General features: G+C 46.9%; 19 protein-coding genes and 1 long non-coding RNA gene across 44 annotated transcripts; 5 read left to right on the top strand and 15 right to left on the bottom strand.

Moving 5' to 3' along the window:
• Positions 1 to 2413: 2413 nt before the first annotated feature.
• LOC147215493 (uncharacterized) lies at positions 2414 to 4843 on the bottom strand. The gene is made up of 2 exons (XR_015104209.1): positions 4638 to 4843; positions 2414 to 4450 (listed from the first exon to the last, which is right to left on the bottom strand). It is a non-coding gene; the product is annotated as an uncharacterized LOC147215493 (long non-coding RNA).
• Positions 4844 to 9836: 4993 nt separating this feature from the next.
• exoc7 (exocyst complex component 7) lies at positions 9837 to 24409 on the bottom strand. 9 transcript variants are annotated; one of them, XM_086140098.1, is made up of 22 exons: positions 24308 to 24409; positions 23595 to 23733; positions 23352 to 23417; positions 20557 to 20741; positions 20384 to 20489; positions 19283 to 19505; positions 18543 to 18710; positions 18347 to 18358; positions 16165 to 16257; positions 14363 to 14508; positions 14051 to 14203; positions 13880 to 13978; positions 13742 to 13804; positions 13594 to 13660; positions 12605 to 12643; positions 12295 to 12360; positions 12106 to 12226; positions 11912 to 12007; positions 11767 to 11830; positions 10449 to 10490; positions 10239 to 10372; positions 9837 to 10147 (listed from the first exon to the last, which is right to left on the bottom strand). In XM_086140098.1, exons 2-22 carry the CDS (start codon positions 23652 to 23654, stop codon positions 10045 to 10047), a joined length of 2106 nt encoding a protein of 701 aa, XP_085996224.1. In that variant the 5' UTR covers positions 23655 to 23733; positions 24308 to 24409; the 3' UTR covers positions 9837 to 10044. The 9 variants fall into 9 exon arrangements, with proteins under 9 accessions (XP_085996224.1, XP_085996226.1, XP_085996232.1 ...); XM_086140100.1 differs by lacking the exons at positions 16165 to 16257; positions 24308 to 24409 and adding an exon at positions 15354 to 15422 and having other exon boundaries at positions 23595 to 23802; XM_086140106.1 differs by lacking the exons at positions 18347 to 18358; positions 24308 to 24409 and adding an exon at positions 15354 to 15422 and having other exon boundaries at positions 23595 to 23802.
• A 325-nt stretch (positions 24410 to 24734) lies between these two features.
• Positions 24735 to 28088, bottom strand: tvp23b (trans-golgi network vesicle protein 23 homolog B (S. cerevisiae)). 2 transcript variants are annotated; one of them, XM_086140107.1, is made up of 7 exons: positions 27960 to 28088; positions 27169 to 27245; positions 26861 to 27008; positions 26680 to 26769; positions 25512 to 25628; positions 25238 to 25366; positions 24735 to 25163 (listed from the first exon to the last, which is right to left on the bottom strand). In XM_086140107.1, the coding sequence occupies exons 1-7, from the start codon at positions 27969 to 27971 to the stop codon at positions 25137 to 25139; spliced, it is 600 nt and encodes a 199-aa protein (XP_085996233.1). In that variant the 5' UTR covers positions 27972 to 28088; the 3' UTR covers positions 24735 to 25136. The 2 variants fall into 2 exon arrangements, with proteins under 2 accessions (XP_085996233.1, XP_085996234.1); XM_086140108.1 differs by having other exon boundaries at positions 26861 to 27005.
• A 260-nt stretch (positions 28089 to 28348) lies between these two features.
• Positions 28349 to 41467, bottom strand: trim16 (tripartite motif containing 16). The gene is made up of 6 exons (XM_086140097.1): positions 40806 to 41467; positions 37743 to 37838; positions 36091 to 36324; positions 34657 to 34828; positions 32383 to 32478; positions 28349 to 30681 (listed from the first exon to the last, which is right to left on the bottom strand). The coding sequence occupies exons 1-6, from the start codon at positions 41442 to 41444 to the stop codon at positions 30083 to 30085; spliced, it is 1836 nt and encodes a 611-aa protein (XP_085996223.1). The 5' UTR covers positions 41445 to 41467; the 3' UTR covers positions 28349 to 30082.
• Positions 41468 to 41724: 257 nt separating this feature from the next.
• fads6 (fatty acid desaturase 6) lies at positions 41725 to 51084 on the bottom strand. Its single transcript, XM_086139709.1, has 6 exons — positions 50729 to 51084; positions 48410 to 48576; positions 47409 to 47589; positions 44183 to 44370; positions 42980 to 43159; positions 41725 to 42915 (listed from the first exon to the last, which is right to left on the bottom strand). The coding sequence occupies exons 1-6, from the start codon at positions 50922 to 50924 to the stop codon at positions 42766 to 42768; spliced, it is 1062 nt and encodes a 353-aa protein (XP_085995835.1). The 5' UTR covers positions 50925 to 51084; the 3' UTR covers positions 41725 to 42765.
• Positions 51085 to 51676: 592 nt separating this feature from the next.
• On the bottom strand, positions 51677 to 57392 carry LOC147215488 (pre-mRNA splicing regulator USH1G-like). Its single transcript, XM_086139710.1, has 4 exons — positions 57067 to 57392; positions 53428 to 53875; positions 52352 to 53172; positions 51677 to 51982 (listed from the first exon to the last, which is right to left on the bottom strand). Exons 1-3 carry the CDS (start codon positions 57228 to 57230, stop codon positions 52354 to 52356), a joined length of 1431 nt encoding a protein of 476 aa, XP_085995836.1. The 5' UTR covers positions 57231 to 57392; the 3' UTR covers positions 51677 to 51982; positions 52352 to 52353.
• Positions 57393 to 61433: 4041 nt separating this feature from the next.
• LOC147215487 (proton channel OTOP3-like) lies at positions 61434 to 66701 on the top strand. 2 transcript variants are annotated; one of them, XM_086139914.1, is made up of 8 exons: positions 61434 to 61792; positions 63959 to 64095; positions 64747 to 64805; positions 64885 to 65033; positions 65111 to 65277; positions 65395 to 65793; positions 65903 to 66070; positions 66145 to 66701. In XM_086139914.1, the coding sequence occupies exons 1-8, from the start codon at positions 61483 to 61485 to the stop codon at positions 66313 to 66315; spliced, it is 1560 nt and encodes a 519-aa protein (XP_085996040.1). In that variant the 5' UTR covers positions 61434 to 61482; the 3' UTR covers positions 66316 to 66701. The 2 variants fall into 2 exon arrangements, with proteins under 2 accessions (XP_085996040.1, XP_085996039.1); XM_086139913.1 differs by having other exon boundaries at positions 65111 to 65793.
• Positions 66702 to 66873: 172 nt separating this feature from the next.
• On the bottom strand, positions 66874 to 77052 carry hid1b (HID1 domain containing b). Its single transcript, XM_086139662.1, has 19 exons — positions 76915 to 77052; positions 75585 to 75731; positions 73259 to 73429; positions 72793 to 72906; positions 70696 to 70802; positions 70497 to 70610; positions 69719 to 69953; positions 69581 to 69637; positions 69361 to 69501; positions 68967 to 69057; positions 68725 to 68876; positions 68535 to 68613; positions 68278 to 68442; positions 68004 to 68201; positions 67788 to 67915; positions 67622 to 67705; positions 67393 to 67484; positions 67107 to 67265; positions 66874 to 67021 (listed from the first exon to the last, which is right to left on the bottom strand). The coding sequence occupies exons 1-19, from the start codon at positions 76978 to 76980 to the stop codon at positions 66958 to 66960; spliced, it is 2364 nt and encodes a 787-aa protein (XP_085995788.1). The 5' UTR covers positions 76981 to 77052; the 3' UTR covers positions 66874 to 66957.
• A 1498-nt stretch (positions 77053 to 78550) lies between these two features.
• Positions 78551 to 82696, top strand: plaub (plasminogen activator, urokinase b). 2 transcript variants are annotated; one of them, XM_086139771.1, is made up of 11 exons: positions 78553 to 78998; positions 79067 to 79124; positions 79273 to 79377; positions 79456 to 79606; positions 80132 to 80229; positions 80522 to 80617; positions 80684 to 80879; positions 80952 to 81103; positions 81221 to 81361; positions 81432 to 81580; positions 81660 to 82696. In XM_086139771.1, exons 1-11 carry the CDS (start codon positions 78720 to 78722, stop codon positions 81852 to 81854), a joined length of 1620 nt encoding a protein of 539 aa, XP_085995897.1. In that variant the 5' UTR covers positions 78553 to 78719; the 3' UTR covers positions 81855 to 82696. The 2 variants fall into 2 exon arrangements, with proteins under 2 accessions (XP_085995896.1, XP_085995897.1); XM_086139770.1 differs by having other exon boundaries at positions 78551 to 78998; positions 79273 to 79606.
• A 2409-nt stretch (positions 82697 to 85105) lies between these two features.
• On the bottom strand, positions 85106 to 89575 carry LOC147215484 (endonuclease domain-containing 1 protein-like). Of its 3 annotated transcripts, XR_015104211.1 has the most exons (5): positions 89124 to 89575; positions 88649 to 88992; positions 86796 to 88013; positions 85521 to 85698; positions 85106 to 85168 (listed from the first exon to the last, which is right to left on the bottom strand). XR_015104211.1 is itself a non-coding variant. In XM_086139847.1 (3 exons), the coding sequence occupies exons 2-3, from the start codon at positions 88922 to 88924 to the stop codon at positions 87387 to 87389; spliced, it is 903 nt and encodes a 300-aa protein (XP_085995973.1). In that variant the 5' UTR covers positions 88925 to 88992; positions 89124 to 89575; the 3' UTR covers positions 85724 to 87386. The 3 variants fall into 3 exon arrangements, 1 of the variants encoding a protein (XP_085995973.1); XR_015104210.1 differs by having other exon boundaries at positions 85107 to 85698; XM_086139847.1 differs by lacking the exons at positions 85106 to 85168; positions 85521 to 85698 and having other exon boundaries at positions 85724 to 88013.
• Positions 89576 to 89793: 218 nt separating this feature from the next.
• LOC147215483 (UDP-glucuronosyltransferase 2C1-like) lies at positions 89794 to 93719 on the top strand. 3 transcript variants are annotated; one of them, XM_086139846.1, is made up of 3 exons: positions 89794 to 89922; positions 90205 to 90311; positions 91005 to 93719. In XM_086139846.1, the coding sequence occupies exon 3, from the start codon at positions 91014 to 91016 to the stop codon at positions 92607 to 92609; it is 1596 nt and encodes a 531-aa protein (XP_085995972.1). In that variant the 5' UTR covers positions 89794 to 89922; positions 90205 to 90311; positions 91005 to 91013; the 3' UTR covers positions 92610 to 93719. The 3 variants fall into 3 exon arrangements, with proteins under 3 accessions (XP_085995972.1, XP_085995969.1, XP_085995971.1); XM_086139843.1 differs by having other exon boundaries at positions 90205 to 90394; XM_086139845.1 differs by lacking the exon at positions 90205 to 90311 and having other exon boundaries at positions 89802 to 89922.
• A 4398-nt stretch (positions 93720 to 98117) lies between these two features.
• Positions 98118 to 106208, bottom strand: LOC147215482 (receptor activity-modifying protein 3). The gene is made up of 6 exons (XM_086140034.1): positions 105956 to 106208; positions 105777 to 105824; positions 105134 to 105205; positions 104913 to 105005; positions 102141 to 102288; positions 98118 to 99323 (listed from the first exon to the last, which is right to left on the bottom strand). Exons 1-6 carry the CDS (start codon positions 105990 to 105992, stop codon positions 99086 to 99088), a joined length of 636 nt encoding a protein of 211 aa, XP_085996160.1. The 5' UTR covers positions 105993 to 106208; the 3' UTR covers positions 98118 to 99085.
• Positions 106209 to 114215: 8007 nt separating this feature from the next.
• On the top strand, positions 114216 to 115277 carry ccr10 (chemokine (C-C motif) receptor 10). Its single transcript, XM_086139513.1, has one exon. The coding sequence runs from the start codon at positions 114216 to 114218 to the stop codon at positions 115275 to 115277; it is 1062 nt and encodes a 353-aa protein (XP_085995639.1).
• A 3376-nt stretch (positions 115278 to 118653) lies between these two features.
• Positions 118654 to 136159, top strand: fmnl1b (formin-like 1b). Its single transcript, XM_086139694.1, has 27 exons — positions 118654 to 118868; positions 119524 to 119959; positions 122590 to 122673; positions 123008 to 123091; positions 124286 to 124359; positions 125826 to 125909; positions 126816 to 126932; positions 127872 to 127959; positions 129155 to 129231; positions 130022 to 130115; positions 131959 to 132033; positions 132246 to 132356; positions 132440 to 132589; positions 132654 to 132755; positions 132836 to 133061; positions 133222 to 133413; positions 133500 to 133624; positions 133698 to 133900; positions 133975 to 134209; positions 134302 to 134370; positions 134442 to 134522; positions 134598 to 134727; positions 134798 to 134961; positions 135023 to 135124; positions 135212 to 135298; positions 135464 to 135578; positions 135885 to 136159. Exons 2-27 carry the CDS (start codon positions 119822 to 119824, stop codon positions 135983 to 135985), a joined length of 3108 nt encoding a protein of 1035 aa, XP_085995820.1. The 5' UTR covers positions 118654 to 118868; positions 119524 to 119821; the 3' UTR covers positions 135986 to 136159.
• Positions 136160 to 136267: 108 nt separating this feature from the next.
• Positions 136268 to 207453, bottom strand: srcin1b (SRC kinase signaling inhibitor 1b). 9 transcript variants are annotated; one of them, XM_086139686.1, is made up of 20 exons: positions 207269 to 207453; positions 164934 to 165241; positions 157182 to 157208; positions 150304 to 150505; positions 149171 to 149300; positions 148932 to 149103; positions 146247 to 147169; positions 146088 to 146177; positions 145751 to 145791; positions 145513 to 145536; positions 142339 to 142499; positions 142080 to 142255; positions 141841 to 141971; positions 141624 to 141771; positions 141056 to 141359; positions 140270 to 140594; positions 140034 to 140176; positions 139806 to 139955; positions 139228 to 139386; positions 136268 to 137538 (listed from the first exon to the last, which is right to left on the bottom strand). In XM_086139686.1, exons 1-20 carry the CDS (start codon positions 207288 to 207290, stop codon positions 137533 to 137535), a joined length of 3642 nt encoding a protein of 1213 aa, XP_085995812.1. In that variant the 5' UTR covers positions 207291 to 207453; the 3' UTR covers positions 136268 to 137532. The 9 variants fall into 9 exon arrangements, with proteins under 9 accessions (XP_085995812.1, XP_085995810.1, XP_085995814.1 ...); XM_086139684.1 differs by lacking the exon at positions 136268 to 137538 and having other exon boundaries at positions 138264 to 139386; XM_086139688.1 differs by lacking the exon at positions 136268 to 137538 and having other exon boundaries at positions 138264 to 139386; positions 141056 to 141332.
• Positions 207454 to 214570: 7117 nt separating this feature from the next.
• On the bottom strand, positions 214571 to 227666 carry grb7 (growth factor receptor bound protein 7). The gene is made up of 15 exons (XM_086139681.1): positions 227547 to 227666; positions 224320 to 224469; positions 222992 to 223121; positions 220983 to 221139; positions 220797 to 220918; positions 219692 to 219766; positions 219260 to 219397; positions 219050 to 219160; positions 218044 to 218142; positions 217736 to 217819; positions 217532 to 217648; positions 215837 to 215894; positions 215677 to 215764; positions 215510 to 215603; positions 214571 to 215419 (listed from the first exon to the last, which is right to left on the bottom strand). The coding sequence occupies exons 1-15, from the start codon at positions 227555 to 227557 to the stop codon at positions 215273 to 215275; spliced, it is 1581 nt and encodes a 526-aa protein (XP_085995807.1). The 5' UTR covers positions 227558 to 227666; the 3' UTR covers positions 214571 to 215272.
• A 441-nt stretch (positions 227667 to 228107) lies between these two features.
• On the bottom strand, positions 228108 to 235730 carry arf2b (ARF GTPase 2b). 2 transcript variants are annotated; one of them, XM_086139682.1, is made up of 5 exons: positions 235599 to 235730; positions 232925 to 233082; positions 232297 to 232407; positions 230409 to 230533; positions 228108 to 230043 (listed from the first exon to the last, which is right to left on the bottom strand). In XM_086139682.1, exons 2-5 carry the CDS (start codon positions 233070 to 233072, stop codon positions 229882 to 229884), a joined length of 546 nt encoding a protein of 181 aa, XP_085995808.1. In that variant the 5' UTR covers positions 233073 to 233082; positions 235599 to 235730; the 3' UTR covers positions 228108 to 229881. The 2 variants fall into 2 exon arrangements, with proteins under 2 accessions (XP_085995808.1, XP_085995809.1); XM_086139683.1 differs by lacking the exon at positions 235599 to 235730 and adding an exon at positions 235400 to 235459.
• Positions 235731 to 237271: 1541 nt separating this feature from the next.
• On the bottom strand, positions 237272 to 249370 carry map3k14b (mitogen-activated protein kinase kinase kinase 14b). The gene is made up of 18 exons (XM_086140036.1): positions 249264 to 249370; positions 248940 to 249186; positions 247292 to 247364; positions 246939 to 247078; positions 246193 to 246341; positions 245581 to 245656; positions 244698 to 245310; positions 244470 to 244604; positions 244271 to 244400; positions 244030 to 244158; positions 242959 to 243051; positions 241264 to 241427; positions 241040 to 241190; positions 239760 to 240266; positions 239457 to 239554; positions 239268 to 239388; positions 239090 to 239190; positions 237272 to 238151 (listed from the first exon to the last, which is right to left on the bottom strand). Exons 2-18 carry the CDS (start codon positions 249131 to 249133, stop codon positions 237987 to 237989), a joined length of 3039 nt encoding a protein of 1012 aa, XP_085996162.1. The 5' UTR covers positions 249134 to 249186; positions 249264 to 249370; the 3' UTR covers positions 237272 to 237986.
• A 350-nt stretch (positions 249371 to 249720) lies between these two features.
• Positions 249721 to 259091, bottom strand: grnb (granulin b). Its single transcript, XM_086139698.1, has 16 exons — positions 258956 to 259091; positions 258647 to 258716; positions 257021 to 257152; positions 256778 to 256918; positions 255453 to 255566; positions 255157 to 255298; positions 254872 to 254984; positions 253414 to 253552; positions 253233 to 253324; positions 252837 to 252987; positions 252549 to 252646; positions 252184 to 252420; positions 251846 to 252109; positions 251372 to 251605; positions 250563 to 250796; positions 249721 to 250343 (listed from the first exon to the last, which is right to left on the bottom strand). Exons 2-16 carry the CDS (start codon positions 258647 to 258649, stop codon positions 250197 to 250199), a joined length of 2241 nt encoding a protein of 746 aa, XP_085995824.1. The 5' UTR covers positions 258650 to 258716; positions 258956 to 259091; the 3' UTR covers positions 249721 to 250196.
• Positions 259092 to 262053: 2962 nt separating this feature from the next.
• fam171a2b (family with sequence similarity 171 member A2b) lies at positions 262054 to 272593 on the bottom strand. The gene is made up of 8 exons (XM_086139680.1): positions 272342 to 272593; positions 269549 to 269776; positions 269373 to 269465; positions 267022 to 267180; positions 266768 to 266947; positions 266285 to 266398; positions 266041 to 266167; positions 262054 to 264385 (listed from the first exon to the last, which is right to left on the bottom strand). The coding sequence occupies exons 1-8, from the start codon at positions 272424 to 272426 to the stop codon at positions 262891 to 262893; spliced, it is 2481 nt and encodes an 826-aa protein (XP_085995806.1). The 5' UTR covers positions 272427 to 272593; the 3' UTR covers positions 262054 to 262890.
• Positions 272594 to 281679: the final 9086 nt, after the last annotated feature.

Below are 281679 nucleotides of genomic sequence, written 5' to 3'. Positions count from 1 at the left end.
TACACAAGTATATACACACACTCAGATATGTGTGTATCTAAGTGTGTATATATGTATGTATGTTTATATATATATATATGTGTATGTTTGTATTTTTGCATTTGTATGTATATATCTTTGTACATACAAAGTACATATACATGTACATATGTATGTATTGTTGTATGTACGTATGTTTTTATGAATGCATACGTGCGTGCATACGTGTGTATGTCTCTTTGTATGCATTTTTATGTATATATGTATGTATGAATATAAGTATGTACATATGAGTGTGTGCATGTCTGTCTGTCTGTCTGTATGTGTGTATATATGTGTGTATGTATGTATGTGTGTGCGTGTTTGTATGTATATATGTTTGTCTATATATATGTGTTTGTATGTATGTTTGTATGCATGTTTACATGCATGTACGAATGTATCTATGTCTGTATGTATGTATTTTATGTGTGTATCTAAGTATGTAGGTATGTTTATATATATGTGTATGTTTGTATGTTTAAATGTTTATGTACATTATGTACATTTTTATGTATGTATGAGTGTTTGTATATACGTGTGTATGTCTGTATATATGTATGTATGTATGTAAGTATGTATATATATGAGTAATTGCATGTCTGTCAGTATGTCTGTATGTGTGTATGTATGTATGCATGTATGTATGTCTGTATGTTTATACATACGTTTGTATGTCTATGTATGCGTTTTCATGTATATATGTATGTATGTATGTATATATGTGTGTGTGTGTGTCTATTTGTATGTATGTATGTTTGTATACATGTTTACATGTATGTATGTATGTATGTGTGTAGGTGTATTATATATGTGTAGGTTTGTATGTTTGCATTTTTATGTATATATCTTTGTATATATGTTTGTATATATGTATGTATGTTTGTATTTTTGTATGCATGAATATATGAATGTATATATGTATGCATGTATGTGTGAGTGTGTGTGTGTTTGTATGTATATATGTTTGTATGTATGTGTGTTTGTATGCATGTTTACATGTATGTACAAATGTATGTATGTCTGTATGTATGTATTTTATGTGTGTATCTAAGTATGTATGTATGTATGTTTATATATATGTGTGTTTGTATGTTTGCATTTTTATGTATATATCTTTGTATGTATGTTTGTATGCATGAATATATTAATGTATACATGTATTTATGTATGTGTGAGTGTGTGTGTGTTTGTATGTATATGTTTGTATGAATGTATGTATGTTTACATGTATGTTTGTATGCATGTTTACATGTACGTATGTATGTATGTTTGTATGTATGTATATTCCCATATATGTATGCATGTATCTATGTATTTGTGTATATATGAATGCATGTATGTCTCTATGTTAATACATTTTTGTGTATGTCTGTTTTTATGCATTTTTATGTATATATGTATGTATATATGTGAGTATGTATGTATGAGTGTGTGCATTTTTGTCTGTCTGTCTGTATGTATGTATGTATGTATGCGTGTTTGTGTGTGTGTGTGTGTATGAATATATGTACGCATAAATGTACAGTATGTCAGTATGAGTGTGTGTATGTGTGTCTGTATGTATGTATCTACGTGTGCATGTATGTATGTATGTATGTATGTGTGTATATATGTATGTATTTATGCATGCGTGTATGTATGTATGTCTATATATATATGTGTGTGTATGTTTGTTATTATGTATTTGTATTTATGTTTGTATACATGTATGCATTAGTGTGTGGTCCCCAGTATGTATGTACCTATTAATGTATGTATGAATGTGTGTATGTATGTATATGTATGTATGCCTGTATTCATGTATGTATATTTATATGTATGTTTGCATTTCTATGTCTATATCTTTGCATATATGTATGTATGTACCTATGTATGCATGTTTGTATGTATGTGTGTGTATGTTTATTATGTATTTGTATTTTTGTTTGTATATGTATGTATGAATGTATGTTGCATTGTATGTATATATACCTGTATGAAGGCTTGTGTGTACGTCTATATGCTTATATATACATGTGTATGTTATTAGCATGCATTTTTATGCATGTTTGTATATATGTATTAATGTATGTATGCCTGTTTATATATTTGTGTATGTTTGCATTTTTATGTATGTTTGTATATATATATGTACATTACCATGTCTATTTGTATTTCTGAATATGTGTATGTATTTATATCTATGTATGTTTTAATAAAATAATGTTATTGTATTTGTTTATCGGTATGCATGTATTCAAATTCGTTTGTGTGTATGTCTGCAAACATCTGTACATGCATGTATGTATGTATGTATGTATGTATGCATGTATGTATGTATGCATTGGATTTCATCTGAAGGATACTAATGCTCAAAACAAACAAAAGGAATCACTGGAACTGAAATAAGTTACATTTATCCCTTTATTTTACTACATTCCTTGGAAGAACTCAGGTCAAATTGACACACAGCTACACTCCTCAAAAAAATAACACATCATAGAGCTGAATGAATTAACTATTATCAAATACTTCATGGTTGAACATGCTGACAACAAAATCACACAGAAAGTATCAATGGAAATGCATCGTATTAAGGTCCGGCTCTGGAGTCCCACTGGTAGTTAGATGTCAAATATAACATCCGAATAGTTTCTGGTTGGGCGGCTCGGTGGCGCAGCGGTTAGAGCTGTGGCCTCACAGCAAAGCAACTCGGGTTCAAGCCCCACAGCAACTACTGTGTGCAGTTGCCTCTGTGTGGAGTTGGCATGTTCTCCCCGTGTCCGCGTGGGTTCTTCCCTTCCTCCCACCGGCCAAAAGCATGCATTTAAGTTAATCGGCAACTGTAAATTGTCCCTAGGAATGAATGGTGTGAATGGCCCTGTGCAAACAGGGCGGCCCTATAGGCTGAGAGATGGGCGCCGGCCACCCCTCGCCACCCGCGGAGGCGGGGGGCTACAGTGTGAATGTCCCCGGTAGAAAAGGAAACATATTTATGTTTTTTATCATCATTGAAATTATATAGAGAGATAAATAACGCAAAAAGTAAAGCAGAAATGACGCTGAGAACTTTATTCAACTTTGAGGTTGGACAGTACAGGACCATAGATGTGGAGCTCCGGCTTTGTCATAAATGAAGTTACTCTCCAGTCGGTGCGACTCGAATCCACACCAAACTATCTGAGTCCCTCGAGGAGATCACAGCAGATGTTACGCCACTGCTGGGGTAAATGGGTTTAAAAATGTTAACTTCTATACTTCATGCAGAAAACTAAAAAAGATTAAATGAATCATATCATGACCTAATTACATGATTGCAATCTTTAAAATTCATGTGCTGAACGGGAACCTGGGAAAAAAAAAACATCCCACAACCTTGCAGACAGAACAACAGAATTGACTAACTTCAGACCGTTGCAGCAAGATATAGATTGACTGTCTGTTTTACAGGTCTGATCGAAGAGCAAGAGTGATTTAACAGGATTGAGTGCCAAATGTTGGGGAGATAAAGTTGGGTACATTACCATTTAAAACTTTCTGGGAACCCCTTTCCTCTCATCTTCTCCCTTCTAGTGATGGGAATTACGGCTCTTTTTAGAGAACCGGCTCTTTTGGCTTTTTTTGTTGCTTTAATCAATATATTACGAACAATAATGTAACATTATGCACAAAATGAAGCAATAATTTAAAAAAATTTTTTATTATACTACTATGTTATAATAGCCTTTATTTTTTCACTCTACAGTGAACTTTTAACTAATTTCAACTTTTTACTTTTTTATACTAAGCAACTTTAAAGTCAAGCCACACAGAATCCCTGAAAAACACGACACAACAAAATGCAAATTAAAAACATTTACTTTTCAGTGCAACAACATATGAACTATGAAATACAAGAATAAACTTTTAACTTTTTTATACATAACAAATTTAAAGTGAAACACGGGATCCCTGAAAAACACACGAAATATATATTAAAATATTTACAGATCTACAAAAAATAAAATATAAAATACAAAACAATTTTTGCTTTTAATACACTCAACAAATTTAAAGTCAAACAACAACACAGAATTCCTGAAAAAATGCAAAACTACAAAATAAAATAATTAAAAATATTAACACAAGTGCTATAAATAAACTATAAAATACAAGAACGTTTAACTATTTACCAATCAACTTTTAACCAACTCAGACTGAAACAACACAGAACATGCAAAAAATATAAATTAAAATGTATAAAACAAATAAAAAAGATCAGCAGTCTCTACTGAAGATTGGCATTTAGAAACACCAAGTGCCAACACAGTGACGACACCACGCATATTGACCAATCATGTGCGCCTTTAGGAGAAAAAAAAAGCGTCTCGAAGGAAGCCGGCTCCTGATTGGTGGGGAGCCGGATCTCCGTCCATCTCTTCCCTGGTCCCACTACACACCACAATGTCATCTGGGAATTTTTTGTCAAAATGCAGACTAATAGGCAAATATTTCAAGAAAGTTTGGGCTAAGGACTGCTGCACAACATTTACATTTAATTGTGGTCACACACTTTAGAACTGAACACAGAACGTTCACAGGTCTGTCCTGAACAGAGATAGCAAAGAAGCTCGATGCTAATGCTACTAGCCTCTTACCTGCTGCCCGACTGCGTCTCACCTATGAATGAGTCAAAATTACGGTTACAAATTTCACTTCCTCTCTCTGAGGATTTTGGATTGGGGACCAGTTACTCTTTCATTGAACTGTAGCAATTTCATTAGAAAAAAAGTTAAATGTTTTTGACTCGTGGTCGGCGTCCCACTCCACTGCGTCTACTGCTAGTGCTGTTAGCTCGGCTCCACTTCCGGTCCGCTCGTTGGCCACGCCCCCCAATTTATAACATCGGTCCAAAATTAGAAAAAAGAACTACGTCATTTCCTGTAACGAATTAATTGTTCAAATGTTTGTTGTAAGTGTAAATTCAAAAGTTAAATAGAAATTGTAGTAGATATTGTGTGTATGTATATACATACATACACTCATATGAACATACATATATGCATGTCTGTATTTATGTACGGATGTACATACATACAAACGTAAAAAATACATACTTTTGTATACATACATACATACTTGCATACATATATACATACAGTTGTACATACATAATGTGTATACATTTGTATCTATACATGTATATAAATATATACAAAAACATGCTTACAGGCGTACAAAAACACTTATATGTATATCCATACTTACACACATGTGAAGATACAAGCACTTGTACAGACATATACATTTGTGTCAAAAATGAAAAATGTATTTACATACATGTATGTATATACACATCTGCATCCAAACACAGATTCAAACATACAAAAATGCGAACATACACACATAGAAATATATACAAACATGTATAAACATATCCACACACATACATGTATATAAGTTAATACATACACACATATGTACTCATATATATGTGAATAATTTTAAAAATACATTATGTGTACATATATATGTACAAATATTCATATATAAATACATACATACATACATACAGTATATATACATACAGTTATACATACATACGTATATATACATATTAATATTTAAATACATTCAGTCACATACATTAATGTGAACATACATACATACATATTGACATAAAAATTCATACACACATACATGCATGTGAACATACATACATTCACACACACACATATATATACATAAATCAATACATACATACACATATATATACATAGATACACACATACATATGTACATACATTTATGTATACACATATATATACACACACATTCATACTTACATTCATTCACACATACATACATGTGAAAATACATACATATATACATACACAAATACATACAAATATATAGGCATAAAAACCCTGAAGGAACAGACTTTGTGGAAGTGTCATTCTCAAAACTTTTGGCCATGACTGTAAATACACACATACATACACACATACATACATCCATACATATGTACACATTCATGCATTCACACATACATACATGTGAGGACACAGATATAAATACATACATATGGACATAAAATTCATATATACTAATATACACACATACATATAAACATACATGAATGCATACACACATACATACAAACATACATGAATACACACATACATACACGCATACATACATATGTATATATATACACACATACGTATATATATATATACACACATACGTATATATATATATATATACACACATATATATACACCTTCATACATACATTCATTCATATTGTAACATTGTAACATATTAATATATGTATGTTCACATACATATGAACATACATATATTAATACATACATATATACATACATACATGAATTAATACATACAGACATACATACATGCATGTGGAAATAATGCATACACAATGTAGACAAACATATATATACATAAATAGAGTAATACATACATACAAATATATGTACAAACATGCATGCAACGATACACACATGCTTACATACATATACGCATACATACATACATACCTTCATACATTTTTTCATTCATTCACACATACTTACATACATGTTAACATAAATGCATACACACACACATACATACAAGCATACACACACACATACACACATGCATACAAGCATACATACATACATACATACATATACACATGTATACATACATATGTATATATATACACCATACATACAGTCATTCATTCACACAAAAATACATGCATGTGAACATTCATACATACATACATGTGAACATACATATATACATACATACATGTATACATATGTATATAAATACACCTTCATACATACATACATACATCTGAACATACAAGCATACACACATACATACATGCACGTATTGATACATCAATGCATACACATAGGCATACATACATACATATACACACATTCATAAATGCATACATACACACATACATATGTAAATATACACATTCATTCATACATACATGTGAACATATATACATACATACATATATAATTCATTTATTAATAAATACATACACATATACATTCATGAACGTGGACATACATGCAAACGCAAACATACACACACATATATATACATAAATAGATAAACACATACATACAAAAATATATTCATACGTACATACATATATGCAAAGATACGCAAATGCTTACATCCATACACGCATACATATATACATAAATATATACATACATACATCAAACACGTATACATATATTCATTCATTCACACATACATACATACATGTGAAGATACATGCATACATACATATATACATACACACATACATACATACACGTATACCTACATACGTATATATATATACACCTTCGTACATACATTCATGCATTCACATATACATACACATATACATTCATTCATACATACACACATAAATAGATGTGAACATACATACATACATATATATTTACATACATACATACATACATACACATATACATACATGCGTATATATACACATTAATACATACTTTCATACATACACACACGTGAGCATACATATATACATACATACAAACATAAAGACATAAAAATTCATATATACAAACATACACACAAACACATATATAAACATACATGTGTAGAAGAACACAAACATACATATATACAATCACGCATATATATACACCTTCATACATACGCATACATACATTCATTCATTCATTCACACATAAATAAATACATGTGAACATACATGCATACATACATAAACACATTCATTCATACATACATACACACATACATACATGTGAACATACATATATACATACATACATACATGTATACATATGTATATATATACATCTTCACACCTACATACATAGTGAACATACATGCATACATACATACATGCACATATTGATACATCAATGCATACACATAGGCATACATATACACACATTCATAAATACATACATACACACATCCATACATACATACATATGTAAATATACACATTCATTCATACATACAAACAGACATACATACATGTGAACGTATATACATACATACATATATATAATTCATTTATTAATTAATTCATAGACACATACATACATGAATTTGGACATACATGCAAACACAAACATACACACATATGTACATACTTACAAAAAATTCATACATACATATATGCAAAGATACACACATGCTTACATACATACATGCATACATATATACATAAATACATACATACCTTCGTACATATATTCATTCATTGACACGTACATGTGAACATACATGCATACATACACGTATTCCTACATATGTATATATATATATACCTTCTTACATACATTCATTCATTCACACATACATACATACATACATAGATGTGAACATACAAACATACATACATACATACTTAAATATGGACATCCATTCATATATACATACACCCATACATAGACGTGAGCATACATACATACATTCATACAGGTATACAAACATATGTATATACACATATATATGAATATATATACACATTCATATATATATATATATAATACATATATTAAAACATATAAACATACTTACATACAATCATACATACATACATACTGTATGTTCGCATCTATATATGTATGTGTGTATGTATATATATATTTATATATGTGTATATGTATGTATGTTTACATGTATGTATCTGTGTACGTATGTATGTATATATGTATGTTCACATGTATGTATGTGTGAATGAGTGTATGTATGAATGTGTGTATATATATATATGCATGTATTTATGTATGTTTGTATCTACGTATGTATGACTGTGTATATATACATATGTATGTGTAAGTGTATGTATGTATGTTTGTGTGTACCTATCTATGAATGTTTATGTATGGTCACATGTATATATGTGCGTATGTATGTATGTATGTACGTCTGAATGTGTATATATACGTATGTATATATACCTGTTCTGATGTGTATGTTTGAATGTTTGTGTGTATCTATGCATGTACATTTACATATGTGTGTGTTTGTATGTATCCATTGTCTGTCTGTTTGTATGTATGTATATATATTAACATGTATGAATGTGTGTATATATGCATGTATAAATGTATATGTGTGCATCTGTATGTATGAATGTACATATATATATATATGTATGCATGTATGTATGTATAAATTACAATGTATAAAAATAAAAGTTGGTTAAATCTGATTTTTATTAATGTTTTTTTTTTACTTGTGTCATTCTATTCCATAACTGTAATATTTTCAATCGCATTTTTTTCATGAGATTCATGATAACTTTAATGGTCTTTAAAAATATTTTATCAGATTTATTGAATTAATTCAATTTTATTTGACAATAAAAATCATGTTATATTGTTCAGTTTTTTTTATCTTTTTATAATTTACACCTTTTCAATCTGTACATTATTATACATCGTCTTCTATAAAATTGAATTTTTTCATATTTCAGTATTTTCAATGTTTTATCATTTCCTTAAATATTTTTATAAACATTTGTCATTTTAATTACTTTTAATTATATATATTTGGGTTTTTTATTTATCTTTCTCAAATATTAAATATATTTATCACGAGTACTTTTATTATTTGTACTTAATTTGTTTCATAATGTATATTTTGTCATTTTTAATTTTAAAAATGTGAATTTTATAGATAGGGAAGTATCAGGGAATTCAAGGGAAGAAGGGTGGAGTATTTGGGTTAAAAGTGTCTCATATTTGTCATTAAATGTAACTATTTTCTTTTTTTCTTCCACAGAAAGTCAAAAAAAAACTAAAAAAAAAACATTGAACATTTCAATTTTTATTATTTTTATCAGAGGGTTGTCGTCATGGAAACCACCTGTCCATTTCCTGCCGCCCGACCAAAACTTAAGTCCCTTTTCCATCCTGACGCTCGGGTTGGAGGAGGCCGTGGTCGTCATGACGACGTGACATAAATACACCTGTGCAAAACATGGAGGAGGAGGAAGGAAGGAAGGAAGGAAGGAAGGAGGAATCAGGCCGACGTGTCGAAGAGGCGCTCGATCATTTCCTCCACCTCCTCCGGACGGTACTTGTGATACTTCTCCGGGTTCTTGGTGAAGGAGATGTTGGCGCACCTGGGGGGCCGAGAGGAGGAGAACATCGGCAGGAAGTAAGAGGCCGCGAGCGGGAAGTACTTCTCCGAGAGGGTTCTAAGGAAGCAGTTACCGGTGCAGGAAGGCGCGGTAGGCGTCGGACACGGCCCTCCTCTGGGCCTGCCGGATGGAGCGGCACTGCTCCTGGTCTGGGACGGCCCAGCCCTTCTGGGTCTTGCACAGCTCCTCCAGACCCTCGTTGAAGCCCTGAGGACCACAAAGTCCTCCGTTAGTCCACGGTACTCCGTGACCCGCGGGAGCGGTAGCCCCGTCCGTCGCTCACCTTGAACTTGTCCTTGATCACCTGGCGCTCCTTGTCCTTCAGCTGAGGAGATGGCGGCGAGATAAGATCACTCTCGTTACCATGGCAACACTTGACATAAGCAGCAGCAGGTTCTAGACCAGGGGTGTCAAACACACGGCCCGCAAGGGGGTTCGACCGGGCCCACAGGATAATTTGAAAGTGAAAAAATGCATAAAAGACAAGGACTTTTTCTTAAAATTAAATGCAATTCAAGAATTCCCCACTAGGGGGCGCACTATTCCGATCAGAGTAGGCAGCAATCCGCATCACTGAGACGGACCAATCAGCAGACGGTATCGGTGCACCACCTGATGCTTGTTATGACGTTGTTTCCACCCTGTTCTCCACCTCCTGCTACGCCCTCATTAGACAAAATGTTATCAAAACAGAGAAAAGTAGATAAAGAGTGTAGAATTTTCAAATAAAAATGGATACGTCCACTTATTTACGGAGACGCACGGGAAACCTTTGTGCTCGGCGCGTTTGCCACAAGTTTCGGTATTTAAGGAATATAATATTCGGCGCTGCTACGAGACTCATCAGAGCGAAAAATATGACATCTTACAAAGAAACTGAGCAGAGAAAAGATCAACCAATCACTGGCAGGTCTGAGGAAACAGCGTCCACTTTCACCCAGAGATGAGAAATCAGTGAAGCAGCGATAAAAGCCAGCTAGTTAATTGCTGGTGAAAATGTGCAATTTAATGTTCGTCGCCAGCTTCACTACAAACTAGTATGTTGGAATTCTACTGTTCATGCAACTCCATACATTTTCAGTATGTGTTGTATGTGTTTGCATGTTTCATGTATGAAGTTTACACATTTACAGGTGAATATTATCATCCTTACACATTTAATAGCACTCTCTTTAGTGTGTAAGGTGAAGGCAGGGAATCAATTTAGTTTTTATATGCACATGTGTAAATGGTTTAAAAATCCCTTTCTTTATAAGTCTCATTTAATCTTAAAGTGCATTACTATATTTTTCAATACCAATTACTTGTTAAAGTTTTGTGCCTTTGTACGATCAGTGGGATCACATGATCACATGATTGCACTGCAAACATGTGAATGATAGAAGTAAATTGCACTTTTGTCAAAGGAAATATAAGGTTCCTCATGTCCTTGTACTTCTTTACACCAAAACAGAGGAAAGACATGATATTTTGGTTATTTATTGCTGAGTATGCTATTATTTTAACGGTCCGGCCCACTTGACATCTACCCGGGCTGCATGCGGCGCCATGAGAACTGAGTTTGACACCCCTGATCTCCAGCAAAGAGGATGGAACTCCACCTTGGTCCCGGGCTGGAAGACGGGCAGGTTCCGGTCCGTCAGGTGCTCCGTCACCTTCAGCCAGCTGCGGGGGTGGGGGGGGGGGGGGTTAGCGGACGGACAGGAAGTGGTTCAGGACTCAGGAAATGATGGAGGCCATGCCCACCTGCGCTGGTACGTCTGGATTTGCTGCTCCATCAGCTCCTTGTAGGAGTCCTCCGCCTTCTTCTGGGTGACGGTGACCAGCTGGATCAGCTCTGACCTGCAGGGTGGAGTCAGACAAGAGCAGATCACAGAGGAACAGTCGTAGCTTGGCAAATATAGAGGTGGAGTAAGACGTGGAGGACCGCGGACGCTCACTTCTCCAGGGACTTGAGGATGTAGTTGTAGTTGTTGAGGAGGAAGATGGCGCTCAGAGCCAAGTCCTCGTACACCTTGGACTTGTTGAGCAGGTTGAGCTGCAGGTTCCCCAACACCTTGCCTGCAGGAACCACATCAGGTGAGCCGCACGGGCGGAGAAGGCGAGATGAAGCGGCGGCAGCGACTCACAGATGTAGGTGCTGAGGAGCCTCTTGTTGAAGTCCGAGTTGTAGCTCCCGGCCGAGGAGCTGGTTTCTGCAAGGAGGGCGGCGGTTCTTACGGGAGAACTTCAAGAACACGCCGCTACGACTACACCGCCGCGCGGGACTCAAGGCGGGGACTACGACCTCGATGCTAAGCTAACTTTAACGACAGGAAGCGGAGACTCCGTCCCACCTCGACCCTTTAACCCCGCCTTCCCCTTCTCCTTCTCCAACATGGCCGCCCCACCCCAACCCCGTTCCGCTGTCCGGGGGTCACGAGGGCGTCGGGGTCTTACCTCGGGGGTCTAAGGGGATATTGTAAGTGTCGCCCAGCACTAAGGGGCCGAGGAGGAGCAGGAGGAGACAAGAGAAGAGAAGAAGGAAGAAGTGCAACAAGGTTAGAAAGGACTCGTTAGTGCAGAGACAGAGGAGATACTAGACCAGGGGGTGAAGGGGGAGGTGGTGGATGAGGGGGTAGAAGGTGAAGAGGGGATGAGGGGGAAGGTGGAGGATGGAGGGATGAGGGGGAAGGTGGAGGATGGAGGGATGAGAGGGAAGCCAAGGAGACGCTCCTTCAGATGCTGCTGGACAAAGTAGAAGTACTTGAGACCAGGAGATCTGAAGATCAGAGAGAAACTGCAGAGCAAAGCCAGAAGAGCAGGAGAGGAACCTCATCCATCCATCCATCCATCCATCATCTAACTATCAGTCCATTCATCCATCCATTTGTCTATCATCATCCACTCATCCGTCCATCAATCCATCCATCCATTCATTCATCCATTAATTTATCATCCACCCATCCATCCATCACCTACTCCATCCATCCATCCATCCATCCATCTATCTATCTATCTATCTATCTATCTATCTATCTATCTATCTATCTATCTATCTATCTATCTATCTATCTATCCATCCATCCATCTATATATCTATCCATCAACCCAGCCATTAATCTATCTATCAGTCCACTCATCCATCCATCCATCAATCATCTATCCATCCATTTGTCTAAAATAAATCCATCCATCCATTCATGTGCCATCATCCATCAATCAATCCATCCATCCACCCACCAGAACACACACACACACACCCACACACACACACCCACCCACACACACACACACACACAGGCAGCAGTGTAAGATAACAGAGCAGTGTCTCTCTGGCGCCCCCTGGTGTGTCTGAGTGGAACTGAACATTAACAGGGGAAGTGTGTAAAAACGTGCGCGTGCAGAGTGTGTGTGTGTGTGTGTGTGTGTGTGTGTGTGTGTGGTACCCTGCGAAGCCAACATGGCGCCGGCCGTCTCGTGGAAGTCCAGCAGCTGCTGCAGGAACAGGATGGCCTGCGATGGAGACGGAGGGGAGGGATGAGCGGCGGGGCGGTTTCCATGGCGACGGCGGGGCAGGGGGCGGAGCCTACTCACGTTGCTGGTGAGCTCGTGGACGGTCCCGTCCTTGGGCATGTTGTACTCTTTATCCGGGTCGTTCTGAGGAGCAGGCAGAAGGTGTCAGATGACGCGCAGGTAAGATCGGCGGCGACCATCTGCTGACGCATCTCCTGCCTTGATGCTGTCGGCGAACTCCTCCAGCGCTTTGGCCCCGATGGTCTCCATGGAGGTGATGAGGGTGGGCAGCTTGTTCTTGGTGCTCGCCGCCGTGCCCTGCTCGGGGAAACACACGGCGTCAGCGCGGCGGGCGTGCGGTCGCCGCGGGCGACGGGAGCCGGCAGGGACCTGCAGCGTGGAGTCGAAGTCGGACTTGTTGAGCTTGAGGTGCCTCAGGATGGGGAAGATGGTGAGCACGGCCGAGTAGTCGTGCCTCATGATGGCGCGGCGGGCCGTCAACACGATGTTCTCGCCCTCCAGCATCAGGTTGTCCAGAGCCTCCTGAGGACAGGGGAGCAGGAGGTCGGCAGGAGGTCCTGGACCAGCATCTCAACACTATCCCACCTATGGACTATTAGGCTTCTCATGTGGACCTTCTGAGCGGCTTTGGACCGAAGATGGAGAACATGGACGTCCGTCAGCGGTGACGGCATCTCTCACCTGGATGAGCGAGTCGAAGGTCTTCTTCTGGTGGTGCTCGGGGATGATCTCCGTCAGCAGGGCGTACTCGCTCTGCGCCAGCTTGACGAAGGCGCTGATGCAGTGGATGTACGAGTCCGTCTCGATGTCCAGGACGTCCTCCTTCCCTGGTGGGGGGCAGATGATGTCAAGAGGCTGCCGTCCAATCACGGATCTCCGTCCGACAGGAGGTTCTCTAGGTTCTCCAGGAACTGAGCCGTAGATGTATTATCGGCAATTATACTTTAGATCCTCTCTATTTATAATATATTTTAAAATTCCATTTTTAATTATATTGTTTGAGCCACTTTCACTATTCATTCCATTTATATTTATTTTTATATTTATATTATTTTCTCAAAACACTCAAATCCCAAAAGTGTCTATTAGAACAAAGTTACATGACATCACCTGATACATACATACATACATATATACATATATACATAGATATATATACTTATTTATTTATAAATAATAAATACATATCAACATTTTCCAGCATCAGTTATTATTATTTAAAATATTATTTTCTCAATTGAATGACTTTTTTCTTATACTCCATACTTTATATAATAAAAATCAAAATGATTATGATTATTCTTATCATGATTCATTTTCTTAGAATTAGAACAATGATAAAAACAAGTTAGGTTCATAATTATTATCGGTGGTATTAATACAATAATAATAATAACAAAACTTTAATAATAATACAATATTAACAAATAAAATGATGATTTAATAATAGTAATAAAAATATATAACATATAATAATAATGGTGATGATCATGCTAATAATAATAATAATAATTTTTGTTGACCGATTCTCACCATCATTATTTTAATAAATATTATGATAGCTAATTGATTATTATTTTAAAAAATATATATATTATTTATCAATAACCAATAATCGTCTGTTGCTCTGGGACCCCGCGGTCCGGTTGCCCCCGGCGACGCCCCCACTCACCTGCAGGGGTCCCGTGCTTCTCGCTCTGGGTGTCAGAGTGCAGTTTGACCCGCAGGTCGTGATCGAAACCTGGTGGTGGGGGAGGGGGGGGAGACGGGGGGCCGGTCAGACCGCTGGGGGTCAGAGGTCAGGACCGGGGGGGTGAAGGGGGTGCAAACCTGAACCTGGAAAGATCTAACCACCACCAGGCACCGAGCAAAGGGAGGGGGGGGGGGGGGGGGGGGGGGTGATGGGGATGCTGATCGAAAGGCCAGCCGTGATCAATAATCAATTCTGAATTATGATAATCATATCAGAAGTCAGTCTGGACATAAATCGCACATCAGCGTCCCATACCTGGGATTAATAATCTGAATTTACACAATGGCCATAATCCCATGTGTATATACATACATGTATATACATATACATACACACAGCATATATAGTTGCTTACATATTACACTGTAGTAGTGCAGTATGTATATATACACTGTGTGTATATAGTTGCGTATATATTACACCGTATTAGTGCAGTGTGTGTATATATATATGTATATTTACACACATATACCCAGTGTATATATAGTTACAGTGTGTGTATATATATTTATATATACATACATATACACAGTGTATTTATAGTTACAGTGTGTGTATATATGTATATATATATAGAGAGAGAAAAGCAGGTATATCCATAGGATTATGTCTAAACTGATCAAATGAGGCAAATGATGGTTGAATTTTCAACGACGTCAATTCAAGGCATTTTGTTTGTTTAGGAGGAGGGACGGGGGGGGAAGAGCGAAGATCAGACGGGGGTGTTTACCTTCCAGAGGCGTGAGGTTAGAGCCCCCCTTTTTCCCATCCAGCCCATGCTGTGAGTACTGTTTCAGAAGGTTCTGGGCCTTGCGGATGGTCCCTGGTCCCACAGAGACCAGGTCCCGCCGGGGGGGTCCCAGAGTCCAGAGGAGGAAGAGGAAGAGGAAGAGGAGGAGAGGTCCAGAAGGTGGAGGAGGGGAGAAGAAGAAGAAGAAGAAGAAGAGCTAGGAAGTGAGTGATGAGACACCGAAACACCGCATCCCTCCACCGAGGCAGCCATGATGGGGGGGGTCAGGGGGCGGGGCTACACAAATACACTGAAAACACACCACATGTCCAAACACCCCCCTACACACACACACACAACTTTCACATGAGAGCAGAGCAAACAGGTTAGATGAATGCAGTGAACAGTCGTCATGGTAACAGATGGGAGGAGGGACGGCGGGGCGCAGTGACGCGCCGTGAACACTAGGGGGCGCTGTTTGCCGCAGCCACGCCGTTCCTCCTCCCTGACACACATGCGGAAAAAACACTTTAGCTAGCAGCGGCTACGGCTACGCACACACATCTTTGTAGTTTAGCTCGTGGAGACACGTGGCGGCGGCGGTAGACACAAGACAACATGGCCGACATGGACGCTCTCGGCGCCGCTGAGTACAGACGGCGTGTTTAGAGGGTCGGGAATACTCTGATTGTGTGTCTTTACAGGTGCTACAGGAGAGGCGGGGCGTTGGGGGAAGGACGCAGAACTCCATTGAGAAAACAGGCGTTTTAAGACTTGCTAGCTTGTACTTGTGCGCGTGAATGTGGTGAAACAGGAAGTCGGCCGGAAACCCGACCGCCAGCGGCGAGCCGCCGCTTTGGGGTGTGTGACATCACTGTGACATCGCCCGCATGTCAGGGATGTGTGCTTGATGACCTTTGAGCTCGGCAGGCTAACCCTTACCATAGGCCAGGATTCAGTGTGCTAAGCTACCTAGCGACTTTCAGCAAGTACAACCCGAGCTGGCCAATCACAGACACCGAAATGACATCAACTGGCATTGGACTATATTAAATCTGATGGATCAATAAACCCATCAGATCCTCAACTGATCAGGTATGCTGATTGGCAACCGGCCATTACAATCAGCCTCAATATCAGATATTGATCGGGGGGGGGGGGGTTGGATTAGTATTTTGTGGATCAAACACACACACACACACAGACACACACACACACAATCAGCGGAAGTCTGAGCGGTTTTCAGTGGAGCTTTTTTTTTTTTTTTTTTTTTAAATTGTACCGTCATTTCTGGACTAAAAAAAGCCGCTTCTTTTTTCCCACGCTTTGAACACTTATGGTTTTCTTTTAAGCCTAATGAGCTTCACGCCATCAAAACATTTAGCGTCATCACATCTGTGAAATCTTATTATTCATCTTCTTCCTCAGCCGTGTTACAGGCACTGTATTTGTGGATGTTACCGGGATGCATTTAATAAAAAGTTTAAATAAATGTTTCTGTGTAAATATCTCATGTTCCCAGCCTATGTATGTGCACATATATTCATTTAGCTGTTTTTAGCTGGTGCAGCTTATATTATACATACACTCAATAGTCCAGTAAATATATATTTTTTTTAAAGAACATTTTTAAATATGTTCATATATTAAAAAAATGTATATACAGTATTTACAGCTTCTGCGTGAGTTCATCAGTATCTCCACTTTATTTCGTTTTCCATATTTATCCTCTCTTTTCACTTCATGTTTCAAAATGAATCAAATATTCTACCTCGTTATACAGAATTTTCTGCTCAATTTTGAAATATTTATGTGTATATTATACCAATAATCATCCAATATCACTGTTTCCAGCTCAGTGTACTTATTATTTTTACTCCCTTTTACTGTGTTTTCGCAGTACTTTTAGTGTATTTCTACTACAACTACTTAATACTTTGACAGTATTTACCACAACATTTTGTCTTATTTCCTGTCCATTCTACCTCATGTTATACTTCATTCTACTGTGTTTCTGCAGTATTTCCCAGAGTACTCCTGTGTACTCCTGTATACGGCGTTTACGAGTTGTTAAACCGCAGAATTAGAAAAGACGGAGAGAGAAGGTCACAGACAGAAAGCTGTCACACACACACACACACACACACACACACACACACACACACACACACACGGTGTTTACCTGGGATGTAGACTGTCATCACAACAGGGATTACAGAAGAAGAAGATGAAGAGTTAGCTGAGACAGTGATGTGGCTGGATGGTCATTGGTCAAACACGGTGAAGGGGCGGAGCTAAGAATCAACAAGAGTGTGTGTGTGTGTGTGTGTGTGTGTGTGTGTGTGTGTGTGTTAGTGTGTGTGTGTGTGTGCGCTGACCTGGTCTCTTGGGGGGCTTCTTGGTGGGCGTGTCCTTGCGCTTGGTCTGCACGGCGGGCGAGTAGAGCGCCCCCGAGGAGGCGCTGTTCTTGCGGAAGTGTTCCTTCAGGCCCTTGATGGAACGATCCAGCTGGTTGGAGCGGATCTGGAAGTAGACGTTCATGAAGTCTGCAGGAAGAAGAGGAGGAGGGAGAAGGGTCACTCATCTGGGTGCACGTCTGGCCTTCATCGACAAATACTTGTATTTACAGTGGATGGAAATGGCCTGAGACGGACGGGAATTCAACCAAAAGAAACAGGAAGTTCAGTGAAGAGGGACAGGAAGTTCGTTGAGTATCAACAGGTGAACATAAGCAGGAATATTGTTAATTTAGAGCGGGATGTTAATTAAAAATAAAAGGGAAATTCATACGGTTTGAACAGGAAGTTCATTGAAGAGGGACAGGAAGTTCACCCGTGAGTACAAACAGGAAGATAATTCATTATGAACATGATGCTCATTAAAAATGAACAGGAAGTTCAGTGAAGAGGGACAGGAAGTCCGTGGAACATAAGCAGGAATATTGTTAATTTAGAGCGGGATGTTAATTAAAAATAAAAGGGAAATTCATACAGTTTGAACAGGATATTCATTAATGAGGGACAGGAAGTTTGTTTAATATGAACAGGAAGTTCATTGACCATAAACAGGAAGTTGATGAGGACCCCCCCACGGGTCCAGGTCCGGGTCCAGGACTCACCCTGGTTGCGTCCGTACTCCACCAGCCAGCCGGAGATGCAGATGATGTCATGCAGTCCGGACTCGGGCAGGTGCTCCAGCACCACGTCCTCCTGGACCTCCAGCTCCTCGTCCAGGCTGATGGCGTCCAGGATGAGGACGGGCGGGACCGGCTTGCTGTTGCGCGCCAGCAGGTTGCGGAACTCGGCCTCCAGAAGCTCCTTGCCCTTCTCGAAGCGAGCTTTCTGCAGGGTCAGGAACCCGGTAGTGATGAAAACAGGTCAGATAATCACTGACAGAAGAAGCCGAATTAGTCCCTCAAAGTCGAGGCATTTGGTGTTTCTAAATGACGATCTTCAGTAGAGACTGCTGATCTTTTTCTTTTCGTTTTACATATTTTAATTTATATTTTTGGCGTGTTTTTCAGGGGTTCTGTGTTGTTTCACTCTAAATTGGTAACGAGTTGAATTTTAATAGTTAAAAGTTCTTGTGAGTTCTGAAGAGTTAATATTTTTAACTTATATTTTGTTGTTTTGCATTTTTTTAGGGATTCTGTGTTGTTGTTTGACTTTAAATTTGTTGAAAATTGTTAAGCTAAAATTGTTTCGAATTTTTCAATTTATTTTTTGTAGATCTGTAAAGATTTTAATTTATATTTCGTGTGTTTTTCAGGGATCCTGTGTTTCACTTTAAATTTGTTACCTATAAAAAAGCTAAAAGATTATTCTAGTATCTAATAGTTTATTTGTTGTTGCACCGAAAAGTAAATATTTTTAATTTGCATTTTGTCGAGTCGTGTGTTTTTCAGGGGTTCTGCGCTGCTTGACTTTAAAGTTGCTTCGTATAAAAAAGTTTAAAGTTTAAATTAGTTAAAAGTTCACTGTAAAGTGAAAAAAATAAATGCTACTATAATATATTAGTATAATAAATTTTTTTATTAATTATCAATTCATTTTGTGCATGATGTTACATCATTATTATTGGTATATATCGATTAAAGCAACAAAAAAACTTCATCTCGCAAGTCTGACGTCCGAAGACGCCGCCCCCCAGATGTCGGACGCTGACGCCCCGCCTCACTACACGGTCGTAAGCGTGTAATAAAGAGGTAATCACACGTTACCACGGTGTTGAGTTCAGGGCTGTCGGGGTTGTTGTCCTGGAAATATTCCACGGCCTTCTGGATCTTGGCGATGCAGACCAGGTACTCGTCCAGACGTCCCGTGGGCCTGAAACACAAGCGGGTTCAGATCCCGTTTGACCCCGTCGACGACGACGCCGCCGCCGCCGCCTCACCCCTCCCGGATGATCCGCTCCGTGTCCTTGGCCACGTGGTAGTAGCTGATGACGTGGTCCATGCACGACAGCGTCTTGTCCACGTTCTCCTGCAGCCGCTGCAGGTTCTCCGTCTGCTTGTGCACGGGGATGATGGAGTTCTCCAGCTGCATGAGGCGGCTCTCGAACGACGACAGGATGGACACCTGGCGGCACGGTCGGGTCAAAGGTCAGCTTTGTGGAATAACATTGCATTTGTACTCCACGCCAAAAAACACACACACACCAAACCATACAACCGCAATTTACCTTCACTATCCCTCTGGTCCAGGGGTCGACAACCTTTAACACCCAAAGAGCCATTCGGACTCGGTTTACTCGGAAAAGAAAACACTGGGAGACGCAATTACTTTTTGACGTCTAAAATAAAGGTACCACTGGATATATTGCTTTTTATTACCTTTACACTTTGCGAATTTCAGAAGCAACACAATACACACTTGTTTATACAAAGTATTACGGAGAAAATTGAATTTTATTTATGTAATGAACTCATTTTGAGCTTTGGGCTTTCAGAGCGTGTAGCGGAGCCTTGATCTAAATTTTAAGAATAAATCGTGAAAAAAAATCACTGTGTCAGTAAACAATAAAAAATAAATATTTGCAAAATATCTTCATAAATATTTATTTTACCGGGTTTATGGGACTTCTGCTCCTGAACTTCTGCGCACAGCATCTGCAAATCGGGTCTTTACCGGCCGGCGGGTATACCGGCTTCCGCCAGTGTGACGCTATTTTGAGCGGCGAAAAATAATAAATATAATTCTATTTAATATTTCAAGATCACAATAATCTTCCAACTTAGAACTAAAAGTAAAAAAAAAAAGGAATTAACACAAATGAAATACACTTCAATTAAATATTTATCATTTATTTTCCCAAGCCGCTCGGAGCCGCAGTGTAAAGATGGAAGAGCCGCGGGTTGCCGACCGCTGGGATAGAGGTTCAATTCTGGACAGAAAATCCAGTGACTCTTTTATTAGAAAGTGTTTTACAGAGAATTTATTCCCTAGACATCAAAACAAAAATGATATTTGAAATAAATTTGATAAGGAATCGACCGCCAAACTGAGAACTATGCATATGACTCTACCTTTACCCCCTAAAGCAAAAGAGATGCATTTTAAAATGATGAATAACATCTAGCCATCTAAAGAATGATTGGGGTTATGCTTTAATTGTAATAAGATAATATTTGTACATTTTGTGAAGACAATATTGAAACCACAGACCATATATTTTTCTCTTGTGAAAAAGTACACCATTTTTGGGCTAAAACTCAAAAATGGATAAAATGGAAAAAATTTCCATCATTACCAAGTTAACTGTCAAGAGATGAAACAACATTTGGTTTACTTTTAGGAAATGCAAGAGATGAACCCAGTGTCAGTATTATTTTAAGATTTGGCCAAGTTCTTCATACACAAAAACAGAATGCAAAAATGTCCCCCAAATTTTTACCTTCATTAAAAACGATTTTGAATTCTATAAAAAAAAAAAATTAAAAACTTATGGAAAAATCCAAAAAATGCATCATTTTATGAATGATATTCCCTTCGATCCATTGAGATAAATACATATAATATTCCCGTTGCCAATTTTTTTTTTCCTCAAATGACAGGCTTTTACTCTGGTTTATTCTTACAGTTTATTGACTGGACACAAAATAAGCGTCCTTATGTTTCCTCATGCTTGTTAAATGTCACCGATGCACGATTAAGTTCAATAAAGTGTGATGGAAAGAGGAGTGGGTTGGGATTCAAGGGGACATGCTTTGCATTTACTGGCTAAAGGACTGATTGAGAATGTATATTCACTTTATGTTGCATTCTATGCGGCATAGATATTCACCAATATATTCACACTACCTCCTCTGTCCATGACCCAACCATCTCTGACCTTCTCTCCAACTCCAAAACAAATCTAACATGTGCTGTTCCTCTGATGGACTCATTCCTGATCCTGTCCACCCTGGTCACCCCAAAAGAGAACCTCTACATCTTCATTTCTCCTGTCTTTTATTCATTGTCACTGTTTGTAGATCATCTCACCAGTGTCTCCTCCAGCTTTCCTTTCCTTCTGACTGATAGTCTTCTACCTCTTCGTACCCCTGACACTTTTCTCCACCCATTCCAACCTGCTTGAACCCGTCTCTTCACCTCTTTTCCGCACTCTCCCACGCTCTGGACTGTTGACCCCAAGTACCTGAAATCCTCCACCTTCTTGATCTCCACTCCCTGTAGCCTCACCGTTCCACCCGAGTCCTCTACTTCACACACATATACTGTTTTGCTGTGACAAACCTTAATTCCTCTCCTTTCCAGATCATACCTCCACCTCTCTAGATGTTCCTCAACCTATTCTCTGCTCTCAGCGCAGATCCCAATGTCATCTGCAAACATCATGGTCCATGGAGATTCCTGTCTAACGTCCTCTGTCACCCTGTCCATCACCACTGCAAACAAGAAGGGGCTAAGAGCTGATCCCTGATGGAGTCCCACCTCCACCTTGAACTTCTCTGTTACCCCTACAGCACACCACACCACTGTCTCACAGCGAGCATACATGTCCTGCACCAGTCTAGCATACAGCTCTGTCAGTCCAGATTTCCTCATACAATACGAGAGTTCCTTTCTTGGCACCTTGTCAGATGCTTTTGTCCATTACAAAAGATTAAAGTCATAATAATAATAATAATAATAATAATAATAATAACAGTGAAAAAGGTGTGTGTGTGTGTGTGTGTGACGTCATACCATCCCCTTGGTCAGCTGATCGCTCTTGTCCAGGTTGTCCCGGATGAAGGACAGCGTCTCCTGCTCCTGGAAGACAAAAGCAGCGCTTGTCACTCACTTAAATCACGCAAAATAAAATACAAAAAACACAACTTTATTCCAACAGAACGTGACAATTTCTACCCTCTCGCCCCCTGAAAACGAGCCCGATTTTTGGGGACCGGAAGTAGCCCGTCCCCGGCCGGTAGGCTTCGGTTACTCGACCTGCTTCAGTTTGTCCTCGATTTCCCGCTTCCGGGCGGACGCGTCCTCGGTGGGGATCATCCCGCCGGAGGTCCTGGTGGGTCTACCGGGGATCCGGAGGCGTTTGACGGGGTCTTCTCACTGCATTAGGCGGGGGACGCTGGGGGCGACGCGAAGCTAATGTTACCTTTCGCTAGCTTAACTTGCGATGTCAAGTTTGCCTGCGTTACTAAGGGTGCGGCTTCCGGTTGAGATTTCAAAGTAAAGCTAGTGTCGCGTTTAATGTTTCAAAAGCGTCAGTTATTCTTGAATTTATATATTTACACGTAGAAAATTCTACAATTAAAAGTCTTATTTAAGTGATGTTTTGATGGTTTTGATAGAGCTTGCTTTTATGTACGGCTACTTTTGTTGGAATATACAGTTAGTCGTTTAATCCAATCAAACTTAATAGTGTTCTGACTCCATGCTTCTTCTGTACATTTCCACGGCTAATTAGCCGCAAAATTCCAGAATTAACTGAATATAATTAAGTTGGGATAATGCGCCAGCCCGCATTCAACCATAATAAGGTTCCTGTATTGATCCCCGTTTGTGTTGAAATAAGTATCAAACAATCACTGCATACTTGTGTCATAGAATACTATGAGGATAATTATAAAGGTTTATTGGTTGCAGAAAATACACTTAAAATACACTTAACTGCATTAAGACATGACCGCCGACGTTCATACCGTCTTATTTTGAAGGCGCCATCTCAGCTTCCGGCAAGAAAGGCGGATCCTTCAGTCCCGCTTCAGTCACGTGATACTCGGCGTGTTCCGGTCCAAACCAAAACAAACAAAAAATACAATGAAAAACGACCCCTCGTTCATCAGAACGGACGTATTTTCTCCTCTCCGCTGGGAATAAAACTCGGATGAACCCTATAAGTACGTGTAAAGGAGTTCCTGCGTGGGTGCAGTGACTCCACGCGGCCGCGGGGAGGCGCCACGGGCAAAGAAACCCGTCACGGAAGGCGAACAGCTGAGCACGGAAAGGAGGATTCTGGCTTAAGGCTTCTGGATGAGGGGAAAGATCACCCTCAAAACTCTTTTATTTCATTCAAGAGAAAAGAAAGCAGAATGAGACGGGATGGAAGGAAACCAGGAGACTGGGTGGAAAACTTAACAACTGTATTTACAGCCTGCGGTCGCGGCCGGCGCCCGTCGGACCGCAGGTATATACACACTTACTTTACAACGCTGTTAGTACAGTTATAAACGCCGCTGCTGCTGCCCAGCTCTTCTCCGCTGCCGTCTGCTTTGGGGGAGGAGGAAGGGGTTGAAAGAACTCCTGGGGTGGACCAGACCCCCGTGGATGAATGTCAGAGAGGACGGGAGCCGGTGGGACCTCCGGGTTCTCCCGTCGCCACCGACCGGTGCGGTCAGACGTCGGGCCTCCGGTCCGTCGCCACGACGACCGGAGAAAGTCCGGTGACTTCGCCCCAAAAACACCATGAAAGAAACTTCTACCTGTGGACCGGTGGCTGTGGGGCTGAGGGAAAGGGGGCGGGGCTCCGCTCTACGATTCTTCTTCTTTGGACAGAGCCTGCAGGGCCGAGACACGGGTCAGAACCGAATCGGGAAACCGAGAAGCCGGACGCTCACGGCGGCGCTCCGAACCTGCTTGATGAACTGGCGGCCCAGGTAGTTGGTGGCCATGTTCCTCAGGTTGGTCTTCGCTCCCACCTTGCAGCGCACGTACCCGTACAGGTTCGCCCCCTGCAGGACCACACCCATGATGATCACCGGCTGCAAGGGACACACACATACACACACACACACACACACACACACAGGATCAGCAAGGAGTGTTAGAACATTTGTAAAAAGCAGGGGAAGAAGCGGGCCACCAGTGGTTGCCGTGGCGACGCAGTGATGGACAAGCGGGACTCACCAGCCACTTGATGCTGGAGATGAGGGTGTAGAAGGAGAAGATGAACCAGATGAGCGGGCAGACGATCAGACCCAGCCAGAAGATCCTGGACTCGGAGTCCGACACCTGGGACTTGCCCTGGAGAGGAAAAGCAGGAGATCCTTGAGGGCCGGTGAAAAACCCACCCTGAGAACAAGACACACTATATTTCTGGAGGTTCCACTTCATCGGAGGTCGGCAACCCGCATGCGGCTCCTTGTGGTTTAAATAATCAACTAAAATTTCATTAAAATATATTTTATTTCAGTTCATTAATTTTTAAATTTGAAGATGACGGCGATCTTATAACATCTAATAGAAAGTGTTTCAAATATTTTCGTCGTTCTTCATAAGGGACTGCATGCAAGAAGGTCAAGAATATTTTTCTTCAACTAAACGCCTTTCAAATAGTTTCAAAATATTTTGTTGGGTGAAGAAATGTAATTTAGTTTTCTCTGCAGTTGTTCATTGCAACACTTTTTGTTTATCCATTCAAAGCATTTCTTGTCACATAAACAGTGTAGAAACAAGTTTCCCTGCACAGTGAAATCCTACTTTGCAGTCCGCAGTGCATTTGGATACATCGCATAAGGGCAAAAAATATCACGTTATATGGCGTGTTAACTTGATTTTCCATTTCCAAAGGGTTCTGTGGCTCCCAGTGTTTTCTTTACTGGAAACAAACCCAAATGGCTCTTTGAGTGGGAAAGGCCTTCATTCTCATCCTCTCCTCGGAGAAGAACGAGTAGCTCTCCTGCTTTTGTGCATCTGTGTTACTACAACTTCACCCGTTCACATCATGTCCTCACACCATAGTCTTTTTTATCCTCGTTGGTTTCAGCGCGCGCCCATCCTGCCTATTTTTATGTTATTCTTGTCATTGCTATTGTCACTGTTTCTGTTGTTGTTTAGTTTGGTCGTCTATTTTCGTCTTATCCCTGATGATGTTGTTTTCTGCTGTATATTAACTCGTTGCTATTTTCTGATAGCAACGAATTTATATTCATATTCAGTCACACTATAAGTGTTACTCTGCTCCTCTCTTATTTTCCACCCAGCAGGGGCAGGAGCAGTCGGGTCCTTTCGGAGGAGCCGGTCAGACGTTGAAGGTGTTCTTTCGTGATCTGAATAGAAAGCGGAGTTTTCTCACCTTCCGGGACTCGAAGACCCAGTGGCTCCGGCCGTCCTCGTCCACCTGGTTCCACCACCGCAGCCCCACCATCAGCCTGCCCGTGATGTTCTGTGGGTCACATCCCCAATCCCACCCCCCCAGGCGCCTGTCAGACACCGTGCAGAGTCACACGGCGGGCGGAGCGGCGTGGAAACCCCACCTTGACGGTCCAGAAGTCACAGGAGAGCAGCAGGATGATGGTCACCATGCCGGAGATGAAGGTGCCGCTCAGGCGATCGCACAGCAGGTACACCAAGGTGGCGCTGACCCGGAAGAAGAGGTGGAAGAAGGACGCCAGCGGATGCCTGCTGGAAACACCACCCTTTCGGTTAGACACCCCTCCTTTTTACCTTTACTTTTTCATGTGAATTCAGAGGCTGTTTCCTGTCACCTCGCCAGGCCCCCGTCCATTTTATATTTCCATTCCCGTCTGATAATTATAGCAACAATAAAACAAATCCTACTCACTTGATCTTGCCCTTCTTCTGCTTTTTGCCGGCGTCCTCCTCGGCATCGAACAGCGACACGTCCTCGTCATTGTTCACCTGGGAGGTGTGTGAGGGACCAACAGAGTGCATGTCTGTGTCTTTTGTTTCAATTTCATTTGTTTATTCATTTTTCTACATGTTTTTGTACATACATAAACAATAGCATTCAAGGTCTGTTGACCTGCAAGGTCCATACCATTCTGTGTTTACCATCTGCTGTTTAACAAGATTTTTCAAAATAAAAGCATGCTGGTAACGTTTGTTTTTCCAAATCCGGGTTGGAGTCAGCTGATTGTTGAGATTATAATCACTTCGGATGATATAATCCGACCCGAGCGGACTTTTATTGGGAGATTAAAAAGACCGACGCAGTGACGACGACGCTCTTAAAGCTGATACGGTTGTCGTATTTAGACGGAAACAATTGTTCGTTTAAGGTCGAATTTAGCGGACGTTTAGCAGACGCTGACAATAACCACTATTTTAGCAAGTATCCGGTTTAAATTTAAGTACATATATATATCGGTTGATATATATATATTTCGGTACAGGGCTGATTACTTTGGTGCAGACGAGTAAAAAAAATAAGCTAGCCGAGTTAGCCCGAGCCCGTTTGAACTGCGCTAGCACAGCAGAGACGGATAATTCTGCCGTCGAAAATAAAAGATAAATAAAAATATACACCCATTACATCACGACTTATCCAACAACACTCTATTTTATAAGACCGTATTGCTCGTCTAGTTTTATTCATAAAAGGTTATCCCTTACGTCTGTTAGCATGTTGGAAGCTGTCGCCGTGACTTCCGGCTTTCATCTCGGTTGGAAGACACGTCAACGGCACCGACGGGGTCATGTGACCGGAGTGTTCTACGTCATCACGTCATCACGTCGCAGGGCCGAGAAACCCGGAAGTGGTTTGGAGGATTCACCTGAGACATGACGTGTGAATTCAAATTTTCAGAGTTCCATAAACAAATATTATTGTGCTGGAAAATTATATATGTACACAATTTCTCACCACACGGTACAATAATATGGAGCAATAGATATGTGCTGCATCGCAACAAATCTCTATTTTACAAGGAATGGTTTGAGAAAGGTATATAGTCAATAATGGACTTGATGGACGACAATGGCAGTCTTTAGACTATGAACAATTCTGTACCAAACACAGCTTTATTCCATATTAGAGTTCATAAAATTACGCACTACCTCGACAATTTGTATTCCTGACCAAAAATATAATGACGCACCAAACCGTACAACCACAGTTACCCCCACTATCACTTCAGGGAATCTCAATTCTGGACAGAAAGTGCAGCAACTCCTTTATTAGGAAATGTTTTACAGAATACTTACTCCCTGGACGTCAAAACAAAAATAATATTTTAAACAAATTTGATAAAGAATCAATATGGATCTGAGTCTACCCATACTCCCCAAGGCAAAAGAGACCCACTTCAAAATGATGAATGACATCTACCCATCTAAGGAATTATTGAGGGTACGCTTTAATTTTGAAGATAATATTTGTACATTTTGTGAAGATAACATGGAAACCACAGACCATATGTTTTTCTTGTGTGAAAAAGTACAGGGCTTTTGGGCTAAAAACTCAAAACAGTTTTCCATCGTCACCAGTTTCCTTCTCAAGAGATGACATAACATTTGGTTTACTTTTAAGCGACAAAAGAGATGAGCTCTGTGTGAATGTTATTTTAGGCCTGGCCAAGTTCTCCATACACAAAAACATAATGCAAAAGCGTCCCCCCAATTTTACGTTCTTTGTAAACTATTTTGAATATGAAAATATATCCTTACATATGGAAAAATCCAAATACAAAAAACGTGCAGTTTGATGTCTGGGATTCCTTGTGAACCACCAAGTTAAATACATATTGTGTTCCCCTTGCAATTTATTTATCTATTTATTTTCTTTTATTTTCTTTTTTTCTAGTATTAAACATTTCTCACAAACCTTTAATACTGTTAACTCGCACAATTTTTTTCCCGATATTTGGATATCAAACCAGTGACTGAACCTCAAATTTAACACCACAAAAACAACCCCATCAATTTCCTATCATTTTTTATGTCAATATCTCATGAGAGGTACGGCTTTAATTTAATAAAATAAACATAACTTCATCTGTCATTTTGAGGATTTATTCATTTTGAATACACCGCACGATTTCTCCGGGAAACCCGCCAGGACACCTGACCATACGTCCATTTATTTTATTTTACCCAAGTGGATTCTGTTTGCTCCTCTGCATTTGGTCCAGCAGAAATATTAGAATTCACAGTGTGACAGTAACAGTTCTCCCAAATAATAATAATAATAATAATAATGATGACAATGGAGAAAATAACAGTCCTGCCAAATACGTTTGTCTGATTTCACAGTTCAACGAAAATAAAACGGCTGATTCGTTAAAAGACAGCAAGGGAATTAACAGGTAACTTTGTTGAACTTATCCATGACAATGTAGTTTTACCACCTGCCTCTAACCGGGTTACCTGGTTCCTTTACAAATTTGTTCTTATCCAGTCTTTAAGAAAATCGCAAATCATTTGTTCATGGAAATAAATGCTAATTAACATTTGTTCCAGTACGAATGTATCTGTTCATGCACAACAATGCTAACGTTAGCATGTCTAACAACACCAGCGAGTGTTGGTTGTTTCCCTGAGCGTTGTAACTTTTGGTCCGTCGCTTCAGATAAACCTTGTATTTCATTTGAAATAATGTGAAAGTGAAATCAGACAAAGACGGCGAGCAGAGATTTGTTGGAGAATAAATTCGCCTCCGTCCTGAGCGAACATGACCTTCCGACAGATTATTTTGCTGAACACGCGAGTGTTTTTTTCTGGAAAAAGACGTGCCGCCCCTACGAGGCCAAGATCCCGTTGGTGGGCGAAGTCGGCGGCGACGGGCTCTTGAGCGGCGGCGGCGCCCCCGGCGTCACCAGGGCGACCACGTTCTCCTTCTTGGAGAGCCAGAAAGCCGGGTAGAGCGGCTCCAGGAAGTCGGCCTGGAACTGGTGGATCAGCGCCACGCCGTCGTCCACGCCGTAGAAGCCCAGGCGACCTCTAGGGTAGTCCACGTACACGCCCACCCGCGTGAACTTCTCGGCGCTTAGCGGCGTCTCCACCTCGCCGTGCCAGGCGGAGAAAGAGCGTCCGTTCCACTGGACGCACCAGGAAACGTTGTTCCCGGTGATGCAGCTGCTGCTCTCGCTGCCTTTGCGTTCGATGCTCTTGTAGGTGACGCCCACGTGCGTCCCGTCGCCGCTGATGTCCGCCTCGAAGTAATGGCGGCCCAGATAGAAACTCTCCGCCGCCAGAACCTGGCGCCAGCTCTCGAAGCGCTGCGGCACGTCGGGATAGGGGTGCTGCCACGGCGTGGTGTTGGTCACCTTCCGGTTTTCCTCCGTCAGGCGCAGGAACTTGTGGGCCGTGTCGGCGTCGAAGGTCACATGGGCGGCATCTGTAGGGCGACAACGGGTGGAGTAACACATTGCTCTTTGCGGAAGCTGCCGAGGGGCTTCTCTGCGCTACTTCGCAAGTTAAAGGGCTTTTCACCAGATCTGGTTGTGGTCAAAAAATCCACCGTGGAAAAAGAGGGACCATGAAACAAGGCGCGGAGCTGAACCCCGGCCAGGAAATTTCTAGTAACGACACCCGGGGGGAGGAAGGAAAGGGGTGACGTATTTTTAGTCGAGAAACCCTTCACATTGTTTTCGTGGATGGCTTCTTTATATGGTATCTATTTTTTGAAAACTCAGCACTCGGAGTTGACTGGGAATATCTCTACCTCTTAACATTTTATTTTCCATTATTCCATTATAATAATTCCCATTACTATCTGATATTATGCCAGTAAAGAATACTACAGGATTTGCAGAAACAGTACTGCTGATGCAGTACCTGCAGAAAGAGTACCCCAGATCCACTATTTGCAGAGAGTGTACTTCAGATGCAGTGTTTGCTTGCAGAACAATGACGGAGAAGAAAAGAGAAGGTCAAAGGGAAGCAGCATTGACCCTTTGTGGATTGAGAAGAAGCATACAAGGTGCAGAGGGAGGAGCTGTGGTTGTATGAGGTTGTCTGGAGTGGCAGAGAAGTATGATAGACTGGTGCAGGACATGTATGCTGGCTGTGAGACAATGGAGAGGTTCAAGATAGGTGTGACTGGTTCAAGGTGGAGGTGGGACTACATCAGGGATCAGCTCTGAGCCCCTTCTTGTTGGCAGTGGTGATGTAAAGGCTGACAGATGAGGTTAGACAGGAATCCCATTGGATTATAATGTTTGTAGATGACATTGTGATCTGTAGTAAGAGCAGGGAGCAGGTGGAGGAACATCTGGAGATGTGGAGGTACGAGGTTGGCTGCAGTAAGGCAGAATACATGTGTGTGAATGGGAGGTACCCGAGTGGACAAAAGTGACTGATGAAAGAGTATCATCCAGAATGAAAGGAAAGGTGTAGAAGACGAAGGTGAGATTAGCCATGTCGTCGGGTTTAGACACTGAGGGGAGAAGACGGGAGTCAGCAGAGAGGAAGCAGAAGCTGCTGAGGTTCTCTGAGAGTGAAGGCTTGGAGAGGATCAGGTAGGAGTCCATCAGAGGGACAGCGCATGTTAGATGTTTGACAGTTTGGACATGGACAGAGGAGGGATGGTGAAGATCTGGGTAGCAGTATGCTGAGGTTGGAGCTGCCAGGCAGGAGTTCCAGAGGAACACCAGAGGGGAGTTTTATGGACGGAGGGGAAGAGGACAGGAAGTTAGTCGGTGCGAGAGAGGAGGATGCAGAGGGGAAGGTCAGATGGAGAAAGAGGATTAGCCGTGGTGACCCCTGAGGGGAGCAGCCCAAAGATCATTACATTTTATGACTAGGCTAGAAATAACTTTGGATTTTAACCTCCTGAGGCCGGAGTTAAGCGTCTGGGATGGGAGCCACCTAAACCAGGACAAGGGCGGGTCTTTGTCTCTGAACAGGAAGTTGTTGTTTGTGTCCTCATATGGAGACAATGGGCTGGTTCTACTGTGAGCAGCCCTGCAGAGGCTATGTAACGCAGTCCTGATTTGAGGGTCTGGAGCTGCCGGCTTCTGGCTTGCAGAAGAAGGCGACTCAGAGAATTTCAAAATAAGAGCTTGTCTCTGATTTCTACGACTAAGGTGACACCTACACTTGAGGAAGTCGGCTCGGGTCTCCGGGTCCGGCAGCGACATGTCGTGCTTCGCCGCCACGATCTCCTGTACGGTTGTCTTGATGCCGATTTTATCTGGAATCGAAAGAAAACACAGTTTGAGATCAGTCGCCGTCAACAACAGGCCTGCCGCCGGGAAGCTACTTCACGTTCGTCAAGACATGGAGGAGATCACTGCAGGAAGGTCGCCAGGATCATGGTGAAGCTTGGGTAGTCTTGGGGGGGAGGTTAGTCTTAGCTGGAGCTGCGGAGATGATTCATGAAGAGCCAGCAGACTGCCAGGTCGTGGCTGGGCTTGCTCTGACAGCGGAAGATTTTGGGAAACGATAGATTCCTCAGGTCTACAGGAACTCGTAGGAAGGAACCGAGAGGCAGGCAGGGGCAGGTCTTCCAGAGGGCCGGGCAGGTACGTGGGCCAAAAGAAAGGGATCACGCTAGCCAGAAACGGAGTTTCAGATGGGGGAACCCTTCTGGGTACCGTCTTGTATTCCCACCCCACTCCAGGGGAGTTCATCCCAAAGAGGGCGGGAAGACACCTGCAGACTGGAGAACCCAGTGGTGGGGTAGGCAAAAGGTCCTCAAGACATCAGGTGAGTCCAATTGCCGCGGTAACGTTCCTCAATGAGAACCCTGCACCTGGACCACTGGGGATGTTTGACAGAGGCATCGCTACCGAAAGCCGGGCTCAGAGCTGATCCCTGATGTAGTCCCACCTCCACCTTGAACCAGTCACACCTATCTTGAACCTCTCCATTGTCTCACAGCCAGCATACATGTCCTGCACCAGTCTATCATACTTCTCTGCCACTCCAGACAACCTCATACAACCACAGCTCCTCCCTCTGCACCTTGTATGCTTCTTCTCAATCCACAAAGGGTCAATGCTGCTTCCCTTTGACCTTCTCTTTTCTTCTCCGTCACTGTTCTGCAAGCAAACACTGCATCTGAAGTACACTCTCTGCAAATAGTGGATCTGGAGTACTCTTTCTGCAAGTACTGCATCTATAGTTCCCTTCCTGCAAAGGCAGCTCGTCGAGTATCGTTTCAAATCCATCAGAAATGACTGCTGATCGAAGAACCGACCAAACCATGCTAGCTTACCGGCCGGACACGCCTCCAAAACAGACAAGGATATCCCACGTCTGGATCAGCTGGTCAAACAACTGCTAATGCTAATTTGACACGTCACGGCTTTGCGGTTGTTTAATCAGGCAGGAAAAGAAAGACAAAACAAACAAAGAAAACGAGGCGGAATGTGGAACGGGGGTTACGTCGTGGGAGGAAGACGCTCGTAAAGTCTCCTCCTGGTTTCAGGTCCTCAGGTGTTTCTCTTGACTCAAAGCAGCTTTTCCAGATTTCCAATCAGCGCTCATCAGACGTCCTGGAGGCTCCTGAGGCTCCGTTCATTCATGTCGATCGCAGGGTCACCGATGGACCTGGTGTCCCCAAAGAGCCTCCTGAGGAAGGCGGAGAACTTGGAGAGAACCCAGGTGAGGAGAGCATGGGGAGAAGACACAGAGGACCTTCTCCATGTGAGGCCAGTTCAGTTTCTCATCTTGTGAAGGTAGAAGTCAAGTCAGTGGACAAGAGCATCTGGAGGGTTCCTGGAGTAGCGCCACCCCACGGGCAGCTTGGAGATGCTTGGAGGCAAGAACGTCCGTCTCCGAGTTCACTCGAGGACTTTGGGTATTTCTTTAAACTCAAGATGACCAGAAAACAAAGAAGGCATTGGAGAAGGTGGACGGTACCTTCACTTCACGGACAAACTCAGAGGAACCGGTGTTTGCTAAACACTTTGGTTCTCGTTTACATTCTCCAGGCTCTCAGTTCCAGGTCACGTGACCTGCTCTGCATTCCCTTCGCCCAGTTGTGTCAACAACGGCTAGAGGTGTCGTTGTTATTGTCCTCAGGAAATCTGCTGAACTTTGTCCTCCGGTGTACTCCGGTGATGCTAAGCTAGCTTTCATTCTCACGGTTGTGCTACCCACTGCCCGGGTGGAAGGTACTTGTACCCTATCTGGGCTTACGTGGGCCTCCTTGCGTGTCCTCCTGCTTTGACAAAGACGACCACCAAGCGGCGCCTCAAAAACATGTCCCCAGGTGTTCTCCACCGGCGGTGGCGAACGCTCAGAAGCCGTGACTCACGACCGAAACTTGTTCTTTCAAACGCTGCTACCGCCCACGGCGGGCGACCCGCCCTGCATTCCAGCACTCCGACACGCCGCGGCATTCCTTCTCGCCGCCGCCACTCACCGCTATTACACGTATCCTTGATCTTGTCCAGGTAGGAGGACGCCAGCAGCGTGCACAGCTCCTGCGTGGAGTCGGCGATCACGCGTCCGAAGGCGTGGAGGTGATCCACCAGGCCGATGTAGACGCCGGGCAGGGAGATGTCGGACGCCTCCTTCTTCCACTCCGAGTACTCCTGGGGAGGACAAACGTGAAGGACGCGTTTTTTCTCCTCGGTTGTTGATGAAGAAGCCAAAAAAAAAAAAATTGTGGGTTGATATTCATTCATTCGCTCATTCGTTCATAATCTTATCCAGCTGTCAACGGTTCACCTGGAGCTTCACAGAGACACAACACCATTCACTCGCTCATTCACACTTCATATAGAGACGTAGAATATTCATGCAACCATTCATTCATCCTAGAGACGTACAACCATTCACCCTCTCATAGAGATGTTCACCCTCTCATCCAGATGCCAAACAGGCAGTCAACCATTTTCGCATCCAATGGACGTTCAATCATTCACTCATTCATTCACACCTCATATAGACATTCATTCATTCATTCACTCACTCATCCATTCATTCATTCATTCATCCTACAGAGATACAGCCATTCACCCTCCCATCCAGATGACATATAGACGTACAAATATTCATCCTCTCATAGAGACATTCACCCTCTCATTCACACGTCATATAGAGACGTAGAACATTCATTCACTTATTCATCCATTCATTCATCCTAAAGATATACAACCATTCATCATCTCATTCAGATGACATACAGGCATGCAACCGTTCACTCATTCATTCACACCTCATAAAGACAAACAGCTATTCACTCACTCATTCACTCATTCATCCTATAGATGTACAAACATTCACCCTCGCATAAGACATTCACGTATAAAGGCATAGAACATTCAGCCTCTCGTAGACCCATCATGCAACCGCTCACTCATTCATTCACACCTCATAGACATTCATTCATTCATTCATTCATCCCATGGACGTACAACCATTAACCATCTCATCCAGATGACATACAGGCATACAACCATTCACTCACTCATTCAATCAGTCATCCATTTACTCATCCAATAGACGTTCAACCATTCATTCATTCATTCACACCTCATATTGACATTCATTCATTCATTCATCTCATAGACATACAACCATTCACCCTCTCATTCAGATGGCATACAGGCATACAACCATCCACTCATATTCACACCTCATATAGACAAACAACCATTCGTTCATTCATTCATTCATTCATTCATTCATCCAATAGACATACACCCATTCACCCTCTCACAGGCCTTCAACCATTCACACCCCATTTTCACTCATCTGGAGCGATGATAATTCACCCTCTCATCTGCGAGTCACATACAAACATTCACCCTGTCATCCAGCCGTTCACTCATTCACCCTTTCGTCCTCCGACCTGCAGGAAGTCCACGTCGTTCTTGTTCCTGGAGATCTTCTCCAGACGCGCCTGAGCCTTCTTGATCTCGGAGCAGCGCTGCTCCAGGTGGACTCGGATGCCGTCGGCCTGGCGGAGGGCCTGCTTCTCCTCGGCGTCCAGGGCCTCGCCGAGCGTCCTCCTGGCGTTCTCCACCGCCGCGAGCAGATGCTGGAACTGGGTCTCCAGCACGCCGCGGACCTCCGTCGCCGAATGCTGAGGGGAGGAGATGGACGGTTGGAACCGGAGAAGACGTGCAGGAACTCTGCAAGCAGAGCCCATTTTCAACCAAACAAAAGACGTTTTGTTTTGTTTTGTTGTTGTTGATAAAACAAAATATTTTTGTGGTTTTTAACTAAATAAGTGTTGTTAGGTTTGTTTTTTTTTGTTTTTTGTTTTTCAATAAAATATGAGCACGTTTGTTATTTTAACATATGTTGATTTTTTAATTATTTTTTTTTGCAAAAAAATATCTGTCTTTGACAAAATAAATGTATTTTTTGTAGTTTTCAACCAAATAAGTCTTGTTGCTTTACAATAAAATATTTTTTGTTTTTTGATGAAATATAAGCATGTTTGTTATTTTAACTATTTTTTTATTTTATTTTTTGTTTTTTGCAAAAAAATATCTGTCTTTGACAAAATAAAAGTATTTTTGTGGTTTTCAAACGAATAAGTGTGGTTGTTTTACAATAATATATTTTTCATTTGTCGATAAAATAGAAACATTTTTGTTATTTTGTCATTTCTTTTTTTTTTGGGAAAATAAAAGTATTTTTGCAGCTTTCAACACAACTACGCAACACAAAATTAATTATTTTTTTTAAATAAAACGCTTTTTGTTTTTTCTAGCAAAATTAAAAGAATCAGCATGTCTCGTTTTTCTAATTCTTTAAAGTAATTTTATAAAACTAATAACTGTTTACACATCTTCATTTTGACGTATTTTAAAATTAACGTATTGATTCATGATTCAAAAATACCATATGAATGGATGAATGAATAAATGAATGGATGGAAATAAACTCAACACAGTTTGAATAAACAGACAATTAAACAATAATAATAATACTCTTTTTGAATGTTTTTTACTTCTTTGCTTGTAAAATATATTTTAGATTGAAATAAATGTAATGGCAACATGTTGTAATTAATCTGCATTCATGGTTTTTACATAATAAACTATTTATTTTCAATTATTATCATTTTACCTATTATTTATATTTATCATTCTTTTACGTGTGATTTGATAAATGTGACAAGTCCAAAGCTGATTTAAAAAAAAAAAAAAAGAACAACATTTTTTTCTATAACATTTTTAAAGCTGGTACTTTTTATTTAAATGAATTCTTGAAAAAAAAAGTTTAAAAAAAAATGAAGAATTGGGGAAAAAAAAGTTTAGAATTTCTCAATAAAATATTTGACGACAAAATATAATTATTGTTATTAATTTTCATGGAGAAAAAAAAAGTTAATTTGACAAGTTAAGTTTAATTTTTTTTTTAATTTTTTTCAATGAATTTCCTGGTTAAATATGATTTGGTGCTTTTATTTTGAAAATCCAGCAGAATCAGGAAGTGAGTTAAGGACCAGCTTCTTGTATCTCAGAAGGTCCAGAGTTCTGCTGCTTCTACCTGGATGGAGACGGTGTTGAGCTGCAGCTTGTTGATGGCGTTCTCCGCCGCCGTCAACGTCTTCAGCATCTCTCCACGTTTGTCCTTCAGCTCGCCCTGCAGAGGAGAACAAACTTGAAGAACGTCGGACCATCCAACAAAGATCACGTCTCCTCAGACCATGAGAACCTGGAAGGTGTCCCTGTGGACCTTTGAGAAGATGCAGCAGGTCTCCTCAGACCTCCATGCATCTCTCCAGACATTCCTGCGTCTCCTCAGATGTTGCAGCTCCTCCTCCCCCCCCGACGTGGACCTCCAGGTCAGGTGACCTCCAGGCAGGAATCCGTGGGCAGGTCCAGACGCCTCCTGAGCTCCGGCTCAGGTTCACGGCTGCATTCCAGGAGGAACCAGGAGGAGGAGCTCAGAAGATCTGGCCTGGGGCTTTTTTACTAAATAAAAGCCAGATTGTTTTTTGTTTTTTTTTAACAAAATAAAACTCCTGCCCTTTTTTTTTTGTTATTTTCAATCGAAAAAGGATTTTTTTAAATATTTTTTTCACTGAATTAAAGTATTTGTGCATCAACAAAATTATAGTATTTTTGCTTTTACCAAAATAAGATGCTTTTACTTTTTTAACAAAATAAGACTATTTTGTTTTTTGGACAAAATGAAAAGTAAAAGAAAAGTTTTCTTTTTTTTAAACATATTTTTGTATTTGTAAAACTCCATAAAAGTCTTTATTTTTCCAATAAAATTAAACAATTCTTTTGTTTGTAACAAATAAAAGTGATTTTGTTTGTTTTAAAGAAAGTTTCTTTTTTTTACAAAGAGAACTGCCGATTTAAATCAAAATATGTTGTTTTTTTTTGCATTCTTCCATGAAATTAAAGTACGTTTGTTTCTTTCACCCAATTCATTTTTTTTTACCAAATTATGAGGCTTTTACTTTTTAACAAAATTAAATTCCTTTTTTGACAAAAAGACCTGTTTTGCATTTACAACTAAATAAAAGTGTGTTTGTTTCTTCAACAAAATTAAACTTTTCTTTTTTTAACAAAATGTATTTGTTTCATAGTAAAATTAGAGTATTTCTGTTTTGAGGAAAATTAATGTATTTTGCTTTTTTAAATCAAATAAAAGTGTTTCTGTTTTTTTAACAATTATTTTGTCAAATTGTTTCACAAATAAAAATATTTTCATCTTTTTATGCCAAAATGTTGTCATTTTTTTTCACTAAAGTACATGTGTATTAACAAAATCAAGGAATTTTTGTATTTAACCAAAATGAGATGTTTCTTTTACTGTTTACTTCAAGTCTTTCGCTTTGTTTTTTGACAAACTAAAAGTGTTTTTCAACTAAATAAATATTTGTTATTTAAAACATCGCTTTAAATTTTTCAACTTCATAAAAGTGTGTTTATTTTTTCCTTCAAATTAAAATTTGCTTTCATTTTTTTAACAAAAAAAATTGTATTTTTGTATTTTTTTGTGTTCTTTCAACCTTTTTTGCTTTTTCAAAATTAGTTTGTTTTCCGACAAAGTTAAAATATTCTTATGTTTTTTAATTAAATAAGGTTTTACTATTTATTACTAAATAAAATGCCTTATTTTGACAGAATTAATTTACTTGTGATTTCAACAAAATAAGAAGCTCTGAATCGTGAATGTTTTCGAAATTCTTCAAAATAAATGTAGGAATGAAGGAATTCAGGTTGTTTATTTCGACATATTGTATTATTCACTTATTGATTCCTGAATTTCAAATTATTGATTATTTTACGCATTTTGAACTGAAATAATGCGGTTTTGTAAAACAGCAATGAAATATAAGGTTACATTTTGAAAGAATTGCGGTTTCGTTTTTAGGCCACCGGAAGTGCAGAAGCGCACGCGCGGCCCGACCTTTCAGACTGAAACTACCTAACTTCCGGTTGGAAAAAAAAAAACGAGGACATGACGTCATTTCCTGACGCTCCCCACTTCCGCTCCTCGTCCCTATCTCCGCGCGCACATTCCTTCCTATTTCCAAAAAAATAAAAATAAAAATAAAAATAAAAAAATAAAAACCAAAAACATTCCCGCCCATTTCCGCCTTCCGGTTCTCCCAGCGCGGGTGTCGTGTTATTTCCCACTCCCACGGGGGGGCCGTGAACGCAACACACGCGGGGCTCTGACGCAATGGTCGTGCACACGCGTGTGCGCGTGTTGACGAATTCTCAAGAAGATGTGATCAATCACCTTCAGCCGTCACGTGATTGAAACCGATCAATACATTTCGACTTTTGCTTTTGTAATTTTAACTTCATCAATTTATTTTCCTCAAAATTCCTGCTTTTTATTTGACAATTTCTCTATTTTCTCTTTTATTTGACATATTAGTTGTTTCTTCATAATCAAACGTCATAACTAATTATCTCATATATATTTTTTGAATAATATTGATAAGAATAAGAATAACTTTATTTATCCCGAAGTAAATTGTTGTGCCTGAGTTACAAGTAAAACACAACAATAATAAATAATAGTAGAAAATTGTAGAACCAGTAAAAAAAAACAATTATTGTATTATTATTGTATTTATTTGTATTTCTATTTTCTTGTCTGACGTCCCGTCATTATTTCTACATTTTGATTTCACTTCTAAAACAAAGTTTTCAACTCTTTTTATTCTAAATTAATGTTTGTTATTTTGAACAGGAAACAATTAGAACAAATCCACGATAATGATTCCAATTAGGTATAAAATAATATACACAAATTAATATCTAAAAATATATTAATTTAGTCTTGAATACTTTGTAACTGTACTTTATTTACCATATGACTTAATAAACAGAAAAATCTGAAATGTACTTGTTATTGGACCGAAATAAAGCGCATTTAATTCATTTATCATTTTTAGTTGAAAACATTCCCGTTTATCACTTTATGAGAAAAATCAAAACCGGATTCGTATATTTATTTATCAGAGTTGTTGTTGTTTTGTTTTTTTTTTTTAAAAAAATGCAAACGCCTTCGTTAAGAAACCCAGGTTCCCGAATAATCTGAATTAAATTAAAATAAATGTTTTCGGGGTGAACGTACCTCGATGGTCCGCCGGGCGTCGGGGACCCCGAGGGTCCGGTGGCCCCGGTGCTCCTCCTCCACGCAGTCCTGGCAAAGGCAGACGGCGTCGGCGCAGCAGAAGATCTCCAGGGGCCACTTGTGGTTCTCGCAGGTTCTCCTCTCGATGTCCCTCAGCGGCTCCACCAGCCGGTGGCTCTGGAACTTGGGGTTCTCCAGGTGGGGCCTCAGGTGGACCTCGCAGTAGGACACCAGGCAGGTGAGGCAGGACTTGAGGGCCCGACGGGGGCTCTCGATGCACGAGTCGCAAACCACCTCGTCGGGGCCCGGGGCCTCCTCCACCTCCACCTCCACCTTCTCCACCTTCTCCTCCTCCACCTTCTCCGCCTTCTCCTCCTCCACCTTCTCCACCTTCTCCTCCTCTACCTTCTCCTCCTCTACCTTCTCCTCCTGGCCGGGCTCCTCAGGGGCCGCCGGCTTCTCCTCCGCTGGTGTCTCCGCCATGTCTGAGCTCGGCCGGTCGTAGAAGAGGAACTGTCTCCTCGGCTCCTCGGCTTCTAGAAGAACCATGGAGGCCACGCCCGCCGGGTGGAGCTCCTTTCCAGGAGGTGTAGGGTTGCATTCCAGGACGTCCATTGTTCGGGAGGTTCGGCGAAGCATGCGGAGATGACCTCGCCCGGCGGAGCCGTGACGACACGGTAATAACGCGGTAATAACATGGTAATAACATGGTAATAACATGGTAATAACACACTGTCCTGGTCTCAGACGTTTCCTCCTCAGGAGTCACATGGTGATCAGATGACAACAAGAAGCCCACAAAAGGGTGAGATGCTGCCATCTAGTGGCCGCGGCGAAGGGCTGCGCCTTAAGGCTTTTTTATTCAGGTTGCAAAATTCTCAAAATTCATCCAAATGTCATATCAGAAAAAAAAAAACGGGTTCACAGGAACTTTTATTTTGTCGTTATTTAGTGTTTTATATCAACTTCCACGTGCCGCTTCCAGGAAGCCTGTTCGGTTCATTCAGCTGCATGCTAATGCTAAATGCTAACGCAGCAGGAAATGAAGAGAGGACAGAATTCTTGCTTCTTTTTTTTTTTTTTAATGAAAAACTCAAAAATAGTTTCTAACCCGGTCGTAGGCGGCGCTAACGCTCGCTGCTCGAGGAGCTGAGCAGCTTTCGCGGGAGATTAGCAAGACTTTAGCGCCGCTTCCAGAACCGTTAGCGACGATACCGAGGTGGTCCGGGTGTTCGTCCAGGAGACGGCGCTGCGACTCCGTTTGGTTTTAGCAAGCTAGGAATTTAATATAAGATAGCAGGCTAACGCAAAAGATAGCGCCTTAGCATTTTGAGCCTGTTAAAAGTTGATTTTAGCTATTTGCTAAGTTGAATCGCTGTGATTATAAATCATCCGCTGGTCGCTGTGTGCTAGCTGGCTAGTGTAGCGGAGTGATTGCTAATGCGCTGACATGTTTAGCCTATGAAAAGCAAGAATTACACCCTTCTATTTCAAACAAACGATAAACAATTAGCATCCATTGTTCCTTAAGGCTAAAGGCCACGTGCTTTGATCGCTATGGTTACAAAAGTGCTTGTGTTGGGGCGCGGACGCCAGATAGTGGTTAGCAAAAATGTCGTGACTCTTGGGGGAACGTTTAGCGAACGGTGGCGCAACCGGGCTAGCTACCCAACCACAGCCAAAGATTGAAGTAGCTAAAAGTATAAAGTATCTAAATTAAAACTGCTATAGTAAAGTATAAGTATACACTATTTATAAGGCATAGTATACATGTGCTCATTCAGACTGCAAGCCAAACTAATTTTAAAAATCTCATTATCTGGAATGCTAGTGGTCGGACCCAATCGGGGGTTACCATAGCGACAGGAACCTTCTTACGGCCGGAGGTCCCCCGTGCGTCTACAAATACCCTTCGCCACGTAACCCGAGGTCAAAAAAACCAATCGTCTGAACGGCGAGGTCACTGCACCCCCACCAGCTCGGTGATGGGCGGAGCAAACACCATCAGCTCCTGGTACTTCCTGTAGAAGAGGCGGAGCCTGGAGAAGTACCCGTCCTCCTGGTACGGCAGCTTCTTCTCGCTCAGGTAACGGGACACCACCGGCTTCACCTGGAGGGGGGATGGAGTTACCGTCCTGCCCGCGGAGAAGCTGTCGGAGGCGCCGGCGTCTTACCTTCAGACACATGTGGTCGGACAGGAAGGGGAAGAGGTGGTGCTCCACGTGGCAGTTGATGAGCGAGTGGCCGAAGATCCAGTCCAGGATCGGGTTCCGCGGCAGGTTCAGGACGCCGTGGGTCATCTGGTAAATCCGCTTGGGACGGCTGGTCGGCGAGAACATGGGCAGGCCGATGTGCTGGGGATGGGGAGGGGGAACGGTTACAGTGGACGCCTGAAGGAACCAAACGCAAGGAGGTCCAAGACCCGCTGAGAGGCGGGGCTTGTCGGTCAAATCGCCATCGTGGACAAGTCGGCGGTTCCAGCCCGGCTACTCCAGTCTACCCGTATGTCCTCCAGCAAGGAACCTGCAGAGAACCGCGACCTGAGAACATTGAGGGCCTTCTGTTGTCATTTCAAGAGAAGAAATACAAGTCCAGTTCCCAAGACAAGAAGATTCGGACAAGAATTCACCGCGACCTGGAGGGCTGAGAACCTCCACAGACATGTCAGGAAGCAGTGCAGGACCACCAAGAGATGATGGCGTCAGTCCAGGTCAGCTTGCAGACCCCCCTTGCACTCCCCCCCGCTAGACCTCCTGACTTGGACCAGCTCCGGTCTCTAATCCGGAGCCTCTGATCAGCACAATGCACAAAGACCTGCAGGAGCCGACCTCCTCGTGGGAAAGGACCCACATCAAGAGCTGATTGTTCCTTCATCTCTAGATCTGAAGCCAGTCCACCAGAACCTTCTCGCTGACCCCCCTCTTACTCCCTCGGAATGCCTCTCAGAAGACGCCTCCTAAACCCGGTAGATCCATGTTCTCTTGGTTCTCTTGGTTTGTGTGTTGGGCCATCTGGCAAGAAGAAGCCTTCACAGGGGAGAAGGTGAGAAGATACAAGTCTGGGTTTTGGTGTCTGCAAAGCACAACCAGAACATCGCGGTATCGTCAGCGTAGAGACGGATGTCGGTACGAGCAAAGCCTCAGGAGATCCACACGGGCTCCAGGGTTGAGCCCTGTGGGACAAAGTGTGCACGTTATACATGCGTGCACGAGTGCGCACGGCAGCAGGAGCTGAACCCCCCCCCCCTAAAATGATGTATCAGATGTTGTGTAACACCGCAGAAGGTCAGCAAATATACCGCCGGACGCCTCGGAGTCCAACACCTTTACATTCCGCGACTTCACGCACCTTCACGAGAACCCCGGGGTATTTCTCACCTGGAAGATGTTGACGTGGATGTAGGGCACGGAGAACATGGCGCGGCACACCAGCATGCAGAGCAGGGCGCCGGGAGTGGACCGGAAACCCGACACGTTGACCAGCAGCCAGAAGTGCGAGTAGAACCCCAGCCAGATCATCAGCAGGGTCCGGCCGGCCTGCAGCGGGGGGTCGCCCTTCAGGTGGGCTGCGAAGAACCCGAGGAGAACCGTCACCGCCGTGAGAACAAACTGACACCCGGGTGTCGGAGGCGGAGCTGGAATCGGATCCAGAGGGCGGCGGCCCCAGACCCAAAAATTGGATTCTGGAGCTCCAAACATGCTAACGCTAACAATGCCAGACGGGTATTTTGCCATCAGATGTTTCCCTTCTGAGGAACATCTGATGGGCCCCAGATGACCAAAGTAACAATATCACAACAATAGCACTGTCAACTTGCAAAATACATATTTTATTGCCTGTCTATATATTGTATAGTTATTTTATTGCCTATCTGTATATTTTATATATACTGCTCGAAAAATAAAGGGAACACTTGAACAACACAATGTAACTCCAAGTCAATCCCACTTGTGTGAAATCATAGTGTCCACTCAGGAAGCAACACACATTCATTTGGACTTGTTTTAAGGACATTACATCAAAGTTGGATCAGCCTGGAGTTTGTTTTTACACTTTAATTTGGAGTGTGATTCCTAATCCAGACCTCCATGGGTTGATACAATTGATTTCCATTGATCATTTTGGTGTGATTTTGTTGTCAGCACATTCAACTGTGTAAAGAGCAAAGTATTTCATAAGAATATTTCATTCATTTAGATCTAAGATGTGTTTTTTAAGTGTTCCCTTTATTTTTTTGAGCAGTGTATATTGTCTATTTATACAGTTTTATATTTGTATAGTCCAGGACTACACATGGGAATTAGCTATGAGCTATAATCTGGTACAAACATCTCTGCCTCTGTGCTTCATGTATTTGTACACTGTCCTAATAAACTTCAAAAAAAAAAAAAGACTGAGGGGTTGCGACGCTTCACAAAGTTTTTGGGGTTGTTGTTGCAGAATCCTTCATTCGTGATGTGACGGTGAACACGTGAGTTAAAGAGGAAAGCAACTCCACCCTTCTCTGGGTATTCATTCATTCATTGACACAAATGCAGACATGTACCGTAATTTCCGGACTATTTAGCGCACCGGCTAGCTGATCGCTATCTCGGGCTTCCTCCTGCGCACTAAAACCATCAAAGTCGTCTTCTTCGGTGTCGGAGTTGAGCGGACTCGGAATTTCTCGGTCATTTCATCGGTCCGATGTGACGAGGATAGATGTTTTAGAGGCGTGAAGCTCGTTAGCGTCCCTCCCAAAAAAGTCAATTTATTAGCCGCAGCGTTGTTTATGTGAAAAAAGTCGCGGCTTATTGTCCGGAAATTACGGTAACCTTTCACCCACTCATGCAAAGGCCACATATGGACATTCACCCTCTCATGCATACATCATATAGAATCATATAGTATAGTATGCTACAGTATGCTACAGTATGCTAGAGTATGCTAGAGTATGCTAGAGTATACTGCAGTATGCTACAGTATGCTACAGTATGCTATAGTATGCTACGGTATGCTAGAGTATGCTGCAGTATGCTACAGTATGCTATGGTATGCTATGGTATGCTATAGTATGCTACGGTATGCTACGGTATAATGCGGAATGCTACGATATGCTACGGTATGCTACAGTATGCTATAACCAAACACCCTCTTATTCACCCTCTCATTCTCAGGTTGTACAAGGTCATGTGACCGTTCACCTTCTCATATTTGGACATTCACCCTCTCATTAAAAGGACAAATCACGCTATAAACTATTCACCCTGTCATTCACACATCATATTGGGACACACAACCATTCACCCTCTCATTCACAGTTCCGGACCCTTCCGGCGTCCAGTGAACGGACTCTGGTGGCCAGCTAGCCGGCTAGCTCGCCACCGTCACCGCCGTGAGAACAAACTGACACCCGGGTGTCGGAGGCGGAGCTGGAACCGGATCCAGAGGGCGGCGGCCACAGAATCAGGGGCCGCGAAGCTTCACAAAGCTTTTGGGGTTGTTGTTGCAGAATCCTTCACTCGTGATGTGACGGTGAACACGTGAATTAAAGAGGAAAGCAACATCATTGACACAAATGCAGACATGTACCGTAATTTCTGGACTATTTAGCGCACCTCAATATAAGCCGCACCGGCTAGCCGATCGCTATCTTTAGCTTCCTCCTGCGCGCTAAAACCGTCAAAGTCGTCTTCTTCGGTGTCGGAGTCGAACGGACTCAGAATTTCTCGGTCATTTGTTGACGTGAAACATCTTATCGTCCGGAAATTATAGTAACCTTTCACCCACTCATGCAAAGGCCACATATGGACATTCACCCTCTCAGTCATACATAATATAGAATCATATAATATAGTATGCTACAGTATGCTACAGTATGCTACAGTATGCTATACTATGCTACAGTATGCTATAGTATGCTACAGTATGCTATGGTATGCTACAGTGTGCTACGGTATGCTACGGTATGCTACAGTATGCTACAGTATGCTACAGTATGCTGTATGCTATAGTATGCTATAGTATGCTACAGTATGCTACATATGCTACAGTATGCGACAGTATGCTACAGTGTGCTACGGTATGCTAGGGTATGCTACAGTATGCTATAGTATGCTACAGTATGCTATAGTATGCTATAGTATGCTACAGTATGCTACAGTATGCTACAGTATGCTATGGTATGCTATAGTATGCTACAGTATGCTACAGTGTGCTACAGTAGATTACAGTATGCTACGGTATGCTATGGTATTCTACAGTATGCTATAGTATGCTACAGTATGCTACGGTATGCTACGGTATGCTACACTATGCTACAGTATGCTATAGTATGCTACAGTATGCTACAGTATGCTAGTATGCTACAACCAAACACCCTCTTATTCACCCTCTCATTCTCAGGTTGCACAAGGTCATGTGACCGTTCACCTTCTCATATTTGGACATTCACCCTCTCATTAAAAGGACAAATCACGCTATAAACTATTCACCCTGTCATTTACACATCACATTGGGACACACGACCATTCACCCTCTCATTCACAGTTCCGGACTCTTCCTGCGTCCCGTGAACGGACTCTGGTGGCTAGCTAGCCGCCTAGCTCGCTAGCGGCGCCTCACCTAGCGCCACCAGCGGCGTGATGATGGGGACGGCGAGCGGAGCGAGGAACAGGTAAACGGTCCTGGAGAGGAAGGGAGCCTTCCAGACGCTGGAGTCTCCAAGGCCGATGACGTTGGTGTGTGCGTGGTGGAGCTTCACGTGGCCGCGGACGCCGGCTCGCGCCGAGAAGGAGCCGCACACCTGGGGGAGGAGGCGGAGCTTCAGTGTGATTGACAGCTCGCGGCAAACATCCACGTCGCCGGGCGTAGGTCGTCCCGCTCTGCATATTATGGGATGTTCAGCTCCCGTTTGCACCTTTGACCTACTTTGTTTTGATAAGATTAGACGGACCGTCTGATAGGCCGACGGCTTCCTATCGACCTTTAACGCTGCCGTGACTCCAGGGGGCGGAGCTAAACCCGGCTGACACCAAGAGAGGGGCGGGGCTTAACGTGGACAAGAGCTGTCAGTCATCCGACCGTTCACACCCTCATTTGGACAGAACATAGAGAACCCAGGCTGGAGAACATGGAGAACCCAGGCTGGAGAACATGGAGAACCCAGGCTGGAGAACATGGAGAACCCAGGCTTGCAGCCAGGAGACCTTTGCTTAGATCACTTTGCTCAGAACCACATTAACGTTCCTCAACAGAACCGAAAAAGGGAGCAATCACCTGCAGGAACACTTAAATGTGGTGCCAGAGGTCACCACTGAAGGTTCCTGGTTCTTCAACATGTGGTCTCTCCATGTTCCACTACATTAGTCTTCCTTGTATGTCCTCTCTAGGTGCTCCTTGTATGTTCTCTCTGGGTTCTTCTTGTATGCTTGCCTCAGGTTCTCCTTGTATGCTCTCTTTGGATTCTCCTTATATGCTCTCTCTGGGTTCTCCTTGTATGCTCCCTTCAGGTTTTCCTTGTATGACCTCTCCAGGAACTCCTGCAAACTCTCAACCAGTATGAATGAGAGGGCGAACGGTTGATGATTGAGGTCCAGCTGACCTGAAGCCCATCCCATGCTCACCTCGATGAAGAAGACGGCCCAGATGTTGGCCCAGGTCTGGGACTGGCTCAGCGAGCCGTGGCTGGCCAGGTGCGTCCCCTTGATGGTGATGATCCCGTGGGCCAGACCCATCAGCAGAAGACCCCCGGTGAACGGCAGGGGGTGAGCAGATCCCAGCAGGAGGAAGGCTGCCACATAGAGCACAGGGTCAGGAACAGCGCCCCCATGTGGTGACACCAAATTTTTCCGGGGAGGAGCTGAGCTTAGCCGCATTAGCTTAGCTTCGCCCGGTGATTATAAGCAAGCGACCAGCGATGCGCTCTACCCTCGACACAACGGAACCCAGTGAGCGCCGCACCAAAACATGCTACGCCGCTCTCCTATTTCAAGCTAGCTGAGAAGCGACTACAGAGGGGCCGCGGTGATTAGCGCCAGATTAGCGCTCGCAGCTTCTCAAGTGACAGCGGAGAAACAAAAAGCCTGAATGAGCTGGACGGCCGCTGACCCAGATAGGAGGAGGAAGGAACTCCTGCCCCCCCGAGCAAAGACTCAGAAGGAGCGCCGCTAATGTTAGCATACAGGATCTGATGTGTGATCAAGAGCCTTACGGTGTAACAGACAGGAAGTCATCAGGGCAACAGCAGGAAGTCAACGGTTTAACATTAGGATGAGGCGGATCGATTGGCAGGAAGCGGTGGAATTAGCGACAGGAAGTTTGGGTTCAACAACAGGAAGTCATCAGATCAACATCGAAAAGTTGTCAGTTTAACAAACAGGGGAGTCGTCAGATTAACAACAGGAAGTCATCAATCAACGACAGGAAGTTGTGGATTGACCGGTAGGAAGTTGTAGAATTAACAGCAGGAAGTCATCGGCGCAACAACAGGAAGTGCATCAGTTTAGCGGTGGGAAGTCACACGCCAGGAAGTTGCCAATCTAACAACAAGAAGTCATTGGTAAAATCAGCTGTTTTAACTACACGAAGTTGCAAATGTAACGTGAGGAAGTTGCTGATGGACCGGCAGGAGGTGGAGGAACCTGAGGAGAACCAGGCGGAAATCCGTTTTGACCTTTGAAAGAAACCAGAAGGTGAAGGTCCGATGGTCGCGCCACCTTGGTCACTGGAGAACGTCCGATAGCGGTTTGCTAGCGGCGGGAACGGAATGAGCAAAGTGGAGGTAGAACCTCCTCAGACCAGAGGTAGAACCTCCTTCTACAGGAGGTAGAACCTCCTCGGACCAGAGGTAGAACCTCCTTCTACAGGAGGTAGAACCTCCTTAGACCAGAGGTAGAACCTCCTTCTACAGGAGGTAGAACCTCCTCGGACCAGAGGTAGAACCTCCTTCTACAGGAGGTAGAACCTCCTCGGACCAGAGGTAGAACCTCCTTCTACAGGAGGTAGAACCTCCTTAGACCAGAGGTAGAACCTCCTTCTACAGGAGGTAGAACTTCCTCAGAGCAGAGGTAGAACCTCTCCGGACCAGAGGTAGAACCTCCTCAGACTAGACCAGAGGTAGAACCTCCTTCTACAGGAGGTAGAACCTCCTCAGACCAGAGGTAGAACCTCCTCAGAGCAGGCCAGAGGTAGAACCTCCTCAGACCAGAGGTAGAACCTCCTCAGACCAGAGGTAGAACCTCCTTGGACCAGAGGTAGAACCTCCTCAGAGCAGGCCAGAGGTAGAACCTCCTCAGAGCAGAGGTAGAACCTCCTCAGAGCAGGCCAGAGGTAGAACCTCCTCAGACCAGAGGTAGAACCTCCTTGGACCAGAGGTAGAACCTCCTTCTACAGGAGGTAGAACCTCCTCAGACTAGACCAGAGGTAGAACCTCCTTCTACAGGAGATAGAACCTCCTCAGACTAGACCAGAGGTAGAACCTCCTCAGACCAGAGGTAGAACCTCCTCAGACCAGAGGTAGGACCTCCTTCTACAGGAGGTAGAACCTCCTCAGAAGAGAGGTAGAACCTCCTTCTACAGGAGGTAGAACCTCCTCAGAGCAGAGGTAGAACCTCCTCAGACTAGACCAGAGGTAGAACCTCCTTCTACAGGAGGTAGAACCTCCTCAGAGCAGAGGTAGAACCTCCTCAGAGCAGAGGTAGAACCTCCTCAGAGCAGAGGTAGAACCTCCTCCAATTCTTCTCCGGGTAGAAGACGCGTTCAAGGTCCGTCGGAATTACCAGCATCGAGCTTCAAATCATCCAAACTCAGCCAAACACCCCATAATAACCCCCCCCCGTCCCGTCCCGTTGCCATGGTAGATTCCTCCTCTCCCCCGACGTTTCGCACCCCCTTCCGCGATTCCAGAACTTTCCACGGGTGTTCAACCCGCGGTCGGTTCTCACCGGGCGGCAGGCAGAGGAAGGCTGCGGCCAGGATGGAGCCGTCGAGCCCCCGCCGCTCCCACCAGCTGCTCCCCGCCACCACCTCCTGCACCAGGCGGCTCAGCTCCATCATCAGCGTCTCCTGCTTCCCCTTCGGCGCCGCGCTTGCTTCCCCCTCCTCCTCCTCCCGCAGCGGCGGTCCTTCCCCGCGCTTCATGGCGTCCCGTGTGTCGCGTCCCGCGGGGGAAGCGGCTCCGCGCAAAGTCCGCGGGGTCACGGTTGCGCAAAGTCCGCGGCGGTTCGCATCCTCCTCCCCCTCCCGGCGGCTTCCCCCGCCGAGGCGACTTCCGGATCCTCCTCCCCCTTCCTCCTCTGCTCCCCCCGTGACGCATGCGCAGTCGGAACCCCCCCCCCCCCTTCTTCTCCCGAAAGTTCGCGGGGGGAGTTGTGGTTGTTGGCGTTGAGGAAGGAAGGTGTCAGCGGGAGGAGAACCTGGGAGGAGATCTGGTTCCACGGAGTCGTGGGAAAGAACCGTAAGGTTCTCAAGCCCGGGTTCTACCGGCGGGGACCTCCAGTGGTTGTCAGAACCACGAGGAACCGGGATCTTCTGAATGTTTCATTCCCATGCAGACCCTGCAGGGTTTGTCCAGACCTCCAGGGGTCTGCAGGGGAGAACCTGAGAACCCGAAACCCGAGGTCGTACGGACGAGCGCCCTAAAACCACCCACCGGGTCCAATGGAAGGTCTGGAGAACCTGCAGGAGAACCTTCTCCTTTCATGAGGCTTTCAGTCAACGGACACATGAACAGCTGGTTAGCACAACGCAATAAACTATTCATAGCAGAAGCTACGCAGCTGCTCAGTTAGCTTGTAGCACTCAGTTAGCTTGTTGTTAGCAACAACGACAACAACAACAATTATTATTACTATTATGAGGTGAAATAAAAACTTGCACAAACACGTCTTTCATCTTCTTTTATTTGATAAAAAGATCCTTCTCTTCACCGAGATGAAAATAAAAACCCGGCCCGGAAACCCGAACCGAAGCGCGGCGACCCGACACCCCGGCGTCGCCTTCCTCGCGGTCACATGACCTCGCCGCGTTTTCACATGTCAGTGTAATGAAAATGGTAAACAAATAAATAAGTTATAAATAAAGGGTCCTCACAGGGGTCCTGATGGTCCACCAGGGGTTGAGGAACGCAGTCTGAAGCTCACCTGGACATGGGGTCATTTGAGGACATCTCTGGAGGTTCCAACATCTTCTACTTTGACCTGTGATAAAAAAAAAAGAAGTTTCACACAAACAACAGGCGGTCCGGTGTAGTTCCCACCGGTGGCCACTAGGCGGTGCTGTTTAGCCGCCTCACAAACCCTCCGCGCTAACAGGCTCAGCTTAGATGGGCCTCCTGGGGAAAAGGGGCGGGGCTTGTACCGATGACATCATCGGATCCCGCCCGGTCGACCAATAAGCGTCGATGTAAATCTATTTGATGGGTTCCCCGGTTTCAGGAGACGCCGCTGAGCAGAGCTCCAAGCTACTGTCACGACCAACACTTAGCGGTAGCCGCTAGCACCGTTACGTCCGCAAGCTTCCTCGGTTCACGTACCGATGAGGATGTTCTAAAAGGAGCCGGATCTGACCTTCACAGCTCGGTGTCCTCCATGGTCTCCGCTTCCTCCAAGGTGACCAGGCGCCTCCTGCAGGCCTCCAGCAGCTTCTTCCTGGGGCCTAAAGGGACGTGGATGCTAGCCAGGTCCTGATCCGAGCACAGCAGCAGCGCCTCCAGGTCGATCTTCTCCTTCTTGAAGATGCTCAGGAACGCGCCGAGGCTCTGCGACGCCAGAAACGTTTCCAGGTGACTGTTCTCCGGTTCCGGGTCCTCGTCCAGACCCAGGTCCGCGTCCTCCCAAGGCAGCTCCTGCAGGTTCCGCTCCTGCAAGCTCAAGGCGCTGCCGATACTGTCTTCGTCGAAGCTGGGCGAGCGTCGCGGGAGGCGTCCTCGTAGGCGGACGTTGGGCGCTCGGCCCACGGGTTCGCTCCCGGCCACGCTGTCCTCGTCTCGCGGCCCGATGTCGAGCATACCGCTGCTCAGATAGTTCCTCCTGAACACCATGGTCCCCAGACCCGGGCGGGTGAAGAGGGAGTCGCGTCCGGAGTCGGCGCTGATCTCGGAGTAGGCGGCCTCGTGGAGCCCCGGGTCGCTCATGGCACGGGAGACGGCGTCGGCGTCGTCGTGGTCGGCGGGGAACATCTCGCGGATGTTGAGGCGCGAGCGCTCCCTGGGGTTGGCGGGAGCGCCCTGCCTGAGGAACATCACGTCGTTGCCGAGCTGCAGGCCGGAGAGCGAGCGCACGCTCTTCCTCCCGTCCTCGTAGATCTTGAAGGATCCGTCCGTCTGCTTCTTCTTCTCCAGCTTCTTCTGGATCTTGGCCTTGCCCTTGGCCGTGGAGTGCAGGGTAGCCTGAAGGAGAGGAATGATTTTACTTGGTTTGAAACATGCAAATCTCCAAACAAGAAGGTTCCTGAGGCGTTCGGACAATTTTGGGTCTTCAGCGGAACCTGCTGACTGGGCTGGAGGAGAACATTAAGAGAACCCTCCTGACCACTGGTCGCGAGCATACAACTCTGCTGAACAGCTAGCGAAAACATCGAGCGCGACGCATCCTACAAGAACCCTTCGACAACAATCCCCTCTACGATCTTCGACGGTTCCCACCTGCGAGTATGGCATGTTGGAGGTCACAGTGTTGAACTTGCGGCTAAGCGTGCTACCGCTGGTGCAGCTGGAAAAGCTAATGGCGTCCATGTTGTCCAGAGCGGTAGACTCCTTCACAAACTTCTTCTCCATGCGTTGGCGGTGCCTCTTCTGGAGCTTGGCGCAGTCCTTGATGCGGCGCTCGGCGGCCCGGACGGCCCGGTCCTTCAGCTTGGACACCAGCTTCGGGTTGAGGGTGACCTGCTTGGCGGCGATGGAGTCCAGATAGCGCACGCAGTCCATGTGGCCTTTGGTGGCGGCCATGTCCAGCGGGGTGTGGTAGTCATTGTCCAGACACCACACGTTGGCACCGAACGCCACCAGGAAGGACAGGCAGTTGTGGTGGCCGTTGGCGGCCGCCAGGTGGAGCGGCGTGTTCCCCCAGATGTCGCACTTGTCCGGGTCGCCTCTGGAACGGGAAGACACATCGGATCTCCGTGTTACTGGAGTCGCCGAGAAGGACCGAAGGAGATCGAGATCTTGACCCTGTGGCCGGAAGGCGACCCCAGAAGCAAGTGTCAAGGTAGACCCGAGTCGTTTACCCATAATCCACTCCACTTCCAGCTTCCACCAGGTCAAGCCCTGGTCAATAATTGATGCACGTTCTGCATTATGTATGTTCTCCACCCCCTCCAGCCCCAAGACCTCCTGACATGGCGTCCACGCCCTTCCCAGAAAGAGCCCTGATTTCAGCTTCTCAGAGGCGCAGGATACCTGAACTTCCTGTGGAGGCCAGGAGCAGACCAGCTTTGGTTACTGCTCAGTAGTAACGGGCGACCGTTTTAAGGTTACAGTCCTCAGGATGTTCTCGGATGTTCTCAGAAGGCGGTTCCTACAGGCTCCCCTCAGGATGTGGATCGTACGGTTCTTCCGCTGGACTTTCAAGTCCAATCATGTCGCTACTGGATACAGTCAACCAAAGAAGGTGAGTTTGAGGTGTACAGGAAATGGGAACCCACGCAGATATCGATGGAGAACAAAAACCAGGAGGAGATACGTAGCATGAGGAGGACCTGGAGGAGACCCAGAACCTGAGGAGGACCTTCAAGAGACATGACGTCTAAGGAGGACCTTCAAGAGACATGATGTCTAAGGAGGACCTTCAGGAGACATGACGTCTCAGGAGGACCTTCAGGACACATTATGTCTAAGGAGGACCTTCAAGAGACATGATGTCTAAGGAGGACCTTCAGGAGACATGATGTCTAAGGAGGACCTTCAAGAGGCATGATGTCTAAGGAGGACCTTCAGGAGACATGACGTCTAAGGAGGACCTTCAGGAGACATGATGTCTAAGGAGGACCTTCAGGAGACATGATGTCTAAGGAGGACCTACAAGAGACATGACGTCAAAGGAGGACCTTCAAGAGACATGACGTCTAAGGAGGACCTTCAGGAGACATGACATCTAAGGAGGACCTTCAAGAGACATGACGTCTAAGGAGGACCTTCAGGAGACTTGATGTCTAAGGAGGACCTTCAAGAGACATGATGTCAAAGGAGGACCTTCAGGAGACATGGTGTCTAAGGAGGACCTTCAGGAGACATGATGTCTAAGGAGGACCTTCAAGAGACATGATGTCAAAGGAGGACCTTCAGGAGACATGGTGTCTAAGGAGGACCTTCAGGAGACATGATGTCTAAGGAGGACCTTCAAGAGACATTACGTCTAAGGAGGACCTTCAAGAGACATGACGTCTAAGGAGAACCTTCAGGACACATTATGTCGAAGGAGGACCTTCAAGAGACATGATGTCTAAGGAGGACCTTCAGGAGACATGATGTCTAAGGAGGACCTACAAGAGACACGACACCCGAGGAGGACCTTCAAGAGACACAATGTCTGAGGAGGACCTGCAGAAGCCATGACGCCTGGGGATACCCCACTGTGAACCTGGAGAGATGATCCAGGTGGAACATCAAGACGGGGAGCAGTGAGGCTGAGATAAGGAAATGAAACCAGGTCATCCAGACATGAACGGAGAACTTGAGAACCCCACTTCCTCCACCAGGAGAACCAGGGGCGCTCAGAAGAACCCACGTTCTCAGGAGAACGAGTCCAAGGTTGGAGCCAGAGAAGAAAGAGGACGTTGATGTGAAGGTAGAGGAACCATCCCAGAATCCCCTGCGGTGAAGGTCTTCTGAGGTCCAGGCTGAGCAGAAGGTCCTCACGTTCTAAAGGTCAAGCATTAAATTGGGAAGCGACGGCTTTACGAGAACTTTAATTAACGGTTCCTTTACAGGACACCTCACCTCATCCATCACCATGGAAACCCTCAGGGACCAATCACAGCTGACACTGGTGAAAGGGGCGGGGCTTAACCAGCTGTCAATCATCCAACCATTCACCAGCTCCTCACGTTATGTCTGCATGTAAGTGGGTGTGTGTGTATTAATGTGTGTGTGTGTGTGGCTCTATCACTCTGTCTGCATGAATGTGTACATGTGTGTGTGTGTGTGTGTGTGTCTTTATCTCTGCATGAGAATGTATGTGTGTATCTATTTGTATGTGTGTGTGTGTGCATCTATCACTATATCTGCATGTGAATGTGTGTGGATGTGTGTCTGTATTACTCTGTGTGTGTGTGTGAGTGTCTATCACGCTATGTGTGTATGTATATTTGTGTATCCATGTGTGTGAGTGTGTCTATCATTGTATCTGCAAGTGTATGTGTATGAATGCGTCTGTATTACTCTGTGTGTGTGTGTGTGTGTGTGTGTGTGTGTGTGTGTGTGTGTGTGTGACAGCTTTATGTCAGTGACCTTCTCTCTCAGTCTTTTCTAATTCTGTGGTTTAATGACCCGTGAACGCAGTACACAGGAGTACTACTATGGGAAATACTGCAGAAACACAGTAGAATGAAGTACAACATGAGGTGAAACAGGCAGGAAATGAGATAAAACATTTTATGGAAAGTACTGTCAAAATAAGTATAAAGTAGTCATAGTACTAAAAATACAGTGAAATGTAGTGAAACTTCAAGTACTGCGCAAAAACAAATAACTACTATAGGAACACTGAGCAGGAAACAGTAAGATTGGATGATTATTGGTATAATATACATATAATACATACACATATCGGAAAAAAAATTCAAAATGGAGCAAAAATCCTGCATAATGAGGAAGAATATTTGGTAGATGAAGCAAAATATTCATTTTAAAATATGGAGTGAAAAGGGAGGAGAAATATAGAAAACAAAACAAAGTGGAGATGCCGATGAACACACACAGGTGCAGTAAATACTGTATATATTTTTTAATTAATGTATATGTTTTAAAAAGGTTCTTTAAAAAAAGAAAAAAAAAAAAAAGGAAAAAACTACCGTAATTTCCGGACTATTGAGCGCTCCTGAATACAAGCCGAGAAATATGGAAAACAAAATAAAGTGGAGATACTGATGAACACACACGCAACTCCAAAATAGAAATATCACAATAATACATGAAATACTATATACATTTTTTTGTAATTTATGTATATTTTTAAAGAGGTGCTTTAAAAAAAAGAAAAAAATACAATAAGAAAAATAATAAAAATAATAAATATAAAAAAAATAGCTCCACCGGAAGCCGCTGGGACTTCCGGTGTGGACTCACCCCCTGCCCACGATGAGCCGGAGCGCGTCCAGGTTCCCGCTGTGCGCCGCCCACAGCACGGCCGTCATCCCGTCCTCGTCCGCGGCGTTCAGCTCCTTCCGCGTCGCCTCCTTGAGCGCGGGCAGGAAGCCATCCCGCGCCGCGCGGTGGAGCCGCTCCGCCATGGCCGCCTCAAGCCGACCTCCGGTTCATGTTAGCCGGCTAGCTGCGGAGCTCGACCACCCCGAGAGGAGCCGAGGGGCGGGGCCGCGGCGTTGCTAGGAGACCAACTCTGCGCCTGCGCCCTACGGCAAAGGGGCGGGGCTCATCTCGGGCTGTAGAGGATACCGCGTGCCAACAGAATGAAATAAACAAAAAATTACATTTTAAATAATAATACGTGTTATTTAATGTGCCTTACTCGGCAGTAATAAAGGGGGTTTTGACATATACTTTATTTATATATAATATTGTTCACTCTTCTGTGTTTATTTGTGGTTGTTTTTTGCTATCTTTTAATTCTTTTTTAAAATTTATACTCATATTTTTTTGATACTGTCATTGTTGCGCTAGTCTTTCTCCCTAAGGGGATCAATAACTCTTATCTTACACATATACTCTAACTATAGATTGAAGAGAAACATAAAAACTATGAGTGACAAAGCGGTAAAATATATATATCTTGATTTCTTTTAGGTCTCCATCTAACCCTATTCTCTGTATCCTCCTCTCTAACTTCATATCCTCTCTCAACAGCCCATAAATCTTCTCTGGTTTTCCTCTGGACCTTCAATATATTCACTATCCCTCCCCAAATATTACAACACAGTATTTCTTGTCTGTGGAGGTTCTCAGTCAATCAGGTCACAGTTAAGTCTTGTCAAAATCATCTTGAAGTCCAATTGCCACCACATTATTTCTTATAAATTAATGATAATTTAAAAAATGAATGAAATAAATATCGCGGGGCTTAAATGTAACCACCACACCTTATGTTTTGGACTTTAAATAACGATTAAATGATTAGCAAAGGGTTAGCGGCTAACCCTTTGCTAACTCTTGTCAAAGGCTTTCTCAGCAAGCAAGTCGACAAGCTAACGGTTAGCTCGTCGACTTTCTTGCTGAGAAAGCCATTTACGGGGAAAGTGCAGGCGTGCAGGAGTAGACACAGGCGGAAGTGACAGTTTTTCAAAATAAAATACCTGGAAGATGATGAAAATAGAAATCAAGCTATTATTTCTTTGTAGCCCAATAGCATGTGGTCCGTTGCTCATGGTTGAAATTGAATAATTCATTCAAAAAAGAAAAAAACAATCTGCTTTTTATGTCAAAGTTAACCAAAACAGATTGATTTGGATCACGACTGTCTGTTAGCAGATCCCTGATCTTACCGAGTCGACACAGTTTCATTCACAACTGCATGCTAATTCATAGCGTAGCTTAGGGGGGGGGAACAAGATGGCGGCATGAAATAGAAAAAAGTACGACTTTCTAATAAAAGGTTAGGAATAAATAAACTGGATGAATAGTTTGGCTAAAATAAACAAACATGTTAATTAAGAGCTAAAATGATCAGTTAATAAATGACATAATGAAACATAATGAAAGTGATTAGCTTAGCATTAAATGAAAAAAAAAACAAATGGAAACCATGTTAGCTAATGGAATGGAACAATTGACCTTAAAACACAAAACAATGTATGAGAATCATCTGAAGCCATTAATTCAGAATATCAGTAAACACAAGTAAACAGGCTAAATGTAGGAGCAAAAAGCTGTTAGCGTGATGATCAACTCTCAACCCCCACTAACTGCATCAGTTAGACACTATAAAATCATGCTACCACTTGAATAAAAAGGTCTTTAAATAATAAAAACAACTGTCAGCTTATAAGGGAAAGGGTAGAATTGTTAGAATAGTGACACTGAATATAAAGTTAGCCAAACAAGGGAGGAAGAAATGGTTAACGTATCAATGGGATTTTATTTTGAAACAGCTCACGCAACGGGGTAACACTGAGCGTTTAGCTAACAGGAAGTAGGAAAACTCCATTAAAGGAAAATACATTCAAAACACAGTTAGCTTTTAGGATCAGTGGTGATATGATTAGCTAAAGAAGAAGGGGGTAGTGTAGCTAGCTACAAGGGAAATTTATGGCTCAATAGATGAGCTCCTAGCTAGCTTTGACAAGTCAGTTTTTTGATAGTTGACCAACAGTTAGCTAACAGTTAAAATGACCAAGTACTGATAAGAATTGATTTTTTTTTTCCTTAATCTAATTCAAACTCTCGCATTAACCCTTATCAGCCGTTATCACCACGGTGATGGAGTACCAGCGGGTACCGGGTGGTAAAAGTACACCATTATTCACTTCCTGCCAGCGACTGAAGGCAAACAGTGATTGAAAGAAACACACCTGCAGCAAGAAGCACTCTTAGTGAGAAATAAATAAAAGTACACGCCGTTTCTTAAAAGAAGTTACAAAACAGCGGTAAAGGAAGTAACCATACAAGTATTACGAAGTGTCAGTGTAATACAGTAGCAGATAAAATAGCAGCTAAATACTTGCAGCAGGAACCTTGTGAGCAAGTAAACATTGGTTTCAAGGTCCTCAGTGCCAAAGTCAGCATTCACACTCTTGTAATTATTTTCCAGGATTTCCAGGACATGTAGGAACCCTGATAGTGTGTTTCTGACAGGTGGGTTGTAGCAGCCACTGCTCCAGAAGCTACAACTCTGGGGTCACGGACAGGTTCATGTTGTCCTTGCTGATTCTGTCCGCCACCTTCTTCACCCTGAAAGCATCGATTGAGTCCAAATGTGGAGGTACCGTCACAACTCCTCCATGTAGCCGTGCAGCTAGCATACCACACTCGGGATGGATCCCACCGAGCTCCGGGAGGAACTCGGTCGCGATTTCTGTGGGAGGTGTCCTGAGTTACCTTCTGAGTGAAGAGGAGGCTCTGCTGTGTTAGTGGACCATGCCAGCTGTGCAGACAGATGGACTCCCAGGTACTCGAGGTTCCTCACAATCTCCACTTTTACGTCAGGTGTGCTGACTGGGAGATGCCGTTCCAAGACCTGAGACCTCCTGAGGCCGATGAGCACCTCTTTGGCTCTGTAGGTGTGAAGGACCAGGTCTTTAACCCTAAACCACTGTGTCACATGATCCACCTCCAGCCTGTAGGGATCTTCAGAGATGTGACTTCAGTCCGGAGTGAAGCGTTGGGCTCGACAAACAGTCCATGAGGGGTTTAGGATGATGGCGAAGGAGGTTTGTTTCCCAAAGCACTTCATGGAAACTGTGTTTGTGCTACAGGCCACTCTTTGGGGCCGAGGGCCGATGGTACCCGGCAAGGTGCTCCACCGGTGCCTTGCAGTGCCTGAATAAAATAAAGTGAAATAATATGAAATATAATTAGGTTGATAAAATAAATGAAAATTAAAAAGAAGGTAAAATAAATAAATACATAACAAACAAACAAATAAATAAATAAGTAAATAGATAAATGGAATTAAAAAGGTAAACCAAAACAAACTGAAATAGAATCGAAAAAAATAAAATAAGATGAAAATATAATTAGATGGATAAAATATATGAAAATGAATTGAAATAATATAAAGTAAAATATATAAAACAAAATGAAATGGAAAAAAAAGATGAAACAAAACAAACTGAAATAGTATAAAATGAAGTAGAATAAGATGAAATATAATTAGATGGATAAAATATATGAAAATAAACTGAAATAATATAAAGTTAAATAAATAAAACAAAATGAAATGAAAAAAAGATGAAACAAAACAAACTGAAATAGTATAAAATAAAGTAAAATAAGATGAAATATAATTAATGGATAAGATATATGAAAATGAATTGAAATAATATAAAGTAAAATATGTAAAACAAAATGAAATGAAAAAAAGATGAAACAAAACAAACTAAAATAGAATAAAATGAAGTATAAATAAGATGTAATAGAATTAGATCAAATCAAACTGGTTTGAATAAAAAAATGTCAATAAAATAAGTAATGTTTTCCTCTCAATTACTGATCTCATATCAAACATATAAATATATAGATAGATAAATGAATAAACAAGCAATGATGACAAGCAGGTTCAACAGGCAGAACTATGGATGAAATCATTCAAATTAAACCTTAATAATAATAATACAGGGTCGATGATTATAAGAATCACTTCTAAATAACTATTAAGTATTTATTATCATAATAAACCTTTTCGCGGATGAAAGTCGTTGAGATTTTGCGTCCGTCCAGAAAAAACCAAAGGCAAAGTGAACTTTGCCCGACGAAGGGCGGCGCCGCCACCAAACCCTGTTCACACACACACCCAAAACACACACTCTCCGGCGTGTCTCCACTCGTCTGGAGTGGAGGATTTCACCCCGGCGTGGAGGACGAGCGGGAAGAATGAGGTCCGAGCCGGACGCCGCCGAGCCGGGTGCCCCCTCGGGCGGGGGCCCGGCGCCGGATTGGGCCCCCAGCGGGCGCCGCCTGTTGTCGGGGCTGCTGGGCCTCAACCTGGTGCTGCTGGGGGCGGCGCTGGTGGCCGGGAGGGCCTTCAACCCGGGGGGGCTCCGGCACCAGGAGCCCAGGGTCTACATGCTGCTGCTCACCGGGGCCGGATCCGCCTGGATGCTCTGGTACCTGCTGGGGGCCCGGAGGCACCCCAGGAACAGCCCCCATAAGGACCACCACGCCGGGGGGGGCGCCGTCACAGGTGCGGGGGGGGGGGGGGGGTCTATATTATGGAAAATGAAATGTATAATATAAAATAATATAATATTAAATCAATAATCTGAGATGAAAGTTGAACCTCTAGGTGAGGAAATGAGGCTTCTTAGGAGAAAATGCATTCTGGTTTTTAAAGATCAAAAGTGGTGTTTAATTTCTTTCAATTTAGATTTATACATGAAATGTTTAAAGATTTTTTTTTTTGATAAAACAAAAAAAATTAAATAAATCAGTGAAATTAAAAATAAAATCAATAATTTGAGATGAAAGTTTAACCTCTAGATTAGGATATGAGGCTTCTCATGAGAAAATGCATTCTGGTTTTTAAAGATGAGAAGTTGTATTCAATTTTTTTTAATTTAGATTTATGCATGAAATGTTTTAAGAAATATTTTTTTTGGGATAAAATAAAAAATTGAATGAGAAAATGCATTGATTTTAAAATATAAAAAAATGTTCCTTTTTTATTTTAAATTCAGATTTAATCATGAAATGTTTCAAGAAAAAAAACATTTTAATTTGGATAAAATAAATTAGTGTAATTAAAAATAAAATCAATAATCTGAGATGAAAGTTGAACCTCTAGGTTAGGAAATGAGGCTTTATATGAGAAAATAGATTCTGGTTTGTAAAGATTAGAAGTTGTGTTTAATTTTTTTTTTAATTTAGATTTATACATGAAATGTTTTAAGATTTTTTTGGGGGGGATAAAACAAAAAAATTAAATAAATCAGTGAAATTAAAATAAAATCAATAATCTGAGATTAAAGTTGAACCTCTAGGTTAGGAATTTAGGCTTTTTATGAGAAAATGCATTGATTTCAAAATATAAAAAAATGTTCCTTTTTTTAAATTCAGATTTAATAATGAAATGTTTCAAGAAAAAAAACATTTTAATTTGGATAAAATCAAAGATAAAATAAATGAGTGTAACTAAAAATAAAAACAATAATCTGAGATTAAAGTTGAACCTCTAGGTTAGGAAATGAGGCTTCTTATGAGAAAATGCATTCTGGTTTTTAAAGATAAAAAATTGTATTTAATTTTTTTTTGATTTAGATTTATACATGAAATGTTTTAAGATTTTGTTTTGGGGGATAAAACAAAAAATAAAATACATTAGTGTAATTAAAAATAAAATCAATAATCTGAGATGAAAGTTGAACCTTTAGGTGAGGAAATGAGGCTTCTTAGGAGAAAATGCATTCTGGTTTTAAAAGATTAAAAGTTGTATTTCCATTTTTTAAATTTAGATATATACATGAAATGCTTTAAGAAAAACATACATTTTCATTTGATTAAAAAAAATAAAAGATAAATTAGTGTAATTAAAAATAAAATCAATAATCTGAGATGATAGTTGAACGTCTAGGTTTTTCCGTTTTTTTAATTAAGCTTTATTCATGAAATGTTTTAAGTAAAAAATAAATTTTAATTTGGATAAAATCAAAAATAAAATAAATCAGTGAAATTGATTAAAAAATAATAATCTGAGATTAAAGTTGAACCTCTAGATTAGAAAATGAGGCTTTTTATGTGAAAATACATTCTTATTTCAAAAGAGAAAAAGTTCTGTTTCATTATTTTGAATTTAGATTTACTCATGAAATGTTTAAATAAGATTTATTTTGGATGAAATAAAAAAATAAATAAATCTGGGATATTAAAAATTAATAATCTGAGATTAAAGTTGAACCTCTAGATTAAGAAATGAGGCCACAGATGAGATTGTGAGTTTAAAAGATAAAAACTTTTTCCTTTTTTTTTTAAATTTAGATTTAATCATGAAAGGGGGACTCGCATAAAAAATAATTAAAATTATAATTTAATGACTAAAATTCAATTCAATTTGGATTGAAATTACAGTATTTAAAAAAAAAAGTAAATTAAATGAGAATTAAATCTTAATATTATTAATAAACAATTTCAAGATGACAAAGCTGTTCATTGAAAATGTGATATAACAATAAATATAATAAAAAGTAGCCGACGAATCGGCGCCGTAAATCAATAAAGCGGCGATAAGAGCGCAATAAAAGTGTAACAACACGGTAAATCATTCGCAGATAATCAATGAACTCTACTTTAAAGAAGGATTAGAAGAAAAAGAAGGTGATTTCAGGGTTGAACGGCTGATATTTCCCGTCCTCAGCGGTGCTGCTGCTCTTCGCCGCCTTCAGCCTGCTGCTCTTCCTGTTCAGGACCGGTTACCTGCTGAGCGTCCGCCGCTGCCAGCCGGCCGCCAGGCTGCTGGCGCCCTTCGTGGAGGCCGCCTTCCTCTGCCTGCAGGTCACACGCCGCCGCCGCCGCCGCTAGCTTTCAATCAAATACACACACGGCTAATTATTATTGAATTTGATCTGAGTGAATGACTTCATTTTCCACTTGAAAACTTCCCTTTGTGAATATTTTTTCGCATTTTCTGTCTGTAATTTATTTTTTTGGTGTCAGATTTGACACCTCCGGTCTTCCGTACATTAAAAACTTACGACGTCAACAACAACAGAGGAGTCAGACCAGCTTCCGTAAATATTACGATCAATAATTATTACCGATTATGGGGTTTGATTAGGTTTACGACCCTTGAGGTCGAGGCCACGCCTCCTGACAGGGACAGGAAGTGAAGCGGCGTTTCAAAGTAAAACAGGAAGTGGGGGAGGAGCAGGGCAGGGGAACCTGGGTGGGAACTTCCTGTCTGCCGTGTCACTTCCTGTCCGCGGCAAGATGGAATGTCTATACCTCTTGTCATTGGTGGAGGCGGGACCTGCCGGGTTCTCCAGGTTCTCCGGGTCCAAAAACAGTCAGCGGGTCCGTTGATGGTCGTGAACAAGGGGGTTCCCGATTGGTCGGTCGATTCCCCGCCTCTCGCCCGGGAGCGGGGATTGGCTCCGCCCCCTCGGTGTTGACGAACGAACGAGATCCTCCTTCCTGTCACTTCAGACCTACTTCCTGTGGGCTCACTCCAAGGACTGCGTCCAGCGCCACAAGCTGGTCACCAGGTGAGTCCCGCCTCCGGCGTCCGGCCCGTCAGCTGACCCGATCCGACCAATCACTGACAAGCTCCGCCTCCCGCGGCAGGACGGGCCTGATGGCGGTCCTGTCGGCCGACCTGCTGCTGTGGCTCGACGCCGTCACCGAGGACACGGTGCACCAGGAGATCGAGCTGGAGCGAGAAGAAGGCCTGCCCTTCGGCCGGACCGACCCGATGGAGATGTCGGACCTGGAAGGTCAGGAACCCGAGCCGGTGTCGATCTTCTCCCGTCCTCCAGGCCGGCTTGGTGACGACCTCGGACCTTCTGTGCAGTGCTACCCAACTCCAGCTCCTGCCGCTGCAGCTCCAGCGCCTCCTGCCTGACCTTCAGGAAAGGCTTCGAGATCCTCTACCCCTTCAACATGGAGTTCTACCTGATGGCGGGCTGCATGGTCTACGTCCTGTGGAAGAACGTGGGGCGGCAGGCGGCGCCGACTCAGGTTCACGCCACCCAGAAGCTCACCTTGCGCATCATCCACCGGGGCGGGATCGTCTTCGGCCTGGCGTTCGGCGGCCTGGTACTGGTCGCCGGGGTGACGGTCTTCATCCTGTACCAGGTGTGGGTGGTCCAGCCGCAGCTCCGCCTCTCCGCCTTCCTGGTCTTCTACGGCTACCATCTGACCGTCATGCCCCTCATGTCGCTGTGCTCGCTGGCGGGGCTGCTGGTCCACAGGCTGGAGCGCCGCGCCCACGAGGGCGACCACAACCCCACCAGAAGCCTGGACGTGGTCCTGCTGGTGGCGGCGGCGCTGGGCCAGCTAGGGTTGTCCTACTTCTCGCTGGTGGCGGCGCTGGCCGGAGGTACCCGCGGGATTCTCGGGGACCTGGACTTGTCCTACTCCCTCATCAGCCTGCTGGAGCTCATCCTGCAGAACATCTTCATCATCCAGGGTCTTCACCGGCACCCCAAGCTCCTGGCCAAGAAGAAGGACAAGCGGCGCAGGACCTTGTTCAAGGTATGCCCGAAAAGGGAGATTCTCCTGAATCCACCTTCCCGGTGGTGCCAAAAGAAGGGGGCTTCTGAGTCCCGGGTCAATCGAACATCTGGACTTCTCTGCTCCACAGGTGAGAAGAGAGAACAACGGTGAGATGGAGGAGACCCAAACGGATTTTTCTCTGCTGGAGAGCGCAACGCCAGTTCCCCCTGCTGGCCAGGAGCAGGAGGGCTCAAAACCCTGGACCACTCGAGCTATACAGGAGCTCTGCGCCTTCCTCATCCTCGCTAACATCATGGTAACCTGCCACAAACGCAGCTTCTCGCATCCCAAACCTGTGGGAGATGTCTTCATGCCCCCCCTTCCTTGCAGCTCTGGGTCATCCCGGCCTTCGGCGCCCACCCCCAGTTTGAGAATGGCCTGGGGAAGCAGTTCTTCGGGTTCACCGCCTGGTTTGTCCTGGTGAACCTCGGCCAGCCGCTCAGCGTCTTCTACCGGATGCACTCAGTGGGCGCCCTGATGGAGCTTCTTATCTCAGCTTGAAGACCAGGACCGGGACCACCCCGACCTGAACTTCAGAACAGAAGGGAGACTAACGCCACTGGTCCAAAACTCTTCATCTAACCTTCTGAACATCATTTTGTACCGATGAGCATCGGCGGTCCACTATCGAATGTCCTTCAACCACCGGTCCAGGATCGACGGTTCTCGTCGGCTCGGCGCTACCGGTCTCTAGACCCGGTCTGGCATCCTGCCTCAGACGGAGCAGACACCGATCACCTGAGCCCACCGATCCAAAACCAACAGTTGGCCTTCACGCCTGCGGCACCTTTGCCGACAGGAAGCAAGAGGCTGATGGCCGGAGGTTTGTTTACACTGGAGTTTCTCCTCAAACACTAAATTCCGGTTCATTAAAGGCTTTGAATAAACTTTTCTGGATACGTGTTTGAGTCTTACCCTCCAATGACAGCGGAGATGGTGGGGAGGGGCTTACTATCAGCTTGTTGTTTAGCTCTGTGAAACCCAAACCGAGCTGTGATTGGACCGCCTGACCGGGTGGGCGGAGCCACGATGCACCAAGGAAACCAGGAAGCGCTTCGACGGTCCACAGCCAACGGCTTTATTTCCCTGTTTCTGTCTGAGCCTCGAAGAACGGTTTCAACGTCAAGAAGACCTCTGTTCCATCTACACCCTCTGGATCTCGAAGAGCTTGATGTCCGTGTCGTACCAGATGGGCGGGTCCATGTTGCTATGGCGACAAGAACGACAGGGGGACAATGAGTTGGACAACGAGGCCCCTCCTGAGAAGATGCTCAGCGCCCCGATGTTCTTACCGCAGGTAGATGATGCCCCACATGTAGGTGCGGAACCACATGGCGGTGCCGGAGTTCGCCTGGTACTTCCTGATTAATATGGGATGCGGCACAGGCAGGAGGCCCACCAGGGTACCATGCTGGAGGAACTTCAGGATTTCGGACTCATCCGTCAAACCCCTGGAGACGAGAGTCCAGGTCTCAAGACGAAGAGTCACCCAGAAGGTGACTCTTCTCTTCTTCTAACCTTCTACTATAGAATATGTATGGAAGGGGATTTTGAAGGAGACGCTTCGTGATGCCTTACTTGTCGATGCAAATCTTCTCCACTTGAGGGACGAGAACTTGCAGCAGCCTCATGATGGTCTGCAGGGGGAGCTTCGCCTTCCAAGACGACACCTGAGAGGTGGGTAGTGTGAGCCGGAGAAAAGGCTCCAAAGTCCTCCAAGAGGAGGATCAGACCTACACTGGTGTCCACCTTAAACTCCACCATGCCAAACTAAACCTTCTTCTGGAAACCTGCAGGGGTCTCTCACCCAGTCGGGACTTGCTCTCCAGACTGACGACGACACACTTGACAACCGACTCCTTGCTGCTTCTGCCTCCATGTGACTGACCTGCTGCGGTGCAGAGAAGCCAAAAAAAAACCAAACATGGTTGGTTTGCAACCGTGAGAAGGTTCGGGGTGGAACGTGGACACACCGTCGGGTCTTGCTCAGAGTTGGACTCTGTGTCGCTGCTGGCGGCGGCCAGGGGAGGGTCGCAGATCGGCATCTTGACCATGACGCCCTCCTCGCTCACCTGAGACATCTCTGTGATTTTATGGACACCTGAAGGACAGCGGAGTACCTCCAGTACTATGAGACTTGTAGGCTTACGAAGTAACATGAGTACAGGGTGTACTTGAGATATTACAACCTGGCGTGGCCTCCAGGGAGGCCTTGAGGGTCCTGGGGTCTTCCGTGGACTCAGTGTCCGTGGAGTAGGTTCTGGAGATCCCAGGCCTCTTCTTCTTGCGCAGTGCCTTCTGGATGGCGGCGGTGTCGGACGGCAGGTTGGCCAGCTGGTGGAACACGGTGCGCTTCCTGATGATGGTGTAGACCAGGTTGCTGTTTCCTGCGTTGGGGGAGAAGGTGGGGATTAGCGCCCGTCCACCTCGCGGACGCTTCTCACACCTGGTGTCCGTACCCACCATCAAACTGGTACTGGATAATGTTGTTGAAGGCCTCCAGCAAAAAGAATACCAGATGGTGGTTCTGCGGGGTAGAGAAGAGGAACCAGGGCGAGGCGAAGAACTCCAGCAGGTGGAGCAGCTTGTTGGCCGCCACCATCGACAAGCTCTTCAGGTACGGAGAAACTGGGGGCGAGTTGGAGAACAGAAGATGCAAAAAGTCCAACTGAAGACGTCAGGAACTTTGCAGACCCCAGAAGCGGCAAAGAGACACTCACTGTTGACGATGATGGTGAGGAGACAGTCGAAGAGCGGCTGGAGACGCTGGTGTCCACAGCTGATGATCTTGTGGAAAACCTGGACGGGGAACAGGGAGCTTCGGTTAGGACAAAAAACAAGTCTCAGGTAAACTCGGCAAACCAAGATGGACCACGAAGCGTGTCCATGAGGTCACTTCCTGCTCCTCACCACCACCAGCAGGTCGGCGTGCGTGCCGGTGAAGACGGGAACGTCCATGGGCACCCGCAAGGCGAAGGGCTTGTTCAGACGAACGCCAAAGTTCCGCTCGCCGCTGAGCAGCAGCAGGATGAAGACGCCGATGTGCACGAGGCCCACGTGCGCTGGAGGAGGACAGAGGGAACATCTGCGCAAGGGGTTTGGTGGAGGAGAAGAAGAAGGACGAGAAGGTAGACTAGAAGGTGGAGACTCACACTGGTCCAATCTGGACTCATTTAGGTGGAACAGGATGGGAACCAGAACGTCCAGAACGTCACTACTCTTCAGCACGAAGAAGAGGAACTTCTACACACACACACACACACACACACACACACACACACACACACACACACACACACACACACACACACACACACACACACACACACACACACACACACACACACACACGATGCTTTGATTGACAGGCGATGCCGGCGTGCACTTCCTGTTTTGCTTTGTCCTTCTGTCACGGTGCTCAGTGCTGCCCTCTAGTGGTCATGGAGCATCTAGCAGCCTGAACCTCCGTGAGGAAGACCTGGATGTTCTCCTGAAATGCGATGGAGTTCTTCCAAGGACTCTTTTGGTCTGAAAACGGGCAGAAACCTTGTTGAAGTCGCAGCACTTCCAGAAGAGGACCAGCAGCTCCTGGTGGAAGCGGATCTTCTTGGTGGAGTGGGGCAGGTACGTCTGGACCAGAGGGTTGTTGAGCAGCCGAGCCAAACCCCTCAGGACGAAGCCCAGGTCCTGGAAGAAGAAGAAGAAGAAGGGTGAAGGTTCAGATCAGAACTTTAGAGTTCGGCCTCCAACTGGTACCCGGACGCACCTCCTCTCGGTGGATCCTGGACAGATAGTTGACAAACAGGTTGTCTGGTCCAACCGTCTGGAAGACACCACAGCAGCTTCTCAGATGTTTCTCCAAACATTACAAAAAAAGAATCCCTTCTTCCAATCCCTTCCTCACCTCTTCTCCTTCCTCATCCCCACTAGGGGGCGGCATGGAGGGGCTCAGGGCCTGCAGGGTGGTACCGGTGGACTCGGCATCCTGCTCCAGCGCCACCAGCAGGACCTGCAGCGCCTGCTCCACCAGGTGCTCGCGGTGGTCAGAAAACAGCAGGTGGTTGTAGGGGATGCCGAAGCCCACGGGGTCGTAGGCGCAGACCACGTTGAGCAGGGAGGTGAAGAGCGGCAGGGCATGCCTGCAAGGGGATGTTCATACCCTCAGGAGAAGATGGACTTCATATAGTAAAGCAGGGAACAGGGAGTGGACCTGGACCACAGCAGGAACCAAAGCCAGCTAAGCTAACTTTGTGTCTATTGGTCACCCCTTGTTGACCTTCTTGTTTCCTCCAGAAGCTCCACCCTTAACAACAGTGGCGTCCCCAGAAAGGAAGTGCCTTTGTACAGGGCCCTGGGATTAACAGATGAGTGGTTCCGGGTGACCTTTGGGATCACTGCTAGCTTGTTGTGTCTTGATCATACTCATACTGTCTCTGTCTGGTGTCACTTCAGTTTCCTGTGTGGACATGAGGGTGTCTGTGACTGGTGGAAATTAGGGGGCTAAGACCAAAGGTGTGAAGAGGCATTTGAGTAAAAGGGTGAAGCTATCAGGGTAGCACATTAGCATGCTTGCTGCTTTAGTTACCAAGTGTCAAGTGTCAAGGGTCAAGTGTCCAATGAGGTAGGGTTGAGACAAAATGTCGGCACTGGTTGTTAGAAGAAAGCATACATGTCTGCGTCACCTGTTCTCGGCAGAGCAGAAGAACGCCACCCAGGGGTTGGGTGCTTTGCTCTCGGACGGCGGGAGGTACATGGCCTCGGAGAAGCAGGTGAGCAGCAGCTTCAGCAGCTCCGTCCTGACGGACGACAAACGATCAGAGACGAAACAACAGTGGAGACCCCAAGAAGAACCGTTGGGGAAGGGGTAGGTTCCTGCCTCACCTGTTCAGGTCATGGTCATAGTTGAGTGGAGGCGACTGAGCGAAGCCGACGCCGGCCTCCCAGATGAACTCGCAGCTGTCGATGAAGTGGAGGCCCTCCGAGGAATCCTGTGGGGGGGAGACACACTGATTGGACCATGATGTTATCAAAGAGCTCGGAGGTAAGATCTCAGTGTAGTGATCAGGACATACGACCAGTCGTCCTCTTATTCCCAACATCTGGACAACGTAGGGTCTCCAATGAACCTCTTGCATGTTCATGGATTGTGAGGACCCAGAGAACACGGAGGAACCCCACGCAGAATATGAAGACCAGGGACCTTCTTGCTGAGAGGGAGAAGGTCACCACATCACCGGCACCCCCTTGTAGATATGTCATATTAGTGAGGTGACCGTTTCAGACGAGTTGCCCGAAGACGTGAATGGGAAGGCGCGACTGTCCGGGGAGCTGCAGGAGGACGTGGCCTCCCTGGCTCGCCTCGGTTCACACCTCTGCTGACAGATCCAGGACGCGGAGGACCGATAACAGCAGATAAACTCAAGGACGACTGAAATAAAACCACAGTTGTGCGGAGCGGCTCGGAGAGTCGACTCAGATTCAGAGGACAAGAACGAAGGTTCAAACATCCATGAACTAAAATGAGTTGAATCATCTGAGAGTGGCCAGGAGAAGCCAGGGGAACGTGGGGAACAAGGAAGGACCAGCATCCTTTGGATTAGATAAACAGATGCTGTTACGGTCCGGCCTAATGTTTGAAGTGGTTAACAATACGGGGACTAAAGGACCACGGGATCACAAGACCACCAGGCCAGCCTGAAATTCCCCATCTGACAACCAGACCACGACCCCCCTAAGATGGACCGACTGACAACCCGACCAACTATACCATTCTGACACCAGACCACCTAACTACCGGACCGCAACCACTTGAAGACTGGCCAGCAGTACACCAGGCCACCGGACCGACTGACTACCAGACCACCTGACCACCAGACAACCATACCGTTCTGACACCGGAGGGGGCACCTGACTACTAGAGTACCAAACTACCCTACCATTGTGACCATCAAACTACCAGATCACCTGACTGACCACCTCACTACTAGACCCCCAGATCACAAGACTATCTGACCACCGTACCGTTTGAACCAAAATACCAGACCACCTGACCCCCAGATTCCAAGACTACCTGAGTACCATACCGGCCACCACAGTGCCAGATCACAAGACTATCAAACCACCTGACTACTAGTATGGACAACCACTCCATTCTGACCACTGGACCACCTGACTTACAGACCACCAAACTACTCGACCACTAGATCCCAAGACTACCAGACCATCATACCATTTGAACCAAAATACCAGACCACCTGACCACCAGACAACCATACCGTTCTGACACCGGAGGGGGCACCTGACTACTAGAGTACCAAACTACCCTTCCATTGTGACCATCAAACTACCAGATTACCTGACTGACAGACCACCTCCCTACTAGACCACCAGATCACAAGACTACCACACCAACAGACCACCCAACTACCAAACCACCTGACTACTAGAACGGACAACCACTCCATTCTGACCACCGGACCACCTGACTTACAGACCACCAAACTACAAGACCACCAGATCCCAAGACTACCTGACCACCGTACCATTTGAACCAAAATACCAGACCACCTGACCCCCAGATCCCAAGACTACCTGAGTACCGTACCGGCCACCACAGTGCCCGAAGAGGGGGGACTCCAGAATTCCCTTCCAAAGACCATCCGGATCCACCTGGTGACACTTCGAGTCCCTGAAATGGACCAATCAAGATGAAAGAAACCCTCAAGAGGACACTGAAGCCACCACGATCTTCTGAGAGGTTGTTTTCAAACTCCTGCCCGCCCGCCGCCCCGAACCCCGCAGGGTCATGTGACCTCGCCGCCGCTCCTGAGGCTGTTTGCACAAGGCTTCTCAGCCCAGTTGACAAACAGCATCTCCGCCTGCAGGAGTCAACCATTAACCGGAGCTACCGGTCTGGCTGTGTGTGGTGTGTGTGTGTGTGTGTGTGTGTGTGTGTGTGTTTTATTCTGAAGGCCTCACCAGGCCTCCTTTCTTCTGGCTGGAGACGGTGAAGTCGGGACAGAAGAGCAGGTCGGCCACGGCGAGCAGCAGCGACTCGGCCAGCGGGCGTCCGTCCTCTTCATCGCCTGGACGCTGCAGGACGTATTGATTACTGATCAGGAGGCGGGTCAGCTGTCAATCATCCGACCATTCGCACCGAATCAATTTCGGGTCGCGGATGAACCCGGGAGGAACCGGGAGAACCTGGAGGAGAACGTGGCGCGAACCGAATCTTCGACTCTTTAGAATCGAATCTCTGAATCCGCGTGTTCGAATCCTCGAATCTTTCGAATCGCGGTAAAAAAACACGATCGGTCGCAGACTTTTAGCTTCCGGGACATTTGATCCCGTCGGACGGAGACAAAGCGGCCTCTGTCCGGAGAGAAGGTTCAGGTGGCAGCGGGACCTCCTCCGGGATGTTTCCTGGTGGGGTCGGAGGCGGTACCTTCGCCCGGCCGGCTCCCGGCACGCTGGACCAGAAGAAGCCCCTCCAGTCGGCGTCCTCGAAGATGTACGGCAGGACGCGGGTCAGCAGGCGGCTGCACTTCAGCACCGTCCGACGCTCTTCGTCCGACCGGCAGCCCGAGTCCGAGGCCTGGACCAGACGCTCCACCGCCTGAACACACACACACACACACACACACACACACACACACACACACACACACGTTAATCCAGTTTTTTTTTTTTTTTTTGCATAATGATACTAAACACACCATTAAGTTAAAGGATGATGCTTTTTTTTTCTTTTTTTTTAAATTTTTATTTATTTATTATTTTTGTTTAAGGTATGATTGCAAAATAACATTTGAAGGTGTTTTCTTATGAATTAAATATATTTTCTTCTGCAGGTGCTTTTTGTTTTTTAAAGGTTTTCATCTTATTTTAAGGTGTTTTTTTGTGATTTTTGAATATTTTCTCACTATATTAAAGTACTTTTTCTAAAGACTTTTTTATGTGATTTTTAAATATTTTCTCACTATCTTAAAGACTTTTTTTTTTTATTCTAGAGATTTTTTTTGTGATTTCAAAATATTTTCTCCTTACCTTCAGGTACTTTTTGTTTTTTAAAAGGCATTTCATCTTAATTTAAGGTGATTTTTAGTGATTTTTAAATATTTTCTCACTATATTACTTTTTCTAAAGACTTTTTTTTTGTGATTTTTAAATATTTTCTCACTATATTACTTTTTCTAAAGACTTTTTTTTGTGATTTTTAAATATTTTCTCACGATCTTAAAGACTTTTTTTTTATTCTAGAGATTTTTTTTGTGATTTCAAAATATTTTCTCCTTACCTTCAGGTACTTTTTGTTTTTTAAAAGGTATTTCATCTTGATTTAAGGTGATTTTTAGTGATTTTTAAATATTTTCTCACTATATTAAATTACTTTTTTTTATTCTAAAGACTTTTTTTTTATTTTAAAAGAATTTCTCCTTATCTTCTGGTACTTTTTCTTTCTTTAAGGTATTTCTTCTTCTTTCTTTTAAAGTTCTTTCTTGTATTCTTGTTACTTTAAGGTATTTTCCCCAAATCTTTTCACGTTATCTTCAGGTATTTGTTTTATTCAAAGGTATTTCTTCTTATTTTAAGTTTTTTTAGTCATTTCACGAGCTCACTATCTTAAGGTATTTTTGTTATTCTTAAGATATTTTCTTGTGAATAAAAATATTTGATCCTTTTCTTAACGTACTTTGTGTTATTCTAAAGTTTTTTGCGATTTCAAAATATTTTCTTGTTATCTTGAGGTACTTTGTGTTTTTTCAAGGTATTTCATCTTCATTTAAGGCATTTTTTGTGACTTCAAAATATTTCTCATTTTCTTTTGTTTCTTTTAGGTATTTCTTCTTATTCTAAGGTATTTTCTTATATTTATATATATATAAACATTTTAAAATATTTTCTCTCGATCTTAATTGTTTTTTTTTTTTTTTTGTTCCATGAATGAATTTTTTGTGATTTTAAAATATTTTCTCGATATCTTCAGGCACTTTTTGTTTCTGTATGGTATTTCTTCTTATTTTAAGGTATTTTCTTATATATGTATATATATTTACATATATATATATATTTTTTTTTTTAAATATTTTTTCTCTATCTTAAATATTTTTTTGTTACTTGAATGAATTTTTTTAATTTTTTTTTTTTTAATATTTTCTCAATATCTTCAGGCACTTTTTGTTTCTTTACGGTATTTCATCTTGTTTAAAGTAGTTTCTTATGATTTAAAAGTATTTCCTGCTTGTCTTTGGGTAAATATATTTCTTTTTAGGGCTTTTTCATGAATGAAGGTGTTCTCTTGTTTCAGACATTTTGAGGCGGTCTTTAAAAGTCTTGCAGTTTCTCGAAGGCGTGTTTGACCTCCTTCCTGTCCGTCCATCACCGAAAGGTCAAAGGTCGCGTTTCAACCGACTCCAAACTGTTTTTAAACGCAGCATTTTAAAAGTCACATTCTTCCTCTTTGCCGCCGCGACCTTTGACATTTACAAACGCCGTTGAGGAGACGGACGTCGTTCCTCCGCCCGCCGGCCGTCTCCCGGACGGCGACCCAAAGGTCACCGGACACGTTCCGGTGGTCGGCTCCTGGTTACCACGGCGACGGCTGTCCTTCGGCTGCTTTCATTGGACGCCGGAACTGTTGTTTTTTTCGTTCCTGGAGTTTTTTTAACTCACTCGTTCATTCGTTCAACACCTTTTCACGTCCGATCGCGTCTTTTAAGAGCTTTTTGAAGGTGATTTCCGATCTCCGGAGGTCATGTGACGCCGCCCACCTTGAAGCAGAGCGTCGCCAGGTTGGACGGGGATTCTTCCCTCACGGCTCGGATCTCCGCCGCCGGGACCAGGGCGAAAACATCCTGCGCCGACGTGGACTCGGACCAGAACTGCTCCCAGAAGGCGTCGTCCGACGCTTCCACCGGCTGCACACACACACACACACACACACACACACATTTATCATCCCTTGAATGCCTCACCATCATGCAGTTGCATACATGAATGATCTGCCCTGATTTTATTTTCAGGAAATGGGTTATGAAAATTTGAGAAAAAAAACAATATCATTAAAGTAAGAGAAAATAAACCTGGAAGTGCTCAAGAAAAAAAAAATAATAGTAGTGATTTTTTTTTTTTGGGCCATAAACAGTATAAATAAATATACATATGTAGAAATAAACTAACATAAACATGTATGTCATCAGAAGTTAACAGTGTTAAAGGTTTGTGAGAAATGGCTAATGCTAGACAAAAAAGAAAGTAAAAGAAAGTAATTAAATAAGTAGATAGATAAATAGAATAAAAAATCAATAGATAAAAAAAAAGAAAAATGCAAGGGGAATATAACATATTTTCAACTTGGTGGTTCACAAGAAATCTCAGATATCAAACTATATATTTTTTGGATTTTGGATTTTATATTTTTTGGATTTTGGATTTTTCCATAAGTTTTAAGGACTTTTTGTATAATTCAAAATCGTTTATAAAGAACCTAAAATTGGGGGAACATTTTGCATTCTGTGTTTGTGAATGAAGAACTTAAGGCCAGGCCTAAAATAACATTGACACACAGTTCATCTCTGTTATTGCTTAAAAATAAACCAAATGTTATGTCACCAAATAATAATAATAATAATAATGACATGGGAAATAAATTCACGTGACGTAATCAAGTGGCTGTAACCCGGATGTTTGTTTAAAACATCGCGTAGGTTTCGCAGACGTTTAAACCCGAAGGCCTGGTAAATAGAAGATTCCAGCTGAAATCTCGCGAGAATGCACCTGTCGCCGTTAACACACACACACACACTTCCGGTCACTTGTTGCAGAATTCACACATTTTCCAAAAAAAAAACATTTTTTTCTTTTTTAATAGAATAAAAAATCCCGAATTAAGAGCCTCCATCTTTCTCCGGTTATTTCTACGTTTAACTTGTCGTGTCCGTGGGTTGTGTGGGAGCTCAGCCCACGCTGCCAGCTGCCACCGAAACTTTCCATCCCACGGACACGACAAGGAAAACACGCAGGAAAAAAAATAAATAAACGAAAATAAATAAAAAAATACTCCGTAAAGTTTGTTTTTTTTTCCCGTCCGCGGGTCCGAACCTGGGTTCCGGTCGTCAGCTGGATCACCGCCTTCCTGAAGCGCAGCTTGGTGTCGGTGTTCCCCATGCTGGAGAAGCTGGAGAAGCTGGAGAAGGTGGAGAAGGTGGAGGAAGAGGAGGAGAATCTTCTTCATCCTGACGCGCGGTGTGCGCGCCGCGTTCACGGACCGCTCGGAAAGTCCAGAGCCGAGGAGGCCGCCGGTCCCACAACTAGAAAAAAACAACCTAATTTCATAATGAAATAAAACCCATTTTGAAACAAAGAGGCGTCTTTTGTTTTTATTTGATCAAAATCAAGAGTGATAGAAAAATAGACGCGATTTAAATCTGCAATTGCATACAACTACTACTAATAAATTGAATAAATATATCTCGCATTAAATTGGTGCAGAAATAAATATATCACTAATCTAAACATTTTGAAGAGTTTATTTCATCACCAAAGGTCCTGTTTTACGACCGTGTACCTCAGAATATTGGACATGATGAATGATAGCCTCCAAAACGACACTAAACAATAAAGAAAAAAAAAATGAGAGTAATTCATTTCAGTCCCAGGAAAGCAGCTCGAAGTTGGAAATCAACGAACGCCGAAAAACAACTTTTTAAATGGAACTTTTGAAATTCCCACAGTCATTGAACGCACCGGCGCCCCATCCAGGATCTTTGCCGGGTCACTTCCGGGATCCCGGTGTTCGTTTCCATTCCGGAAACTCCCGTTTCCGACCTTCCGCCGGAGACCCTGAACGCACCGCCAGGGAGACGCTGTTAGAGGCTGAGGATGAGGCGCGACAGCGACCTCTAGCGGACATTTCAGGAACTGCACCCTGTTTCAACATTCACATTAAATTGAATTAAATAATTATGACAATCTCAGGTGCTTATTAATTGAGACTATCAGAAAACAGCAAAATATATGCTTTTCACATAACACACATCACATCCTAACTCTGCTGTCTCTCTTATCCTTGTTTTTCCCCGCCCGCACACATCCTGTGCTTGTTTATTTTATTCATCGTTCATTATTTTTGTCACTCTATTTACATTGTTGTTTATTTCCAGTTGTGTATTTTTCATCCTCACTCTTCCTTGATGTTGCTGATTGTCATACCTGATGTTGTTGTTGTCTGTTGTCTTTTTGTGGATTTTTTTTTGTTTTGTCTTGCTATAAGTCTATCGCTTCTGTCTTCTACTTTTCTATTGATAATTATATTCATATTCATTTCCTTTTTTTTTGACATCACTGTTACGCTGTTGTGACAAAGGAATTTCCCCAATGGAAATTTATCTTATTTTATAATCCACACACGCAAACTCCACAGAAAGGTCCCCTTAATAATAATAATAATAACAATAATAACAACAACAACAACAACAACAATAATGATAACAACAACAACAACAATAATAATAATAATAATAATAATAACAAGAATTGGCGGCACAGTAGAATACATAGAATAATAATGCAAGTACATATAGAGTCCTAGTACAAAAATGATGACATTTTATTCGTCTCAATCTTTGCTGCTTTTATTTTGAAACCGACAGGGTCTGATGACGTATAAGGTTTCCTAAAGGAGCTGTAAAAGTACAAGGACCAACGTGAATAACGGCTTCCTGGGTTTCGACTCACTCAAAACAGAGCCTGCGTACCTTCATAACGGTGCGACCGTCAGATGACTTCTCTTTACATGTTATACGGAATTCCTATAATTTGACATTAGTTTGGAGCTGCAGTGATGGACTGAGGTGAACTGAGGAGCAGAAGAAGATGGACGGAGGTGGAGTGACGCCTCCGCTCGCATGAGGAGGAACATCATGCATCCATCAGATTCCTTCAATCCACAAACAAGTTTCTGTCCGTTTAAATCACAGTCGGAATTCATAACCACACCCAAAAGACACACACACACATATACAAACACACACACACACACACACACACGTACGCGCCTTCCCTGCAAGACCAAACAGAAACCGGCAGTCTCGGCATCGACAAGCAGGTTCCTGTTCCTGAGGATGAAGATGAAGATGTCTTCCCTGCTGGCGTTGGTCTCGGCGGTCCTTCTCTGCAGCCGAGCCGTGAGTTCCTCCTCCATCTCCTCATCTCTGCAAGACCTTCCCGGTAACCTTCTCCTCCCGCCCTCCAGGCCTCCGGCGGAGCCGAGCGAGGCTTCCTGAGGTTCGCCCCGTCCCCGGAAGCCTCAGGTGGGGAAAAAAAACCTTCTCTTAAAATAATTTTGCGCGCGTCCGTGTCGATATATGTGTCATTTTCAAATGAAAACATCCGTAGAGAGCTATGGATGATGTCCGTCTCTTTTCATTTCCGCGTTCGTCCTCCGTCTGTGTTTTCCAGACGGGACGTGTCTGAACGGCGGCACCTCGGTTCCCTCCCTCCTCAGCGGCCGCCACATGTTCTGCGTCTGCGCCGACGGCTTCGAAGGCCGCCGCTGTCAGACGGGTGGGCGCTTCCGTCCGCTAAAGCATCATTTTTCATCCGAATCTGTTGTTTATGAACGTCCGCCGCCCGATTCCCCAGCGCTGGGCGGCTGCTACGAGGGCGTGGGGGTTTTCTACCGCGGCAGGGAGTCCCGGTCGGAGAGCGGCCGGCCCTGCCAGGAGTGGGACCCGGACTCCAGGGCCAGATACCTGACCTCTGACCTCCACGCCGGCAGCCACAACTACTGCAGGTCCCGGAAGTCTTAAAAACGTTCAAATCTCACAAAAAAAAAAAAAAAGGCAGATAAATGAAGAGCCGGTGGTTTTCATCATCGAGATGAACGTTTTCTCCTTCTTCTCTGTTCGCTTTAAAGCAGAGCTTTTTACGGCCCGCCAAACTATTTTCTTTGAATATTTTAAAAGGTATTTTCAACTGATATTGAAATTAAAAACTCCTTTTTTTTTCCTTTTGTTTCATTTCGTATGGATGATTCCGTACAAAATAATGTCGGTAAATTCACATGATCATTAATGATTTTAAAGTTGAAATAAAATGCCAAAATAATGTAAATATTTAAATTTTAACTTTGCTGCGTTTACATGAAGCTGAGTTGGCTTGCATGTAAAAATTAGATTAGAAATGTGGCTAACCAGACGAAACAATTGGCCACCCCTGCTGGAGACGGATGGATTTCCCTTAAACTGATGGTCCGAGGTGTGTATGTGTGTGTGTGTGTGTGTGTGTGTGTGTGTGTGTGTGTGTGTGTGTCCTGCAGGAACCTGCACTACAAGCGTCGGCCCTGGTGTTTGGTCTGGAAGGACGGCGTGCTGGACTGGGAGTACTGCGCCGTCCCGCGCTGCGGCGCCGACACAGGTGAGTCCGACCTCCGACCTTTGACCTCTGACCTCCTTCCCGACTCCCCTACGGCCGACCCTTTGCCCGGTCGCCGCGGGCAACCGTCTCCGGAGCCGGCGCGAGTCGACGTTAGCTTGAAGTTAGCTTGGACTGACGCGCCAGGTGCTGTTAGCAGGTCGCCTGCAAATGAAACACGAATGAAAACATGAATATTTGACGAAAATTCATAAAAATCTATGAATGAATGAGTGAACGTATCCTTTTGTGTTCGATAAAACACACATCTCCATGGCAACCGTTCGGGGGTCAGAGGACTGGTCGTCTCCTGCTGTGGTTCCAGCTGAGCCGCCTGTGACTCCGCCTCCTCCTCGTATGACTCCGCCTCCACCTGAATCAACTCATCCAGGTAGCCTCCTCCACACACACACACACACACACACACATGAATCCCCTTTCTAAACATGGCTTCCAGCGGCGGCGGCGTCGTGCGGCCAGCGCTACAGGAAGCAGGCGAAGATCGTGGGCGGAGCCGTCGCCGCCATCCAGTCGCACCCCTGGGTGGCGGCCATTTTCTGGCGTGTTAAGTCCAAGCGGCTGGTGTTCCGCTGCGGGGGGAGCCTGATCGCCCCCTGCTGGGTGCTGACGGCGGCGCACTGCTTCCCGGAGGGGTAGGCCGTCGCGAATTGTTCCGACAGACAGGAAGTGACATCACTTCCTGACCCGCTCGCCTCGTCCTCCAGGTCGGGGACCAACAAGCGGCGTCTGTTGGTGTCCCTCGGCAGGAACGCCCTGAACCAGACGGACGCGGCGGCGGAGCAAAGCTTCCGGGTGGAGCGGCTGGCGATCCACGCCGGCTTCGACAACAGGGACGAGAGCTACGACCAGGACATCGGTGCGGGGCGCCGCCGCGGCGACCAATCACAAGAGGGAGCGGCGATTTCCTCTTGAAATCGTCCCCTTCAGGTATTGGCGGTTCATTTGACCAACATGAGGTGGCGCTCCCTTGCAGCGCTGCTGAAGCTCCGCCCCAAACATGGCGGCTGCGCCCGGGAGAGCGCCTGGGTGAGGACCATCTGCCTGCCGCCGCCCGGCCGCCGCCTGAAGCCGGGCTACACCTGCGAGATCGCCGGCTACGGGAAGGAGGACCAAGGTAGGTGCCGACTCGGGGCGCGACTCGCCGGACCTCCGGACGCCCGCCGAGCCGGTTCGTCTCCTCGCAGGTTTGTGGTTCAACTCCCGGCTCCTCCGGGAAGCCCGGGTCCACCTGCTGGCCGACGAGGTGTGCCGGCAGAAGGACCACTACGGCGAGAAGATCAGCGACAACATGTTTTGCGCCGGGCGTCCAGACTGGAGCCAGGACGCTTGCCAGGTACCCTCAAGTGGAAGCGGATCCCCAGGAGGTCTGGACCACCTGCAGACGCCTAACGGTCGGCTCTGGTTCCCCCCAGGGAGACTCCGGGGGGCCTCTGGCTTGCGAGGTGGCCGGCAGGTTCTTCTTGTTCGGGGTCATCAGCTGGGGCGAAGGCTGCGCCAGGGAGCGGAGACCCGGCGTTTATACCAGGGTTACCAACTACAACAGCTGGATCCAGGAGAAAACCGGACTCTTGTCAGTCGCCAGCGGCAACGCCTTCCCCCTGAAGTGACACCAGGAGCTCGGTGGCGAACGCTCCTGCGGGACTACAAGTCCTGCACCCCCAGAGTCCAACAACACTGTTCCCGTCTTCCTTGCGCTGCTTCTTTTTCAGGCTATTTTCCGCGGTCACTTCTTCATAATTCCATGTTCTTTTAAGCATTTCTTTCGCTTTCTTCAGCCGATGCCGAGATCGACCTTCGTTCTTCCACAAGAAGAACCGAAAGCTTCGGTGTCTCCTGTTCTTTTGCTCTTCCTGCTGAACCCACGGAGACGTTTAGTTATTTGTCGAGGTGTTTTCACAGGACCTTTGGGGGAATTTCTCGCTGATCTTCGATGCTCCTCTGGTGGCTATTTTTACTTTTTCAGTGAACTGTTTTAACGTCCACGACGATTTTCACCTCCGGAATTTTAAACGTCGGATCGATGAGACATCACGGAGGGCGCCGTCGGCATGGCGTTCAACAGTAACGGTGTGTTTGAAAAATAAAACAAATAGAAATGTTCCTTAAGCGGCGCCTTGTGGAACTCCGTTTTAACTCTTCAATAATCCCCCCTGGAAGAACCTGCACTGCTGCTCATTTTTAGGCTTTTCTTGTTTTATTTCATAATTGGGGGGGACTACATTTTTTTAATCGAGAGATTTATTATGCTAATATTAAACATCTATTTGAAGTGGTTTTAAGGCAAAAGATGAAGTTCCGTGACATCGTAAACGGAAAAGTGATAGCTTAGCATAGCAAATGAATCATCGGTTCAATCGCTAACATTCATTTACATTTCTTTATTTTTTTTTTTACCACTTTAATTTATCCTGCTGTCATGTTCGAAGTTCAATAAAGTTTGTGATTCTAATTCTTTTTGATTCTGTGCCTTTTTCCTCACGGAGGTGAATAAAAAAATCCCAGGTTATTCATGTTTTACTTTGTTATTCTTAGCAGTACCAGGAATTAGTAAGTTGCAATAGTACAAGTCCTTTTTTTTGGTATTTGGGACTGTTTTCTATTTTTCTGCTCTGGTCCATCTGGACCAGGACTCTTCTGGTGTCTTCTTGTGACAAACTAAAAACGAGGGAACTCGTGCAGAAACACAACAGGATGTTTGCCCGTCTTCGATATTCTGAGCCTGGACCTCCAGGTGACTCTCCATCTCCACAACCTCCAGTCCCCTATTCCTGGAAGCATCTCATGGGACCTGGTTCAGAGTTTCACGTTTGCTTTTCTTTCCTGTCCATGGACCAGTTTCTCCATCTACACCAACCTTTGACTGCCCAAAACTAAAACCATCACCTGATCCTTGGAAAGCCTTTTAGGACAATCTCAAAAAAATTTGACGCAGCTTTGTTTCAAAAAGAAATCACGTTATTGACACGATGAAAAATACCTGTTACTGGTTCATCCGTATGGAGAATTGTTTCTCAACTTTTGCTCTTGATATCAGGCAACAAGTCGGGTTGAGGGAGGTCATTTAGATGCACTAGATGGCTAAAAGTGTCGGCTCACCTGCTTTGACTGGCATTTGAACTGAAGTGACGTCCCGTTCCTGATCCGAAGGGTCCACCCTTCCCAGCTCCAGCTCTTCTAGGAAGCTTCAGGAGTGTGTTGATGGAAGTTTTGGACCGTTCTTCCAGAGGCCACATGTCGGGCGAGAAGGCCCGGCTCTCGGTCTGCGCTCGAATTCATCCCAAAAGTGTTCTGTTGGGTTGAGGTCGGGACTCTGAGAGGTTCTCGGTCATCCTTGTCTTGATGGATCTTGCTTTGTGCACTGGTGCTCAGTCGTGTCGGGAAAGGAAGGGTCCGACTCCAAACTGTTCCCATGGATTGTCCAACATGTCTCGGTATGCCGAAGCCTTCAGAGTTCCTTCCACTGGAACGAAGGGGCCAAAAACAGACCCGCACCAGAATCCCCCTCCACCGAAGGTTACACTTGGCACCATGTGATCAGACATGTAGCGTTCTCCTGGCGACCGCCGAACCCAGACTCGTCCATCAGATCACCAGATGGAGAATCGTGATTGGTCACTCCAGAGAAGGCGTCTCCACCGCTCTGGAGTCGGTCTCCGCACACTCTTCTTCAGCTCATCTGAAGGCCACGAGGAGTTTGGAGGTCTGTATCCACAGCTTCCTGGCTGAGCTGCTGTTGTTCAGTCGACTGAGCGCATTTGGGTGAAAAATTGGATGTCGTTAAAATCTGGATTCAGTCAACCCATGCAGATTTCCTTATTTTATCATCCGAAACCCAAAGCCGTCCCAAAGCGGTCTCCGCCCAAGGACGTCGCTCTGGACGAATATAGCAGTGAGATATATATCCAAAAATATGAATTCCCTGCTCTGAAGCGTGAAGGTCACCCTTGCAAAGGGATTTTTTTTTTTTTTTTTACCTGGCTAAAGACAGGTTTATTAAGGAGTGCAGCTACAGGGGGCAGTAGCGCATATTTATTCTTATGTTTACTCTTTTTTTTGTTCCTTTTTTTCTCCAGCTCTGGCATTGTAATCATTCCAATCCAAATAGTAATATGTTTTTATAGCCTAATTAAAATAAATTGAAAAATAAAGATTTATCCCCATCAAGTGTATTTAAGTTTCTCGTGCCTCTCTCCATTGAATTTAATGCTTTTTAAAACTATTTAAGACCTTAATTTGTGCTAAATCTATTTAATAACTTTTAATACTTTTTAATGACCTGCCAAAATGTTGTATCTTTAGCATTTCAAATTCATTTTCCTCCTCCTCCAGATGCTTCAGGTCACTTTGATGGGTGCCTCCCCACCCGAGCTTGGGATGTGTTCTCCAGGTGGAGGGCCGGGGAACCCTCCAGAACCATCGAGAATCCTCCAGAACCCTCGGCCATTTCTCGTGGAACCGGTCCAGTCTGTGATTATTATTTTTTGGTGTATCTTCTTTTTCGCTCCTCGGACATTGAGATATTCCACAACCTCCTGGGGAACATACAAGTCTTGCGCCTGGAGGCAGGCGGAGGCAGGGCTTGTTGTTTGTCTCCAGCCCAAACACCACGCAGCTTCTCAGAGACTCTCTGAGTGACCTTTAACATCTGGTGGTGTTTCTGTTTTGTTCCTTCTGAATATCCAGGATTTAACTTTGGGTCACATTTCTGGGTGAAACCCCTGCCTCTTTCGCAGGGTCTACCCTAAAATATGAAAAAATAACTCACAATAGTAGTAATGCAATATTGGAAATACAAAGTCAAATGAGCGGACATAATAAAATGCAGAAAAAAGTTTAGTAGGCCAACACAAATACTCACAAATAGGATCTTTAATATGGGGGGTTAAATATGGGTCAATGAGAAGGCGTTGGAGAAATAAGTCTGTAAAATAGGGAGAATTGAAATAAACTGCAGCTGAAATGATCAAAAAAAATTTAAATTCCAATGACGTCTTCATACAAACTTGTTTCAGATGGAAGTATTACATCTTAGAAAATAAAAAACCCAAATATTTCATTTGGATGGAAATCAATCTTGATATAAAGACTGATTATCTGTCAACAGATAAATGCTACCCTTTGTTTTGTTACAAAAATAAAAGGTATGCATTTGTAATTGGCAAACAGCTTCGGCCCGAACCGTCGGCCTTTTCACAGTGGGACCTAAATCAACCTGAAAGGAAGATCTCAAGTGTTTCAGCATCGATCTCTTGTTGCACAAGAACGCCACCTGCCTTCGAGCCCCAGGTCTTTGTGGATTCTACAGAAGAACCTCAGCAGCAGAAGGTGAAGGACCTCCTCCAGTCCAGGAGGCAGAAGATGGACGGGCGGCTGAATGAGACACTCAAACTGTCATTATTGAGGGCTCGTGCAAAAACAAGATACTTCTTCTGCATTAACATGCAGGTTCTGCTGCAGGGAAAAATGAAAAAGCATGTTTCAATGAGAATGAGATTTTATTCATCCAGTAATAAAATGTTTTCATACACAGGACTGTTCCTTATGCAGTACATTCAGTGACAGAATATTTGTAATATTTGATATTCTTTATATCCAAAACATCCATATCACTTTAAATTACACATAAGTTCATCATTGCTTCATTTATTGTTATGTTATGATGAGTTGTATTTTACATCTTCATCTATCTGTACGTTGCTTTTCAAGGATTTAAAGTGATTAAATGGAAATGTGTTTCCCTGTAAAATCAAATTCAAAAAAGCAAAAGAACAAGCATATAGTTATAACGAGGTGTTAAACAGTGCAACAATTTCATCACAACGGGAAATAAATGTGCTTCTCTGAAGGATCTTTTGGGAATTCTCAATAAATTACCTGCGGTGCATTATTACTTTTTCTATAATAACTGTAAAAACATCAACCAATGAATTAGCAACTATTCGCCTTTATGTCTCTGTTAGACACCCCCTTTATTTAAGGTTTAGTTTTCGCTCCCCAATCGTGCAAACCATTCAGCAGATACACGAACTTGTTAACTCTGGAACCACTTAGGGCTTAACAAGTGTCAAAAGATAAAATACAGCAACTTTAAACGGGGAAAATGCTGATTGGAAGCTATGCTAGGCTAACGCGGTAGCCAATGTCAGGTAGCATTTTTAGTGAGCGAAAAATGAGAATTGGAATGAGCTACGAACAACCAGAGCAACATGTTTACAGCTTTAACTACGAGTAAATGCAACACAAACAGGACATTTTAAACTCTGGAGAAGAGTTAAGGTAAAAAACAAATGAAAATGGTAAAATTATGATACAGATGTTAAACTGTTGAGTGCTATGTGGAATGCTAACGCAGTAGTTCAGACCAAGTACGATACAATTACCGAGGTTAGCAAAAAAAAAAGCACCGAGCTAACGCCTTCAACGAAAGATACATATAGCACAAGACGATAGCCTAATAATTTCGAGTTACGTATAAAGTCGTTTCGTTAGAATAAATCGCGATAAGATTCACACATAGACAGCAAGTGAACTTCGGGGTGAAAGTTTACTTCGATATGCGGCAGCTTGACGAGCGGAGGTTGGGATGGGAACGCGATGACGTCACTTATGACCCGGAAGAACTCCCCTTCGGATCCCAACTACTTCCGGTTACGTAACGTAAGCCGCGATGCCAAAACTGCCACTAGAGGGCGCATTCGGGCGAAATACTAAAAAATGAGTGGAAAAGAAGCGAGAGATTGAGACAACAAACAGAAAATACTATAAAACTACATTTAGCATATTCACAAAAAGGCGATTCCCCCCTGACCGTCGCCATCTTGATCGCTCGCTAGAAAACATGAAGGTCCTCTGTGTGGTTCTCCTGCTGGGTTCTCCAGCTTCCTCCCGCCGTCCAAAAACAGCAGTTTCCACGGAGACGCCTAATTGTCGGTACGTCCGAAATAGAGAGTGAATGGTTGGATGTGTCTGAATCGATGACTGCTCACCTGTCCGGGTTAAACCCCGCCTTCCGTCCCCAATATCAGCTAAGATCGGCTCCAGTCCCCTCTGATTGAACATCGGTTGAAGGTTCTCAGCAGCTTTCTAAGAACCAAGACGTCAGCGTCCGAGTAGAACGCTCTCACATCGGCGAGTGCTGATCAGGACGGGTCGGATCCAGAGCACTGCTGGTAGAAAACACTGACGACGGTTTGGAAGCGCTGCTGCAGATACACCTCCAGGGTCCCCAGGGACATTCGCCTCACATCGTAACCCAGAAACTGCTCGGGCGCCGTCTTGTCGACGGGCACGATTTCCTCGGTACTGTTCGGGTCGTTGCGTCCGATGGCGGCGTACGTCGGGAAGGCCTCCCTCAGCTCTTCCGGAAGGTTGCGGCTGTAGTTCGTGCAGCAGTAGGCCGACCAGAGGTACTCGGGCACGGCCACCCGGTGGCCCCTGAGCCAGGGCTCGTCGGCCTGGTAGGGGATGATGCCGGTCACGATGTAGGCCTCGCCCAGGCAGTAGGCCTTCAAGAGGAGGTTGACCGCCTGCTCCAGGAACTCCCACGGCCCGTCGTTGGAGCCCACCTTCTGGGGAACGGCGTTGGTGAACGTGAAGGTGGCGCAGCGGTCCTCGTGGTCCTGGTGGTGGAGGCTGGGGTTCAGGTGGCCTCGGCTGTAGGTGGAGTTGATGTAGTCCGGTCCCACCGCCTGGCTCTTCACCACGATGGGGTCCAGGGGCCCCGGAGGGAAGGTCATCATGTTCCCGTCGGCTTCGGGGTAGGCCAGCTGGATGGACAACCAAACAAGAACCCCCATCTTTCAACGATTCAAAGTTAGCTTTCTTGTCAAATTCTCCACATGTACCAGAGGAACGGAGAAGATATTTTCTACCTCGACTTTGTCCAACTCCAGCCGATCGCACTCTAAAACCATTAAAGTCGTCGTCTTTGGTGTCAGAATTGAACGGTCGTTTCATTGGTCCGATATCCTCTTCTCCGTTGGTCTTTTCCCTTCAGGGGTCTCCACGGCCAATCCACCTTCTCCATCTAACACACCTTCTCTCACACCAGCGACCTTCTCTTGGTCCCATTCCAGCATCCGTCTCCCTCCTCCGTCCATGACCCAACCATCTCTGACCTTCTCTCCAGAACATCTACCATGTGCCGTCCCTCTGATGGACTCATTCCTGATCCTCTCCATCCTGGTGAACCTCAACATCTTCATCTCTGCGACCTCCAGCTCTGCCCCCTGTCTTTTCATCATTGCTACTGTTATTTCATTGGTCCGATGTGACCAGACTAAATATTTTTTCGGCGTGAAGCTCGTTAGCCTCCCAAAAAAAATCCATAAATGATCCCAAGTTTTTTAAGCGCATGAAGAAGTGGCGGCCAAATTCACATTCACGGCCGGCGTTGGCTCACCTGCGGCTCGAACTTCCAGTGGTCCGACGGCCTCTTTCCCATCGGGATGCTGTACTTGTAGGCCGAGAACAGCGGGGAGCGCCGCGGCCGGCTGTACAGCGTGGCGAACCGGTACCGGTCCAGGTAGCGCTGGCAGACGGGGGTCCCGTCGGGGCCCTTCGGGGGCCACGACTGGAAGAAGAAGCTCAAACAAGGGGTGAAGTCACCCACTTCGGCGGCCGACGGGAGGCAGGCGGCGAGGACCAGAAGGAAGGCGGCGGGCGGCGCGGCGGACATGCTGGTGCTGGAAATAATGCCTATGGTGACAAGCTTGCGGAGATCACGCAGCACTTCTGCTCTGTTTCCTGTCAGGAGAAAGCAGAAGTGGTGTTATTCTCTGCAGGCGGGTTCTCATGATGAAGAGAAACTCAAATGCAAAGCGAGATAAGGAGGTGAAACTGAAATAAAAGTGGCGGTCTGGAAAGCCGAAGCTTACCCTTGACGGACTTTCTTTGGTTGAACTCGGGAGGCCTCACGAAGCGCAGAAACCCGATCGCCAGACGACCAGGAACGGAAGGGTTAAATCAAATTGTGCTGTTCGTTAGGCTTGAAAGTGGAGAACTTGCAGATCTACATATTTCTGCGGTACTCCGACAAGGTTCGATCAGATGGGTGTCGTTTTTACGACGGCGAACAAGATCCAAACGTATCCCTAATGAAAGACCGCACTTAAAACGATCGGCGTGTTTGACACCGAATCACCGACCGAATCAGCAGTTCATCCTTCACTCCAGTGCCCGTCCGGCTCGGGCATTGAGTCTTTCTTTTTGGACGGTTCGTTCACCAATCAGAAAGCATCTTGTTAAATCCATATCCTAAGATGATTGGCTTTGTTTGTCATGATAAATCACCCACCGGATCACATCCTTCACTTCGGTGCTGGCTTAACTCCAAACTACGAATCTTCTGTCAGAGTGATTCGATACACTACAGAGAGTCGTTCTTTCGGGCGGTTCGTTCGCGAACCTCCCGCCCCCCCGGATTGAGGTCGCCGTTCTCAGACGGTGGTTTTAAACCAGACCGGAAGCGCCAAAGTCCGTCTCTTCGCAGCTCCCGGGACACGAAATAAGAGGAAAGAGGAAGAGAAGGCGGAAGGGGAGGAGAAGGAGTGGAGGGGGGGATCCCCGGATTGCTACGTGCAGTCGGACTCGCCGTGCAGAAGCTCCGGTTCCGACCCAAGAGCTCCACGAACCCGCGACGCTTCTGCATTCAGAATTACGGAACCGAACCCGCAGGTAACGAGGGGGTGGAAGGGGGTGGAAAGGGAAATTTGGAGGCGGAGGAAGAAAGAGAAAGAAAAGCGACCCGCTGGTTTGTTGTCAAACCTGCCAAACGCCAGCAGGGCCGCTGCCACCCATTTTTGGGGCCCCGGGGCAAAATGACCTCGTGGAGCCCCCTTTCAACAGCGCCCCCAAAACTTTGTTTAAAATCACAACTTGATTTATTCGTCCTATTTTCCCCTCTTATTCTGTCTGTCAACATCAGAATGATACCAATTTTTTTTTTTTTTTTTTGAGGGGGACCAGACAAAACAAAAGGAAGCTCCTCAAGCTGGAATGTAGCCTTCGTTATCTAAGAGTGACCCCTGGAGGAGTGGGTTGAGCTTCCACCTTACAGGCAGGAGGTTGGATTTCTGTGTGGAGCTCCATGATCTCCTGGTGTCTGTGCAGGGTTCCTCAGGGTTCCTCCGAGTCCAGAAACATGCAGGTGACCCTAAAGTGTCCAGACATGTGCCAAGAGGGTAATGGTTGTATGTCTCCACATGAGGGGTGGCTCAGGAGGTCGGAGTGCTCGACCTTGGAACACTTGGTTCCTGGTTCGGTTCCCACGCTTCTCCAAGCCTGGCAAAGTGTTGTTAAGCAAGACACTGAACTTCAAACTGGTCCAAGTGGCTTCCAACTGCTCAGGGTTCACCCATGATGGGTCGAATGCCAAGAGGAGTTTCCTGCCAGGAATTAATGAAGTATAATAAAATAATTTGGACGATTTCAACTTTTTGACAGTGCACATTTTTCAGATCTGATCCATCATGTTACAACCCACCTGTGCGCGTAACTATGGTAACAATTTAGGCGTCGGCCTTCAGGTTTCTGAGTCATGATTGAGTCCGTCTTCCTCCTGAAGCTCAAAAACAGTAGGTGGATTCAAAACTCTAAATTGTCCCTCAGCTGTCGGTTTCCACACTGGGAATGTGAAGTATTGACCCCGAATGACCCCATACCAGGGAGATTCTGAATTTGGTGAATATGGTTGAAAAACCACACACACAACAGCATCAAATCCAAGTTGAAAGTTCTCATGTGTCGCCTTTCCTCAGCTCTCATCAATGGGGATCGTTCCGGCATGTTCTCTCCTGCTGTTGGTGACCCTCCAGATGAGTCCCCGTGTCCAAGCTGGGAGGATCCTGGTGTTCCCCTTGGACGGCAGCCACTGGGTCAACATGAACCTCATGATCCAGGGCCTCCACGTCCGGGGTCATGAGATCACGGTGGTGCGCAGTACCACCAGCTGGTACATCAAAGAAACTGCACCACACTATCAGGCCATCAGCATCACGCTACCCGAGGCCATAAGCCTCGAGGAGCCAGACTTCTACGTGAACTTCCTCAGTAAGATGCTGGAATTCAACAAGCAGGACCTCTCCCCCATCCACGCGATGAAGTTCTACTGGGAAGTGCTTGGCTCGCTTTATAAAATCCACCAACAGGCCAGCATGATGGTGGTGAAGATATTCGAGGACCAAGCTCTAATGCAGAGGCTCCGTGACGCCCAGTACGACGTTGTCCTTTTGGATCCCGCGCTGCCTGTCGGGGTTCTGGTGGCCCATGCGCTTAACCTCCCCACTGTTCTCAACGTGAGATGGATCAGCAGTGGTGAGGCTCACTCTTTGGTGGCTCCGTCCCCGCCTTCTTATGTCCCGTGTACTGGATACAAGGTGTCCGACAAGATGACTTTTGGGCAACGAGTCAAGAACATGTTCCACTGCGTCTTCAACAAAATCATCGACCACTTCATATTTCGCTCTCATTACGAGCGCCTGACAGACAAGTACTTTGGCCCAGAGTTGAGTTTCCAAGATCTCCTGCATAGGGCAGATCTTTGGCTGATGAGGGTGGACTTTGTCTTTGAGTTCCCAAGACCCACCATGCCAAACATAGTCTACATCGGTGGCTTCCAGTGCAGGGCGGCCCAGCCTTTACCACCAGAGCTAGAGAAGTTCATTCAAGGTTCCGGGGAGAACGGGTTCATCCTGATGTCTTTGGGGACGCTGGTCAAAGGCCTCCCGTTGGAAATCACCTCCGAAATCGCCGCAGCTTTTGCCCAGCTCCCGCAGAAGGTCGTTTGGAAGTACGACGGCAAGAGTCCCAAAAACCTGGGCAACAACACCCTTCTGGTGAAGTGGTTGCCGCAGAACGACCTCTTGGGTCACCCCAAAATCAAAGCATTTGTGTCCCACGGAGGTACCAACGGGATCTACGAGTCCATCTACCACGGAGTGCCAATCATTGGCATCCCCCTCATGTTTGACCAGTTCGAGAACATACTCAGACTTGAAGTACGGGGAGCGGCTAAAATGGTGCAGGTGACTCAGCTTACCAGTCAGAACTTTCTGGAGGCAGTACGGGAAGTTCTCGCCAACCCCTCTTACGGGAACAGCATGAGGCATCTATCGAGTCTCCATCGGGACAAACCCATGCATCCTCTGGACACCGCCCTCTACTGGATCGAGTTTGTCATCAGGAACAAAGGAGCATCACATCTGCGCAACGCGTCCCATACGCTGCCCTGGTACTCCTACCATTCTCTGGATGTGCTTCTCTTTTTATTGCTGGTGCTGTCGGCGGTGGTGGCAGGGACTGTGGGCTCGATGTGGTTTCTGTGCTTTCGGCTGTGTAAGCGGTCCAAACCGAAGCAGGAGTAGAGGTCAACTCACTTTTCAAGGGACCTTCATTCTGTCCTGAGGGTCAGTAAGAATCGACATTGTCCTTTCCAGGCCTCCACCTTGCTGCATTTCTACATTATTTCTTGTGTCTGCAATGTTATTTACCGGTAATCAGATCTACATTTCCTTGTGTCCAAACATCGCCACAGCGCAGACACACACAGCTGATGTATCCAACAGAAGTTAACACCTTACAACAGACACCGCATCAGAACCTTTTGCTTCCCAAGCCACACATTAACACCGCCATTCAACCCAATTCCTGTCCAACAACAGTAGCTTCTCTCCTGCTGCTGGTGGTGGTGACCCTCCAGATGAGTCCCAGTGTCCAGGCTAGGCAGATTCTGCTGTTCCCTTTGGATGGCAGCCACTAGGTCAGCATGAGCCTCATGATACAGAGCCTCCATGCTCAGCGTCACAAGATTGTTGTGGTCCACAGACGCATCAGCTGGTATATTGGAGAAACTGCACTGCACTCCCAGTCACCCTTCCAGAAGCCATTAGCTTGGACTATTATGAACGTCCTCCTCACCCTGATGCTAGAGTTCAATAAGGGGTTGGGAGGTCCTCCATGAGTAAGGTGGAGTTCTACTGGGAGGTGCTCTCTGAAATCCACCACCCCCAAAAAAACAAAAAACAACCAGCTATAGTTAGTGAACAAGTACTTGCCCGGAGTTTAGTTTCTTTCCGGGGGTAATCTCAACAAACTAACTCCTTAGCATAATTAGTTTCCCAGGGGCACCATGCTGCCACCACCAACAAACCAGTTTCTCAGGGGCACCAAATCCCAGCCCCTGCAGATTCTTACCAGAAATTGCCCCAAGAAGCCTCTGGGATGGAAGGAACATCTTCATGGAGTCAGTTGGTCTGCTTGACCTGGATCTCTGGACCTTCAGACAAGTTGCAAAACAGAAGTACAAGGTTTGACCTGCCATGCTGGATGTGGACCAACTGTTTATCTCTGAGCTTCTGAAATGGTTCTTCAGTGCAAGTCCTGTATATTTTAATGGGAACAGTTTTATGGAAGTGAAATTGATTTTTAAAAACACTACTCTGTCTGTTGGTGACTAATAAAACAAACTTGGAAAATTTGGTCTGTTTCTTCTGCAGAAGTTGTTTTATGCTGAAAGACATGTTTCAAACACACTTCCAGGACCCAAAAGCATGGGTACGATAGCACTGGTGATCCTGACAACACGGGAGGTTTGCTTTGCAAAGGCCTCTTCTCACAGATCCAGTGGTACAGCATCCGGCCATCCAGGACTGGAGATCTTTAGCCGTGTCCAGAGTCCTCACCCTGAGCACCAGCTCAGCTTCATGACAAGATAGTAGCACTTGTCCTGGAAGAGTCTCCAGCTGCTAGGACACTCTTTGCAAATGCACTCTGCGGAAGAGATTGCCAGCATGGAGTTCCCTTATTGGCACTGTCCGTGGGTCCCAAAAATCTAGGTTGGTCTTTTTCTCCTGGTGCCAGTTAAGTCATAAGCATCATAAAGCAGGGTCTGTTTCCCTGTCGAAGGAAGGTTCCACCCACCAAAAGATGTTCATTTGCGACAGGGCAGTAAGGATCTGTACAACGGTATGCTTCGTTCAGGGACTGCACCTCCCTCTGGCCTCCCTCAGACCCCTGCTCTGCCAGCGACCAGCTCCACTCCCACAGCAGCTCATTGTTCTTCTTGGTTCCCCGGGACATCTGACTCCTCAGGAGTCCTTTGAGATGCAGTTTCTCCGGCACTAGCCAAGAAGTGGATTTCCCAGAAGCAGGATGCCGCAGGTACCCTCTGGTTCTGCTTGACGACAAGTTCCTGTGTCACCTGGGCATTAATGGACATCAGGATGACTCTCCTCATTCAAGGCTGGGTTCCTGGAGGCCAGCTCTGCCGAGGAGGCATTGAGGACCCTGGCCCGTTCCTCTGCTGATGTTCTGGAGGCTTGGTTCTCCCGGGGTGACTGCTGGACACGTTGGTCCCACACCAGAAATGGCAAGAAGGTTTGTTCACCTTTCATCCCTTTGTTCCAAAGGTCACTTGAGGAACTTGGATGTTCCTCTTCACATGCAACTTTGAGTTCGAGATAGTCTTGAATCGGTTCTAGGACATCTCCAAAGTCGAGAACAGTGTTCCCCACCTGGGTTCTCCTCATGTTCTAGGTCTTCAGTCCACTGTTCTCCTGGAGTGAAGCCCTGTTTTTCGACTAAAGATCTTAAACGGGAAGTGAGGCGCCTGCGGGGGGGGGGGAGGGTTGCCATGGCGATCGGCCAAACAGGACACCAACCAGGACAGGCTTGTTGTTACATGATAGGGAGACGCAGATCACCAGACATGTTGCCAAGGCAACCCGACACCCACACAGGATATTCATAACGGTGTATTTTACTGACTAATCATTAATCTTGCCAATTAATCCAAATGATTGATTTAGGAGAATTCAGAACTAAACATTTATACTCTATTAAGTTCATACATTTAAACTGAAATGTGAATTTTTTTGGCCTTTGCAGACAAGATTGCTGTTAGATGGAAGGTGGAAAAGCACAAATGACCAAGATACAGAATGTGTGTTGAGCTCACATGATCCATAATCCAGCTTGGTTGCCATGGTGACCATGGTTGGGATCAAGCAGAGAAACGTGGGTTCTGAGGGGAGTCTTTGTGGGACGTCAGGGTTCCACGTGAGCCTGGTTCTCCTAAAGGGAACCAAGAAAGGCAAATATTTCATGTTCTAGATCAGTTTCAGCCACGACTACTATGAAAACAAGGGTTTGTGCTGACACTTTCCATGTTCTTGCAAAAGCAACATACACTAGGGTTTACATAGCAATAACAAAATCTAGCAGAGGGTTCTGAGCCAAGCCTGGAGGTGGATCTTCAGCTTCGAGGCTTTGAGATGGAGGTTCTGCTGAAGAAGCTGCTCTGGTGTGATTTCCCTCTGAAGCACCTGTAACCTCAGTCAATGTGGTGCTCCTTTATCTGCGGGACTATGGTGGCCAACTGCTGGCCTCCAGACCACACTTTGGACCAAAACCTATCTGCAGCTAGAACAAAACTGCCCTCCATGGCCACTCCTGATGGCTGACTGGAAGGCGGTCATTTAAAAACAAACTGTCCTGCTCAGAGGGCGAAGGGAGGCAACCAAAATGGTATTTTTTTTCAGCTATTATGGGAGTTCGGAAAAGGTGCAGAGTGGTTGCCTGGCCAGTCGCTCCTTCCCTTCCAGCAGTGTAAACCCAAGCACCTCGTCTATGTATGCTAGCACTTTTCGCTTAGCCTCTCAGTGTACGCAAGCACCTTCCCCTCCTACCAGGCTACCTCCCTGGTCAATGTATGCTAGCACCTTTTACCTGGCTTCTCCCCGTCGGTGTATGCTAGCACCTTCTGCCTAGCCTCCCGCCTCTGACTGGGCCTCTTGCTAGTGCCCTCCGCCTACTTGACAGTTCCTGCCACTTGGTCCAAGTGAGGGTGTCCAAACTCTTTGCAAAGAGGGACATATTTGGGGAAGTGAAAACATGAGGGGCAGCAATTGAGCCTGACATTCATTGACTCATTAAAATTAAATGCAAGTGAAGTATTTTCAAACGGCACACTTAATTTCTTAAGTCTAAAGTTTTTACTTTTTTTGAGTTCCAGACTCTTGTTAAAAAAACAAAACAAAAAGCACTGCTGCGCCATTAGAACAGCTTCCAGTTCCTGCAATTTTTCCAACACTTTCATTCCCAGTTAGATTGTTGTAGTTTGAGTGCTCTGTCTGGCAGTGCCTCTTGATGAATTCCTTGAAAAGTGTTTTTGTATTTTGGTGGAGGGAATAAAAACAAAACAGTTTCCACTTGTAAAGCAGCCCACCCCACTGTCGACTTCCCTTCAACCTGCAGTTGACATTTTTGAAATGGGCTGAAAAGCTGGCCACAGGTCTAGTAAAATAGCTTTTAGTACATGTTTTATACTCTGGTCAACAGAGCTGGTGGCCGCATACTTTTGCTTTCCTGACGAGGCTGCAGGCAGAGGCCATATTTGGCCCGCGGGCCGGACTTTGGACGCACCTGCTCAAAGTAAACTTGCATGTCGAAGCCAATCTGTCCTGTGTGGAGTCCAAGTTCCAAAATCTGCAACGAGAACAGCGGCTTCAGAGTGTAACTGACCTTTTTGCTCATTTGAATTCACCGCAGTGCTGTTGGATGCAGAAGTACCTCCTGTAGAGTTCCAGAGTTGTTCACAGTACAACAGTTGATCCACAGGTAAACAAGGTTCCCCTGCAAACTCAACATATGCATGCGTTCTTCTCCTTTTTTATTGTTCCTGAACTTCAATGCCACCCACAGGGAACCAACCCATATACCCACAACACAACTGTTTTAATGATCTCGTCCAGATAACATCGTCACAGGACGCGGGGGCGGACTCGGGCAGGGAACCACACCTTCAACGCTGAAATCAGGATTGAAGCGGTTTATTTAGGTAGACGGGAGGTCTCAGGTAGGGTGTCGCTGGCAATTCCCTGGCCCCGAGACAGTCGCACAAGGCTGGGTCTCACCAGGACGGGCCCCAGGCAGCAAGGATCTCGGACAAGGTCAGGGTCCGGTGGTCCAGGTCTACACTCAGGGTCCGGTGGTCCACCAGGGGGTCTCACAGGGTCAGGGTCCAAAGGGGGCTCTCGCAGGGTCAGGGTCCGGTGGTCCACCAGGGGGTCCCGGTCCTGACAGGCGTCATGGGGATAAACATGGCAAAGGGGAAGTCCAGGCACCACGGCTAGGTCCGGTTGTGACCGGGGTCGTGGGGATCCACGGTGGTCAGGGTTGTTGGACAACCACAATCCCCCGGCGCCAGGCAGAACGTGCCGCTGCCCTTTATAGGGATCTTGATTAGCGGCCGCTGCTGCAGCTGGCGCCGATTACCAATTGAACCCAGGTGTGAGACCCTGACAAACATAAGAGTGCAGGAACAGCTTCTGGAGCTTCACCAAGGGGTTTGCACTGCTGTAAAAGAGCCCTGATATCCACTGCAGCACACCAAGCTAGGAGTCCACCAGACTCATGAGAAGATGTGGAAATTGGGGTACCTGGACTGCCAGTGGGAGCAGACGGTAGTCACGTCCACCTCCGTCTCTAGCTTGCAGACCTCCAGATGGAACTGGAGTTGTACCTCAGGGGCTCAATGCTTTTTCACCTTAAGATCTAGTTTCAGAGCAGTTCTGGACGTCCACCATGAACATCTTGTTCCCAAAAACACTTTCGGTGCTACTACTTGTCATCGACCGGTTTTGTCCACCTTTAAGGACGTCAGCATGCAGTGATTGATCGCAGCTGATCGGCTTCAGGTGTTCTGATGGACACCACAGAACACCTGCGTGACCATTTGAAACCATAAACTCCAGGTTCCTCCAAACCCATGCAGGAGCTCCATGGAGATCCTGGTCCATGTGACCCAGAGGGTGAAGAGTTGTCCACCTCCTCTAAATCAATACTTTAAATCAAATCAAACAAAGCCAAAGAGTGGATATCAGTCAGGGTTTAATGAGGGAGGGAAAGGGACTGTACTGCAGTACAGCGTGTACAGTACTGTGTACTGCAGTACACCGTGTACAGTACTGTGTACTGCAGTACACCGTGTACAGTACAAGTAGAAATACGTCAAGTGGTACGCAGAGGCTGGGAGAGAAATGCCTCATGGTTTGAGGCTGGAGATGAGATTTATTGATGAGGACGCCGACGGTGACGATGAAGAGCGGGAGACACACAAAGGGAGTGTGTGTGTGTGTGTGTGTGTGTGAGTGTGTGAGAGTGATTTACTGAAATTGTGATTTCCTGTGGGTGTGGTTGTGTGAAACTGTAGTGAAACTGATCTCATAAGATACTAGTGTGGTTGTGGTGTGTGTGTGTGTGTGTGTGTGTGTGTGGTTAACCTGTAAGGACACACACACACACACTGATGTGAGGTTTTGTTCAGGTTTCATGGAAACACAGCTGATGGCTGTTGGAGCAGCTGCGGACATGCTGAGTGTGTGTGTGTGTGTGTGTGTGTGTGTGTGTGTGTGTGTGTGTGTGTGTGTGTGTGTGTGTTAGGATAAAACACAAACCATTGTTATCTCTATGTCCAAACACAGGTGTTAGCAAGAACATGCTAGCAGATCCATGTGAGCTAGCAGGGTAATTCAACAGACTTACAATCTGAACCGTAACACACACACACACACACACACACGCACACACTCGACGTCCTCAGAAGTGTCCCTCACCTCAGGTGTGTGTGTGTTCATGTGTGTATCACGTTCAGATTGTGAGTCTGAATGACCCTGCTAGCTCCCATGTATCCGCTAACACCTGTGTTTGGACGCAGAGATAACAATGACAGTGTGTGTTTTATCCCATCACACACACACACACACACACACACACACACACACACACACACACGCTCGACGTCCTCAGGAAGCATCCGTCCGGTGACCCCGTGTTCGGCGTGTCACTCCCGGGCTTTGCTTTTCCAGACGGCCAGGTAGACCAGGACCAGGAAGGCGGCCATGGGCGCCAGCGTGAGGACCAGCACCAGCCCGTCGGGGGCGTCTTCCACCTCCTGGGAGCAGCGGCTGAAGAAGCCGGAGTGGATCTTCAGCAGGAAGTCCTGGCTGTCGGGGTTTGGATAGAAGCAGCCCGACAGCTGCGCCGCGCGCTCCAGGCAGAGGCTCAGGGTGTTGTATGGCCTGCAGGGGGCGCCAAAGGTCAAACATCTGGAGGCCCTGGAGCTCCTCATACTACTAATACTAATACTACTGCTCCTAGTACTACTACTACTACTGCTCCTAGTACTACTACGACTACTGCTACTACTGCTCCTAGTACTACTACTACTACTACTACTACTGCTACTACTGCTCCTAGTACTACTACTACTGCTCCTAGTACTACTACTACTACTGCTACTACTGCTCCTAGTACTACTACTACTGCTCCTAGTACTACTACTACTACTGCTACTACTGCTCCTAGTACTACTACTACTACTACTGCTCCTAGTACTACTACTACTACTGCTACTACTGCTCCTAGTACTACTACTACTACTGCTACTACTGCTCCTAGTACTACTACTACTAGTGCTACTACTGCTCCTAGTACTACTACGACTACAACTAGTGCTACTACAATAATGATTGTACTTATCATTTTAAATGATGTTATGTAAATGAATGAATACATGATTCGTGAATGTGTAGATGCTCCTCATACTACCACTACTACTACTACTACTTCTACTACTATTACTACAACTACTTCTACTACTACTATTACTACAACTACTACTATTACTATTACTACAACTACTACTACTATTACTATTACTACAACTACTACTACTATTACTACTACTACTACTATTACTACTACTATTACTACAACTACTACTACTACTACTATTACTACAACTACTACTACTACTAGGACTACTACTACTACCTCTACTACTACTACTACTACTACTACTACTACTCCGACTACTACTACTACTACTACAACTATTGCTACAACAACTACTACTACTACTACTACAAATACTACTACTACTCCGACTACTACTACAAATACTACTACTACTACTACTACTATTACTACTACTACTACTACTACTACTACTACCCCGACTCCTACTACTACTACGACTACTACTACTACTACTACTATGACTACTACTACTACTACTACTACTTCTACTACTATTCCGACTACCAGTACTACTACTACTACTACGACTACTACTACTACTACAATAATGATTGTACTTATCATATTATGGTGTAAATGATGTTATGTAAACAAATGAATACATGATTCATGGATGTGTAGGTGCTCCTCATACTACTTCTACTACTTCTACTGCTACTTCTACTGCTACTTCTACTTCTACTTCTACTACTACTGTGACTACTATGAGTACTACTGCAAGCACAAATAACTTCAAAAACAACTTGAGTTGTTGTTATTAAAGCATTGCTTTCTCTCTGACTCCTAAATAAACTAAATTTAATTCAATTACAACTACTGTCATTAATTGTACAACAGATACTACTACTACTACTGTTACTACTACTACTACTACCGACAATAATGCAAACAGACTTTTTTGTTATGATTGTTTTCTATTTCTATGCCCTGAAAAAACCCAAAGTAAATATTAAAAGACATCAGCTTGTACTACTGCGGTTACTACTATTATTATTACTTTGACACCTACAAATTCAGATCATGTTTTTAGAAGGTTTCTAGTCGTTGTTTTTGTGATATTTTCCCAGCTCACAAATAGACGAAAATGAATTACTGCTGGTACTACTTAAATAATTACTTCTACTAGTACTATGAGTAGTGCAAATATTTCTACTACTGCTACTACTATTACTTCTACTACTAATAAAAATAAAGATAATGATAATAATGACAATATCAAGAAATTCTTGATGTGACTATTGTCTAAAAATATAACAAATACATAAAAATAAAGATAAAATTTGGATAGCTACTACAACTATAACTGCTATGACAACAAGTACAACAAGTACAAATGATCTTTTTTAGAAATATTGGAGTTGTGTTTTTTTTCTCAACTCCTACAGTAACAAAATGAAATTGAATGACAGCTGGAACTACTTATATCATACTTCTACTACATGTGGTACTACTGATACTGCGACTGATACTACTTCTAACAATAATAAGGATAACAGATATTTTCTTCGGTGATTGTTTTCAAAGCGCCTTGAAAAAAACTAGATATTAAAAGACGGCAGCTATTATGATGACTATTATTACTTCTACTACGATTACTACTACTATATTATTACTATGACATCTACAAGTACAAATAATATTTTTAGAAAGATTCTAGTTGACATTATTTTTTACCAGCTCCTAAATAAACAAATGAAATTGGATTGCTGCTGGTACTACTTATATTACTATTACTACTACAACTACTACTACTATTAATAATAATAATAATAATAATAATAATAATAGAAAATTCTTGTTTTGTGTTTCGAAATCCTTAGAATAATAATCTAAATATTAAATATATAATATTAAAGACAACAGCTGCTACTACTACGACTGCTACTACGACTACTACTACTACTATTACTTCTTTTACTACTACAATGGGACGTACAAGTACAAATAATACTTTTTGGGAAGATTCTGGTTATTGTTATTGTTTTGTATTTCCCATTCCCAAATAAACAAAATATAATTGAATTACCTCTGGTACAACAGGTACTGTTAATAATGACAATAATAATTACAATAAGATTAAGAAGTTCTTGTGATTTTTGTCTATTTTTAAACTCCTAAAAAGTTTAAATAAATATTGAATGACAACAGCTAACAGCTAACAGCTAACACCGCAACTACTACGACTCCTACTAAAACTGCTACAGTGCATCCTTAACACAATTTCATGCCTTTTACAAAAATTTGTCTGCAGTGTGTGTGTGTGTGTGTGTGTGTGTGTGTGTGTGTGTGTGTGTGACCTTAACACGTCCTCCATTATGCACGGGTCCCTGATTCCCGACATGGCCTGGTGAAAATAGTGCCCACACTGGCCCTCAAACAAGTCCACCATGAACCCCCGGTGGCAACCAGAGGGAGGCAGCAAGTCCTGCTGCTCCTGGAAGTTCTCTGCCAGGAACGGAGGCCCCGGGGGGCCAAAACACTTCAGTCTGAGCATTCAAACAAACACTACCACTGCAACTAGTTGGTACGATGTAGTCCTGGAGGGAAACGAGAAGCTGCAGTTATACAATCATGGAAAGGCGGGGGGCTACGGGCACGGCTAGCTGGGACAGAAGGTGTGGCTAGTTGGGACAGTAGGTGTGGGTAGTTGGGACAGTAGGTGTGGCTAGTTGTGACAGTAGGTGTGGCTAGTTGGGACAGTGGGTGTGGGTAGTTGGGACAGTAGGTGTGGCTAGTTGTGACAGTAGGTGTGGCTAGTTGGGACAGTGGGTGTGGCTAGTTGTGACAGTAGGTGTGGCTAGTTGGGACAGTAGGTGTGGGTAGTTGGGACAGTGGGTGTGGGTAGTTGGGACAGTAGGTGTGGCTAGCTGGGACAGTAGGTGTGGCTAGTTGGGACAGTGGGTGTGGGTAGTTGGGACAGTAGGTGTGGCTAGTTGGGACAGTGGGTGTGGGTAGTTGGGACAGTAGGTGTGGCTAGTTGTGACAGTAGGTGTGGGTAGTTGGGACAGTGGGTGTGGGTAGTTGGGACAGTAGGTGTGGCTAGATGGGACAGAAGGTGTGGCTAGTTGGGACAGTAGGTGTGGCTAGATGGGACAGAAGGTGTGGCTAGTTGGGACAGTAGGTGTGGCTAGTTGTGACAGTGGGTGTGGGTAGTTGGGACAGTAGGTGTGGCTAGTTGTGACAGTAGGTGTGGCTAGTTGGGACAGTAGGTGTGGCTAGTTGTGACAGTAGGTGTGGCTAGTTGGGACAGTAGGTGTGGCTAGTTGTGACAGTAGGTGTGGCTAGTTGGGACAGTGGGTGTGGCTAGCTGGGACAGTAGGTGTGGCTAGTTGTGACAGTAGGTGTGGCTAGTTGGGACAGTGGGTGTGGCTAGTTGTGACAGTAGGTGTGGCTAGTTGGGACAGTAGGTGTGGGTAGTTGGGACAGTGGGTGTGGGTAGTTGGGACAGTAGGTGTGGCTAGCTGGGACAGTAGGTGTGGCTAGTTGGGACAGTGGGTGTGGGTAGTTGGGACAGTAGGTGTGGCTAGTTGGGACAGTGGGTGTGGGTAGTTGGGACAGTAGGTGTGGCTAGTTGTGACAGTAGGTGTGGGTAGTTGGGACAGTGGGTGTGGGTAGTTGGGACAGTAGGTGTGGCTAGATGGGACAGAAGGTGTGGCTAGTTGGGACAGTAGGTGTGGCTAGATGGGACAGAAGGTGTGGCTAGTTGGGACAGTAGGTGTGGCTAGTTGTGACAGTGGGTGTGGGTAGTTGGGACAGTAGGTGTGGCTAGTTGTGACAGTAGGTGTGGCTAGTTGGGACAGTAGGTGTGGCTAGTTGTGACAGTAGGTGTGGCTAGTTGGGACAGTGGGTGTGGGTAGTTGTGACAGAAGGTGTGGCTAGATGGGACAGAAGGTGTGGGTAGTTGGGACGGTAGGTGTGGCTTGATGGGACAGAAGGTGTGGGTAGTTGGGACGGTAGGTGTGGCTTGATGGGACAGAAGGTGTGGCTAGTTGGGACAGTAGGTGTGGCTAGTTGGGACAGTGGGTGTGGGTAGTTGGGACAGAAGGTGTGGCTAGTTGGGACAGTAGGTGTGGCTAGATGGGACAGAAGGTGTGGCTAGTTGGGACAGTGGGTGTGGGTAGTTGTGACAGTGGGTGTGGCTAGTTGTGACAGTGGGTGTGGCTAGCTGGGACAGTAGGTGTGGCTAGATGGGACAGAAGGTGTGGCTAGTTGGGACAGTAGGTGTGGCTAGATGGGACAGAAGGTGTGGCTAGTTGGGACAGTAGGTGTGGCTAGATGGGGCAGAAGGTGTGGCTAGTTGGGACAGTGGGTGTGGGTAGTTGGGACAGTAGGTGTGGCTAGCTGGGACAGTAGGTGTGGCTAGCTGGGACAGTAGGTGTGGCTAGTTGGGACAGTGGGCGGAGCTTGTCGGGGACAGTGGCGGTGGGAAGCCAGGAACGGTGTGTGGCTAGTCAAGAAAAATGGGTGTGGCTAGTTGGGACAGTAGATGGCGCTAGTTAGGGGGCACTGTGCGCACCGAGTTGAGGACAGTGGGTACGGCTAGTTGGAGCAGTGGTTGTGGCTAGTCTGGGTCAAAGGGTGTGGCTAGTTAGGGACGATGGGTGTGGCTACTTGGGATGATGGGTGAGGCTATTCAGAGACATTGGGTATGGCTAGTTGGGGTTAGCATCAGTACGATTTGGGTCCTGTTAGCACAGCTAGTTGGGGATGGTGGCCATGGCTAGTCAAGGACTGGCTATTTACTGAAAGTAGGAGTGGCTAGACATGAACAGCGTGTGTGTGTGTGTGTGTGTGTGTGTGTGTGTGTGCGTGTGTGTTTGCATTTCTGAGCCGTCTGCTAACACATGTCGCTAACAGCCAATGAAAAAAAAGAGGCGGAACTGTGGGCCAAAAAAAGTCAACACACACACACACACACACACACACACACACACACACACACACACAGTAGGGAAAGTGGCAGGCCGGAGAAAGGACCTGACTTGACACAGGAAACCAGATCCATTAGCAGCCATTTTTGTTTTTGTTGTTGTTCCTGGTCTTCCTGCTGCCGCGGCCGTGGAACCCACCATTGTCCTCGGTGGTGAGGTTCCCGCGCCGCTCCGTCTCCAACATCGCCGTCAGATTGAAAAGCGAGGAGCCGTTTTGCGACTTAGCGGCGCCTGCGGACAGAAGAACGGCCATTTTTCGGCGGGAGGGTTGGCGTCCCGGTCTACTAATGGCGTCTTGTGGCGTGGGAGGAAGCGGGGAATTGGAAATATTGGAAAATGGAAACCCAAGAAGATTGTACCTCCGCTGGACGCCACGGGAACGCTGAACGTCCGGTTCGCCGCCGCCGTCAGGTTTCTGTGCGAGGCCAAATCTGAAAAGAAAGATCCGAAGTCAAAGAGAAGATTAATCCCAATATTCACATTTATTATATTTAAAAATGGTTTGGAATTGCAAACACATTTTGTGTTTATAGCAACTCCATTTTTTTTTTTTTTTTTTTTTTTAAAAAAGGAAAAAGACCCAAAATTTTGCGGAAAAATTTGCAAGGATTTTCTAAAAATTGGGAGGGGAAAAACCAAATCTATAAATGTATAGGAAAAGAAAACGGTGAAATAGAATAAATACATCAATCAATGAAAATAAATAAATACCAACATGAATAAAAATCAATAAATATATCAACGCATTAATTTATTCGTTAATTAAGCATGTGAATTGAATAAATAGATGCCTAAATTCATAAATACACATATAAATCAATACATGAATCATCATATATATATATAGTTCAATTAACTGAACAAATTAAAGACATGAAATGAAAATAAAAGGAAAAAAAAAAGTTAATGAATAATAAATAAATAAACTGCCGTAATGGTTAAATCATGGCGAGAGAAAGCAAAATAAATAAATTGGTTAGTTAAATAAGTTTGAGATGTCACCTGGGCTGCAGGTCTGGTTCTCCGCCAGGTTCCCCCAGAACTCCAGACCTGAGAGCAACCGGGAAACAAAACAAAACAAAACAAAAACGTTTATTCAAATCTAGAAGATAAGAATAAAAACAAAAACAGCTGATGTCCAGAAAGTCCAGAAACGACAGCAGGTGTTCTGGAGGACGTACCGAGTGCCAGAGCGGCGAGCAGCAGGTGGAGGATCATGGCGTCCGAGGGTCCGACTGAGACCTCGAAGCTCCAAACCCCTGTGGAGAGGAGAAGGAAACCCTGCCCAGCTCTTGACCCTAATGATGCACCTCCTGTGCAGATAAGGAGCAGGAGCTCTGGAGATTTGGGGGAAAACACGAAGAAGGGCAGAACGCTGAGAGAAACATCAGGACGAGAAGCTTCCTGGGAGGAAGGGAAGGACTGGGAGGCCCAAACCAAGGAGGAAAGAAAACACTGAAGATCTCAACCAGCCGGGGGAGGGGCTACTCTGGGACAGCGGGTGTGGCTAGCTAGGGACGGTAGCTGGGGCTAGTTGGGGACAGTGAATGTGTCTAGTTGAGGCAGTGGGCGGGGCTAGTCGGGGACATTGGTGTGACTACCCAGGGGCAGTGGGCGGAGCTGGTCGTGGACAGGGGGTGCGGCTAGTCAGGGAAAGGGAATGTGGCTCGCTAGGGACAGTAGCTGGGGCTAGTTGGGGACAGGGAATGTGGCTGGTAAGGGACAGTAGGTTGGGCAAGTTCAGGACAGTGTGTGCAGCTAGTTGAGGAAAGCGGTTGTGACTAGTCAGGATCAGAGGGTGTGGCTAGTTAGGGCAGTGGGAGGAGCTAGTTGGGGACAGTGAATGTGGCTAGCTAGGGACAGCAGTTGGGGCAAGTTGGGAACACTTGGTGTGGCTAGTTGAGGACATTGGGTACGGCTAGCTGGGCCAGTGGCTGTGACTAGTCATGGACAGGGGGTGCAGCTAGTCAGGGAAAGGGAATGTGGCTAGTAAGGGACAGTAGGCGGGGCAAGTTTGGGACAGTGTGTGCAGATAGTTGAGGACAGGGGTTGTGACTAGTCAGGGTCAGAGGGTGTGGCTAGTTAGAGCAGTGGGAGGAGCTAGTTGGGTACAGTGAATGTGGCTAGCTAGGGACAGCAGTTGGGTCAAGTTGGGAACACTTGGTGTGGCTAGTAAAGGACATTGGGTACGGCAAGCTGGGACAGTGGCCATGACTAGTCAGGGTCAGAGGGTGTGGCTAGTCAGGGACAGTGGGTCTGGGTAGTTAGGGCAGTGGGAGGAACTAGCTAGGGACAGAGGTTAGGGCAAGTTGGGAACACTTGGTGTGGCTAGTTGAGGACATTAGGTACGGTTAGCTGGGCCAGTGGCTGTTACTATTCAGGGTCAGAGGGTGTGGCTAGTCAGGGACAGTAGGTCTGGCTAGTTGGGGTAGTGGGCGGGGCTAGTCAGGGACAGTGGGTGTGACTAGTAAGGGAAAGTGTATGTGGCTAGTGACAGCAAGTAGGTGGGGCTAGTTAGGGGCAGTGCATGCAGCTAGTTGGAGACGGTGGGCAAGGCTACTCAGAGACATCAGGTATGGCTAGTTGGGGATAGCGTCGGTGCGATTTGGGTCTTGTTAGCACAGCTAGTTGGGGAGAGTGGGCGCGGCTGGACCAGGCGGAACGCAGGAAGTGATGCCAGAAGACGACAGGAAGTAGCTGGGATTCCAAAACAAGGATAGAGGACGGAGGACGCTAACAAAGGCAAAGTGGACTACAGTAATGGAGGACAGAGCAAATGGCTAAGCTAACAACAATATTTTGCAGGAAATTCATTTTGGTAACAATCTGAACATTTATAACACAATCATAGACATGTGTAGCATATAATTAATATACAAATATATTTTCTTGTGCTCATAAAACCCTTATTTGGACCTTTTATATGAGAAAGTAATGAAATTAATTGTAACTCAGGTGTTACAGCATGATAGATTCAAGTTTTACGTAAATATACTTGTTTTTAAAGTTGATGAATAAAAAAACATATCTGTATATTAATGAAGCACTCGTCTTTCAATTACTAACTGAAATGAGAACATTAAACAATATGATTTAAATATATGTGCTTTATATCACATGAAAATGACTATTATTCTGATTTTTTTCATCATATATTTTTGATTAGATTTTAATTTTTTTTTTTTTTTTCGAGTTTATCATCATACTGTGCACAGTTGGTGCAGAAATGAGCAGATTAATGCTTTGTTACCATAGTTAAATAGTAATAACTCAGTAATAACTTGCCAGTCTCACTGTTCACGCCCTTTAGTGGTGAAGAAGAATCACCACACCCAGATCTTGCTTTTCTTAGCGCTCAAAATAAAAAGCAACAAATAAAAGATGAATGAATATTTTCCCCCCAAAATTTTTATTTTCTAACTTTTTTTTGCAAAAGTAGCCAGTAGTTTGTGGGACCACCTTTTACTTTTGGGGTACGTCTCTACCACCTTCGGACAACCACAGAGTGAAAATTGAGTCCGTTCTTCTTCGAGTCTCCTCTTCATCCTTCAGCTGGAGTTCAGTCAGAAGAGATGGAGAGCGCTGGTGAAGAGCATCTCCGCTGGATTTGGATCTGGAGCATTCAAACTCCTGGAAGTGTTTGGTTCTGGACATACCATGGTAGCCTAGGCTTAATATATGGGCTCGTTGTCCTGCTGGCAGGTGAACCTCCACCCAAGTCTCAAGTTTGGCCAAAAAGTTCAATTTTGGTCTCATTTGATCAGAGCACCTTCTTGCAGAGGTTTTCTTTGCCCCCCCACAGACGGCCCTTCGTCTAGTTTTCTTCAAACAATGACTCTCTTCTTCCACGAGAGCCAGATTTGTGCTGAGCAGAAGCAGAAGTTGTCCTAAGGACAGGTTCTTCCAGAGTCACCGCGAGCCTCTTGGCTGCAGCTCTAATCAGTGCTCTCCTTGCCTGAACCTGTAAGTTCAGGTGGAGGTCCGTGTCTCGGTAGCCTAGCAGTCGCACCAGGAGGTGTTCAAAGCTTGGGAGATCTTACCCTGCTTGAAACTTCCCAAATTGTCTGCCGCGTTCTTTGGACTTCAAGATGTTGCATGAGTCCCCGATTCTCTTGACAAACCTCTGCAAACCCCTGGTTGACCCTCTCCGGACAGAGGGGCAGAAGATGCTGAGATACTCAGCACCCACTCATCCACAAACCCTTGAAACCCCAACAACTCAGTCAAGCTCCTCTTTGCAGATTTGTCTTCCACCTTCACCACCTTGCAACCGCACACAGTAGTTGAGAAGCTGATAAACCACCCCCCACCCCATGCAGCTTCCTCACCAAGAGGTCACAGAGGTGGCTGAAAACATCTTCTTTGACACCTTCTTCACCTCCACTGCCTCACTACAAGGCGGCACCCACTCGCTCCTGCTCTTCAATATCTACCCAGATGACTAGAGTTCCACCCAGCTGGTGAGATTTGCTGATTTCACCATTCCCGTGCCCCTGAGGTCTGATAGGGTTCAGCGCTCCAGAAGCTCCTGCCTCGAGCTCAACGAGAAGGACTGAGGACATGGTAGTGACCTTCTCCAGCTCCGTCCAGGGGTAACAGAAACGGTGAAGAAGTACCCAGGCTTCTCCTCAAACACCGCTCAGAAAATATCATCAGTGTCCGCCGAGGTAGCTGAGGTCATTTGACGTGGACACTTCCACCCACTTCTTGACCTTCTCCTTCACCTTCTGGTGCCCTGCGGCCCTTGTGCAGATGGACAGATACCACGAGTCTTTTGCATACATGTGCAGTCCAAGTACACTTTTATTTACAAATGTTAGATCCTTTCTCCGATGCTAACGCTACTCCCTCCGATTGCCCCACAGGGGGGCAGATAAGGTGATTCTGATGAGGTCAACGTTCGATCGTCTACGATCATCAGATAACTTCTGAAGGCCCTGGGCTACAAGGGCGGGGCGGCACACTGTTCCGCAAAACACTTGTGTTCGTCAGAACAGGCATCCGAGCAGGATGCAGTGGTTTTGAAGCGCCTCGGGGCCGGAGGGGCTGTTCTGATTTGATTTTTTTCTCAGTTTCTTTATTAAAACACCCCGAGAAGAAACAACAACCCCAATCATTCGGGTTTTAGCTTTTATTGATTCTTTTGCTCTTTTTTTAAAGTTTGTATTTGTAGATTAGCCTGATTAGCCACACCAGGCCTCCTGAGATTCATATACTTATAAATATGTACTATATCAAATTACACTTGATCGTTTCGGATCAATTGGTTTATTGACTGAATCGTTCAGTTCGTTTTTCTTTTTTTTATTTTCTGCAGCAGCATCAAAAAATATACATCTATTACTAAATCTGTCAAAATACTTATATAAATGCATCCATAGCTTGAATAATAACCACTGATTTATCTATAACATCTATAGCTCTGTTGTAACTACATTAATAATAATTTGGAACTGAATCATTAATATTTGTAAATCTAAAATTCAATTAACCTCTATAACTATATATGTATATATATATATATATATATCCACAATTATATCTACAACATCTCTATAAGAATGTATTTATTAATTATCATGTATTAGCTATCTATATCTTTATATATCTGTATTCATGAATCTATACCTGCAACTATAAATTAATAATAACAATATTTAAATATGTATACGTAAATCCATCTGGAATAAAAGATGTAAATCTTTATCCAGATTTATAAATCTATATCTACACATCTGTGATTGTAGATCTATCAATTCTGAATATTTTTATTTATAAATCCATGTCGATACTTGGAAAATAAAAAGTGTTTAATTATATATTCACAACACTCATATATGTATCTATAAATGTGTCTGTATATATATATATATATATATAAACATAAATTCCAATTTTACACCTTGAAAATAAGACAGTTATCTACAATAATCAACAAAAAATTACTTTGTCACAGCAGCGCATCAATAACAATATCAATACATTGAAGCATAAATATAAATAGTCATTTGAAATGCTACTTTTCCATATCCTGTTTATCGTATTATTGTAACTTATAATATAGCATTTCTCAAAGACACCAGGATAACAATACTAAAGCTTTAAGTCTTAAACTACTACTTATTAATATAAGACAATAAGTAGAACAATAGAAAATAGAACAATGATCATGAAAGTCATGATGGTGATTATTACTAAACTATTGTGACGACAAATACTTATAATAATAATAATTATTATTACCATCATTATGATCATGATAAAGGGTGTATTTGCTTCCAGTCTTCTGAATGTCACGCCTTAGAAATGCTTAGTATTTATTTTAATACCATATTTCACTGTCCTTTCACCAATCATTCCCTGCACATTTCTTTTCATATTTTTATATTTCATATTCTCACGTATATATTGTACATAGTCTTTGCTCATTTAGTATCCAAACCTTTATTTGCATATTCCTCAATTAATATTATTATTATTATTATCAATGAAATTATCTGCCCCATAATTCTGCGGTGACAATTGAATTTCCCGGTGGTGGGACGAATACAGTCCATCTCAAAAGATGAAAATAGATTATTTCTTTTAAAATAATGAATAGTTTGATTGTGCCCGTGGCAGCAGGGGGCGCCGCGGGGCGGCGGGGCCGCAGGGCAGTGATTGGCTGCCGCCGGGGTAAAACAACCTGCAGCCGCTCATCTTTGCTGCATCGCCAACAGACTCACATCAAAAGATAAGCTGTGGATATTTTTGGGAAGAGCAGAAACCAAAGTACTGCTAAAGTAAGGCTTAGATCTCATGACTTCATCGAGCTAAATATTGACTTATGTCATATAAGAGAAATATCGGGAACATACTGACATTTATAGATATACGCATGTAGATATATATCTTAATTTTACACTTTCACGTGATATGAATTCTGCATCGGGTCAAACATTCAGTGAGTATAACCGAAGGGAGTAGATTTGGTTTCAAATATACTAACGCACACATCTATCGAAAATTTTTTTATATGTTTAGATCTATAATATCTATGATATATATATATCTATCATGTGTTTTATGTCTAAAGTATCTATAGGTATCGATTATAAGTATCCATATTCAGACAATATGTGTTTATCAATAATATTTATTATCTGCACATTGCTATGAAATATACGAATATGAATATATTCGTATATTTCGAATACCTATGATATACTTATACCTAAATAATAATATACCTAAAATACCTATAATATGAATATAGGTATATATGAATAAATATGAATATCAATATATATCTATAGCAATGGTACATGGATAATATCTAAAGCTTGTATCCATCATTTAGATATTATTTATATATTAAATATTAATTTAAAAAAATCTAGAATATGTAAATATCGATAAAACGTAGAATACGCATATTCCTACATTTAAATTAAGTATCAATTATGAATACCTTTAATCTGTATGTATATATATATATATATATGCATAATATATATATGTAGATATATATATTGTGTCTATGTTCTTCTCATTCTTTTTGCGTTCGATCGATCTTTATTTATTTTCGTTTATTTAATTAAAAAAAAAAAAAAACGAAAACTAAAAAAAAAAATAAATAAATAAACTCGCGATGAAGCGCGTGCAAGCTTAAAGCAGGCGTCATACCGGAAGTGGTAGCACTTCCGCCTCGAGATCTCAAAGTGCGCGTGCAGGGGAGAAGAAAACTCTTTAAAAAACGATCAATTTAAGAAAAATAATTCATACCATCAAAAATAAAATAAAATTAAAAATAGAGAGAGATAAATGCATTATTAGAATGATGAATATATACTTTAATGTCGTACTACAAATATACTAGTCGAGCACTCATATAAACTTCTTCTTCTATATACATTTAAATATGAATTCCAGTTTTACCTCGTTAAAATAAGACAATAAGATATATTTTATTGATCCCCATAGGGGAAATTACTTTGTCACAGCAGTGCATCAGTGACAATATCTATAAATTTAAGTATAAATATAAATAGTTATTTGAAATGTTATTTTGCCAAAACTGAATATCAGTTATTTCTAGATTTTAATTCATTGCGATCTTGATTTAAGATACAAAAGTGACGATAATAAGCGATAATTTACACATCGCCTTGTTATTGTAGCGTATTTCTGCTGCGTCTATCCCATAATATTACTTCGGTTTTCCTCTTATTTTATTGTATGTTTTCCTCTTTTGTTGGCGCCGTCCTCGAACATTCGCCCTGCGACGCCATTTTTATTTACGGCTTTTGTAGCATTACTACTACTACTACTATTATTATTATTATTATTATTATCATTATTATTATTATACCATGCCATCATCATTCCCGGGCCTATTGAAATAAAAGCCTCTCACACAGGACAAGCCTGAACACCTCCAGAAAAGCAAAAGCAGTTTTCACTTACCTGCTCTGGAGAAAAGCGCCTCACCATCTCCCTTGAATTCAGATAAAGAGTTAAGAGAAAGGTGGACGGCGTCGCGGCGAGGGGAGGCTCCCCTCCAGCCCAGACATGCCCTTCGCACGCGACACTGACTAAGACCTGGAACGTTAACCGACCCGCGGTTCGGCGTGGGTAACGCGTGGGCAACCCGCTGCCAGTCTTGTGTAGCCCGCCGCAGAAGATGAGTGTCGCCCAGTCACAGCGAGAGGCTGAGATGCGTCAGCAGAGGCTCCTGAAATTTCAGAAGCGTCCAAAACTAACTTAAAAGGGAAGAAAGTATCAAGCTAAATTAAATAGATCCAAAATGGCACCTGTTTCCCTGCAAACGGCGAAGACACGTCGTCCAAGGGTGCCCGTGGTATGCTAAGCTAAAGCTGGCTGCGCACTGTGGATGCTAAAAGTAGCGGCTAGTCATGTTACGGGAAGGATTGGCATGCGGAGGTTAGCCGCATTAGCTTTGTCATGCTATCCATATGCAAAAACCACTGTGGTATCTGCATGCGGGCAGCATCCTCAAAGAAGTTTGAGCAAATTAGAATATTAAAGTTAATCCAAGATGGCACCCAATTCAAACCGAATGCTAACTATGCAGTCCTAGCTTAGTAGCGCTGTTGATGTTAAAAGTAGCAGTTTGTCATGCTTTGGGAAGGTTTAGCATATGGATGTTGGACCCATTAGCTTCCTCTTACTAGCCAGCCTCGGACAGCATCCAATAGGGGCACAACGGGGGAAATTAAGGTTTTAGCGAAAAATAACGTCACTAAACAAATCCAAGAAGGCGCTAATTCCCCTCAGGCAACAAACTGTCCGAGAATGTCCACGGTATGTTGTGCTAACGCTGACGACGCAATTCTTACTCACTAAAAGTAGCGGCTAGTCGTGCTCTAGGATTGTTTAGCATATTAGATACATTAGCTTCGTCATGCTAATGTTTGTTTGCCATCCTTTCCCCCCAAAGGGATGCATTTCACCGATCTGGACGATGACTACGGTCACAACATCTCCCTCTGGAACATCAGCAACACCACCGACCTGGACTTTGGCTCCACCTCCGACTGGTGCGACGCCGGCGAGCAGGAGTTCACCATCAAAACGTTCCAGAGCTGCGTCTTCGTCCTGGTCTTCCTGCTGGGCGTCCTGGGGAACGGCCTGGTCATCGCGGCCTTCGTCCTCCACCGCCGGCGGAACATCCGCTCCTTGACGGACATCTTCCTGTTCCACCTGGCGCTGGCCGACCTCCTGCTGCTCCTCACGCTGCCCCTGCAGGTCGTCGACACCCACCTGGGCTGGATCTTCTCCGACCGGCTGTGCAAGGCGGCGCGCGCCTGCTACGCCGTCAACACCTACAGCGGGCTCCTGCTGCTGGCGTGCATTAGCGTCGACCGCTACCTGGTGGTGGTGCGACTGCAAGAGATGGTCCCGCTGCGCCGCCGGATGCTAAGAGCCGGGAAGCTAGCCGCCGCGGGGATTTGGTTCTCGGCGGCGCTGCTCAGCCTCCCGGAGATCCTCTTCTCCGGCGTGACGGGCTCCGGCGCCGACGCCTATTGCGGCATGCTGTTGAGCGGGAACGTCAAAATGGCGGCCAACGGCACGGTCATCGGCGTCTTCTGCGCGTCCGTCCTGGTGATGGCGGCGTGCTACTCCCTGATCGCCCGCACCATCAGCAAGGGAGACGGTGCGCCTCTGGGGCGGCAGAAGCACCGGAGGCGCACCTTGAAGCTGATGGTGGCGCTGGTGGCGGCCTTCCTGCTCTTCCAGCTGCCCTACACCGTGATGCTCTCCCAGAAAATGGCGGGTCAGTTCTGCGGGCCGCTGCTGGAGTACGTGACGTGCACGCTGGCGTACGCGCGATGCTGCCTCAACCCCGTCCTCTACGCCCTGATGGGCATCCACTTCAGGAACGATGTGGTGAAGATAATCAAGGACTGCGGTTGCAGCTGCCGCCACGCCCCCAATTCTCCAGACTCGTGGAAGAGCTGCCCGATGACGGCTGGGAGAGGCTCCAGCAGCTGCACACACTGAGAGGATCAACAAATGAATGAATGAACATGTACCGTAATTTCCGGACTATTGAGCAAACCTCAATATTAGCCGCACCGGCTAGCTTAGCGCAGGGGTCGGCAACCCGTAACACCCAAAGAGCCATTTGGACCCGGTTTCCTCGGAAAAGAAAACACTGGGAGCCGCAGTTACTTTTTGACGTCTGAAATAAAGGTACCTCTGTATATATTGCTTTTTATTACCTTTACACTTTGTATAAACAACTGTGTAGCGTGTTGCTTCTGAAATTCACAAAGTATTACAGAGAATATTACATTTATTTACGTAATGAGCTCATTTTGAGCTTTGGGCTTTCAGAGCGTGTAGCGGAGCCTTGACCTGAATTTTAGAAATAAATCGGGAAAAAAATCACTGTGTCAGTAAACAATAGAAAATAAATATTTGCAACATATCTTCATAAATATTTATTTGACCTGGTTTATGGGACTTCTGCTCCTGAACTTCTGCGCACAGCATCTGCAAATTGGGACTTTACCGGCCGGCGGGTATACCGGCTTCCGCCAGTGTGACGTTATTTTGAGCGGCGAAAAATAATAAATATAATTTTATTTAATATTTCAAGATCACAATAATCTTCCAACTTAGAACTAAAAGTCAAAAAAAGGAATTAACACGAATGAAATATACTTCAATTAAATATTTATAATTTACTTTCCCAAGACACTCGGAGCCGCGGTGTAAAGATGGAAGAGCCGCGGGTTGCCGACCGCTGGACTAGCCGATCGCTATCTTTAGCTTCCTCCTGCGCACCGTCAAAGTCGTCTTCTTCGGTGTCGGAGTTGAACGGACTCAGAATTTCCCGGTCATTTCATCGGTCTGATGTGACAAGGATAAATGTTTTAGCAGCGTGAAGCTCATTAGCGTCCCCCCCACCCAAAAAAGTCCATATATTAGCCGTGTTGTTGTTTGCGTGAAAAAAGTTGCGGCTTATCGTCCGGAAATTACGGTATTTTCTCAGTCTGAATATCTGTTAGTATTGAAAAATTAATTCCTGTTTTCTTCTACGTATACACATTTTATTTAAGCCGCCATACTTGACACTCAGGACAGCTTTAAAAGAAAAATAAAATAATTCATTCCCGCCCGTCCGCCTCTTTTCCCCGGTGCAGGCGCTCGGAAATAGCTTTAGCACAGCGTTAGCCTCTTTGTTAGCGTCTTTTCACTATGCTCACTATGTTCGAACACTTCACATCCTGTTTTTAACGTTTTTTGTGAGTCACTTTGGATAAAAGCATCTGCCAAATGTAATGTAATGTAATGTTGTCAGCAGAGGCTAGCGGCTAACGCAAGCCCTCCTTACATACTGGAGTACAAGTGTAGTACAACTGTACCATCGCAGTGAAATGTACTTCATTCATGGAAAATACACACTTTTGGAGTTTTTCTTGTGTATTTTTCCTCTGTGAGTAATTTGTTTTGTCGTGTTTGTGGGCAACACGAGTCAGATCAACGCCTCAAAGCATGAAAGGTGTGTGATTGACAGGTGGCGCCTCCGGGTTAAACCCCGCCTCTCGCCCCAAATCGACAGCTGATTGGATCAGAGGGAAAGTCAATGAATAAATAAAAATCAATTTTTTGAGAAATAAAAACCTGAGCTTGTTCTGAGATTCCTTGGGATGAGTCATCAGCTCCACCAACTTCTAGAAGGCGTCAGTCACTGCAAGGAACTTTCTGGACGTTGACCTACATTTTGGGGGGAAGTAGGCACCGTGATAAAAATGGCGTTTCCCAACCGTCAGATGACGACTTGGGGTGAAGCAACCGGTTCCTGCTCGCCTCGTAAACATAGAAGATGATGGATCATAAGATGAGGATAGAATTTGAAAATACACACATCGCGAGAAGTCAAGTAATAACAATAACAAGTAAAAACAAAAAAAAAATCAACAAAGAAATTCAAAATTTGGTGGAAATGAAGCTGTAATTTAATTGCAAATGTGTTACAAAAGAAGTTACTCTCGTCCTTAAATCAATTATCAATAATATTGCCAGAGTAAGTTGATATGATGTGATATATATCATGTATTATTATATAATATTATTTGATATGATATTTTCTTTTGATTTATTTTGTACTTTTTTTTATTTATTGGCTCATTATTCTTGTGGCGCTGCGTTTTATCCAACTGTCCCCTCGGGCAAAAATGTAGGGGTTCTTATTATTTCTTGATTTGTTTAAAATAAACATATAAAATAATAAAATAATAAAAGCAGAATTTTCTTTTAATTCTCTTTTAGGAAGAAAAGTCGAGAATTATATGTGATATAAAAGTGAAAGAATCTTCTGAGTCAGAAAAATCACTGTGTCATGCGCCACACACACACACACACACACACACACACACACACACACACACACACACACACAACACACGCACACACACCCATGGTGGATCCTATGTTATTTACAAACAGCATCATGTGAAGTTGGGTACGCCGGTCCTCCCTACGCCCCATGTGACACACACACACACACACACACACACACACACACACACATTTGAGATGAGAAGAATGAACTTTTATATCATTTTAAGACTGAAAGGAGTGAAAAAGGGGTGTGTGGTTCCACCTTGTGGCCACTAGAGGGCGCTGTTGCGCAGAAGCTGGATCCCTTCGCACAAACGCCAGGTCATGTGACCAAAACACATCGGGTTTTTTTGTTTTGTTCTGCTTGGAATTTTTCATTTTCATTGCATTTTCATCTTTTTATGAAATAACCAATTATTAACTTCCTGGTTTTGGTTATTCCGTGCAGACAACTTGCTTGATTAGCACGGTTGCTGCTAGCCCGGGAAGAAGTTTCAAGGCCAAGGTCCCAGCAGCGCCGACGGTGCAGTTAGTCGATTAGCCGACATTCCGGCAAGTTCCGAGTCTCCTTGGATACATGGAAGTAAGCGAACCGGTGAAACCACGGCAACACAGCGCCCCCTAGTGGCCCGGAGGCCTCCAAAACAAGTGTTCCTGGAATGTGTTTTTTCAACTCCAAGCGGACCGTCCGCCTTCCAAAACTGCAAAACCGGTTCGTCTTTGCTCTGCTGACACTGACCAGGTGCAGCCACACACACACACACACACACACACACACACACACAGGGTCAGGTATCACCTCTCATTATTTATTCATAGCCGCTTCCACCTCCCGCTAACGGGCGACGCTCAACGACGCAACCTGGTGATTAAGTGTGGCGCGTGATCAGTGTGTGTGTGTGTGTGTGTGTGTGTGTGTGTGTGTGTGTGTGTGTGTGTGAGAGAGAGAGAGGATATGAATCGAGCATTGAAAGGCCGACAGATCTGGTTCTGTGAGCCGGATTGTTGCGTCTAGAAGGACAAATATAGTGAAGAATGTGGAACACCTGCTTTCAGCTGCTGGTGCTGACGGGAGCTTTTCAACAAAGTTATTCTGTCTGGATTCGAAGCTTCGCCTTCCAACATTTAATTTTTGATTTTGATGATTTTTCTATTTAAACGCATCTTTTCTCGACTTTCAGCTCATTTTCCTTCCAAACTATACTCAAAGCGAGTCGGCGCCGCTTCATCGCTGAGTTCTGGGTAATTTATTTTTGCATGATGACGCCTTTTATTTGCTGATTTTAGCGGGATATTTGTCTGAATATTCATGTTTTATAGTTTAACATTTAGGGGATGTTTTGGTCTGATTAATTCTTTTGTTATTTTAAGGGGACCTTTGTCATGGTTCAAGATATCTCTTGATTTTTAGGGGATTTTTTGTCCGACTTGATGGTCATTTGTGGATTTCAAAACAATTTTTGTCTGATTTTTAGAGATTTTCATCTCATTTTTGTCAAACTTTAGGGAATTCTTATTTCCAACTTGAGGAGGAATTTTCCTGTCATTTTTAACAAATTTTGCTGATTGTTAAAGGATTTCTTCATCTGATTTTTAGGGATTTTATCAGATTCCAGGAGGATTGTCATTGATCTTCTTCTGATTCCCAAGAATTTCTCTCATCTGATGATTCCCTGGTTTATGGTTAATTTCAGGTGTCTTGCCTGAACTTATCTCAGGTTCTCCCTCGGTCAAGGTTTCCTTTGTTGAAATATCAGCCTCAGGGGAAGCGTTTTAGGTCAAATAAGGCCGGGAGGTTTTATCTCGGCTGCGTTCTGATCGCCTCTCCTGGTCTGGAGGTGCCGGCTGGAGGCTCTAGGACCATGATCCCTCCCTCCCTCTCTCTCTCTCTCTCCAGTGCTGCTGGTGTCTCTCGCCCCGGCCTCTGCCGGACCAGAAGGACTGGCTTTCCTCCCCCCGGTGGTGAACGGACCTTCTGCGGCTCCTCGTCCACACCTGAGCTCCCCCCTGCCAGGCGGGAGCTCCTCCTTCCCTGGCTTTCCTACCTCCTTCCCTGGCTTTCCTTCCTCCTTCCCTGGCTTTCCTAGGGTTTGAGCAGCGGCGGTCGGGGGCCATGCAGGCTTCCAGGGGCGTCTGCTGAAATATTCTCCCCGTTTCTATTTTATTTCTGGGGGTTGGACTCTTGCGGTTGACTTATGGGGAACACGGAGGGCGGGCCGGAGGGCCCCCCGGCCAGGGAGGCCCCCGGCCGGCCCGACGGCCCCCGACGGCCCTCGGACCGGCTCCCCGCCCCGCCCCGGGACCAGCTGGAGGAGCGCTTCAACGCCGTGCTGGTGAGTCACACACTTTTTTGTAATTCATCGCAAGGTATTTCCAACGCACCGAGAAGGACATCCGAACAAACGTGGGCTTGTGGGAGGATTTACACCAAACTTTTTGTTTTTCTCCTGAATTCATATTTATACACTATATTGTTATGATTGTGCCGCTGCGACGTTTGCGCGTCTTATTAAAAGGGTAATAATTCCTCCGACTCGCTCACAAACCTGGATTCCAGGAGGCCTTCGGGTTCCTGCCACTGAAAGCAGCTCTAACTCCAAGATTAACTACCACCAAAGCAAGCAGGCAAATTAAATAACATTAAATTAAATATAGAATAAATCAAATAATATAAAAATAAATTAAATAATATAAAAATAAAGAAAAAATAAAAATAATGGCGAAGTTAATATGTATTCAATTAAATAAATGAAAATGAAAGGAAATCAGATAAAATAAATAACTAAATATATATAATAACAATGATAATAATGATAAGAAGAAAAACAACAATAATAATGGTCATTATCATTGTGATACTAAAAAATTCCGATGGGACACACACACACACACACACACACACACACACACACACACACACACACACACACACACACACAGACAAACACACCCTTCATTCCTATCCTGATAAGAAGATCATCAGAATTTTTTGAAAACTGCACTCACTCTCACACACACACACACACACACACACACACACACACACACACACATACACACACACACACACACACACATATACACTGTGAATATTTATTTTTATTGCTAATTTTCCAGGATTATTCTCCAGACCTTTGCTATGGTGAGGTGGTTTTTGTTTCCAGGTTTTTACCTGGACAGTGGAGCCCCATGTTGCTCTGGCGGCCATATTGGACAGGAGAGGCGTGAGGTCAAAGGTCGGACAACAGCGGTTGCTGCGGCGAGAAAATTAGGGATTAAAAAAAATAACAATAACAAAGAACAGGGATGCAACGGTGTGTATCCATGGCAACGCTCAGAGGCACATTTCCAGCTGCTGTTCCCGGGTATTCCGTCTTGTGAAGTTTTTTTTTCCCCCAAATATTTGTGAGTGTGTGTGTGTGTGTGTGTGTGTTTGTGTATGTGTGTGTGTGTGTGTGTGTTTCTGAATCACATCTACCCCCCCCTCTTCCCACCACATCTTGTGCTGAGTTTGCATAACAAATCTGGGGGACAAAGTCTGAAAACACAAACACGCCTGTGTGTGTGTGAGTGTGTGTGTGTGTGTGTGTGTGTGTGTGTGTGTGTGTGAGTGTATGTGTGTGTATAAGATTTTTTAACAAAGTCTTACAAAGTCTTACTTTTAACCTTTTAAATCCTAGACATAAACAGCTAAACACTGTTCCTCCCAAGCGTTCATTTAAACCCAACATACAACTGTGTGTTTATGTGTGTGTGTATTTATGTGTGTGTGTGTGTGTGTGTGTGTGTGTGTGTGTGTGTGTATGTGTGTGTGTTGCTGTTTTGCATAACACTTTGCATGCTTTCCTCCATGTGAAGGCAGCAGTGTTTCTGTATGTGTTTATATTTGCTTATATGTGTATGTGTGAGAATATGCATGGTGAATGCATGGTGTGTATGAACAAAGACACACACACACACACACACACACACACACACACCTCTCAGACCACTTCTCGCCGTGCACTCCAGAGGTCACATGCACATTTCTGCGCGCTGATTCGGTTTTGTGCAACAACGGAGGCCTTCTGAGCGCTGATGCCATTATCCACGACCGGGAGAATGAAATTCAGAGAACACACCGCAGTGTGTGTGTGTGTGTGTGTGTGTATGTGCGCGTGTGTGTGTGTGTGTGTGTGTGTGTGTGTGTGTGTGTGTGTGTGAGCATAATAGGAGTGTTGAAATTTGACTGCAGACACTTTTAATCTTTTCCATTAACAGGTCACTTGGAGGTCAATTCTTCAACATGAGGGATTTTTTTTTTCAGAATTTGATTTTTGAAGTTTGTTTTTAAGCTTTTTCTAATTTTTTTCTTGGTTCAAACGTTGGCGTGAAATTTTCCAGATTATTTTCAGATTTCCGGAGATTTTTTGAGGGAAATTAACCCCCCTTTTTGGAGCATTTTTCCAGCGATTTATTCAATTCTCTATCATTACTATTCTTCTTATTATCATTACTATTGTTGCTGTTGTTGTTGTTATTATCATACCTATTATTAGATCTATATATAACATTTAGCTAAGATATACTTTAAATATGTTGGAAACCTATTATTATTATTCATTATGACAATTCATATAATATGTACTCTTTTAATCACATTTTTGTTCACTATCTTTAATATGATTCTTAAACATTAAATTAAAATAAATTAAATAATAAATAATGTGTTTAAAAATTAGATTATAAGGTAAAAAAAATCTTTGCTTTTTATTTTTGCCATACAGTTTAAATGTTTTTTTTTTATATTGATACTTTAAAGTCAATTTTTATAAATAAAGAATTTAAAGTTAAAAAAAAAAATAGAAATAAAAAAGCTTGAATTGAAAATATATTGAAATAATTTCAAATGATTCATTTGGTAACAAAATGATGGGGACCTGAAGCGCACGTTGTGAAGCCCTGGTTCTCCTTGTGCCTCCAGAACACCATGAATCTCCCCCCCGACAAGGCCAAGATCCTGCAGGACTACGACGGCGACAAGAAGTGGGAGCTGATCTGCGACCAGGTGGACCACACACACACACACACACACACACGGGAGGGGGGGGGGGGCTCATCAATATTGTACGTCTCCATAGCGACAGCACGGAGGACCAAAACAAGCAGCCAGGAGTGACCTGTCAGTCAGCAGATGTTTTGCTTGCAACCATGGATTTTGGTTTTGAGTAGCTATAGGTGGCTAACAGCGCTAGCTGGTAAACAAAGAAAGGCTGTTAGCGCTCCGGGCAGAGATGCTAAGCTATGATTCTGTGATTGTTGTTAGGTTCTTGGTAGGTTCCAGGAGGTTACAGGCACAGGTTTGCTTTCTGATGTATGAAGTGAGCGTTTCTCTCCATCAGGAGCGTTTCCAGGTGAAAAGCCCCCCCTCGGCCTACGTGGAGAAACTCAAGGGTCACCTGGATCACGGCGGGGTCAGCCGGAAGGTCGGGCTTTCCGTTATTTTTAATTCGCCGACCTGTCATTGGCAAAATGACGAGCGTCAACAATCAATTTAATATTTATTGGATTTCAACGACTCCTTGACTTTCCGCTGCCTTTTGACCTGGCAGGGTTTGGGAAGATTTTCTTGACTTGTTCAAGAGAGCGTTTGGCTAGTTTTCTTGTTCAGTTTTATTTTTTTTTAAACTAATTTTCATGGGATTTTTTTTCCTCTTGATTACTATATTATTATTATTATTATTATTATTATTATTATTATTATTATCATAATTAAGAATAAGAATAAGAACAACATTATTTATCTTGAAGAAAATTGTTGTGTCAAGTAAAACATAACAATATTAATTAATAGTAGGAAATTGTATAAACAGTAAAAAAAAAAGGGGGGGGAGAAATACAAATAAAACTATAAAGTGTCAAAGTCAAGGCTATAAAGTGTTTTAAGGTCTTAAGTACAAAGATCTTGAGATTTATATTATTATTATTATTATTACTATTATCATTATTGTTATTGTCAGAGTTAGGGCGAGTAGCAGTAGTTTGTAGTTATAGTAATATTGCTGTTGTTGTTGCCAATTTAATCAAGGTATTTTCTCCCTTTTTGGAATTAAAATAGAATAAAATTACAACATATTAATCATTATGGAATTTCTCCATATTTTATCAAACTTTTTCCCATTTTGAATCAGAATCACCAGAATCAGAAAACTTTATTGATCCCTCAAGGGGATATTGCTTTTTGTTGAAAGCAGATCCTGGAACAAATTACATAATTTCTATATTTTAAATTGTATCTTTATTTTTGAAAATAAAGAATAAAAATAGTGAATAATAAAAATAAAATAAAAAGAACAGAACAATTCAAAAAAGATCAAAACAGATCAAAAGATATAAACAAAAATAAACTTAATATATGTAAAAATATATGTAATGTAATGTAATATAAGTAATGTAAGTATATGTATATGAAGAAGTACATGTCAATGATTAAATTGATTGACAATTTAATGTATCAGAAATTAACCTTGGGTAAGTTCTCACATACTTTTAAAAACACGTTTTCCAAATCCATTGATTTATATTTCGTTTGTTTTCTGTGATTTCATGCTAATGCTATGCTAACGCTTTTACGTCGTAAAAGAGTGACTGGACTCAGCTGTTTGTTTTCGTCCCGTCAGTTCAAGAGACGCGTCCAGGAGTCCACGCAGGTCCTGCGGGAGCTGGAGATCTCCCTGCGCACAAACCACATCGGGTCAGCGTCACAAACTCTACAAGCAAAGAGATGAAGACCTGGAGGCTCAGCTTGCAGGCCGGAGAAGGGCAGCACATGTTAGATGGTCTGGAGACCAAAGTCAGGCTGAGATGGTTGGAACGTGGACAGCAGAGGGATGGAGAGCTAGATGAGGTCTAGATAGGATCTAGAAAGATGCTCTGGAGAGGAGAAGGAGGTAGAAGGTTGGCCGTGGTGGTCCCTTCCATAATTATATATTTTGTGAAATTATATAATATGTAATATTATATAGTTTTTCTAATTGTCTAAGACCTCCTCACTGAGTCCATGGGTTATTAAGACAAGACGCATTTACAGAATAATTTATACTGCAGGAACAAAAATAAAGATATGTTTACCACATCCTCATAATCATAAAAAAATATACAATAATAATCATTATTATTATGACTATTTTTATATAAATTCAAAACGCTTTTAATTTGAGTCTCTTTAGACAAGTTATACTGATCACTCACTCTTCAAAGAAATAACAGCAATCACAGGCTTTTAATGTGTTTCCCTGCCTTTTTGACCAACCTGTTTTAGCTTAGTTAATAATAATAATAATAACACTATTATTATTATTATTATTATTATTATTGTTATTATTATTATCATTGTCAGAACAGCAACAATAATACTAATAGCCATTATCATTAATATTACAGTTATTATAATTATTATTATAATTGTTCTAATTGGACAGACAATTCTTGCTTTGCTAATAATAATAGTAATTTAGTAACACTTATATTACAATTATAAATATCATTACAATTATAATGATGATGATGATTACTATTGCATAACATCTGACCAGGCTGTTTTTGCTTTGTTAAGTGTTTAACTAAGTGTTAAATATAAAAATATATAAAAATACAAGGGTTGAAGCTGATTATCATGTTATCGGTAAAAGCCTTTGTCAAAAAAACGTATAGAATCGGCTTCAAACTCGAATAAGTTCTATATGATGTTAAAATGTGACCAAACAGGGCGCTACAGCAGGCTAATGCTATGCTAACGCTATGCTGAAGCTAAAGGTAACCTATAGCATCTATAATGCATCGCAGTGACCGAAGGGACACCGGGATCAGTTGTTGGACGGCTATGTGGCGCTAGCATTTAGCATTTAACACGAGGGTAAAAATGGCCTGCGGATGATGATGCACATTTAAAAGAGAGTAAAATGAAAAACATTTCTCATTTACCGCCGACATCGTGCATTGCGGAGTTGGATTTTAGCATCAGGCGAGCGGGGCCAAGTTTTAGCATCGATAGCTAACATGCTACATGGTTAACGGATGGCTACTGCTAGCTGGAACAAGCTGTTTATCTTTATTGAAAAAAAAAAACAGATTAATAAAAGTAATGGTGCGGTTTCTGTATTTTATGGGGGTAAATTCTCTCACATGTGGAGGAGGCTGAAGTGTGTTGGTCTCCTCCAGCTGGGCCGAGGAGTTCCTCAGCCAGGAGAACCAGGGCCTGGACGTCCTGGTGGAGTATCTGTCGGTGGCTAACAGCGCTAGCACGTAAGTCCCAAAATACAAAGTTTGATTTTGTATGTTTTGCGTTTTATCCATTTATTTCCTATGTACTTCATTTAATTATTCTTTTCCCACCATGTTGTGTGGAGCCACACCAATATCTCTTTTTTTAAACTTATTTTATTAAATTATTATTAATATTTTATTTATACATATATATATGTAAAATAAATAAAGCTGTGTACAATGAAAACAGTATTAGAAATATAAAAAGCACTAGCAGGACGTGCAGGTTGAAGTTCTCTCAGAGGAACGTGAGCTGCAGGAAATCCTGCAGGATTTTCTCAGATTAAAAGATTTCTCTGCTTTAACATCTTTAACAAATTCTGATGCAGATTTAATGCTGCTTTTTTTCCGGCACCCAGATTCTTGTTTTTCTACATTTTCAGTCTTTGCTTGTCAATACAGAAAAAATACTAATGTCGTTTAAATGGAAGGAAAAGTTAAAATGAATGAAAAGTTATTTGACAACAAAACAAAAATACAATGAAGATCATATCAGAATAAACCGGAGAAAATCAGTGTTTTATTCATCTCAGAAAGACGTCCAAACTGCCTTCAGTCCCAAAATTCATTTATGCAACAAAGCTTTTTAGACATTTCTTTTTTTTTTTAAATTTCAATTATTTAATTTTATACAGATTTATTTTAGATTTAAAATTAAAAAAAACAAAGAACTACATTTATTTGATAATTATTACTATTATTATTATTATTTTCCCTTGAATTGAAATGAATAAAAAATTTAGTTTTATGAATGAAATTCAATAAATATTTCCTACAAAATAAAACATGGAGATATTGTATTTCCCGCAGAGGTTTCGTTGATGTGATTTTACCTCACGCCCTGGCGCTCTCACCCCCCGAACCCCGCGACCTCTGACCCCTCAGGTGCGACACGGACGCCCCGGAAAGCGTCCCGGCGTCGGAGGATGTGAGCCGGAGAGCCAGCGGCTCCCCGACCCTGACGCTCCCGGCCTTCAAGACCCACAGGAACTTGGCCATGCGGTGCGTGGAGACGCTCGCTGGCCTGGACCGGGTTCGGGCTCCGTCTGGGGGAAATATGGGATTTTAAAAAAAAAAAAAAAAATTAAATGAAAAAAAAAAACGTGACAATTCAAGAATTATAATATTCATATTTTTTTATATATTTTTTTAAACAAAAGGGTTATTTCATGAAATATATAAATATGATTACATTGTAAAATAATAATAATTGTACTTTGGCATGAAATATATGTATACATATATTTACATGAACAAAGAATTTAATTTCTTATTTATTTCATTTGAATCGAATTCATTAATGATAAAAAAAAAGAAAAAAGGATAGGTTTTCGCAAAAATAAGAACATAAATCCGTAAATGAAATAACCCAAAAACCAACCGAGTTAAAGAAACCGCTCTATTTTAATCATTCAGCTCAAATATCCCGACAGAAATGGGAGTGAACAAAAACAAAGCGATTTTAATTCCAGGATAAGATTACGGCTGAATTCAATTTTATAAAGTCTTAATTAGAAAAAGTTTGTGATATTCTAAGAAAAATATAATATGGAGCAGAAATTGAATGTGTAGCTTTTGAAATTTTAAGAAGGATACAACATTGAGAGAACATAGTAGGAACGTAAGGATAATCAGATCATTTTTCAAAAAGAAATACAGATTATTATCTTAACAAAATGTTCTCGATATTAATAATATTAAAACTATTAAATTGCTTAATTAATGTAAACAAAATATAACAATATTTTTTTTTTATTGTCATTTATTTTACAGAAATGTTAATATTTCGGCGGATTAAAATTCCAAACACTGGGTGATTTTAATTTTCTAATACAAATCTATATTTACTCTTTATACATTTAAATTTTTCATCTTTTTTCTTCGATGCTCACAGATGGTGCAGATTTGTATTTTAATTTGACAGCTTTCCCCCGCTTGCAGGAAGGCGCTGAGGAACTCCCGGCTGGCCGGCCAGAGAGACGAGGTTCACCTGTGCATCATGTGCCTGCGAGCCATCATGAACTACCAGGTGCTTCCCTTCCTGTCGCCATGGAAACACAGAGAAATAACCTCAAAGAATCGTCGACGGAAAGCTAGAAAACTGACAGAAAATCAACTACAAATGAGCTGAAAATGATTCCCTGAGCAAAACCCACTAATTTAGTTTTATGTTTTGGAGATGGTTGTTTGGAAGAGTGGTGACTTCTGAGTAACGACTACTAATACTTTGGATTTTCGGTTATTAAATTGATATTTTTGTAAGTCGCTTTGGATAAAAGTGACTTGCTAAATGACTGTAATGTAATGTCATGAAAATTCTCTTGAAATTTGCCAAAAAAAATTGAAATTTGCAAAGACAATCATTAAAATTAGCATAAAAAGGCTGGGAAATTTACTGAAAATGGCCTTAAAATGAGCACACATAAGAATAAGAATAAGAATAAGAATAAGAACTTTATTTTTCCCGAAGGAAATTGTTGTGCCAGAGTTTCACGTTAAACATAACAATATTAATTAATAGTAGGATATTGTATAAACAATAAAAAAAAGGGGGGGGGGAAGAAATACAAATAAAAGTATAAAGTGTCAAAGTCAAGGCTATAAAGTGTTTTAAGGTCTTAAGTACAAAGATTTTGAGATTATTATTATTATTATAATTATTATTATTATTATTATTGTCAGGGTTAGGGCTCGTCGCAGTAGTTAGAAGTAATAGTAATATTGCTGTTTTTGCCTATTTAATCAAGGTATTTTCTCTCTTTTTGGAATTGAAATGAAATAAAACAACTTTATTTATCCCAAAGGAAATTGTTGTTCCAGAGTTTCGAGTAAAACATAACAATAATAAATAATAGTGGGAAATTGTATAAACTGTAAGAAAAAAAAAAAAAAAAGGGTGAGAATAAGAAATACAAATAAGACTATAAAGTGTCATAATTATGAATCTTAGCAATTAATGATCAAAATTAGCCAGACAGGATTAATTTCACACAAAATGACCTCAGAATGATCCAAAAACTTAACATCGGCAGAAAAACATGCAAAATGTTGCAGGAGAAGCTAAAAAAACGTCCTCAGCTGAAAATGAGCTCGTTATTAGAAAACATGAGCTTGAATTCATCTCTAGAGGACTTTAAAACGGCCAAAACCACCTTGAAACCAGGAGGAAGGATAATTAATGTGTGTGTGTGTGTGTGTGTGTGTGTGTGTGTGTGTGTTCTCAGTCCGGGTTCAACCTGGTGATGACACACCCGCGCTGCGTCAACGAGATCACGCTCAGCCTGAACGACAGGAGCCCCAGGTGAGGAGAACATCATTTCTCAGGAGAACCCTGAGGAACGTCAGGGTTCTCCTGCTTCTTCCATCTCACCTTCTCCTCACACACCATCTCACCTTCTCCTCACACACCATCTCACCTTCTCCTCACACACCATCTCATCTTCTCCTCACACACACTCAGTCTTTCTGCAAATTTTCATTCATGTGTTTATAGGAATATTTTATCACGCACATGTGAATTAAAAACCTTCAATCGAATATTTGTCTCAATCGGATATTTTGTAATTTTAAATTTTATATTATTTATATACTGTTTTTATTTATATTATATATGTTTAATGATTATAATGCAGTATTAAATATGTAATATTTATAATTTTTTTCTTTTTGAAATAAATAAATATATATATTTGTAGCTTTTTTTATACTTCATACATGATTTTTTTGGTTTTATTTGAATAATGTCAGGAACGGATGACAGTCTGGAGGTTCTCCGTGGTCCAGCTCACGGCGGATTCTTCTGGGAACCTTCTCGAGGTGGCAGCTGGACTTGAAGATGTTTTCAGGCGTCTTCGCTTCACGACTGAAGACGTTCTGAATCTTCTCGACGGAAGAACCGAGTCCAGTTGCCGCCACGAGAAGATTTCCACCAGAATTTATGACAGCGAATCATTTTCTCCCTCCATAATTACATAAAAAACATGAATTTCTTTGATGATTTATGGAATGATAAATAAAAATATCTAACATGGCTTGAGCCCTTGGTGTCTGCTGGTAGCCCACCTCCATAAGAAGGTCCTCCTCTCCACCAGGACCAAGGCTCTGGTGCTGGAGCTTCTGGCCGCCGTCTGTCTGGTGCGCGGAGGTCACGACATCATCCTGTCGGCCTTCGACAACTTCAGAGAGGTCAGGCTTTTCATCCGTGTGTGTGTGTGTGTGTGTGTGTGTGTGTGTGTGTGTGTGTGTGTGTGTGTGACTCACATTCCGTTGTGTCTCCAGTCTCAAATGTCCTCGCCGTCTCGCTCCAGGTGTCATTTAAAGCCCCCCCGACACACACACACACACACACACACACACACACACATGCGGTGCACCCCCGGTGACCTCTGACCTCTGACCTCTGAGAGCAGACAGGAAGTGGAGCTTGTGTTTACGTTTGTAAGATAATTTCAGTTTAAATAACAAATCTATAATTGAAGGGGAGAAAAAACAGAATCAAAGTGAATTATTGGAGCGCTTTAAACCAGTTGAACCGGTTAAAAGTTAATCGTTTCCTGCAGGCAGAAGGCCAGTGGCGAGCAGACACACACACACACACACACACACACACACACACACACACACACACACACAGTCACCTCAAGTTCATTAGGTGTTTCTTAGCCAGCAGGATTCTGGATCGAAGGCGCAAAACATTCAGTAATGAAACTAATTGTTAGCATTATTTCATTACTATAGTTATTTTTATCATTATCATCATTTATTATTATTGTTGTTATTATTACATTATCATTATTGCAGCGAGTCAGGAATGTTGGGGTTTATGTTGATGCTTGTTTCTGTGTTCTTTGGGCTGCAAGGAATTCTTTTTTTACCTGAAATTGAGCGGGAAGAGTTTGTTGTATTGAATCTTGTGTGGAAGTGTCTAAGAGAGGCAGCAGTAGAGTTTCAACAGGATCTTAGAGAGTGAGAAGATGCCTGAAGAATGGAGACAAAGTGTGATGGTGCCTATTTTTAAGAATTAAGGGGATGTGCAGAATTGTGGCAACTATAGAGGGATAAAGTCGATGAGCCATACAATGAAGTTATGGGAAAGAGTAGTGGAAACTAGACTGAGAGCAGAAGTCAGCATTTGTGAACACCAGTATGGCTTCATGCCTAGGAAGAGTACTACAGATGCAGTATTTGCGTTGAGAATGCTAATAGAAAAGTACAAAGAAGGCCAGAGGGAGTTGCATTGTGTTTTTGTAGACCTAGAAAAAGCATATGACAGGGTGCCAAGAGAGGAGCTCTGGTATTGTATGAGGAAGTCTGGAGTGGCAGAGAAGTATGTTAGACTGGTGCAGGACATGTATGCTCGCTGTGAGACACTGGTACGGTGTGCTGTAGGGGTAACCGAGAAGTTCAAGGTGGAGGTGGGACTCCATCAGGGATCAGCTCTGAGCCCCTTCTTGTTTGCAATAGTGATGGACAGGCTGACAGATGAGGTTAGACAGGAACCTCCATGGACCATGATGTTTGTGGATGACATTGTGATCTGTAGTGAGAGCAGAAAACAGGTAGAGGAACATCTAGAGAGGTGGAGGTATGCTCTGGAAAGGAGAGGAATGAAGGTTAGTCACAGCAAGACAGAATATATGTGTGTGAACGAGAGGAACTCGGGTGGAGCGGTGAGGCTACAGGGAGTGGAGATCAAGAAGGTTGGAGGATTTCAGGTACTTGGGGTCAACAGTCCAGAGCGTAGGAGAGTGTGGAGAAGAGGTGAAGAGACGGGTCCAAGCAGGTTGGAATGGGTGGAGAAAAGTGTCAGGGGTACGAAGGGATAGAAGACTATCGGTCAATCTTGAGAAAAAAGAATATAATTATTTTTAAAAACGTTAAAATTTGAATAAACATATATAATCTAATAACGCGCAATACCAGGTTGTTTGTCTGTGCGCGTGGCGCCCCCTGGTGGCCGAGCCCGGTACGACACGGTGTGGACGCCGGGCGGCTGGTTGCCATGGTAACCACGGCTCCTCCGTTTCAGGTCTGCGGAGAAAAGTGTCGCTTCGAGAGGCTCATGGAGTTCTTCTGCCACGAAGACGGGAGCATGGACTTCATGGTGAGAAGAGGAGAAAGGGGGGAGGAGGAGGGGGAGAGTTGATGGAAGCAGCTGAAGGTCCAAAGGTGAATAAGAGGAGGACAGTTAATGGGTAGAAGGTGTGAAACACTCCTCCGGGACCTGATGTTCTTCAGACGTTCCACCTCTCGGCCAGAGGCTTCTTCATCGGACGCCATCCCATAATGACCCTCTGACCCGCGTGTGTCCACCAGGTGGCCTGCATGCAGTTCATCAACATCGTGGTCCACTCGGTGGAGAACATGAACTTCCGCGTCCACCTGCAGTACGAGTTCACGCGCCACGGCCTGGACCGCTTCCTGGAGGTGAGGCCTTTGACCTTTGACCCCTGTCGCCGAGGCAACGCCACTGACCCCCCACCCCCCCCCCCACCCCCACAACCCTGAAGACCCTGAGGACCACGGAGAGCGAGAGGCTGCGGGTCCAGATCCAGGCCTATCTGGACAACGTGTTCGACGTGGCGGCTCTGCTGGAGGACGCCGACACCAAGGCCACGCTGCTGGAACACCTGGAGGAGCTCCAGCAGCACAACAGCCAGGTGAGGAGCAGGAGGAGATGCTGGAGGAGATGCTGGAGGTCTGAGAGCTTCTCCTCTGTCTCAGCTGAGCTCCAGGCTGCAGGACGGCGAGCGCGAGGCGGCCGAGAAGGTGACGGAGCTGGAGAAGAAGCTGGTGCAAAGCGCCAAGGAGGTGGAGATGATGAAGGTACCGGCGCAGCAGGTGGCCTCCAGGTCTCCGTTGACCTTCCGGGACCTTTGAGCGTCCACCTTCCTGTTCTTCTGCAGGAGAGCCTGAGGGACTCCACCTCCCAGGTGTCCCTGCTGCAGCAGCGAGAACGTGAGCGGGAGCTGGAGCTGCAGCAGCAGCGGGACCAGGACCAGAAGCTCCAGGAGCTCCGGGAGCTGGAGGTCCAGGTCCGAGGTCTGGTGGAGCGAGGTCTGGTCCGGATGGAGCGCTCGGCCTCGGGCGGCCTGGACCTCCTGGTGGTCCAGGCCGCCCGGACGCAAGAAGGTCAGAGGGGAAAGGGTCGGACGACGTCATAGATTGTAGTTCTGAGCCGAACTACAAACATGGCGGCGGAGAACCAGCGGTCGGGTCGTCCATCTTGTTCTTCTCCCAGGAGGTGTGAGGAGCAAACCCACCGCGCCAATGGCATCTGTTTTGTTCGCAGCTGAAAGAGAAGATGCTGGAGGTGAAGACCAGGTGGTGGTGGAGGAGCCTGCAGGAGCAACACCAGCTCCTCCTCCTGCACCTCCACCTCCATCTCCATCTCCATCTGGAGCTCCACCTCCACCTCCACCCCCGCCACTCGCTGCCCCTGGAGAAGGAGCGACCGCAGGAGGAGGAGGAGGAGGAGGAGGAGGTGAGTGACATTCAGGAGATGATGGAAGAACCTTGGGAGGAACCGGGGTCCTCCAGACCTTCACGTCTCCTCCTGGCTGGTTTCAGGCTGGAAGAAGAAGCAGCCCATTCAGACCAAGTACCGGCTGCCGCTCTTCAACTGGCAGCCTCTGAAGGCGGAGCAGGTGGCGGGAACCGTCTTCTCCGAGCTGGACGACGAGAACATCCTGCAGGTCTGAGACCGCAGAAGGTCCGGAAGGTTCCGGCTTCGTTCTCACCCCGGTTCTCCCGGACGTTCCTCCGCAGGAGCTCGACATGGCCGCCTTCGAGGAGATCTTCAAGACCAAGGCGCAGTCGGACCCGGTGGACGCCGGGACCCTCAGGATGAAGATGGCCTGCAAGACGCCCGGCAAGGTGTCGCTGATGGAGACCAACCGCGCCAAGAACCTGGCCATCACGCTGCGCAAGGAGGGCATGACGGCGTCCGGCATCTGCGGCGCCATCCAGACGTGCGTCCCCCGTCCCGCGGCCGCTCCCCGAACCCCCGTCAGATGCCTTCAGGTTCCCCGTGGTTCCCCCGCAGGTACGACCGAGGCGCCCTGAGCCTGGACTTCCTGGAGCTTCTGGAGCGTTTCGTCCCCACCGAGTGCGAGATGCAGCTGCTGCGCGGCTTCGAGGGCGCCGGCGGCTCCCTGGAGGAGCTCAGCCAGGAGGACCGCTTCATGGCCACCTTCAGCAAGATCCCACGCCTCGCCCGCCGCATCCGCACCCTCACCTTCATGGGCAACTTCTCCGAGAACGTCCGGCTCATCCAGCCGGTGCGTTAGCTAGGCTAAGCTAGGCTAAGCTAGGCTAGCACTGGTGATTGTCTGCGAGAAACTTCTAACGGTCCTCCACGACCTTCTGACAGCAACTGGACGCCGTCATCGCCGCCTCCATGTCCATCAAGTCCTCCGGCAAGCTGAAGAAGGTCCTGGAGGTGAGTGTGGCCTTCGGCGTGTCCAGCGGGACCGGGTCTGGATCTCCTGAGGTGTCTCCTGTGTCTCCAAGATGGTCCTGGCCTTGGGGAACTACATGAACGGCAGCAAGCGCGGGCCGGCGTACGGCTTCCGGCTGCAGAGCCTGGACCTGGTGAGTGAAGGTGGAAGGTGCGTGAGAAACCTCAGGAGATGGACGCCGGGGTTTAACCGTGGAACCTCCTTCCAGCTCCTGGACACCAAATCCACGGACCGACGGCAGACGCTGCTGCACTTCATGGCCGACGGCGTCCAGGAGAAGTTCCCGGAAGTCCGCGGCTTCTACAACGAGCTTCACTTCCTGGAGAAAGCGGCGACGGGTGAGCAGGCGGGAGATCCGAGGAGATCCGGGGGGGGTTCGAACTTGACTCCTGGGTTCTTCTCCCCCAGTGTCCCTGGACGGCGTCCTGCAGGACCTCCGGGCTCTGGAGAAGGGCATGGAGGTGACCTCCGAGGAGTTCTCGGCGGAGAACGGCAACCCCGTGCTGAGGACCTTCGTCTCCGACAACGGCGAGCTGCTGAGGTCGCTGGCGGCCGACGGGAGGACGGCCCAGGTAAAGGTCCCGGAGAACGTCCGCCTGAACGTCCGCGGAAGCTCATCGGTGTGTTCCTCAGGACGCTTACAACTCGGCGGTGGAGTACTTCGGGGAGAACTCCAGGACCACCCCGCCCTCCATCTTCTTCACGCTGTTCGTCAGATTCATCAAGGCGTACAAGGTGAGGAGACGCCCGGAGAGCGAGGAACCGGGAGGCCAGATGTTTGCCGGGAGCTCGTCTGACCTCCCTCGTCTTCTCGCGTCACAGCAAGCGGAGCAGGAGAACCTTCAGAGGAGGAAACACCTGGAGAGCGAAGCTCCGCCATCTCCGCACGCGTCCGAGACCCCGGTGAAGGTGCTTCTCCTGACCGCCCTGCTAGCCTGCTAGCCTGTTAGCATTGGGGTTTTACAGAGGCTCAAACTAGAGGAGGCCAACGTGGAGAAGATGGAATCCAGAGGGTATGGTTTGGAACCACCTAGGAGATCCCTGGACATGTGTGTGTGTGTGTGTGTGTGTCAGGTCCAGGCGGCTTCCAAAGCTCCTCACCTGGACCTGATAGCGGAGCTGAAGCGGCGGCAGGTGAGCCCGCTGGTGAGGGAGGGGAAGGACGGCGCCATCGAGGACATCATCACAGGTGGGCCTCCTGGACCTTCTAGAAACTTCCTACATTTAGGTCTTATTGTGTTGTTGGCTGAACCTGCTGAGAGCTCACCTGCCAGCAGCTCCTCTCACCTCCGGACGCCATCTTGGTTGTAGTTCCAGACTTTCATCGGTGACCAGAGAAGAAGAAAGTAGAACTTACGAAGCCTGGAAGTTATCCTTGTGATCAGATTTAATATTGCACTATTTATATTTATAATTCTATTTACTTTTATGTGTGAACTGAGTTTCAACAAGCCTCTCAGATTGATCGATTGATTGATTGATTGATCGGCCGCAGACCTGAGGAACCAGCCCTACAGACGGACGGATGGAACTCGCCGAAGCGCCAAGTGGAACCAGAGCCAGCAGCTTCAGGTCTCCTCGGACATTTCCCTCTGAGCTTCCAGGCTGAAGGACCTCCTCCACCTTCTTCTCCTCGCCTCCGGTCCGGCTGCAGATGCGTGAGATGTTGCTTTTCAGAAACGGAGAAGATCAGAAGGATGGAGAAGAGATGGAAGCGCCTTCTGCTTCTCCCGCGTTCACACATCCAATAAACCTTGTCGTCATAATAAATCGGTCTCAATACACACCTCTTTTCTGGTCACACACACACACACACACACACACACACACGCGGTGTCTCCTCCTCAGTCCTGGGAATGAAGGAGGAGCCGCGAGGTAGAAGAGGGTCACTTTTTATTGTCACAAAAACACAACAGGGACGTACAAAAAAAAAACAAAAAACAAAAGAAAAGGAGCGGGCGCTTGCGTTTGTTTACGTTTGTTTACGTTTGTTGACGTCCGTGTGCGCGGCGCCGAAGGTCACGCTTGGAGTCCCGCCGGAGGTCACGCTTCGTCAGCGGGGTCACGGACAAAAACACCGGGGAGGGGAAACACACTCCGACACACTTTCTCTCTGGGATCTCGCCTCTTGGTTGAGGGTGAAGACATCTTTTCCAGGCCATTAGAAAAAACCTAAGTGTGTGTGTGTGTACGTGTGTGTGTGTGTGTGTGTGTGTGTACATCTTCTCTGGCTTCACACGGATTCATGGAGCACACAATGAGACCTCTGTTCGTGCAGGTTTTTCCAGGAATGAGTGCATGCCATTTCCAGATTATTAATAAAAATAAAAAAAAAAAAGAGAAAAAAATAATTCACGTAAAATCCCCTTTTTTTGATATATATATTATCTGGGTTTTTATATATATATATCTATATATATATCTATATATATATATATACACACACATTATTCTCACGTCCACGAATGTTCGGAACAATCACACGTTCGTCAAGAAACCATCGATAAGAGTGGGAGTTAGTTAACGCACGGTTATCAGGTTACACTAGAGAACAGCTAGAGAGGGTCGGGGCGCTGGAGGGGGTTCGGGGGGTTCGGGGGGTTCGGGGGGTTCGGGGGGGTTCGGATACTCGGCGGATGGAAAAGGGGGGACTTCCGGATCGGCTCGCCTCGTCCTCGAGTATAAAAATACAAAAAAAAAAGCTCGACTTTATAAAACATAGATGAGATGGATTTCTTCTTTTTTTTCGGGTGCAGGAGTGACACGGCGGGCGTCTGACCTCTGACCTCTGACCTCTGACCGCCGTTTCTTAGCGGTCGCGAAGCACACGGAAGCAAATGGGCGGGTTCGTTTGTCGACGACCGCTCGGCGTCGGACGAGACTTTGAGGACGCTCCTCTTCTGCGACCCGAGGCGGAGCGGAAAAAGAAAAGATCCCCCTTCTTCTGCGAGGAGTCGGGATTGAAAGTCGAAATGCGTTCGTTGGTTTTTAAGGGGGGTTTTTTCTCGTGAGTAAAAAGCGATAATGGATGGAGTCGGAAACCACGAGGGGGGCGTTAGTCCGGAGGAGACCTGAGAAGCTGACAGGATGAGCAGAGCCAGAGACACGGATGGGAAGGGAAGCAGCAGGACGGGGTCGGGAGCTCAGCGCTGCCCCCGGAAAGCAAGCAAGCCAGAAGATTTAAGAGCAACGCAAAGGAAAAAAAAAAAGGCCGGGGAAAGAAATCGGATGGGCGGCGGAAGAAGCGGTGGAAGAAAGGAGGGAGGGAAGAAGACAAGAGTTTATAAACAGACACAAACGCAAAACGCTCATTCTTAAATCTTCCCACGCCGCTCCGGGACCAGACGCTGAGCTCCATCTGACCGGGACGGACGGACGGACGGACGGACGGGGAGGGAAGACTTACGAGGAGGGGACGGACTGAGACATGGATGGAGGGATGGATGGATGGACGAAGGGATGGATGGATGGATGGATGGAGGGATGGATGGACGGATGGATGGATGGATGGATGGATGGATGGATGGACGGATGGATGGATGGATGGATGGAGGGATGGAGGGACGGAGGGATGGATGGATGGATGGATGGAGGGATGGATGGATGGACGGACGGATGGATGGATGGACGGATGGATGGAGGGATGGATGGATGGATGGATGGATGGATGGAGGGACGGAGGGATGGATGGATGGATGGATGGATGGACGGACGGATGGATGGACGGATGGATGGAGGGATGGATGGATGGATGGACGGATGGATGGAGGGATGGATGGATGGATGGAGGGACGGAGGGATAGATGGATGGATGGATGGAAAGGGCCAGTCCTCCCACCTCCTCGTCTCTCACTGCCTCAGCTGGAGGAGGAAGAGGACGAAGACAGGAGGACACTGGAGAGGAGCATCAGGAGGTCATGAGGAGATAGGAGGCAAGGAGAGGAGGAGGTGAGGAGACAAAGGAGGTGAGAGGAGAGGAAGGAGGATCAAGGCTCCTCCCTCTGATGTGACATCACAACAAGCTCCGCCCCTTCACGCCCTGCTCCTTCCTCCTCACACAGGAAGTGCGCCCGCTTCCCGGTGATTGACGGCCGGCCTCGGCGGGACGTTTAAACCCGGCGGTCGGTCGCATCACTTCCTGTTTCCTTCGTCCCTCCGCCCCCTGCTGTGATTGAAGCTAGCTAGCCGCTAGCATTAGCATCCCCCCTTGAGGTGCGTGTGCTGATGTTTGGTGAACATCGGCAGGAAGTGGCGTGGACAAGGTGTCCTCTGGCGCTCACACCTCCTCCTCCTCCAGGCCGCTGGATCCTCCTCCGACCTGGAGATGTTTGCAGGTCCTACCTAGAACCTCTGGAGGGAAAATTCAGAACGTCTGAACATCTAAATGTGAGAACATCATCTCCAGGAGGAGGAGGAGGAGGAGGAGGAGATCCCTCCGGCAGGCGGCGCTGCACGCTGAGCCCTGAGGTGGATAATCAGGTTGATCGATTGATTTATTGATCGCCGTGCTTCGGTTTGCTTCCACACACCCTTACGTTCCCCGGGCATCTTTTTTTTGGGGGGGCCCGATGTGTGAAGATGGCGGCGAGAAGGGGGCGGGGCTTAGGGAGGGGCCGGAGCTCCAAAAAAAAAATCCACAAACTGGTACGACAGAAGAAGTTGCTACTCGCTACTTTTAGATCCTGGAGACTCAGAGAAGGTCAGAACACGGAGAGGCGGTTGGAACCGGGGTTCGGAGTCAGGTTGGCGGAAATGTGGGGTTCCTCCGGGTTCCTCCGGGTTCCAGGAGGAGGAAGAGAAGGTCCCCCCACAGGCCCCGGGCTTTAGAAGTGGAATACCTGCTGCTGGCCCTGGATCTTGGGGAAGTCCTCCCTCTGCTTGCGGGTCTTGGGCCTCTCCAGGCTGCCCTGCTGCAGGTGCTTCAGCCTGGCCGCCACCGTGGGGCCCCGGGCCGGACCCGGGGAGCCGCCGGCCGGACCCGGGGAGCCGCCGCCGCTCTGTGGAGACCGGAACACACACACCGCCGCCGTCTGAGGACAGGTTTCTGCTCTTTCCTGATTGGACCACACCGGTCATCTGACCCCGTCGATCCAACCACCGATCAATACATTTCCTTCAGCAGAAAAATGTCCACCGCATTTTATATTTTTATATAATTTTAATGTCAATCCGCATTTTATATTTTACACGTGAGTGTGAGATCTTTTAAAAATGAATCCCACATGTGTGTATTCATCTGTGCTTCCTGTCATTTGGTGAGCAAACAAACAAAGATGGCGGCTCCGCCTCCCTGTTGGTATTTTTCTGATCACGCCACGTGGAGCCTTGAGGTTTACAAACAGTGCACGGGCCGGCGCCTGTCATCTCATGGTCGTACTTTTCTCTGAACCTTCACGAGCGCCGGAGGGTTCCTCACCTCCAGCTCGGCGCCCGTCTTCTCCTCGTCGTCCTCGTCCTGCGCCGCCGAGGCGCTGATGACCGGCGGCGTGGAGGCGGGTCTGGGGTTGTCCGAGGGCGTGCGCCGCAGTTTCACCAGAGGCTTGGGCAGCTCGCCGTCCTCCTCCGTCTTTAAACACACGACGGAGATGTTAGATCTCGCGGTTTTGGGCGGGACGCTGAGGACCGGGGGGGCGGAGAGCGTGACCTTCAGCGCCTTGTTGGAGAGCGACGCCTCGCCGGGTCGGTTGGCGGCGAGGCCGTGGGCCGACGGGAAGCTCCTGCGAGGCGGCGGCGGAGGCGGAGACTTGGAGGGCTTTTCGGTGCGATACCGGGCCAAGCCGAGGTCCACTGTGGACACACACACACACACACACACACACACGGAGTCAGGTGTGTGTCCCGCAGGGCTTCGTGAGGAGGGTGTACGGTCGTAGAGCTCACCGGATCCTCGGTGCGAGCCGCCGCCCTCCATGCTGTTCAGCTTCTGCGCCGCCAGCTGCACCTTCCCGGGCAGCTGGTCCGCGCCACCATGCAAGGCGGCGGCGGCGGGCGGGGGGGCGGAGCCTGTCGCCGCGGCGGAGTTGATGGGGATGGTGACCTGCGGCTTGGGAGGCACCGCGGGCTTGTTGATGTGCCTGGCGGCGAAGTCCAGGTCGGGGATGGCCTTCATCAGCTCGGCCTGCGTCTCCTCCAGCAGGCGGTTGATGTCCTGGGCGCTGAACTGGGTGAGGCTGGCGCGCTTCTCCTCCCAGTCGCGCTCCGCCGCCTGCGGGACCACAAAGAGGCGTCTGCGGCGAGAGGACGGACGCCTGGCGGGCGGCGCCGGCGCCTCCCGGAGGCGCGTCGAAAAGGACGATCCCAAATCAACACGCTTTCGTTCGCTGAGCAGACGGGAGGAGTTTTCCCTCGGCGCGTTCTGCCGGGCAAATACGCTACGACGGAGAATCGACGGTTTTCCCCCGACACCAACGCACGTATTGGTTGGATCCGGTCATGTGACTCCCCTCTTCCTCGCCCCTACTCCTGATAAAGGCTCAGATTTGTTGATTTATTTTCCTCTTGTCGTTTAGTTCTGGTCGTCTATTTTTCACCCTTACTGTTCCTCTCCATTCGTGATTGACCTGCCATTTTCTGTCATCCAACCGCCTCTATTTATATTCATAATCATTTTGACCTTATAACTCTTACGCCGTTGTGACAAAAGACTTTCCCAAAAAGTTTCCTAACCAGTCTGACTTCGGCCGACACCGTCTTGTCGGCGGGGCGCCGTCCGGGCAGCTCGTCCAGGACCCGGTTCCTGAAGCTCATGGCGGGGGGGACGTCCTGCTCGGGGCCGGAGGCGTCGGCGTCGGCGGCGACGGCGGACGCGGACATCCAGTTGGCGAGGCCGCCGCCGGAGCCGAGGTCGGCGAGGCCGAGCGGCGGGCCGTCGAGGACGTCGGCGTCCTCGGACCTCTTCTGGGAGACGTCCTCGGGGCTCTTCCAGGAACCCTCCGCCACTTGTCTGCACACGTAGGAGGGAGACAGAAGACTACAATACACACAGGACACCAGGGAGTCCCTGGCCGGGTTAGAAACAACCAACTGCAAACATCTCATCAATACCGCTTTCGGCGAGTCGATCGATCGCTTCGGCGCCGGGGCTTTTTCCAATTACGATCATTGAAGACGGCGGATCGGAAACAGGCGCGGAAGACATCCGGGATTCGAGCGGTTGGCGTTTTGCGACGGCGCGTTCTCCGCGACGAGAACCGATCGATCGGAGGCGGCGGTCGGAGGGGAGCGGCGCCTGTACCTGCGCAGCGAGCTGAGGGCGTCACTCATGGTGTTGCAGCGCTTCAGCAGGGCGTCCAGCCGGTGAGGCTCCTCCTTCAGGAACTTCACCGCCTCCACCTCCACCCTCAGCACCACCCGCATCTTGCTCTGCAGGCTGGGGAACTGGTCTGCGGGGAGGACGAGAAGATGGAGCAGGAGGACGTGAACCCGGAGGCGGCGCGGGAAGGCGGACTTACTCTTCAGCTCCGTCAGCGTCTCGCCCAGCATCCTCAGCTCCTTGCTCTTCTGCTCCACGTCCTGCTCCGTCACCAGGCCGTGGTTGACGGAGGAGTTCCTCTGCAGCTCCTCCACCGACTTCTCCAGGTCGCTGCCGAGGAGGAACGCGACATCAGGACGTCCCGAGGTCTCCGAAGATCTCGCGACCTCCCGGGGACCCTCGGGGTCCACAGACAGGAGTCGGATATTTTGAACTCACTGCAGCTGCTGGATCAGCAGCTCCTCCTGGTTCAGGTACTTCAGCCTCTCCTCCTCCACCAGGAGGCGCTGTCTCTGCAGAGGGTCCTCCTGGGTCCGCATGGCGTCCAGCATCATGAGGCTCAGCTCCGACTCGGTCTGTCTCAGCAGGGTCAGCACCGAGTCCTGGTTCTCCAGCTGCGGCGGGCCGGGGTCAAAGGTTACTGTCCGGCGGGGTCGGAGGTCGGAGGTCGGAGGCGGCGCGGCGGACCTTCACGCACCTGCATGTTGCGGAGCTGCGACAGCTGCTTGCGCAGGGCGTTGGTGTTCTGCTGCAGGCCCTGGAGGTGGAGCTGCATCTGCAGGCGCGAGACCGTCACCGGCTGGTTGGCGCCCGACGGCGGCGGCGGCATCAGCGCCAGGGGGGCCGACGGGGTCAGAGCTGAACATCGGACATTTTGGGTCAGTGAGGAAGGCGGGCGGAGGAGGAAGAGGAGGGCGAGCGGACGTCGTCTCCGAACGCCGTCGGCATCACGGACCTCGCGGGTTCTCCGAAGGTCTCCTGGAAATGTGCCGCCATTCTTAGAAATCAGAAGTTCTTACGGTTCTGATTTCCGAGATCCGACAGAGTTGGGAGACGAGTTCCGCCGGCCGGCCGGGGGGAGGGGCTACAGTCCAACACTGACCGGACAACCATGGACAGGACACAAGGTTGGATTGGCGGGCGAGAGGGTTCTGAGTTCTGAGGACGTTCATGCAGAACAGGACAAAGGGAGGGAACGGGGAGGTTCAGAGTTGCGTCGGAAGGCGAGTCCAGGACACTACGACCGACTCCAGGGCCGCGTGAGGAACATCTGGCCCGCGGACCTCGACCTCCGAGATGCACTGAGGAACCCGGACGTCGGAGCAGAGGCTTGGAGTTTCACGGGTCGGACGAGGCGTCACAAGAGTGGTTCAAATCCGGTCGGGGCCGGTTTGATGGTTTTAAAGAGGAGCAGCTTCTTCTTCTTCTTCTTCTTTCGGCTTTTCCCTTCAGGTGTCGCCACAGCCAGTCCACCTTCTCCATCTCACCCTCTTCTCTGGATCCTCCTCTCTCACACCAACTACCTTCATATCTTCTCTCACGACGTCCATAAATCTTCTCTTTGGTCTTCCTCCAGACCTCCAATTCCAGCATCTGTCTACCAATATATTCTCTATCCCTCCTCTGTCCATGACCCAACCATCTCAGTCTGGCTTCTCTGACCTTCTCTCCAAAACATCTAACATGTGCTGTCCCTCTGATGGACTCCTTCCTGATCCTCTCCATCCTGGTCACTCCCAAAGAGAACCTCAACATCTTCATCTCTGCAACCTCTAGTTCTGCCTGCTGTCTTTCGGTCATTGGAACAATTTCTAGTCCAAACATCATCTCTGGTCTCACCACTGTCTTGTACACCTTTCCTTTTATTCTGGCTGATGTTCTTCTATCTCTTGGTACCCCTGACATTTTTCTACACTCATTCCAACCTGCTTGGACCGTCTCTTCACCTCTTCTCCACACTCTCCTACGCTCTGGACTGTTGACCCCAAGTACCTGAAATCCTCCAGCTTCTTGATCTCCACTCCCTGTAGCCTCACCGCTCCACCCGAGTTCCTCTCATATACTCTGTCTTGCTGCGACTAACCTTCATTCCTCTCCTTTCCAGAGCATACCTCCACCTCTCTAGATGTTCCTCAACCTGTTCTCTGCTCTCACTGCAGATCACAATGTCATCCGCAAGCAAGCAGCTTCCCTCTGATTAAACATGGAGTTTAACATAAAGTTACATTTAGCATAGCATTGTAGCGTCACGGGTGAAGGTACTCCTGCACACATATCATAGCGAAGGGCCTCCATTTGGGGAAAGGGTGGAACACTTCTAAATGTTGGGTTGCCATGGCAACAGAGAGGACCGGCGACAAATCCCGCCCGACGGCGAGGACCCGCTGTTTGGAGGTCATCTCCTCGCCGCGGAGCTCTCAAAACTCCCATCTCCTCTGAAAGATCTCGGCGTGGATAAAGTTGGTTATATAAGCGAGCGGACGCCACGATCCGTCGCCTTTCTTTATCTTCCGATCGCCTGCCGTTCGTCCGACGCCGCGCCGGACCGATCCTTCACCGTTACTGCCGGGCCATAAATCCAGGCGGCGTATTGTTCCATGGAGGTTCTAACGCATCCGTTCATAAATCTGTCCTGCGGCGACGGTCCAACACGAGCCCGACGCGCCGCTCAAAGCCTAATAAATATCCCCAAAGTGCTTTTGTTGTGCAGCTCGCTTTATCAGCCACGCTGAGATTTACAGCCTCCGGCGCCGAAGTGAAGTGTCCCTTTCTCTTTGGGCTTCTGCCCAGTCTGTTTCTTCTGACGCCCTCTTTTAGAGACATCCTGGAGAACCTCAAAACGCTGAGTCACCGGGAACGACGCCGCAGAAAAGGTGGAAGAACTGCTTTCTTTCAGGGGTTCGTTGGGAGCCAGGAGGTGGATGAACCTCTGGATGGACGGAGCATCTCCAATGGCTGATTTGCAAGAAGCCATGGAGGAAGGCTGAGTTCTTCTCCGGGAGCAGGTTCTCCAGACCTGGATGGTCAGGCTACCATCAGGAGCCTGACAGTAAGTAGGAGACTAGAAAAGCTGGTGTTGATGGAGATGATGTCGGTCAAGAAGAAGACGTTTGACGCTCCTTATTTCACCCGTTTGGTCCCGCGATGATCAAGTAATCGAGAAGAAGCAGCTGAGGTGTGGACGGAGCGAGAAGATGGAGACCAGAACCAGAAAGAGACCAGATGAAGGAAGCCCTGCCCCGAGATCCTGGAGCCCCTACTTTAGTCCTGCGAGACGGAGAAGAGATGCAAACCACAAACGAGCAGATGGACCTTCAGGCCGGACCTGCTTTTGGGGAACGTGGAAGTTGTAGCTGCTTGTATCAGAAGAATAAAACAGTCCCGTGAGACCATCTGAGCGCTCAAACTGAAAACGGCGTCGCTGCCGAGTAGCATCGATCGCAGGTCTCCGACGGAGAGTTGGACCATCCAGGGAGCGGAGATGTTGGAAAGCCCCACCAAGACAACAAGAGGGAGGTCCAGGTCCCATGGGTCCATCTCCTGCGGGTCTTCAGATCGACGGTTTTGAGGATCACCACTTTGGTGAAGCTGCTTAGAACCCCTTACCTAACCTGAACCCTGAAGACCAGGAAGCTTTTTGAACTCTTCTCCAAACCGACATCACCACTAATGATCAGGTTGCAGAGAGACGTTCATGTTTGAGATTATTTTTATTCTGTCGGCGACGTCATGCAACTCAGAGGTGGTTTAAGTGACAGTCGCAAACAGGATGGGGGAGGGGTTGGTTTTTGAAAACACACACACACACTCTGAAGAGGCTGTGAACACAGGACGCACACACACACACACACACACACACACACATAGCTACCTTTCTTTTTTTTAGCACGTCCAGCTAAAACAAGAAGCATGAGTGAGCGGTTACACACAGCAGCAGAGCAGCGTCACAGTCACACCTTCAGAATTGAGCAGAGAAGAAGGAGAAGGAGAAGAAGAAGAAGAAGAAGAAGAAGAAGAAGAAGAAGAAGAAGAAGAAGAGGAAGAAGAAGAAGAAGAAGAAGAAGAAGAAGAGGAGGCCACCGGTGGCGGAGCCATGACGGTACACTTACTGTCGGTCCCTGAGCAGTCGCTGGCCGACTCCATCTTCTCCCTGGGTGAGACGGGAGACGCCACTTTACCGACGGCGTGCTAACGCGGTGCATTAGCTGAGCGTGCACGGCATGTGCACGTACGAGGGAGACGACTAGAAGGTGGAAAGTCACCCGATCTGTCGGGTTCTTCAGGATTTCATGTTTTTTTAGCAAGTTTAAGGAGAATTCTTAGTAATTCTGGTGGATTCTTTCATGCATGTCTCTTTGGATCACCATCTCACTTTCACCGAGTGTGTGTGTGTGTGTGTGTGTGTGTGTGTGTGTGTGTGTGTGTGTGTGTGTGTGTGTGTCTTACGGGCTCTCTGCCTCCGGCGCCCTGCTCAGAACCCTCTGCAGAAGTCCGGTCAGGCTGGCGATCTGCTTCTCCATGGCCTCCATCCTCTCCCTGCGGACCAGAGCCGTGTTCACTTTGGCGAGGCTCCGCCCCCGGAGCGGCGAGCGCCGGCGGTCCTACCTGGTCTCGGTCTCGCTCCCCAGCAGGGGGGAACCGAATCCCCCGGCGCCGCCTCCGTCTCCGGGTCCGGCCATGAGGCAGAGCTGCTCGGAGGCCGGCCCCTGGCCCCGGGTCTTGGGACTGTCCCCGAACACGGAGGAGGACGCCGAGTCCCTGCGCAGGCTCTGGCGGGCGGGGGAGCCCCGTGCGGGCAGGGTCCCCCCGAAGGGGTCCCGCATGTCGGGGATCTTCTGCGGGGAGGACGGCGGCGGCACCCGCAGCCCCATGGCCAACATGGAGGCGGCGTAGGCGTCGTTGTACAGCGGGCCTCCCGGCCTGTAGAGGGCGCCGGTTTCCATCAGCTCTCCTTGCAGGGCGGCGGCCGAATAGGAGGTCAGGGAGCGCACGGATCCCGCCCCGCCGCCGCCGCCGCCGCCCCCGCCGCCGCCGCCGCGGCGGTACAAAGAGCCGTAGGGATCGGCCCTGGCGGGCAGGGGGGAGTGCGGCCCCCCGGCCAGGCTGAGGCGGCTGGCCTCGGGGCCCAGGGCGTAGGGGTCGGCGTAGATCCCCCCGCCGCCGCGTTCGTCCCCGCGCAGCAGCACCACGCTGCGGGACCCGCCCGCCTCGTCGTCCGGCTTGACGTCGCGGCGCTCCAAGATGGCGGAGGAGGAGGCGCAGAAGGGCGGCGCGGCGTGGTGGGGCTGCTGGTGGGGGGAGGACGAGTGGTGGGACTGGGGGTGGGGCAGGGAGTGGGTGTGGTGGGGCGGCCCGGCGTACGAGGAGGGACGGCCGCCGCCGCCGCCGCCGCCGTACAGGAGGCGGGCGCGGGACGGCGAGCCCTGGGGGGGCGACGCCGAGGAGGAGGAGGAGTGCTGGGAAGACATGGGAGGGTTGCTGAGACGGCGGTTCGGAGGGGAGTCCTGCGGGGCGTAGACCATCTCCCGCTGGAGGACCGGCAGACACAGGACACACACACACACACACACACACACAGGGCGACCTCGTCAACAGGAAGTCGGAGCGTCTAGACCGGCGGTCGGCAACCTTCGCTCAAAGAGACACCCCCCCCCCCCCCCCTTGGAGATGTAAAACCAACTAACATATAACGTCTTTTTTGCCTTTATGCTACAAATAAACGAAAAATGTGTTGCTTTTTTCTTCTTTTTTTTTTAAATCAAAGAGCAACCGAAGAGAAAACAAAATGGCATTTCTGCACAAAACAAAACATGTTGAACTCCTAAAAAAAGACGTTGGCTTGAAGGTTACTTTGAAATACTCAGTGTCTATTTGAGTCCTTCTTCTATTTGTGAAAAATAAGCCAAACTTAAACGATCCGCCGGCAGCGAACCAGAAATGCCGTCCTCTCTCTGCGCTGTCGACTTTTTACTGGCGCCGAAAATATCCAAACACGTTTTACTTAAAAGTTACGAGATCGCCATCCTCTTCCCATTTGAAATGACATTTTAAAAATGAACAAACTGGAATAAAACACATTTTAATGAAACGGTTGCCGACCCCCCGGTCGAGCTCCACAAACAGCAGAGGAGAAAACGTCTTTCCGCGTGTTTCCATCCGGTTATTTTACGGCGTAAAGAGCTGCTCCGTTTCCGTTCTCGGGCTGTAATTAGACGCCGGGAACCCTTCGACACGCGCGCATCCGTGGGTCGGCTAATCGGCAGGACGCCGTCTTTGTTTTGTCAGCAGACGACGGAGGAGAGGAACGCCAGAGCGAGCGGAGGTGGAGGAACAGGCCGGCGACCCGAGTGACGACGAATACGCAGATAAACACGACAATCGGGGGTCGTCCGTTCATCTGCGTGATTTAACTGGAAGAAAAATTAAAATCCCCAGATAAACAGGCCTGGAAAGCAGCTTCAAGGTGTGTGTGTGTGTGTGTGTGTGTGTGTGTGACCGGATCTGTTTCTGTGTGTGTGTGTGATCTTCAGTCAGCTCCCGTCCCCCGGAGTGTGTTGTTCCCTCCTAACCGCCTTTCAAAGCCTCTCCTCTGCGGCGCTCACACTCCGGACGCCATCGCCGTCTGACCGTGAAGGGCTGGCGTCGCTCCACCGAGTCACATGACCTCCCTGGACCCCCCCGCTCCTCGCCGACCGGATAAAAACAAGCCTGGCTCGGGGGACGTGACGTAACGTGGACGCGTACTTGGAAACAGAAGGCGTCGTCATCGCCACGGCGAGTGTGAGTCAGCAGGTGTGTGTGTGTGTGTGTGTGTGTGTGTGTGTGTGTGTACATTACCCCGCTTTGAAAATGAGTATATTTACAAGAATGACCTGAAATCTCTGCGGTTGAGTGTTCGAATGACGCTGGAAGAAAAAGATGGAGTCTTAACGCACAGACGCGTCGTGGACGCCGCCGTCCGTGAAGTGGCGTTTAAATACGTTTAAAGAGGTTTAAAGAGGTTTAAAGACGAGCGAGCCCGGAGACAATCATGGAAAAACACCGGAGAAGTTGGTGAGATACAAAATTGGAGGACGTTCAGCATAACGGCTGCCCTTAAACAGTATAAATGTAATGTAAAATAAATGTAACTACTCCTTAATGTTAAATAAGGACTCATTCAAATCCAGTTACAAATGCATTCCCATCTTTCTTGAAACAGCCTTCACACACACACACACACACACACACACACACACACACACACACACACACACTCACACACACACTCACACACAGGTGTGTGCTCACCCGCAGGTCCCCGTTGGCCAGGTGTGGGTTGTGAGGTCCAGGGTAGGTGCCGTAGACGGGCTCCTTGCAGTAGATCTTGATCACGCAGCGGTCCTGGACGTCCCGCGGATCCTCCAGCTCATAGAAGACGTTGCGCGTCTCGTCCTTGATCAGCAGCGCCGTGCTGGGCGACCTGGCGGCGGCGGCGAAGCGCGTTAACACGCCGCCGCTACAGGCGAGTCCGTCCGGGCGTCGCCTACCTGAGCATGGCCATGGTGAGCCTCTGGGGGAACATGTGCACGATGAGCGCCCTCAGCGTGTCCAGGCTGGTCAGCTCGTGGGTCAGGTGAACCCGCCGCGTCTCCTCGCCGAGCTGGAGGAACAAGATCCCTGCATTTATGGATGGGGAGGAACGATGAGGGAGAACCCCGGCAGCGGTGGAGGAGGAAGGGGGAGGAAAAGGAGGAGGAGGAGGAGGAGGAGGAGGGGGTGTGAAGTCGAGGATGAACACAGAGAGGAAGTTTCACCTCAAAGTGTGGGTTTGAGTTCAGCGAGGGAGGAGCCGCCGGGCCTCCGCCCGACCCGACCCCGCTAAACCCCGACCCCCGACAACAAACATCCGCTCGAGCGACGCGCCGGGATAAAAGTCTGTCCATCTTCATCATCTCCACCTTCTTCCCCATCGGGGACGTGAAGGTTCTGGCCCTCGGCGGGACAGGTGCGCTTCGACGGGTTTGCTGGATTGGAGACTCACACACACACACACACACACACACACACACACACACACACACACACACACACACTGGGAATCCTGGGTTCCGGTGAGTCACCGATAGCGTAGCTGTGAAACCCGGGGGGAAAATACACCCACGGATGGCTGGACCCGGGTGGAGCGGCCGCGGGAGCGCTGAGACCTGGGCCCGTTGCCGTGGCGACAGAGCCGGGTGTCTGACGGAGGGGTCAGGGGTCGGCGCTTCACCGCCGATGTTTTCTCACCGCTAATTAGCCGCTAATTAGCATTGAAAACGGGGAAGTTTTCCGCCTCCCACGTCCTGGCTGCGACGCTAATCGAAGGTGGCGGCTGCTTAATGGGGGAAGCCGAGGCCGGGATTTTCCACCGGGAGATCCCTCGCTGCCTCCCGGGACCCACGGACCTCCGGTGAAGACCTCGGAGGAGGTTCACCACCTCGGAGGAGGTTCACCACAGCGAGGTGAGTCGCTGGACGTCTAGTTCGGATTCCGAATGAAAAAAAAAAAACGGACGCAATAAAAGGCTCTGACATCCAATTCCTTAACCTTCTAGCGTTAGCTTTCCCTTTTTAAACCCCGTTCCAAACGGAGCGGGGTGTGTATTATGGGATGTATTTGGCGTGGCACTCTGCGGCCTGACCTGGCGCCCTCAGCTTGGCCTGGCTGGAGGAGCGGGCCAGCGGCAGGCTCTGGCGGAGGCGGTTCATGCGGTTGAAGCCGACGGGGACGTCCGGCTCCGACATGGTCTCCAGGTGCTCGGCCGAGGCGAAGGAAACCCTGCTGGCCTGGTCGGCGAGCGCCGGCTGCGGCGGGCTGAGGCGGGTCACGCGTGGCGTTCGGGTCTGCGGGAGGAAAGGCGGGTGAGGACGGCAGAGGAAATGGACGCTCGGCGACAAAGACGGAACGGCGGCAGTGGAGGAGGCGGCGGCGGCGAGGGAAACGCTGCGACGGAGCCGCCGTCACGTCCTCCCTCAGGGTTGGACGCTCCAGGAGGACGATGATCGCACGGGAGGTAAAATCAGAGCCTTACAGACACTCGGGTCACAAACATTCTTAGCATATTGACAATCATAATTGTTGTCATACGACGACTGATTGCTAGCATATTAACTTAAGACTGTTACCATAGCTTTGGTTGTTAGCGTATCAACTTCAGACGTCTACGACAACAATGACGTACTGTATTATCAAAGACTGTCACCATGGCAACCGCTACACTTAACTATTGTTACTATCTTAAGTTAACAAAGTGTGTTACCGGAGCAACGGTTGTTATCATATTAAGTAAAGACCACTACGATAGCGAAGACTGTCACCACATAAGATAAGAACTTTATTTATCCCGGAGGAAATTGTCGTGCCAGAGTTTCGAGCAAAACATAACAATAATAGATAATAGTAGGAAGGAGGGAGAATAAGAAATACAATAAAACACAAAGTGTCAAAGTTAAGGCTATCAAGTGTTTTAAGGTCTTAAAAAGTACAAACATAAACGGCTACCATAGCAACCCTTGTTAGCATATGAACCAAAGACAGCTACATTAGCGATGGCTGTTATTCTATCAACTTAACAAACTGCAACCGTGACTGTTAGCAACCGAAGCCGACTGACCAAAGACTGTTAGCTTGATATGCTAACAAACAGTCTTGGGTTCATATGCTAACAACCAAAGACTGTTTCATTGTTAGCATCAACCGAAGACTGATTGTTAGCATATCAACCAAAGTTTGTTTCCATCTTTACTTAAAGCAGCTTGAACAGCCTGCGAGAACACCTTTCATACGAGGCGACGAGTCGTGACATTTTAAGGCCTTTTTCAGTGAAACACATTTGTCGGTTTCCCTTTAAACACCAACGCTTGGTTAGGTTTGAAGGAACAATGAGCGTCGCCGTTCCGCACCGCTTCCGTGAGAGGAACTGATGCGAAGCGAGCCTTCCCGTGCCGATGACCGCCGCTTCGTCGTCGCCCCGGACGACGAACGCCGGACGACCTCCGGTTCGGGCTCAGCCAGGAGCTGCGGCAGAAGCTCCGCTTTTTAATGAGTCCTGGCTGACAGACATTTTCCGGCCCAAAGAACAACGTAATGAGCTCCCGCGGCGCCGCCGGACGCCATCAGCCGCCGCCGGCCGTGAGCCTCACACGTCTGCGGGCTTTGGGAACCACATGTCAGAACCAGCTGCACGCAAACACACACACACACACACACACAAAATGCTAGACTTTGTCATCTCACACAGGGATTTCCGCTCGTGTGTGAGAAGAGTTTTCTAGCTTTTCAGTCGCCGCTTTTTGCTGATTTTGTCCTTGACGTTGGAGAATTGAGTGCTGACATTCAGGACATTTCAAGCGAGCTGGAAGGTTAGTTCACTTTTAAGGGATCGTATGACTTCTTTTTCATCTTTATTTAATTTCCTACTATTACTTTCCTTTCTCAAGTGCAATTTCTTGTTGATTGTATAAAACCCCTGTTGTCTCTCTGAACCCAGTTTCCTAAAACGTCCCCATTTTTGGCCAATTTTTTCTTTTTATATCTACTTGGATGCAGCAGCTTGCTTCAGCTGCTATGCCTTGGCAATTTCATTGGGAATTCACGGGCTGTATCCTCTCCGTAAAAAAAAAAAAAAAATCCTTTAAAATCACAACAGCGGTGCTGAATAAACGTCAGGGACGGTCGGATCAGCCGAGCTGGTGTTTGGAAGGAAGCTCAGGGAGAAGCTTATAATTAGCTGAAGAGCATGCTACTGAATAAAAACAAGGCGGAGGGAAAAATAAAAAAAACACTCTGCACTCTTGGGTGCTGGAGTGTGTGTGTGTGTGTGTGTGTGTGTGTGTGTGAGCGTCTGCTACGTTCAGAGATGTTAGCGTCAGCCCCTGCTGCCTCCTGCTGAGGAGGAATCATCCAGGCGGTGCAGAGAAGTGGAGGGCTTTGCACTTTCACAATAAAAGCGTGATTTTTGCAGGTGTTTTTATTTCCCACAATAAAAGGCCTGGTTTCCAGAGGAAGGTGAGACGGAAGAATCGAACGCTGCGGAGGGAGGGGAAGGGGCGGGGCTTAACACGAACGGGTCGCCTGTCAATCAACGGAGACGCCCGATTGTTTACCCCCTCATTGTTGAGTTTTGGAAAAATCCGCACACCAAACGTGCTCCGAAAAGAAAAGGTGATTCATTAAATCCGTACCGTATTTTCACTCTGTCTGTTTGCTCTGTTGGTCCGATTCCAGATATTTCATTTTCTATGTCGAAGCCCTCAATCGGTCCCTATATTCCTCCCTCTGTACATATGTAAAAATGTAAAAAAGGCTCAGTCGGCTCTCGAAAGGTAGTGAAGAAAATGTAATAATGTTAAAATGAGGCACGCAAAAAACAAAAGAAAAGAAAGGAAAAAAGAGGGGAGTCAATCATATGATCATTCTCTTGAATCTAAAAATGGCGCCACAACAACATGTGTGTGAAAACACATCTCCGGCGAGCATCTGAGGAAGAGCCAATGTTTTTTGTGTTCTATGTAAAATAAATCATTTCTTTTTGGAGCACTTTTGGGCGGATTTTTTCAAAACTCTACTCAGTCGACTTTTGATCCGGCACCCCTCCCTGACCGGGTAGAAGATCTTCTCCAGCTCTGTGGAGGAATCTGCCAGCTGCCAGGAAACCGCTGCACGGGTTTCCTGAGAAACTATGACGGCGAAACAGTCGCGGTTGTCACGGCGACCCCCAAACGACAAAAGGACGTCCACAGAGGCCGACTAAATTCCTGTTGGAAATCGCTTTTTTCCATTTGAAGCAAGAATGTTGTGAAGATGTTGAGGGAACAAGTTAGGAAGGAACCAGACGGAGATACCGCGCCACTAAAGACCAACACCTTAGAACTTGTGGGAAGTTAGTTAGTCCTCTTGCAGGAGATGCGTAGAGCCAACCGTGGCTACCAGGTTTCTCCATCGGGGTCTGTCGTTGGCAAGTTTCCGTGCCTGTGCCAGGCTCGCACCGCAGGCCCTGAGGTCTTGGGCCACAACATCAGGCGGGCGGGTGCGGGGGCACCTCTGGGTCTTCTCCATCCGGCTAGCTGGGGATTAAAGGCCAAGATGGAGCTCGCGGGGTGTTCGGCAGGCGAGCGGATGACGTGGCCATACCGACCAACTCGCCGCATTGCTGCGAGGCGAGATGCCGGGGGCCGCTGGTTCCATCCCTTAGGGTCTTGTTGGTGACATGCCGGGTCCAGCTGATGCCTTCTAGTGTCCTCAGGGCCCCGGAGCCAAATCCATCAAGCCTGGCTGCCAGCGTGTTGTTCGGTGGCCAGGTTTCGGAGCCATAGAGAAGGACGGAGATGACCGAGGCGTCGTAGACCCGGAGCTTTGTCACCCGGGACATGTGCCGGTGGCGCCACAATGGTCTCCACAGGGACTGCATGACGGCGCCGGTCAATCTCAACTTTGAGATCTCCGGTGTTTGATAGGGTCGAGCCGAGGTACTTGAAGAAGGCGACAAAGTGGACAGGGGTGCCGTGGAAGAGGAGCGGTGGTGGATCAGGTCCCTCTCCTATATGCATAAGCTCGGGTGCCGTGAACCCGCCAGCCTCCAGCAGCATGTCAGCGTGCTGTGAGGCGGCAGCCCCGCCGGCCGAATAGCCATCGCAGGGCCGACTAGCCGGCACGGTGAAATAAACCAGTTACGAAACCAACCGACTTGCGGGAAGGAGAAGGTATTTGTGTTCTCGGCAGAAGAGGCCGAACGGAAACGACCGGCGGGTCCGCTGCTGTTCTCTGATGGCGTTGCGATCCGGAGGAAGCGTTCTGGTCTCCACCGGGAGACGGGGGCCGGACCTGAGCGGGAAGCTAAATGTCAGGACGGGTTGCGTTGGTGTAAAAGGTCGCGGGTAAATCAAACGGCGAAATTAAAATTCCCCGGCGGCGGGAGGGGCTCGGGCGCCAGATACCCCGCCTCCGAAGGGAGAAGAATCACGTTAAAGTTACGACGCGGAACACGCCGCCGCCGCCCGCTGACCTGAAGGAATCGGCGGCGGCGCGCATTCACATAAAGGACAGCGGCGGGACGTCGGTTTCCTTGGCGACGGACGGATCAATTCCAGGGGAACGACTGATCGTCTTCCGGTTGCGATCGGGGGGCGGAGCCTGCTGAGGATCCAGGATGGAGACGTTCATGAACCATCTGCTGCGTCTGACAGGGGCGGACGCTCGGTAGAACAAAGCAGGGGTATTATGGGATGGAGGCTGTCGGAGGATAAAGTTGCATTCGATCGGAACAGTCAACTCGTCCCAGCTGTTTTCCTACGATTGCTAATAATAAAAATAATAATAATAATAATACGCCTTCACTTGTGATGAAGGATCACAAGAATTAAATTTGTATTTCTGAAAATGGTGACGTTTTGTGTATAAATTTGAGGATCAGGATGCGGTCGGTACAAAGGCGTAACTTGATAAGATGATTTCCAAATGTAGTTTTTTGATTATTATTATCATGCAAACATCAGGAAGTCCCCTCTTCCCTCTGAGATCCTCCTGGAAGTGCCTTTGGCTCGCCGTGCGACGTCCCTGCAGCCAGTAAACTCCTCTATCTGGGCCCGGCAGCCCTGCGGGGAACAATGGCGCCGTGGAAGCGAGTCGGAGTTGAGCCGGCGCGGCGCCAGGAGGGTCTGGAGACGACGCTTCCCGCCTGGAAAATCCTTCCAGGATCCCCGACGTGGCACGAATCCTGTGCCGAGCGAAGGGGGTTGCCATGGATACTGCTGATTCCGCTCTTTGGTTATCGCCTGCGATGAGGCGCCGTCGCGGCGGGCGGAGGGTCGCCGAGTCTCTTCTAAAACCCGCCGTCGCCGCGTCGTCAACTTCCCGGGAGCCGCTCCGACCCCGAGGCGGTCGGGTTCCCCCCGCCGGGTCGACCGATACCGTTGCCGTGGCGACACGTCGGTTTTAACCACGGGGGCCGCGGGGAGACGGGCGCGAGACCACGGTTTCACGAGTTTCCCCCGGGTCCCGCGGGCAGGACGGATCCCGGCGACGGGGATTCGACTCGCTGCTCCGTCACCATGGCAACTTCAACGGGGGGGGGGGGGGGGTTCTGGCTCGTAATGACCTCGGCGATAATTCCCCCGGAAATGAAGACGGCTCATGAGTAATTGGAAAAAGCTTGCTTTCCGCCCCACCTGAGCGCACACGCCGTCTCACAAACCCAACTGCAGGCGTCGGGAGGAGACAGAAAGACGGAGATGACTTCATCTGAGGAGGAGGAGGAGGAGGAGGAGATGCAGCACTCAGCTCCATCCAGCTCCAGAAGAAGAAGAAGAAGAAGAAGGATGGCGTCACAGAGTGTGTTTGTCCTGGACGCCACTCCCGTCTGAGTGCAGGGGAACATGTGACACCAACAAATGCTAATCTGTATGTTGCATGGCGGCGCGGGAGTGTGTGTGTGTGTGTGTGAGAGCGGGAAAAAGCAATGAAGCATCAAAGGAAGGGGTATTAAACACACACACACACACACACACACACACACACACAGCCCCACTGCAGGGGTTTCTATTGCATCAGAAGGGGAGGCGAGACTCGGCGACTCCCCCGAGGAAGAGGAGCGGACGGTAACCAATGGCGGACGAGCTGCAGATCGACGACAAATAGGGAGGAACGGGGGAAAGAAATCCCAGCCAGGATGTGCATGCGTCGCTCACTCCTGCGCACACACACACACACACACACACACAACATCCTGGTTTTTCTTCCCATGAGCTGCTGTGATTTATTTTTAAAAATTCTTTTCAACCGACTGTTAAGTAATTTGGCCTTTTCTTATTATTATATAGTACTATCGTGCTAACATATATTGTATGACATATTATAGTGATGTATTACTGTTTGAATTTACAGCGGTTACATAAACCGCTTCCTGTGCCTTCAGGGTTTGGGGTCAGAGGTCAGGGGTCAGAGGTCAGATCTCATTCCCTTACATTTATGTGACAAATCAAAGCTGCAGTAGATGTTCTCGCCGGCTGGTGACCCTCCGGCCGTCCATCTTATTCATTTAAACAACCTCTCCTTCGATTCCTCATGAATTAAATCATCATTTCAGCCAAAATAATAACCTTCTGATATGATTTTCTACTTTTTCTGGCAATTCACATCTAATATTTGTCACTTTCTTCCATTTAATGCCTGACTTCTTCCATCTATTTTCTGATATGTATGCATTGTGCCTTTTAAATGTGACCTTTTTTAATCTGTGTATTAATCCTGAACGTTTCCTTCCTGGATGCTATCTGAGATTACCCTGGAAAAAGTTCACGCTGGCGTCGACATGTTAACGTCTTTCCACTGCAGCGACTCAAGAGTGTATTTGTTTGTTTGTTACTTTTCATCTGGCTGCCATGAACACACACACACACACACACACACACACACATACAGACGTGCCATGTGACCACCACCACCCGTGTTGGAGGCGCAGACATGCGGAGACACGACGGCCCGCTGATCCTATTAGACACAAACTCCACGGCGTCCACTGACCTTGAAGCTCCAGTAGTTGGGCTGCTGCTAAAGAGAAGAGAGAAAAAGGGGAAAAACACACATCAGGCGTTTTCTCAACAACAACAACAACAAGAAGAAGAAGAAGAAGATGGGGACGAGCAGAAACATGAATTTTCACTGCAGTTTTGCACCCGACATCTGAAAGGGAAATAAAAGTGCTTCATATTTGTTCCTCACAGCCGCAGTGAGGGACTTAAAAGTTGAACCCCTGGGAGGGAACCCATTTTGGCGGATAAACAGGACCCCCAATATTATAATTATTATTATTATTACTCTAAAACACACGAGGGTTTGAGGGTTAAGGTTGCTGACATCCAGAAGAATTATCTACATGGACTCGTTTTTTTTTTTTCCCTCATTGTTTCATTCAAAGGGGTGTGTGAGAGTAAAGTTCAAGCGGTTAAATCAAGCGTCTGAGCTGAGCAGGGAGTGTGTGTGTGTGTGTGTGTGTGTGTGTCAGCCAGCAGGAACGGGGAGCCAGTGCTTAATTGCGGCGATGACGTCCAGATTAACCGCCGCCGCCTCCTTGATCGCACTCTAATTGCTTGTAATTGCTCTTCTCGCCAATGAACGTCCTGTTTGCAGCCACGGCGTGCACGCCGCTGCGGGGCCAGACTCTCAGGGTGGTGGGCTGGCGCCGGCCCAGAGCGGGATCACGGTGATCCAGACGGCGGACCAAGGAGCCGGCGCCCCCGGGCCCACCTGGACCGGCGGGAAGATCCCGAGGTGTTCCTCCGCCACGGAGAGAACTCGATCTGGATGTCCGAGGGGCTTCTCGGGAAATGGCGGCCCGGTCATGTGACGGTTCGGAGGACGATGGTTTCACGCGGCTTGGCGCAGATGCTAGCCAGGTGGGACTTCCTCCCCCCGGACCAGCCTTCGGGCACTTTTTGGCAAATTCTGAGAACATTTAAGTATCGATCCTGAAATCAGAGGGGAAAAAATAACTGCAGGCTTTTGCTGCAGCCAGAGCCAGAGGGAGGGGGCGGAGCCTATCCTGGCAGCCGTCAATCATACACCTGATGAACCCGCTGACCAGGAAGGAGAACCCGGGCAGGAGAACGTGGATTCCGAAGGTCCTTAGAAGCTTAGAGTTTCTCCCCGAGACGCAGAACCTTCTATTTGCGAAGGATCCGGCCTCCAACAGCTTCGATTGGTCCGAGACGACCGATGAAAAGAGCTCGGCGCTAAATGCTGCTCGACTCTCCCTGGATCAGCCAATCACAACAGAGGCTCTGCGTCCTGTTGTCGTCCTCCATCCCAGCCTCTGTTACTTTGACCGAGGGGAATCCGGTCCTTTATGCCTCCTGTCGCCATGGGAACTGCCTCCAAGATGACAGGTCAAGAAGCGTGAACTGACCAATGAGGCGTATCAGAACATCACGCCGCTCGCTGTGCACACGCAAGAACCCGGTCCTGGCCTCGGCATCTCAGGACCCGGTTCAGTCTCAGGTCCGGCTGACGCCGTCCGACCACCAATGCTTCTGCCGGACGGTGAAGGCACCACGTGCGCGAGGTGTTGCCCCTCCTGAGGGGAACCTGGTGCGGCCGACTAGAAAACACCACGCTAACAGCTGGAAAAGAATAACAGTCACGGGTTTTTACGGTTAGCGGTTAGCGGTTAGCATTGCTTATCGATACCAACAACAGATGATTCCCAGGGAAAGGAAAGCTCCTCTATCTGTGGAGATACTTCAGATTGGGACCAGGGCTGAGGAGATATGACTTTTCTCTGGCTCCGAGTGTGACGTAACCGGGAGGATGGCGCTCTCCACATTCCCAGGGAAGACGGAGGGCTCTCGGATCCAAAATGGCTTTGTGATGGAGACCCGGCGCCGGGCGGAGCGGCGTTTAAAGAACCTTCACTCGTCTATTTGTCAAAAGGCAGCGTGGGGGTGGTGGTGGTTCTCAATTATCTCCTACAACCGTTCTCCACCTCGCTCCGACAGGCCGACGACGGCGCCTCATTGTACGCCTCCTCCGGCCGTTATTTTTCATCACGTGTCAAATGTTTTCTGCCACCAGACAAATTGGTCCATACATCATTCCATTACCGTTTGACTCGGACTCTAAATACCGCGGGGCCTCCCGCTCGCGCCGCCGGCGAGCGGGAACCCGGCGCTCGGAGGCACCTGACGTCTGGCTCTGAAGGGAATCCACCTGGGTGCCATTTGGGGTGGAATTAAGAGCCGCGGTTTTTATCACCGGCCTGGTTTGCAAACTCAGATCTTTGTTAAAAAAAAAAAAAGGTGATGATAGAGGAGGTACCGCTTCTTTTCAGGTGGACAAACGTCAACGTAGACTCACGGTTACCTCACAGGGTTCCAGGTTCGGATCCGGCGTCCAACCTCATGGAGTCTACATGTGGGCTCTGTAAGATGGATAGATCATGGATGGATGGATGGATGGATAGATCATGGATGGATGGATGGATGGATGGATGGATGGATGGATGGATGGATGGATGGATGGATGGATGGATGGAGGCAGTCCCAGCCTAGACCTTTACTGGTCACCTGTCAATCACAGGGCCCCATGTGGAGACATCCAACCGTCCAATCTCTGAGCACCACGGCAACCACGTGTGCAGATGGTTAGCAAATGAACTTAATAATCAGAAGAACATCTTGGCCCGGAGGAGAACCGCCAAGGAGGGGAGGAGGAACTCAATGTCACATGGACATTGAGTTTTGTGGACTCAGACACGGAGGGACAAGGAAGGTCCAGGTTTTCCTTCCAAACCCCATGAGATGAGGTCTTCACCCCGGACGGCAGAGCAGGTACCTTGACGTCCTGGAAGGAGACACCCCGTCTTCACCACTACGCCGAGGAGGAGAAGAGCAACATGGAAGACGTCGGCCCGCCGACTAACTGAGCGGAGGGGGTTTTCGGCGGTGCGCGCCGAGGCCGAACGCCAAGATGAATCAAGGTCAAAGCGTCCGTCTTCCTCCCGGAGCCTCAGAAGGTGCTGCTCAGACCGTCAGGGAAAGAGCTGAGTCGACCTGACAGGGAAAGGCCCCGACAACAAGAAGGATTCCGACAGAAGGTCCCGGACGGCGGCGGCCGCGACTCTGAAAACCGGCAGACGGGCCCCGTTCCGATCCATAACCTATCAATAATCATCGCGCCAGCGCGCAGGGGACGAGCCGGAGATGGCCGGAGTCCAGGGAGCGGCAGAAGACACCGACGTCCACGTACCAGGACGTTCTGGACACACAAAGTTGAGGATGATGTCAGTTTGTGCGCCAGATGTTTGACCGGATCCAACATGATATCGTTATACTGCGCGATCTCGTTCTCACCAGGTAGCGACGCCGTCAACCCTCCATAAGTCTTTATCCACGAATGGAACGGCGAGGCTACAGAGACTGGACATGAAGAAGGTGGAGAGGTTTTGAGGAGAAGACGGGAAGTAAAGCTGGAACCAGCAGAGGTGAAGACGCGGAAGGACATGGACAGATCAGAGGGACAGCACACGTTAGATGTTTCTGAGACGGTTGGGTCATGTGCAGAGGAGAGATGGTCCATGTGTTGGGAGGAGGACGCTGGAGAGGTCTAGAGGAGGACCAGAGAGAAGATGCAGGGATGCGGTGGAGGAGGACATGAGGTTAGATGGAGGAGGTTGATCGGGAGCAGCCAGAAGAAGAAGAAGACACTGAGCTCCACCTCCTGTCCGTTAACCTTCCAGGTAGAACGCCGTTCCACGCTTCCTCCAATAAATCACCACCAGAGCTTCATTTCTGAGGGCGTCTTGAAGCTCGTTTTAAAACGTAGGCGAGCGCAGGTGTGTGTCTCCCTTGAATGAACGCCGCGTGCACACACTCGCGGGCGAGAGCCGGTGAACACACACCATCCCTCGGCCGTTACCTCCAGACGTGGGCGGGAATCTTTAACCGCCGTCTGAGCAGCTGCTTGTGTTTCCTCTCCCGGGAGCTCCGGGCTCACGGGCAACTTCGCTTTCTGTCTTTTTTTTTTTTTTTTCCTCCTCTCTTCTTTAAAACGACGTCGGCCCGACTTTATTTCGAGGCGCCGACGTGAAGTTGATGCGGCGAGACGGAAGGAGCGCGCCGCCGCCGTGACCCAGATTCGCGGCTCTGTCCGGGACTGGTGTCCAAAACCGTCGCCATGGCAACATGAACCTTCACCGTACGAGTCGCCGGCACTCGGAGCCACCCGAACCGGCCCTGGTTCCTGAACCCCTCACACACACACACACACACACACGCTGCGACTTCACGAGCGTGATGGAGACGAATAAACAAGCGGTTTCATTGTCTGGTGAGAAAAAGGGGGAGTCGAATAAATAATCTCATATTTTCAGCTAATCTGGCTTCGTCATTGGGGGAAATTCCACCGATTCGCTCGTTATGGTTCAAAAAGCAGCTCAGGGATTGGACAGGATCTGAAGAAGCCAACGGCGTCTATCTTTTCCCGCTGATCACGGGGTGAGTTTCATTTCCGGTAGTTTCCTCTAAGTTTCCTGCCCTTTGACTTTTACGGCAGGATTTTAGGAATAAGCTGAACGTGCAGCGGTCGAGGACAAGAACACCAGGAGGAGAAGTTCAGCAAATCTGACAATCACTCTGCAACTTGTTTGAACAATTTTGGGCCAATAATGGGAGTTATCGGTCGTTTCCAGGCAAACCCAGCGGATTCTGAAGTACATTCCTCTGGAGTTTTAAAAGCCATTTATGTCCGATCAATGAAAACATTATTGACGGGTGATTGGCTGCTGACGCCACTTCACCGCCGCCTTGGAGCCAGACAACAACCCTCCGCCAATAACGGGGCACAATGGCCGCCCCGCCGAACACAAACAGGTCCCCGGCCTGTCGTGACTCTCGGCGGCGCCGGACGCCATTTTTCTCAATCAGTCGCGGCGAAAATCCCGAGGCTCTCGTCGTTAAGGAGGAGGAGGAGGAGGAGGAGGAGGAGGCGTGACGACCGGAGGGAGGGAGACCGAGTCTGACCTGCAAGCCAAGTAGCCATCTTTGTACCCACCCTCCTTTTTTTTTCCCCCCTCCTCTCGCTCAACTGTCCGCTTGCCAAAAGAACACACACACACACACACACACACCCCGACGTGTCTTTTCCACATGAAGAACTCTGCGGCAGCACCTGCTCCACACCTGCCTCCCCGAGCCCAGCAGCAGATCAGGCGGCCACACGGAGCGTCATTCCAACATAGGAAAACTACAGGGAGATTAATAAATACTAATTTTCAAAAAAAAAAAAAAAAAAAACTTGAAGAAAGGTAGAGGGGATGATTTGAAAAAATATGTCTAATTTTCAAAAATATTTTTAATAGAATCATTTGAAAAAAATTGTAAATTGGTAAATGAAAACTAATGGAATAATATTTGTGAAAATGTTTAAAAATGCAACAAATGTGCTCCTGCCCTCCTTTCCACAATCCACTATTTATTTATCTTTCTCGTCTATCGTGATCTTTCTATTTTTAGACGCCTTCTATCTATTTCTGCAGATCAACTATTCAAACACGCCCTCCCTCCGACACACACACACACACACACACACACCTGACGAGGATGCGAGGTTCACCGCTACACACAGACAACACACACTTCCACACACCCACCGGCCAGAACAGTGTGCGTATCTCCCAGCGTCACGCCGTCACACACACACACACACACACACACACACAGCAATGTAAATCACGCAGGAATGTCTCCGCTGAGGACGAAGGAGTTACCGTGGCTACTTAAGGAGTGTGTGGCGGAGTGTGTGTCGTCCTCCTCACGCCTCCCTCTTCCTCCTCCTCCCTCTCCATGCTCCTTCCCCTCGCCGCCGCCGCTCGCCGCGTTCCCCCCGAAGACGGGCCGCCCTCGCCGGTGCTCGTAGCGGCGGGCGAGGAGGCAGTTAGCATCCTCCTCTCTCTCTCTTTCTCTTCAGCCGTCTGTCACTCGCCCTCCTCCCTCCCTCCGTTGGTTGGTCGGTGTCGCTCGGTGCAGCATGTGCCTCCCTCCGAAGCTCAGGCGTCGCCAGCCATATGATATCACTCACTTGCCCTTATATGGGAGGTTGTGGGAGGAGGAGGAGGGGGGGTGGGGTTGCCATGACGACAGCAGACTCTACCTGTTTCTCTTTTAGCCTCTTAGTCCACCTTTTTTTTTTTTTTTTTAACCAGGAGAGCATTTATCTGCTGGGTAAATAGTAGTCGAAGGAATTTTTAAAGGAATAGTTCACGTGATCCCAAACCCCCCCAGAAGATCCATGAGGGTCAGAACCCGGGTGAGATGAGGCCGAAGGGTCTCCGGGTGGAGGAACAGGACGGAAGGAGCGGTCAAGAAAGAGAGTCCCGGGGAGGGACGGCCGGAGCGTCCTCTGAAAATCAATAAGGGATCGTCCGAAGATCACCTTAAAGTCTGCGAGGAGTCCACGACATGCAGGAGCATCTCCTGACATCAGCCTCGGAACAGGAAGAAGTAACTCAAATATTGATCGGGATATCAAACGATCAATTATCTCAGATAAAATCTGAAGAAATGAAGTTGACTTAAACTAAAAGCCTTGTGAAAATCATTATTTATCAGACATGAATGAGCGTGTTTTTTCTTAGCTGTTGTGAGAGAAGCACATCTTCCCTGAGGATGGTCCAACCTAGAAGGTGTAACTCCAGTCAGGTCCACCTGGGGCTCCAGCGAGCCCCTCAAAACAGAGCGCCGAGGCCGCTTGGCGCCGCTTGTTTTGCTGCACGACGCCGTCGACGGCGAACGGTTCGGATTTCCCAAAGAACCCGCTCCCCTTCAGCTCAACCACCCTCTGGTGGAACACGCTAGAAGCTCTCAAGGGTCTCAGCTCCTGGAACTCCAGCTTCTCCTCCTGCAATCCTTTCCCACTGCCGGGTGAATTGACGCTGATCTTCAGGCGACGGTTGGAAAAAAAGCCTCCGATGTGTTTTGTGTTTGCAGAGATTGGCCGATTTCCCAGGAGGGAGAAGATGCTGGTACGTGGAGAGGGAAAGCGGACCTCTCCTCCTGGATGTGATAGCACATCCACTCACCGCCACTCCTGGAACGCACGCTGTTTTATACATTTATTCAGGGTTTCATTTGAGGGACATGAGCGTACGGCTTTAGAAGACCAGAAAACGTCGCGCTCGGGAAAAGATCTGGGTGGATCCTTTTTATCGGTCGAATTTGGAAAACAACACTGAAATGAAAAGCCGTCGGTCTGGCGGGACCTGCTCGGGGTCGGAGGTTCTCGTGAGGTTGCAGACCAGGTGTTCCACCGCCTGCCTGGGCTCTTTCCATGTTCTCGGTCTTCCTCCGAGTCCAAAAACAGTCAGCGGGTTCACTGCAGACTGAATGGTCCATAGGAACGGTAGTATAGGTTTGTTCTTCCTCTTGTGGCTGCTCCTTTGGTTTCCACCTTGGTATGAATAAATGACACTTGGGGTTCTCGCTTCATCTGAGAACTTCAACCCGACCCCAGGGTACCTTCTGATGCCAGAACACTTTGGTTTTGTAAACCTTTTTCATCACCATGAATGACGTTGGTGATCCAGACGCGCCCCGAGTCCACGTCACTCCGACGAAACCACAACGAGACCGCCTGGCGGGCAAACATCTCAGAAGATCCCAAGAGAAGCATACATCTCAGAGAAGCTACACCTTCATTTTCATCAATCGTACACCTTTTGTTGACAAACAAACACCTGCGTGTTGTCTGGATGAATTGAAAACAGGAAGTTGGAGGCGGGGTTACCTGCCGGCCGCCGGTCGCCATGCCCTGCGACAGGGCGCCGGGGCTGTTGGAGTACTTGTTCTTCTGGAGGTCCATGAGGGCGTCCCGCTGGCGCTCAATGTCGGCCTTGTGGATGCTGTTCAAGGCCTCCAGGCTCTTGGCGGCCACCGAGTTGTGGCGGCGGTCCAGCGAGGACGACGTAAACCCCCCGTTGGCGTTGTCGGGGAAGCGCCGGGCCCCGCGGCCGGCGGCGGCGGCCATGGTGTGGTAATCCCGCGGGAATTCGGCATCGCCGGCAGAGATCATGGGACCCTTTCTCTTCTCTCGGCCTGCGGTGGGGATGTACGGACGACAGAGGCGAGCAGTTAGCAGGCTTAGGTTTCGGGTCACGTTCAGCTACCGACGCGCCGATGGTTGATAAACCCGGGCTGAACTGCAGGGGATTCTTTGCTCCGGGCACTTTTTAGCTCTTTAAACCTTTTTCTATTGAATTTTTGGATTGTTTCTTTGGACGATATTTTTCGACAGACGACTTCGGATTGAAAATTTAGGTTCATTTGCAGCACCTTTAATTCATTTGCCCAATTTCGCTCTAATATACCCAGGTGTGGGTATATTAATTTCTTAAAAAATCTGTGGTTACTATTAGCCGTCTCGAAAACATTTTCAGAATAATTTCCATGTTCAGGGACGGGATTAAAAGAAACTGGAACATCAGTGTGAAAAATCCTTTTAATACAAGATTTATTTCATGATTATAAAATAAATAAAGAAACACTCATTGGAATTTTTTCATTACAAACATTTCCTTGTTTAAATCTCCATCCCGTGACATCACCGCGACGACTGAACGCCAGAACGACAACGCCGAAAAGGAAGATTGGGGTTATAAAGGAGATGTTTTTCCACGGGAGATGAAACACCTGAAAGGAAGGGAGGCGGCAGAGAAAAGCCTTATGTAAGTCAGTCCTGGAGCTCCGGTCTGGCGCCTCCTGTGGACAGAAGCAGCATTAACTCAGAGGAGAAGGTCCTGGTTCAGAAGGACCGGCCGGGTCGTCCCACCGGGAGAGGAAACCACTGAAACAGGAAGAGCTTTGGCATTTTTTGACAGAAGGTCTTTAAGATGAGTAAAACAAATATTCTAGGTGTAAATATATACCTTTGTGCAAAAGGGCAAGGAGGCTTTTTTTTTTTGAGACAATGTTTGATGAAGTTGTACCTGCAAAAAAAAAAGAAAGCAACTATAGAAAACACCGATCCGGTCCTCTCATACACTGCCAATGTGTTTTTTTTAGAGAAAAAGTGTTTTTAAATAGATGAGCCACAATGGAGAAGATACTCCACGCAAGGTGAGGATTGTAAAACTTGTAAAAAGTGTTGATGAAGCGGAGTTCGTGCTCGTTCTTGGACCTTGAGCTTCCGTATTTTTATAATGTTGCCAAATTAACGGCGGCGTTGAGGAATCGCTCTCGACTGTCGGCGTCGTGAAACCTCGTAAAAGGATAAACCAGCTGTTTGTGTTGCTTTGAATGCTTGATGACAGTTCCCGCACGCAGCGTCATAGGAAACACACACACACACACACACACACACACAAGCTCAGTGAGTAAATGGCTGCAATGGCGGCTGAGAGCATCCGCTAGCATGAAGCTTGTCCTTGAGCCGCCTGTGCAGTAAAACAACGTCTGGGGAGGAAAAAAAAAAAAAAAAAGCCTCCATCTGAACACACACACATGCTTCTGTTGTTCTGTAGACACACACACACACACACTATTGTGAAAGGAAAAAACAAACACTCCTTGAGCGATAAAAAAACAGCTGTAACATCTGTCAATTCCTACGGCGGCTGCAGCGGCGGCGAGCCCGAGGCGGGAGGTGATGGCGAGGTCTTTGCACATACATGCAAGAACGGCGATATTTATGGAGGTGAGAAGGTGTGTGTGAGTGTGTGTGTGTGAGGAGGGGGGGTCGTCGTCACCAGGTTCTCAATCTTCTTCCCATGGTCCTAAATATTGCATAGGGGTGAATGTGGGGGTGAACGGTTGGACGTCTATGTGATTGACAGCTGATTGGTCCGGTTAGGCCCCGCCCCCGCCCTCACCACAGCTGGGATTGGCTCTGTGATTGGCACCTGTGCACCAAAGAGGGAAGCGAAGGTTAGCGGATGAAGGTGTGGTTGGAGGAACCTCCTGGCAAGAGAGAAACAGGTGAAGTTCATCCTTCACACCTGTGTGGAGAAGGAGGAAGCAGCCAGGATGTCTTCTGCTATCTCACCACTAGATGTGGCTGAATCCCACCGGCCGAACCTTGAGGAGCAACAGAGTTTGTGAGCGGAGGCCGAGGCGAGACGGGCCCGAGGGACGTTGGACGGCGTGAAGACCGGAGCGTCGCTTTCAAATGTGACCCTCGCTTCATTTAAGCTGTATTCCGCATTTGGTTTTTTCTGTTTTCACCGCTGTTCTCCCGCTTCTGATGATGGATTTCACGGGCTTTCCTTCCTTCTTTGCTGATTCCCAAGCTTTTCTCGCCATCTGACCGTTCAATTTTAGCTGGTAACGTCAGAGAAATCTCTGAAAGGACGAATCCCTCAGCCACGTCCGCTCCCTCCGGAGCTCCAGAGTCTCCTGGATGTCCTCTAACTGGATTAGGAATGATGGCACCATCTCGGGCCTCCCGCTCTACTCTCATTACTGCTGGTTTTCTTTTTTTTTTTTTTTGCGCGGCTTGTTTTTAAAATCCACGGCCCGTGGTGTTTGGGGAGACAGAGTCTATAAGCCCTATTGATCCGAGCTATTAGCGCCTCTTAGTATCTGCCGGGCTGCGAAGGTTCACCGAGGCAGGACCTCAAATGTCTCTCCATGTTTATTGACCCGACCCGGTAATAAAAATTGATGTCAGATGAGGAGCGAGCGTCGGCCCTCCTTCCCGATCGCAGAGGCTAACGCCGCTAACACACACCCGTCTTGGACACCAGGTCGGCGCGGAAAACTTCACTTCTGTACTGATTTCTTCAATTTTAAACAAACGTATCCACATAAACTTGCATGTCTGACACCCTTCGTTATAATATTCCATTGAATGAAAATAAATGTTTTTCTCTGTACGTGCGACAAATGTTTTACTGTAAGAAAATCACCTGTAATTCCACGTTACATAGATTTATATTTATATTTACGTACCTTTTACTCTGTTTCAATTGATTTCTTTCCATCTTTACTGTTCTTTTATTTTATTTTCATTCATCGCTATTTTATTCTTTATTTTTATATCTATTTTGATTCTTCTCCACTTGACTCGGAAGCAGGAGCCGTTTTCAACGAAAAGCAATTTAACCCCCGGGGATCAATAAAGTATTCCGATTTATTTTTTTACAATATTTTGAACATTTCGATATGGGATTATTTGAGAGCGCTCAGGCGTGTTGCCCGGTGGAACTGGACCCTCCGGCGAGCGAACCCCGAATCTCCGGGTTGTACAATTCAACCTCTTCACGCCCAGCGGGTGAAATGCTTCTCCTCGGCAGGGATTTGCGTCTGACGGCAGTGTTTTTGTGTCTCCTGGGGTTCCGGGGGTCGCTAGAAGTAAGTCTAGCCACAGCAGGTTGTGACGGCAACGCCACGGCAGGAGAAAATAGGAGCCTTGTAAAAAAAAAAAAAGGCTCCTATTGTCGTCGTAATTTACGTGAGGTCGTCGGTCGAACCCAACAATGTATGGAAGTGTGGGAATAAGACTATGCTGGAATCTACTTTTCCAGAAAATACATCTTCCCCTTATCTAAGAGGCTCCAGCATCCCGAGGAGAAACCAACAGAGGAGCTGCTCTTCCACACAGCTGAATACAGTAAGTGTGTTAAAAACAGCATCATTGCTGCACAAAAACGCACTTAAAATCCTTCAGTATTCTCAAAAGTCGTCCGTGCACCTTCGGGATGAATTCTTTTTGTGCTAACTGACCTCCGACCAATTCTATACGGTGCACTGCGCTCAGACATCTGTCAAAATGTTTGGTGCCGCTTTGCTAAGCGACGAGCGACGTCTTGTTAAGGCGGTTGGTTGAATAACGCTTGCAATGTCAGATGACTAATTACGTCGTGCTGGAATACAACCTCGCTAACTACAGGTGTCGCTATCGCTAGCGACCATGAACCAATCAGAGAGCAGTACGTCATACGCTTGCCTCCGCCACAGAGTCGAGGCTACGGGTCGGGCAGCAGACGATGGGAAAAGAGCAGCCGCCAAAGACGTCAACATGAATGGATGGTTTGAAACTGAAACTGACTGTTTTGTTTGGCTTTATTTCGTGCACCTTATGGTCCGCAAAGTCCGGTAACCAACAACTAACTATCAGTTCTAACTGCGTGAGTACGTTTTGCGCCGATTGCAGAGTTTTACTGATGTTTGCGCCCAAACTTTTTCCAACTAGCGTACGTTCCCGGCGCGCGTGTTTATTTCTGTAGAGCTAATTTCAAGCTAAGTGCTTTGGTGTTTAAATATATATTTGACTTGAGGCGCTTGCCGCATACTCAAAGCCCTGATGAGCAAATATTACAGGAATCATGTAAATTCTCTTCACTCTACCATGTCATTATTGCTGCTGGTGGTAGTTAATGGGCTGCCACCCCCTCCCAGCTTGCTCCTGGCTTGCCTTCTGTTATTACAGCTCTGCTCCTGTAACATTAACAGCCGCCAGTCCGGCTGATGAATTACCTCTTCATTTTCTGACTTTGTTCACACTGTTGAATGTCTAACTGCCGCGTTGTCGCCCCAGGTTACATGTCATTTTATTTATTTTCATCTTTTTTTTTTTTTTTTTCGGAACCGACATGTAATTAGGCGCATTGGAACACCAATACCACCATGCCAACAAGTAGTTTTCCCCGTCGGGAGGGAGTTTGTCCCGCGGCCAGACTGTGTGGGTAAAATGTTTCCATAAAGTATTGATGTTATTTGCTTCACAACATTTCCCCCGAAAATACGCTAGCAAAGATGTTCTCGGGTTCCTGAATGACTTGATTTTGTTCAGGTGAGGGAAGGGCAGAGAATATACACTGCTCAACAAAATAAAGGGAACACTTAAAAAACACATCCTAGATCTAAATGAATGAAATATTCTTATGAAATACTTTGCTCTTTACACAGTTGAATGTGCTGACAACAAAATCACACAAAAATGATCCATGGAAATCAATTGTATCAACCCATGGAGGTCTGGATGAGGAATCACACTCCAAATTAAAGTGTAAAAACAAACTCCAGGCTGATCCAACTTTGATGTAATGTCCTTAAAACAAGTCCAAATGAATGTGTGTTGCTTCCTGAGTGGACACTATGATTTCACCCAAGTGGGATTGACTTGGAGTTACATTGTGTTGTTCAAGTGTTCCCTTTATTTTTTGGAGCAGTATATTTTCTCTATGTTTTTATTGTTAGTTGATTTGAATAAATTCCTTCATTCATGCGTTCATTCTCTACAAGTCTGCCAGCGCTAACAGCGGCACCAAAGCACTTCCAAATTGATTTCAAACTACATGGGGGAAATAGAAACCTGCAGATATGGGGGTTGACGGTAGAAATCCGAATCGTGGAGGCAAACCGGCACAAGGTTTTGGGCGTCCGGCAGGGAATCAGAGGCTAGCATGCTGATTTTGGGGTTCACATCGGCGAGCGTCTCATTACACCGACAATGAGAACCTCGTGGAGTAACATCCGCTTCTTCCAATACCAATTATCAAACCAATTTACACCATTACAACATGGTCGACGTACCCGAGGCTAAAATATGTGGCCGGAACACCCTGTAACATTTCACCTCGAGGAATTTTAATGCCAATATGATTAGAATTGGACGCCGACCCCCGACGGCAATGATTGTGTCGTGGAAGAGAACCCGTGCACGGCGGCCCTGCCCAGGGACAATAACATTACTGGGCCTCCGAGGCCCATTTTGCCATTTACAACCCCATCGAACGGAGCGGTTATTAGAATAATGACTAATATGTTGTCCTGATGATAGTCCTAACCTGACACACCAAATTCAATCACAATTTGGAAGCTATTTTCTCAGACACACACAAACACACACACACACACACACACGCTAATAAATGTGCCATGCAGGCTCATCCTCATGATTCATTATTCTATGTTTATTACATTTGAGGCGAGACTAAAAACCCCACAGAGTGATTGTCATTGTGTCGCCGATGCCGTATTTCAACTGTCCTGGTCCCATTCCAACAGAGCGCTCAAGGCCACGGTCAAACATTTCTCATTATATGTGTGTGTGTGTGTGTGTGTGTGTGTGTGTGTAGAGAGAGTATTGGTAGTACGACCTCTGACAGCGGCCGTTTGTTAGTTTTATGGTTTCATCAGGCCGAGGTCTAATCATCGGCGCCCGTTTGAGCTTCACTTAAATTTACTTCCAATTATTTTCATTCTGGGTGTTGGGCGTGTGTGCGGTTGCTCTCTGGTGAGTGCGGCCCACTGATGGCTAAATACGGCGGCGTGTGCGACGGCGTCGTGAAAACGGCACGCCTCGACAGCTCGCAGGATCAACTCGAAGTGAATTTACTCCATCTCATTTGGAAAGTTTCAGGCCGCGGCACTGAAATGAGCGTTTTGAGCCGTAAAGTGAATATGGCCGCCCTGGGATGAAAGGCCACAATCTTGCTTTGAATACAAACATCATTTTTCGAAATGTATAAAAAAAAAAAATCCCATTTGACGGGCTTCCTTTTTTTTTACTTCTATTATTTTTGGAAGACCAGAGGGTGAAAGCTGATGGGAGGGTCACTTTCAGATGTTTCTGCGTCACAACTTCTAGATGAAAAACCCACCAGGTCCAAACTCCATTTGGAGAAAGTAACTAATTCTTAAACAAGGTCACGATGAACACAAAACTTTTTCTATTTTACGGTTTTATTTGTGCGGCGGCGTGATGCCGTTACACAGCAGAAATCCAATCGGAGACCATCGAGCGGAGCACAAAATACCGCACGAGATGTTCATCCTCCGAAGACAACGGAAGATCTCCAAGTCTCCTGACTCAAGGGTTAGCTATGCTAGGTATGCTAGCAGGTAGATATCGGCTACATCGCTGGGAGACGCTTCAATCTACTAACCAGTGACAGATACCTGGAACACCTGGCGTTAAACTGGTCCTTCTGAAAATCACAAGTTCCAACATCGCGACCGATTTTTCGGCATATTGTCTGATTTGCTTCACCGCGTGTGTGACAAAGAAGTATCAGCCGGAAGGAAAGGGAAGGTGGACGAGACAGAGGCGAGACCCGTGATGTTGTATGGTTTGGAGACGGCGGCATTGAGGAGAAGACGGGAAGCACAGCTGGAGGTAACGGAGATGAAGGTCTCGAGGATCGGTCCATCAGAGGGACAGCACACGGCGGATGTTTCAGAGACTGAGATGGTTGGGTCATCTACAGATGAGGGATGGTGAATATATTGGTAGGAGGATGCTGGGGTTGGAGCTGCCAGGCAGGAGGTCTAGAGGAAGAAGACCAGAGAGAAGATTTATGAAGGAGGACATGTTGGATCCGGAGAACAGGGTCGGACGAGGAGGCGGATCGGCCGTGAAGGGACCGGCCCGAAGGAGAAGAAGAACGATTCGGTTCGGCGTGAAGCGTCTCAGATCCACCACGAGGACGCCCTCGACTGTTGGAGGGTTTTGTTTTCCTTGGTAATAAGAGGAATAACTCTGGGCTCTGAAGCGTCTGCTAGGCATGAGAAGATGAAACGTTATCAATCAAGGAAATAATCGCTCTTCTATAAGAGTTCCTCCCTTTTGTCCCTTTTTTTATCCCTCCGCCTTGTTTGCCCCCTTGGCGACGATTCATTTATTCATGCCTTCATCTTTTCATGTTCCCTATCACATCCCAGCCGGTGGCGTCCTCCCACCAGCTACAGCTCGCTCGCTCTCCTTCTCCACATCGCGAAACCTCCGTTCCTCAGAGACCATTAATTACGAAGGAAGGCACTGTGGCAGGAATGAGTGAAAGGAAAGGGTGCTCCTCCACGCGAAAATTATAATATCGAGCTCTCCGGGGCACTTGAATATTAAAATAAAACCCAAACAAGACCGAAGTGTGAACACGGAGCCGGCTATATTTGGAACAAGGTCTCCTTTTCTGAATACGAAATTCCTCCGAACTGTCGGACGAGCGGGGAGGCTCCGGATCCGGTCCTACTTAAAAATAGGTGTTTATTGGCTGACATTTCAAATCCTGCAGGCGTCTGCTGCAAAGAACATGCCCCAAAGGGAGCGTCTCCACTTGCTATTCACAGAGACATAGCTCTTGGAGGACGGATTAGTAATTTTAGCCTTGATTAGCCCGAGTGTTCCTGCTGCGAGAGAACAGGGTGTCACGTCACGTCGCTAATTCGACAATTCCACGGTGAAACCAGAAACTACTCCGTTTCACCGCAGGTTCTTCCGTCTTTACGAACTTCATTCAGAGGGCAATTTATGGCTGGGTGACTGATTGCGGGAGAAGGAAAAAAAAAAAAAACAAGAAAAATTTGTATCCTGAAGAGCGTCGTCCGTGAGTGAGAGCCGAGCTGAGTTTCTCTCTCAAAAAAAAGGACAAATTTTCAAGAGAATCTGGAGAACGAAATGCAGAATTTGCATGTTTCCATCCCCTCTCGCTATGTTGAGCTGGTTTATCAGGAAAAACACGGGGTGGTGCCGGGTTCAAACTGTGATTTTTGATCTACATTATAAAGAGAGGTCACGTATGCTGACGACGTGATGAAAATTCAGTGTAACATTCCTTCCATGCTTCTCGGAATAGAGCTTTGCTTTTCTGGACCTCTGCTGTCGGTCATTTCTATTTCACAAACTATACCTTTCGATGTTTCGATATCTTTACCTGTACTTTTTTTTCCTCGTGGTTTCAACTGAAAATGTATTGGTACTTAAATATAAAAAAAAAAAAACAATCAAGGGGCTGGAGACGCCGACTCCGATACATTCATGTTTGTTTTTGTTTTTTGTGAATTCACGGAACTCAAGTGGTGTCCCTGAAGGCAGGAGAAAACAACCCCCCTCCTCGTCCCTGCCTTATGTTTTACAAAATTTGTGAAATGTGTTTCGTGAGACGTGCCAGATTTAGACCGAGAGAAACAAAAGGAAGGGTAGCGACAGGAAGCAGGATCATGGACAGGAGGGTTGTCACCGTGGAGATCGGTCCTTGAAGGCCCTGGGACTCGGCAACATTTTTCACCCGGTCTCCGTACAAAACAGCGATTATTCCCCCCCTCGAATCTTTAAAGGCTACAACAGCCGGGATTAGCAAACGCTTCATGTATTGTCTGATGCGTCTGTCACGCCGAGCAGGTTCTGCAAAGCGCAGTGGGCTCCGGGAGTCCTGCAAGATGATGAGAGCTTCTTCCTTCCTGGGCTTCTGAAGTGCTAATCGATTGTCTGCACTTGTCATATAGAACCAATACATCGGCCTCGTTTGCATTCAAGAAGCTTGTCGTGATGGATTTTCTTATTTATTTGTTAACGCGACTCCATGTGTGTGTGTGTGTGTGTGTGTGTGTGTGCGTGTTAGTAAAGCGGTCTCGCCGTTCGTACCGGCCCGATCGCTTTTCTTGGAACTCGGATCTCCGGATGAGCGCCGAGGGGCCTTTGGTTTAGCGCGTTCCACGTTTAGCACCAGCGCGGGAATCGATCCGGTCGGTGTGATTTGATTGACAAGGGTGACTATCGATTCCAGGATTTGATCCGGTGCTTCAACGACCGCCTCGCGCGCTCCTCGTCAATGAATTGCTTGGAAAAGGGACTTCTACCTCCTCGGCGGCAAATATAACTCAAAACATACGTTGCCCACGTCCCGGACCTTTACCTTCTCTGATGGCTCCTGCTCAGCCCAGAGTCACCGTTCATGAAATAAATCCCTCAGCTCTTCTTCTAACCGCTCAGACGTGTTTCCGGACGATTCTGATTCCACCCCGGCCTCGAGGGGAAACGCTGGAACTGGCCTCGGACCTTCAGGAGTCCGGACTTGTTGGGTCTCGATTCAATCCTGCTTTGCTCCTGAAGTGGTTTTGCTTTAGAAATTCTCAACCGCAGCCATAACAGGCAGGTTTATCGTCAGCGACGTCCGGGTTACTTTCACCGCGGTGATTGTGAGCGTGGAAGGAAGCGCTTTCCTTCTACATCTCGCCGGCCTGATTTAGGACCCCGGTCTTTGCAGACGGACGTCTACTGAAGACGTCCACTCTCGAGTGACCCCGTGGGTGATAACTCAAACTGCAGATCGTTCAAAACCATCCAGTTAATGACGCTGGTGTAAATAGTTCATGGCGTGCTCATAATTTACTTGTTTAAACTGCTGATATCGTCTTGTCTCTTGCTGGTTTTGCTTCTTGACTTTGCGGATTGACATTTATATTAGGTTGGAATTTAGTGTGTTACAGCGATACACGCAAGCAAGTAGTTTTACTGCTACATTTGAAGCTACATTTCAACCAGTCAATCCAAAAAGTTGTTCTGAAAGAAGTAAATACTTTTAAGAAGGTCAGGAAATGACCCGGTTTTAGGTTTGCAGCGGCTAACGCTAACTATCGGCCATCGTCCGAGGACACCGATCATCATTTAGCAGGAAACATCCTGAGATTTCCACACCTTCAAATGTGATCTTACTTTCCGCTCGTGTCGACATGTCGTCGTGTCACACCTTTTCAAATATTCTAAATGTTGCAAGGCTGTTTGATTTGAATGCTGCCAGTTGAATGTAAAATGTGAAAATCCGTCCGCGAGGCACCTTTTTGTGCAGCTTTTCTTTCAGACGCTGTTCATCTGCTCTTCTAGTTTCTTCTCTGGGAAGGAAAAAAAAATCTTTCCCCACAAGATTAGAGCCTTCAGCTGGGCCAGTTCCAGATGCTAAACGTTTTTTTTTTTTTCTTTTTCTTTAATTATTCTTGCGATTAAATGATTTTGATAAGGATCTGGGATTGAATAATTAAATTTGCAGTGGATTCAGCTCCTTTAAGCGACCGGCACACCCGAACCCGCCGTGCCTTTCCCAGATATGCATCGCTGCGCCGCGGAATCTCAAACATCGCGTCTCCTGCCGGGAATGTGGCCGTCCTCATCAGCCTCCCGCCTCCCCGCCGCGCCTCGTGACGCCACCGTGCCGATTCCGATCGGGCCGAGACCGAGGCACGAATATTCATTCGGCCAGGAGATGGCGGCAGCGCGAACCGGAGGCTAAAGGACGTGACGGAGGGCGGGTAAGGCACTCGGGGTGTTTCAGCTCCTCCTCTTCGAAAGCTGCCGACGGCAAAGCGAGAGGTGCGAGACCGAATAAAACGTGAGTTCAAAGTAGTTCTTGTGTGTATTTGATTATAAAATGGCACCCGGAGGCATGTTTCAGCGGGTGTTTGTATTGATCAACCGTCACAGACGGCCGTAAACTAAGTGAGAGTGGCGAGACGAGAGTATTTCTTTGGGGCGGCTTTCGATGAACACATTCTGCACGGATGATGTCCGCATGGTTGTTTTTGGATGATTCGAGTCCCTCGGTCGCATTTCTGTCAGAGAGGCGGTCGGAACCGACGACGGCGGACGTAAAAAGAAAAAGAATGTGAGCGGGAGGAGTTTGCTTGTGTTCCCTGGAAGGAATCCTGTCTGGCAGGAACCCCCCTGGGTAGCCATTCGCAAAGAGCAACACACTCCAAGAATAAGCAGACAAGCTGTTTGTCCAGGAGGTGAAGCCTGGAGCGTCAACTCAAACAGCACTTCCTGCTGGGCTCCAAGCTTTATCTTTCCTTTTCCCCCTTTTCTGGCGCCGGTTGGTTAAGGTTTGGTGACACGGGTAGTGCCGCTAGGTCGCATTGGGGCAACGCGGCGTCGTGTCGCGGCAAAGATTGGACGACGGGAGAATCATCGGCCTGTCCTCTGTAAACCTCGACCAACCTTCGCTCCGATTAAACAAAGATTTGCTTTCTTGCTTCTGTTTGTTTTCTGCGCCCCGCTGTGCCAATCTCTGAGGCCGAGGGAGTTGGCGACGCAGCGCGGCTTCGACAGGTCGCGGTGGTTTCCCGACTAGCTCGGTGAGGGGAATCAGGGGGCGATCTGATGCGTAATCCCTCCGACGGAAAATAAAAACACAGGTGGCCAAACACTGTGACTCCCCTTGAAGACGCGTCAGGCTAAACTCATTACAGTCCCCCTGCACATCTTGGCGGCAGGCCATCGACATGCTTTTTATTGGCTGCCAAATCACCGCCGGCCGGCGTGTCTCTCCAGCTGTGACTCAAACAGCCCATCGGTACCTGCTCACGGCTGGTTGGCTACTAACTACATCACGCGGCATGCGGACCGGAGCTCGACTCAAAGCGTGCGACTGTTCAGGACGACGTTTTCCACTAATGTGCCAAAGACCGATGAGCTTTGATAAAGCCAGGTACATCTTTTGCTCAAATAATCCCGGCCGGACGCGTCCACGCGATAAACATTGACATTTACCGCAATGTCATCATCAGCCACGCTGCATCTCGACCGCAGCGCCCTTGCAAATGCGCGCCGGCGGGGTCGTCCGGTTCGCCGCCGTCGAATTACCCGCCAGGATTATTACCCGCCATCTCTCAGAGCACTTCTTAAATTTGGGAGATTCGCCTTCAAAGAGAATAATAATTCGGGACAGTCGGCGGGGATGAGAAGCGGGGACAGCGGAAGCTCAGCCCTCTCTGATGTTACCGTCCTTTTAGAGGCTGCCTTTTACTGGATCTATACTGCATGCAGGGAGGTGTGGATCCTCCGCACACAGCAACCTAAAAAGATGGTCCATTTCTTATCGTCCCGTTCCAAGTATCAGCTTCCGCAACTCCGTTCATCAATTTAACATCAGCCTTGAATCAGCGCCGCCGTTAAAACTTGGATGAGAGTCTGTCTGGTGAGGATGTTCGCCAGTCGGCAGAAGGCAGGTATCAACCGCAGGATATCAAGCGGCCAATTTCTTACATGGCCACTTCATTAGGAACATCTGCACTGACAGGAGTGGATAGTTGGTTTTTTTTTTTCAAGCGTTACATCACCCACGACGGAGGAAAGAGCGAGAGCGGCTCAAACTCGAGAGGCAGACCCAGAAACTGTGGGATTTTGGAGGTCATAATTGTACATAAAGTATACTGACAGATGAGTGGACAGGAATCTCCATGGAGCATGATGTTTGCGGATTACATCACGATCCATGGAGGGATTGGACAATCTGGAGAGGCGCAGGTATGCTCTGGAAGGCAGAGGAATGCAGGGGAGCTGATTTGAGTACTTTAGGACTAAAAGTCCAAAGCAACGGAGGGGGCGGAGAAGAGGTGAAGAGACAGATTCGAGCAGATTTGAATGGTTGATGTGTCGGTGTGAAGAACATCAGCTGAGAGGAAAGGAAAAGTGTACAAGTCACTGGTGGCCCCAGACACAGCTGGAAGTCGCAGGGATGAAGATGTCGGGTTTCTCTTTGGGAGTGACGAGGATGGAAAGGATCAGGAATGAGTCCGACAGAGGCCAGAAACCAGACTGAGATGGCGCGGTCGTCTACAGAGAGTGGATTGTGAATATATTAGTAGAAGGATGCCAGGTAGGAGGTCTAGTGGAAGACCAAAGAGAAGATTCCTGGAGGCGGTGAACGAGATGAAGTTAGTTGTCGTGAGAGAAGAGGATCCGGAGAATTGGGTGAGATGGAGGAGGTTGATTGGAAGTGGCGGCAGCTGAAGGGAGCAGCCCAAAGAAAAAGAACAAGATTGTACAATTATCATGTTGTGAGGAGCACAACAACCAAGCTCCATTAAAAAAATATTAGAAAGAACACGTCAGTTTAAAGCGTAGCATGTTGAGGAGCGTTCCCATTGGCTATCTATCTCTTTCAAGGAACACAAAGTCAACAGAGTCACAACCCAGACATGGTACAGGTCTACAAGATCCAAAACCAGAAGCCCCGGGAAGAAGGGAAAAATGATTGTAGTCCCGTCAGCCTCAAACGGTAGACCGATTTATAGTTGGCATACACAAGTCCTACCCGGGAGTCACGAGTTAAAATACCTAATCCGGGGATAAATACTGCATGAAGTTAGTTATTGGTAGCTGTTAGTGGATACCCGTATCGCCGTCACCTACGTGGAAAATAGCCATGACCACATTTCAAGGTGTGTTATCGAAGGAGTTGGAAACAACAGATGAAAGCGAACACTCCTGAATTTTTAAGGAAGGTCATGTCCACTGGAGAAAGAAAGAAAGAAAAAAAAAAGTGGATAAAATCCATGTTCTTATTGCTGTATGTATAAAAGGGGGTCCTCTTCTCTAAGATGAGCGGCGGTGGAAATAATCCTGACTGCGCGGCTCGTCCAGGGAAATTAAAAGTGTCACAAAACCCTCAAATGAATGGATACGACGGTGCTTTTGCCAGTCCTGATCACACAGAGGGTCAAAATTCATTTGTGGGAGAGATTATTTGCGACTCTGAGGAAATACTCCTCTGCCGCTGAAAAGCCGACGGTGACCTGCCGCCATTTCCCGGATTTACTCTGAAAGTCCACAAAGGCGCCACAAATGAAGGTTTTCTCGCGGAAACCGCGGAGCGTTGAGCCCGGCGCTGCTCGGAGACGGAGCGAAACGCCTCCAGGTCCGAGGCTGGAGACGGCAGAAATCCTAATTTACCATCCTGGCTTGCGCTGCTACCTGCACCTCTGTTGGTGTTTCAGCCCTCATGTTGTTTCTCACTGCTTTCTCTGCACATTGATAATCTGCTTTGGCGTTTTGTCGCGCTTCGTTATCCGTGAAGGACTTCGGATCGACATGACAACTTAGCGATGGGCATTTCTCTTTTTTAATCCCCAAATCGACTCAGGTATCTCCTGTGTTTTGACAGAATTTCTTTGTAATTGTACTTTCCTCCACTGCAGTTTTACCTGGGTAAAAAAAAAGCAAAGGTGACGCAGAGACGGTGACGAAAATGTTGGGGAGCTTTAATCCACGCTTGGATTTGCGCTTTTCATGGAATTTATTTAAGGCCTTCAGTGAAGTAGGTCATTATGATTTGTCAGTTTCCTAAAGAATCAAAAGAAGAAGGAGACGCTGACGTCCCCCCCAGTGAAATGTCAGGGAGATACTGCTTGGTGCGCTCCAAGTTGGGCTGCTAAATCGGGCAGACCGGGCCTCCTCTTCCCGGCCAATGACAAGACGAGACCCGGTCCGACGCCAGACATCAATTCCGTCTCTAAGAGGAAGTCTTGGTAATTAGAAAGTGATATTTTTGGCTTGTCTGAACGCAGGAAATGTCCTGGAGATGAATAATTGGTACCATTGAGTGAACAGTGGGACAGGATGAGTCAGGGATCCAAATCTATTAGGGGCCACTAATCAGTGTCGCACTCCGGGCGCTGGAAGCCCGCCAGCCGGCCGGGCTGCCGGCGGAGCTTTTGAGCAGGGTTGCACTGCGGGAAGGACCGTCACGCTGCGCCGGCGTGGACTCTGAATCCCTGTGTTTTCCAGCAACACGCTTCTCGAAGCGGTGGACGTGCTGCTCGGTGCTACTGGGGAGCGACAGGGCCGGCGGGCCGGCGCGGCGGCGCGGCGGCATCGACCCGAGGCCTGGCTACATGCAATTAGGATTGAGAAATGTCGCGGCTGGCTTTTGGTGACGACATTTCACAAAGGCGAACGGTCGTCTTGACGGTCTTGTAAGTAGAAAGCGGGCTATTATATCTCTTGTGTGACTGAATAACAGATTTTGTAAAAATGATGAATATCTCTGTGACTTCAGGTGAGTTTTGAGTTGAAACTCAACTCAACTGGAGAAGCTGGAGAAGAAGTCTAGCAGTCGAGGAGTAAATGGTCCAAATTGTTTTTCTTCATGTAAAAATATCTTTTGTTCATGAACTAGGAAGAAATGACTCTGAGAAAGATTTAGCTGAGTTTCACCACTGAAGGATCAACGGTGCCCAAAACCTGTCGTTTCAGGAAGAAGCTCGTGTGAAATGAGCTTGTTTTACATCTTCTGAACTGTGAATCTGTGCCGTGTTAGCGGGTCACCCCTGTTGTTCCAAAGGCGGCTCATCTGTATTTGCTGCTTGTCGAACAAAAGCAGCGGTGAAACCACAAAACAACGTTAGCATGTTGTTAGCGCTCGGGCTCGCAGCTTTTACCCGAAGCTCAACAGACCGCAGACGCCTCCGAGGATGCGAGGCGTCCTTTACAAGAGCTGTTAAGTTTTCCATTAAAACAGAACCGTACCCTGAAAAATCACGATGCCGTTCCGGGGTCGACTCCAAGACCGCGAGACTCTCTCGTCCTCCATTAATGTCTCCCGGACGAGAAGAGTTCTATTGATTTTGATTCTTGCCAACATAATCAGAGTGTGAGGGCGATGCGAAGGTACCTACAAATGCTACCGCTGGTTTTCCATCTCGACAATAACAGGATAACGCGAACAACGACATTAGCTTGTCGACTCTGCGAAAGGAATCTAAGTGGGTCCTACTAAGATAAGACTTTTTCATTGGGAGAGAGCCTTGTGTGACGGACGCGCCTGTTCCCGGTATGAACTAAGATAAAGATTTCATTGTCTGGATTTTTTTTTTTTACCCTTTTGCATGTAGCTGAGTCACGTGAAACGTAGCTGCTGCAGGTCGTGCGGGGAGACGGGCGAATCTTAGAACGCACAATGACTCCATCTGGCTGTCAGTCTTCCGGTACTTTGGAAATCTCTTTTTGGAGAAGGGGAACTCTTCACTATTAATATATGCAACACAAAACACCGCAACTGGGGCAAGTCTGAGTCTTTGAAATCTGACAAGCATGATTCATTTATAAAATAAATACTGGAACAGAACATCAGCATCTCTGTGGGGGGAGGAAAAAAAAAGAAAAAAAAAAAATCAATGACGGATCTGAAGAGCCGCTGCAGAGGGGAGGAAAAAAAAAATTAAATGTGGTGTAACGGTCGCCTTCAATATTCAGGTGAGGAGGAGGAGGAACTATCGCTCAGGGTCTCCTCAGATGTTAACGGTTCCGAGAGGTAGATCCAAGTGAATGCAGCTCTATTTTTACTTCCGACACTAAGATTTGCTGGTCGGGGCGGCAGCGATTTAACTTTTGTGAAGGTATCAAGGGCTTCAACCTCGTCATCGCCACGGAGCAGCGAAGGGTGATCCGATAGATGAATTTGAAAGGAAACATACTGTTCTGCTCTCTGACACGTTGAGATATTTATCAGAATGAGTTTTCCGCAGCAGGTTTTGTGTGAAATGCTGCAGGGGCGGGGAAGCGTTTTCAATTAAAGGCTGGTGTAAACCTGCTCTTCAAGAACAAGAGATCTGTCACTGAGCAAATAAAACTTGACTGAAACGGTTGGAAGACCATTTCCAGTCACCCATAAAAAACAAATACGCCCAAACTGCTGGTGAATTTTCCCCTCACTGGTTTCACGTCCTTTTAGAAAAACCAACAAATATGTCAGAATTACGAAGCGTTTCAGTGGAAAAAAAGAAAATAAGAATCAAATTATGAGAACCTTGAAAGCCTCATAGTCAGGGGAAAGTTTTTTTCATAATTTTACTTTTACTTTTTCATTTTTAAATTCAAAAAAAATTGAGAAACTTAGAAAAAATGAATCAATGAGAATTTTTATGATAATCAGCCCAGAATAGTCAGACAACATTAAATGGGAATTAAAATCTGCTGTTTACCAAGAATAATTAGATATTTCACGATTTAAAAAACGAAAAAACATCCGAATTTTCATGATAATCAGCCAAGAGGAGTCAGACATTATTAAATGGGAATTAAAATTTTGCTGCTTTTCTCCAGTAACGAGGTGATTCTGTGGAAAATCCCTAGCGTTATCTTCCAAATGTATTTTTCTAACACAACATAAAGAACATACTTCTGCAAGCAATTGTTCATCTTACAGCCGAGTGAGTCGGCGGACGACTGATTTCTTTTAAATAAACCTTTTTTTTTTTAATCTCGTTATCAACAAAACCCACAAGTCAAACGCATAAATCCGCAGTTCAGGCACCGTGTGGAAAAAGGTAATCAACCCGGCTTCTGCATTCTCAACCGAAAAGCGTCCCAGGTTTGTTTCAGCGAAAAATAAGAAAATGAGATTCAAATTAGAGAAACTTGAAATTCTTCTGCTCTTTTTTAAAGAGAGCCACTGCCCTCATATTCAGGGACAGGTTTTTTTTCGAAAATGTCCTTTTTTTGTTTTGAATTCAAGAAATCTCGTTATCAACGAACCCCAAGAGTGGAAGGCGTAAATCTGAAAAGTTCAGGGACCGCGTGGAAAAAGGTAATCTACCCGGCGTCTGGGTTCTCAACCGAATCCCGTTTCTGGGTTGAGGACGTCAGGAAGACGCGTCCAGAACACAATATTCAGACGGTGCGGCGGCCGACCGGAGGCGTGTTACATCAGCGGTCAGGAGTCAAGCGACGAGGGAGCGAGGAGGGGGACGGAGACGGCCGGGCAATTAACAAGACTGATGTGCTGCGAGGAGAAAGACGAGCGGGAGGGAAATCCACTCAGCTGAGGAGGCACTTTCAAAGCGGTTTGTCTGTGTGTGTGTGTGTGTGTGTGTGTGCGTCCATATAAATATTTCAGAATTTCAAAGCTTACAGTTGCCGCCCGATAACAAAATCCCACCACCGTGAGTGCCAACTACTTATACAAATAATACGCAAATCCAGAAATAACCGTGCGCCCTGATATGCTAAATAAAATTCATAAAAAATAAATAAATAAAAAAAAGCACCAAACAAACTCATTCCTTTCTTTCACCTGGCATTTCACAAGTCTTTAATCCGTCGACCCCGGAGAGAAAGTCAATTTAAAGCTGGGCAGCTTGATGTCGGAGCGTGTCCCTGACAAATACACTGCAAACTTTAAATCCTTCACCTGACTTCCAAACTGTATGTTTATGCGTACTTTTAGTCCCGGTGTTTGACTTTACCTCTTTGGTCCCGAGGATAAAGAAGCTGCGTTGGCATTGAGAGAAATAAAGACGGACAAATAACGACAGCCCACAGAGCACGCCGTCATGCGTTAGCGATCGGGCATCAAGTTTCACCTGTCGAATCCAGGAACATTCGAATAAGTGTACTTTAAGCCGCCGATCGGTGGGGTATTTCTGATTCCGACACCACCTAAAAATGAACACGACTTTCAACCCGAGTGAAAGACCTGACAAATTTGCTGTAGCCGATCAAAAATTCAGGGAAGGTATACGACTGTAAAATGCTTGCGTTACAAAAACAGAGGAATAATCGCTGTATTTTTCCACAGGCGGGAGAGGGCAAAACGTCCACGGGAGAACACTTCATGGGCAAAATGAATTAAAATATGGGCATACTTTTATATTTCACCATTTTAATGCGTCCTAAAGCCAGCGCTTGTCCACACCTACGTCCCACCACAGTCAGACTTCATTAATTTACAGCCTTTTCTAACCCTGTTTGTTCTGGCCGTATCCTGGGAGGAATTGCATTAACAGTCAGATTTGAGCCTTGTCTACTTAATGCGGACCGAGATATCCGTTTTATTCTGATCGGTTACTGAAACAGTGCCAGTTTCCCTCCTGCACACACACACACACACACACACACACACACACACACACACACACACACACACACACACACACACACATCCAAAGAATGACGACAAGGCTAATATCACACAGCACTAATGGTCGTCCAAGGTTTATGCTAACACTAGCTGCCAGCCCCATTAGGTGAATGTTAGGAATTGGACGCCAGCCATATTTGCACCATCGTGCCATCCTGATGCTCGGTTACACACACACACACACACACACACACTGCTCACTTGCGGCGTAGTAGGTTCCGATGTCTAAATGTTGCAAATCAAAGCTAACAAGCTGTTCACCGTGGGCTAAACCCATGATGCAGCTAGAATCACAAGCATCAAGGAGAAGAGCGTCACGGACGGGGAGAGGATTGGGCAGAAACCGGCCGTCCAAGCGTAGTTTTTGGCCGTCGGTTTTCGAACTAGAAAATCCAATCCGTTTACAGGAGGTCCTGCACTTACGTCGGAATTTCCCAACCTACGGCGCGGCGTAACGCGATTTGCGCCGTCAATCGGAACAACCGGCGAAAGTGCAACCGGCGAATGTAAACAAAGCCATCTCCCTCGTACGGCAGCGCGTGAAAACATATCGGTCCGCTCGCCAAAGGAGCTCCCGTGGCAAATTCACTGAAACAAACCCCGCACGACGGCGTGACGGAACACGGCTTTCTTCTTAAATCCACAGGAGATGGCGGCGTAACCATGAAGCGGCGTAGGTGCGGGACGCCGTGATCCGAGGACTTCTCCGTCTTTCTTTTCCTTCTTTTACTCGCCGGTTCTCGTCTGAATGTAGCGGGAGTCGGCGCGGCGTGAGGTTTCCGGTATCTTCTGGCCGAGCAGACGCGTCTGGCTGCTTTATATGTGAATAACAAGCAGTAAAGGCCCCTCTGAGTGCCCCCGCCGGGCTACCTCTGTCTCTCCTTGTTATCTCTGATCTCCTCCGTACTGTTCGTGTCCTCCCCCGTCTCCTCTCAGCCCTCGGCCTGTGAGGGCTGACAGCTCAGCGGTCTGTTGTAGGTCGGCCCGGCCGCGGGGCGTGTCGGCGGACGGAGGGGCAAACACATGAGTGCAATCGGGTTAACGGGAGGCCGTGCCCCGGCGGCGGCGCGGATCATGTTCTCACAGCATGGAACGTGTCATCGTGTCTTCTTATTCCCTCGCCCTTGCGGCGTCTCCGGGTCCGACGACAGCCGGTTCCCGAAATCGTCCGGCGAAGAGGATAGAATTCGGCTTCCATGCTAATTTAAATATTCCGAGGGATTGGATGAAAAACGCGGCGAGATGACTCGGCAGCGAGACGGCGGGGCTTAATTGGCAGGTCCCTTTTTTGTTTTTTGTTTACTTCAACAGGACCCGTCTGTCATTACTGAGCCGGCATCTAAACTCTGCCGCCGGAAAGCGACCTGAGCTAAGACTATTTCGGAGCAGATTGCGATTAGCATTAATTTACAAGTTCCCAAAACAAACCTTTGGCTTACCGAATGTAATCATACACACAGGTGTCCTTGGGTCTTCCTTTGAATGATACATGGTGTTTTACAGACCCGGGACTCCCTGTGCTTAAAACACGATCCAGTCTGGATAAAACCAATTTGGATCGCTGACGCTGTCGTTCTTAGGTCAGGTTCTGGTTCCTAAGGTTAAGGTGGGCCCATAAGTGAGATTTAGATCGAACTTCCTGACTGAGTTAGTTCATCTCTATGATACTTCACTTCCTCATCCGCTCTGATCACATCATGTTAAATACAAGTGTGAAAAAGATATTGACTTTTGAGCGTCAGTGAAGGAGGACTATCTCCAGGTCAGGTAAATAAGGAGCGCCCTGAGAGGTGACGGACCTTCCAGACGTCCGTCGAAGCCTTGACCGTTAAACTCGGTAGGAACGGGCAAAAATGCCATTCGCGTCTTTGGCAGCGGGATCGCAAACGTTCTTGCGAACGCAGATACCGACGCCTCTGCCGCACAGCTCCGGCGCAGCGGTGAAAACTCCCGCCGACGGACCGGGAGCGTAATACATGGCATCGGCAATGCACGGTCTTGCATCACACTGTCTACCATCCATTTTGACATAATTGGCCCTGGAAAGCACGGACGGTAACAAGCAAACAATTTTGCCTTCGCCGCTACGGAGCAGTCGGCAGCCATCAGCACCGCTGTCAGTCAAAGCTGTGGCGGGCGAGCCCGTAATTGTAGGGCTTTAGTACGGACCCGGTCCCGATGATGACGATGATGTTGATGAACACGCTTTCTGGTGGAAGGCTGGTGGTGATTGTTGCGCTGCTTGACGTGAGAAAGCCGTGATGTGCGGTGATACAGTGGCCTCCGCATGAAGGAAGCTTCCAAGGGGAGATACGCTTATATGAATATACATTATGTCAAGAGTGTCCGCATGCTTTGTTTGTCGTGTATTGTGAGTCGGTGGACGCCGTTGTCGGTTTCCCGTGCGGTGACTTGGAATGTGAAAAGACAGAAACCGTCCCCAGACGTGTAAGGAGGGTACGATGAAGGAGGCGGAATGGTTTAAAGATGCGATGCTCGGAGCCTTTTATCCTGTAGTGTATTGTTTCACGGGAGGTTTCTTAGCAACAGGAAGGGAATCCTGGCTGCGGTTTGTTTGTTTGTCTTTATTGTGACAAACACTAAACAGCTTCCCGGCTCACGAACACCGTCAGAGACGACGTTCTTGCTGTTATAATTGGTCAGACCCAATTATAACCTTGGGGAAAAACATTTTGACCTGACTAGAAAAAAAGATAAAGGACGCCCAGAAGACCAAAAGAAACGTCAACCAACTTGCGGCGTGTTGTTAAAGCTGAAGGTCGATGAGTAAACCAAAAATTGGCCTGTTTATGATCTCAACTCATTTGAAGACGGAAGTGGGACAGATGTTTTCTCTGGTGGTTCGTCCATAGATGGACATGGAACAGACTTTTTAAGTTCTTGCACGGTGCATCAAGGTGCACACTGCCACCCTCTGGAGTGCATGGTCCATCACGCAAAGTCAAAAAAAGATGTTCCTGGACAAAAGAACATGAAGTTGGTTTTTTTTTTGCATTGCATCAAAGGGAGATTTTTACATCTACGCCGCATCTTTGCCCGTCCGAGGGTCAGCGCCGGTCCATCATATGGCCCCGTGATTCAGATTAAATTTGGGGTTTATTCCAGCACGCTAGGTTTCTTTAACTTCTCAGAATGTGATATAACCAAGCAAACCATTTAGGTATCACTGCCATCATAGGAATCACGCGCTGGGAGCAGACACTTTGGCAAAAAAGTTCATTATTAGTTGGAGGATCAACTTAGCTGAAGTGATTCTGGATTCGTTTTTTTCAATTGAAATTTCAAAGAGACCCCGACATCTCGCCCCTTTTTGATTATGGATAGACATTCACATGCAAAAAAAAAAAAAAAGTGAATTTTTGCGATGAACCGCAAAATTAACGGCCGCTTTCATTTCAGCGCAGGCCGCGTGGTTTTGAACCGGCTGTCAATCTCGCCGCAGGTGCCACCATGTCAGCCGGCGATCTGACAGTTTCGAAATTACACAGCAGATTGTTGGCGAAAGCACATGGTGGTAAACTAGGGCAGCCATAAAAATGCGGCGCCTCACATAACAAACACGAGACGATAATGCAGTTGTTTCAGACACTCCATCTCGGATTTGCTTTCTGATCTTGAAGGAATTTGTCAGACAGCCCTGATTCGCTGGTAAACGTCAGATCAAAGGAATAGTGTGTGTGTGTGTGTGTGTGTGGGGGAGCAATGACTCAGATTAAAACTTCATCTAGAGCTTTTTCCTTTGCCTTCCCCTCTCCAGGCCAGCACAACTTCATCCCGACGTATTCAAGAAAGCGTACGGCCCCTGCAGTCTGGAGATGTACAAATTGATATCATGCCATCATCAAAGTGAATTCTGAAACCCCGCTTTCTGCATCGCTCAACCCTCCAGAAAGGAGCAAACGGGGAGAAAAAAAAAAAAAAAAGTATCATATATATATATATATATATAAACACACACACACACACACACACACACACACACACACACACACACACACACACACACACACAAAATGTTTGCTTCAAAAAGCTTGAAAATTGATTGCGACTCTGCTCTTCTGGGATTTGGGGTAGGAACTCAACACACCTTGGAAAAAAAAGAAAAACATTCTTCTCGAGGATGAAGCCCAGGAGAAATGAAACAGCCTTAGCAGACGTGTTTTTCACCCTGCATGCTGAAGGCTGTAGGGAACGGACGCTAACAATTTCAGTTCCTGGTTCCCCTTCAGCCATATTGCCAAATCTACCTGCCACAAATCATCTGGCGGAAAGTGGACGCCTGAATGAGCCATGTTTACAGGTAGAAGCTAAGAGAAGTCCCCGGGAGGGAGACGGGAAAATGAAACGGGGACGTCACAAGACACGTGACAAACCACGGGCGATCGTCCATCTTGGCTCGGCCAATCGGCAGCATCGAAATGTCAACGGTAGCGGATCCAAGAAATGGCAGTAGGTTAGGACGGATCCTGTTATCGCACTAATTCAATCGGACTGGAGAGGAACCCTTCTCTGGGAGGAACAGGAAAGGAGGGCACTGAGGGCTTCCTCGACGGACCGACCTCTGACCCCGTTAGCTCACAGATCGCGGGCGCCCAAACGGTCGATGAGGTTCGACCCCTGGGTTGCAAAGGTAGCGCAAGAAGATGTGGCGCCGTTCAAAAACATTATTTAGATGTCAGTGTATCGTCTATTCGACCGATTGTCGTACAAGGAGACCTCTTCTCGCACACACGGTCAAACCCGCAAACTACCGCAAAAACTACAGCAAGCCGAGTGACCTAGTTGGCCTTCCAATTTAAATCTACCAAAGAGGAGATGTGAAAATGAGTAGAGGAGTCGGACCAAGTAGGAAACCAGAAACTTAGCGCTTTCATGCAGCATGGAGGGACTTCTAATGATCATGTCATTCTCAGAGTGCCTTTGCCTGATCACCAATCTACTGCTGCTGCTCCAAAGGAGGGAAACATGGTGAGGCGCTTTCCATCTGTTTGTTACAACCACGCCATTGACTTTGGTCCAAAAAGCGAGCACAGAAAGACAAAGGTGAGGGAGTCGGCCTTTTCCCACGTGGAGATGATTAAGTTCAAATCCCATCCCACCATGACTGATGATCACTGGGAAGCCTGCTTGATGCTGGTTACCAGCAAGCCATCTGAGTAAACTAGTGACCATAAATATAGTGAATTGTACTGCGCCGCAAGGACGGGTGGAGCGATGCAAGGTGCGCCGACAAAATATAAAGTATTCCCAGTATATACCGTTTACAAATAGACATTTAGCATCTCTTCATATAGGTACATCATTTTAAATGAAATTGAAGCTGAAAATCTGAACCAGACATTGTGCTTGACAATGGTCAAAATAAAGTTGTTGATGATAACTGATAAATATCTTGAAGCTTTAACGTTAAATGAAATGTCCAACAGGTGATGGCGATATTGAAAGTTATAACCAGTGTATTTAGAAGCACCTATTATCATTAAAATATATACAAAGTCATGGATGCCCCACTCATCCTGCAATATCCTGCCTCAACAATTAGGAGGACTTTTGCTAGCCTTTTACAGTGCTTTCAAAAAAAATACAGTCACATTAAAACACTACATTCAACCTGCTTTTGTCGCTGACAGCCGTCCTTCGCTTGCCGTAACATCAGCCGATACGCTAATTATCAACACTCTAGATTCCCCGATGTATACCTGTAGAGTAAACTTTATCGTCGGACAGATATTTTCAGGGCCTCAGTGACTCTTGGCGATGACGCTGCGAATCGCAAACGCATTCACAATCGACCCTCAAAAAATGAAAAAAAAATAAAAACAGCTGACCTGGACACAGCATCCATTACTCTCTCCGAAACCAGCTGATCTGCGGTGGGACGAAAGTGATGTTGCATTTGAGATTTCTACTTGGCGACAGTGAAATGAATGATCTACTCCACTTTTGAAATATTTGAAAAATGTGTTTTGTTTTTGTCGTATTTTGATTGTTTAAGGAGTCATTCCTTCCACACCGGTAGCGCCTGAAAAACCAAAAACTATCTTTGTCCTCAAATCTTTTGTGTCTGCTGAGTCAGGCGACTGTCACCACAACTCAAAAATCCACCTCAAACCTTATCGATCATCATAATCTAACATCATCTCTCATCTTTAACCTTTTTCTATTGTAAGACTAAGTTTTACAAATTGGGCATTGACATAAATCTCCAGCTCCTGTTCTTTCTGGTGCTGAGCTGCACTTGAACACTGACTCTGAACCCAAAAGCGCTGCTTTCAAGTTTTCCACCATTTCTGCAATGGAGCTTCTTCCACTCAGGTGCTCAGTCAGATATGGAAAAATATTTAAAATTCAATATTTTAACGCTAATATGTTGCCGGAACCAGAAGCTGCGCTCCTTCGTTCGACTGATCCCACGTCGTGTTTTCCATAAACTGAATATTCTGTGGGTGTTGGAAGATCAGTTTTGCTAAAAAAAAGCCGGTCCTGGTGGGCAACTTTTTTTTTTTCAAAGCACCGGAGGGTAAAGAGTTAACTTCGTAAGAGTACATTTCCATTTGCCATTTAAATCTCAACCAACTGCGGCGAGTCCGGCGATCATGTCCAGCACATGTGATTAACAGCGTGTGCCTTCCCCTCCGGAGGGACGGCGGGCGGACGTGGCTTTTTAACACCAGGTTTCCGATAAGGGGATCAAACATCTTTTCCGTATGAAGGTCAGTCCGGGTTAGCTGGCAGCCGCCTGGTCCGGCATGAGAAAACTGTTTCCCCCACTCCTCTCGCTGCCTCTTTTTTCCCCCTCTGGTTCTCTTGAGAGGGTGGAGGGGGCTCGGCGAAGATGCCAGATTATCTTGGTGCATGCAGCTTTGCGAGTCTCTGGATCACCACGGCGACACCCCCCCCCCCATCAAAAAGAGGAAAAAAAAAAAAAAAAATGCACGAATGAAGGAATGAGAGTCAACGAAGCGTACCTGGCTTTTGGGTCCTGAGCAGGTTGGTGTCCCCCCTCTGGACGAGACTCTACATGGCACTGGTGTGTTTGTGAATGCACATGTGTGAGTATGAGGCGAGCGCAGACGCTGCACGGTGCAGAGGAGAAAATTGGAGGCAGTGTGTGCTAAGACACAGCATGTGCATCTCCCTCCCTCCTTCCCTTCTTCCCTCTCCCTCCCTCCCTCTCTCTCTCTCTCTCTCTGTGAGTATAATCCTCTCCACAGTCTATGGGGACGAGCTGCAAATGAACCAGTTCTATCTCTCCCGCTCTGTATCTCGGCTCTGCACATGAGCCCCGAGCAGAATTACCCCCGTGCCTCCACCTTGCAGTAGATAAGCCAGAATTGCAGAGAGCAGTCTTGCCCTTAATGACTGCTGCGACTCTAACGCCCCCCCCCCCTCTCTCTCTTCCGTCGAGGTCTTTACGGGGCGCTTGTTTGTGTCGCAGTGACTCTCCTCTCTATGCGATTAGAGCATCGCTCTATTGCAACACACATGTTCATTGTTTATACAAGCACTTAAGGCGCGATAATGCCTCGCCGTCGGGAGCTTCGTTTGAGGTTGCGCGTCGTCGTAGCTTGGCTGAAAATGCAAATGTTGCCTGTGACTCAGACTATCCTTCATCCCATCTGGAAATGTCTGGCAGCACATCCGAACTGGCTGCGAGCTGCATGTGCGAAGAGGCTGTGGGCGTTTCGATACCTCAAAGGCCAGACCAAGATTCTTACTTCTGTTACCTTATCCACGTTTGATGCCGTCGCTTTTTGTCTGCAACTTTCCAAGAATGCTAAATGACTCCACATGCCTATACTGTCACCTACAGTAGGTAGAGGGAAAGTCAATGCTCTGGACGTTCTCCAGATTATTATGGCGCCTAGCAGGAGCTTAATTAAGAGTCCAAAGTTCCGTATTTCTACATAAGAGCCGGTGTTTGCACTGTCCATTAGAACCCCGAAGCCAGACTTAAGCAAATGTTTGTTTATGGAAGATTATCAACAGTTGGGTGTCTGAAGTTGCCATTTTTGCAGTGTTCTGCATCTGTTCCACTTGAATGGGGAGAAAAGACAACTTCATTAGGTTGCTTCTGTCCTACGTATATTATGTTTCAGGACTTCAGCCCGCTTTTATGATTTACAACGCCCCTTTTTCAAGACGACCTTTAATTTCGTCGTAGGAGCAAATTAACCGCAAGCCAGAAACGGTTTAAGGTGATTCGCACAGACAAATACTGAAGGCGACCCGCTGGCTCGCATTCCAAAAAATGCGGTTGAAATACTTTTTAGAGTATAAGGGAAAAATATGTGCAACGTGGGACAAATCAAAAATCTCAAGCGCTGTCCTTCATGCAGTTGAGCTGTAGTGTTGGGTCGGGGAACTAAAGTTGATTTTGACATCAACGACAAAAAAATGTGATTTAAATGGTTTTACAAAGATGTCACCAGTTTGTTCCTCTATGAGGGAAAAAAACAGACAAACAAAAAAAAAAAAAAAAACAGAAATAAATGGTTTGACACGACTGGGTTCGTCTGTTTTCACCGTCTCCAAAAGGTCTGGCGGTATGATGATGTGAATCACTGAATCTCTAGGGTATGAGCAGTTGCAAAGAGCTAAGTGTTGTGCTTCCGTTACCTCATGATGCCTTGGCTCCACCACCATTGCACTCTGAGTTCCCTGGGCTGCGCTAGCAGCAACGTACAGGTTGTACCATTCCCCCATTTCAACATCATTACAAACCTAAGTCACAGTTAATGCCCTAAAAGCATCCGGAACGGTTCCAATGTAGAGGAGCTGCAGCTTCACCCTCAGGTGTTGTAAAAGTCCTCTCTACTGTACTTTTTTGGGGATGTAGACTGGGAGCCCATTACGGCAGCTGTTTTGTGTTGGCGAGGCGTTCTCCGTGACAAATGACTTCTGCGTGCTGAGATATTGTTTCTTTTCTCTCCCGTGTCGTTCTGTGAGAGTTTACGGCTCCGGTTGGCTCTTTTGTTGTTCACTTACTTATTAAAATTAAGTCGGTTAAAACTTCATGCCAAATGACCCTCAGCTCCTCCGGAGAAAAAAAGAACAAACTACACTAGGACAAATGCAGCGAGCACCCTCTGAAAAGAACGGTATTCAGAAGGGTTTTTTTTGAAGGTAAAAAGAGCTGAGAAGCATTTATAATTATGAAAAACAAACAGCCAGCGGCGTTTTCCCCTCTGACTCAGGCTTGAAGCAGCACAGTGACAGCCGATAAAGAAAACGCTCTTTTTCCAGTTTACATCGTGCGATAACATCAATCGGCTCGCCAGGAGACAAATGGTAATAAATGCCAAGCTAATTCCCGTAATAATGTTGACGCACAACAAATTAAATTATGTTCCTTACGGTGTCGCCATTAATGAGTTGGTGGCGTCTGAACCCTTAGATTGAATTTACTGTAAACGGCTTCAGCTGGACAACAGTGGTTCAACATCCAACGGCCACCGGTCTGGAAGACCAGCCCGCCGGCTCTCAGTAAATCATCCCAATCTCAATCTGGACTGTCTTTTAAGCCAACACTTCAGGAAAAGCTGTACAAGAATGAGAGTACGACAACTATGCATGTCTGTGGAGGTTCTCAGTCATCCAGGTGAATTCTTGTCAATATCTTCTTTTCTTGGCAGCTGGACGTTCTTGGCATTTCTTGATTGGACTCCAAGAAATTCAAGTCCAGTTGCCAAGAACAAGAAGACAAGAAGAGCTGTGCACTTTGATGATTAAATATTAACACAAACAGTAAGCGTGCAATGCAGGGCAAGACTAAAAAGACACTTTGGAAACCGATACTTCCACTGGAAATTGTCTGACTGATTGTCTACGTCTGTTTTAGCAGCTTCTTTACAAACTTCTCAAGGTCGCCAATAAAACCTGCGTATGAGCTTGAATGTGATAATTGTGAATACAGAGAGCTGATATTATTGTCTTCTAAAGTCAGGTGGAAGTGAAGAAATCGAATCCAGATCTGCAGCTAAAACCCAGCTCGGAATTGAGGTGCGGATTTACGGCCCCGTACACCGAGGACGGTAAAAGCACGGCGGCTTTTGAAGACAAAACATACAGAAGTAAATGCGCACTGGGATAACGGGTACAACTGACTAAACATTTGTTCTGAACAGCCGGGACAAACGCAAGTCAGGGAAACATCTAAAAATTTGTGAAACACATGTCAGTAAACCTGATTACAAGGGAGAGAGCAGCTAGCCTCTTGATGTCCTTGATTTATTCCTTCAAATAAGCCAGGATGTTGCTTGTTTCGTTGCCAGGGAGGGATGTTATGCCATGTGGAATTAGCTTGATCTCCTCACCACTCCTGCTCCGGATATACAGTACGCTGCCTATTCATGTCACTCACTTCCACTGCAATTCAGTGCTTTGAGAGCAATCAGCTGCACGCCGAACAAATTGGCCCTGATGTTAAGACGTTTATTCCTGCCGAGTCTTTTAAATGTCCGCCTGTGACAGCAACATCCATCTGCGGCTCTGTAGCGTATCTGCACATGTTTGCACCCATTTCCTCTTCCTGCATGCCCACTCAAACGTTCCCATTCCTAAATTAGCGTGTTTTTGCCCGCCCACGCGCTCGGCCTCGCCGCGAGTACCCGCGACGCTCCAGCGACCCCCCCAACACGTCAGAAACCTCTTGCCTCTACCCCAACGGCCGCGGGCCGGGAAAGAACGCCAACCCCGGCGCATTATGAGCGTGTCAAATTGGCAGAATGTATTAGCGTCACGGCGATCGCCGTCACAATTACCCTCACGAGTCAATTATCAAGATAGATTGCTCAGTCGGATAATGGCCCGCGACGGCTCTCGCGCCCATTTTCTGCTTACCGGACGGAGAGGGATGAGGACAGACCGGGCGAAGTAAAGCGAACGATGTAGTGATAGGGAAAGAAAATGCTACTTTCAGCACGGCCAAAATCAGATTGGGCAGACGGAGATAGAGTGAGGAAGGGCGCCCGTTTCATTTGACTTTGGATGCAGGCTGGGCCCGGGTGGCAGAAATATGGAGGGAGAGCCACACTTGTCAACCCGATGAAATCATTCGGCAAAAGCTGCTGAGGAAGGCGAGCCCAGATCAGATCTTGCTCTGTGTGTGTGTGTGTGTGTGTGTGTGTGTGTGTGTGTGTACTCGCAGCTAGAAGAAGGGAGAGAAAACAACCACTGGAGACACTGAGGGAGACGAGCAACACACAAGCAGAGGAAGTACGACTGGAAAAACTGCCTGCTGATCGCACTCCTCTGACTCATGGTGTGTTGTTTTTTTTTTCTCCCTCACAAACTCACTGTTTGCAGACTCGAATCTCCCCTTTTCAATCTGCTTTCTCTTCGACACAAACAACATTCGGAGACTCAGCGATTCCTGTCAGAGAAAATCCGCGTTTGCATAGCCTTAAAGGATGTTTCGTGACTCGGGATGAATTTTTTTTTTTTTTTTTTGTCCAACAAAAACCAAATCTGACTTTTACATAGAGAGGAAAAGTTTTTAGAAGGTAAGGGTCCTACAGTGGTGCAGAAAAATAAGCAGCGAGAAGGAGCGAGAAGACGCCCAACATGGACGGACCAGGCATCGACCACCTGACGTCATGGACATCATCTCTTGGCTGAAGGCGACTGTCTTGATGTTCTGATTCACGTGTGGACTTCAAACCTCCACTGAATTAAAATCGACCCCCTGGTGCAGGTTCTCTCCAAATTCTCCATTATTACTCACACGTTCCAAAACCACACATTGCAAAATCAACTAAATATTTCTGCAAGGTTGAACCGGGGAGCCAACGGTTGACTGTTTTCTGACAGGTGTGATTGACAGGTGACTGGACCGGGGTAAGCTCCGCCTCTCAGTCAATCCCAGGTCGCACAGGCTCCCCTCTTTATGCCAAATAACGGAAAAGCAATACAGATAAGGGATGAACCAACACTTGTCTGTTCCATATCTCTAATGTCAAGTTCCGATATGAAAACAACAAAACCTTTCGGCCTTCTAAATAGGTATATTGTAAAGCAGGCCGCTCATTAAGAATCTGCTTCCATGACGCTGTTGGAGCAGCCTTTGTCGTTTTGAACGTTCACATTAATAAGTTCAATATAAAAGACGTTATTATCCTCATGAAAGGAGGATTTATTGCAGGTTGCTTTGTTGCTGCTGCTTTACTTTTATGTAGGTGTGCCTCATATACTGGCATGTGGGTGTATAATGGCATGTAAAAACAAACGGTCTTTGCAAGAATAATGCAATAATTCCCTCCCCCGAGTGTCTCAGATAAGACATTATTCTGCGGGAAGCTTTTCATTTGAGCGTCTGATCAGGGTTTCAGAAGGAGCGTTCTCCAACGCCGCAGACGGCCAGCTCCTTCAGAGTTCCTGGCTGCAATTTAGTCGTGAACGCAGACGAGCGGCGTTTGTTATGTTTGCTGTCAGAGAACGCGCTTCGAGGCTGTCAGATGGAGAACGGGCAGATCATCGCTGTCACGCAACACAAACAACAGCTAGCACGCGCACGCGCACAAAACACACAAATAGCAGCTTAATGTACAAACCGTCTGATCAGCACAGAGAAGCTGCATTTTCATATTCAAAAGGCACTATTGGGGCTTGTCTACTTGTTTTTCCAAGAATAATCAAGAATGAATGAAATACAGATGAATGAAAAATGTGTTTTAGATGGGAGATTTCCAAGGTTTACACAACTGCACAAAATAACCAAAAAATGTCGGAGAAATGACCTGAAGCTTCAAAAGGAGCTGACAATTTATCAAGAAGAACCTGACAGGCGGCAGAAATCCCCTTTAAACACCAGACACGACAACACACAGATGCTTGACACACAACCTCTGTCAGAGACACCTCGACATGATTTACAGTGGACCCTTGCTACTTCGCAGATCGGCTTTTGCGCCCTCACTACTTCGCAGATTTTTTTTTTTGTAATTCAGTTCTCCCAATTTATCATTCTTAAGCGTTTTTTTTTGCAATATTTTATTTTTTTTCATGATGAAATAGCCATATTCTATTCATTTTTTTTAAATAAATATAACACAAGATCTCCATTGCTAAACAAAGATACCAAGCATCGCAAAGTCTCACTCCTACCACAGTGCCCACGCAAGATCTCATACAGAATATCATTGGCTGAGTAGATCCTACTTGGCGTGCTTTTGGCCGATTGGTTCCTGGAGAGAAGCAGCTGATCTTGTAGGTTGTGCGTACAAGCCTACATTGTCCTGGTCCACTTCGCTGCCGTTTGCGTAAGCGTGAATACTGTCCACTTTGTGCTATTTAGTTTGCGGAAGTGTCTTTCATTTTTTAGCCATACCCAATGCGCTACAATGCCTCTCCAAATTCCTATTTACTTTACATTTAATATGATTTTTAATTTACTCATTTACTTCACATCTTGTACTGTTTTTCAATGGTTTACTAAACATTATAATTATCCACGAGTGTTTAATGGGAAGCGTAAAACAGTCGACGGTGGGTTGCTAACAATATGCGGGAGGTTCATAAAGAAAGGTTCGTTGAAGGTTAATATGTCTGTAAATACCATCAAAATGATCACGTCTCAACTTTGCAGATATTCATTTTTCTTGGAACGTAACTCCCGCGAAAAGTGAGGGTACATCATACTATCAAATGCAATAGAACAATTTTAAAACAAAGTACAACGCGATGATTAGAGCTAACTTTTAATCCCACCTTAAGCTGAAAATCCCTCTTCTTGGACTGATCTTTGGTCTTTTGATAGAAAACTGTTTTAGTCGGCTGCTCTCAGTGGCTCCGGGCCGGGTCATGTTGAAAAGCCCACCGGTTTGCCATCTGCGACCTTTAATCCTATCGTTTAAACAAATAAAGAGCTCCCCCAGATGGACGGCCCCACCTGTGGCCTGTTCAACGTAGAATAAATAAAGAGATGTGCAGAAGGTGCCGTCAGCGAAATGAGGTGTGGAAACATTTCACACGGTGCTTGGCTTTTCGCAATTATTTTGATGAAATACCTCCAAACACCATCACTGATCTGACCTGATTGTGAAACTTTAATAAACACTTTCTTCCAGGTCCCAGATTTGCTACAAGAGGAGTCTTTTTCTTTGCATATTTTTGGGCCTTTTCAATGTTTTTTTCCTTGACTACACGCACAGCTTGACTGATTTCTTTAAGCTGACCTGCTGTTGAGATGAAAAAATTAGTGTCTGACATTCATTTTCACATCTTACGAATACAATGATTTTGAAAAGTGCCACAAGTAAACTGTGGATTTCTGCCAGACAACCAGCGAGGTGCTTTACCACACACACGTTGAAAAACAATCTGTGCATTTGGAAGAGTCGGGTGACCGGTGCAGGATCCGATCACCGGTGTTTAAATTGTATGGCTAACAACCAGCGTTTGCCCCGGGCCCCTCATACATTCTTCATGTCTGCCTGACGGGAACAACCAATCTGACTCATTTCACTTGCTCTACGTGGAGGATTTGCTCTCGCCAGGGCGACACACACTGAAAACCAAACAAAAAAAAAAACCAACAAGCCAACCGCTCCTGGCCGAAGCTCTTTTCGTCGTCTCCCCGGTAAGACGAGACATTTCACCTGCGACTCTGTGTTCTTGTGTCCCGATCGGTGACAGAAACATTATCTGACAGTCTGTCCTGGAACCAGAGGTCACTGAAATAACAAACCCTCGTCAAGGACAAACTGTTTTCATCTCTCGATTAGAACCTGGGATCCAGTCGTCCGCGGGGGGCTGTCAAACATGTCACCGGTGATCACATGTGAAGAGAAGACAGATTTGTTTTTCCTTCATATTCGTCTAAGTTACCATCTGATGCACGCATCAATCTCTTGGATATTCCTTCCATCAGGATTCCAGCAAAATGGCCAGAATCTCCAAAGAGTGGTGGAACTCATCGTTCTAGAAAAATAGCTGGAGAAAGTCCAATAAGGATTAGCTAATAAATTGGTTCAGGAAAATGAATCAAATACTGACTGACACGTCGAAGCTGCTAAGGTGTGTTTTGGTTTCACACTCCGTCACGGTTGGAGGACCAGGTCGTGAAAGGCGGAGCCATAAACACAGCTGGCTGCGGAGCTGTGTTTAGGAACAGAAAAAAAAGCAACAACAAAAACTGCAATTTCAAATAAGGATGAAACAAAAAAGGATCTTAAATGATTGTGTCTTTGCAGCAAAGTCTGGTGTTTTTTGGAGCCAACAGCCAGATAATGATTGACACCCACCACCAAGGTGCTACATCACCATTTCTCACGTCCTCCTTGAGAAGGTCCTGTTAAATATGAACTTCATCTAGCGGGATGCAAACAGCCAACCACCACACAAGCCTCACAAAATCAACTATTTCATCAGCTTCAGGTCTGAGTCCCGTGCTGCGATGTGATCTCTGCCGCCCGCCGTGCGTCTTTTGAATGTCCGGTGTTTGTCATGGCCGTCGAATGACACAACGCCGTGCAACGGCCCTTCGGATATGTTGCAATTTACAGGCAACACGGCTTTTCTCGCGGAGGTTTTCCTCTGCTGATTCCACCCATTTGTCACTTCCAGAGGCTGCGGCACAAAACACTGGTGACCCAGAAGCTGGAGAAAAACACAAAAGGCTACTTAGCTTTTTCATTTCCCTTTCATTGTCAGATGGGGGTGTTGGGTTATTTTGTCTTTTTCGAGGGGTTGTTGTCCCCCCACCGTCTTCAGATTTTCAAAGCAAATCCCAATACTAGTGTCATTTTATCTCTGTTTACCAGTGAAGAAAAATGCTCTCTTATCGGATGGCACCTTTGGGATACGTGAAACCGCTCGAGTAATTAAGGATAAATAAATTAAAAAGATAATTACACGTTGAAAAAAAATGGTAGCATTGTAAAAGTGTAATCGAAGCTTTTACACAGAGGCTGCCAGATTATCAAGGCAATATTAATTATAAAATTAGTAAATGGATTCTGAGCATCATTAAATGACTGATCTGAAGAGAAGTCATTTGTAAAATAATGAGTATTCTGTTAGCTTAAAATCTCCTTTTCTTTCACAACACAGATACTTGTATTTTGATATTTTGTTATTGCAACTAACATTTGATTTTTATAAATTTGAAAAATAATTCTTAATCAATATTAACATTATCTTTCAAGCTAAGCTCTTGATCAGTTTTTTTTTTTTTTGGTATGTTTTCGAGCATTTCTAACATTTAAAATACACACGCCTTGCTACATAGAATTATAGTTCGGCAATCTATTACCAAAAATATATATTTTTTGTTCTACGGAAGAAAATGCAGTGCTACGTGAGGCTTTGAGGGACGGGTGTGTGGGGCGGTGCTTTACAGGGAGAAGAGCCGGGTGTAATGTGTGGAAACACAAGTCCGAGGACTTCTTTTTGCCGTCCCGCTCCTTGTCAGGGATCCGATCCGGAGCTGGAACGATGTAAAAGGACCCGGAGGCCAAAAGCAGGTCACGTCACTTAAATGTTCACGTGGACGGGGAGATGCTCCCTCCACCAGGCTTTTAGTGAACAAAACCACAGGTAAATATTTTATAGCAGAGCAGGACGAAAGTGGGTCTGTGGATCGTAACATCCTGATTACACCGGGGGGGATTTTTTTTTTCTTCCAGAAACTCTCTCAGCCTTACAGGCCGGCTGAATAAATTAAAGACGGGCGGAATTATCCGAAGCGGCGGCCGCTGATATCTCATCATCGGCGCCGATTCATTTTGTAAAGTCCGATGGCTTGAAATGCTCCCTCTCTTCCGCCTTACCTGGGGATAAACGACGCCAGGATTTCAGGTTTTTAGATCTGCTCTTTTCTTTTAAATGGGAAACGGTAATTGACTTTTACATCTGTTGTTTTTTTCTTTTCGGGCCGATGAAAAGTCAGTCCGGATGGAGGCCGGGAAGAATCCCTCGGGGAAAATATGGAATAGTGCTAATATTCTAGCATGAAAGGTAAAGTGAGGACCGGCTGAAAGGAGCTCCTTCACGTCCATGGAAGGGCGGAGGCTCTGCCGGAGGAGAAGCTCCTCGTTTGTTTTCTTCTTCGCTCAAACACATTGAGACAAAATGTTGTTTTCACTTTCACAAAGAATCCAGGATGAAAAGCCCTTTGAACGTGAGTGAATCAAAACACAGTTCGCCCTCTCCATCACCTCCCTCTTCTTCTACCGCCTCTCCTCTTCATCTGCTGGCTGGTCTCCTTCAAGCCCCACGTCTCCTCTCCTTTCATCTCTTCTTAGGTGCCTCCTCCTCATCTCTTCATTCCTCGTCCCTCCTCCTGTTGCCTTATTGCCCCCACTGATCTTCACCTCCCACATCTTCATCTCCTGCTCCTCATCGTCTTTAGTTCTTCTTCATCGCCTGCTGTCTTCATCTAACCCATCTCTTCCACTTCTAAATCTATCTTTGCTCTTCATCTCCCCGGATCTCCGATTAAATCCTTCCGCTTCATGTCTGGTCCAGATGCTTCCTCTTCCTATCCTGCCTCTCCTTCATCTCCAGCTCTTTCCTTTTTCCTCCCCCCCATCCATCCATCCATCCATCCATCCATCCATCCATCCATCCATCCATCCTCTTTGACCTCCCTTTTCTTCATCCTCAGACCTCAATCTCCATTCTCAGTCCTGCATCTCGCTGCATCTTTTCTCCTCCTCTTCAGACTCCTCTCTTCATACCCTCCTGCTTCTGGTCCTCACATCCCACCACTCCTTTTCCCATTGACTGCCTCTCCTCTTCATCTTCCTACATCATCATCTTCCTATCCTCCGCTTCATTTCCTCTCGCGGTCCTGCGACTCTTCTCGTCCCCCATCGCTCCACTCCATATTCTGCCTCTCTTCCTCTGTCTATTTCCCTCCATCTCCCGCCGCTCCTCTTCCTCTTTCTGCCAGATGTCAACAAGTTTGATCAGGCTGACGTGGGAAAGCCTCCTGACAGCTCCTTGTCTCCTTCTCTTTTCGCTCCCTGGTTGCTCATGATTCGCTTGATCTTCCACCCGCCGCCGCCCGCCCCTCCAACCTCCCCGGGGGTGGCGAGGAGGAGGAGGGGGGGGCTTTGGCGTGTCATCGAGGTGACATGACTGGCGTCGTAACGTGCCGCACAAAGTGAGAGATGCAATCCTCTGCGGTTTCCGCAGGAGGCGGCGTGCCGAGCGTGACACGTCCCGCATCAAAAAGCGCCGGATTCAAAGGTGGATGGTCCCCCCCCCCCCCCCTCAAGCAGTGTCTCCTGACGTGAGGCTTTCACTTATTCTGACACAGATTTATGCTGTAAGAAAGTTTCCAGTAAATCAATCCTGATTGAAGATGGTGGAAAAAGCGCATGGTGAGCTGGAGCCTCTCAGCTCATCATCGGATCCAAATCACTTAGGGGTCGTCCAGACGAATTTGCCGCCTTTAACACTTTTCTCTAGAGCTCCTGAAGCTGTGTGGATGTAAAAGACAAATGCCTCTCAAAGTATGGAAAATGAATGATAAATTATGAATTCAGTTATAGGAAGAAAACGTGGAAGTACTAAAGAAATAAAATGCACTGAATTATTCACTTGGAAAAATGACCATGGAAGAAAAGGGATTTTTTAAGCAAGTTTCCTTTCACACTGTTGAATCATAAGACTTTAGATCAGCCGCTCTGCAATGACCTTGAAACTATGAAACTTTGTGGTCCAATGTTTATCAGCAACTGAAATATTTTTGGCAAACAGACTCCCACTCTATTTATGAAATATTTTTGTATTTGGTGTGAGGCTGTGGTTTAAAATAAGATCACAGATTGGCAAAAGAAAATTAACTGGATGGACACCAGCAGGGCGTCTTGGCACGAGGTAAAAAATTTCTTCAGCAAATTCGAGCTCTGTGATATTTTTCAAAAAATAACAAAATAGGCACATTAGGCAAAATGACACCGTTTCGGCCGATGACGATTTCCTATCTTTACGTGGCGCTGACACAAACACACCTGATGAGACTTTGGTTTGCGTCACGTGGCTTCTTTTCGAGCCCCCTCCCAGGTGTAATCCCAGGAAAAAAGCACCAGGAGTTTCAGCGAGGGCAACGCAAACTGCGTGCAGGTGATTAGTCGGTAACTTCTGTTCAACACACCTCGACCGATTCACCACAAGAGTTTACTGCACTTTGGAAGACATTTGGTCTGGAACTGGAAAAAGAGAGTTAAAATAGAGGCCAGCAAATCCGCTCCCTGAAGCTTAAATTTATCATTTTGATGATCACTTTGTGTAGAGAGAACAATATCCATGTTATACACAATGTATGTTCATCTTACTACAATACCAACGGTGGAGTAATGAGTCCAAGCTGCTGTTAGCTGCGTATCACTGCATTTCTAACATTAGTATTGTGTTTCTCAACTTGCTTTCAACCCATGACCTGGTGCCTGACTTCCCCCTTCAGACCGCAGACAGACACAGCAGAACATCCACAGCTTCTTGCAGACGACCGCGGGATGATGCCACACTGATCCACTTCTACTATCATGAGCTTTGTACGCGCTAATCTCCGTCATGGTGAGCGGACGGCTGCGGCGGAACAATCACGGTTCTGTTAATGGAAACTGGATTCCGGTCAAAACAAATGTTGCTTCAGTAAATCCCAGGCGCACAATAGGTTTTTGTCCGGTTCCGACAAAAGAGTTTCTGGTCTGTTATCAAAACATTTTTTGTCCACCTGCGACCTGCGGCAGTTGCTGAGCCGCTTGGGTCTGCAGACGGTGAGTGATGAATCATTCAAACAGACTCTCGGGCTCCTGTCTGAGTTCGGCTTCATCACTGCTGGCAGATTTTCCACATTCTGCCTGCTGGACGTCCAGCACCTGCACGTAGGAGGTCGTTTCAACGCGGACTCTTTCTGTGCCAGCGTTAGTCCAAAAAAAAAAAGTTTCAGGCTGGCGCCAACGTTTTTGTCAAAACTGACTGATCTTTCAACTCCCACACGAAATTCAGTTCTTTGAATATGTGAACATGGAACAGATCAAAGAACAGAGGCTCTAGTTTGAGATGAAACAAAAAAAAAAAAAAACTAGATTTTGTTCCGACTTCATCTGTTCTGGTTATATAAGCACTTGAACATCCACCGCTTTCATTAAAAAAGAAAGCCCACCTTTCAGACAAAAGGTAGAGGGAACAGTTGCCGACGACATCAATTCTGACCGTTTTCAAGATTTACATTTTTATTGCCACTTCTGTCGGTGTGTTTTACAGCGTGGGCTACGTTACGCACATGATAGGTGTATACAAGGCTGGGGGAGGGGAGGGGACACTGTCAGTCACCTCAGTCAAAGTACACCATACAACAGCCTGGAAATATTAGCTCAATGCGGGACAAAATGTTACACGGATGCAATAAAACTCAAGGTTTCTCAAGTTATACCCTGTCATGTGGAGTTACATGTATTATAAAGGGCATCAAACAAGAAAAACCTTCCCCATCTTTCGAATTTTATATTCTTAATTGCACAATCTTCTGTTACAAAATTGGGTTGTCAATTAAGATCAACTGTTTATTTGCCCAGAAAATCCTTCAATTCCTTCAGTGGTGAATTCACACCCGGCTCGGTTGGTTCGGTAAAATCAAACCCTTTTTTTCTGTTCTTTTTTCTTTTTGTTTTTTAGGCAACAGTGAAACAATCTATGTCAGGTGAGGTCCTGACGGACAAGGCCAAGACCTTGCAGGAGTGTTTTTCACGCTCCGGTTACAAACTACCTCTTTCGGGGCGTGTTTTGAGGTTTTCAGAGTGACCCGGCAGGGATCCGACAAGCTGCAGGACCAGGGCAGCACTGCTTCCTGCAGCAGTATTTTTCCACTGTAATTAAATGAGACCAAAATCTATTTTTTTATCATCAACGCAGGCGATCGGAGTCTTTCATGCCAATTAACATTTCAGATCGAGAATTAGCGGTTCAGAACTGAGCTTTAAAGAGTTTTTTTTTTTTTTAGTGAGTTCATAATAAAACAACCCGGCTTGTGATCTTCCATATTAATCAGTCACCTCAATCACAATGTGAACCTGCAGCTTAAACAATCAATTCAGATGCAGCTGCTAATGGTGTCTGCAAAAATATAAAACTGGGCCACTGAATAAGCCCCTGCTTATGTCCCCTGGCCCCCCAGGCAGTCGCACCCCCTCCCCCCATTTTGGAGACCCCAAAAGAGGAGTACGATATTTTTTTCCGCAGTTCGAGGGAGATGATAGCTAAACTTCTTATACGGGCTTTGTAGAAAATGAGTGAATTCAGAGGGGAAACATGACGGGCCAGGCGATGGATCGCTCACTTTTACCAAGCACATGAATATTTCCAGTAAAATTGGGTTTATAAATTGAGTCGTGCTCATTTAACAGCTTTGACCTTCAGTCAAAAACAACACGGGCAAACATTATTCTCCCTCTCTAAAAGCGGATTAATAATTGGTAGGAATAGAGAGGTGGGGGGGGGGTCTTCACACCAAAGGAGGAAACTAGAAGCTGATGAATTCAATTTTTTGGAGAATTGAATTTTCATCTGAGGCAGACACAGCTGGCTGTATGAGTAGCGTCTCTATTACCCACCACATTAGCATCCAACAATTTCCCCCACCACCAGCCAGCAGCAGCAGGAGCCAGTTTTCATACTTTCCATCTCTGACCAGCAGCAGAAGCAGCAGATTTAACATCATCACTGGGCTCCTTTAGAAGCCAAGCAGAGCAGCAACAACCCCCAGTCCAGCCAGGAGGGTAACAGCCCTCTCAACTCCCTACATGTCTGTCAATGTCAAGGCTAAAACACTTCAATGTGAGGAGAGAAGGAAAAATATCTGTTTGCCACCTGCAACCCGAGAGCAGTGAAGCAGCAAGAAGGGGAGGAGAAAAAAGAGAAAGGACAATCATGAAAAATCATCAGTGATTTTTTTCAAATGTGTAAAAATGCCAAGGAATGACCTGGAAATGAGGAAGGTGTTATAACGGTAATGCAACTTTGTCCAAAAAATAAAAAACGGCGTTAAAAATGATCAGGATAATTTTAAAATCAGTGACATTTAACTTGAAATTGACGATTGAAAACAAATCTTCTATATATGACAAAAAAAATTCTGACAATTTGCAAGAAACTACAAATAACTCGCAAACTACAGACTAAACTTCCAAAAAAATAGGAAAAATATTTCCCGAATAACTGCAATGACCTACATTGATCAAGAAATAAGCCAAGAATTTGCAAACGGTTCAAAATTAAAGCAATAAATCCCCCAAAACACATGAAATCCAGACAAATGTTTGGAATGAGGCTGGTTTCTCACCAGGACACCGACACAATCACCACAAAGACTCACACTCAGTATTGTGCAGGTTGTTATTGTGATTGTGCCAAAGTGCCCTTGAGCCAAACGCCGGACAAAGTATTTGAGAGCACCATAAAAGAAGACAAGAAAAAAAACAAAACAATAAGAGCCCATTCCCAAGCTCTTAATCCCCCAATGTAAATAAAGACAGTGTTGTATTAACGTACTGAACGCTTAAACTCTACAAACATGCAGCATCACACAGCAGCCGCGGCAGCAGAAAAGAAGAAGAAGAAGAAGAAGAAGAAGAAGAGGAAGCAGGAGGAGGTAAACAGCGGTAGTTTCCCGGCGCGTCACAGAAAGGCACTCAAGTTCCAAATACCTGCAACTACAGAATGGACGGAGAGAGAGGGGACATGCCTGGGAAGGAGGAATTGCCCATAATTGTCCACCTCGGTGCACCTGTTTCCCGTCCTCTCTGGTCTCTAACCCTCCTTCTGTGTCTCCATATCTCAGCCGGCGGTGAGCTGCGTCAGCGTGTGTGTATGTGGGGTGTTTGGGAGGATGGCGCTGAGCGTGAGTGTGAGTGTGTGTGTGTGTGTGTGTGTGTGATGCAGAGGGCTCCTAACCATGTCTTAGCACGGCCACTGAATCAACTCATGTTTTATGGATGCAGAACCCCCCCTTCTCCGTCTGTCTCTTAAAGGGCCAGTACGGGATTTTTCTTCTGCGTTTGATCTCTCCGCCACCATATGGATTTGATTTAAACACACACGCCTGTGGGAAGGTATAGTCTGTAAGCCAGCCTCCGCGTGGGAACCGTAGATCGAGCAACGGCGCGGGTGTTTTCCGACACTTTCGCCGGACAAACTAATGGTGGCGATTAATTATGAATGGCAGCATCACAAACACTGATAACGGTGAAGGAACACTGCAGATGCAGCTCCTCTCAGACGGCGGCCGTGTGTGTGCGACAAAACGATAATGTCGGCCCGGATTCTACGCTCATGTCAGATGCAATTCAATCCCGTAGTAGGCCGTGAATTAATGGCATTCTATGTGTGTTTGCGTTGGTTCACGGTCGCAGGGGCCCCTTGTCACACCTGATAATAGAAGCTCGCAGAGAAATGAACAAGCCGAGAAGTAAGACGGAAATAGATTTCTTTCGAAATCAGCCGCGAATGAATGGACGAAAGATCCGGTGGAGATCACCGTGACCTTGATGAGATAAGTACAATGACAATGCCACAAATCAGCAGAACTGTATCTAAGAAAAATGTTTTTAAAAATCATTTCGCTCTGGACCACCAAAAAGCTACCTTTTTTTTCCCCAAATTATACACAAAGCTATGATATTAAAGAAACCAATGCATGAAACTGCTCTCATAATTATCATTTTCATTTTGAACACTTTAACAATCCCTCTTGGGAAATATGCTCTGCATGTTACCCGTCATGGATGAACCATGAGCTGCAGGCAGCCACTGAACAGCGCCCTGGGGAGAAGTTAAGGCATTCAGTGTCTTGCTCAACCAAACTTCCCTCAGGAATTTAAACCGGTCACGTTTGGTTCCAAGATGGCTGCTCTCACCGACTGAGCTATACCACTCCATATTACAACATTAGGTAATGTTAAATAATAAGTATAATAATAATAATAACAAATAAATGATACGTAATAATAAATAGAAAAAAAGTCACCCAGAAGAACCCCCCTGAAAAATTACAAATAATTCTCCTTGACAGAAATTAAGTAATGTTTGCAAGAAACAGAAAATGGACAACAAACAACTAAAAAAAAAGCAACAAATGAGGGGGGACATTTTCTGAAAATGATTAGAAGGGGAAGGAGGAAGCAGCACCTCCCGCAGGCAGCGGCAGTATAAACGTCGGCGCCCTGCTGCTGCTGGCTAGTTACACACAGCCCTGTTTGGGGCTTCCTGCTCTGAACCATCTTTCTGGTAAATACAGCATCGTGATAAATTAAAGATAGGACTTACTGGGCCTTGAGATGACATCTTGCTCACCATTAGAGTCTTCACTGTGCCCTTGAGGCAGCGGCCCTCACTTGCCACACACACCTGGGTAATAGAGGAGTGTATCAGTGTGATGTATGTGCAGCCTTGGGTGGTGACAGTCAGCGGTGCAGTGACGTCCGCAGCTTATTTCAAGGGGAAGAGCTGTAATTAAGACATGGAGTCTCTGCAGTTCCAGATGGATATCGCCCTGACGGGAGACAAGGGGAAACGTAGTTGAACAGGTGTGTGATGGGAAAGTAGACGGACAGGAGTGTGTTGTTTGTAATTTGCAAAAAAAAAACCAAAAACAAATCAATGCTAATGAATTACATTGAATTAATTAAATGAAAAAAAATTAGTCTCTGCAAGTGACGGGGGTATAAATGATTGTAAACACTACTGTTTTAATTTCAATTTGCACTATTTACATTTCTCTGCATCGTTTTTCATTGGCACTGTTTACATCTTGCTGCGATAACGTGCTAATTATTTATCATTTTGGTTTTTGCTATCAATCTGGCTTGCTGTGGACGGCAAATTAGGAATTTGTTCGTACAGTGAAACGTGTTTACAGACTGTATTTACTGTACTTATGACCAAAATCACACTTTGAATCTTGAATATCAGCAAGGAACTTCAGATCATTCAGGTTGGGGAAAAAAAACAGCAATGCTGGAAATGGCCTTAAAATCGAATCCAGACGGGATGAACCCCAGCAGCGATGGAGAGAGGCGGCAGGATAATTACAGATTAATGGATTCCTCGTTGACCGGTGACACACAGGGCAGTTGCATCTGGCCGACACTAGCACTCGGTTCGATAACGAACCGACAGCAACACACATTCATCACGGCAGCCGCAGTAATTACCCACCGTCAGAGACGGGGAAGTGCAGAGGCTTCCAGAAGACAAATGCCTCGGGACGTCACAGGTCGGAGGAGATGTCAGGTGACAGCAGAGACACGGAGAACCCCTTAAGGGTTGCCAGCCTGAGGGAGAGAACACGACGCCATGACACTTCTAATACAACTTCATTGTCAAGTTACAGATGACGGGACATGACTGAGCCTGATGTAACAAAGTTTGAACCAAAGATCTTTGATCTGATGGCAGTTTGTGAATGTCTTTTACTTGGGTTCATTTTCACCACAACATTCAAGGAAGCGTCACAGGAGCTCTGAGTTTCCGTCACAATAAGTATCTTACGTTGCCTTTTACGATCCATGAATTTGCCCTTTCAAAAAAGAAACTGTGACATTTCTCTGAAAAAATTCCAGGCAAAACAGAAACCCAGTCAGAATGTAGATGAAAAATATCCAATAAAGCTTTTTTGGGAGAGGGTTCAGGCAAGATTTCTACTGTGTTAGTTTTGTTCAAATAGTTGGCCTCTTCACCAATTTAGTCAACGCTTTTTTCCCTAAAGTCAATCCATAAATCTATCCTGAAAAGATGCGAGGGGGACTGGAAAAAATTAAGTAAGAACATCTCACAAAGTAAACAAAAACTGCAAAATACACACAGAAAAAAAATGATTAAGACGCAACAAAGCACAAGATTTTTTGCGAGACGCTGTCAGAGTTCTCTCCATTATCTCCCTAGATTTTGAGGCTGCGGTGGAATCAATAAGAGGAATAAAGAGAAGGAGAAGAAATCCCTCTATTTTGTCACAATCAGTGACACATCTTCCTTTCATTTGTGAAACCTAATCATCTGCCTCCATCTAATCCTCTCATCTGTATCCTCTTCTGTACTCCCCAACTATCTTCCTGTCCTTCATCCCTCTGTCCATAAATCCATAAATCTCCTCTAGACCTCCTGCCTGGCAACTCCAACCTCAGCATCCTTCGGATGAATTGAGGTGTACTTTAATGATCCCATGCTTGGGAAATTGTTTACGTTTCCAGATCTTCACCATCCCTCCTCTGTCCATGTCTAAACCATTCTGTTATGACTTTATCTCCGGAACATCTACCGTGTGCTGTCCCTCTGAGGGGGCCCAATCCTTATCTGAAGATACAGAATAATGAGCCACACAAAACATTTAGTTTCCAGATTTGGATTCTGGAACTTAAGGTTCTGTTTACTTCTGGTTGAAGCACTCCCTGGTTAGTTAACACTTGAGTAGAGTAAAGGATCCGCATGGTTAAAACTGTCACTGGGGTTTATCGCTTCTATTTCGCTTTGGACTTGGGATATCAAAAAACAGAAATCAAAATATAAACAGAAGATCATCCCTCAGGGCAGGATTTAAAGGACTGTCGTCAAATCTACAGCTAAATCTCCTCACGGAGATTGTCTGCAGCAGGCAGACAAAATATAATTTCAGGGCCCTTTCTGATAAATTTTATATTAGCCCTTGACGAGAAGGGACAGTGTGTGTGTGTGTGTGTGTGTGTGTGTGTGTGTGTGTGTGTGTATTTGTGTGTATGAGAGAGAAACCTAACTGGTTAAAAGGAAATTAATCAAAAAAGCAGATATTCAAAGACTGAATTTTCTATAATTCGGGGGAGAGGGAACATAAAAACAAAACACACACACACACACACACACACACACACACACACACACACACACACACACACACAGAACGTAGGCTTCAATAATACGTTCCAGTCATTTTGACATATAAGAAATCCGTTCAAAAACTAGATAAATGTGATAAAGTTTTAGCTGACACATATTCAACGTCGTTATATTAACGTCAACAAAACTGGGAAATTCGACATTTTAAGCAGTATCTGTTGTTTATTTGTAATTTTATTATAAAAGCCAAGCGTGTAACCTTTAACTAAGATGCAACGTCGTCTCCGGTGTCGAGTTTCCCGTTGGACGAAATGACGTCGTGTCAGCGGGGGGAAACGTCCCACAAGTCGATAAATAAAAGTCTGTTTAAATCAAAATTTGCATCCAAAATTATGAGACACAGACTTACCGGGTGTTTGGCCCATTTTTCCTTAAATTTCCTCGGGTCCAGAGCGCCTCCGCTACATGCTGCTGTCCGTCTGCAGCTGTCAAAAAACAGGCTAGCTAATCAGAGAAAAGGCTATCTATCGCTTTGCTAGCTTGAACGTTAACTCAACTTAAATATTACTTTTTAACTCGTCTGTTGTTGTGCCGTTCATCATCAGACCTTAACGTTTAAACCCCCAATAGAAGTGAAATCTTAGATGGAAAAACAAAATACATCAGTAACTAATAAGCCAAATACTAATGTATTTATTTTTTTGCCAAATACTAAATTGACAATCGGGGGTGTTTCCTGTGACGCAGTTGCGACCTCTTGATTAGCATATCTATTAAAGTCCCATGTAGCCCAACTTTAACTCTTAAGGCTTGGTACGACACAGTGCGCTGCCTTTGGGTTGTCTCACCACTAACGCAGACCTAAATAAAACAAAATATACTGAAAAAACAGCCAATTATTTAAAAAAAAGTATTAGAGAAAACAGGAGCTAGCTAATATCTCACTCACTTATTGAGTGAGCGAGCTAGCTTGCTATTTAGAATGAAAGCGCAAGCACGGTTGCTGCTAAATAACGGGGTTTCCCACACAAGGACTAGTGTTTTTTGGGGGGGTTAAGTTTAAAAGCTGTGTGTCACATTTAAACTCATAAACTCAAGCTCACATTTAAACAACATACAATAAACTCAGTGAAGGAAGTAAGTGTTTTAGCCTCAGCTACGTACACGACAATGTTGCTAGGCTAATTGGCTAGTCATATTTATATGTTTTTGGCTGCAGCCGTTTGATGACGTAAGCGCCGTGCTGTCTGCAGCTGAGTCCTGCAGAAAAACATCCCATCCCTGCTCTGGATTCTCTGGAACACTAGTAGGATTTGTGTTCCAGAAAACCTGGAACTAAACGCTTCCAATGCCCAAATTTAATGCTTTAACAAAGCAGCTCAAGGGGTTTCAGATCAAAGTGTGTGACCTTGATAGAGGCACTTCATCAGGTGAGGCAGGGAGGCCAGTGTGGGGGGGGGGGGGGGGGGGAACAACAAAAACAAAGAATTAAAGAGTTTCAGATATTTTTTTAATCAAATGTGATATATCGCCCTCTCATTCAAACACTTGAACAGTGAACCAGGGAGGGACCCCACGCAGACATGGGGAGAACATGGAGACTCCCTGCCCCCTCGAATCCAACCAGGAACCCGGGCAGGAAATTAATTCTTTGGCTCCCACGCAGATTTTAAACCCACGCCGGAGTCATTTTTCATCCTGTTTCTGTGGCTGGAAACGATGGACCGCGAGGGCTTTTACGAGGAGGAGTGATATTTTCAGTTTCGCAAAGCCAGCAAAATCAAAACAAACTCCAGATAATTGTATTTCTGCCCCTTTGGGTCCGGGAGAATTGAGCTCACATTTAAACCAGGTGGGAGGCATTTCACGCGGCACCCACTCATCACAAACAGATGGAATTCTTGGAAATATTAACATTAAATATTAACCCCCACCCCCACCCGTGGTTCGTCATCATTCACGTCAAAGACTCAGATCTGGGCGATCACGGTCGCAGTGCGGTCCAGGAAATTAAATTTAATCGGTTCTAGATTGAATTGGAAAAAAATGGATGAGTATTAATAATAATACAGCCGGGAAATTAATATTGGTTTGTCGGCTGCTGCTCTCTTCGTCTGAGCGTCCAAATATCAGTCAATGGAAAAGAAATGTCTTAAAACACATTTTGTAGTTGTTCACATTATTTAAGATCATCATTTCATGCAATCACATATTTCTAAGTGCCTTTTTTGACACCAGCCTGATATGAAACACAAATTCCAGCGCTCAGTGTAATAATATTATGTGTAATAAGGTCAGCTCAGTGCCTCAGCTAATGACGGCATGCAATCATTTCTATGACAAGGTAATACATTTTTGGAATAACAAATAGATATGGACGTCCCGAACCAGACGCATTGCATTTTGACCACCGAGGTAAATTAATGACACAAACAAATGACACAAAAGCATTTATATTGTCACAAAATCTGGTTATTCTTGCTTCTCACGCCATAGCATAAGGAGTTGTGTGTCGTTGCGGCCCTGCTGACTGAAGGCAGGGGAGAAACTGACCGTCCTACTTCTCATCTAGACATCCTGGAAGCTTCGGCTTGATGAGTAAAAAAAAAAAAAAAAAAACCTTGGAGATTAACTTGATCTCTCCCGGTGTCTATTTTCCCGCTGCTGAGAAAGTGAACCCTCTCTTTGAAGCGTCGCTCTTACCACCCTCCTGTCCACCTGCCCATCCAGGCCCATGGAGAATAATTTGTTGCCATGGCAACATGCACAGAGGACCGGTGGTATTTAGCCGTTCCTGCAAGGGGAAGAAGGTCGGTTATATGACCACCACCACCACCACCACCCGGGTTTTTTTCTTCATCCAGCTCATCCATCCAGGTGAGGGTGCAGCCTCCTCCTCTGCAGCGCCACCCTCTGGACAAAAGCTGCAGCTGCAACCGCTCCCCGACGTGCCACTCTACGGGATCCCAAATCTTTTTAAAAGTCAATAAATCCATAGGTAACTGTTCTTTAAAGGAACAAAACATTTTACAAATCACTTTATTCCTGAAAGGCTAGTTTGGATATTGTGTGTAAATTGTTTTAAGTGATTAAAAATACATTTTCTCTATTTTTTTTCTTTAAAAATCATTTGTTTAATATGATTTTTTTTTTTAATTCAACATGTAAAACAGCACGCCAACATCATTCATATTTGTAAAAAAAAAAAAAAAAAAAAAAAGGAGAAAAAAATAAAGAACTTGTGCTTTTTCATTAAAACTAATCAAGGAACAGGAGAAAGACGTAAACTGTCCCCTCGTCGGACCGATCGATGATCGATGCGGCCGATCGAGGATCCTCGGGAGTAAAAACAAACAAATGCGAAAAAAAAAAAGAGAACAGAAAGTCGACTGCAATGAGACAAAAAAAAAGGATTTAAGATGAGGAAGATTCTCTTAAAGCGTCGCAGGAAATGCAGCTTCCCTCCACCGTCAGTGTGCAAATACAGCGTTTACGAGCAGTTACGGCTTTATCCGGTTAAAATGCCGCGGGGGGCGATAAGAAGGCGCGGCGAGGAGCGAGGATTCACTTGCTACATGATGCAACCTGGGACTTTTTCAGGGTTCTTCTCACAGTCTTCCGCAGTGTGTGTGTGTGTGTGTGTGTGTGTGTGTGTGTGTGTGTGTGTGAGGGGGGGGATGATCCCCCTAGCGGCTGCTGGCTTCATTGCGGTCCGTGTGTCTCCAAGGAGACGGCAGCCGGGTCAGTACATTTAAAAAACAATAGAAACTCCGGGCCCGGCGTGGGGATGGCTTTTGTTTTTAAAAACAATAAGACAAGAGAGGAGAACGAGGAGATCCTGAAGTCTCCGTCGAGGGAGGTCAAAGGTCAAGACGGGAGGGGGTCACAGGGCAACGCAGACGCAGGGGTGCTTGAGGCAGACGGGAAGGATGCCACGGTTGATCCGGTGGAACTCCACCAGCTGGAGAAGGTCGATGAAGACCGTCACCCCGTCGTCCATGGTGACGTACTTCCTGCCGTCGGACTCGAACTGCGGAGCAGAGACGGCGTTACATCACCGGCGGCTCTGAGAGGGTTGGATGTTCATTGGACGGAGGAGGGGGTCGGAGGCGGAGCTCACAGGGATGACCAGGTAGTGCTTGGTCTTCAGCTTGTGACACAGCGACAGCACGAAGCACTGGCCGTGCTGCTGGCTCTCCCGGATCAGGAACATCCTGCGGGAGCAGAAGGCGTGGATGCGGTTAGCTCCGGTGGCGGCGCCGCGGGGGAAGGCGGAGGCCGACCCACCCGTCCACCAGGCCCTGCTTTTCGATGAGCCGCTGCGCCTCCGTCCGCGAAATGCCGCCGTGGAACCACGGCTGCGTGGTGTGAATCGCTGGAAGATAAACAAAGACGGAGGCTGTGGAGATGGAGGTGGAGATGGAGATGTTCCCGGATGAGGACTTACAGGTGGTTCTGGCTCCGGCGCTCAGGTTGGGCAAACTGCACCTGAGGGCCTCCCTCCGCTTCATCGGACCAAAGACGTCGGAAAAGAGAAGACACGAGATCAGTACTTCTTTTAGAGCCTTGCCGGATCTCTCGGACCTTCAGCCTCTCAATTCAGCCCTGGCCTTCAAAAGCCTCTTTGAAACCGGGAGGAGGAGACCGTCTGACTGCTGCTTTTTACTTTTTCTCTTCTTTTCAGGAAACGCAGTTTGCCTCCCCCGCCCCCCCGACCCTTCGTCCTCCCCTACTCTCCATCACAAGCCCTCCTGAGCCTCACACCTCGGCCTTCTCACCCTCCAGGCCTTCCTCCTCCACCACCTTCTCACCCTAACACTTTCTTCTCCTCACCCTCCTGTCATCCCCTCGCCAGTCCTGACCTTCAAGCCTTATCCCTCCTCGTCCTGCAGGCCTACCCCTCCTCATCCACCGGGCCTACCCCTCCTCAACCTCCAGGCCTACCCCTCCTCGTCCTGCAGGCTCACCCGTCCTCCTCCTCCAGGCCCACCCCTCCTCATCCACCAGGCCCACCCCTCCTCGTCCTCCAGGCTCACCCCTCCTCGTCCTCCAGGCCCACCCCTCCTCATCCACCAGGCCCACCTCTCCTCACCCTCCAGGCCCACCCGTCCTCGTCCACCAGGCCCACCCCTCCTCGTCCACCAGGCCCACCCCTCCTCGTCCACCAGGCCCACCCTCCTCACCCTCCTCACCCTCCAGGCCCACCCTCCTCGTCCACCAGGCCCACCCTCCTCGTCCACCAGGCTCACCCCTCCTCCTCCTCCAGGCCCGCCCCTCCTCATCCACCAGGCCCACCTCTCCTCACCCTCCACGCCCACCCCTCCTCGTCCACAGGCCCACCCCTCCTCGTCCTCCAGGCCCACCCCTCCTCGTCCTCCAGGCCCACCCCTCCTCGTCCACCAGGCCCACCCCTCCTCGTCCACCAGGCCCACCTCTCCTCACCCTCCAGGCCCACCCTCCTCGTCCACAGGGCCCACCCCTCCTCGTCCTCCAGGCCCACCCCTCCTCGTCCACCAGGCCCACCCTCCTCGTCCACCAGGCCCACCTCTCCTGACCCTCCAGGCCCACCCTCCTCGTCCACCAGGCCCACCTCTCCTCACCCTCCAGGCCCACCCTCCTCGTCCACAGGGCCCACCCCTCCTCACCCTCCAGGCCCACCCTCCTCGTCCACCAGGCCCACCTCTCCTGACCCTCCAGGCCCACCCTCCTCGTCCACCAGGCCCACCTCTCCTCACCCTCCAGGCCCACCCTCCTCGTCCACAGGGCCCACCCCTCCTCGTCCTCCAGGCCCACCCCTCCTCGTCCACCAGGCCCACCCTCCTCGTCCACCAGGCCCACCTCTCCTGACCCTCCAGGCCCACCCTCCTCGTCCACCAGGCCCACCTCTCCTCACCCTCCAGGCCCACCCTCCTCGTCCACAGGGCCCACCCCTCCTCACCCTCCAGGCCCACCCTCCTCGTCCACCAGGCCCACCTCTCCTGACCCTCCAGGCCCACCCTCCTCGTCCACCAGGCCCACCTCTCCTCACCCTCCAGGCCCACCCTCCTCGTCCACAGGGCCCACCCCTCCTCGTCCTCCAGGCCCACCCCTCCTCGTCCACCAGGCCCACCCCTCCTCGTCCACCAGGCCCACCCCTCCTCACCCTCCAGGCCTGTCCCTCCTCCCTCTCCACGCTCTGGGCCTCCTGCGGGTTCTGGATGACTCTCCCTCCGGTTTTCCCAGAGAAGTCCATGGCCACCAGGTTTGCCTCAGACTTGGACTGCAAACACACACACACACAGTTGAATCCTGCCTGATCAGTGTGTGTGTGCATATGTGTGTGTGTGTGTGTGTGAAACCATCTCACTTTGCCGTCCATCATGCCGGTTCCTTCCAGGTTCTGCGCCGTCGTCTTGGACACCATGTAGTTACAGTGGAGCTGCTTTCCATGCTGACACACACACACACACACACACACATTCACACAAGTGAATACTGGGTGTGGAGATGCGTGTGTGTCTCTATGACCCGCAAGAGCTGGAATATTGATCCGATGTTGTAAAAAGATCAGCTAATGCATTGGTTGATCCATGTGATTGGGTCTCAGCTGATCAATCAGGCTGATCAGGTTGTTTTTTTTTTCTTTTCCAATCAGATCAGTTTCTGGTGCGACACCTTGAAGAGTCTGAAGGCCGATGTCCAGCAGGTTCTGGTCTGCTCGTTCTCCGCACACAGGATCTTCAGGTCTTGAGCTCGGACCGGGTTCTTGGTAGGCTGCGGACACACACACACACACACACACACACACACACACACACACACACACACACACAAACATAAACAGAGGTGAAGCAGGTGAAGATGTGACTCCAAGGGAATAAACCGGTCTCGTCCTGTGACCTTCAACCGAACCTTCATCCTGGTTACGGAGCAGGTGACTTCCTGTTCCGCGTCGCCATGGAAACGATCATAAAAAAGGGAGGCGGGAAACGGGGACTTGAAAGAAGTTCACCAATGAGGTGGAGTTCAAATATGTGTTTGGTAATTAATAGGAGCATCTTCATCTCAGACGAGGTTGCAGAAGGTGAGTCAGAAGAATACACCTTGCTATTAGGGTGTGTGTGTGTGTGTGTGTGTGTGTGTGTGTTAATGACAGGCTATAAATGTTCTGTCAGGCGTGTGTTTATTTATAATTACGTACTCTGACCCGGAGTCACCTGGCAGGTCTGCTTCAGGTCACCTTCACGAAGTGCAACCATAGAAACCGAGTTATCTGAGGTGGAACTCCTCCCAGATAAGGAGATAAGAAACTTCTCCCCGACCAGGTGGTGGAACCAGAGGAGGACATTGAACCGTCCGGACAAGGAGGTGCAGCCGATCACAGACGTGGTGGTAGAACCTTCCTCCAGAAGGAGAACATTAAAACCGTGGACGAGGAGGTGGAAGCCCTCACGGACGAGAAGGTGTTCCACTTCCTGGACCAGGAGGTGGAACCCATAATTTCCTGTGTCCCTCAAGCGATGTCGCTCCGACAAATTTTTGTCGCGTTTTTCTCTCACTGAACGTTCTGTGCAACACCCTGGTTACCTCCTCTGTCACAGGAATGACATGAATGCACACACACACACACACACACACACAAACACACACCAGGGTGAGAGGGTTCTTCTGGCGCCGTTACCTTGATGCAGAAGGTGAAGTCTGCCGGCGCTCCATACAGCTTGCGGCTGTTCACCACCGTGTAGACGTTCAGGTCCTCCAGGTCAGCCACGTACTGCAGGTGCCGAGGTTCCTGCACACACACACACACACACACACACACACGGTCGTTACAATGATGATGACCTTAAAGATCCAACAGGCGTCTCTTGTCAAACACTGCGTTGTCCACCTTGGACGAGCCCTTGGTGGAGCAGTAGAGGCCGGAGCGGCGCAGGAAGAAGTAGACCTTCTTCCAGGACTTCCTGCCGGGCTCCTTGACGTGGAGGAAGCCCTGGATCTCCGGGCAGGTGCCCGACTGCTGAAGGTTCTGCAAAAAAAAATCAGTCCTCAGCTGAGGAGAACGTTCTAGAGGACGCAGATGTTCTTCGCCCTCACGATGAGATCAGCATGCAGAACTTCTGGATCCAAACATGGAGGAAGTACATTCCTGTAAAAGTATCGGCCGCTAGTACTTGAAGTATTAGAAGTACTCCAGATCACGAAGCCGATCAGAACCTCCGGCGGGTTGGTAATCAATCTCCGTGCGGGAGACGACCGGCCAATCGGATCGCTCCGTTGTTGATCGACGGCGAGGTCAAAGGTCGCGTCCGAGCCGGCCTACCTGGATGAGCTCCGAGGACGTCATCCCCTTGCTGACGTCGGCGCTGTCCGAGATCATGCTCTCCGGGAAGAAGAGCTGCGGGAGTAACACACACACACACACACACACACACACACACACACACACATATAAATATGAACGGTCAGTCCCGGTTTGCTAGCGTGCAATGCACGTCTTGGCCAGCAGGGGGCGCCGTGGAGCCGGTGGTTCATTTTGAATTTGTCAACTTTCCCGTGCTGAATCGGCGGCGGCGGCGGCGGCGGCGACGGCGGCGACGGCGGCGGCGAGCCAGACGGGGAGGATTAGATAAGCGAGGCGCCTCCTTCACGCGGGCGGCAAACCGGCGTGACGACATAGATCTCCGCGGCGACGCCGCTTCACGTGCTTTCACACGGGAGGCCGTTTTATTCCATTAACATTTATCCATTACAAACCAGGTTAATCAATAATTACCAATGTTTGTCTGAATATTATTGATGTCATGCAATAAGAAGGGTAATAAGTCTGTTATTAATGTTTTGACTTGACTGGATATTAAGATAAGATTAGATCAACTTTATTGATCCCCACAGGGGAAATTTGTTTATCACAGCAGGGTAACAGTTAAATGGAATTAAATATGGATATTAATATGAGCATAAAAATAAATAGAAAGGCAGGAAAAATGATGCAGCAAGCAAAATAAATCTAAAACTAAATAGGAAGTAAATAAGTAGACAACAGACAACAACTGTTCAATTCGATTTTATCTCAAAATGATTGCCGACGAGTGCTGATCGATCGATTACTTATTGATCGGCAACTCCGCAAAAGGTGTTTTGACGCTGTAACACCAGCATGATGTTTCTAAAACACTTAAAACACTTTATAGTTTTATTTGTATTTCTTATTCTTATTCTCCCCCTTTTTTTTTACTGTTTATACAATGTCCTACTATTATTTATTATCGTTATGTTTTCCTTGAAACTCTGGCACAACAATTTCCTTCGGGATAAATAAAGTTGTTCTTATTCTTATTCTAGACACTTTGAGGTGATTATTGACAAAGTTTAGTCCGGGACGCATTTGATGATCGATGGGAAAACAGGCGAGAAGGTCCACCTACCACGGGCTTCCTGAAGAACTCATACTTGGCGTAGTTCTTGCAGAACACCAGCCTGGTGTCGGCCTTCAGAGACCAGCCGGCCTGGACCTCCAGCACGTCCTCGTGGTCCTCCAGGCACCTCTCTGGAGGAGACAGCGCGTCACGGGTCGGACCTTCTCCTCGCCCGCGGCGCCGAGGCGGTCTTACCGAGGCCCAGGGCGGGATGGAGCTCCAGCAGGGCCCAGTTCTCCTGGTCGCAGCAGTGGGCCTTCTGGACCAGCAGCTGACACACCTCCCTCGCCGTGGCGCCGCGGGAAACCCAGAGCGAGCGGCCGTGGCTGTCCTGGCCGAACACCCGGATCATCTGACCAGAGGGAGGAGGACAAGCAGAGGATTCAGAAGACTGGAGCGGGAGATGATCGCGGAGGTCAAGGGGCAGGAGGCGGAGCTTAGCCGGGCTTAGCGGGGACACGTTGAAGACCAACTGGGGTCTTGGGTGAACCTGCGGTCTGGTTTGGACCGGGTTGAGGAACGTGGAGAACCTGGACAGAACCCAGGGAGGAGAACGTGGAGAACCCAGGTGTGGTTCTCAGCAGGAAGCTGCTCTGGTTGTCAGGTTTGGACTCCAAAGCTGAAAACCAGCACCGCCGCTGGCAGGTGGCAGGTTCCTGGGTTCCTGGGCGCTCAGCTGTCGGCGCCGGCGAGAAGATGCCGGAGCCTCGGGCCAAAGATCTGTCAGGACGCCACGGCGGCGGGCGAGGAGCCAGCGCCGAACGGGCCTCCGACGCCGTGACGGAGCTCAGCCTAACGTGACGGATCCTGCACGTCGGCTGCAAGGAGATCTGGAGATCTTAAGCCTGGACTTCTACCCCCATCCTTCCCGCCAGCTCCTGTGTGTGTGTGTGTGTGTGTGTGTGTGTGTGTGTGGTGCAGGTGACGGCGAGGTCAGGACGTCTGGATCTCAGCGCACGCTTCCACGCCGCCAGGCAGAAGAACCTGCCCGACCAGAAACCCTCGGCTGTCAATCAACCCGGACTGGTCGGGCGAGGGGGCGGGGGGGCGGAGGTACCGGTCCACGGAGAACCAGATCTTCTAGAAGAATCGGAATTAACCCAAGAACCCTGGTGGAGAACCTGGTGAGGAACATCTGAGGAGGTCAGAGTGTCACAGCAGGAGGCTTGGAGGTTCTCCACCCAGAGGGTTCTCCACGTTCTCTGATCTTGCACCCCAAAACAGTCGGCAGGTTCATCGAAGAGGTGACCCTGTGATTGACAGCTACCCTTTTGATTGACAGCTGAACATTCTGATTGACAGCTGAACATTATGATTGACAGCTGAACATTATGATTGACAGCTGAACATTATGATTGACAGCTGACCCTGTGATTGACGCCGTCCTCCGATCTCGTGTGCAGAATAAGCAGTATAGCTAACAAATCACTGTTAGCTTAGCATCACCATTAGCCGCTAGCTGGGTCCCTTCACACTTCTCAGAATCACCGGGCCAGACGTTCGACCAATTGGAGTAAAGGAACTCCCGGGGGTCGGACGCCGCCATTCCGAAACCCGCCGAAAACACCACCGCCATCTCGACGTGACCGGGCGCCACCGGCTGGAGCTCAAGATGAACCCGGAGTTTGAGGGGTTGCTAGGTTACGCCGGCGCCATCAACACTCAAGCTACACCTGCAAAACGGCGGGACAGCGTTGGCACGGCGACGGCGGCGGGCGGCCGCACGCCAGCCGGGATTACTGCCAAAAACAAAGTGTAGAGCGTGAGGAGTGTGTGCTGAGACACGTGTGTGTGTGTGTGTGTGTGTGTTGACACACCCGGCCACGCGCTGCCGTAATCAAGCTTGAGTTTCTGTGTGTCATAATAAGCTGGCGTTGGCATGGCAACGCAGCCTCCCCTGTCAGTCAAGGCGCAAACCCGCCTCCGGCAGGAAACACACTCAGGTACCGTCGCCGCCGGTAACCAAAGATCGGCGTTTTAAAAACACACTTCGACACATCGATCAATCGATCGAATCGATCGATCGAGCCCCGGTCGTCTGGGCGACCCTGAGACCTCCGTCATTTCCTGTCTGAGGAAGTTCATCACCACTTCCTGGAGAAGAGTGGTGGACAACGTTCTCCAGAGGTGGGATGGAGAACGTTTTCCACCTGGCCTCTGGAGAAGGTGTGTCGGCGGAACCCGTGGACGAAGCGTGCACTGACGTGTCTGTCGCCGGACGGCGGCGGGAGCGAGCCGACCAGCACCGGGGACTTGGAGGGGCTGCAGAGCTCCGGGAAGGGGTTGGGGATGGACGAGGAGAAGGAGGACGAGGAGGAGGAGATTCCTCTGGACCTGGAGATGAAGACAGGAGGAGAAAGAAGAGAACGTGCACAGGAGGAGAGCATGGTTGAACATCTGAGCGGGAGAAGCTCAGAGGGCTTCAAGAAACCACATCGAATATCAAATATCTGGGCCGCAACTTCAGCGCTGAAAATTCCCAGCTAACAACCGGCCCCTGAACGCACCACCAGGGCTAATAATAATAATAATAATCATTTATCATTATTATTATTTTTGTTATTGTTGTTGATGTTGTTATGTATAATATTACTATAGATAAATATAATGATAATAATAGTATTATTAATAATAATAATAACAATGACAATAATAATTTATTATTACTGGTGTTGTTGTTGTTGATGTTGTTATGTATAAGATTATTATAGATAAATATAATAATAATAAATTATTATTATTGTTGTTGTTGTTGTTGTTACTATTACTATTATTATTAACAATAATAATAATAACATCATTATTAGCAGTAGTAGTATTATTATTTGTCTATACATGTTAAATTATCAATTTTAATATTCAACAACATTTAAAATTTGATTAATAATTGAGAAGAAGAAATAAGGGAAGTTTGATCCTTTTTTTCCCTAGTGATAAATATATTTACAGGACTGTCTCAGAAATTTAGAATTTTGTGTAAGTTCTTTATCTTCTGTAATGCAATTAAAAAAACTAAAATTACTTTTTCATATATACTAATATTTTGAGATATGATTTTTGAGTTTTCTTAAGATGTAAGCCATAATCAGCAATATTAAAATAATAAAAGGCTTGCAGTATTTCAGTTGATTTGTAATGAATCCAGAATGTAGGACATTTTTGTTTTTGTAATTGCATTACAGAAGATAAAGAACTTTATCACAATATTCTAATTTTCTGAGACAGTTCTGTACATATGTGTCTGTTTCCCGTTTTTCTATTGGGGTGGCAACACACACACACACACACACACACACACACACACACACACACACACACACGTGTCTCCTTCAGTGTGTGCGCGTGTGTGTGTGATTGTGTCTCCATGCGTCTCCTTCAGTGTGTGTGTGTGTGTCTGTGTGTGCCCATGTATCTCCTTCAGTGTGTGCTGTGTGTGCGTGTGTCCATGTGTCTCTTTCAGTGTTTGTGTGTGTGTCCATGTATCTCCTGCAGTGTGTGTGTGTGTCCGTGTGTGTGTGTGTGTGTGTCATACCTGCTGTTCTTGATATCAATGGGCGCCGTTGCAGCGTGTGTGTGCGGGTGGTCCAGCGTGTGTGTGTGTGTGCGGTTCCCCCCCCGCAGAGTGTGTTCCCCCAGGGTCAGGTGTTGTTGGTCCCAGAGGCCGGACGCTTCCATCTGCAGCCTGCGGACGCACAGCAGCCGCCGGTCAGCGGGGAGCGAGCAACAGGTCCGACAGCGAGCCACGGGTCCGACACGGATCCGACAGCGAGCCACGATTGGCGCGTTCGGCGGGCCGGCGAGGCCTCGGCGCCGTCTCCGTGGAAACGCCTCGGCCTCGGCAACAGGCGAGCGAGGTGGACCGAAACGCCTCGTCTGCTGATGTCATCGTGTTTTTCTATGGCGTGTCTCTTGTACACACACACACACATACGCGCGCACACACACGCAAGCCTCTGTTTGTGTGTGTCCATGTATCGCCTGCAATGTGTCTGTGTGTGTGTGTGTGTGTGTGTGTAGAAATTCCGCCTCCAGTGTCGTCTCGGTCTATTTCAGGTGACGAAAGTGTGAGTCAGTGTCGCTGTTTGCAAGCGAGTTGTAGCTGCTTAATTACCAAGACCTGTGTGTGTGTGTGTGTGTGTGTGTGTGTGTGTTTACTTTTGCTCACATAGACTGACAGCAGAGACACCGAACCAGTCAGACGAGAACCAACAACTGAACACACACACACACACACACACACACACACACACACACACACACACACACACACACACACACACACACACACACACACACACACACACACTCTTTTGGAGGGAAAAGGGAAAAGCCGTGACCTGATTGGCTGCAGACGGATCAATGAATGACAGCTGATACAAAACCTTATCAGCAAACAAGAACGCTGATCATGCAGTTTGATCATTCAGGTAAAAAATCCACATTTGTGCAAAATGATTGTTCAGAAATAAAGAAACGGACTGAAAAAAATTGATTTTCTTTTTTGAAAAACAGGAGAAAATAACTAAATAAATGATAATAATAATCACCTAACAGTTTCTCCATTTGCATGAAAATCCAGTTTGAGCTACAGTTTAATGTCTTAATTTTCAATTTAAAAAAATGTATTAAGAACATTAATTAAAAAAAAAATTCTTCCAGTGACATTTCTGCAGATTTGAATCACTTCCTGCTTCTTGCAGCTGCGCTTCGCTTTGGTCGTTTCGTCTCAAACCGTTTCCGGAAGCTTCTGCGTTCCCGACGCAGAGACTTTCAGCTCGGGTGGTTTCATCAAATTATCAGACATTTATGGCCTGCTGGTTAGTGTGTGTGTGTGTGTGTGCGTGTGTGTGTGTGTGTGTGCTTTTCAGTATCTGCATATGTGCAAGCGTGCACACACACACTTTACCGTTTTGAGTGTGTGTGCGTGCACACGCTTTACAGTATGTGTATTTGTGCAAACGTGCACACACACTTTACTGTTTTGAGGGGAATGTGTGTGTGTGTGAGAGAGAGAGTGCATATGGTTTTACTGTTGTCTGAGAGTGTGTGAGCTTTACTGTTCTGTGTGTGTGTGTGTGTGTTTGTGTGTGTGTGTGTGTGTTGTTGATTAACTCGTGTGTTTGGACTCTGAAGGTAAACTTCGATCCGTTCCACGATTTCTAATCTTTGTAACGTTTGGGTGGGAAAAATTAAGAAATGAAATGTTTTCAACATTGGAATTAACACACACACACACACACACACACACACACACACACACACACACACACACCATGCAAGTATTTACTTTACTCTACAGAAGGGAGTGCAACCTCGACACACACACACACACACACACACACATAACTGCGCAGACATTCACCTGTCGCCATCTAACCAGAGGTGTGTCAGACTTTAAACAGTAGCTGCACGCAACACACACACACACACACACACACACACACACACACACACACACACACACACACACACACACACACACACACAATTGTAGCTGAGACCAGGAAGAAGTTAAAAATTAATTGAAGATCTTGCAGGGGGGGTGGAGGCTCCGCCCACATGTGCTCAGGTGTCACCTGGAGCTGTCAATCATCTTCCACATCATTAAAAGCATCTTTTAGCGTTAACCTCAGAATAAACGCACCCCAAAAAAGCCCCCCCCCCCCCCCCCCCGTTTAAACCGCCATCTTTGTTTGGAGCCCCGGATGTTGCACCCCGACTAGCTGAACACACGTCACTTCGGCCGCGGCTCGTCATTGGCTGCCTGCGGACATATGACCCCCCACAAGCCACGCCCACTCGGCGTCCAACATGGGATGCTGACAGTCACAACAAGCGTTCATCAGGTTGGGAAAATAAAGTCACAAGAAATTTAACAAAAGATACACCAGGTAATTCAAACGCTGTCCGAATATTGCACAATTTGTATATTTACAACGTTAAAAAGTTTAACTTTTTAACGCCAAAATGTCAATGTGTGCTGCCTCTTTGTCCACTTTTATTTTCCTAAGTTCTCAAAAGTTCAGGGATCCATCTATATTTTCCACAATTAGAAAAAAAACACTACATAGATACGGTTTAGCCACTAAAGGGTTAACACGTATTTCGCTGCAAAAACAAAATCACACAACTATGACGTCATATTGATTTTTATATTAAAAATGTGTCATTTTTAATCTGTTTTCATTTCATAGTGGCATTAAAATAAGGTGTGTGTGTGTATTTAACAGCAGTAGTACAAGTATCATTTAGGCCGAGTGTGTGTGTTTGTGTGTGTCACCTGCTGCAGGTTACACTGTCCCTCACAGGTGTGTGTTTTGGATTAGCTACGGGTGGGGGCTGACAATTTCCCGGGGTCACACACACACACACACACACACACACACACACACACACACACACACACACACACACACACACACACACACACACACACACCGGACCCCGGAAGTGTCCGTCAGGTGGGAACGCGCGCTCGTGCAAGCCCGTCACGTCCACCTGCGCGCAGGTGGAGCGTCGCTCGGCGCCGAACTCCATTAGCGAAAGCGCGAAAAGTGTGTCGGCGGCGCAGCGGACGCCCGGCCGACGGACACACACCGCCCGGTAAAACAAAAACGGACCCGGCGGACAATTCGGCCGCGTGTTTGCTCCGATTCACCGTCGGCCGGCGCCGGTGGCTGAGGGACGGGGCACCTACCTGGCGGGGTGGGGTGTCGGGGGGGAGGGGGGACGTTGCGCGGTGGCCGTGCGGAGCCTCACCTGGCGGGCATCGTCGTCTCTGCCGGGGCTGGTGGAGGCGGAGGGGCGGGGCGGTGCGGTGAGGTGGGGACGCCGCTTCCCCCTTCGCTCAATTATGACGCGGACGGACGAGGCTGGCGGCCGCCGGCGAGCGCCGGGCGACATTAAGAGTCCGGAGGCGCCGGGGGGCGTGGCCTATGCGTCAGGTGTGCTCGAAGCCACGCCCCCTCTGTGCTCCTCCTGGATTGTTGGTTTTGTTAGCTTCTACACACTCGCGTTTATTCTTTTGTTTTCTGGGTGGCAGCAGAGCGGGTTTTCAGCAGATTTAGGTGTTTTCATCAACTTCCTGGTTGTGGTTAGTACTAGTAAAGGACTCGTTGGAAAGTTTCCTTCCGTTTGCGGCTCTTTGTCGCCACCTAGCGGTGACAAACTGCACTATAACAGCCTGGTGAGTTGACAGTTTGTGTTGTTCTTAATATTAAACTTTGGTTATTCTACTCCTCTTGGGTCCGCATCATCCCGACAAACTAAAAGGCTACCCGGACGGTCCCAGTGAGGTGTTGGAGCACAGGACGCAGCGGCTGTTGGATCAAATCATGTTTATTAATGTGTTCAGGAAATCCCCACAGAAACAGTTTACAGGGGAGCTCACAGATTTACAATCATCCTTGACAGAAGTGCCGGCTTTGACCCCCTTGGTTGGAAACACTGAGGACGCCTGCTCAATCTCACCACCGGGTAACTGCACACCTGCCCCCTCCTCGGGCCGCCCGCCGAGCCCCCGCGTCCCGGGACACTCGGATCGGCGCCGTTCGCCAAGAAACGCCCCGACGCCAATGGTTTAAGTGTGTGTGTGTGTGTGTGTTGAATGTCTGGACTGCTCGGAGCTGAGAGCCTTCATTATTTGGTGCCAAACCTTCGCCCGCAGCCTCTTTTTCTTTTTCTTTTGATGGAAAGAAAAACTGACCGTTTGAAAGGAAAAAACAAGACAAAAAAAAAAACATCCCATCAAAAAAAAAGAAAAAAAAAAAGAAAAAGCCAACCTTTTCCGATGCATTTGGTTCTGCCGTCAAAAGTACAAATAGGGAGGTTCTGCCTGGAGACAGGAGAACCCCGGCACACCTGTGTCTCCACCGCCTCAACTTCACCGAGGTGAAATGCCCAAAAAGTAAAAGAAAAAAAACCCAAACGCCATGGGGGGGTGGGGTCGGGGGTCGGGGGTCGGGGGGTCGGACCCCCGGGCAGACTGCGCCGGTTCTGACCGTTAGTGGGGAAGGGGGCAATCATCTCGAAACAAAGCGCACGTGTTCAGGCTCTAATTTTTCCTTTTTGGATCTGGTTCTCGCTGTTTGGGATCGTTGGCTGCCTTGTGCTTCACGGTCTCAGTGTGTGTGTGTGTGTGTGTGTGTGTGTGTGTGTGTGTGTGTGTGTGTGTGTGTGTGCGGGGAGGGAGGGGGCAGGTAGTGTTCATCAGAACCATTTCTAAGAATAATCCTTTATATTCCAATATAATAATAATAAAACAAACAGCATGATTTTCAAATGACACCAGAACGATCGAAGGGGAGGGGGGTTGTTTTTTTTGTTGTTTTTTTTTTTTTTTTTGTTTGTTTGTTTTTTTTTGTTGGTTTTTTTTTTGCCTTTTTTTTCCTCTGGTTGTGTTTTTTGATTTGCTTCGACCTGATACAGGTTAAGATGCAACTTACTGGATCTCTTACAGGGGGTGGGGAGGTGGGTGACGGTCTCAAAAATCAAAAACAGGTTAAAATGAACATTGAGCATTCAGTCTACGGGGGGTGTTACTACTAACAGATAGTTACTACAGCGAGGAGGGGGAGCGGGGAGGATGGAGGGGCTTGCAACCTTGCTCTTTCTTTGCCGTATGAAAACCATGCTTCCTCTGGAGAGACGGAGGGGTGGAGGGCGTGCAGGGAGGAGGAGGAGGAGGAGGAGGAGGGCTGAGGTGGTGGATGGAGAAGGGGCTTGAAAACCAGACTGCTGATTCCACAGGAGGTGTAAAAGGCACGCCAGGGTCACTCCCAATCCCAGCCAACATACGCAGAGACGCCTTCACACCCGCACTCACGCACACACTGGACACACAAGGTAACCACACACACACACATACGCGCGCGCACGTATGCGCGTGCTCACACTCATACAAGCAGCACAGGCTAGAGCCCCGAGAGGACTGACGAGGGTGGAAGCGAGGGGAATGAAGGAAGTTCTTGAAAGAAAGAGCCGGGGGTCAAGGGGTCGGGGTTAGATGGGAGCGAGGGAGCCTGGATCCGGTGCTGCCGCTGTGTCGAAACAGAAAAAATAAACAACAAACAAAACTCAAAAGTGGTGGAATGGATCATTTCTGGTTCCTCAGCTGGTTGGAGAGCCAGTCCAGGCCCTCGTACAGGCCGTCGCCGCTGGTGGCGCAGGTGGCCTGGATGTACCAGCTGCGCTGGCGGAGGGCGTGGAGCCCCAGCTTGTCTGTGATCTCGGCGGCGTTCATGGCGTTGGGGAGATCCTGGGAGGAGGAGGAGGAGGAGGAGGAGCAGCCGGTCAAACACACACACACACACCGTTGAGAATACACACTTGTTTGTTTTGCACCGCTACCACTAAACAGTTGTAGAATTAACAGTTGGTCGACTCCTAAAAATCGATTGGCCGCTGTGTTTCAGTCACTTATACACGATATAAACGCTACGATTCCACAAAGAGGCTCAGATTCTCGTGACCGTCGGCTCATTAAACCTCTGTCGGCATCTTTTCCAGTTGGTTTTTCTTGCGCGGTGACTCATCCGCCGTCACCGGGGTGGAGCTGCAGTGAGGCGGCAGCCGGAGGAGAAACATCTCCGTCCCGAGAAAGGTGTGGGGATCCAGACTCACCTGTTTGTTTGCAAAGACGAGCAGCACGGCGTCTCTGAGCTCGTCCTCCGCCAGCATCCGGCTCAGCTCCTCCCTCGCCTCGTTCACTCGCTCTCTGTCGTTGCTGTCCACCACGAAGATGAGCCCTAGACACACACACACATGCACACACACAGCTCAGGCCGTGGCTTCTCTATTCACAATGAAAGTGTCTGATTAGACATAATGACACCATTAAGAATAACCGCACTATTCTCGGCAAAACCGTCAGCTTCTCGTATTTCCTCTCCTTCCTCCTCCAGCAGCAGTGTGTGCCTCCAGGGCCGAAGCCTCCGGGGTCACCGGATGTTTAAAGACCTCACTGACTGAGCCGCCCTCAGGTCCGCTCCCCCATCGGCCACAGAACCCGAGATCATCTCAAAACCCCGACCTGAACCCCAAAGCGTCCACGGCTCAGCCAACTCAAACTGTGGCGGCGCCCTCCCGTGCGGCGGCGGACGGCTTGTTTTCCGGGCTTTCAGCTTCCCTCGGATGCGGTCGCTCGCCGCGACACCATCAACTACCGCGTCCCATTGGGCGGCGAACCAGCTATTCCGGTCTCGTCGCCGTCTGTTGGGTGGACGAGGACTTCCTGGCCGCCGACACCACCTTCGAGTGTTTCCGCGGTAGAATGCGCCGCGGGTCGGCAGATGGATCACAGAGAAGAGGACTTCTCTCCGGTCCGTCCCGACTACTGATTTTCTGTCAGCTGGAGTGGGAGAGTTGTTTGTCAGTGTCTGTCAGCTCCCGCGGCGCATCACATAGACTCTAATCCGGCGGGTTAAACACTTGGTCTATCTGATTCCAAAGGGCGTGAGTTGGTTCCTGTCCTTCACGCTGACGGACGGCTACGGCCTGGAGGTCGCACCCACTAGACGCCGTGGAGCTTTGTCCGATGACGCTCGAGCAGCGATGATGAGTCAACTCGTGGGTGACGTCTTTCGTGAATTCACAGTCGCCTTTGGAGGAAACGTGTCCGGATTCTTTTCATCGCGGCCCGTCAGGTGTGAATATTTTGCATTCGGTTTCTTTTTCGCTGTCTCCGAGGCAGGAAGTTGATTGTCAGGCACAGGGACTGATCGACCGATCCCCCGATCAATCACCGGCTTCAAAGACAGACACACTAACAGCCTTCCCTCGTCTGTAAATAAGCCCTGGGTATTTTCTCGTCTTGCAAGAGACTGAAATACTGTGCAGGACTTTCAGTGTCTCGGAAATGAGGAAATGAGGAACTCCTAAAGGTCGGGGTGACGGGAGACTGACGAGCCGGAGACTCGAGTTCACCGACCGCCGCTCGCGGTTTGCCGTTCAAAGGTTTCCGGTCGCTCGGATAAACTGTCCGGCGTTTCAAGATAAAGGGAGGGTTACGTGTTTTTCTTCGGTTCCTTGAACAAACCCTGCCAGGTTCCCGGACCTGCGAGCTCAGGTAGCGGTTTTCGCACCGTTCAAACAGGAAGTAAACAGATGTGGTCGACCTCGAGGGAGGCCAAGTCAAACACAAGTTTGGCGGTTTTATCAGCTGGCGTCACTTTCGACACAGTCGATGATTTCACCCGCCCAGATCTTCTGACGGACATTAGGAGAGCCAAGACAAAACGTGCGCCACCCGGGCTTGTTTCAAAACAGACGCCCGTGGTTGCAGCACGTGACCGGAGAAGTGTTTACCTGTGTCCCATCATCGGGAGGCTGCGCTCAAGTCTACATTTGAATTACAAACCAGGAAACAGAGCCACAATCCACCCTTTCACAATGAACAATGGCGTGTGAGTCACTGGTGACTGGCTTTGAGATGATCTTCGGTGCGCCGGCGGAGCCACCTATGGGCAGCAATGCTCACCAACACTGCCCGCGAGCACGACGGCTCCCTCACCTTGAGTGTTCTGGAAGTAGTGGCGCCACAGCGGCCTGATTTTGTCCTGACCGCCCACGTCCCACACTGTGAAGCTGATGTTCTTGTATTCTACAGTTTCGACGTTAAAACCTGCAAGGAGGAGGGGGGGGGGGGGGAGATGAATCATTTAATTTGTGGGGAAAAAAAAAAGTTTGGTTTTGAATGAACGGTGCGACGTAATGACAGGGCTAAAATCTAACAGGCTGAGGATTGCTTTTTCTAAGTCACCGAGGACAAAAATCTTTAAAACAAAGAAAAAAAAAAACGATACATCAGTGGGACAACATAAAGCCAGCGGATCTTGATGTTTTTTTTCAAATATATACGATTCATGTACTATTTAGTTAATACCCCTTCTTGTGCCTACGGGGTAAGTAAGAGAAGAAAATATTTAGGAGAACTAATCAGTTCATACTGATAAATCGGTCAACGTGTTCCCAGTTCAGTCACCTTGAACTTTATTTTAGCATGAACTCCTTTGCTTGACTTGTTATGTACACACTGTTTGAGGACTATTAAAAAAAATATTGGTGAATAAAAAGGCTTTCAATAAAAGATCTGCTGCGATGAAACACTGATTAGTTGTGTTTTTATGTGATATACATACCGATGGTGGGAATGGTGGTGACTATCTCTCCAAGTTTCAGTTTGTATAGGATGGTGGTTTTTCCAGCCGCATCAAGCCCAACCATTAGAATCCTCATCTCCTTTTTGCCGAAGAGGCCTTTGAATAAGTTTGCGAATATATTCCCCATGGCGACGAGGCTGCAAACACAGAGGAGGAAAAGAGGTTCGAAATTCAGCCAAGAAACGTGTGGACTTTGAGAATCCGAAGGTTGCGCGACGCATTATTATTTATTTATTTTTACTTTCTTCTCCAGACTCCGACGCTGGGCCCATGGCCTGCGTTCACATCCAGACTGGAGGCTATTTTACTAGAGGAAAGAAAGGTGATGCTGCCACACCAGACATTTGAAATGGTGTCCCGGTCACAGAGTCCGCAGAGCAAACAAGCCTTACTATGGTACTGTGACATCAAACACCGACACCTAAAGCACCGCCATTAGCAAGATTTCTAATTATTCCTGACAAGGTGATTATAAACCTGACTGGATGATCAGGTGTGATAATGTTATTCACGCCTGAAGGGATATCATGGAACATCTTGGAGCTGATTTGATACTGAAACATATTATTGACAAAAGTATACAAATCTACTCGCTGGCCGTAACCAACCTCACCCGTGCACCTGATTTTACGGTTAGATGATCACCAACTTATTTTACTAGAAGAGGGTAAATTCTTCTGCGTCCTCTTTACCAGATGCCTTGACCTCCAGAGATGTGTTTTTTTTTCTATTCATATTTGACTGAGGGTGTAGCCTGACCCAGATCCGACGGCAGTGACGTAACCACATCACTCTGATACAAAATTAGTAGAGTTGATTCATCATCCTACTGTTTTTCCCCTTCATTTTTAGGAGCTGACTCCCCCTCTTGTGACTTCCTCTGCATTCTGTTAAACCTGCAATGCATTTCTTCCCCCTGATTGCATTTCAAACAAGCGTCATGCTTCCACCTTTTTACAACAAAACTTTCTATGGATGTCCTGGTGACAGTGTGTCTATCAAAGCACTTTGGAATTTCTAAAATACCAGCTTTTAAACTTGTGATCAATGAAACGTGAGGGAGGGACTCGGCTTCACAGGTTTGATTGCTTTTGTTAAACACACACAAGGACAACTACGCCATGAGGAATTAAGATCATTTAGATTAGTTGTCAAAATGCTCTTGTTGCGGCCACTGGACTCGACCTTCTTCACTTGAAAAAGTTTCACCCCTGACCCGAGAGGATTTCAACAAGAATTCATCACGGCCCGGACGACTAATAACTTCTCCACAGATGACTTTGCTGTCTCATTTTTGATTAGTTAGTCATATAAAGTATACTTTTCGCAGAACTGTCACAGAAGTTCCCCTTTTGCAGCACCGACTCTCCCAACCTTCCCATCCGTGACGTCACCGTCCGTTAATGACGTAAGAGTCCCCTTGTGCTAGGTCACCATTTCCATTTGATTTGCTGAGTTGGGGGGGAACAAGATATTAGAAAACGGAGCAGAGGAGAACCTAATGAGTTGCCTCCTCCCTCTTAGATTACCGACACACTCCAATCGGTTTCCGGGAAGGCCAAAACACGGGAGGAGAAACAAAAATGGATGCTCGAGATAGCAAACAGCGTTTACAGCCAGGAAGGGGGTGGGGGCTGGGGGTCTTCAACGACGGCAGTTTAGACACCGAGAGGCAACTTATAGTTCCCGACAGTAGTCGAGAAGTTGTCGCTGCACAAACGGCAGCACGGTCGTTTACCATACGCGAAACTGACTGTTTACCTGATAGTTAAACATTGCGGCTAACGACGTCAAACATTAGCCGCAGCGGATCGACTCGACGGTTGACGCCACCTGGCAAATAAGACACCCGACGTTCGGGTGGGCGGTTTGAACGCCATTTAACAGGTTGTAACGACGCAAAAGCGAACAGATCGGAGGATAAGGGAGGCCTGTCCCGACTGGCAGGCTATCGGGGCGCACAAACGGCAGGGAAAACGCTCCCGAGAGTGTATGTGTCCGAGCCGTCACAAGACGCTAGCTTCATTAGCTTGCTAGCACCTCCCACCGCCACCACTACTACTAGTACTACCACCGACCTTAGCAAAAAAACAGGCCGACACACCCGGGTTATACCAACCGTGTTTACAACGACGACGTGTGGGTATCAAGCGGGACATTTTGAGTGGGCTATAGCGGGTCCGATCGTCCGAGAGGCCGCTGATGGAAAGTTCAGCCGAGAGCTCGAAGCGAATTACGGCAAAGTTAGCTTCACTTTAAGGGCGGATGCTTCGGCTAGCTAGTTAGCTCGTTGCTAGCGGGTGAAGCAACATCGCGAAAACGTCACGGTTTCGTGGCCGTAGCCGAGCGTCAAACACGAAGACGCGCGGTTCAAATGTCCGACGGAGGCGTTTGATAAAACCACCGGTAAAAATTAAAAGACGTCGCGATTTTTAAATGAAGATAAAAACCCACATCGGCGGCGCTCTGGTGTGTCCGTTTCGGGAACCCTTTAGCCGAACCGCTGTTAGCTGAATGCCGCGTCACAGTAAAGACAGACGACCGTGACGTCAGTCTAAGAGGAAAATAAACCCCGTCGTTGGGGCGCTTTTCAGTCAGTTTACATCCGATGACATTTTACGAGTAAAACCGGCAAATTTGTGTGAAATATTACCTTCAAAAGACTAGCTTCTGGATCTTTCCGTTATCTTTCGCTGTCACTTCAAAATGGCGTCTTGCGCAACCGGGGAGACACCGGCGTACGATTACTGCCCACTATCAAATCCGAGCCAATCGCAGAGCGCGTAGTGTAACTTAAGTCCCGCCCCTCTCCCCGCGCCGTCCAATCAGCGCGTCAGGTGATTGTCGTCTGAACATAGCACAAAATGTCGAGGAAGTGAGGAGGGCAAAAACACACAAGTGTAAAGTTTCAGCCCCAAAGCCTCTGGGAAGCAGCACTGTTTCTCAAATAAGCCAGCTTTACTCGTCTGGCCAGCAGCGGGTGGAGAGCACACTCTTATCTCAACGGCTTTTTTCAGAGCCTGCACTTAAAAGTAGCCGCCTCGAACCGGTGGGTTGCAAGGCCTAGTCCAGAAGTTGCAAGTCTGCAAGTTTTTCTTCTCTATAAACTGAAGCCTCGCCGGCGCTTGACGGTCCTTTTCTGACCGCAAGAACGCTCCGTCCGCATATCCGCTTCGTTTTAAAACATCCAGCGACGTCCTGAAACAAGTGCAATAAATGAAAGGAGTGGGCTCACTCGCTGGGAAAAGTAAACTTTGACACGGTGCCAAGCCGTGGACGCGTCTGAGGTGGTTTTTGAATCACAAAGAGGGGAATTCAGTCAACGCGATCCGGACACGAGACCCTTCGATCGTGAAAACGTGCGCTTTTCGAGCGAGACGCTTGTTCCGTGTGGTTTCGCGCCTGAACCGTGATCCTGTTTGGTCCACAAACAAAGGATAAAGGCTGTTTTGGATAATTCAGCCAAAAGGGGGGGAAGCTTTTGAACCATCGCGTGATGAAAAAAAAACATCTCGTTCTTCTCAAAACCCACAACATGGTCGTCCGAAACCGCGTGTTCCAGAAGCCGAGGGTCACCGCGAAAGGGCTCGGCCTCTTCGCTGTGGCTGTAAACGCCGCGCCTCCGTCACCCGGAAGGGCAGGTCCTGCTCCCGGGCTGCCTGAGAACAGGTCGGTTCTGATTTTGCTTTTCTTCTTCCTGGTGTCAACCAGTGGAACCACTCCTGACGCAAAGAGGCCGAGCTTTGCGAGACACGCGGCTTGACCGCCCGTTCCTGTCGGCGTCAGGCCGGGGGAAAAAAAAATAGTCATCCGCGGAAAGTAAAAACGGGCTCGCCCATCTGCACAAGGGTTCGGCTGCAACAAGTCGACGTTTTAAAGTTGTTCGGATTTGAAGAAAATTTCCGAAAAGTTCTCTGCACGTGGGAAGGGTCCTGCGGTTAGTCAAAGCGAACATCCTGATGATTTACAGCTACTTATTTTCCGCTCACGTCTGCTAGATAATTGTGCCTTTTTTTTTAGTTTACATCTCTTGTTCTTATTTTTACTTATTTATTTTTTACTATTCTGAATGTCTGACAAATTTTAGAAATAATTCCTCAGCATTTTTATGTTCCCTTTTTTTCAAGAATTTCCAAATGTAATTGAAAAAGTCCCCATTATTTTGAAATATTTTTGTTGTTTTAGTGAAACAGAGGAAAAAGGTTATTAATTAAAAAGTAATATTCTAAAATAAAGAGGGGATGAGAGTCCTCATTCATATAAAATCTGTTGCTCAGTGATAATCTCAGTTCAAATACAGGAAAAACATTACAACACAAGACAGAATTTCAAAGTTGAACACAAACCTATTTATATATTTATAGCATTTATTATAAACAAAACATACAAAAATACATCACATTACAAAAAAAAAAAATAGATGACATGTATTTTAAGACCATTAGTCTTTGTGTGTTTCAGAGCTCAACGCATGATGCGGCTAACATGTAATCTGAAGTTACACAGGCGAAGACGAGCTAACACGGCTAACGCTAAGTCCATACTCCACACCTGACCTGCTATTTTGGCTTTCCAGACTTTTTTTTTTTTAAAGAGATTTTTGTGTAACAAACACGTCCCTGCGCATTTCCGTAACAAATATGACACTGAATTATTCTGTCGCTTTGAGACAAATTTGCGTGATTGAGATTCAAAAAGACACATGTCTGCACCGTAGGCCCTCACGCACCGCTGGGAAATAGACCATCGATGCGACTGGGGACTCAAACTGCTTTAAAAAAATTTTGAAAATCACTCCAACAGCTTTAATTCGGGTGGTCGGACACACAGGAAAAAGGGAACTGTAATTGAATTTGCACGCGCTGGAGAGGAGGTGAGAACTTGTTGATCATCTGCTACATTCCATGAGAAAAATCCACTCCAGCTCCGAACAAACTCAAGTTTTTCGCCGGAATAAATTGAAACGCACGTTAGCTTGTTTTGGACTGAATCTTAAGGAGAAGGAAAAGTTAGTGCAAACAGTGTCGGCGGGACGTCCCTGTTATTCCCGGACCTCCAGCTCGCCGTCTCGGACCCTCCACCTCCAGCGCTGACAGCCGTCGGGCGCAGGGACGCAGCGGAGCCACAGGCCCGACCCCCGGACTTCCTGTTCGAAGGACACCGACTTCCTGTCCAGCGTCTCCAGAGTGAAGGTTTTCCCTGAGACCTGGACAAGGGGGGAAGATTGCGAGGTAAACCGGGTCAGTAAGACAGAAAGGTGATTTATTGACAATTTGAATCAATTCTGTAGACTTTTTTAATCTGTACCGATGAGATTTATTTGCAATTTCTTCATTTTTTTTCCCATCAATTTTCTTTGATATCCGTCCTTTAAAGCAAACAGGTAAATGTATAATAATACTAGAAATAAATATACAGTGATCCCTCGCGATAACGCGGTTTACTTTTCACGGTTTCGCTACTTCCCGGATTTGCACGGTGCATCGTGTTCTGCATTCTGATTGGCTAAAAAGTCACTCCGCTTCTTCTCTACCTGTGCGTCAATAACGTTGCAGTTTAATATGTACACGTAAGTAAAATAGCTTGACAAATTTACATGGCGTACGTGCAAATTCCCTTCCAATTGGAGTTTCTCTAAAACCCATAATGTTGATAAAATGCTCTGGAGCGACAAAAGGGCCCGAAAGGCAGCGGAAGATGCTATCTATGGCAGATAAAGTTAAACTTCTGGACATGCTAAGGGAAGCTAAAAGCTATGCGGCTGTCGGTCGGCATTACGGAATGAATGAATCTTCCGTTCGTTCCATAAAGAAGGAAGAAAAAAACATAAGGACGACAGCGGAAATGTATGATAGAGTATTTAATTGTATAATAATAGTAAAAAATAATAAAGGTTTCTACTTCACGGATTTTGCCTATCACGGGTTCTTTTTCCCCGCTAAAAACAAGGGTTTACTGTATGTGTAAAGCGCTGCTCAAACCAGAAGAAATAAGGGTTAAGGAAAAAAAGAAAAAGACAGTCATTCATTCCCTTCCTGTCTGTTCTTCCTGGCGCAACGAGTCATCCACGACAACTAGTGCCCCTGGTGTCCTGGAGGCCTCGGAGTGCTAAACAAGGCCGCGGCAGTGACGTTGACTTCTTACCTGACTGCTAATTCCGATGGCAACATGTCCCACTTTGACCTGCTGGCGTTCACGAATCCTCAGGCACTCGCCTTGGACCGTCTGGATCCAGATGTCCACACCTGCGGGGCCAGAGAGCTAAAAATCACCCCATCTACGATTCGTTGTCGTGTGGCGCTAGGATACCGGCGGCCCTCACCGTCCAGGCTGTACGACGGCGGCCGCACGGCCGACGGCGGCCACTCCATTTGCCCGTCCGTCTGGCTGTTGCAGGAGGAGAACACGCCGGAGCTCAGGTCGTCGGACGAGTGATCCGATTCCTGAAACGGTGCGGGAGGTGTTTCAGTGCTGTTTTTTAAAAGAAAAAAAAAAATCCATGGACGCACACCTTCTCCGAGGGGTCGACGTCTGAGCAGCTGAAACAGGAAGGAGGGTCGTCCCGCGGCTCCGGGGACGGCGTCTGGATCGTGGGGTCGATAAGAACACCTAGAGGACGGAAAAACTGTCACCCCTGCATCCTGCGTTTACGTGCGCTTCCGGCGTCGGACACTAGGGGGCTCCAGTGAGCACGACCACTACGCTAACATGCTAGTTTCCAGGGCGGAGCCTCGTCTCCTGGACGGATTAGGTTGCAGCTACAGAAAGTGAACTTCCCTCCTTCCGGAGGAGCTGCTAGCCGTGTCCGACTCACCGTCTCGGAGGTATTCGAGCTCCACGTCCGACCCCCACGGCGAGCCGCCTGCGCGCTGGCCCTTCCGCAGCAGGGGGAAGACTCCGCGCAGGGCTCGGCGGTAACGCCAGGCCTCCCTCTCGTTGTCCTCTTCGCCGTCGCCCTCGTAGTTCTTCAGCCGGTCCTCCTCCGCCATGTAAATATCCACCTCCGAGTCGGAGTCCCAGCCGTCCGAGGCGTAGTCGTCTCTCAGAGACTTTGGCCAGGACTCCCTGTCCTGAGTCAGCGAGTCCGTCTCCGCCTCCGACACCCGGTCCGAGTCGTCGCCCTCGCCGCCGTCCTCGTCCACGGCGGCGGTTCTCCACGGGCTCACCCAGTGCATCGCTGGCGCCGAGGCGGTGGCCCGCGGGACGGCCGATGCGGCCGTGAGCCCCGACGGCCAGGAACGAGAACCCGCTCCGGTCTGGCTCCGCCCCCCGTCAAGCCTCTCGCAGGCGGTTCTGACGGACCGAGGACTCAGACCTCCGACTGCGGAAGGAAACACAGCCGTCAGAAGAACTAGAGAGAACAGTTCCAGACCTCCTTCGCTAAACAAAGGTACCCAGCATCGCAAACTCTCGCTCCGACTGTTGTAGCCACACCAGATCTCACACAGAATAACATTGGCTAAATATAATGCCTGCTGAACGCCCAGCATCCACCCACATTCTGCTCAGCGGAGCAGGAAAAGATAAAACTTTAAGGCAGAAGTTGGGCGCCATTATGGCATTAATGAATCCACGGTTCGTTACATTAAGGAAGACAAAGCTAACATTAGGAAGAGAGAGACTTTAAGACTTTAAAACGGGGTAACGGGTGGTGATGAGACAAAAAAAATCAAGCGCCAGAACCGCCATCCTAAGAGTTGTAAAGCTCTCATTCTCTCTGCGGCGCTTCATCCGAACTCCTCGCCATAACTAGCGCACAGCACATTCATCATCATTCATTGGTGAGTACCCTATAAAATGATTTTTTAAAAGTATAAACTTTGATTTCTTTGCATGAATAATTTCTATTTACTTTTCATGTAATATGATATTAAATTTACTCATTTACAAGACATTTTGTATTGTGCTGTAATGTTTATTGTACGTTACAATGATCCAAAAGTGTTTAGCGTGCTGTATAAGAGAGTGTGGGAAGTGTTATACGGTGGATGGTGGCTTGATAATAGTTTATCTGTAAATTCACTTTTCACGGGGGGTCTTGGAACACAATCTCACGAAAAGCGAGGGCACACTGTACTTTGAACGTGCGTCCACCTGCTCTGAGGGCCTTGGTCGTTTTCCTGCGGAGCTCCTTCGCCGACGCCCGTTCCTTTGGATCCTTCCGCAGCCCGGCTGCGAACACCTTGGCCGTGAAGTTGTTGCAGTTGGACGGCACCTCCCACAGAGGCGGGGGTTCCTCGACGATCTGCCGGGAGGAAGCGACGATTGAGAACCTCGCGGTGGGTTGGAGAAGCAAAGGTCTGGAAAGGACCACTCACGTGGAGGCACAGCGGGTGCGAGTAGAAGCGCACCCAGGGGTGGCAGCCGTTCAGCATGTGCAGCAGCATGCAGCAGCTGCTCCACACGTCGGCCTCGGAGCAGAGCCCGGCTCCGCGGGCCACCTCGGGGGCCATGTGGGTCTCGGTCCCGGGGAGGGCGGCTCCTGCACGGAAAGTAAACCCCTGTGAAGATCAAACCGGCTCGGGGACGCGCAACGCCGAAGTATTTAGGTCCGTCTTGGAAGCATGGACCACGAGTGGATTTGGAGACATCCAGTCAAAGACATATGTCAACATACAGTCGGGTCACGCTAGCTTTAAGTTAGCTCAACTGGCTAGCTTAACGGCTAGGTTGCTGATAAAAAAAAAGTTAGCATGAGGATGCTAGCATGAGGTTTGCTGGCAGCGCCGATGTGACGTCATGACGAAAACGGCAACAGTTAGCTTGACAACCGGTTCATCAATAAAATATGTGTTGCTGCTTGGGCAACTGTACAGCATGAGGATGCTAGCACGAGACTAGCTGGCAGTGGCAATGTGACCGGATGACGAAAACGGCAAAAGCTAGCTCAACGAAAAGGTCCCTGATAAAATACATTTGGAGTAGCTCCAACAACAGGATAGCATGAGGATGCTAGCTTGAGGCTAGCTGGCAGTGGCAATGTGACCAGATGACGAAAACGGCAACAGCTAGCTCAACGACCAGGTCACCGATAAAATACGTTTGGAGTTGCTCCAGCAACTGGATAGCATGAGGATACTAGCATGTGGTTTGCTGTGATGACAAAAACGGCAACAGTTAGCTTGACAACCAGTTCATTGATAAAATATGTGTCGCTGCTTCAGCAACTATATAGCACGAGGATGCTAGCATGATGCTAGCTGGCATTGCCAATGTGACCGGATGACGAAAACAGCAACAGCTAGCTCAACGACCAGGTCGCTGATAAAATACATCTGGAGTAGCTCCAACAACTGGATAGCATGAGGATGCTAGCTTGAGGCGAGCTGGCAGTGCCAATGTGACATGAAGACAAAAACAGCAACAGCTAGCTAGACAATCAGGTCACCGATAAATATGTGTGTAATGCTACAGCAACTGGATAGCATGATGACAGCTTGAGGCTATCTGGCAGTGCCAATGTGACATGATGACAAAAACAGCAACAGCTAGCTTGACAACCAGGTCACCGATAAAATGTATGTAACGTTAAAGCGACTGTATAGCATGAGGATGCTAGGACGGCTAGCTTGACAACCAGGCCACTGATAAACTATGTGTAGTTTCTTCAGCAACTGTATAGCATGAGGGTGCTAATGCAGCAGATAAGCGTTTGTTGACGTTCACTGAACAAATGGAGATACCGCTTGTGCTAGCATCAACATGGTGCTTATTGTGGCGTTAGCATCAGTGTTGTTAACATATCAGTGAAAACGCTGCAATGCAGGTTTATCCCTCTTCAAGGAGACGAAGCCGGCGCTCCTGCTTTCTCGAACGCCATTTCCCGAGGGCCTTCACCTTTGAGGTTCCGATCTTATCGAGAACCCGCCGCAGAAGAGGAGATGCCACAAAGGTCAGGCCTTTGACTTCACGGCATTTCAGCGGGTTCTCTGACACCGGCGCCCCCCTCGCCCACAGTCGGTCACGCCACGCCGCTTCCCCGATCCGATATTTCAGGAGTTTACCTCACTTACCCCTGAGGGCCTCGGCGTCGCCCGCAGTCTCGGAGAGGCCGAAGTCGCAGAGGAACGTGTCCCTGCAGTCCGCGGACAGCAGCACGTTGTCAGCTGGAATAAAGTCAACACGGCGGATTCAGTCGGACAGCCTGTTTTCATTGGCCGCTCGTTATCGAGCCGGGCGAGCGCCGAACGAGGCGGCCTGTCAGACGCTGTCAGGGTGACGGGCTCACAGGGGAAACTTTCCAGGCATTAAGCGCTTCTCTTTATCTCCGCCGGCGGGTGGAGCTCCACGCCGCCGGCGGAGGACAATGGCGGCGGCGGCCTTTGACCTCCACCCTCTCGGCGGGGATTGCCGAGGCTTTAGGAGGGAAGGTGTCTCTGCGGGATTAGACGCCGCTTTGCCTGGTGACAGTAGAATCAGCTCTCGAAGGACGTGCACGTAAGTGTCGGAGATAATGCTAAGTCCGGGATCACGGCGGCTAAAGCTGAGGTTTGGATCTTCTGCACGAATGATACTACGAGTACTACTGATACAGTGGAACCTTGACTTCCCAGATATGAGCCGTTGCTAGGCGTTAGCTACTCGTCCGTGAAGAAGTTGTTCCGTGAGATACGATGACAGAGAGCATTGACGGGGATTCGGTGCGGCGGACGGCGGGAACGTGGGCGGACGAAGAGTCGTTCAAAACCGGTAGGCGACGGTTTGATGTTTTCAGGAAGAGGAGCGGCTTCACCAAAGTGGAGCAAAGTTACATTTTGTAGCATTAAGTGAGGAGCTGGTAAGTTAAGTTAAGGATAGAGGAGGGTAGGGAAAACTCCACCAACCATCTCCTCCATCTTCATGGTAAATACACGTCATAAAACCACTTTATTTCTTCCCATTCTCTTGAATTATACATCATCTTTTGTTATTTATAATTTAAAAAACATTTAAAAAACGTAGGAGCTTGCCCAAAGAGTCGATTCCAATCCTGAGTCAAGGTATTACTGCGGTAGTAGTAGTAGTACTGTGGTACGTGTCGTACATGTTTATTTTGGGGATATTTTTGTGCTCGCTCGGAATCAAACTGGCGAATCGTTGCCCACCTTTGACGTCCAGGTGAAGGACCCTCCTGTGGTGCAGGTGCTCCAGCGCCCCCAGCGTCTGGTGGAGGTAGTGCAGGGCCAGGTCCTCCGGCAGGCTGTGCATCTCCTTCAGCAGCTGGGCCAGGCAGGCTGGAGAGGGGAGAACGTTTGAGATGCCTCCACCGGAGCCGTCCACAAGTTTTATCCTGATGATTTTGAAATAGCTTTATTATCGTCCGGCGGAAGTGGACTCCTGAGTCACCTGGCTTCAGGTCCATGAAGAGGACCACGTTGGGTCCCTCCCTCACCGCCCCGAAGAGCTCCACGACGCGAGGGGAGCGGAGGGCGCTCCACGTGCTCACCTCCTCGTGGCTGAAATGAGCGAGCGGGATCTGGGACGGAGGAGAAACGATGCTAATCTTCGCCGAGACGGACGGAGAAACCGAACGAGTCCCTCTTACCTTCTTGGCGGCGCACCGGAATCCCGTTCTTTCGTCCCGAACGCAGAAGACGTCGCCGTACGAGCCGTTCTGGATGTGGTGGAGGACGCGGTACTCCTCGCCCTCTCGGTAGCGGCGCCCGTCGGGCTTCAGCTTCTGCGCGAGGAGACACGGACGGCATGAGGGAGCTTCGTCGTGGCGGAATTCTGCCAAACGTCGACGCTCCCCGGATGGACGTGAAGGTCTCACGTTGTGAAATATCAGCCCCTCGTTGGCGTGTCCGCCGCCCTTCCTGACCGTCGGGCCGCGTTTGTTCAGATCCTTGAAGAAAAGCGAAGCCAGGCGTTTGGGCACGCGGGTCACGTTCCCCCTGAGTCGCTCCAGAGCGGCGTGGACGTCACGAACCGGAGCTCCCCGCTCGCCGCCCGAACCCGACTCGGCCGAGGGCGCGAAGCCGGACACGTCCAACAGGTCGAGGGTCAAACGCCACGGGGAGCCGCCTCCGTCCCGCGCGCCGTCCTCAGCGCAGCGTGACGAGTCCGTCTCGCTGTCGTGGGTGTGAACGGACTCCGAAGTCGTCGCCTCGTCGTCCGGCGGCGACACGTCGGCGCACGCGTCGCAGGGGGGGTCGGTGAACTGCGGCGGAGGCGGGATGATCTCGGCCGAGGACGAGGTCGTCCCGGCCTCCGCTGATTTCAGCCAGTCGATCTCCTGCACCCAAAACCCCCTGATGATTGGCGGTTCGTCCTGCCGCCGCCGCCGGCCCGGCTTCGCCCTGGTTTTCCTGCGCTGTTTCCTGCGGAGAGGGACGAAGAGCTCCTCCTCCGAGTCGCTCGTGGAGGCGGCGTCCTCGCCGGGAGGCCTGGAAGTTCACGACATAAACATAATTATGATTCAAAGATGATAATTACAATTACTCCTCATGACATGCTGATGAAAGATATTTTAAAATGTAAATGACATTTTTATAACCATTAAAACCCAGCACATCTTTGGGTGTACTTCCACCGCTCACCACAGGGGGGCAGTGCGCCCCCAGATCCACTGCAGACTCCTGCTTCAGTGGATCAATAATCGATCAATAGACCTTATCAGATACATATAAACGCGAGTGTCGGTGATATGTGCGAACCTGCGCTGTGGCAGCGGGCCGACCCTCAGGCTGGGAAACTGCATGGTTGTCGGGCAAAACTCTTGGAAATCTTCCCCTGAGAAAACACAGTTTGAAAACAAACTTATCGATCGGAGCCGATCGAACGAATCAATAAAGAGCGGCGGTGATTTTGCTGGACAAACAAAATCAGTAAAGTGTGATAATTAGACATCATTTGTCAATATAAGATAAGATAAGAACAACTTTATTTATCCCGAAGGAAATTGTTGTGCCACAGTTTCAAGCAAAAACATAACAATAATAGATAATAGCAGGAAGGATCTAACCTGTAGGATTAAAGGGACACTTCCCAATTTCATGAGATTATAGTGTGTGAAAATTTAAATGACCTAAAAATTATAACCCAAAAAGTGGAAGTTGAAATGGAATTAAATCGGTATTTTTAGAAAAATAAGACCAAAGGGAGGGGGCGGAGCCAATCCCAGCTGTCGCTCTGGCGAGGAGGCGGGGCTTAACCTGGACGTGCCGCCCGTCAAATCGCACGACCGTCCGCCCTCTTGTTCCCGCCCGCGGACAATTTCGTGTTTGGTGAAGCTTCCGACGGAGAACGCGTCCTCCTTCAGGTCTTACTCTCGGCCTGGGTGACGATGGAGGCCCCCGGGCCCTCGTGGTTCCGGTCCTGGCCCTCGGCGAGCTGCTTGGCCGTTCCCCGCAGCATCGCCCGGCTCAGCGCCGGCGAGTCCGTTTCGGCGTGGAGCGTCCGTGGGGCGGCCATGTTCCTGTGTCACACACCAAATATTAGCATTTCAATCCCCCCCCACACACACACACACACGCCTCTAATTAAAGCAACACATTTGTAATTGGTGGCGTCCCGGCATGAATGAGCCCCGCCGGGCGGCTATAAATAGCGGCGGGCGTTTGGCGGCCGCATGCCTCCAAGCCGGCCAGCTGTCGGAGTCTCTCTTCCCCGCCGCCGCCGCCGCCGCCATGTTGACAGAGGATGAAAACAGTGACGCCCGGAGAACCCGCTGCCCCCCGTCCTCCAGGGAACCCCGAAACATGTTTCACGCTAACGGCTCTCAGGACGCCAAAATACAACGTCGGGTGGTTCTTACACCGTTTCCTGACCTCTCGGGTCATTTCTCAAGTCTAAAACCTTCAAAAAATAAATCACTTATTTTCAGCTTTTCGCCCAAATCTAACCATTTAATCGTATAAGATAATAGTTTCCACCTTCAAGGTGTGTTAGATGTGATTACAGGGTGATGAAGATCTGACCGAACCTGAAGAAGAGACAGCGGGATCTTAGTAACACACACACACACACACACACACACACACACACACACACCGTGAAGCAAAGCTCAGCCTACCTGGCCAGTCGGGGTCGGAGGCTCCGATGGAAAGTAGACGGAGCGTCTCCGCCGCTCGCCGTCCGTCTCGTGCGAGTGTGTGTGGAAGTGGCGTCCGTGTCCAGGAGTGACCTGCCGGCTTCCCGCCCCCGCGGCCTCTCCTGATTGGCCGATGGACCATGTGTTTGAGTTATGAGCTCTAACACCTCGGTGACCCCCCCGACCCCCTCCCACACACACACATTCTGGATGGCTTGAGCCCCCCCCACCAACACACACACACACACACACATAACCTACATCCTTTGATTATCTAACGCATAATTTACGAGAAATCAAATTAAAAAAAAAAGGTTTTGGATTAAACTACTTACTTTTGTGTATTTAAATGTATTTTCCATGTTTGCTGTGTAACATACAGCCTTCAACTTCAAACCTGCACGGAAACTTTAAGAATAAGAATAAGAATAAGAACAACTTTATTAATCCCGAAGGAAATTGCTGTGCCAGAGTTACAGAAAATATAACAGTAATAAATAATAAAAGAAAAGGCAGAATTAGAAATAAAAATAAACTATAAACTATAAAGTGTCTCAGTGATAAACTATAAACTATAAACTATAAAGTGTCTCAGTGAAACTATAAGTGTCTTAGTAACAAGTGAGGTAAGGAGTGCACAATAGTATGATAGAAGGGAAAATTGTAGTGTAGCTATTATGAGATGAAATATTGCAGTTTCTGAATATTGGACAGTATAAAGTGTTAAGTATAAAGTATTAAGTATAAATATTTATCCTACACCTGCAATATATCACTAATAATAACACGTCTTATATTTTATCATAATCTGACGCCCTGTTCATTCATATTTACATTTATAAAGCACAGGATTATAGAAGCTATACATTCCGGCGGGGGGGGGGTCTGGGGGAATTAGCAAGATGCCATAGGAGGGAGTGTGTGTGTGTGTGTGTGTGTGTGTGTGTGTGTGTGTGTTTTCCCTGGCAACATCTGAATGGGAGCAGGTTCGGGCCAATGGCGGCGGCGCCAAGGACGTTTTCACTCCCACGTCAAAAGGGTTGTGTTTTTCCTCCCCCCGCCTCCCGCGTCCGGGGTCGGGGGGCTAAACTTAGAGCCGAAAAGCCTCGGCGGGGGCAGATTTGGCTTCGTCTTTCACGTCACACCGGGCGGCAAATTAGTAAACGAATGCTCGGCGGGGCGGGGGACTGGAAACATTTGGAGAGCAAATGTGATTCGGGAAGGCGGGTGGAGAAAGGAACGGCCGTAGCAACCGAGTGGGAAGCGCTGCCTAAATGTCAGGCGTGGGCGAGTGGGATGTTAGCTTAGCATAAATGGAGAGCATGGAAAGTCCCCCGTGCCTGGTGTATTCAACAATAACGCGACGACACGTGGCGAAGCGGCTACAGCGAGGCAGCTTCCGACGGTACGGATGCTAGGCTAGGCAAGGCTTCGTTAGCCTCATAAACTCACACTATTTTACTTGGAATGTCCGCGTGCCTCTCCCTGCCAGCAGGGGGCAGGAGGTCAGATTTACCCATCCAAATGTTAGCCTAGCTTAGCATAAATAGAGAGTGGAAAGTCCCACAACACCACAATGCGCTAGGTGGTGAACATCCTTCTGTGAGCCAGCTTCCTCCAGTGCTGATGCTAAGCTAGGCTAGGCCCGTTAAAGACAAAGACGGACGCTTTGTTTGCCGGATAAAGTCGTATTTTTTTTTAACTGGGAATGTCCGTTTTGTGTCTGCCCTGGTTTTCAGGAAAACAATACCAGCCAATCCCAGCGGGCCTTCGGACAAGGGGCGGGGCTTGAATAGATAAAACCATGTATATAGGATAAAGTCATGGCAGTGTAATGGAACAGTAATTGATAAAGGAAAACCCACTGAGCTCCGGGGAGATAAAGAGTACTTCTCTGGAGGACCGAGGTGCCCTGGAGTCACAAAGACGGGCCTTTGTCTGGTGTCTGGAAGGTCTAACGGGCCTTCTGAGAAACCTTCTGACCTCATTAGTGTCTTCAACGATCTGGGACTTCTGTTGCCACCAGGGGGAAACTGGCATTCCGGCCGAGTTGGCAGTAAACCCTCCTCCTCCTCCTCCTCCTCGGTGAGTGTTTTCCCAGGTTGCCATAGCAACATCCTGGCCTCCAGGCCGGAGGAGGTAAGGGGATAGCGTGGAGGCGGCGTGGGCGGGTTCATCCGGTCCGACCCCCCCCGGGTGACTCACCCGGCTGGATTCTCACCTCCTCCCCCTCCCCGCAGAGACGCAGAACTTCAAGATCTACACAGAGCCAAACCTAAAACTTCTATTTTTGAGTCGGGGTCCTACTTTGGTTCTGGGTTCTCCTGGTTCCTCCCACTGACCCGTCTGTGAACGGTGAGGATGAATCCCTGCATGTCTCTGTGATTGACAGCCTAGGTGTCCCGGTTAAACCCCGCCCCCTCCCCCACAGACGGCCGGGATTGGCTCAGGGCTCCTCTGACCCCGCCCCCTCCTCGTGACCCTGAAACGCAGCATCGACAATGATTTCTAGTGTTTGAAGAACCCAGATCAGACTGGAAAAGACGACGCTTAAAACCATCACACTTTATAACAACGTTAAGGGGCCGGTCTTTAATATAATTTATAAAACATTTACGATCATCAGGTTTTTTGGAATCAGGCTGCTGATATTGTTAGCATGTTAGCTTGAAAAGTTGCAATGCTCCACAGCACAAATCTGGAGCCCACAATTTCTCTACACAATCACACACACACATCATCCTAAACAAAAGGAAAAAAAAAATTAAATTCAACTTCACATTTATTAGCCTCATCAACGCATAAAAGCTCAAACAGACGCAATTTAATCAACAGGCAGGGGAGATGTTTCCAGGAGCGGCGGCTGGAGGTGGAGGAGATCTCCACCTGAGCCCCGGCAGGAGAAAATGATCTGAAAGTGTCCTCACGTTCAGGTCCTGCCTCCGGGAGCAGGAGGCACAGATACATTCAGCTGTTTGGATTGGTTCGAAGAGAGGGACGGGGAGCACGTGGACAATGACGGACATGGATTCAGGGGGATCTCAGCATGTACTCGTGGAGTTGTAACCTCCACTGCATCCTTTCACTTCGGCAGATGAAGTCTCTGGACCAGCGCCACCTGCCCAAAAATTTCTCGAGTGCGAAACAAAATCTGGAAAATCAATTTTGTTGAATGAGAGAGCTAAAGCAGGACGACGCCGCCCCCTCGGCGAGGGGATGATCTGCAGCAGAGGGAGAGGGTCAGAGTCCCCGGGGGACAAAGTCTCTGGTCCTGCCCCTGTAGAGGACCTCCCAGGCGGGCCGCCTCCTGCGGGCGCAGCCTCCGGCCTCCAGGTCGCAGGAGAATCCGGCGGGGCAGCAGTGCTTGGAGTCCGAGCAGCAGACGGCCTGTCAACACAAAACACGGCGTCAGGCGGAGGAACGGGACGGGTCTGACGGACGGAACCCCGAGGGGTTTGAGGTTCACCTGATCCCAGGCCAGCAGACTGTACCAACCTGGACAGCCTCACTCTGACCTCTGACCCCAGAGCATGCATGTACCCGGAGTTCTATCTCCAGGTGTTTCACGGGTCTGCGAGTTTACTGAAAGCCGGATGAAGATCGTACCCCGGGCGAGGGGCAGCAGGCCCACTCGGTGGGCGACGTCCTGCAGCAGGTCTCCTCCTCGGGGCAGCGGAACTCCCCCGATCCTCCGCACGGCGCCCCGGATCGAAGCACCCGGACCTGGGGGAGGGCGCCGACGAGAGCGCCGGCCTCCTCCTTCTTCTCACACGTCCCCGTCTGCATCTTACAGGTGTAGCTCTGAGGGCAGCAGTGCTCCAGGTCGTCGCAGCACACCGCCTGACGAGAAGAGCGGCGGATTAAACCGCTGACAGACTGACGTCGTGGTTAGCAAGTCGGCTAGACTCGCTGAAATGGTAATACAGTGTACCCTCATCCTTTTCGCGGGAGTTACGTTACAAGACCCCCCGCGAAAAGTGAATTTCCGCGACGTAGAGATGTGATCATTTTGATGGTATCTGTAGATATAAAATAACCCTCAATGAGCCCTTCTCAGGAGTCGTGTTGCAGAAGCCATCTCTTCCAATGATGCGTGCCAGCAAAGGAAATCTTGTATTTTATTAAATTAATTTTAGTTTAATTTTACTGTATTTTTTAGTGTTTTAGACTAGAATATTACTATTTCATCACAATCTTTTTAAAAAACAGCAAAAAAAAAAAAAAGGCAAAAGAACGATAACTCATAAGAACCACTGTATGCCAAAAAATTGACTAACTTCTATTGACATCACAGCTCATGCTAATGACACAATGCTAACTGGCGTGCCAACAGATCAAGCTAACTTGCAGCTAGCTGATTCATTTCATCCTTTACAAATTTCTCCTCCGAGCAGCTGATAGAAGAGTTTCCCCACCTTGACCAGCGGGCAGCAGCCCCACTCCCCCGAGGCCAGCTTGCAGCAGGTCGTCCCCGTGGCGCAGCTGCTCTTGTCGTCACACTTGACGTCCCCGATGGCGCCGGGCTCGGGGAGGGCGCTCACCTTGGTGAACCAGGGGATGACGCTGGGGCCCCGGGAGCAGGAGGAGCGGTGGGCTTGGCACTGATGTCCGGCGGGGCAGCAGTGGGTCCCGTCCTGGCAGCAGACTGCCTGGAGAGCAGCAGAGGGCGCTCAGGAGCTGGATCTCAGCAGGTTAGGACCACGGAGGACCTCGACCTGCGTTACCCTAAGTCTTGGATAAACCGCTTACTTAGTCTTCTTTTTAGATTTCACCCCCAAGAACATTAAATCCAAGATGGAAAATTGATAACTGAAAACGAGCACATGTACTGACGTATTTCTTTACTTTCACAATAAGTGAGGCTGTTCCAAGAGGGGGCTGGGACTCACATTGGGCAGGGGGCAGCAGCCCCACCGGCGGGCGTCGCTCATGAAGCAGCAGGTGGTGTCTCTGGGGCAGCTGGTCCGGGGGTCGCACATGTTCTCGGGGGGCCGAGCCGAGCCGGCGGCGGCGGCGGCGGCCCGGGCGCGCAGGGCCGGGACTTTGTGGACCCAGGGGAGGCGGGGGGCGCTGGGCTTGTCGCAGGTCTGCTGGGCCACGTTGCAGGTGTAGCCCCGGGGGCAGCAGTGCTCGTGGTCGTCACAGCAAATGGCCTGCGGGGAGGGAACAGTGCTTTACGGACTTCATTTCTTTTGTTCTCACTGACGGCGAAGGCTTCCCCTCTGACCTGGGGCAGGGGGCAACAAGCCCACTGGCCCGAGCCCTGCTTGCAGCAGGTGGTCCCCCCGGGACACAGTGTCTTCTTGTCGCACCGCTCGTCCGGCGGCGCCCGGGATAGGGCCGGGAGCTTCTCCGCCCAGGGGCGGGGCCGGGACGCGCCCGTCGGATCGTCGCACATCTGGGCCTCCAGGTTGCAGACGGTCCCTTCGGGGCAGCAGTGGATGTGGTCGTCGCAGCAGACGGCCTGCCGGGTTGACAGAGCACACAAAGGGACGCCGTCATCCCCGGGTGTTTGCCGGGAAGTGCTCGCTCCCCACGCCTCACTCTCAGATGACGTTTTTCTTTTCTCGATCCCGTTGTGAGCGTCGTTACCTCTGGCAGGGGGCAGCACGCCCACAGCCCCTCGGGTGAAGTGCAGCAGGTGTCTCCATCGGCGCAGGACACCGTCTCGTTGCAGTGGACGATAGCAGCTGGAGGGGGAGAGGAGACACGGCGGAGATGATCCTGGCTGACGACCAGCCGCGTCAGTCCAAGCGTTTCCGCAGCCCGTTTGTGACCAAACTGATATCAAACTATCACCACCGGGACGTAAAGAGAACTTTGGATTCCTCTCGGGCAGGAGACGGGCGTGCCGTAAAACCAAAGGTATCTGATGCTCACCCCGGGCGGTCGGGTCCACCAGCGGGGCTACGCCGCCGGAGATCCTGTGGGCCGGGCCGGTCCTTCCCCGGGCGGAGACACAGGAGCCGTGGACCAGGTCACACTGAGTCCCAGACGGGCAGCAGTGGATCTGGTCGTCGCAGCAGACCGCCTGCGGAGGACAGAGGCGGCCGTCAGATCATCGCTCGGCTCTCGTCCGCTAACCGGCTTTTAGCTGCTTGAATGTCCTTGCAATTCCAGCAACGGACACAATGGTAAAATTCATAGTAATCTCAGAGATGAACCTACGAGACAGTTCCTTAAAATGTGCAGGAGACTCAGATAGTACCAGAGGGTGAATGACAAGAGTCCTTTAGATGCTAAGCTATGTCCCCTCCTCCAGGTGGGGTTACTTACGTCTGGCAAGGGACAGCAGCCGTAGGAGCCGCTCGTCATCAGGCAGCAGGTGGTCTCGTCGGGACACACCCAGCGCTTGTCGGGACACTCCACTGAGACAGAGCCCACATTCACAGCGTTAAAGCACCATCACACGTGTCCAAAGGGTCAAAGTTTCTTCCATCCCTGGGCCGGCGCTTACGGTGGTGGGTTGCGGCGGCGGCGGCGGCCAGGACCTCCGTCAGCGGGACACTGCCTGCCGTGGACCTGCAGGCCAGGTGCTCCAGGTCGCAGACGGTGTTGCTCGGGCAGCAGTGCACGTAGTCGCTGCAGCACACAGCCTGCAAAACATTCAGTCATTTAGGAGACTTCTTCAGACATAACCATATTCTAGCCTCAGAAGAAAAGAACAGTTCCAGACCTCCTTAGCTAAACAAAGATACCCAGCATCGCGAACTCTCGCTCCTACTGTTGTAGCAACACAAGATCTCACACGGAATAACATTGGCTAAATATAATGCCTGCTAAACGCCCAGCATCCACCCAAAAGTCTGCTATAGACTCCAAGCGGAAAGCTTGAAAGGATAAAACTTCGATATGTTAGAGGAAGGCAGAAGCTGGGCGCCATCATGGCATTAATGAATCTACGGTTGGTTACATTGAGGAAGACAAAGCTAACATTAGGAAGAGAGAGACTTTTAGATTCAGTAAAACGGCAAAATGGGTGGTGACGAGACAAAATAAAGCTCCCTAAAGCTCTGGTTCTCTCTGCGGCGCCTCATCGGTATGCCTCGCCATAACTGCCGCACGGCACATTCATCATCATTCAAGTTTGGGCGCAGCAAAGTATTTTCAATGGTGGGTGCCCTTTAAAATGATTTATTAAAAATAGTAACTTTGATTTCTTTCCATGTATAATTTCTAGTGAATTGACATTGAATATGATATTTAATTTACTCATTTACAGTACATTTTGTATTGTACTGTAATGTTTATTGTGCGTTACAATGTTCCAGAAGTGTTTAGCGTGCTGTGTAGGAGTGTGGGAAGTGTTAGATGGTGGCTTGATAATATACTGCTCAAAAAAATAAAGGGAACACTTGAACAACACAATGTAACTCCAAGTCAATCACACTTGTGTGAAATCATAGTGTCCACTCAGGAAGCAACACACATTCATTTGGACTTGTTTTAAGGCCATTACATCAAAGTTGGATCAGCCTGGAGTTTGTTTTTACACTTTAATTTGGAGTGTGATTCCTAATCCTGACCTCCATGGGTTGATACAATTGATTTCCATGGATCATTTTTGTGTGATTTTGTTGTCAGCACATTCAACTGTGTAAAGAGCAAAGTATTTCATAAGAATATGTCATTCATTTAGATCTAGGATGTGTTTTTTAAGTGTTCCCTTAATTTTTTTGAGCAGTGGAGTTTGCAGGAGGTTGGTAAAGGGTTGAGCGCGGTTCGTTGAGGGTTAATATATCTGTAAATACTATCAAAATTATCACGACTACTTCACGGAAATTCACATTTCGTGGGGGGCCTTGGAATGCAAAAAAAAACAAAAAATGGTTTGTTGAATTAATTCCGTGGAATCAGGTTAAAATATATGTCAAGTTATTATCCGTAACGCTTTCTTCTCATGCGTAACGCGTACGTTGTCGTAGGGGCAGCAGCCGAATTGTCCGCCGGACATCAAGCAGCAGGTGAAGCTCTCCGGGCAGGTGATCTGGCCTCCGGGGCAGGTCACCGGACCGACGGCGGCGGATCCTGCGGCAGAGATGGACGGTCACTCAAGGACGGCAGAGCGTCGCCGGCAAACCGTTTTAGAGAGCGGTGACATTGACGATGAAAAGAAATATACACGGCATCAGCGGGTGATTAATGACAGAGACACCGAAGAGCCTTCGCTTTGGATCTTCAGGATCTCCATCTCCCCCACCTGAGTGGTTGGCACGCCTCCGGGCCGGAAGCTTCTCCAGCATGGGGAAGGTCCCCTGCGAGGCGGACAGGCATTTGGAGTGGACGAGGTCACAGGTGGTCCCGCTGGGGCAACAGTGGCGCTTGTCTTCGCAGCACACCGCCTGCAGAGGAGGGTAAAAACCTTTTTGGAGACGTCTGGGGAACTTCCTACGTCTATGAAGGAGTGGTTCGTACGGGGGACGGATCCTCCCGTCCGGGGCCTGAGGTTGGGAACGCGCCGGTTTGACGGCGGTTCGGAGGTGGTGGGTGCGTTACCTTGGGAAGGTCGCAGCAGCCCCAGGAGCCGTCGGGGAGCTCACAGCAAGTGGTTTTCTCCGGACACTCTGACTCCCGGTCCGGACAAATGATGGCCTTCAGCGGCTCAGCCAGCTGCAGGCGTGACGGCCGGCGCATACCAACGACGACGGGGAGGGGTCGGGGTTCGGGAGGGGAAAAGACAAGTGTCAGCTGGAGGGTTGCTGCCGGATGGCATCATCCTGAACAACGCCATCCATTTATCCCTTTGAGTACAAAATGGCAGCGTGGAGCTGCTCACGTTTCATGCAAAGGCTTACAAACAGATCAAGATCTTGGAGTGGAAATGAAACGATCGGGTCGAAGTTGTTGAGGTTGAAACATCGGCGTGATTGCAGATGTTGGAAATGACGGCTGAGGTTGATTTAGTGCTGCTTTCCTAAACAGTCCGGTCAAATGCCCGCGCTCCAGATGACGGAGCAGGGATCGGACCGGCAACGGTAAAGAAAAAATAAAACCTTGAGTTTGCGAAGCTTCTAAATCATCTTTACCATCAAAAAACATTTTAAATATTTTGAATTCCTTCAGCAAAGACTTTCAAATAACCAATAATAGAGACCACAAAAACAGCTCCTCCTGATGAAACCCCGTGCTTCATTAAAGACCACCGAGTCTGCAACGACACCCTGGCTGTGTGTGTTCTGGAGGAGGTGCGACTGCAGCCTGTCAATTTGTGCGAGTGTGTCAAGAGTGTGTTACTCCGGGGCATTGCAGGGTGATGCCAACAAGCATATATTGCTGGAATAGAATAAAGTGAAATTGCACATCCACAGCAGGTGGCAGTAGGACTCTCATTGTCCGAGTGTGCGCAGAGTATTACCTCTACGGTGTAGGTTTTTTTTTTTTCCCCACCGAGCACACATGCACGCACATGCGCACACACAGCAGGAGATATGAAGTGCACGGAGGTCACGAGACAAACAAAATAAAGTTGAAAGGTGATACGAGGAAATATGAGGAAGCGTATGTAGCGCTTGGCTTCACCGTGACTATGAGGAAAGGCCGGTGCGTTGACGGAGAGCTGAGAGTTGCAATATCACGCTTCGAAAACCCGTGCGCTGCAAAACGTGCTCGTTGTAGCCATTAATCCCGACTTCCTAAATTTGCTAAAAAAAAAAAAAAAAAGAAGTTTAATTTACTTTTGTAATGTCGGTTAAATTGTTTGATATATTGTGCTCCTGAGTTAATGTTGCTGAACAACTTGAATTTATAATTTCAATTTACTCGGCATGTTTCTGAAAAGCGCACAGCAGAAGAAAAAATAAATAAAAGCCTGAAAATGTCACCTGAGGTTGGAGTGGCGTCCGTGTGGCGGGGAGCCGCCTGGCCCAGGGCAAGGAAACCGTCTTGTTCACACATCTGGCCGCGACCAGGTCGCACACCGTCCCCTCGTAGCAACAGTGCAGGTGATCCGAACAACACTCGGCCTGAGGAACCAGGTGGGGGAGTTTCACAAACGTCGTTGAGAGACCCGTGACTGACTGAGCGACTGAGGAAAGACATCCACCCATCGGTGTCCAGGGACTCACGCGAGGCAGAGGACAGCATCCGTATCCTTCGGCGGCGTCCCTGCAGCAGGTGCTCCCGTCCTGACACATGCTTCCATCCGGACAGACCAGCGCCGAGCTCAGACCCAGCAGCGCCAGGTACAGAATCCCCACCTGCAGGGAGGAGCGTCAGCGCACGTTTGAGGCTAACGAACAATCTTATGGTTATCTTGTCTGACGATAAATGGCTGAGCAGCTGGAGGACGAGGACGCAAACATCCCCGGGAATTAAAATGGATTTTCACACATAGGCTGCGACGTCCCTGGAGGTTATTGCCGTGGCGGTACTCGTATGTTTGGCATTTTGTGTCATGAGAGGCAGCAGGGGGGCGAAAATACATAGGCCGACATTTCTGTCTCGGCCACTGGAGTGGATAGATGGAGGAGACGCCAGCGCTGACTTAAAAACACGAGAAGCAGGAACAAGCAGAATCATTGCACAACTCTACCCTGTTTCAAAAGACAAAGTGGTGACGGGCTGGAAGACAAAACTGGTTCAAGCTATCGGCTGTCCGATGGACTTCCGAGAACTGAAGAAGCCTCTCGGATGAGGGATTTTGACATAACTTTCAAGTAAAAACAAAAATAAAAAATGCAAAATAACATTCACTCACCTAAACATAATATTGGTCTGTCTGAGCGACAGTCACTACAGCTTCATATTTGGCCAAACATTAGGCATTGTCATCGTGGCAGGCCAAATTCCACACCATAAATCCATATTTGCCAAACATCAATAACGGCTTGCTGTGCGGCCAGAGATACGAATTCAAATCAGCATGGGTTGCTTTTTAAAACATCATTGAATGTCTTCCCTTCTTTGTGTGGTCGTCCTGGCTGAAGCTCAGACCAAACGCCTCTGTCATGTGGTGCAGAGGCCCGCTTCTTCACAACACGGCCGGATCAAAAATAAAAGCTGCACGGGAAGCGGTCAGGGGCCGAGATGCCCGCGGGCTGTCGATGTCGAACTGCCGGTCCAGATGCAAACTTCGAAATCAACTTAATGTCGTTATCATGACTTATTGGGTTATTTCCACTCAATAAGTCAGCTTTCAAGCCACGAGCCTTCAGCCGACCCAGGTCAGGTCAGCATATTCCTGGCAAAAACCTTCACTTTTACTACTTTCAATTTATGACAATAATGTACTTTTAACGTTAATGTACTTAACATGCCAGCCGGTAAAACTTTGGCTTCACCTAATCCACAAAAGGACAGTATGGGGTTTCAGATATCGTTTCTCGGTTGCAAAAACCACTACATGGCGCAACATCTGCACGCAATAGGTGGTCAGCACATAGGACTGCAGATAAAGTAAATGATAGTGTGTGTGTGTGTGTGTGTGTGTGTGTGAAGTAAACCTATAACCTGACTGCAGGTATTTATTGGCAGCCTTGCATTGGATTTATCAACAAATTAATAATAACAATGAATAAAAAAAGCTTTTTGTGTGTGAATGTTGAAAAAGATACATTTAAATACTCAACATTGCCCCTTCTAAGCTCCCAAAAAGCGTATTTCCTTGCAGTTTCTCATAAAATAAAACATATTAAAGTCATGTCAAAGCTCAGATAAAGGACATTAAAGAGAACAGCCGCTAGTTTCTTTACCATTGTTAGCTGAGGGCTTCAGAGGGACTTTACTAGCAGCGGGCACAGTGACACATACTCTTCTCGCAACCTGGAAAAGACAAATAAGAAAACAAGAAAACAGGGCGATAGTGAGAGGGGTGTAAACTTTATAAATCCAATTATTTCTCCGGAGGGAAGCGACTCTGCGAGCGGACGGGAGACGCGCAGCTTAACCGGAACGGGCAAAACAAGTTAGCTTAGCAGGCTAGCGGCTAACAAAGGAGCTAACTCTAGCGCGGAACTAAATTAACGGTTTTCCTTCCCTTGGCTTAACGGCGGGTTTCTTACCTTTTCGGCGATTTTACGGTAACGGATCCGGTAACAGAGATTCGGGGGAATCACATCGAGATGTAAGCTTCTTCAAGAAGACCGGAGCCTTTACACATGACATACACTCACGTGATGCTGTGTCGTTAAGGTGGGCGGCGACGGCGGACGGACGTTAGCTAGCTTGCTAGCTAGTTAGCTCGGAAACTAGCTTGCTAGCTAGATAGCTAGCTCGCTTGTGCGCATGCTCACAACCATCCGCAAATTGCGGCGGGGATAATAATCATAATAATAATAATAATAATAATACATTTTATTTGAGGCGCCTTATCAACACTCCGTAAAGACATAAAAATCATTAAAATGAAACACTAAAGTGACAATGCGGCTTAAAAAAAACAAACAAAAAAAACATGTTTGTATATTATCTGTTTATATGTATGCACATGTTTGTATGTGCTCTGCTGTGACAGAGTAATTTCCTTTATGGGGATCAATGAAGTTTATCTTATCTTATGCGTATATACACAATATACATTATTATAAAACATATACACACTGGTTTGCACAAATAGCTAAAAGTGATGTCAGGTGGAACAGACTTTTCTAAACAGATGGGTTTTGAGTAGTGATTTGAAGTGGGGAAACGGATGTAAAAGCTGCCTTTCAAATTTAAACCCCTGAAATGTTTCGTTTTTAGATGTATTGATTTATTTTATTGACCTCTTAAATGGTACACTTGGTTAACTCTCTGTCTTCTTATTGTTAATTTTACGGTTACACGTTTTATTATTTTTTTTAAAACAAGATTCCGTTATGCTTGTGTGTTCATGCTTAATAAGTTAAATAAAGTAGAGGGAAAAAAAACACGCACAAGGAATTGCATCTGCTGATTCCCTGCTCAGCACTGTTCAATAATGTGCAGTAAAAAAGCGGAGAGGTCAGAATCTTACCACGATAAAGTGCAGTTTAAATGTCATCAAATGTCATTGTTTCTCTCTATGGAGCAGGCACGTCAAACTCTTACAGCCTTTTGGGAAAATAGCTTGACCTTTGACCTCCGGGATCTCCCAGTGGCCTACATGTATTGTTCCTGAGGATGCTGATAAGATGTCACGAGGTCAAATGATTTGTGAACCACATTCTGATTTAGAAATACTCTTTCTTGAGACCATAAAGGGAAGTGAAAGTTTTCTCACTGAAAAAGAATCCACGCAGAATCCCGATGACTTTGTCCAAACAAAAGCAGGAACACCGGCTGACCGTGGGAACAATTTTATTTCTATTTTGCCTCATGTACAGAAAGAATCCATTTACAGTTTACAAACAACTGACCGGGTTCGTGATGCGAATGAGTTTACTGCACAGGATGAAAAGCCTACAGATCAATGCACCGCAAAACCTCGTACTACTAAAATATCCAACACCAGGAGAATAGGAACCAGCGGTTTCGGTTCCTTCGGAGTCCTGGAGGGGCCTGACCGGACGCCCTTTTACCCAACGCCGATCCACAGAATCGCCCGGATTTCTCATGTATGGAGAGAAAAAAAAAAAAAGAGGAAAGAAGCTAGGAAAGCCACAATTGCACAACTCGTAACGATTCCACGCCTGGCCCGGAAAAAAGTACGTTTACGGCGGCGGGCGCGACGGTCCGGGAGGCATTCGCACGACCTCCGAATTACGTCGCGACTCCGGTCTGCGCTGCAGGCGGACAAACAGCGAGCGGACGGCGTGGAACATCAACAACTCAGCACATTTTTTTTACAGCCTTCGAGATTTCCCATGCTTTTAAATCTGATGGTCCATCTCTGCCCGGACAAAAACATCTAACATCTTCTTAAGCGGCCAGCTGGTTCTGGATCTTCTAGCATGACAAGGTCACAGGCAGTGGCGGCGCTACGGACGACGGGGGCGCGTTGGTCAGTGTGTTGTCGTTGTAAACATTTACGACCGGAAGTGGATTTAGGTAAGAGGTGGACAAAAGAAATATCACCGAGGTTTCCCGTCGTCGGATCGTTTACGGGAAATGGCGCGTAAGTGCCAGGACTGAGCGAACGGCGTCCCGCCCGCAAAGAATGTCACTGCCTTCACTTAAAAAAAAAAGGGAAATGGCGGTTTATTAACAGTGGAAGGAAGGAGGCAGGCGGGAGTTAAGGGTCGCCTGGAAAAAAAAGCACAATCTTAAACACATCCTGCCTTGAACCTGTCAATCGGACATAAATCTAATTCATGACTTCAGAGCATTTTGACAGAAAACCGACGAATCTCGTCCGATCTTATCCTGACGTCGGTGAACCGGGACTCCGGTTTTAAAACGTACCGGCGTCGACCTCTAAGGGAGAAACAACACGGCGTGGGTGCATCACATTTTGTGGAGCATTTCAAAAATCCCAACAAAAACAAATAAAAAAAAAAAACAAACCCCGAGGTTTTTCATTAAAAACACCCTATTCTACAGGTTACATGCACGTCGTATACACATAAAATCTCATATAGTTCGTCGTACCATTTACAAGTCGGGTGAAAAAACGGGACGGATACAAGAAGTTCGGAGATCCGAGGGTCGCCGGCGCGCTCCCCGGGGAGTCGCTATCCTCGCCACGACGCGTGTGCTTATCGGTGCCCGTCGAGGTCCGACAGTTTGGGTGATTACATTTTTTATTTCGAAAAGGGACCTCCATGCCTATCACTTGATTCTCGGTGAAAGAAGGCACTTATTGGAGTGAAGTGGAACGGGCCCTGTCTGGAAAAAACCCTCGCGGATCTCGACGAAATATCCGACGCCTTCAAGTAAAGCGATGTATCTGGTTCCGGGGCCTACCCGGGCTTCTTGGCATGACGCGAGGGTCTGCGGGACCACTGGGGGGGTGAGTCGGGGCTTTTGGTGCCTTCGTGTTGATTCGTACATTCATATGCATGCAGACTTTCTTCACCAAACCGTCTAAGAAATGCTGGGTAAACTATTTACACAACGGGTACGTAGCAAAGGAAATCTCAACGGGAGCAGGGAAGCGGTCATTTTGGCGGAGCTAGATTCGAAAAAGGGGACGAAAAGAAAAGATCAAGTCTTGGAGATGATAGTCCGCAGTTCCGGAGTTACTCGGGAGAGTCCGAACACGGTCAGCAGGGTACGAGAGGACGGGGGGGAACGGAGTCGGTCCCCGAAGGAGCGGAATTCAAGCTGCGCATCGATGGTTTGCGCGATCCGACTTCGAATTGCACGGAAAACACAAGACTTTTACCGCATTGGTTTTGTGGACCGAGGGCGGATCCGCGCGGGACGATTCCGTCCGTTACCATCTCTTCGGGTTGGACGAGGCCGTTGTCGTGACCGTTGTCCGTTGAGCCATTTAACCGATGTTATCGCGGCGGCCGACCTTGCTCCTCGGTCGTGGATCGGGGAAGATCGAGCCTGGAAAGGACCGCTCTCTTTTGCAAATCGCCAAAGTTCAGTTTCGGAGAAGGACGGGGTTGGAGGGCGCACACTTTCAAACGCCAATGCGGGTAAAAAGGAATTCGGGGGGGGAAGCGAACCTAAGTCACCTAAACAACCGGTACTTCCTTACAAAACAGCAGTCACTTCGACACCACGACTCGTTGAGTAGCAATCCGTCATTTAGGAATAAGTAAGTGCTTTATTCTTATATTCTGCTCTATAAAATGGCTATTTCCACAGTCAGTAGAGTAAACGCCGTGGCTCAGACGATGGTTCAGTGGTGCGACAGGTGACGGGATTCACAATAGACCGGGTCGGTACCGCGGATCATCCGGACGGACACCGGCGGGGGACAATCGGACAGTGTTACGACAAGAGTGGATTCAGAAAGTGCACCTCGCCGGGAACAAGAGGGTCAAAGGGCCGTCCGGCATCGGACCGGCGTGGCGTGGCTGTGCTTAACGTGACCCGCCGTCGCGATCGGCCGCACCTTCTTCCGTGTTTGACGTGGAAAGGTCGCTCACTTCCTGGGGTGGAACACCATGAGGGGCCTGTCTTCGATCTTCTGCCAGGGGCTCTTCTTGTTTTCCTCCTTGTCGTCGGGGTCGTCTTCCGGACTGGTCATGGAGTCGCGGCGGTTCTCGCTGTTGCTGCTGCGGCTGCTGTTCACGCGACTCCGCCCTTTTCTGGGGATGGTGGATCCCCGGGAGGACGGCCCTTCGTCCAGGAGGGGGGTGAGGGAGTTCTCCTCGGGGGACACCGGCCGCCCCTCGCTGCTGCTGGGCTCGCTGTGGTCCGGGTAGGCCAGCTTGGAGTAGGTCTTCCCGCCGCTGTTTCCGCCGCCGTGGCCCTTGCGGACTCCCGCGCCCCAGCGCTCGTCCTTTCCTTTGCGGACGGCTGCCGACTTGCGCTCTTGGGCCTCCAGAGGCGGTTCCAGGTTGATATCTCTGGGAGTGCCGCCTGGCCCGCACCCGAATCCGCCGCCGCCGCCGCCGCTCAGGTCGTTGCCCACGTCGATGTAGGAGTGGCGTACGTGGGCGTTGGCGCGTCCGTCCAGGGAGATGAACCACGCCCTCGGGTGCTGCTTGACCCCGAGCTCCAGCAGCTTCTTCTCGGTCAGCGCCTGCAGCTCGCCGTTCATCTGGGCCATGGTGGAGTCGTTGAAGAGGACCGGGATGGTGACGGGACCCCCGGACGAGTCGGACGCCCAGCTGGGCTCCTCGGAGTCGTCGCCTTGGGAGCCGCCCTGCTGCTGCTGCTGCTGCTGCTGCTTCTGGGAAAGGTGGTGATGATGCTGAGGGCCTCCTCCCATCGGAGTGCCATCTTTGTCCTGCTCTTTGGACTCCTTGCCGTCCTTGCCGGAGAACTCGGAGGGCAGGCGCATGTAGTGGGCCGGGATGACCAGGGTCGGCACCATGCTCCGGTACATGTTCTCCTTCATCTGGTCGATGGAGCTGCAGAAGATGATCTGACCCGGTTGGGTGTTCAGAGACGTGGGTCGGGCGAGGCTGTCGGCGGCCGCCGCCGAGTACTCCGGAGGTTTGTCGGACTGGCTCGGCACGTAGCCCTGGAAGCGAGGCGGGGACGGCGGATCGGAGGCGTACCCGCGATTGTCGTTGGCGTTGTGGTGCCGGTGGTAGTCGGACTCCTTGCCGTCCAGCGGGCTGTAGCTCCGGTTGTAGTCGTCATGCAGCAGCGGATTGTCCAGATTGTTGGTCTCGGTGGCTCGGGTCACCTTCATGGGGAAGCTCTCGCCGCGCTGGGGGCCGGAGGCATTTTTACCTTTGGTGTGTCGCAGCATGTGAGTCGGAACGTGCTTGGTCAGGTCCTCGCGCGAACCGTGGTACTCGCGGGACGGGGACAATTCCGATTTGTCGTTGGAGGGACCGGACTCGATGTGGCCGCCGCATATCAGATTCAGTCGTGACGTGGATGTGCCTTGGTCCCTCTTGGCGCCGTTCAGGTTGGAGGCGTGGGGTTTCCCTTGCTGTCGCCGAGGTTTCAAACACTTACGCCTGGAAAATAAATCGAGGCTCGAGCTCAGAAACAGCACCTCCCGTGGACAGAGCAAAGTATTGCACCCATTTTCTGACGATCGATGACAACGAGGGGTTTAACCCGTCAATCACCCCACGTTATGAGACGTCCGACCACTCGCCATTCGCACCTACGGACAATTTGGAGTCTTCCATGACCCTGGTGACTGTTTTCGGACGGAGAGCGGCAGCTAGCCAGGAGTGCTAACCACTGCACTTGGAAGGCGTCCCCTGGCTACTTCTTCAAGGTCTAGATCAGGGATGTCAAATGTGCGGCCCGTGGGCCGGTATCGGCCCGCCAAGGGGGCCAATTCGGCCCCAAATGTCCAATTTAAAAAAATACATAAAAATCACGAACTACTTTTTTTAAATAAAAATACAGTTCCTATATTGTCTGCTCTGGGTGCACTGTTTTAGTCAGTGTTTGCAACACGGCAAAACATTATGACTCAGAACTTACAGCAGATGGCAGGAAAGCTACTTCCGAGTCTGTAAATAGCATTTTTACTTGTTATTGGAAATATACCTGCTTTTCCTTTTGGACTTTTCCTTTTTTGTCAAAAAAGAGAAAACTGGACGTGGAGTGTTGGGTTTTCCGAGAAAAATGGACCACTTTTTTTTTTTTGTTTGTTGAGGTTAATAAGAAACCTGTATGCTTGGTGTGGATGCAGCAAGTTTTGTTGAAAAATACAACAAAATGCATGGAGAACTGAGAATTCAGGAACAAGGAACGCTTCATTACATAGAAAGATTTTTTAACATTAACCTGTTCTCTTTTACACTAAAACAAAGGGAACATTTGGACTTAGTGTTACTTCTAGATAATTACGCTATGATCAGATTAGGCCGTTAGTGGTCTAGATCGGGGGTTCTTAACCTTTCTGACCCTGAGGCCCATTTTTTTCAGTAAAGAGTAGCCCAGAGCCCATTAAATATAATTTTAATATATATTATTATTAATTATATTATATTATATATTATTTAATAGGTTTCTTACTTTGTGCTACACGTCTGGCTACGAGCTAGCTAGCTTTCAGTGCACTTTTAAAGTTGCCAGTCAGCGACACGATCGGTCTTTTCTGCATCTGCAGCCCGTCTTCTTTTCTCTTGAAAAATTCCACCGGCTTTCCCACGAGCGTCGGATGCTCGGTCTCCAGGCGCCGCTGGAGTTTTGACGGCTCAAGTGCTTCGTTAGCCAGCGTTAACACACACTCCACACACTGGGCGCTACCTCCGTTTACCAAGCCGTACTTAATGAAGTCGGGATTGTACTCGCGCAAAAATTTACTTTTCGGCGGGGGGTCGTCTTCATTTTTTCATTTTAAATATTTCTCCATCTTGTTTGTTTACAGCTAGCTGAGTGTCTTCTCCTTATTTATGAAGCTGGTTAAAGTAACAACTGACTGATGCGTTAGCGCCACTACTAGTCGGGAGTTGTTATTGCGTCCCGCAGCCTTGCGGCCCACACGGACAAAACAGATTTTTTTGCGGCCCACTAGGTGGCGCTCGGGGCCCGAGTTTGGGCCCTTTGGTTAAGAATCACTGGTCTAGATGGTAGTACTTTGCATCGTCGAAGATCGCGGTAAGACTTAGCGCTGAGATGGAACCCAAGACGTAGCCTACGTTCCTCGCACCTGCAGTAGTAGAGCAGCACGCAGAGCAGGATCAGCACCAGCAGAGCCAGCGAGCCCAGGATGGAGAGCAGGAAGAGGGTGTGGTAGGTGGTGATGTCCCTCAGGCCCGGGTGACTCAGGCCCAGACCTGCAACGCAAGAGAAGCTCCAGAAGATACCGTCCGAGGAGACGCTCCGCTCCGGCCGCTGGCGGATCCGGCCGAGCGCCACGGAATCAACCGCCGGATTATTGTTTCTGGAAGTACCTGAGGACGTGGGGAAAGCGGCCAGCCAGTAGCCCATCTGAGGGACCACCACGTTCCAGACGAACTGGCTCCCCTCCTTCTTGATGTACCCCGTCCCGGTCCGGACCCACAGCCCTGGAGAGGGACATCGACTAGCATCATCTCTCTCAACCTTCAAGAAACAGGTGAAAACTTTTCTCTTTCAGGACTATTTGCTGCGCTGATGCTTGAGCTGCCCCCAATCAGGTGAGGCGCCAAGTTACGCTATGCAGTGTGTGTGTGTGTGTGTGTGTGTGTCAAAAAAAAAAAAAAAAACAACTAACCCCAGCTTACTGTTCTGTATATTTCCTGTGCATCTTGTATTTGCAAGTGTTATTTGCAGTGCTTATGTCCTCTATCGTAAGTCGCTTTGGATAAGAGCGTCTGCCAAATGTAATGTAATGTAACATGGCGTCACATGACCCGTCATGTTCGGGAACGCCGGCGCCCGGAGGCTCCGCCTACCCGTCTTGGGCTGATACAGCCACGCAGGGACGCTGGTCGCCATCCGGTTCCGGGTGTCCGACGGAAGCGGCACGGAGACGTGGACCGTGTCCGACACCTGGATCTGCCCGCCGTCCTTATCGAAGAGCTGGACGCTGACGACCGCCAGAGCCGTCAGCTCCGTCCATCCCGTCTCCGCACCTGGAAGACGACGCAACGTGAGCCGGGTCCATCCGGTCCACCAGACCCCCCGAGGTCCGGCGCCCGGAACCCACCCGAGCCGTTGGTCTCCCGGCCCAGGAGGAAGGGGAAGCCTCCGACCTCGTACTGGCTGCGGGCGGTGGTCAGCGCCGCCGACAGCGCCGTGTAGTTGGCGCCGGCCGGCAGCTGCAGGGACTTCCTCTGGAGCTGCACCAGCGGCTGGTTACGGGAACCTGCGGGGAGACGGACGCCGACCCGTCAGAAAGCTCCGCCCACTCCGGGTCCAAGCTCCGCCCCCTCTTGATTTACCGTGCATGATCAATACTACGGGTGTATTATCTACACAGATTATTTAATCTCCTGCTTGTCATCCAGTCAGTATTATCTTAACCAAATACCAATTATTTCGGCAAGCGGGCCACATTTTATATTTCACTTCTATATCATGTAAATTGAACGATGTAAAAACTGTAATTTAAATATTTACATTTTTCGGCATTTTATTTCAACTTAATCATTAACGATCATATAAATGCACTGACGTTATTTTGAATGCAATCATCCATACAAAATCAAACAAAAGGAAAAATATAGGGAGTTTCTGAATTTATCATTGATTGAAAATATTTGTTAAAAATATTCAAAGAAAATTGTTTGGCGGGCCGGATGTGGCCTTAAAGTGCCCAGGTCTGACCTAGACTAAATACTTGATTTACATTATTATGACTAAGGGTGTATTATCTACACAGAAAACTTAATTTTCCACATATTATCTTCACCCATTTGACACCAAATGTGTATTATCTACACTGAATGTGTATTATCTACAGCAAGTGTGTACTATTTTCACCAAATACTCGATTTAGTGGATATTTCCTTCAACGAGTATCTATAATCCAAACAAAGTACTTTAGTTTATTGCTTATTATCTACACCAAGTGTGTGTTATTCACACAGAATATTTAATATACTGCATATCATCCAAAGTGGGTATGTATTATCTTTACCAAATACTCAGTTTGCTGCATATTATCGTAACCAAGTGTGTACTACCTCGACTAAATATTTGATTTACATTATTATTACTAAGGGTGTATTTTATAACGCTTTATATACACTTTATATTTTTATTATATTTCTTATCCTCCCTCCTTCCTGCTATTATCTATTATTGTTATGTTTTGGCTTGAAACTCTGGCACAACAATTTCCTTCGGGATAAATAAAGTTGTTCTTATCTTATCTTATCATATCTACACAGAAAACTTAGTTTTCCACATATTATCTTCACCCAGTGTGTATTACTGACACCAAATGTGTATTATCTACACTGAATGTGTATTATCTACAGCAAGTGTGTACTATTTACACCAAATACTCGATTTATTGAATATTTCCTTCACCGAGTATTTATGATCCAAACAAAATACTGTAATTTATTGCCTACAATAAATTTAATTTATTGCTTACAAAAATTTCCTTCGGGATAAATAAAGTTGATCTTATTCTTCTTATTATTATTCTTATTGTCTACACCACGTGTATATTGTCGAAACTGAATACTTCATTTACAGTATATTATCTACACTAAGTGTGTATAATTCACACAGAATATTTAATATACTGCATATAATCTACAACCAGTCTGTATCATCTTCACCAAATATTGAATTTACTGCACATTATTGACACTAAAGGTGTACTAGTGACACAGAAAACTTAATATTCCACATATTATCTTCACCCAGTGTGTATTACTGACACCAAATGTGTATTATCTACACTGAATGTGTATTATCTACAGCAAGTGTGTACTATTTCCACCAAATACTAGATTTAGTGAGTATTTCCTTCACCGAGTATTTATTATCCAAACAAAATACTTTAATTTTTTGCTTATTGTTTACACAATGTGTATATTATCTACACTAAATACTTCATTTACTGTATATTATCTACAGCAAGTGTGTATTCGTCACACGGAATATTTACTATACTGCATATAATCTACACCCAGTCTGTATTATCAACACCAAATATTTAATTTACTGCGCATTACTGACACTAAAGGTGTACTAGCTGCACAGAAAACTTAATTTAATGCATATTGTCTACACCGGGTATGCATTACTTACACAGAATACTTCATTTCCTGCATATTATGCACACCAAGTGTGTATTATCTACATAGAATACTTGATTTGCTGTGTATAATTCACCCCAAGTGTGTGTATTATCTAATTGCGTTGGTTGGCCGTTGCCATGGCGACAGCTACAAACAACACAAGCCTGGTGTAGAACTACATTTCCCAGAGCGCTTTGCTCCGAGGTTTCAAATCCACTTCCTGTTTTTGTTTCGTTTTCAATTTTTTTTTTTTTTTTTTTTTTTACACAAGGAAAGAAAAAAAAAAAGAAAACACAGTTACCCGGCGATCCGGACAGAACCTGCAGCACGTCATCGTAGAGGATGAGCGTCCCGGGACGCTGCACCAGCAGGTACAGGCTGACCGCCGCGTACACTGAGGGGGAAACGAGAAAATAAAAAAGGGGTAACAGCAGTTTCTTGGCCGCGGGGTTCGGCGGGAGGCCGGCGCCGACTTACGCGGGATGCGGGCCGAGTGCCACGGCACCGAGTTGGTGACGTAATCCTGCTTGGAGGCGGTGATGATGACCCAGGTCCCGGGTCGGTACGGGAAGCTGACCCTCAGGACGCCGTCGGCGCCGGCTCTGCCCGACGCCAAGGCGCTCTGGTTGCCGTGGACCTGGACGAGGGCGTCGGCCAGCGGCGACAGGTCGCTGTTGTCGAACACCTGGACTTTGATTTGCACCTCTGGAACGTGACAAGGACACGACGGGCGCCATCATTCTGCGGCGAGAGCCCATCCAATCACGCCGTTTCCTCGACAAAAGCGACTCCAGAATCGGACGGTAGCCTCTTCGCTAACTCACACACGGATAATAATACATGGATGGCGTATTATCTACAGCAAGTGTGTACTTTTTACACCAAATACTTGATTTACTGCACATATTCTACACCAAATATTAGATTTAATGCGGATTATCTACACCGAGTGTGTCCTATCTACACCAAATACTTCATTTACGGCGCATTTTTGACACCAAGGGTGTACTAGCAACACAGAAAACTCAATTTGATGCGTATTGTCTACAACAGGTGTGTATTATTTACATCAAGAGTGTAAAATCTACACCGAATACTTGATTTACTGTGTATCATGTACACTAAGTGTGTACTATCTACATCAAATTCTTGATTTACTGAGTATTATTTACTCCGAGTGTGTCCAGACACGGACATTAGCCTCGTAGCTAACTCACAGACGGCTAGCTGTTTACTTTTTCTCACACAAGGGTGCTGGAGCCAATCAGAGCTCATGAGAGGCGGGGCTTAATCTGGCCTAGTCAGCTGTCAATCAAACCACCAAGAGACAGTAAAAAGGACAACTGATGCCTTTGGGACGACGTGTGTGTGTGTGTGTGTGTGTGTGTGTGTGTGTGTGTGTGTGTGTACACCCAGGAATATTTACGCCTCCTGCTGCCGGGAAGCATCAGCAGCCGACGTCAGGACCATTTCCAGGTGACGACCACGACAAGAGCAATGAAGATGACAACGACACACACACACACACACACACACACACACACACAGGGCCCTTTCCTGCCCCCACCGCCTTCCAGCTCCAGAACATTTTGTTTCTCATCCAGCTTCTTGGACGCCGCCAATGTGGGTCATGCTGGGTAGGTTTCCATGGCGACACCCTGACTCGCCAAAAGCTGGCTTGTTGTGCTTCCTAACCCCCCCCCCAACCCTCCAGGGCAAGTTCTCTTGGCTGCATCCGGATAATAAACAGTGTGTGTGTGTGTGTGTGTGTGTGTGTGTGTGTGTGTGTGTCCATGACCGTGACGAGTGTGTCAAATGCAGTCACCTTTTACCGTAATGCTGGTCATAAAGGCTCCCTTGTGTGCTTTTCACGCCGCACTAAAGCGCCGCTGGCGGTTGGCAGTTCAATCCCCGGCTCCTCCCATTCACCCTTTCACACACTGATGACAAGCGTGGGTGTGTGTGTGTGTGTGTGTGTGTGTATGTGTGTGTGAAGCTAATCAAAGCACTGTAGATTCCATTTAAGAAAATCTGCACAATTGTTTTTTCATTTACTAAGTTGTTCATTAGCTAAACTGCTAATTCTGCATACAGGGTTGTGTGTGCGTCTGTGTGCGTGTGTGTGCATGTGTGTGTGTGTGTGCGTGTGTGTGCGTGCATGTGTGTGTGTGTGTGCGTGTGTGTGTGTGTGAAGCTACTCACTATATATTCCATTTAGTCGGTTGAAAATCTGCACACTTGTTTTTCTGCATTTATTCATTCATTCATTCATTCATTCATAAGCTGAACCGCTCATCCTGCACACAGGGTTGTGTGTGTGTGTGTGTGTGTGTGAGTGTGTGCGTGCGTGTGTGAAGCTAATCAAAATACTATATATTCCATTGAGAAAAATCTGCACAATTGTTTTTTTCATTTACCCATTCCTTCATGAATTAAACCGCTAATCCTGCATGCAGGGTTGTTTGTGTGTGTGCGTGTGCGTGTGTGTGTGCGTGTGTGTGTGTGTGTGTGTGTGTGTGTGGAGCCAATCGGGGGTCTGGATTGGGAGCCTCCAAGTGTTCACCCTCTCATCCACGCAGAAACACAAACAATAATCCCGTGGGAATCCAGAGAAAGCAGCTTTCACCCATTCACACCCACTGACACGCGTGCGTGCGTGTGTGTGTGTCGGGTGTGTGTGTGTGTGTGTGTGTGTGTGACGCCCTGAAACCAGCTGACCAACAAAGACCCCACACCCGGATCAGAACCGGATCCGTGAAGTACTCAATCACCGTTGAGCACCTCACGTACCTCAAACCAAAATACTGCTCCCCGTGCACGGGGGGTGCAGGAGCGTGCACGGGGAAGGAGAGGGGTGCAGGAGCGTGCACGTAGAGGGTGGGGGGGGGTCTTCAGGCATGTATGATGCACGGTAATTACATAACGGCCTGCACAAAGCGAGGCACACGCACGGTAAAATAACAATAACACGAAGTGATGCAACGGGCAGGTTGGGGCCTCGACGCACCGCCGGGCCCGCATCACGCACGCCGTGCACGGGGTGAATCCCTCCGCCGCGGCCCCTTATCCCTCCGCGAGAAAAAATAAAACCGCGCCCGCAAAGCGTCGAGCCGGACGGCGGCGCGGGGGAGGTTATGCGGGACGAGGAAGGCGGCGGGAACCGACGGCTCTCTGCAGACAAAAGGCGTTAAAAAAAAAAAAAAGCAACCACTCCCATCCCCTCATTGTGTGGCGTCGTGCACCCCCACCCCCGTGCACGGCGGGGCTTACCGGAGGAGGCTCCCTGCTCCGGCACAGACCTGGCCGCGCACACCGACACCAGGAGCAGCAAACGGGGGACGCAGTTTCCGGGCATCCTTGACTACATCTCCGGTCCCGGAGCGGCGGCGGCGGCGGCGGAGAGTCCACGGTTCCTCCCCGGCGGGGCGCGTCAGTCCTCCGGCACCGGAGCGCAGCGCTGCGCCCTTATTGTCTGCGCGGCGGGCGGAGCGATCTGGCGCCCTCTAGTGGGCGGGGATGGTACTGCACCCCCCCCCCCGGGGGGGAGGAGGAGGGGCACAAATCATATAATAATAATAATGATATCATATCATATAGTATAATTATATACATGATAAAATATATATCATTCAATGCAAATAGATAAATGATAAAATATTAATTTGAAATATGCATTAATCCTAAATATTTTTCTAAATATAAATGACAGTCATGACATAATAGAATACAAAATAATATACACTGCTCAAAAAAATAAAGGGAACACTTAAAAAACACATCCTAGATCTAAATGAATGAAATATTCTTATGAAATACTTTGCTCTTTACACAGTTGAATGTGCTGACAACAAAATCACACAAAAATGATCCATGGAAATCAATCGTATCAACCCATGGAGGTCTGGATGAGGAATCACACTCAAAATGAAAGTGTAAAAACAAACTCCAGGCTGATCCAACTTTGACGTAATGTCCTTAAAACAAGTCAAAATGAATCTGTGTTGCTTCCTGAGTGGACACTATGATTTCACACAAGTGGGATTGACTTGGAGTTACATTGTGTTGTTCAAGTGTTCCCTTTATTTTTTTGAGCAGTATAATTATATACATTATAAAATATAAATATAAACTATGCATCTTATAAAATAATACAAATATAAAGTATTTTAAGGCCACATCCAGCTCATTTTGCTTTCTGATCTGGCATACCAAACTTTTCTTTGAAAATTTTAACAAGTATATTCAATCAAAATTGAATTATAAACTTTAATTTTCTGTTTGTATAATTTTGTATGAATGATTATGTACAAAATAATGTTGGTCGGTGCACTTATATGATCATAAATGATTTTAGAATTGAAATAAAATGCCAAAAAATAGAAATACTTAAATTCCAATTGTCATTTTGTACATCTAGTTGGTCCGCGCATAAAAATGTGTCTCACCAGCCAAAATAATTACCCACACCTGATATTAATTATATAATATAATAATAATAAAATGTAAAATAATATAATTATATAAATGCTAAAATATAAATATAAACTATGTGTTAAATACAATTTTCTAAATATAAATGTTAAAGTAATAACATAATAGAATACAAAATTATATCATGTAATTATATGCATAATAAAATATAAATGTAAAATTTTCATTTTGTAAAATAATATAAATGTAAAGCAGACCTTGGTGTTTTAAGGCCGCATCCGGCTCGTTTTGCTTTCTTTTCTGGGCTACCTAACTATTTTCTTTGAATATTTTAACATGTATATTCAATCAACATTGAATTGTTAACTTAAATTTTCCGTTTGTATAATTTTGTATGAATGATTATGTGCAAAATAATGTTGGTCGGTACATTTATATGATCATGAATGACTTTAAAATTGGAATAAAATGCCAAAATGTAGAAATACTTAAATTCCAATTGTCATTTTGTTCACCTAGTGTGCCTGCGCATAAAAATTAAATAAGAAATGCGGCCTTCCAGCCACCTGATATAAAGTATATAATATAATTATAATATAATGTAATATAACATAATTTTATAGACGGTAAAATATAAATACAAAAAATTAATATAAATGTTCTTAATATAAATTATATAAAGTAATAATAACATAATATGATATTATATGATGTTATATACTCATATAGATAAAAAACAATAAAATATATTATTGGGATATACATAATATAATATAATATAATATAATATAATATAATATAATATAATATAATATAATATAATATAATATAACATAATATAATATAATATAATATAATATAATATAATATAATATAATATAATATAATATAATATAATATAATATAATACAATATAATGATGCGATTCCCTGTGTCTTTTGAAAATAATGAATGAGTATTTAATTAAAATCTATTTTATTTTAGTTTAGTTTGTTTATTTTTAATTGTTTAATGTCTTTTTAAATTTGAAGATTATGGCAATCTTAACATCTAAGTAACATCAAAATAAAACGTGTTAAAACATTTTTGTCGCTTAATAAGTGCCTGCATGCGCCAGTTAAAGGATGACAGCTCAGAAAGAGGACGGCAATATAATATAATATAATATAATATAATATAATATAATATAATATAATATAATAAATGGAAATATCTAAATATATAATAAATGGAAACTAAAGAGGAAAGACAAGAGACTCATTTTTAAAAAGTAACCCAAAATCCACTACCATAAATATGTACTGAATGGTGACTTTTATAATATAGGAGAAATTCTACATGTTTAAGTGTGACTTTGCCAAAAAACAAATAAAATAAAATAAGATAAAATAGAATAAATGGTGTTGGGGGGAAAAAATACACCATAAAAATTAAAAAGCAAGGCAGGAAATGACTTTTAAAAAGTAACCCCCCCCCCCCAAAAAAAAACACGATCACAAATGTATACGTAGGTGATAAACTTTTGAAATATAGAAGATATTTAGTGTGTGAAATTGCCATAAAAATAAAATAAAATAAACTGGTGTGGGAACAACATGAGTCATGAAAACTAAAGAGGGCAGGCAAAAAATGAATTTTAAAAAGTACTCAAAAAACCATTAGCATAAATATATACCAATTTGATGACTTAAACAAAGAAAAGAAAAGAAAAGAAAAGAAAAGAAAAGAAAAGAAAAGAAAAGAAAAGAAAAGAACCAAGAAAGCAAAAGAGAAAAGCAAAGTGATGAATTTTAGAAAGAACCCAAAAATCCACGCTCATTAATTTATACCAAAGTGATCAACTTTTGAAATATAGAAGAACTTTAGTGGGGTAAACTGTGAAATTACCACAAAATAACAAATAAATAAATAAAATAAAATAAAAAATAAAAATAAAAAACTGGTGCGGGAACAACATGAACCATGAAAGCTAGAAAGGAAAGGCGAGAAATGAATTTTAAAAAATACCTCCCAAAAAATTACCATAAATATTTATCAAAATGATAAACATCTAGAAGACATTTAGCATGTTCAAGTGTGAAAGTCCCATTAAAGAAAAATAAAATAAACCCAGTAAAAAGATGTGGCAACCCAATGAACCATGTGTGACAAATACTGGGAAAGGAAAGAGTCTGGAACTGGGAGGAGGGACTTTGAATCTCGGGACGATGACAGGAGAAGGTAGAGAGTTGGAAGGAAGGTGGATATTCTGTGTGTCCAGGAGACCAGGTGGAAAGGTAGTAAGGCTAGAAGCTTAGGAGCAGGATTTAAGTTGTACTATTAGGGTACTGACAAGAAGAGAAATGGAGTAGGAGTTATCCTGAAGGAGGAGTTCGTAAGGAACGTCCTAGAGGTGAAAAGAATGTCAGATAGACTTATGAGTCTGAAACTGGAAATCGAAGGTGTGATGCTCAATGTTGTTAGTGGCTATGCCCCGCAGGTGGGATGTGAATCTGAAGAGAAGGAGAAGTTCTGGAATGAGTTAGATGAAGTGATGCAGAATATTCCCAGAAATGAGAGAGTGGTCATTGGTGCAGACTTCAATGGACATGTCGGTGAAGGCAATAGAGGGGATGAAGAAGTGATGGGCAGATTTGGTATCCAGGATAGGAATGCAGAGGGACAGACGGTGGTAGATTTTGCAAAAAGGATGGAAATGGCTGTAGTGAACACCTTTTTCCAGAAAAAACAGGAACATGGGGTAACTTATAAGAGCGGAGGTAGGAGCACGCAGATAGACTACATCTTGTATAGACGAGGTAACCTGAAAGAGATCAGTGACTGCAAAGTAGTTGTAGGTGAGAGTGTAGCCAGACAGCATGTTGGTGGTTTGTAGGATGACTCTGGTGACAAGGAAGATGAAGAGGACAAAGGCAGAGCAGAGGACAAAGTGGTGGAAGCTGAAAAGGGAGGAGTGTTGCATGGTTTTCAGGGAGGAGTTGAGAAAGGGTCTGGGTGGTCAGGGAGAGCTTCCAGATGATTGGACAACAACAGCTAGTGTTATCAGGGAGACAGGTAGAAGAGTACTTGGTGTGTCATCTGGAAGGAAAGTAGATAAGGAGACTTGGTGGTGGAATGAGGAAGTGCAGGAGTGTATACAGAGAAAGCGGTTAGCGAAAAAGAAGTGGGATACTGAGAGGACTGAAGAGAACAGACAGGAGTTCAGGGAGATGCGGCGAAAGCTAAAGATAGAGGTAGCAAAGGCAAAACAAAGGGTTTATGATGACTTGTATGCTCGGTTGGATAGTAAGGAGGGTGAGAATGATCTATACAGGTTGGCGAAACAGAGAGATAAAGATGGAAAGGATGTACAACAGGTCCGGGTGATAAAGGACAGAGAGGGAAATGTATTGACAGATGCTAGAAGAGTGATGGGAAGATGGAAAGAGTACTTTGAAGAGCTGATGAATGTGGAAAATGAAAGAGAGGCAAGGGTAGAAGAGGTGATTATTGTAGACCACAAAGTAGCAAAAAATAGTAAAAGTGAAGTAAGGAAGGCATTGAAGAGGATGAAGAGTGGAAAAGCAGTTGGTCCTGATGATATACCTGTGGAGGTGTGGAAGTGTCTAGGAGAGGCAGCGGTGGATTTCCTGACTAGATTATTCAACAGGATCTTAGAGTGAGAAGATGCCGGAAGAATGGAGACAAAGTGTGATGGTGCCTATTTTTAAGAATAAAGGGGATGTGCAGAATTGTGGCAACTATAGAGGGATAAAGTTGATGAGCCATACAATGAAGTTATGGGAAAGAGTAGTGGAAACTAGACTGAGAGCAGAAGTCAGCATTTGTGAACAGCAGTATGGCTCAATGCCTAGGAAGAGTACTACAGATGCAGTATTTGCGTCGAGAATGCTAATAGAAAAGTACAGAGAAGGTTAGATGGAGCTGCATTGGGTTTTTTTAGACCTAGATAAAGCATATGACAGGGTGCCAAGAGAGGAGCGCTGGTATTGTATGAGGAACTCTGGAGTGGCAGAGACGTATGTTAGACTGGTGCAGGACATGTATGCTCGCTGTGAGACACTGGTACGGTGTGCTGTAGAGGTAACAGAGAAGTTCAAGGTGGAGGTGGGACTCCATCAGGGATCAGCTCTGAGACCCTTCTTGCTCGCAATGGTGATGGACAGGCTGACAGATGGGGTTAGACAGGACTCTGCATGGACCATGATGTTTGCAGATGACATTGTGATCTGTAGTGAGAGCAGACAACAGGTAGAGGAAAATCTAGAGAGGTGGAGGTATGCTCTGGAAAGGAGAGGAATGAAAGTTAGTCGCAGCAAGACAGAATATATGTGTGTGAACGAGAGGAACTCGGGTGGAGCGGTGAGGCTACAGGGAGTGGAGATCAAGAAGCTGGAGGATTTCAGGTACTTGGGGTCAACAGTCCAGAGCAACGGAGAGTGTGGAGAAGAAGTGAAGAGACGGGTTCAAGCAGGTTGGAATGGGTGGAGAAAAGTGTCAGGGGTACAAAGAGATAGAAGAACATCATCCAGAATAAAAGGAAAGGTGTACAAGACAGTGGTGAGACCAGCGATGATGTTTGGACTAGAAACTGTTCCAATGACCAAAAGACAGCAGGCAGAACTAGAGGTTGCAGAGATGAAGATGTTGAGGTTCTCTTTGGGAGTGACCAGGATGGAGAGGATCAGGAATGAGTCCATCAGAGGAACAGCACATGTTAGATGTTTTGGAGAGAAGGTCAGAGAAGCCAGACTGAGATGGTTGGGTCATGGACAGAGGAGGGATAGAGAATATATTGGTAGACGGATGCTGGAAGTGGAGCTGCCAGACAAGAGGTCTGGAGGAAGACCAAAGAGAAGATTTATGGACGTAGTGAGAGAAGATATGAAGGTAGTTGGTGTGAGAGAGGAGGATCCAGAGAATAATGTTCCATGGAGAAAGTGGATTCGCTGTGGCGACACCTGAAGGGAAAAGCCGAAAGGAGAAGGAGAAGAAGATTATTGATACTAAGGGTGTATTTTCAACACAGAAAACTTTAGTTTCCACATATTATCTACACCACGTGTGTATTATCTACACTAAATACTTTATTTTACTGTGTATTATCTACAAGTGTGTATTATTCACACAGGATACTTAATTTACTCCACATTATCTACACACAGTGTGTACTATCTATATTTACTGCACATTATTGAAACCAAGGGTGAAGCAACACAGAAAACTGAATTGATTGCACATTGTCTACACCAGGTGTGTATTATTTACATCAAGAGTGTATTATCTACACTGAATACTTGATTTACTGTGGATCATGTACACCAAGTGTGTACTATCTAGACCAAATCCTTCATCTATCAAGTATTATTTACTCCAAGTGTGTCCGGATGCGGACATTAGCCTCGAAGCTAACTCACAGACGGCTAGCTGTTTACTTTTTCCCACACGAGGGTGCTGGAGCCAATCAGAGCTCATGAGAGGCGGGGCTTAATCTGGCCTAGTCAGCTGTCAATCAAACCACCAAGAGACAGTAAAAAGGACAACTGATGCCTTTGGGATGACGTGTGTGTGTGTGTGTGTGTGTGTGTGTGTGTGTGTGTGTGTGTGTGTGTGTGTGTGTGAGAGAGAGAGAGAGACCTGACCAGCAAATCACAGATAAAAAGACAAGACACCAACTATAATTGCCTAAAAGTGAGAGGAAAATGATGGCGAATGATGTAAACATGAAACGAATTCATTATAAAGGCATCAGAAAATCACCCACAACTTTGGTTTCAAAAAGATTAAAATCTTTGTAGAGTAACCGGGATATTTACGGTGTAATTAACGTGTAATTAACTTGTAATTACGGCAGGATGTGGCCGTAATTGTTGTTGTCCATTACAGCCAGCAGGGGGCAGCACCGAGCCGAGCCATGCTGCGAAGTGTATGTGTGTGTGTGTGTGTGTGTGTGTGTGTGTGTTTGAGTGTGTGAGGGAAAAGAAAGGCAGCTAATTTTTGGCCTTTTTTTTGCCAAAATATGAATATTTATGAATGATTATTCCTAATAATTATCATTAATTTATATTCTTTTTAGATCCAGACGTTTTCATATTCTAATCTGGTAATATAATCGCATATATATATTTATCCCACTGGCTGCTCTCTTGTGTAATGATCTTTTTCTTTTAAAACCATTATACTTTCTGTTTATATATCAATCAGGCTCTATATACACTTATATATTTGATCATTGTGGACGGGATGTGGGTTTATTCTGTGTAATCCTCTGCTCGTGGGTTTAATCCGGTGTGTAATCCACTCCTGTGCACGTCTTGATTTATCTCAGCGGATCGGCGCCGCCATCAATCACTTCCTGCAGGCGTGCAGGGGGTCCAGGAAGAGGAGGACCAGGATTTACAGCCTGAACCAGAACCCGGGTCTGAGCACAAGGGGTGCAGGTCTCTCTGCGGCCAGTAGGTGGAACTCAGGGACTGAGGTTCTATCTATCTATCTATCTATCTATCTATCTATCTATCTATCTATCTATCTATCCATCCATCCATCCATCTATCTATCTATCTATCTATCTATCTATCTATCTATCTATCTATCTATCTATCTATCTATCTATCTATCCATCCATCCATCCATCCATCTATCTATCTATCTATCTATCTATCTATCTATCCATCTATCTATCTATCTATCTATCTATCTATCTATCCATCCATCCATCCATCTATCTATCTATCTATCTATCTATCTATCTATCTATCTATCTATCTATCCATCTATCTATCTATCTATCTATCTATCCCCTGTCAGTATTGGCTCCGCCCCCTGTTATGTGTCTTATCAGTATTGGCTCCGCCCCCTGTCTATCATTCATCTTCCGGTTTTGGCTCCGCCCCCAATCCGTCTCTCTCATTCACCTGCAGGTTTTGGCTCCGCACTTGCGTCTCTTTATAACTATCTGATTTGTCGCTTTTGGCCCCGCCCCCTGCCTATCCATCTATCTGATTCGTCAGTTCTGACTCCGCCCCCGCTTAGTCAATCTATCGATCTATCTGATTGGTCAATTGTGGCTCCGCCCCTGCTTATCGATCTATCTGATTTGTCAGTTTTGGCTCCGCCCCCTGCCTATCTGTCTATCTATCTATCTATCCATCTATCTATCTATCTATCTATCTATCTATCTATCTATCTATCTATCTATCTATCTGATTTGTCCGTTCTGGCTCCCCCCCTGCTTAATTATTCTATAAATCTATTTAATTCGTCAGTTGTGGCTCCGCCCCATCTTATCAATCTATCAATCTGATTCGTCAGTTGTGGCTCCGCCCCCTGCTAATCAGTTTATCAATCAATCTGATTCGTCAGTTGTGGCTCCACCCCCTGCCTATCAATCTATCGATCTATCTGATTCGTCAGTTGTGGCTCCGCCCCCTGCTTATCAATCTATCGTTCTATCCGATTCGTCAGTTGTGGCTCCGCCCCATGCTTATCAATCTATCAATCTATCTGTTTCGTCAGTTGTGGCTCCGCCCCCTTCTTATCATTCAATCTATCTGATTTGTCAGTTGTGGCTCCGCCCCCTGCTTATCAGTCTATCGATCTATCTGATTCGTCAGTTGTGGCTCCGCCCCCTTCTTATCATTCGATCTATCTGATTCGTCAGTTGTGGCTCCGCCCCCTGCTTATCAGTCTATCGATCTATCTGATTCGTCAATTGTGTCTCCGCCCCCTTCTTATCAATCGATCTATCTGATTCGTCAATTGTGGCGCCGCCCCCTGCTTATCAATCTATCGATCTATCTGATTCGTCAGTTATGGCTCTGCCCCCTTCTGATCAATCGATCTATCTGATTCGTCAGTTGTGGCTCCGCCCCCTGCTTATCAGTCTATCGATCTATCTGATTTGTCAGTTGTGGCTCCGCCCCCTGCTTATCAATCGATCTATCTGATTCGTCAGTTGTGGCTCCGCCCCCTGCTTATCAGTCAATCTATCTATCTGATTCGTCAGTTGTGGCCTCCGCCCCCTGCTTATCAATCTATCTATCTGATTCGTCAGTTGTGGCTCCGCCCCCTGCTTATCGGTCTATCGATCAATCTGATTCGTCAGTTGTGGCTCCGCCCCTCTCCTCCCCCTCCTTCCCCGGCAGCGATGCATGAATTTTTCACTTTTCCTTCCTGCT

This window comes from Fistularia commersonii, chromosome 32 (assembly GCF_037954325.1).
Source record: "Fistularia commersonii isolate RoL2024-O1a breed Wild chromosome 32, RoL_Fcom_v1.0, whole genome shotgun sequence".
Taxonomy (NCBI): Eukaryota; Metazoa; Chordata; class Actinopteri; order Syngnathiformes; family Fistulariidae; genus Fistularia; species Fistularia commersonii.
Note: the sequence above shows the minus strand (reverse complement) of the source record. Positions and strands in the feature narration are given on the sequence as shown.

Excerpts from the sequence above, each read along its gene's own strand:
- map3k14b (XM_086140036.1), bottom strand. The coding sequence starts at position 249,133 with ATGAACCCGCCCACGCCGCCTCCACGCTATCCCCTTACCTCCTCCGGC. Across the intron at positions 247,079-247,291 it reads ATACATTTAAATACACAAAA|GAGAGGCCGCGGGGGCGGGA; the intron begins GTAAGTAGTTTA and ends TCGGCCAATCAG. Across the intron at positions 244,401-244,469 it reads TCCGGTGCGCCGCCAAGAAG|ATCCCGCTCGCTCATTTCAG; the intron begins GTAAGAGGGACT and ends CCTCCGTCCCAG.
- grb7 (XM_086139681.1), bottom strand. Across the intron at positions 218,143-219,049 it reads ACTTCACCTTCTGCATCAAG|CCTACCAAGAACCCGGTCCG; the intron begins GTAACGGCGCCA and ends GTGTGTCCGCAG. Across the intron at positions 217,820-218,043 it reads CGGCCTTCAGACTCTTCAAG|CATGGAAAGCAGCTCCACTG; the intron begins GTGTCGCACCAG and ends TGTGTGTGTCAG.
- ccr10 (XM_086139513.1), top strand. The coding sequence starts at position 114,216 with ATGCATTTCACCGATCTGGACGATGACTACGGTCACAACATCTCCCTC.
- fads6 (XM_086139709.1), bottom strand. The coding sequence starts at position 50,924 with ATGAAGCGCGGGGAAGGACCGCCGCTGCGGGAGGAGGAGGAGGGGGAA. Across the intron at positions 47,590-48,409 it reads GGGCCGTCTTCTTCATCGAG|GTGTGCGGCTCCTTCTCGGC; the intron begins GTGAGCATGGGA and ends CTCCTCCCCCAG. Across the intron at positions 44,371-47,408 it reads CACGCCGCTGGTGGCGCTAG|CCCACCTGAAGGGCGACCCC; the intron begins GTGAGGCGCCGC and ends GGTTCTTCGCAG.
- tvp23b (XM_086140107.1), bottom strand. Across the intron at positions 27,009-27,168 it reads CAGAAGAAGGGCAAGATCAA|CAGGCATCCGCTGGCGTCCT; the intron begins GTGAGTAGGATT and ends TGGTGTTTCCAG. Across the intron at positions 25,164-25,237 it reads GCCGCCAGTTCATCAAGCAG|GCTCTGTCCAAAGAAGAAGA; the intron begins GTTCGGAGCGCC and ends TCGGCCCTGCAG.
- fmnl1b (XM_086139694.1), top strand. The coding sequence starts at position 119,822 with ATGGGGAACACGGAGGGCGGGCCGGAGGGCCCCCCGGCCAGGGAGGCC. Across the intron at positions 132,590-132,653 it reads TCCAGCAGCACAACAGCCAG|CTGAGCTCCAGGCTGCAGGA; the intron begins GTGAGGAGCAGG and ends CCTCTGTCTCAG. Across the intron at positions 134,728-134,797 it reads CCTGGAGAAAGCGGCGACGG|TGTCCCTGGACGGCGTCCTG; the intron begins GTGAGCAGGCGG and ends CTTCTCCCCCAG.
- exoc7 (XM_086140106.1), bottom strand. The coding sequence starts at position 23,654 with ATGATCCCCACCGAGGACGCGTCCGCCCGGAAGCGGGAAATCGAGGAC. Across the intron at positions 20,490-20,556 it reads GAGCGGATCATCCGGGAGGG|GCCCACGGGACGTCTGGACG; the intron begins GTGAGGCGGCGG and ends CTTGTGTTTCAG. Across the intron at positions 12,008-12,105 it reads ATCCTCAAGTCCCTGGAGAA|GTCAGAGCTGATCCAGCTGG; the intron begins GTGAGCGTCCGC and ends TCCACCCTGCAG.
- fam171a2b (XM_086139680.1), bottom strand. The coding sequence starts at position 272,426 with ATGCCCGGAAACTGCGTCCCCCGTTTGCTGCTCCTGGTGTCGGTGTGC. Across the intron at positions 266,399-266,767 it reads GCTGTATCAGCCCAAGACGG|GGCTGTGGGTCCGGACCGGG; the intron begins GTAGGCGGAGCC and ends GTCCCTCTCCAG. Across the intron at positions 266,168-266,284 it reads CGCTTTCCCCACGTCCTCAG|GTCTGGGCCTGAGTCACCCG; the intron begins GTACTTCCAGAA and ends CTTGCGTTGCAG.
- LOC147215487 (XM_086139913.1), top strand. The coding sequence starts at position 61,483 with ATGAGGTCCGAGCCGGACGCCGCCGAGCCGGGTGCCCCCTCGGGCGGG. Across the intron at positions 64,806-64,884 it reads CGCCACAAGCTGGTCACCAG|GACGGGCCTGATGGCGGTCC; the intron begins GTGAGTCCCGCC and ends CTCCCGCGGCAG. Across the intron at positions 65,034-65,110 it reads GGAGATGTCGGACCTGGAAG|TGCTACCCAACTCCAGCTCC; the intron begins GTCAGGAACCCG and ends CCTTCTGTGCAG.
- LOC147215483 (XM_086139843.1), top strand. The coding sequence starts at position 90,335 with ATGATCTCCTGGTGTCTGTGCAGGGTTCCTCAGGGTTCCTCCGAGTCC. Across the intron at positions 90,395-91,004 it reads CCGAGTCCAGAAACATGCAG|CTCTCATCAATGGGGATCGT; the intron begins GTGACCCTAAAG and ends GCCTTTCCTCAG.
- plaub (XM_086139770.1), top strand. The coding sequence starts at position 78,720 with ATGAGGAGGAACATCATGCATCCATCAGATTCCTTCAATCCACAAACA. Across the intron at positions 80,618-80,683 it reads ACCTGAATCAACTCATCCAG|CGGCGGCGGCGTCGTGCGGC; the intron begins GTAGCCTCCTCC and ends CATGGCTTCCAG. Across the intron at positions 81,362-81,431 it reads CTACGGGAAGGAGGACCAAG|GTTTGTGGTTCAACTCCCGG; the intron begins GTAGGTGCCGAC and ends GTCTCCTCGCAG.
- LOC147215482 (XM_086140034.1), bottom strand. The coding sequence starts at position 105,992 with ATGATCCTCCACCTGCTGCTCGCCGCTCTGGCACTCG. Across the intron at positions 105,006-105,133 it reads TCCCGTGGCGTCCAGCGGAG|GCGCCGCTAAGTCGCAAAAC; the intron begins GTACAATCTTCT and ends TTCTGTCCGCAG. Across the intron at positions 99,324-102,140 it reads ATAATGGAGGACGTGTTAAG|GCCATACAACACCCTGAGCC; the intron begins GTCACACACACA and ends CGCCCCCTGCAG.
- LOC147215488 (XM_086139710.1), bottom strand. The coding sequence starts at position 57,230 with ATGGCGGAGCGGCTCCACCGCGCGGCGCGGGATGGCTTCCTGCCCGCG. Across the intron at positions 53,876-57,066 it reads CGGCTCATCGTGGGCAGGGG|AGGCGACCCGGACAAGTGCG; the intron begins GTGAGTCCACAC and ends TTCCCGTTCCAG. Across the intron at positions 53,173-53,427 it reads CCAACATGCCATACTCGCAG|GCTACCCTGCACTCCACGGC; the intron begins GTGGGAACCGTC and ends CCTCTCCTTCAG.
- trim16 (XM_086140097.1), bottom strand. The coding sequence starts at position 41,444 with ATGCTTCGCCGAACCTCCCGAACAATGGACGTCCTGGAATGCAACCCT. Across the intron at positions 37,839-40,805 it reads ACGCCCGGCGGACCATCGAG|GGCGAGCTGAAGGACAAACG; the intron begins GTACGTTCACCC and ends TCTCCTCTGCAG. Across the intron at positions 30,682-32,382 it reads CCGAGCCGACTTCCTCAAGT|ATGCCGCCCATGTGACCTTC; the intron begins GTAGGTGTCACC and ends GTCGCCCTACAG.
- LOC147215484 (XM_086139847.1), bottom strand. The coding sequence starts at position 88,924 with ATGTCCGCCGCGCCGCCCGCCGCCTTCCTTCTGGTCCTCGCCGCCTGC. Across the intron at positions 88,014-88,648 it reads ACTGGAAGTTCGAGCCGCAG|CTGGCCTACCCCGAAGCCGA; the intron begins GTGAGCCAACGC and ends TTGTCCATCCAG.
- arf2b (XM_086139682.1), bottom strand. The coding sequence starts at position 233,072 with ATGGGGAATATATTCGCAAACTTATTCAAAGGCCTCTTCGGCAAAAAG. Across the intron at positions 230,534-232,296 it reads CTACTTCCAGAACACTCAAG|GGCTCATCTTCGTGGTGGAC; the intron begins GTGAGGGAGCCG and ends GTGTGTGTCTAG. Across the intron at positions 230,044-230,408 it reads TCGTCTTTGCAAACAAACAG|GATCTCCCCAACGCCATGAA; the intron begins GTGAGTCTGGAT and ends TCCTCCTCCCAG.
- hid1b (XM_086139662.1), bottom strand. The coding sequence starts at position 76,980 with ATGGGGAACACCGACACCAAGCTGCGCTTCAGGAAGGCGGTGATCCAG. Across the intron at positions 70,611-70,695 it reads TATGACCATGACCTGAACAG|GACGGAGCTGCTGAAGCTGC; the intron begins GTGAGGCAGGAA and ends GTCGTCCGTCAG. Across the intron at positions 68,443-68,534 it reads CCTCACCATCATCGTCAACA|TTTCTCCGTACCTGAAGAGC; the intron begins GTGAGTGTCTCT and ends ACTCGCCCCCAG.
- srcin1b (XM_086139684.1), bottom strand. The coding sequence starts at position 207,290 with ATGGGCAATTCCTCCTTCCCAG. Across the intron at positions 165,242-207,268 it reads GGGCAATTCCTCCTTCCCAG|GCCGAGAGAAGAGAAAGGGT; the intron begins GCATGTCCCCTC and ends TCCCCACCGCAG. Across the intron at positions 150,506-157,181 it reads CCAACTACTGGAGCTTCAAG|ACCCGAACGCCACGCGTGAC; the intron begins GTCAGTGGACGC and ends TTCCTCCCGCAG.
- grnb (XM_086139698.1), bottom strand. Across the intron at positions 253,325-253,413 it reads CGCCGCCGCAACCCACCACC|TGGAGTGTCCCGACAAGCGC; the intron begins GTAAGCGCCGGC and ends GCTCTGTCTCAG. Across the intron at positions 252,421-252,548 it reads CGTGCTGCCCCCTGCCAGAG|GCCGTCTGCTGCGACGACCA; the intron begins GTAACGACGCTC and ends TCAACCCGGCAG.